At 36.3% G+C, this 233,150-nt stretch overlaps 1 protein-coding gene and 1 long non-coding RNA gene across 3 annotated transcripts; one reads left to right on the forward strand and one right to left on the reverse strand.

Moving 5' to 3' along the window:
* Positions 1-2,387: 2,387 nt before the first annotated feature.
* On the forward strand, positions 2,388-131,259 carry LOC110828201 (uncharacterized). Of its 2 annotated transcripts, XM_022060693.2 has the most exons (7): positions 4,303-4,392; positions 58,326-58,479; positions 84,075-84,274; positions 102,343-102,444; positions 112,088-112,196; positions 119,934-120,218; positions 128,180-131,259. In XM_022060693.2, exons 2-7 carry the CDS (start codon positions 58,461-58,463, stop codon positions 128,350-128,352), a joined length of 888 nt encoding a protein of 295 aa, XP_021916385.1. In that variant the 5' UTR covers positions 4,303-4,392; positions 58,326-58,460; the 3' UTR covers positions 128,353-131,259. The 2 variants fall into 2 exon arrangements, with proteins under 2 accessions (XP_021916384.1, XP_021916385.1); XM_022060692.2 differs by lacking the exon at positions 58,326-58,479 and having other exon boundaries at positions 2,388-4,392.
* On the reverse strand, positions 65,543-202,626 carry LOC147874597 (uncharacterized). The gene is made up of 3 exons (XR_015533922.1): positions 202,130-202,626; positions 113,379-113,484; positions 65,543-65,571 (listed from the first exon to the last, which is right to left on the reverse strand). It is a non-coding gene; the product is annotated as an uncharacterized LOC147874597 (long non-coding RNA).
* Between the last annotated feature and the right edge of the window lie 30,524 nt (positions 202,627-233,150).

The raw sequence follows: 233,150 nt of genomic DNA on the forward strand, positions 1-233,150 counted from the left end.
GGGGAAAAAGAGATAAAATTTTTGCCCTCTTCCACTCTCTACCTGATGACGAAAGCAGGACATAGCTTTCGAAACGTCGTAATGTTTTTACAATGTTGTAATTCAGACGATAGACGAAATAAAAAAAGGAATCGACACCAGAAACCCCCAGACTTCGGCGATGCTGAATTTTACTTTTCAGAAAATAAACTTCCGTCAGTCTTTTGCCATCTTATATACGAACGCAGAAAATTCAAAGCGAGACTCAACTCCAGTAAAACTTTACAACGTCTGCAATTTGCAGAACTTGAATCAAGATTATTTCTAAATCACCGTATGAACAGCAGTCTCCAGTCTCAACTACAAACTTTCATGAGTAGGAGACTTCTTAATATTGTATAAAATCGTCTAGCTATTATTATCAGTGGTTTTCTCAGAGGCCTCAGGATTCCTCGCAAATTTATTTTTCTCAACGTTGCCAGTTTATTTAAATTGATTGTACCACCGCTGCAAACATTTATCATCAGACAGATTACATTGATACATAAGATAAATCTGGGGAAACAACTTCTGAATTACAAGCTGGACGTATGTCGAGCCAGAAACTGAGCTCGTATCAAAACAATACTCCTAAAATAAAGACAGAGATTATCAGATTCAGTCTGGACCTAAACTGGTTACATCCTAATTATGAAAATCGTACGGAATATGTTTTGTGGATTTATTCTCATACAGGAGAACATTATTAATTCAACATCTAACCGCCTTCGTGTTTTTAAGATCCGTAAATAAAATGTAAATGCAGTTTCCATGTTTAACTGAAATGGTCAATAGGAGTACAGTTTCCTATAGAATATTAAAACTACTGAGAAGTTGATAATCTCGGTTTACATTTCTACAGAGGTACAATCCGGACGGATTCTTCTGACTCTTCAGTTCTGGTATAAACTTTTAAGAGTTGCTGTTGGATTTCCAAACGGGCACGACCGGGTCATTAATAGAGGAAAATGTGGTTAAACAGTACTGTGTAATCGCCGAATAATACACCGTTCAATAGTACCGACGGACACCTGCAGTTGTATCGCAGAAATTTCTTTGGACGTCTACCTTACCAATGGGATTACAGATTTAATGCGCCCCACTAAAGAGGTAAATTTTCTTATACCTAAACTCGAATTATAATCAGCCTTCGAAACGTCGAACTTAATTTTTGTGCAGACTATGGACACCACGAAAATAAAATTCTCGCATAACAATACTAAATAAACACTATTTTCAAAGTTATTATATTCGTGTTTTCTGTAAGTGAATTATATGTAATTAATGGGATTATTTTTTTTAAAATAACGATTAACAATCATCTCGTCCTTTAAATTATTTTTCAGCGCATACACATTGAACCTCGAGATCTGTGTCCACTCAGAATTACTTCTAAAAAAATTAATTTCCGCCCTGGACGGGAATCGGAGCTTTTTAAGGCATCCACCTACACGGTAAATAGAATCGCGGACCAACAACCATCCCCAGGGTGATACTGTAGCCCACGAGCCCAGATTTCGAATAGCGCAATATGAAATAAAGCAAACACAAAGAGAACAGGATATTTTAATCATATTAACATGAATGATGGCAAAGGAAATAAAATATTATATCCATACTTTTTAAATTTTTCGTGGCAGAATATTTTATTACGACGAAGAAGTGAGGACCAAAGGGGTACTCAATGTTACCATCACAGATGATCGAAATTGCCTCGTGTCTAACGGAAACTTCGGTTTCTGCTACCACAGCGTTAGTCGCTTATCACTGTTTGTTCACCGTGTAAATCTGTTCAAAACAGACAGCCGCATGGGTAAATTTCTAGAATTGTGTTTGGGACGTATCCTATTCAAATCTCGACCAGGTTATCGAATATATTGATCGAGATTCTTCGTGACTTCCTTCAGTATCTCCTGACTAATGCTAACTCTCTCCAATATTTTCAGACTGAATTAAATTGCTGCGTATTTTGTGCTGTCCAAATCGAATAGTTAATCACAGAATAAATCAATCAGGCTGAAGAACGTTTCATTATGTGGTAAATAACGAATAAACAAAGATATTAGGCCAAATTAATTAGCGTATAAACCGACAGGAACGCTGTCACTGATACTGAATTGTATATGAATGTGCACGTCTGTTTTTTTCCCCGATACCGTGCAGTGCTGCGTGGTAAACCTACGATCACCGTGATGATCCAATTCTGTTGTTAACGCCGAAACCTGGGGTGACCCTAAACGGCATGCATAGGCCCAGAAGGGCACCGGGCTGCATAAGAAAGGCTACAGCTCTTCCGCGCAGCTCAGGGACGCGTCATCACCGCTGTAGAGGATGGCGGGCGGTTTGGCTTGTCGGCGGCAGGCGTCGTGGCAGTCTGCTTCCACACTTGGTTCGCGTCACGTCGCGTCTGCATTATAACCAGCTGCCATCGCCCCTGCACCAACACCACGCATGTCACGGTCCGTGTCAGCGGTAAAGTTTCGCGTGATTTTCAATGTCGCTCAGTGTCGTGACATTACTTAATCGAGTCTTATTTGCAGAGAAGTCTGACTAAGTTTGTTATTATACTTCGGTATGGAATACAGTGTCGTAAAGTACTACAGGACTCTAAACAAGTGATGAGCGACAGGATCAAAGCTTGGAAATAAAAAAAAATAAAGTGTTAAAATGTTCATTTTGGGAGTGTTTGAAAACTATTTGATAACTGAAAATCAATAAACGTGAAAGAACCAAAAAATCAATACGTGATAAATTCTAAGCGTGCCAAACCTTCGTATCGAACTACAATACAATAATATTAACATAACTTCCGATTATTTACATATGATATATTAATTCTGTAGCAAATGTCTTTGTCGGATGTTCGTGCTGTCAACAAGAAACTTTATTTTGTATAGAATTTGTGTAATTGCTAAATCGTGAGTGCGTACTGTAAGTTGTGTTTCGTACGCGTGTGATTTGGTGTGAAGTTTAGTTTCCACCAACCATCTGCTGGATTTGAGTAGTGTTCTCTACCTCATTTTGATTTTACGGTCTCCTCAAAGTGCTAGTGTTTATTATACCACCACGGCACACCTGCTTTTCAGTGTGACACTTATATATATCCTTACGCTGCACTAAAAAATAATTGTAGCTGCCAAGTAATTCGTTTTTATTTTGTTTTAGCGACAACGAAACATTTAGTCTTCCTGCTTACTTTAAGAAGAAGTTCAGTCGTTACACACAGAAGATGCTTCCGCCAGTCACAAATTCATAAAATAAATAAAAAAGAAAAAAGGAAGAAAGAGAAAAATGAATTTAGAAAAAGAAATACGGGATGTAGTATTCTAAAGGGCGTCTTGGCGTTTGCTCAAATTTTTAATACACGTGACAGAAATGACTACCAATGCCGATGCTGGCAGAACTCATAAGTTTTAGATTTAATGAGCGTCTCTACATTTCCGTTTTGGCGTCGCGATTTGAAATCGCATTCTGTTTGTAAAGAGGTCGTCTTTCTTCTGGCTTGTTCCTTCCAAGACTGTTAATCTCTGTACGCCTGACGAATTTCCTCAAGTTTAGGTTTATTGGACCTATAAGCCATTAAGAAACGTACAATGTATCTTTTGTGTGTACAGTTGTTAATCGTGCTTATTTTCCAGTAGTACACAGCAGTCAGCACAAAACTTATCATCTTACGAAGTTTATTTTATGCCCAGTAAATTTAAAGGAAATTTCAAAGAATATCAAAGTTAAGGTCCTATAAAAGTTCTAAGATTTTCAGTTCAGTGAATTAATCTCTGAGTCCGCCACTCTCGGTTTATGATGATTCAAGAAAGCCACTATTCTTCCTAGCAGAAAAACTGATTGCTTCACTGCAGAGCGTAAACTTCTACGAAAAGCGAAGGAAGAAAAACGATTTATGCGTCAGCAGCGGACAAACACGAAATTTCTCAGAATAACTCATCGAAATTTCATGAATTATCACGCCTGAAACATTCCGAACGTATTTTATCTCTTTGTGTGAAAAATTCGTGTGTCTTTCCGAGATTCAAAAACAAATATAAATCACCTCTTGTTTCTAATAAAAGAATCCTTTTACAAAGATAAACAGATAAGAATTCTATGCATTTTTCTAAATGAATCAGTAGGAATCCGTTTGTATAAGACAGAAAACTGCAAAGTGAAACATTGGTGAAGACATTCTGCCCCCCCCAGAAAGCTGTTTCTTCGTTCACATGTACCTGGGAACTCGGACCATTGTGTCTGGCGTCGACACGAAAAACTCGAGGACTACAGCTACCGCCATGGTCCAATGGGCGATCTCCAGAGCCCTCTCCCTACTTGGATTCGCCATTTTGGTTCACCTCATTGTCATGACTTCCGTAGCTGAGAAAGGTAAGGCTATTCAACACGAGCTAAATAATTTTAACAAAACTTAAATCTATTGAAGCTTCTAATCTGTCCCAGAAGAATGGAATACCGCTGTGATAATCGCATTTCAAGAACATGTAGATAGATCATCGTCATTATCATCATTAGCCTCCTGCATCCAAGGTTCATATCGTTATCCGGGTCGATACATCGATACCGTAGACAGAAAAATTAAGACGTTGTTTAGTACATCTTAGATTTCTAAACAATGCAAGATATAAGAAAAAAACTTGTATATATGATTATATGGCACAGATATAACTAAATTTATAATTTGATTAGAAATATAATAGCACTGGAAATTAACGAGCAGAACGCTTGGTAATTGGACGAAATTCAAATAACTGGAACCACCAATTTTAAAATGGAGTCGGAACAGACTAACCAGGCCTGAATTATGAAGTCGTATATGACGACCGTTTAACACGAAATCCTGCATTTAGCACAGGCCTGTTCGTATTAAAACTTCGCAAAGAACACGCGAACCTCACTATTACGCCTTAAGTTTGGTTCTCGCATGGGTGTACTGAGAAACGGTCCGCAAAGTCTCGACTTCTGATGTTGCAGTAAATTTTAATAATTTGTACTGTGTGAAAGCCTTGCACCTATTGCTTTATCGACGTGTTTTTCAACGGGGAGTCCTTGGACCCCTGGTGTCTCAAAGTTGTGCCTAAGTAGTCCGCGAGTTGTGTAGACTTTAATCTATTTTTGATGCTGCATTACTGGAGGTTGTAAGCATTTCAGATCACATTTTGTCGTCTCGAATTGGGGTAAAACATTAAGAAAAACTATACTCTCTATCTATATGTTAGATAGACTGTTTAATAAAAATGTATGATGAAATTTTGCGGATTGGGTACTTGGTACTGAAAGGGTTCAGAAACACTGTTTTTATCACTTCGTAAATTTTACTTTGGCTTTGAAGAGATTTATAAATAAAAGTGATTAAAAACTAGTAAATACTACCAGCACTAGAAAGTACTTTACGTAAAAGGCGACTATTGCATGGATTTGTTTGCTGTTCAAGGAACTTTGTGCAAACAAACGTGTACCTCAACCCTCGAAATTTTAACGTGTTCTTCGAAAAATAGAAAATAATGACTTCCATTAACATATACACAGAGAAGAATTGGAACTCGGCATGGACAGGAGATGCCAAATCCGCTGAGCATGTATTGAAATCCTCAAAACTAAAGTAATGCAATTAGATTTATTAATGTTATGTAAAATGAGGTTTTTCGTTAAATGAAAAGTTTAGAGTAATTTACTGTGCTTTCTGAAAAAAAGGTATTAGCCGCAGAATAAATGTTTTCATGTAAATGAACTAAAAATATAACCTAAAAACTCCTTCTATACAATTATTGACGTATACCACTTTAGCTTTGATCAGTTCAATTATGAATATGACATTTTCCAAACCTGCTAACTCAGTCAAATTAATAAACTGATCAAACATCACGATCGAGCCATTTCCATTTCTATAAAAAAAATGTTGTTGACTGCAATTCCAGAACATAAAATGAGGCCACACTGACTTCAAATATTTCATAAAAACATGCCTATGAGTGTGTTATGAACAGCCCTTTTTAGCAGCCGCATATGAATATAAATCTGCCCTAACAAATGAGCAGAATAGCTGTGTGAGGCAGACAACATTTTCTAGGTGGATTAATTACATTTTGCTTCTACATATTTTTTTCTGAAATTGTTTAAAATTATTTCATTAGTTTAACGTTGACTGTTTTTAGGTTTGTTTAAAAATGACACAATGATTTGCTTTCCGTCAGTAATATTTCTGTTAATAATTTAGTTACAAGAAATATGTATTTGATGCCACATTTAAGAAAGGCAAGTTTAAATACAAGAGAGAAATTTTCCAACTGCATGCGACTCAGCCAGTCTTCATAAAGTACTTTCATGTTAAATAAAGTCATCCATATAGACCGCATTATTAAAAAGCGAACCCATCATAAATCTAAAGTGTGGCTTGGATGTTGAATTTATATAAACAACGTATGTGCCAGCAAACGTTCTTGCATTTAAAAAGCAATTTCAATGTTTAATGCTGAACAAATATCAAACTTAGTCAAGAAAATTGAAAATGTTGCATAAACAGGTTGATTTTCTTATTGTTAATGTATGAATCTGAATTTTCGTGTTACATATGTCTCCACCAAACAGATATGATTTATATTCTGAAGGTACCATGTTCGAGTCTCGTACTAGATACCCTCTATTTCCAATGATATCATCCTCACTTTTGCTGACAGTCTGCATCCGAACTCCATTATATCATGGCAAATGTCACAGTGGTTTCAAACCGTTCACATTCACCGAACGTAATTATTTTATAATCCCTTTCGTTGCCATATAACCAATGCAATAAATTCAGTGTGTTCACTGATAAAGTTGAACGCAACTGTAACTTCCTGGCTCCCAAATGAGTCTGCCGCTCCAAGGTTCATCCGACACGATTATCGCTTCAGAAAAAAATAAAATAAACCTAACCTATTTTGTACCAGTTCCTGTCGAGAGCACAGAAGTGACAGTCGCGTTAAACCTTAACAGTGAACGCAATTAATAACATCATGAAATAAACCACAGTTCTTCGGAAACGTAATTTCCCGTTTTGCTTATATTAATACTATATCGTTTGGAGGTATCGTTCTCGCAAGCTAGTCGTAACGTCATATATAAGCATTTAGGTAAATTAACACGCTTTATAAAGCAATCGCGCGCCCAGGGAACTAGCATTGTGGGCAACAGGTCCATACGTTCTTGTTTCTGTGTAATGGACGCAACAAAAGCTCTTTCAGGATATTCATGATTCCAAATTAACGAAACCGTATTAGCGATTGTCGTTTGTTTATATGTCATCGGTCTCTCCTTCCGATGTATCATTTTCGGATATCAATATTATAGACAGTTATCGATTCTAGATAAACACAGTACGAGCACACGACACAAACATACGCCATTACAGCCAAGGAATCTTAGTACTGAATATCATTGTCTTCTTGGATATTGCACCGAGTAGTCTGATAGAAGTTTACCTCCGTCATACTAGTCGCCTTCACAACTTCAAATCTCACCATCGCACTAATATTGTTTAACGAAGCATAAATACGAGGCGATGACAACTGAATATTTGGTATTTCTGTAATGATATAATAATTATACGGAAGTCAAATGTATTAATGACCTACTTGCACTCCGTTATTTTAACTGCAGTTTCGCTTTAATAAATTGCTGGATGACGTCTTCGTTCGTGTCCGCTGATTACAATTCCTTCCCATTTTCAGTTAATTTCATAGAGATTTCTAGTGAGCCATGGATATGAAGCAGAATTAATCTCACGTAAATTCCTCTTGCTTTGCTGAACCAATGAAACAAGTCTAATATAGTTTCCCTACTGCACGATCTTGTCTGTAAAGTATATATGCTTTTGTGTCATACAGTTTCTGCTGGTACCGTACTTAATCCGAACCACAGTCATTGGAGCCACGATCTCTCGAATGCCATATTGAATACGAAATCTCTGATGTTCAGCACAACGGATTTCATGCAGACTCCTAACGTCTGTACACAACCATTCAGTATATGAACCCCATATTTTGCCATATACACAGTCAAATGATGTACTTGGTAATAGAAGTTGTGAATTTATATGAAAAGTAGACGAGCAAATTATTTTATTTTTAAGGGCGAGAATTTCTGAAGTATCACATTCCGTTTAAATCACACAATCTTCTTTCGACTTTTGTACTAGCGAATTAACAAGCGAAAGTGTAAAGGTAAAAACCAATGGTTATAAAACATCTCCTTGAAGATGTCTGTCTTCTAGGTTGTAGCGCCGTGAAATGTGAGTAGAAGATTACCGACGTTCATAAATACTTGCTACCTCCATTAACAGGACAATGAGACAGTAAGTACCTCTGAAACGTCGGTAAACTTCTACCGCTGCACACGACGCAAGAACCAAGTTGGCCGTCTTCATACTCGCCACACTGAAAATTTAAAATCTCATTCGGCATCTGTTTGTTTCAGACCAGTCCTAATGTAAGAAATAATTGTTTGCCTATAAGAATTTTATCATAGACTTCATTTCAAACGCGTTTTAATTAACATGACAATAAAACAACATGACTAAAAACCGACCTCATTTTAACCTGAACCGAGGGCTTCTGAATGTTAAACAGCGTCAGATGCAAAACTTGTCTCCGAAAAGCGGACCGAACGTAAGAAGAGACCGCAGGACTACGTTCTTGCAAAATTGAAGCTGTAGTCACGTTTAATACACTTCGCCTTGCTCGTGGAATTTAATCTGCCGATCCATGTTCTAATTTTCATCGTCATAATACACAGAGTAAAACCATCAAAACAAGTTTTGAATGCAGCTTGAAATTTAGTTTCCTTGACGTGTCTACCTCTGCATTCCGTCAGTGAGAAAAGTGACGTCACAAAGTTTCGGGAACAGCTGTTCAATGCAAAAAAGGATGTAGATTAAAAGCGAAAAGCGATAAGCTACCACGTTCCCCTGAAATGTCAACATAATACTACACAAAACACATCAAACAATTCAAATGCAATGCAGTTGTAGATGATGAACGTATAATCTGCGCTCAGCAAAACTGACTATACAGACTGAAGGTTGCTTCAATGGTTCATTGACCTCATATTGAAGGATAAAAACATCATGCGTTGAAGTTAAAACACAACACTTAGAATATATAACTCCATGGAGCAGAGACCACGTTGGGAAAATGACAGTCGCTTAGCTGGCGAAGTAACCCATGGAACCCAAAACTTAATTAACTTACTCGTAAGAGCCAGCCATATTTTTTAACCTGAGCCAGATGATTCTAGCCCGCAAACCTCATAGCCTGTTTCCTAAAGATTAATTTTAATATTATTCTCCCATATATGCCCAGCTCGTCCAAGTGGGAAAACAGACGACAAACTAAACAATACTGGGGTTACATAAAGAGCAATAAAACTAGAAAATGAACATGACAAGCATATACGGATTAGGAAGGCGGTGGTCCGTCCAAATATCCCACAAGGTCTCTAAATTCGATTCCTTGAACCGAAATTCGGAATCGAAAATTGGCTTGAAATTTGGGATTTAGAATTTCAAAAGTCTCTATATTTCGCGTCATCTGGGTATGGAGTTATTTATATGGAGCAGTCGTGGCCTATCTAAAGGTATTATCCCCTACTACTACTACTAAACAGACTGAGGAAAAATCATAATTTCTGTGGGAACAGAGATTCGAACAATTTACCTCAGAAACAAAAGTCTACAACTGCTACTTTAACTGAACCGATTTATATCTGTACATAACCTAAGAATTTAATCTGATTCACTATTAAGAGTTTTCACTTTCAGGATTAATCATAGATTCTGATTATGGATCCGATTAGTTCAATTAGTCTAATTATTCATGGATAAACCAATCAGCCATATATCAAGCTGTAATGATCGACATGTCATCGCGAGATACACGACAATTAATTAATGTCTGATTATGTAACAAGATTAGTTGTGACGTCCAACAGATATATTCATAATTCAAGGCAGTGATGAAAGCAATGGAAAATAATTTTATTGTCGAAAGATCCAGTGAAAATCTTCGCGAACAGATATAATTTTAAATGTATTTTGTGGTGGTCTGTTATACTTTTATGTTGACACGAACATTGCTAAGTTTCATCATAACTAACAGACTGATTCATTGCGAAATTAAAAAATACTTTCATCCTTTCTTATACAGAGACTATCAACAGAGTTGAAAGCAACAAGAAAATACAACAACGCCAAAAGAGTATAAATTTTAAAACTGTAATATGAAGTACATTTGTAATTTTTCAAACTTTTCCTCAGTTCGTGTAATGCAGATTAAACGTGTTCGCAATTCTGCGTAAACTTGTGAACGAAATGTGTCTTCCGTAAGCCTATAATATACGATTACACCGTAATACATAATGTATTTTATGTAAGCAGAAACCCGTTTCGTCTCCAGGGCACTGCAGAATTAAAATGTGGCATCCGCCCCTAAAATATCGTAGGCATGGCAGTAGTAGCAAGCAAACTGCTGTTGAACATATATGCCTTGGCACTTAGTTGTGTGGGTAATGTAGTGTACCACGACGATAGTGATGGCTTGGCAATACAACAGCAAGTTTCATCGCATGTGCAGTATTTAGCGTGACAGCGGTACGGGCCCTACACCCAGTATCGACCTGCCACAGCTAACAACGTCTGAGGCAAATAATTATCGCTAGATATACTGCACAGGACGCTGACTGTGTTACTATGAATATGATGTGACGGGTTAATTGGTGTGTTGGATGCAGTGTGCTTTACACAAAACTTGAATTCAACACCTTGCAGTTTAAGGTTGTAGAGGAAATAATAATTGGCTGATATGCGGCGCTGCGTGGACGACTCTGTCAGCGACGTGATTAAGTGATCAGTGAATAACTGGCTGATTAAGTCACTAACAATTCTCTGTGTCTAACAGACAGACAGACAGACAGACAGACAGACAGATGACTGTTTGTCTCACAAGACTGAAAACCTTGTAAAAGAACTTAGGAGACACCTCTATCCATTTTACACTTAAAAATATTCATATAAGATTAATTTAATTATAATATTCTATATTTCCAGTCTTCCAAGGGATCACGTTTTAAGTTTCTCTACGATATGAAACTCAAAATCGGCACAAATTAGACGATAATATTAAAACTTATGGCAAAGAATTTGTTATGACGTATTTCTAGGTTTTTTAGCAGGGTGGAAACGTACGTATACGCCAACGTTTCGGAGAAACTATCTTCATCTTCACGGCTTAATTTAGTTTGTGACGATGAAGCCTGGATTAATCTGTTTAGTACAGGGCTCCGTGGAGAATACTTGTGAACAGGGTAATTAACCTTAGGTTTCCACAGGATAAGGGAAATTTCTTGACCAGACGAGAGACTCTTATCTCATTAAGATGGACTTTGCTCCATGAAATTCTCTACGAACTTACGCTTTCTAGTCATTCACATCTAAAGCAGAAACTCGCATCCTCAGAACCTCCATAATTCTACTATACTGACATTTTTCGGTGCTTTTATTTATTTTTAATAATATTACCCACGTTTCTTCCTTATTTTGTGAGAAAAAATCCTGCAGAAAAACTATATTATAGGAGTATATCACTAATGTTTCGAAAGCAGATAACAATTTTGCCAAGACATTATTCACATACATACCAGAACAGATTTAAAACATTATTTACTCCCACAGCAAAAAAGGAGAGTCAGCTTTAATTGACTGGTAGTGCTGAATCAGTCTACATGGATAAGCAATGCGTATGATCGACAGATTATCAATAATTTTAACCACTTCCCTGTAAAGTTGTCTGTCAACATGCTCCGATAAATTTCGCTAATTCCTTACACATGAAAGGAAGTCTTGTATTCAGACCGTTGGACTGTAAAGTTAATATGCACCGGGTTACTTCATATCTACATGATAAATTGAGTTTTTATTATTAGTAACAAATTAAAATTATCACTACCGACATTTTTCGCTGGAAAATAATGGCAGTGAAGCCGATAATTTTTTCGTAATTTTTACCTGAAGCTTAAAGAGACTCTTAAATAAATTCGCTTTCCTTTATGCCATAACAAATTTGTAGCTGTAGTTGAATATATGGTTTCAGATGGTCCCTTTCGAGTTCAATGGCTGTATACATCACGGCTGATCAGATTAAGGAACTTCAAATATATGAGAACGACAGTTTAGAATCAACATTACATTCACGAGAAGACTGAGCTCAGATTAAATTAAGGAATACTTGGTAGCACAATATTCATAATAATTTTAATTTCCTTCTCGTATATAGAAATTTAACACATACAAAACCACAATTTTATCTTAATTAGTATGGATGTAATTTTTTTTTCTTATTAGGGGTGGAATAGATCGAGAAATTTTAAAAATAATACTCAAAATAAAAATATTTCTACTTAAATGAGAGGAAGTAGCAGGGACGTCCATACTTGTGTTCCTCAGTGAAGAATATTAGCATAGGCGTGGGAAATAGCACACAAGGGAAAAATGATAAATACATATGACTTTTTGCAGAAAACCTGAATGGATGAAAATATTCAAAATACCTGAGTATACATAAGGAATTATATATAAACAAATCCCAAGTAAAAATGGTTGATTCTTTTAGTTTAAAATAGGACCTTTTCTTAGAGAAGCTGAAAGACCCTAATCGACGAAATTCCTGCTTCTTTTGTGTTAGCATTACAAAGTCACTAAACAGAAATAGTTTAGAAATCTATCATTCTATTGTCGATTCTAATACAGATCGTGGCATTCATAGTCTGTAAGGTATTTTGGTGAGAAAAACAATTATTTTCAATTAACAATCCATGCTGCTATTTATGCTTCAGGGCATTAATGTAAACAAATGCAACGGTCAAGTAGGTAATTTAAGATCTTAAAATTTAAAACGTCAAATAATATTTATTTCACTGCAAACAAAGGCTGTACTTATTTGGGACGTTACATCATTATACAGAGTTTAATCAAATTAAAACCGATGTATGGGGGCGATTGTTAGGCGATGTTGCGCATTGTTTGCATATATCCCTGCATACAAATTCAGTATATTCGAACATTCCGTTCTGTGAGCATAACAACCACGACTAATTGTCCACAATTACCCGCAATTACAATAATAATGCAAAGCAGATAATTACATATTTTTAAATTGCAATTAGCCATTTATATGTTGTGTGTCGCGAAGCACACTTTACTTTAGCTCGAATAATATTTTCAGCAGAGCGCAGCAATCTTAATTTTAACCCTATCACGACCAGTGGTAATTATACGTTTCACCTGCTTTAACAATCAATGAGTCTACATTTTCAAACCCTCCTATTTATAACTTTTTTAAACTTGAATATGCGAACTGAGAAAATCTGTATTTGTTTATCAGGTCAACATACTGTGTCCAATTTAACTCACCATTTTAGTCATCAACAATTCTTGGACTTTTAAAAACGCTAATTAATTCATTTTACACCTCTGTTACAGTAACAGCCAGTAGCATATAAAACGGGTGTCCAGACTAGTCGTGATCATGCTCTGTCTTATGTGAGTCATCAGAGCAAATACTTTCACTTGAAACATTCGACTGAAATTAAACCAACACAAATTAATAAAATTTTACGTAACTTGTAAGAGTTTATGTTGTGCTATGTGACAACTATAAAGTAGTATTCTATTAACAAATCGGATTACAGACGCTGGCGCTGATAATTTTTGTAATTACAGAAACGATTTCTAATTATTATAAAACAAACTTTTTTTTATAAATTTCTTCAGAGTCTTGAAACAGCATTTTTATTTCTATTTTTTATCACAATTTTTTGCCTTCCTTCCAATCTTCACACAATCAATGATAGACTACAGTTAATTTCTCCACTATCCTCTTTATCACTGTTTCACTGTCACTTATAATTAAGCAAACAACCTACAAATAGGTGTGTGGGGTCCAAAACAACATTTCCTCATATAAAATGCATTGGAACGTGGAATCAAGTAATGCATAATGCGTGTTAATGTTAAAGGATATCAGTGTCAGTTATAAACACGTATCACATACGAATGCATGTAATTTGAATATAATGATGTGGGGTAACACAGTTCCATGCAGATACCGCGCCCTGAAATTAATGTTTCCTGAATGTGAACCAATGCCTCATAAACAACACTGAAGATGGTAAAAGGTCACATTAATCTGGTTAAATGTAAGGTTGACGTACTTGCGTGGAAAAGCAGCCATTGTGGCTGATTTTCGGGCTGAGTACCATATGCAGGAGGTTTCCGGTTCACGTCTGGAATAAGGCATGGAAAATCATCTGAATTTTGGCTTCTCGTATTGCTCGGAATAATGTTATATCGGAAGGAAAGAGTGTTTAACGGCCTTACAGTAGTGGAACAGAAATGCGCATGGACGGATCTACGATAAAATGCAAATGAGGATTGCTTCTATTTTTCAAGGCGCATAATATATTAGAATAATCATAGGAAATTTTCATACATTTTCAGATTGGCAAGTAATTTTCTGATGACAACGATGTCCTTGTGAGTTTTGTCGCCTTGTAGACTCGTAAGTAAATACATACGTTTCGTAGAAACATAATGTCTCCATCTTCAGGGTTAAAATGTATGTTTCTCCGAAATGTTGGCATCTTCTTACGAGTTTACAGCGCGCCAAAAACACAGAAGAACGTCATCAATAAATATTCCTATTTATAGAAGAAGTTCATTATCTTATTAACAGAAATCCACCTTGTGGCCCTATCACGAACCAGTTTAATATTAGCTTTATTCTGACATCTTCAACTATGAGGATTCGAAAGGAATCTCCCATTATGCCTATGGTTTTTCGACGAAAGTGACATGTAAATATTATTTCTATCATCATAAGTGCTAGAGTGTCGTCCGTCTCTTACATCATGATTTAATTACAGTGGTGAGAAAGCTTCGAATGTAAAGTTCCCCTCAATTAAAAGTTTATTCTCATTCCCGTAACTGACTAACGCGAGCATTGGGTTCGTAGGACAAAGACGTGTTATGTGGTGGAAATTGGGAATAATCCTCGATACGGACGATAATGCTCAGATCTCTACATCAATGTCAAGAGAGTTGTTACTGTTAAATTTTCCCGTTGTTTTGCATAAAATAAAACAACCTATTTTATATATTTTACTTCTTTCACATGTAATTAATAGACCGATGCATTTAACATACTATAGACTACGGTTAAGTCCGTGGCTAAGCTTTACATTAACATGACTTACAAATCTATATTCGTTATTCATGCTTTTGTAATCGTTCCATTAGGATAAAAGAAGACTGTTTTAAACAGTCATACCAGTACTTAAGTAGTCTTAAATTATTCTCTTTGTTCAGTAACATAACAGAGTCGGTACGTTTGCGCATAGAGCAGATGACGTATGTTTCACAAAAAACAGGCTACATTATCTACTGTCTGTATGGAGACAATAAATTTTACGAGCCTCAGGCTAAATGTATGTCGCAAAATAGGTTACCATATGAACTATTTTCAGGTTATCGTTAAGTTTCTTTCTAAATTTGGGTTTTCGACACAAAAGTAGAAGCATGAAGGCCACATAAAAGTCAACAAATTTTTTGTAAGGGATATTGAATTATATTTACGATCCACTGGTCCAAGTATTCAAACTCCGTCACAAGAACAGCATATCCATCTATCTACGGATATTTATCTTTGTCAATTTTATCTATATTTTCCTACCTTACTACCTTACCTATACACCTGCAGGTCTGTACGTTCGACTGTCTGCCTGCCTACTGATCTAACTGCCGAATTCGCTAGCTGTCCATAAACCCACACACGAATAAAACCCACCCAATGGAAGCAAAGATGTACAAAAACCTCCATGCCGGATTCACTCAAAGCACCAAGCTCTGTTTCAGCAACTCAACAGTAATTCATAATTATTGCTGCTCAGAAATACAAATAGTTATTTCACAGTTCCAAGAAATGAATGCACGCATATTTCCATGATCTCCAACGCAAAATAAATCGAGGCCATTAGGACCAGTAATTCTGAACGAGATATCTCGTGCGTAAAACAGAAAAGTTAATGTTTCTGAAGGTAAATAAGTACTTTAATTACTGTCGTTGGGGCTACCACCGCAGTAACCTAGTTACGCAGACCCAAGCATTTACCACGATCCGGTGGAGATAAAGATCAATTCAAGGCCTCAAATCTCATACAGACACGACAGTAGCCGTTATATTACATGCCACTTAAGCTTTCTAAAGCTTAGAAAAAGGTAAATGTTTTGACATTAAAACAGAGGGAATTAAATTATTGACACCGAAACGTATTCAAATATTGATCCGAAATGTGAAAAGTGTTGAGGAAAATAATAATGTCTCTCGTTTTCGTGGTGAATTTCAACGGGAATTTGCCTACTTCTGACACAAAACCAAAAATATATTGAACCATACTTTGAACCTGCTACAGAAACTAAAAGTGTTTGTACTGATCCTTATTTAGAATTATCTGTTTGTAAATCTTATATGAATCATACGTCCGTTTTATTTTTAAGCAAGGCGTTCCCTATCTAAAAACGCCGCTATTTAACTAAACTATTGAACCTACAGAAATATGATTAAAGTAATCAAATCGAGATCGACAAATTCGACGGACGAAGCATGAATGATACGGGTGAGAAATTAATAAAGAATTTTAGTGGTATAGGAACCTGAGATATCTAGCCAAAAATGTTAGGATAATATGTAGGGTCACAAAGAAGCAGAATTCTAAGATATAAATTGGATTAATCTGGCATAGGAAAGGGCTTATTGGCAGGCTGCTTTCGAAGACGGTGTTTAACCTTGTCTTGTCCTGTGATAAAAGTCCCAAGACTCGAAGCGGGAACCTTCATAAAACAAGTTTAAGAGCATTACTGCGTTAAGGCACTTTAATCGGCTACTTTTCAAGAAGAAATATCCAAGTATGTCTACTGCACATTGAAACGAGAACACCTAAATCGCAGTCATTATTACGCTCAATTATGTTTGCTTTATTAAGGAAATAATGACCGCTAACGACTAGAAATTACGGTAATTTACTGACGTGTGCATTAAGTATCGTACTTTTAATCGGCGAATGCTAAGTGACAGCAACTTATATTTTAGGTCAAGATGATTTTACGTGGTCGCGGATGTGAGGGCTGGCAAACGCGTAGAAAAAAACCCCAGTCACGACCACAGCAGGCACACATGCAGATGAATGTCCGCTTGGGCGATGTCAAACCACCTTGGCTGCCAAACAAAATAATTAGAGATAATTACAAGAAGGAGAGCCGGGAAACGTTTTAAGCTGACACGCGAGTTGGAATGACGGTCTTGAAATAGCCCGTGAATTCTAACGACTACGACACTCGAACGTGCGTGAATACTGAGAGTAAACTTTGACGTTACAAGATGGAAAGGAATTTCAGTCGTCTAATTTACGTACAGAACAAACGAACGAGGAAATGTTCTCATTTGTTGTGTTTTATTCTGCGTATTCTCTAATAACTTACAAATTCACGACATTCCAAGATTTTAGGCGAGATATATATTTTGTGTTTATGACTATAGATACCCTACGGTTTAAATCAGTGCTTCCAAAACCTGGGTAAATCACCCAAAAGGGGGTAAAAGTGGTTTTTCTTTGGGTAACGACTCACCTCGGAATACACATTAAAATTTACCATAAAAGTGTAGAAGTACTCTGAAGAAAGCGATCAGTCATTGTGCGCCGATACTCTAAAACAGTCCAACAAGTATTTATTTGCTATTTAATAAATATGTCATATGCTTGTTATTAGATTCATTCATTTTTGCCGCGCTCGAATGCACGTGGAGAATTGAAAAAAAATCCGTCTACAATTACCTCCCCTCTAAACTAAAGTTAGTCTAGTTGTTTAGTCTAAACTTTAGGTGCAGTGTGTTGCTAGCTATGACGGTGTGAGGTATGTATCGCGCTGACTGTGTTTATAAATCGTATAAAGATGGAAAAAGTTTGGGAAGCAGTGGTTTAAATGAATTAATGGATTTATTTTTTGATTATCCTTTCCCGTGAAAGAATAATAGCAGCGAAAATTATGATCTCCTGCGTTTTATTACCCTGAAACTGGAAAGAAAATATGTTTCTCCGAAAAGGTAACGTATCGACGATTCTGTACGGCGACAAAAATCAGTTCATAGCAGCGCTAAAAATAATTACGAGGCTGGAGGAGGAGACATTCAGTTTAATGTAGGATATGTATCGCCTTAAATCAGGCAACGACTTCGTTCTTCTGAATCCTTCACGGTAATACTAAGGTTCTGCAATGTGCATTCGTCGAAAATCGCCAGCTGTAGGATTCACCTCGAGAGATTAGCGAAAATCACCGAAGACCATATTCTCTGTGCAACATAGCGTCGTTAGATGAACCAAAAAAAATACTGATCAAGTATTTGTTAAGACCGTCTAGCTTCTCACCTCGGAGGCCAGAGGTCGCGCATGGGTTAATTCCACGTGGGATTTGTGTTCGGAAAAATTGGCATGGGAGAGAGGTTCTTTTTTTTCGAGTCCTTTGAATATCCACTGTCAGTATCGTTCCACCGATATTCAATATTCGTTCTTGTATCATCTGGGGGATGGACATGGACCCGTTAGCTGCTCAGTTCCAGAGACGTAGTCTCAGCCCACAGAAACAAAAACATTTGTTAAATGACAGTAGTCAACGTTGATTGACTGTCTCTTCTAATATTTAGTTACACTATTTCATATGGAGAATCTGTGTAGCGCCGAATGATTTGGGAGGATGATCATGAATGATTAGTGTTATGTATTGGGCAATAGTCATTTCAGGATATTTTATCATAAATTTTGACAGAAATGGTACGCATAAAATCAGCGTTTTAAAGAATAATTTAACAAAACTAATCGAATTATTTATGACTGGCTTCGACCAAAGTGTAGACAAGGAGAGAAATTAATGTCGTGAAACTGTATCTATATATAAAACAATATTAAAACGAATAGGTATTATTACGTGTGTTTTTGCTATTGTAATTACGCAATGAGTGACGAATAGGAAGGAAAAGAGAGAAAGCAAATATTTGTCCCACTTAAGAGAACATTTTGTTAGCCATGATGGAAGTTTTCTGAAACGCATTACTTAGCTCTGTAGATTTGTGTGCCAAGCTACGGAACATTAGTTTAAAACCGGTTTATAATGCTAGGAAAGTTGTTCATTAATATTAGTTTGAATAGTATAATAAAAAATCGACTGTCGCCAATAAAAGTTCACTCTATATGCAAATATTCCAAATACCTTATTTATTAAGCATCAACGGGTTACAAGTGAATGTACTTTTTTTTATAAGACTCATAAAAATTCAAATTCGACTCATTGAACTCTTAAGCATTTGTAACTTCATAAACTCGGAAGCCATTTCCATTATCGCATTTGGGTTGTCATAGTTACACAAATTCTCTCCGCAGATGTAAGCCAGACTAAAACATGAAAAATTACACATAAAAGTAGCTATTCTAGAGGCCACGAATTCAAATATCGGCCCGAAGATTCGTTATTCTGAATGTTTTCGTGGTTTTCGTCAGTAACTCCAGGATAATTCCGTATTGGTACCTTAAAATAGGCCATGACCGCTTCTTTCCACATCGTTTACAATTCATTATTCACTACCATGCTCTCATTAGACGCTATTTGGCCTGAGGTACAAGCTGAGTTGTTAAATAAATAAATAAATAAATAAAAGTAGTGCGACTGTTAACGTCTAGACACAATTTTAAGAGAACTAAATGTTTCATCAAAGCAACTGTACTATTCTTATACGTATTGGCATTGTTCGAGAAAGGAGGTCAATGCTGACCACAGTTTCCCCAGCAACGAACTTAAAAAGATCGCTAACAGGACCTGCAGACCTTTGTAGGTACACGCCCGGTCACAAAGTCAAACCCTGATAGAGCGCCCTTAAAAGCCTCCCTATGTAATTTCAAAGATAATACCCCCCTCCTCCCGGTAAAACGCCGCCATCACCAAACACCTCTGAATACAAACGTTTCGTAAAATTACATAATCATGTCCGATACAGAGCAGGAAGTACCGAGAACCTGCTAGAATTGCTGGTAAATATATCTACCAAGGAGATAATCTCCTGTGATTACAGCTCTCACTTGATCTGCGAATCGTGTTTACTGAACAAGCTGTAAGAATACGCTATTAAAATGTTATTCTCCGTAGACTTTTACAGACCCATTTCCAGACCGGCATTCATTTGACTTTCTGGCTCAAAATGATGTCCTTGAACACCCCTATCGGCTGTGGCTTATAGTCTAGAAACATCCTTTATGAAATGTGTATCTAGAAGAACTGGTACACTGTGCGTCCGCATTTTACCGAACATAATAAGTTAAAACCTATGTATAATTATATCTGTGGTAAAATTAAACGTCAGCTAAGTAAAATTCGATTTAAATCGTACTTGTTCTTTTGAAAGTTTCATAACAAATTATGTTCTACTGTCCCTTTATAATTAAGTAGCATCGCTATGCACCAGACTGTAACAACTGTCTAATAATCGTTAATAACAGCAAGCTCACAATGGACTGACAAGCTTTCTCCATTAAGGGTTCATTTATATACAAAATACGCAAGGGATTGTCACTATTGACCTAATGGAGGGCTTTTCATAAAATAGAAGCTACTTTCTGCTCCGAAGAAAGAGATTGGTGTTATTAACATTTCACTCTTCAAATTACTTTAAAAGCCTTCAAATAAAATCCATAACAACACACGTCATTCGAATGGGTTAGACGTAATATAGGGCGTCAAACATTTTAAATGTCACGTCATTTCTTTTCATTCTTTCGTCGTACAAATGGACGCAGAGCGAAGAAAAAAAGAAAACACGGTTATGAAAATTCACATCTCGAAAGAACTATTAACTGAAACCGACAAACTTTTGAAAGACCAACTGAGTTTATGTCCCCTTATGTCCCCTTGATCCACGTACCGTTAGGCTGATACCAAAGTTCTTATACTTTACTGAAAATTTAAACTCCCCGTGGGACATGACAGCCCTTAGTACTAAAGCAAATGGCTTCTTTGGAGCCCTCTTACACTGAGTTTCACTTGAAACATGAGAACAGAATGCTGTGATATTTCCACATTCGTAATTAACTAAAGAATAAATTACTTTCATAGTTTTAATCACTTTACACATTACACGTTCACTCCTAACATTTAAATCTGGACTATTTATGCAAACAAACGAACGGGTCTAAACGTCACTTCCAATTAATTTAAGTATCCATATGCTTAATGACATTACTGCGTCTCTGGAAACAACTCCCATGTGCCCTCCACAAATGGACGTTTAAAACAGAGACAAATGTTTTCGATTCCAGAGTACATCCTTGTTCGTAATATTGGTCTGTGAGGCAGAGTATGACAAGAAACCTTAATTGTGAGCAGGCCAGGATAACTAGAGACAAAGAGGAAACAGGTACAGAATGGTCCAAAATGTACCTAACACGTACAATACCTTCATTCACTCAAATGACGAGACAGAAATTGCATTCAAATACCATTGATGGTTCGATATCATTAAGAGTAAATCTACCATACCAAAATACGATGAAATCGGTTACATATTGTGCGTACTAGTGAAAGTAGTATTTTTTTTTCCATTTGTCATAACGCCCCTACAAACTGACGACCTAACACACAATACTCTGAGCTGAAATTTCTCTCAGAATTATCTAAGCCTTTATTTAAATGTGCAACAACAAACCTAATACCGAGACCATTAATAACGCCGTAGGTCCCATTAAAAATAACGACCAAAATATAAGAAACGGCGTTAAATAGCGTCTCAGTTCCAAGGCAAATGCACGTAACTCACGAATTGTAATATTCATAGTTTTCGTGGTACAGCAGGAAATATAAAATACCGAAAAATTCCATTAGCAGAGGAAGTATTTTTTTTGACAGTCCCTCATTTCATGGTGCAATACCTCCTTACCATTTATTTACGTAACAATAATATGTACGTATTTACTCTATTTATTTATTTATTCCATAAAATTATGTGGCGAGGTGAATTATCATCTATATCAGAGGAACGTTTCGTAATAATTACGCACGCAAAATAAATTTTAAAAAAAATCGTGGGAAATATTCAACCCCTCCGGAATTACCTTAAATATTTAAAAGAAAAATTACTTATTTTTTATAATTTGAAAGGCGTTTTTACGTACAAAAATATTTTGAAGCGTTATATAGAAGTACAAAAAACTATAAGAGCAAACAAAAAATAATGCATAAAAATACAACACCAGTATTTATCTCAATTTAATAATGGAATACGAAAAACACAGTATCATACGACTCGTATATCGGAGTCCCAGTAACTGTGCTCCGTTACAGGACACTGATAATTTTCGTGATTTAGCAAACATTAATTGACTACTGTTATAATATCACATTTAGCAGGAAACTCCTTAAGCGCAAATAATTACCATAGCACGGCAACTGATATGAGTCACAGAAAATATTAAATCCGAAAAGCAGGATGTCCCTGACGATATTTTCGTCAAATTAAATCACATTATCTGTAGGTAAACGTAACGATTTGGTTTCGAAACAAAAGTATAAATTTTGCAGTCACATAGTGGAGAATAATGGGCATCATAAAAAATTAATTTCTTTTACACCGTTAATGGAGGCACTGCAAAGACTTGCTTGAGTCCTAAGTGGCTATAACATGACGTTAATCCTACTAGGATAATGTTTCACAATTATCAGTCAATTCGTAGTAGTACTGATATATAATTCAGGTCACTGCGTAGAATATTTAGCAAACAAAAAGGCTTAGAGTAGCGAATAAATATACTGGATCACTGAAAAAGTACGTAGCTATCATGAATCACCCATTCCACAGAAACAAGAAAAATTTCTGTGCAATTAACATTCCGCAAATGAAGTCTCTTCAATGACTACTGATTTTCCCGGTTCACACTGGATGAATAATATTAAACAAAATCTGTGAATACTGTTAACATGAACCACTTGGAGCCAGCTGACTACTTAATACTTTACACACAAATAAATGTAAAATTTCAAAATTTCAATATATATATATATATGAGGAATGCCACAAGGCAGAGTTTATTACGAGTTCCAAGATATTTTATAACAAAAACAAATAGAAGGTCCATGTGGAGAAATTAAAACACGAACAGTGTATTATATATAAACGCCGTATATAAATATCTATATTAAATATAAATATTAAATCGAGAAAGGTCGAAATTATGGCTAACCAGTTTCGAGACTGAGTTACTGGGCTAATAAAACATCACCACAAAATGTACCACGATACAAAATATTACACAGGGCCTTGAACTCCGCTAGTGGTGGGCTTTTGTGAGCAAGGTTATGGACTTTGTATTCTATTTAAGTGGGAGAATTCCTGGACTGATTGGGTAATCAACAGTTTCAATACAATAAATGTGCTTCCTGGTGTTGGAAATAAGATACCAAACCTTTAAACATAATTTTAATGTGCACGTTTATAAGTTGTATCATGTTTATTGGAACATAACCAGTGAATTCGGCCACTTAAGTATTTAGTTACAGATTTTTATAATTTTTTTTACGAAATTCGGTTGTGTAGACAAATTCTAAACTTTATATTTGTCTCAGAGAATTTTGCCTGTAATAACCTACAGTATATTTGACGTGCTCATCATTTGTACATTTTCTCTCATCGTGCACATGACTCATCGTTTTGAAGATACTTTTAAACAAGAGAAACAGAAGAAGAGGGCGAAATCTACGAAAGAATATTGAAGATTGAACTGGTGATAACAGATATCTGAAACAGGCCACAATAAAACAGTGCAATGTATTTCTTCCAAAATGTAATCTGAAGCCATGTACGACCGAAGCGAACATTTGATCAAACCCATATGCCGAATTGGGTACAACATATTTTGGATTGATTATACAAAATACTACTCTCAGTACCGGACTTGAAATTCGAAAATTAGGACACTGTGGGGTGAGGAATTAAAGCATGGGCGCTGTGCTATTTGCAGGCTTTGGAGTGTCAGGTCCAAGATGATAAATTGCTACAGCAGAGCTAGGTCTACACAACAAGCAGCTTTGCGCAGAACACCATCCGGATATACGTCACACTTCGCGCGATTATAGTTCAGTAGATCTGACATCTGGTGGTGTCAGGAAGTATGAGACATAACACGTCTAAGATGGGTATAAAATCATTAACATGAAATCCTCAAACAGATGGTCGCCGATGATTACCAACGTCCCTGATAAACCTCTGGCTTCCACCTTCTCTAGGGTCAAAGAATTATCAGTTAGGCTCATATACTTTACATATTATAACGTACGCTTGCTGTAACAAGATATATGTTACTTTTACTGATTACGTCAGGGAATTTGACAAAATATAACAGAATACACGTCACGGCAGATTTAAACGAAAAGAGTATTTAATCACATAGAGGAAATTAAAACAAAATGTGTTTTTTTTACAATCTAAAATGTTTATTTAAATGAAAGTAAAGATACTGGTAAGTGTAGCCGACCAATTACCGTCACACACTGCCGAGGTTTTATGTATAATAAATATAGTATCTAATGTTACATACAAACATCATATATCCTTATTACATTATATGTATCCAAAAGTTGGTTAAATGACAACAAGTTGTGAAATAAGTCAAAACAACACAATACACATTACGCTAGTACGATTCATACCAATGAGTAAGAACTCAGATTGAGGGAGTTTTAAATCAGGGTGCTTAGGGGAACAGTTGGGACTAAGAATGATGAAGTGACAGGGGGTTGGACAAAGCTGCATAACGAGGAGCTTCATAAAGTGTAGTCCTACTCTTCACCGAATATTGATGACATTATCCAATCAAGGAGGATGAGATTGGTGGGGTATGCAACACGCATGCTGGTGATATTTTTGTTGGAAATCCTGGAGGAAAAAGAGTACACGATAGACCTAAGCGTAGATGTGAATATATTATTAAACTACATCTTGGGAAATATAGTTGGGGTCTCTAAGTTAGATTTATCTGGGTCAAGATAGGGACCGGTGGTGGGTTTTGTAAAAAGGTAATGAATCTCAAGTTTCCGTACATCGTGAGCAATTTCTTGTTCAGTTCAAGAAGAACTCTGTCCCATGGGGTTTATCGGTTGGTTACTGCGACAGTATTTTAAAGCTCTGATACGTCACAACACATAAGGTGATACACGCTTATGTCACAAACCTTCGTAGACGCTTACATCAAATGTGTCCAATCCTGTTTTCGCGAACAGTGTTCCATTCTCAGACTGCGGTCTCTGATAAGTTTCTAGCTGATACAAAATGACGGCTTACAAGTATATCTGGTAACACAGAGTGTTCTGAACTGAAAATGTAACAAACTGAGCAATGTAAATGTTATTTCAAACCGAAAGGTACTCTGTTGTACTTATTTTTATTTGCCTTTCAAACAAGCCACAGTTGCAGGATAAACAGGATTTTTTTTGAAGTCTTTTATGTGCTCCGACTTCTTATTCAGTGTTACAAACTAAACAGCCAGTAATGCGTTCAAATGGTGGTGAGTGAATTATGATTACATTAGCAAAAATAATTTAAATGCTGTTTAGTTGAATGTCGTTCTGAATTCGACAATTATTTAAAAATATATCAAAATAGATCAGATAAACTGAAAAGATACACGTTAAAATTAATTATTATTAAGCACTTCAAACAGTTTGGAAACAATATTACATAAGCAGAAAGAAATATATACATTCAGTAGTTTATACACTGTGTGTATGTTCGTTACAGATAATTCCAAAATTTCTAAATCAAACTGAGTGACACGCATAAACTAGCTTCTAACATATTTTGCCGCTATATTATTTTAAGCTACATCTAACCCTGGCGACAATTTATGCGAAATTCTGCAGGCACAAATCCGTGTTTTTCTCAAATAACTTTCGTCTTAATGAACTAAATAAAACTGGACCTGCAGAGCTGCATTAAAGGAGAATTTGTCATCTGGTAGGAAGCGCGATAAACCATCTGCCTCCTCATGGATTAAAATATAAATCACCGTCATAAATTATTTGAGCGGAAAGCCGTAGAATAACACGTAAGTTCTCCTTCTACTTTCACACAATTACAAGGCGAACGTACGCAACAATAATTACACCAGCTCCGTATTCTTCTCCGTTGATTATCTGACCACAGCCGCGTCTCAAATCTTTTGTGTGCGTGATGCAGTTAATTAGGCAAGGACTACGTAGCTATAAATTCCGGAACGTAACACCACGTCACTGCAACACACATAACTGTGATGGCAGTTACAGATAATGCTGATAGTGACGGGAAATGCTTTTATTCCTAATAAACTTATACATTATTTATATACAACGCAAGCTTCTATCGCTCTAGAAAGACTGGATCTGCAGAAAAACATTAGAATCTAAATTTTCTCCATTATTAGTTTCGTTCAGTGTCTTCTGAGTGTTGGAGCACAGTTCGTGGCTAATTCATATACAACACGTGCAAATTTAATGTATATTATTTTACAGTAATATTTCGCATGAAATAAAAGACACGGGAATGAAAACTAAACACATCTGATAAGTTATTTGATGAAAGTATTTTTTGGCCCACATTTTAAAGATGTTCAGCGGCTTCCTTCCACATCCTTTCCAATACATTACATTCTCATTCGACGTTATAAGGTCTGAACTACCGAAAGCGTAGTTAAATAAGCTCTACATAAACAGGGAAAATGTTGGAATAATGGCAACATGCAAACGATTCACATTTCCAACGTGCACCAAAAAACAAAGCGAATAATAAACAAAGAACGGGTTGTCCAAATAATTTTATAAACTGGTACGTTCCAATTTTTTTCGTCGCCGTATGAGAATTCCTATTCTGCGGACACCGGTGTCACGAGGAACACGGAAGGCTGCAGAGACGCTGTGCGCACACAGCAATCAAACATTCAACTCGTAACACAGAACTCGGAACCATGTGGCCGGGTATAACTTATTACTGTACTATGGACGACCCACGGAATGTAAATCTCCTTCATACATTCAATACATCCAACTTTACAATACTCCATGAGGAAATGGAATAGAAATGCATATGCAGGATATAAATTCAACTTTTTCGAACTAAAAATAAATAAATAAATTCATGCATAAAGTAAAATATATTGGTGAAGGAATAAATATACGCCCACGTTCCCACGTAGAGAATCAACATAATAATAGGATATCTAGGCTAAAACATGTTTTTTTCCTCACAAAATTTCTGACAACGTCAATGAGCTGACCACTCATTACTACCGTGCGTTGCGACGTGTTGATGCGTATTTCAGATAATTTTTAAGGTTTTTCTCAGTCCCTCTAGAACAAATGCAGAATAATACCTAAAAATAGAGCATGCCACCTTCCCGAAACCCTTTACAATTCAACATTCAGAATCGTCCAGTCGCTGTTTATAAGTCAAAAGTCTTCAAATAATAACACACGAAAGCCCTTGCTTGAATGAAACACTCTCTAAAGTGTTCATGTTTTTCTCCTGGGTTGTAATTCCACGTTTACTAGTAGATAGATACCAACCACTGTCGACGATGAATCGAGAAAAATATAAATGAAATATTCTGTCCCAAATATGTCTAGAGGGGTGATTAAACTGTGGAACTCTATGCACGGATGAATGACGATTAGATCAGTAATTGAACCCGTGACCTCTCAAGTACCATTACTCTTATCACAGCTAAGGACAGCCTAATTAAGTTTCTAATGCCTTAACTTGAATTTCATGAAGCCATTGTGCGTTAGTGACCCGTTCAGACGCAGCAATTCCGGTTCAAGCCTCAAGACCAATTTGCAGACACAACTATGGCGTAGCCAACACTACAACTCCACTTACCATAATGACATATGCTGACGAAGTGACAGGCGGGGGAAATTTCCAGGGAATTTGCTGTTTCTCAAATAGAAATCCACCTACATCGAGAGAATTCTACCTAAAATGTAGGAAACTGAGTTCAAGAGTTGAGTCATTAGTTGCTGAATTGCAAGCTATTTAAATGGTACTTATGCGGTGCAGCATTTTTCGTGATCGAAAGCCAACCCGATAAGTGGGGAGAAACAAATCGGAGATTCAGGTACATTCTGTATTCTTACTTACACTGCAATATATTTCATAATATTTTTGTACCTGTGTTTGGCGTTGTTATAAAATACGCTGCAATTTCATATGCTACTTAAAATTCTACGTACGGACTTTAATCTAGAATACAATACATTTCTCTCATGTTTGTATCCGAGTGTCTTAATGAAAATTTTCAATATTTTTTAATTCTCAGTAGATTTCAGGATAATTTTAAGCCCTATACACACATCAAATAACTACTTGTGTACCGCTCTTTTATACAGAGTGATTATTTTACTTAAGAACACGTTCTTTAAACAATTTAGTGTACCATTTGTTAGCGTTCACGAACTGAAAACCTAGAGGCAATAACAGAGCGAACGCGCCAGAAATGTTACGCTGTGCGTACGTTTCTTAACTTGTTAAATACGGATACATTTATTATATTCTCTCACATTCACACTCAGAGGCTGTAACTGAATAATCAGAGTTTACAGCACAGTGACTCATTGCACAGTTAAGATGACTTACGTATTTATTTAACAACGTTGAACTGGAACACATGTTGATATTTAGTGAATAGTATTAATTATGGACCTCCTAATTAGGCAATTTTCTCCACCTATCTGCCACTTTATCAATCCTGGATATAATTATTTCACTAAGCATTCTATTCTCTACCACTCCAGTCTGTGTTCTTAAGTTAACGCCAGGTACAAAAGCATTATAACCACACAAAACAACACTCAAAATTATACACTTTACACCTTCAAAGTTAAACTTTCCTCTAATTTCATGTTTAATTTTGCCTCTGTTATTTCAAGCGGGAAGAAACCGAATCCGTAAACCACATTTCACAAACAGCAGACTCGAGATAATCCGTTGGCGGATTAACCGGGATCTATCCGGCGGAAGCTAAAATTAAAATAAAATTTAAAAACAGTTTTAAAAGTTATAACACTTAAAAGGAAAAGACATAAACACAGCAATTATATATTATTTAAAGTATTAAGATAAATCACGTTGCTACAACCTGAAGTTTACAAAAATACAACTTTGTTATTGTCCCGCGTCGTAGCCGCGCGGTCTGAGGCGTCATGCTTCGGACCGGCGATACGGAATGCGCGCTGGTCCGAGTCTCGGGGGAGAAGAAATTTCTCATGAGCTTTCGACCAGTGTATGGGACCGGTGCCAACCCAGCATCGTGAGGAAATTGGGGAGCTACAATGAGTAGCGTAATCCGGTCATGAAATGGGGGTTCGTCGTGCTGACCACACGTCACCCTATATCTGGTTGGATGATCGTTCACCTCTGTTTAGGCATGTGAACGTGAGGCCAGCAGTCAAGTTAGTCGGCTTTGGCTCTCAGAGGGCTGTTACTCCACGGATTAATATTATTATTAAAACAACTTTGTTATTTTCTAATAATAATATGTACGTACTTTATTAAATTTAAAAAATACTTTGTTATCTGCAATTCTCTAAAAAATTAAAGGGGTGTGTGTCTGTAAATAAACAAACGTATTTTTTTACATTTGCATGTTTCTTTTTCACCTCTGCGGATTATCAGGAGTTTCCATTATCTGAGGAAAAATATCTCCTAACAAAACTCGACCGTCGGTAGTCTACAGCCTTACTCTACTTCAAAAAAAGAAGCTTTTTACGCGAATTGTGGGTTTCAGATACAGAGAAGATGTGCGTAGCAGTGCAAGTGACGCCGATGTTCACAACTGAGTCCAACTCCTTTCTGTGAGCAAAATGTCGTGGTCTGAAACAGCCAGATCCCAAGAGACCTACGGTTCTAGAGCCAATGACAAATTTATGAAAGAGCCAGCAATTTATTCCACTAAAAAATAAAGCGCGTTCTGTGGAATTTCCAGAGCCGATCTACTCGATGGGTAATTTATGAGCACCACATCGGAGTGTGTGAAAAAATAAAGACGACCTCGAACGGAGGAGATGTGAATCAGCGGCTAGCCTGTACTCTGTACAGATCTCTCTTCTGGAGTCTCTGCAAATTTGATCGCCTGGCTCTTCTGCCAAGGATGTTAGGGGATTACTTTTACCAAAAAGGGACAAAGTGACAGGATGCTGGATTAAATTGAATAATGACGAGTTGCATACCTTCTACTCTCCACGAAATATTAGTAGGATAGCCGAAGGAGTTGAACGAGGCATGTAGCACGCATGATGTGCGAAATGGTTACAGAATTTGGTCGGGAAGCACGATGGGAAGACAGCACTCAGAAAACCTGGAGTAAATTGGAGGATAATATTAAGACAAATCTTAGTAAAATAAAAAATATAATAATAACCGAACACAGTCAGTCAAGGCAACCTCAAGAAAATACGTAACAGATAAAAGATAAAAATTGAACGAACCAATCATTTTCTGTCAAACAGACCCAACAGAGTTGGAGACCTCCTGCCGTACACCTCAGGATGTAAATGGTTTAAAATTTTGAAAATGTTTTTCGTTATTTAGAATGGCAGACGAAGGAATAATTGCAAAAATCTCAGAAATCCAGATTGAAATACATCACTGCCAGAAACCTTTGAAATCCATTACCTCACAAAGATGTTAATATATATTTATAACTTCTGCCAGGAACTGTATATATCATTTAAAGATAAATTCTTGTGATAAGTTCTTGTAATTCTGAGAGAGATGTTACGAAAGTGGAATCGTTGTAACGAATAACATTAACATGTCTGTGGGCTTTTGCTTCTGGGAGACGTTTGATGTTCGCCCTGACAAGTTAGGCAGACAGATACCGGCATGAAACAAAGTACATAATTACAGCAAATGTAGATGCAACCGACAGCAGTCTCAACCATTGTACTATTGTATTCGGCATGCCATTTAAACTAGGAAAACACTACTCATCGCCTGAAGCATGCTTTTCAGATGAAAACTCCATATTATCATACGCATAAGCGCGTTTGATAAAAGTACCTTCTCGCGAAGGCCTGTAAGTTTGGCTTGACAGTTGTAATTTTAATAATAACAACCAGGAAACGTGATTTGCATTTATCTGCTGCATGGACATATACGTGTGAGATACGTAGTAAGTTTAATTGAGTTTAAATAAAGTAGATGATAGCGTGAACGCAGGGACCTGGACAAAGTCTCTGATGGTGCATATTCTGTAGTTATTACACTAATTTTGTTCCCTTCAAATTCGGTGATATATATATTTCAAAACATAATATAAAGTGTATATTAAGATTACCCACAAATATTACTATCAACATTATATTTCCAGGTGAGCGAAATATGCCAAAAAATGTATTGTCCTTTCAGTAATATAAGACTATAAAAAAATTATGACGAAAGAAACACATCTAGATCATTACTACGTAGTATAAGTGACGATGTTCAGTCTGCTGCTTCTGAAACGACATCTGCTATTCCAACATAATCTGTCACAGAACTATAAACAAATGCACATGACTTCGTTTAAACTGTTTAAAGAGAGTAGTCATAAATTCTGACATAACCGTGTTCTGGTAAGTTACACCGTTTAGTATCATAGAAGTTTACCGACGTCTAAGAAGTGCTTGCTGCCTCTATCATCATAGCGATAATTAAGCCAAGCAATATGAATTAACTTAAGATGTCTCAAACAAAGTCCTCGCGCGCAGTGCGAAAAACGTAAACAAAACGCGCGTACTGCGCAAACCAAAAACATTACCGGCACAGAAACTGAGACAAGGAACTACTGAGTATCGCCACTGGGAAATAATGTTTGTACTATGGATAGTATATGAAGCATGCTACCCCTTTCAGTCTCCTCATCTTCTTGAGTATTATTTATAACGAATGTGAGACGCTCAGATTCGTCCCGACTACTGCATGAAGACAGACCGCGTATGAAAAAAAAAAATAGCGAACCACACTCGCACAACGCGGCTGATACTTGTACCAGTACCACCCCGTCGAAACTAACGTGGCTGGCCGTTTATTAGATCTGATATACAATTCCCGTGGAATCTTTTCTTCTGCCGTTCATCTAACCGACCTCCCCATACCATTCTTCCCTAAGAACATTACGTCTCTGAGACAGAAAAAGGGATTGGGTTGAAAGATGATGACGTCACAGCTCTCATTTTATACATGTACCGCACAAAACGCTCGTTCAGTACAGAGGCGTCAACATGTTTTTATAAAGAACTCCCAAGACAGAACATGGTTTAGAGATAATTCTCTAACACGTGAGACTAATTATGCTTTCTTTGCAAGAAGCGAAACGTACATCAGGATATCAAATTTTCAAATCAACAAGCAAGCTGGCATTAAACGTACTGGAGTGAGATTAATTTAATTTGTGACGGTCTAATAAATTCATTACTGTGCATCAAGCACAAATTAAACTGTATCGAATTTGTGAGATTTCAGAATCTAGCGGTGGCGAATATGAAAATGTTTGTCCATTCGGTTGCACCATATAGTCCGGTGGAAGATTACCGACGTCTGCTATCTCCATATCCGCCCTGTTCATGGAGGCAGCAAACACCCAGAAGACAGTAGTCTTCAAAAACAAGAGTTTTCATTCCTGTATAATGTAGTTCGAAATCGTCTTGTTAGCGGAGTACCAGAACCGTTTTGAATCGGGACTCTATTGTACAGGAGCACTGGATAAGGTAAGGTGGTTGCTTTTTTTTATCGATGACTGTAAATAGTTGATGTCAGTCTCGAAGCACAATGAAAGAGAGGTTTCACTACAACGGAAGTTTTGTGCACAACGACAAATTGACAGCGCGACATTTTTGCTTGCACCGAAGTCAAGGGGTACAGAATGGAGAGACTCCACATCCTGAGAGCTGGCTGGATTTTGGATCTCAGTTTGAGTGGCAGTGAGAGCAGTATCTGATGTTGGGGTAAAAGGAGAAAGTGGGAAGTCGCCATCAGCCTGCAGGGTTGAGGGACAGAACGGATACTGGATCCGTGATGCTTCGATTTGTCACTCGCGAAAAGAAATGTTATCTCCGAGACTCCATTTAAATGTAAATGACATTTCTTTCAAGCTCAAAATATACCACTGCGCTTCCAACAAAAGAATTTATTTCAACTTTCATCCACTTGTAAAGTACTATGAAACCTGGAATTCAGATAAAATAATTTTTTGTTTTTACGATTTCTTTGCATGATGTGCACGAAATAAACGCATACAGGGCTAATAGTATCTTTCCCACCGCCTCAGAATGATCCAACGCGAGAAACGCTGAGCGGGTGTTGATTAAATTTGGTTTGTAACTCGTGATTCATGTCAGCCAGAAGTATTCAAAACGTAAAGATGCAAAGAACTCATATGAAGTTCTGCATATTTCAATACAAAAAACACATTTTCAGTCTCGTTTTTCAACTGGCATTCTTTCAGTATTTATATTTACTATTAATAGAAGCTGTACGATAATTTTAAATTACAAATTGTATAATTTAATATTCATAGGATAAAGTGTGTTACAGACTAAAAACAGTAGGCAAGATAACATAAATGTAACTCCACGGATATATTATTCTTGAAAAGCTAATGGTTGTTTAGCCTACCAGGTAATTTCCGACCTTTTATAAAACCCGTAATTTATTACTCTAAGAACAAGAGCCAGACAGAGGACGCATCCTGAGTCACAAGAATCCAGACCACACCCTGACACACAGTTTAGTTAACATCAAACTTAATGCGTATGAAAGTAGCTAATAAATCATTGGAAAGTGTGTCAAAAAAGAAATTGAGAATGACAGTAACAAATCTGGGAATTCGTCTTTCGTGTTCCCTTCATCTACCTGGAAACTTAAACCTAAAATTACGTACACAAAACTATCATTTTAATTGTTCTGGTTAGCGTAAAACCTGATCTCTCTCATTAAGAGAAGAATGTAGATCGAGGATTAAGTAGGATTTTAAATCTTATGGCGGTGACTACACAGATGGCTGTGTTCTGGGTTGTAGCGTCGTGTAGTCTGGTAGACGTTCACCGACACTTCGAAGGTACTTTCTGCCTTCATCATACGTAACTACCCAGAAGACAGCCATCTTCATGATGGTGTACAGTTTCATATCTGAACAGTCACAAACACGGCAAAAATGTTTCGACTTTACAGCAACTAACCTATAAAAACGTTTCGTTAAATGAAAGTAAATAAGAACATACGCTAAGCTCACTTGCTGTAAAATTAACAGAAGGCACAAATTCGACGTTGTCCACTCGCATGATAAATTTGAACGCGCAGCAGTAAAGAATTACGGCAGTGAACATTGGAGTTATCTCCTCTGACCTCGCCGCCTTATAATTTCAACTGCGGGTTTTGGCAGTTTGCTGCCAGAAGAAAGAGCATGAAATTAAATATAACTTGGTGCTTAAAAGCACTGTCCTACGTTAACAGGAAGTCTACTACCTGAATTTACTACTAATTTTAAGGTCTTTGCATTTCAGTACACAAACCACTTTTTCTGTTCTTGACAGTTACGAGAAATTTCAGGATTTCTACCAAAGAACCTCGGGTATTTTTCTACATTAAATTATAAGCAGGCTGGTCTTGAAGTCCTGTCTGTTCGCGTGCACGACCAGGTATGAGGAGATGACAGTTCGCATATAAATTTTCAAAATAGTATTAAGGTTGTTAAATTACACGTATTAAATTGACGGGGGGAGATTGTTTAAAGATATTTGATAATTGTTGATTCATTATAGCAGAAACACTGCGTTGGATAAAATGTCTGTTGCTAGAGTTCTGACAGTCTACATATACACGAGTCGTATTAAAAGCGAAACACCATACAAATACAAACAATATGAGAAATGTTAATTTACTAAGTGTGGCACAAAATGTTGCACACTAGATTTTTATTTCAGGAAAGAGCGCAGATCCTACAAAAAATATTGCATACAATCTGCTAAAAGATATATAAGTTTCCCATTAAATAACTGACGGTAATTAAAAGTAAAGAGATGATATAATTCATACGTGATCATTCACGATATTAAAGCAAGGTTCGTATGAAATGCGCACGCGCATACAACTCTATGAAGTCGATACCTCTTTCAGAAGAAATTAAGCAAGAAACACACATTCATTTATTTAAGTATCTATTTATTTAGAAAAGATATTACCAGGGCTTCGAAGTCATGATACAAGACACCACATTTAAAGATGTCACAATAACTGTTCATGTTCTAAGTAAACTACACCATAAATGTCACAGACGAGGTTAAAGCAAAATAGCTGAGAATTTGTCGTTGTACGACACGTAATTTGTACATTTAAAATGACTTCAAATGCGTTAATTAAAGTGTTTAAACCGATAATCAGTATACTAAGTAACTAATTGAATAACTCCACAATAATGTACTTGCTTTTATGCCTGTGTGATCAAGAAGTTATTTGCCGTTATCGAGTTCGAAGGTTCATAATTTTTACCTCAAAGTCTCTGGTCGTCAGACCCTATTTTAGAGAAGTTACATCTTATGGTAGTGCATTAAAAGAGGACAAATGAGAAATTTAAAATCCATTAATTGTCTAACAACCTTTATAAACCTTTTTGCTAAAATATGTATTACAATCCAATTAACTCCCTCGAAAAACTTCTCATCATTAGGTCACTTTAAAATGGTTTAAAACAGACTAATGTTACGACTCAGACCATCTGAAAGCTTAAAAAAAGGTTGTAGTTATTAACCTCCAGGATCTACGCACGTACACGTGTTTAAAGAAGGGTTTACGCTGACTCATCGCCACAGTTTAAATAATTTCAAATATTTATACAGGAGAAGATTATCGTCATTTCAGACAATCTCATACCCTAGATGATTCATAGTGGCATTATTCTAGTTCACTGCTCCTGATATTTTAGCAATAAAGTTTGTTATCACGACGAACGAAGTGCAATTATTTTCAACAGAACTGTGATTATTATGGGATCATTTTCTTTAGGGACTGTCCATTTTGTAGACAAACATACTCACACGCATAAATTACGTTATTTTGTTATTCACCATGAATTTAAATTACCCTCAGTGGCTGAGTAATGTTATAATTTAATGAGAAATCACAGTATTTCCCTTCTGGTTTAATAAACCGTGTAACCTGAGTCTCTTCACAGAATACACAGGGCGCTGATGAAATGGCTAATTAGATTAATTACAGAATGAAGATAAATGAAATACAAGCTATAGAAAGCAGTCTCTTCCACGTCGTGTCAACAAAGACCATTAAATGTACAGGACCAGACACGATTTTATGTGAAAAAACTACTTACACTTTAAGTACGGTTATACACTTCCTACGACAAATATTTTCACTCTCTCTTTACTGTGTACATTCGTTTAAACCATGATATAAAAGAGACATTATAACTACTTCATTCCGGAAAAAAGATACTAATTATAATTAATTTTGAAATGCTGTGTTAAATGTGACACCTAGTGGTGTCGGGTCGAAACACTGAGCTCCCATTCTGACCCTCTATTATGACTGGTAAAGAGATAAGGTGATATGACATTTGTGTCTCACGAGCTTTATAAAGGCTAAAATTTAGGTTTAATAAAGGGCTATATGAACAGGGATTTGGTATCTAAACTAGACGTTAGATAACTTTGGACACTGCTGGCATAAGTCGGTTCGTCTTCTACCGAGTACCCATACCTTGAAGCTGGAAATAGAATCGATACAAACTCAAGAACCTACTGGGAGCCTGCAGAAGTTCGAAATTGCTATGCATGGTCATCCGGAGAACAAAAAGCACAACTTATTAAGGAAATAATCACTAATTACCAAAGCAAATGGGCATATATATCACTGTAATTTGAACGATTAACAACTTAATTCACCTTAAACTTCACTAAGTTTTATCATGTTTATTTATGGAGGATGAGTTGCAATGCTAAGAATACTTTATAGCCTACTTTTGGGCAGTACTCCAGGATTTTATTGGAGATACTGAGGAAAAGCAGCTAATCATGTTAGACAAAATGCCTTACACTGTTGTGATTTGAAAGGGTACATCATAAATTTGCGTAATTCCTCACGGAATGTTCGATATTTCAGATATATGGACCTAGTAACACAACTGACACGTTTAAAACAGATGTTTTAGCTTCCGGTAAAGTGGAACAATATATGAAAGACAAAATAAAAACTCTAAATACTGAGAAGGGAGTCGGTACAGAAACATGACCGAAGGCAGTTTGTTCAAACAAATTCCACACGAATCAATGTAGTGGCATACCTGACTTCATGACACTAAAAAATCTCCTATCACAAACAGAATGTGGTTCTATTTTTATAAATTCAATGGCAAATCAACGATAAACTCACCAACATCCTATCGTTACTAAATTCACATTTAAAAATGCGTTTAAAAGTATATTTCATGGTTAAGATGAAAACAGGAATTCTGTGGACGCCTATTTTATGTCGAATGTTGTCTTCCGGTTTGTGTCTTAGTGTAGATGGATACCAAAGTTTCGGAGGAACAGAGTGTCTCCATCCTCAGCCCTGAAAATGGCGTCACAGCCCAGAAGACTATCATCGACAACCTTACTGCTGAGAGAAACTGAAATCTTAACGCCTGATTCAGTTCAATTTTTTGTTGGCAGAATTCTGAAATACTGGAATGTACCATATCGTTCTTAATGCTTCATTCCGTGCTGCTATATCGGGTGTCCATAAATTAGTGGACAATTTGAAGGGGGCTGAAATATTTATATATAACACAGAGAAAACTTATGTATAAAATTGCGTGACCACATGAAAAACTTCATTTATGTGTGACTATTTTGAAGAACATAAATTTTTCTCATGTATTATAAATAAATAATTACACGCCCTTCAAATACACGACTAATTTATAGACACTCTGTATAGTACATTGTCTTCAGTGTCAAACCGTTTTCTTTCATTGCTGTTGTTAAGTTTGTTAAAATAAGCGTTTCGATCACAAGAGAACCATCATCAGTATTGCAATATGCTTTATTATATACGCTGTTTTAAATATACATAGATTAACACAAGAATTTGACACTTTACGTGATAATACAACTAAAAACCTTAAAATATATAAATGTTTGTAAATTTACCAAACTTTAATAAGTCTGTGCTATTGCTAATACATCCCAGAATAGAAAGGAACTAATTAAAACTACCTCAGTTCTGATACCCCATATAGAGGACGAGATTTTAACTTAGGTACTTCTGGAAAAGAAGCAAATTCTAAACGTTCCTTCTGTCATTATGGCCTAGGGCAGATTACGTTTCCACCGCCTGTCTTGCTGCGATGTACGTACATAATTGAGTAGGATATGAAGTTTGGAATTTGTAAATTTCATAGAGCAATTACCTTTGAGTGACGATCACAACAAAATTCATGTAACCCCAAGGTCTCTTTCGTAAGATCAAAGGGTTCGCAGAATACATTTCTTTGTAGCGGTACCACGAAACAATTAGTCTACCTAACCACTAACATAATGCAATGCAGGTTATTGACAGCTGTGCGTCTTGATTTCCTTGAAACAATACTAATTTGCATTGTATCGGTTAAAAAAATACTTTACGAAATAAAAAAACCTTATTTTGCTTAAAATGAATTTCCATTTCGAAGAATATCGCTATGAACAATATTTATAAAGTTTATAAAATTATGGAAGCAATTCAGGTACAGAAGCTCTTCAGATCTATGAAATTAATTACTGCCCACAAACGGAGTTCACGTGTAAGTAATTTGCTTTTAAAAAAATAATGGATTTCGCTTTGCTATTCCGGCAGTGTTACGTCAGTACCAATGTGGCGTGGTCGGAATGTTTTCCTATAAAGAACACGCAAGTCAGTCGTGTTCCGATGCACGTTCCCACAGAATCAGAAGAATTTCTGTATCATTCTGAAATATCACTCAACGTGAGCTTTATTTTGTCATACATATTCCACCCACAAGTCAGATTTAATCTGAATTGGAGTTGGAGACTAGTTGACACAATGGGCACAGGCTACAGCCAGGTGATTTCTGATGAAATATAAGAACTGTCCTTACAATACTAATCCTGTGGGAAGGACAAGGATTCACTCTGGAAGGACACTCCCAGGTCAGGTGCAAGGCAGGACAACTTCTGTCTCATTGTCCCACCCCAGTAGTTTGTTATCGCCTTCCCCGATGACAGTTGAAGTCACATCGGCGGCGCAGAAACTGGACATAGATTGACCTGGGAGCTAACGCAGTGTTTTTACGGAAATAGTGCCCGTGTATCACAGGGTCAGTATGAAATCCACCTTCATTATACCGTTTACAAATACTACCATCTAAAATATCTTGTTTGTTTGTCTTCCTATTTTTCTCAAATTGTTTACACAATTTTTACATCCAAACAGTCTGACGACATCTTGGTGTGTTCCTGCCCGTGTCGTGTGCCAAAGTGCGAACCAGACGTAGAATTTTACTCGACATGAATCACAGATTTTGATATACATCTCTCTTTCAAAATAAATAAAGGTTTCTTACAGATGTCTCTTATTACACTCATGAATATTACTGAACATTTTACTTTGCTTGTGACTTTAAAAATAAACGTTTCGGAAGTTAGCCCTGATTCCATGATAAGATGAAATTTTACAACCCTCTCAGCTGGGTCCCTTCAAAATAATTAAACTCAACCTTCTCTCTGAGATCAGATGTATGCAGTGGACCGAAGTGATTAGAAAACAGAGGAACCTTTCAAAGAAAATTTTTTTTTGAACTAACAGACAAAGAGAATTATCCAATACATCATTTTACCTTCCCTTTAAATTTATACTCCTTTGCTGTAACGCAAAGTTGCTTCAAATCTCGTTTACTTGTGTGAAAGAATGAAATTTGTCTGATCATAACAACCACCTAGAATGATTCTACAGATTCGACGAAAATTGTATGTGAAACCGTAAACGTCTGGATGTCATGGCACGGATTGGCATGGCCAACGACATTCCTTTTATTTCAGCCCCGCTGTTCAAAGGTGACAACCACAAACGAGAGAGTTTATTCATTCCAGCATGCTAACCACGCACATAAGAACGCGGAAGCTAAGCGTGTGCTTTTATGGACAGAAAACATGAATTCTGCATCAAAAGCTGACGGTCATTGACACTTTCAACGAACGACGTGTTCATTTAACGTGTTAAATTTAAAGAATCAGTATTCGTAAAATAAAATGGATCTTGCGTGTGCTTAAATTTAATTCTTAAATTTGCATATCATGTGCTATTAATATATTGTTTAATTATTATAAACCCCATTAAGCTGTATGACAGTGTGAATTGGACATATGAACAGCTGATGACCTTGGAATCGAATTCTGGTCTGGTCGAAATTTATTTTTGCAACAGGCAGCATGCATAATGCTGTTTTATATTTCTAAAGTAATTATTGAATTACAGTTTTGTATCTTTTTAAAATCTATTGCCATACATAATTGCACGATCTTATATTAAGTAGCGGTAATGTCGCATTCAACCCACATTTTCGTTCGACCGCCATGTTAGCCTTACTGAGTTTAGGAAAGTAAAAAAGTACGGGTAAAATATAGCCTCCAAGGCATAACGTCTGTACCGAATTTAATCAAAATTCGTCCATCTGTCCTCTAGCTGAATCATGCGAACAGATAACATAGTCACCCATTTTCGTGCAGATCATGAAAAAGGCAAAACGAGAAATAAAAAATTTCTTAAAAATAACTTTCTGCTGTTTAATCCACTTTAACCTTTCCGGACTACCGCCTTAATTTACCTAAGTGGTTTAGTTACCTATAAAACACGAAGTATGTAAACTTACACTCTCAATAATTTCAAAATACATCAACGAAAGTAATTACCTTTCACACACTAAATATATTTCTTTGCGTGGGAGATCAGCCCATCGCAAATGCTCTTTCTACGACAACACAGGAATACGTAGACAAAATCACCGATGATCCGAGCCACTGTCACATTCCGCGAGCGGAAGACGTCATTGGAAAATCAAATAAAACGTTCGAACCCCTTTTTACTGCCTTCACTAATCGAATTACAACTGTGTCCTTGCGATTACACGAACTGTTTCAATGAACCCGCAGAACCAAGCGTAATTTATGATGATGTCTGTCGTATCCTTGCACAACATGGCACGAAAAAGCGGCCAACTGAATTTTTTGGTTAAGTTTAATGGAACTACGAGACACAACGACACGTTCCCTATGAAAGGGAATTTTCCTTCATTGTTCCGACACACATGTCGGTCCTACAGGTGGCTGCCTTACTCACATTTTTCTGTAGCTTCTTATACATTTATAGACGTTCTACTGCTGCCCAGATACAAGGTTTGGAGTATGTAATTCTTTTAAATTTCAGTTTTAAACATTTTTCCAAATAGCCTTTATCCTACTTGCCATTTGAAATAAGTTACTTCCAAAAACAAACATCTTCGCTTGTATCCGAAGATACCAAAAGCGACGATATTATCAGGAGACTAGCATTAATATACATGACCCGTCGAAGTTGACGGGAATGATTCTGTTTCTGTAAAACAATAACACAATTTATTCCATCATTATCTTCGAAACGGCACTGAAAATATACCATTTGTTGTATATCTTTGAAATGTAAATAATTAAATGTGGAAATATCCTTACGACGACTGAGGCCAGATTCTAGCCAGACGCACTTCGACAAAACTGACCACCATCATATGGTTTCCATATCTTGCTACCGAAGTTGCCACCATCAGAAGTTAATTATTTTCCCCAATATCACAAGAAACCGTAATGCAGGGAAGAAACTGGAATCTCCAAATGAAAAGCGAGACAATAAGGAACAACGCGCTAATCCAAGACGAGTCATGAAGGTTGTCGTGAAGAAAATATTGAAAAATTTTAAAGGCACTCAACTACCGATTTCAGTTCGTTGTTCGTCCTTTTCGTGAAAACTCATAAGGTATCCAGCGTATTGGACAGTGCATGGGCAGCTCATATCGAACAGGGACTTACATATCTGTATAACAGGCTAATGTGTATGTTCCGTGACGTCACGCAGGTTGTAAATTGTGTTGTCAGAAATGATTCCATTAAGCTGAGCTAAGGTCAGGTCTTACTAATTCGTCACTACAAGTGCGTGTGTGTGTGTGTAGAAAACACGGTTTCTGTTCAAAATCATATTTAAAATTTCACTTAGAGGGCTAAATATGTCTCATGGACTTTGTATTCATAGATCATTAATATTTTTGATAAGAATAGGCTGTTTCTAACATAATCGAAGTTTTATAAATAAGCCTATACGATACTTTATGCATGATGCCATAATTTTAACTTTTCTTGACTGTGCTAAAATTCAAATCGGACACCTCCAATATAGAAGTTAACATATTAGCAGTCATGTTAGGTGTGGCGTTGAAGGTTCTTAACATACTACACAATGAAGTGGGTTTAGTTCAATAAATCCTTGTCGGGCTACCAGCCGTGTAAGTTGTCTTAATGAAGAAAACACAAACGTTTCGAAAAAACATCTTTGTCCTCGTCCTCAGGGTATTCAAACTGAAAATTTTTTTTAAAAAATATTTGCTCGTAATAGCATCTTCTTCACATCTTGTTTATGAAACGGTATAAAACCAAAATGTATCCTACTCCGTTACTTGCGTATTTATTTACAACTGAGACTGATAAATAACAGATATTAAAGTAAATATTTATATGAGAAATTGTATATACAAACGTGCTAGAAATAAATTATCTACCAAGAATTGTTCTAAGAGCATCTATAGATTATTTCTATGATCCTGGCATCTACTTCTGTAAAGCAACTGCACTGTGTTTCCATGGAGACCATTTCATTCATATGTATTAGAAGTTTCATCCTAAAGCTCTTAAAGTTCGAATAAACATTTGAATTGTTCTCAGCGAAATTGGTTTCCTTCGTGATCTGCTAAAGACGAACAACCAAACTAGAAAATTTAGCTCGGAACGTTTGTTGAACCTTCTGTACGAGTCATATTTATGGTATCATGCAGCACCTAACTGTAAGCATGCTACATGATTGCGAACGAAAAAATACAAAGGAATCCGAAAGTCACGCAATCCATTTCTGACATGTTCTATTTGTAGCAATATATACACATTTATATCAGTTGTTTTTTTTACTTTTATGGAAGGTGCAACAGAGTTCACGGATATTGTTCGAACCACGGTCACTTAAAACCTAGGGTCGACCGGAAATATTTTCTGTCCTGGAAGCTTCCTGTGTCACAGAAACAGAATAATCTGGAAATGCATCTCTAAGCCCATTTTAGAGACTGAAGCAAGATATTTAAATCTGTGTATTTATGTTTACCGTACTTTTTTAAAATAAGTAACAAGTTTCACTAAAAATAAGCTCATCTTGATTCTGTGCTACATTCACTTTCACCACAAATAACAGATACATCACAAACCAATTTTGTTATTCCTTCGAATTTCTTCATGGACCTTAAAGGTTTGCAGATCCTCAAAGATATTAAAGGACACGTCCTACAATCGTTCAAAAACTTATATATATATTTTCCTCCTTCGTAATGAAAGTATCTTCCTTTGTTAGTGCATTGCAACAAGCCAAACTCCTTAAAATGACTGTCTTCTGGGTTGTTGCGCAGTGCAGTGTAGTAGAAGTTTACCAACGTTTCAGAGGTCCTTACTGCTTCCATCATCAGGGCGATGATTGACTCCTCTGAAACGTTGGTAAACTTCTACCACACTACACTGCGCAACAACCCAGAAGACAGAAATCTTCATACTCACCGCCGTGAAAACCTCAAATCCCAAAGTCCTTGTTGAAATTGAAGGAACTTTCAGTGGATTCTACTGAACTAGGTGTTTGGCTTACTGGCTAATAGTGGCAAGGAACCATGACGTCACGTAAGAAACGTACTGACCACGTAATGAAACTTTAATCCTACAAAGTCAAACAGACGTCACGTGGTTCTGAATAAACTTTACTTTGTGTTCAAACGTACCCTAGGGTCGTGTCACGATCTGGAGTAGAAGTGGATGGTGAACAAACTTTGGTATTGGAAACATTCAAACAAGCTGAACTAGTGTACATATTATTTATAACAGGACCTTTATGATAGCCTCCAGATATGTAACTTATTTCAGAATTGCCCACGTAAAAACACCATATACCTGACGGTTCCCATAGCATATATGCCACCCAGCAGTGTTGAAGTTTAGCTTTAAAAAATTACGTTTTGAACGAAGTAATTGGAAAATGTCAATTAATTACTCTTTCCCACTTTTATTTACTCTTAACTATTGAAAGGCAGGTAGCAGATTCTACTCTTAAAAATTGAACACTGTTACGAATTTGACAATGTACAGCAACACTTCTTTCGTTTCCTAGGGTTCCTCTGAAACGTCGGTATTTATCCACGAGTCAGCATGCCTTAAAACCCAGAATAACAAAATCATCTTCACTGTCGTGGGAATTAGGCCTGACCTAACCAAACCTGACCTAACCTAAGCTAAGCTAAGCTAAGCTAAGCTAAGCTAACCTAACCAAACCTAACCTAACCTAATTCAACGTAACCTATCCCTTTTAACCAAACATATATTTCTCACATCCCTTACTTACTTCCTTTCTTCTATTCTCACTTCCCTTTGCCTCTCATATCCTATATTTTTCTGCCTTTTCGTTTTCACTTCTTCTCTTTTCCCGCTCGTAACGGTCACTCAACCACCAAGTAATTTTCCCGTATCTGTACTTGACTTGGATGAATGTCACGCACATTTAGAGAGTAGACACAGTTTGTTCATGTGACGCATAAATGTGTCACAGTTGGTCATAAAACGCGATATTGAAATCAGGTACTGGAACTATTACAAATAGTAAATGTTATTTTAATGGACAGCACAATGACTGTTATTAAACAGACTGAACCACTCTTTGTTTGTTATGGAATCGAGGGTGACCTACGCTTGCGTGACAAGTTGTGATTGGAGTTCACGTCAGTTGCTTACAAGAGACATCCTTTACGGGTAAAATGAATTACACATGTCAGCACAAAATCCCGCTAACGGAATTTGGAAACGAAGAAGTGACGTTTGTAAGAATGTCACAGCTAAACACGACACTAAAATAACACATTTAAAAATAGTTTTACCCATTAACTTTTCAAAATTATTACAGATTCTAAGCGGATAACAATTTGCGCTGAAAAGCCAATGTTCACCCGCTCAAGTCCTTAATGTTCATCGCTGTGAACAAATTTTTATAGAACCCGAAAGTTCATAACCTTGATTCCAAAATCTCGCCACAAGACCTTCTCTTTAACCATATGAATCATATCCACACACCGCATCCTACGTATTTAAGATCCACTTTAATATTATATTGCTAATATAACCTTTAATTTATTTATATCTTCTCCAATACCTTGCACACGTCTCGTCCGTACTAGACCCCTTTATTCGATTCCCTTAATAATTCTCAGTAAAGAGAAAAATTATAAAGTTCTTTCATTGTGAAATTTTCCAGACATTTAATTCCTGTCTCCTAATATAAAACTAAATTTAAAATTATGTAGGCGTGTTGTCCCCTACACACACACTAGTATGTGATGATCTTCAATGGGTCTTCACCTACCACCATCAGAAACTGAAGACGCAAGAAATACAATTTTGGTCAATATAATGACAACCATCACACCAAGATTAATGCAAAGGCAGCTCCAGAAACATCGCGTAAACCGCAGACAAAAGACAAATATAATGGTAGTGTAATGAATCAATCACTGTCATAAACCTTTAGGCGACCTTAGCATCGGCTCGATCGAAGAGCTAGCTGGGGGATAGACGACGCACTTAATATATAGGGGCAAAGTCCGACGAGCATTCATGAGGCTGACAAAATTTAAACAGAGGCCAATTCTGGTTAGCGCTTTAACAGCAGTGACATAATCCCTAGCTATTCATTAATAATAATTTACTTAACAACTTTACGGAGACGATAATCATACCAACATGAGTGTGGAAAATTGAGGTATATAAACATAATGACTGATTCTTGTTCCAGCAGCAGATGAATCAATAAGATATTACGCAATTATTATGTAAACTTTGATTATGTTCTGAACACTCGATGACAGATACTACTAGAAATTTCAATATTATTCGTGGAAAATAAATCAACTCTTACACATTTTGAAATCGTACACGAGAAAAGAATTACATCAGAATATGGCTTCCGAAACAAAATTAAGGTTAAAATACACCGTTAATTCAGTAGACTTAGTTACAAGTACTGATGTAAATATCATGCTTAAATCAGATAAGAGTTTCCTTTGCTAAAACATTGAAAAATAAACTCATTCTAAGTCCTAACTTCAGTAATAAATACTGATAATTCCTAGAATCAGGACAAGACTGAGAGGATACTAGTATTAAATTTGATTATTTGGATTATTATAATAATTCTAATTCTGATATGACAATGTATTTAACCGTTACTTATCAAAGACTGTTTTACTAACTCACAAACATAAAATTCCAGTTTGTATAAAATATTACAGTCGAATGAAACAGTTTTAAAATATTCAGAATTGACCACAATCCACCTATGCAGTAACAAACAAAAGCAAACATGAACATTTTAACACACAAAGCCAGCAGATTTTAAAGTTACTGCAGGCACTGTTAATTTTAGTTACTTTAATTAAACAGGTGTGTCGCGCAAACGAGCACTCCGTGGCTTGGCAGTAACTTATACCGAAGCAAATGTTTCAACCTGCCAGCTGCTTTTAATTCGCGGTTTTAAGCCCGAATCCACAAACGTATTCTGTGTGTAAACAAAACTTTATTATTCTATCAAAATTCACACAGGTACAAACTATGGTATTTAATACAGTATCAGACAATATTGCAATATTGGCTTTAAAACTGACATTTTATCCGTATTTGCCGCTCACACACACACACGGGAATTTTATTTCGTGTAAAAACTAATTAACCATTGAAACGATTAAAAATACAGAAAACAAGATTTCTTAAGCTATACATATTAAAACCCTGCAGTTATACGTGGAAAATGTTGTGTGTCAGCAACTTGTAAATAATTCATCAATGTTTTGAATTATTAAATATAAATTACAGAAGCTTCAGTTTCAAAGAGTTGATTATGAATCCTGTTTTAACGACAGTTAATGTGCTGTGTTGTTTTTAAGGGCCGGGAGTCCGTGTGGTATTGTATCTCTTCATTCCTGAAGACTGAAGCATCATTTTACGCCGAAGCGTTAGTTTATGCTTATATGTCCAAACCTATATTTAATCCAGAAGATCATTATCAACTTTTTTAATTTTATTTTTGTTAAGTAACGAGAAGCGGTTTTCCATTGCTCATTCATCAGTTATTCTATGTGAGTTAATATCAAGGACTGTCTAGGGGTCTAATTAGCATGCAAACGAGGAAGCCGAGAGATATTGAACCAGAAATAATGAATGAGAAGTAAGAAGCCGAAAGGGGAAAGTATTGTCTATAAATCTGCTTGAAACAGAACATAATTAACAGATCGCTCCTTATATAAACCTGAATTAGGAAATGTTTAATGTTAGTGAAATATAGTCCTTCATTTCGAGGAAAGGATGTAAATTACAAGGGTCTGAAAAGAAAGTTCAAGAAAATATCTGCACACGGGGCTCATGAAGTAAGGATAATAAATTACATTAAGAGTAACGTGATTTATAAATTTCATAATATTGTTCATGGCCTTCTTAAGAACAGGCCAAGAATTCTATTTCGTATACTTCTCTTCGACGCCAATATTCTTACCAGTCGATAAATGTTTGCAAAGCAGACGCCGAAGTTAAATACAGGTACAATTTTGGCTTTGGCAATAAACCTCGTGAAGTAACACCAAAGGTTTTTCGTTTCGACAAATAAAATGTTTGACGAAACGTCGGGAAACAAGTCAACATTCCACACTGCTTATTCTCGGAAACCTAAATCACAGACACACTGACATTAACTAAATACCTGTAAGAGTCCAAGCGAGAGGATGGCCTGAAGGAGTTAAAAGTTTTTATGAAACACAAAATTAAATATGTAAATTAGTGTCCCTGTGTTAATGCTTAAATAATAAACATTGCCCGCTTAAATCATACCTAAATTTATATCTACTATTTAAATAATTAAATTTCATTCGGTCGTTTTCAGAGACGAGGGATTAAAAAAAATACTTTGTAAAAGGTTCTTATCCTGCCTAGAAGAAACAATTCCTGTTAAAGTAACAATTATTTTGGGTTTAGAGTCCAATTTTCCAGACGTATGTTGTTCGTATTTTGAACCGAGTCCCTCAAATGCTGCTCAAAGAAGTCCACGACCGTCAGTTTTAAAATCCTTCTATTTTATGGCACATAATCTTAATACACGCAGTTTTAAAAGTGTCTTTTTTACCTTATAGTCAACCAACACTACTTCAAGAATAACTATGAGACTAAAATTGAAACGTGGCCTTTTTATCCAGCGTAACAGCAAAATTTAGTGGATTTCGAGTAACTTCTTTCCGGCTATTTATTGGCGTAATGTTAAAATTAAATGTTCAATACATTAAGCGTAACGGCATACTGCCCTTGCAATATTAATCGAGATTCTACATTACAGTTCATTAATTATGCTTTCTGAAATTAAAAAAAAAAGGTCGACAGATAATTTTATGATGACCGGGTTCCGTTCCAAATGCTTGTCTCCTGTTTAACCGCTTGTTTATTTTACATTGATACGTATCTGTTTGAACATTCGTCTGCATGTATTTATAAGCAAACTATTTCAGCGTTTACAGTTACTTTAAAATCGGGAAAGCAGATACGCCACACTAAAGCAATGTACGGAAATGCATATTATTTACGTGATAAAAACCCATATAAACCCTACTGTTACGTATTGACCATAATCCTGAAGCAAATTAATTGTTTTGTCCTTATTAGAGAAGCATGACGGAACATAAAACAGTTCTGAATTGTAATTAGATTTTTTTGTCGGCAGAATTGATCATGACACAATGACATAATAATTACCAGCGTTAATTATTGAAGCTTAAATTGGAAATCCACTGTCAGTAATATAATCCACTGATCCTGTTGAATTGCATCCTTTCACATAACGCTATTGAAACTGTAATTCAAAAGGCAATGAAAGGTTCCATATAAGAATACACTTTACAGACTACAATACTAGGTTGTAAAAAATTTAAAACCCATAATTGTATTTGTAATTGTTTTCATGCCTATTTCATATGTAGGACTTGGATGTGTAAAATGACGGTTTTAAATATGTGGTTCAGTATTTTTTTCCCCAAATTATCAACAGCCTTTTCGGATAAATAGCGCGCATGAGTCATCAATACACAAAGCACATGTTCGTTGCCTTCAGAAAAGCTGACGCAAAATACATGCGAGCCTGAGCTACATCAAAGTAAGATGATAATGAAAGATGGAAGGTGCAAGGAAGTAACAAGAATCCCTGTGCGCTAACTCTGCACACACCGTACCGCCGGGGGCTCGTCATCCAAAGTGTGTATAAACACAAATATAAACTGCCACATTTGCATCACGAATTAATTTTAGTACAAGTACAAACTTCCGCTTATAGGTTTTAATAAGTTTTTCTTTCTTGCTTCTGAAGTGCAAGATTGAATTCTCCACGTCTTCTTCGTACTTCGCGGAGAGTCGATAGCTTCTTACACTCTCGAAAGTATCAATTTTCCAAATTACTTTCCAACACGCCGGCCATTATGCAAATAAGTGGAGCGATCCTCCGGGCTGAAGATCTTTCTCGCTGTTATAGCCCACGGAATTTCGTGGGTATCTGGGCTTATTTTATTCTGGATGTAGCAAAGACATTTCTTCTATTGCCTTTGAGCGTCACATCGAAACTGGCACAGAGAATTATTTTCCTCAGAATAAGAAAGACATAACGCGAAGGAGATGGTTCGGTTGCAAGACAAATGTTATGAATAACATCGGTATTTCAGTGTATTTGATGCCCACATAACACCAGAGGACGCAAAACGAAGGACCTCTTCTTCACATATGTCGTAAGAAAGTAGTACTATGGGATATCCCATGATACAAAACGCTGATTTGTTTTCATGCAGTGTGATCTAGCCATCGACTTAAAACTCAAAAGTCAATTTCTTTTTTTCCCCCTTTAAGATTCGTCCTACAAGCGGAAGAAGTCTCTGCACCACCTTATGTTTTTTTATCTTTTTGAATAGAATTCATCACTCACAGAGCATACAAAGCCTTAGTATAGCTTTCGTTGTCACATCTCGCCTCTTCAACCTTTCACTCATACAACTGAATATGAATTTTTGAAACATCCGAATTCATTCAGAATTCATATCCCACACGGAGGTCGTTTTTCAGGAAAACTTCCAACTACCGTATTACAATTTTAGAGTGTATACAGAGCCACAGACATAAGATAAATTAAGGGCCTGAGTCCGACTGAATGATATTAATTGTGGCATAAACAATAACAGCTGTGGAACAACAGAGCCATCTACAAACAAATGAATTCCTACGTGTACTATTGTCTCTCTCGAAAGAAACTAAAAATAAATTTCCAAACCTCACGAATACCAAACGTTCATTACGTGTTCACAAGAACCCGACAATAAACCCAGTCTTAAGAAAGATGAATCCAGTCCATTTCCTCACATAATTATTTATGATCCACAACCTATTAGAATTTTCTTCCAATTTACACTTATGCTTCAGAAATTATCAATTCTCTTGAGGTTTTCCGACTTACGTTTCGTTTGATAATATTCTTGAACGCAAACCAAATTTATATAAACCCGCAGAAACGGTGCCCGTAAACGACGTATCTCGTGAGTAACATGAAAAAGGTTTATAATAGATACGTTTGAACCTCACCGAGATCAGGATTAAAGTTTAATCCGGGGCAAGATTTTGCCAACTTTAATCAAATTTATAACCTCGCTGTCTCGATTTTTTGTGTAGGGAATACACAACAAAATAATTGAAAAAGTTCATACTCTACAAAATCACGATGGTTCCATATTAACATACAAGACTAAGTAATGTTGGTTGGAAACTTTTACTACCGTAACAAAACGTCAAAACCAGCAGAGATTTCAGGTGGGAAATTACATTAAGAGTTGCATAATATAAAGTTTGTACCACATTTAAAAATAATGTTTTTAAGAAAGTGTAATGTAAATTAATAGACTGATTCTGTGGTACGTTTAACAATTCTGCCACTAACTCAAGGCTACGTAGTCTGGAACAGCAGGAAGTTCTAAGAATAATAATCAATTAATGGAAAATAAAAAAAATCCGTAGTCAAGTATTTTAACGTAGGCCTGCCGTCTTGGGATTTGTCTGGAGAAACTGAAGAGAACACGACAAATTTCGGCCAGAATAGTCTGTCTTTCGGTAGCTAACTGAATCCGGGAACTCCCGATTACTTAGCAAAAACGCCATCACTCGGCTGCCATGTTCGTTTCTGAAGTGAAAGAACATAAATTTGGGGATAAAGACTGTGAGAACATATTTTAAGTCAGTTCTTGTTATTCATACTTAAAAAATAGCATCGTTGTCTCAGATATTACCCAGTATTTCATAACTACTCTTTAAAAGTATTTAAGAATTTGTTCCAAGTATTGCTGTCATAACATATACCACTTTTTTCTCAAATGATAGAAAAAGAACTGGTTCTATTTTTTGAACAGTCACTAATACGTTTTTATTCTTCTCTCCCACACGCCTAGAAAAAAAAAGAATACAAACAGAAACATCTGCATTCTTTCGTCTTTAGAATTTTGTTTCTAGACCGTCTGTCATTTACGTTGTTCGGTTATTCTTTCGTCTTCCTCCATCTTCCAATTTCTTCTGTGGTTTTACATCGTTTGCTCTGCGCCTACGAGGCGATGAGATCTACAGCGTTCTTCCACTTCTGCTTCTGTCGATTCTCGTTTTCTTTCAGAAACTGTTTACAGAGAGACGAAAAGGAGCCCATATAATCCTCCTCACATGTTCTGGAAGAAGGCGTTGAAATATAAGATCCCCATTCTGTTTCATACTTCCATTCCTTTGAGGCGTGACAAAAAAAAAAAAGCTCGCTTCAACGTCCACTTCATACGTAAGCCATATTGACTCCAGAAGAATCCACATTTTTTAAGGTCATTGGACAACTGTATATGAAAAAAAACTTTTCGAGTACCACACAATGTGTCTTAGCATGAAATACACATAGCACATTTTAAACGTTAATTTAATTTGAAATCATTCTTCAGAACGAAATCGTAAAAAAAAATATTTTCACGCGTCACAAAATCTTCATTCGAAAGAGTTTAATTACACTTCAGTTATATAAAACAAAGACATTGCTCAGATGTTATTTTAAAAATAAATTAATTAAAAATGATTTCGGCTACTGTTTTTAAATTCAAAACATTAGTAAGTCAAATCCCATGGAATTGCGTTGTATTTGTATGTCAACTACGATAATAAAATATAATTTCTTTGAAATGCAGAGATATTTTGTATGTCTCAACATTTCCCTGAAGTATCCTATTTAACAATCCGCGAGGTACAAATAATTTGTGACTCCACAGTATTATACTACGTAGTGTGTTGAGCTCGCTAACCCTGGGTTTGTACCCGAATGAAACGAACTTAAAAGTCCAACAAACTACGCAAGATAGCAAAGAATACATAGAACTTGTCTTTAAACACTTACTATAGTTTCAATTTAAAGAGATGGAACATGTGGCAACCATAGACTGTGGCATTTCTAGGTTCATTACGTCTCCAAAGCGCCCTAGAATCTACTCAAGACGCCATTCGACGGATGTTAACTCGAAAACAAGAGCTGTGTAACCAACCACTCGACACCCCTTCATGACGAGATTAAAACACATGGCGTCTTTATGTATACCACCGCCTATAAGACATGCCAAGTCACGAAATATTTTAACCCTTTCCATGTCATGATATTGGCTGGGATTTTATATCAATTTGTTTTTCTAACACACTCACACAATATTCCTCTTTTCATGCCAACATCGACACGAGGATCGAGTTATATCGTTCTTCCAAAGCGTGCATACATTTATATTTTAAAACCATCCCAAGCCACGGTGGTGATATCTTTTGTTATAAGTTATATCCAGATCGAATCTAGTTTATCGACTATCGTAACTGAGGTCCTCCAAATATGTCACCTGTAATATACTAACTACATGCAACAAGACCGTTCTTGATATGCTAACAGTAGCTCAGCTGGCAAAGACACCCCCTGCCATTTGCGGAACACAAGGGTTCTTTACTGAACCATAAGTTACCATAAACCACATTAATGAAGTCTACACCATAATAAACTATTTCTTACGACTAATTTTAACATCCATAGTAGGTTCTACTGTTCAATCTCTCCGCCAAAAAAATACTTATAATATAATAGCCAATGTCCGTCACTTTACTGTACGAATGTGGCTTTCGAGTGATGCGGAAAACAATTTAAATTAAATTTTGAAGGGTGGCGACTCTGGCAGAAAGAAATTAACAAGAGGCCATGATGGCGTGTACGGTGGGGTCTGGGGGAGTGGAGTCAGGCGATCGGCTTTGTCTTGTTGCTTTTCAACCAACGTTCTTGAAAAATGAATCTTTATCGACGAATACAAATTCTGCAGAACGGCCACAACACGCCGTCATTTTGATGTTCGATCACGATATTGTGAAAGTGACTTTCACCAAAATTTTAAACAATGGCTACAACTCCTGTAATTCTTGCAATAAATCGAGAATGATGTTAACCAGAAAGCAAAAAAGAATGTCCAATACAAATAAGGCATTTAGGTATCTTCAGTTTGAGTCCTAACATGTGAAACGATACTGTTGAACGACGTAGTATTTCAAGGGTGTAATATAAATGGATTAAAGAGGATGACTCAATATTTCAATCCTAAAAATTCAGAACGTAATACGATGCACGTTATTTTTCTTGCAGTGAGTGTAAACCTATCTTAGCTGTGAAGAGCATTGTTCTCCATTTGCCAAAAACACTTATCAAGATGATAACAGAGCTTCAGACAGCATCGTTGAAGATACGTAGCAATTCAAGTTTCAGTTAAGCGAGAAGACGAGATTTGAATATTGTTTCGTTACATGAATTCAGTGTAGTCGTAACAAAATGCATTTTTAATACACTGTAAGCTTATGAGTGCATTCGTTGAGCGTCTTCAGGTCACCACAATCTATACCACATCAGTAGTCAGTAACAAATCACGCACATCGAATACCACGATAAGAATATCCTCTTTAGCTTAAGGCAGTGAGTCTGGAAATCTAAACCGCTAGTTTAACCAAAAAAACAGAATTTTATTCTTCAAGTCACGAAGACTTCGGTGCGTTAAAAGCTCTTCTAAAATGTGAATTGCTTGTGCTTTAAACCTCAGTAAAAATGCTAAATAAAAAATCTCCCTCTCGGATTAAAACGCACACATGATAGACCTTTCAAGCGCAAAACCTCGAAAATACGACTGAGAAAGCGAGTTTTGAATAGAAAATCACTAATCCGAGTAGAAATGCGAGCGCATTTCCTCCTACGAAAGGGTTGTTGCAAAATACAGACATTAGATATATTGCTCTTGTCTTGTGGCTGATGTAACGGATTAATATTTAATCTCTAGTAACCATATTTATGAACAAAACGTAACAAACATACCAAGATTTATAATTTTATTATTAAAATTCTAACTAAATAACACTCTATGCAGAAGTCATTTTCGAGAAGCAAAGCGAACTATCTGGATTGCTGGACTATTGGACCTTGTTCATGAAACATGGACAAAATGAAAGCTCCGAGGTCTGGTTTCCTTATTGGTTTAATTAACTGTGACTTGCTGTCGGCAGAGGTTAAATGGTAGGATGTTAGTGAAAATAAATTAAGGATAATGTCGAAGAAAATTTGCGCCCTAATTCAAGGTGATATCCTAATGTGTCAATTCAAAATTAAACTAGCCAGGTAAGTCTGCAGACAGGACTAAGTGTGCAAATTGATGCAGTAATTATTTAGTTACGTAACGACGCTGTTTCGACTGCATAGGTTATCGTCTGCTTAGATGGGAAAATTATAATCAGATATGAGTGGATAAGGATATGGATGAAGACGGTTGTGGGTTACTTGGCCACACAGAAGAAAACTACGTAACACTTCTGTTTGAATAATAGACAATCTGGCCAAAAGTCGAACCTGGAACCTCCAGAAAATAACTCTTGTCTGGTACTACTATACCACACTAATTAGTATGAGATCTAACCCCAGCAAGAGTACTAACTACTTACACGTTAGTCTATTGTCTTCGTCTTACTTCCAAGCGTGTTATATTCAGGAAAAAAATTAGGGCAATAATAACAGACTTCTTCATGGCTTGGGTCTAAAAAGTGTACATTTAACAACATTCTATAACAGATTCCTCTGGCCACTAGACTGAAATGTTAGACCAAACAGAATTTCTACTATAATTATTTGGACTCGAAATGTTTTTATATATTTTATGTAGTTCACTTTAATTCTGTTCATTTATTAAAATTCTTGTTGATTTAGTCAACAACTTGAAGTAAAATTAAAACCATTAAACTTTTATAGAAACGTTAGTTTCATTTTGAGAAATACTTGAAAATTCTCGACTATCTAGCAGTTGTTTTGATAGTCATTAAAAGATAAATGCTTTTGCCTTCAGAAAGCTCTTTCTGTTCGCACTTGAACTGGTCCCGTTACGTACTCTGTCTGAACTACACGTCTTACAGAAATCCCCAAGAAGTTTTAGAGTTTAACAAGAAGCTAAAAGGGGACTTGAAGCACAGAAGAGGACTACACAGGGACAATTTGGTTCCAAGGGACATAATCCTTCGAATTATCACAGAAGACCAAGAATCACTGTGCACGTGCCTCATGTCTGCAGTAGAAGAAAGGATATTTACATTACAGAAATTAGAGCTTTACGTAAGCAAACAAAGTCAGGGAATTCTGCGTAAAGGGTTTTGATTCGCTTCTGAGAAAGCAAAACGTGTTGAATTTCCCCCACCCAACACACTGTACAATTATTCATACTTCAAATTAAACAAAATGCTGATTAAGCCGGTGCTTATATTTAACTACAAGATATGAATATGGGTAATTGTTTATACACGTTTAACGCGTATAATGACGTGGGTTGTAAAATTACTACATATTAGTAAATACAGACTGACTACAGAAAGACTAAACAGGTCAAAAATATCATTGAAGGTGTGAAGAATAATATTACAACCAAAAAAGTCATTTTAAAGAGTAACTCGACGCACTAATAGTAATTAAGTTGCCAAATTCGTAAACTTTAAGGACAATAATATTACAAAGAATCGTCACTTACGTCTCATTTCATTTCGACTGGCAAATTTAATGCTAAATAATTCTGTGGTAACAGAACGTAATAGTTCCAAATCCCTTATCTGGCTAATGGACAAGAAACAATTTATGTCCACCTTCCACTCTCACAACTGAAAACCCCAAGTTCCACGTTATGACACTCTCAAATCCAATTCGTCTTCCAATGAGCTTTTTTTCCATGAAAATTCTGTACAAATTTCCTAAGTACCTTTATTTAAACTCAATGTTTCTCGGATGGTCAAGACAGCCTACTACATATTCTAAGAGTAGTTGTAAATATAATAAATTACAGTCTTTAACAACCAACAAAGAGTAGTGTTTGAGTTCGGGGGTTGGTCGTTGGTTTCACAACCCTTCGGTGTAAAGTAAAAATAAGGCTAATGTATACATAACATTCGTGAATGAAAAACTTCTCTAACAAAGCGTAGTTTACGATAAGATCCAGGTCAATTTTTTCTTCCACACTTTACCCTCGAGAGATATCACAGTTTATACTATTCATTTAATAGTCTTAAGGCGCAAAAATTAAGGACGACGAGATGAGTGAAACGTGTAGAGTGGCGGAAGAAATGAGGCATACCTGTACATACAATTACGCTCCTAAAACCATAAAAGAGAGAGACTTTTTGGGAGGATTAGTTGTATATGAAAAAAAAATAGTACTTCGGAATAAATATGTCGTGAAGGCGTGGACTATTTTAATCTGCTTCAGCATGTACCATAACAGCGGGTGTTTCTGAATACGCTAATGCACCCTGGAGATACATAAACAAGTAATTTTATCAATGTCTCAGCTTTTTGCTTACGATCCCATATACAAGCTAACATGGATTTGATTAGTACAGTTATTTATATTAATTTTTAACTTGATGTCTTAACATAACTAAATTAAACCCTGAAACTAAGTACTACGAGAAACGTAGAACGATCCTTCAAATGTGGCTTTTGCTAACTGATTAATAAACTGTTATCTTTTTCGTCGCCTACCAAAACATGGTGCATTAGACCATATTTCATGCTAGAAAGAGGCTAGTAAAACTTCGGGGTGGAGAAATAGCTTGAGAAACGACGTCAAAAGCATCGTACGTCATAAAACAGTAAAAAGTGCATCTCGAGCAGAAGTTCTGTAACAGACATGCAGAACGAAGGCCTATACACATATTAGGCGATGAAATTTATAACCCTAGCTATTCCCTTTACAATTTTAGACGTACTGGACAAGAAACCAAGTTAAGTTGTATCCAGTATAGCTACTTAATTTCAAAGATGTTTCATCAAGTCTAGAAAGATTTTAGTTTCTCACGACAGTGAAGATGGTGGTTTTCTTGTGGCATGGTACGTACCTGTAAATTGGTATCAAAGAGTCGGTGGGTCATACTGCCTCCATTTTCAACCCTAAAAATTGATTCACTTTTAGTTGTGGTAATATTGAATTTTCGCTGTTTCTGAGGTAGACCTATCACATCAGGTGAGGTCAGTATTGTACCTTGTTACGGGGTGGAACAGAGGGTTAATTTCTTGACAAAAACAAGTCTTTCTTTAGTCACTTTATCCTAAACGCCACTGGATCTCACCCAGTTTCCATAACCACCTTGTTATATCTGAATACCTCTCGCTGTTACAAATATGTCTGAATTTCAGGGCGAGAAGACTGTTGTCTGGTAACAAATCACGTTCCAGAGAGCAAACCTAATTCGAAACTGTGCTCGGAGCTGGTGGGTTAACATGATTGGATGAGTGCGTGGCAACGACGTCTGGTGTCCAGTTGCCGAACCAATGAGGCAGGCTGACAGCGGTAAACACACTAGCCCAGGAATCCATTACCTTGACCGACCACAGAACTCCATCCGACCGCTTACCCTGCGGCGCTAACAGGGTGACTGGTACGACGTTTACGCAATGGGGCATCGCACTTGAAATGCTAGTGTTGATACCCCGCGTTTTGGACGAGTAAACTCGACAGAACAAATACAGTTCGCAATCAAATTGATGCTTTTCCATTTGATATGATAGTATTCAGTAATAACAGAAAATACGAGTCATTTTTAATTCAGATCTGGAAAAGTAGTGAACCCTTTCATATATTCGTTCATCATTTCAATGGGAAATATCGGCTGTCCCTCGAGGCAAATATCGGAATAATACATTCAAATAGGCCACGACCGCTTCCTTTCATATATTTCCAGATTCATCATTCATTCATCGTCCGATGATTGAATACAACGTGGTCTGAGCTACCGACAGCGTTATTGAACAAACAACAAATAAATAATAAATAATGTAAATAAATAAATGTATAGCTATGGATGTGCAAGTTCGTTGTCATGATACATCCCGTTTGTAACATAACAGACACTAAGTCAAATATTAAAGACTGGTGAACTTCAATAATAAGCACTGTAAGGAGGATTATGCCATTCCAGGGAATAAGAACACTCATTCTGGTTCGAAGATCTCAAGGTACCACTCGGAAGGGTTAAAGATGAAAATATAATATTAAAATGTATATTAAAACAAAAGTGCATGAAGTTGCGGAATTAATTCAACTCTACTAGAATAATTTTTAATAGCGGGCTGTTGTGACCACATAAATAAACATAAGGGTTGCATAAAAGGAGGAATTTATTTACCATTTCATATATTAACATCTTTAGACTAAATAGTGTGATCTCTTTAATCAGTAATTAGCGATGTAGACAATTAATGAACATAAATATCTGGTAGACAGGAACTTAACCCACTGAAAAGAAAGATAATTCAGAACTTACTACAAAGCCACTATTTCTCAAAACGGACGTAAATCACTACAAAACACATGTTGCAGTATTTTCAGCTAACCGAATTAATCTTCCTGGTGTAAGACTAAATCACACTAGCTTTGTTATGGAGCAGAAGCATAATCTGACGTACTGAAATTAAACGCCACATAAGTCACTTCCGATTACATTTGATCTGCAGTGTTCAGCACGGCGTTTAAATGATTTATGACACGGAAACTGAATTTAACACTTGGTACTCTAATGTGATAGCATTTAGTAGGGGATGGGACCCTGTTAGGCCTGTAATACTTCCTGAATATTGTAGTGTATCCTGCAGGCCAGTAATTTACGAAACCTTGATAAATAGTCGCTTAATAATAAGCCATTAGCCAATTCGAACAATCTAGTTAAAATTATTCATTGTCAGGACTTTTTCCATCGCCTGTTCTTTAAAATCAAGACGTTTCGGAGGCTGGTATTGTCTCCCTCTTCAGGTGAAAGGTACCTACTCTGTTGGGTCCCTTAGATAGAGCTAGTCTCTGTTCTCACCTGAAGACGGAGACAGAACCAGCCTCCGAAACGTCGTGATTTTAAAGAACAGACGATGGATAAAGTCCTGACAGTGAATAATTTTAAGTGTAAACTACCGTCGTCAAAACCCTTTAGAATTGAATCAAACAATCTAGGTTCAGTTTTTCGTAGACTTCTATGCTTCGTTCTTCGAGATTATGGTTTGAATATAATGTTCCTTAACATAAATCGGTGTTATTTTTTTTTCTCAATTTTTTGAAGTCCAAGCCCAATAAAACGCAATTCATTTTTATCGCGGTAAACCGACTAATAATCAGCTCTGTACAGTTGCACCTTTTCCACTGAAACAGCTTTGTTATGTAGCCTAAGAAACGAACGAATCCAACTTTATAAAGCCAACAATTATTCCCTGTGTCATTTGAAGTGTTTACTCCCCATGGCGTTTAATCACAAATTAATGTGTTAACACTTTCAGCACGAAAAGAGTTGAATTGCCGCTGAGCGATAAGAATGTCAGTAAATTTATTTCACATCGTGGAGGTAATAGACTTTTTTAATTTCTATTTAACACATCTGAGTTAAATCGTCAGCGAATTATAGGAATACAATGCGCATTTTGATGCGAGAGTTCATCAAATGTGACACGAGAAGAGCATTTGCTCGCGTAATAAACGTTTATAGACGTACGTGTGAGAAGTTAAATTATATTTTCCAGAGTGGCAGAAGCATTTTAATGAGCAGTTGCGGAATATTAATGTCTTTCCGTAAAATTAAGAGTTTTGACGTCCTTTTGATAAATTTATGACAGTAGCCACAATGAAATACCATTGAAGTCGCTGATGTGGGAAATTATTTGTATTTTCAGCTACTTTATACCCATTTTGCACAAATCCTTCTGTTTCAGTGAGTCGAATTTTCGCTGAGACGTGAAACGTCCAATGAAAGAGAGTGCTTAAGCGTTCATAGGGACCCTTCTTCATTCTGGACGTTTGATAAGTCATTTATTTTTATTCAGCGAGTCGGACATTATTAATGTAATTGAGAAGCTCAAATTAAATCAGTCAGAGTTTTCTGCGAATTTGTATTAATGACCATTTCTACCTTGATTTTGACGTTGGCATATAACAAGTATATTCAGTTATTTAGTTTTCTCGTTAACACGTGAAAATTGCTTGCTAACAGAGAAAGTTTGCTTGTCGTAAAAAGCTAAAATTAAAGCAACGTCTCAAAATGACCCGTGTAAGGCCACCAAGACATTCGGATCAGGGGTTCGAACACTGCTCACAGCACAAATATTCGCCTTTCGCTGTGCATATCTTGCACGGTGTATAGTCCGTTCATTTGTATTGCTGCCGTAGTCTTTAAAATATAATCTGCAATTTTATCATCCAATGATACATACTTGTAATAGCCGTCACTAAATCACATATATCAAGGCCACTGAGGACTTTAACTACCCCTCCTCCTTGACGCGTGTCTCAAAGCATATAATACAAAATTGTTATATTTCCTACGCTGCGAGTTCTGAGCTGTATTCACTCGCCTGGGATCAGCTGTTTCTGCTGTAACCTTGAATCATGCAAACTGGTTACAGGTTAGCAAAGTTTATTTGTCACAAATAATTTGCCTTGAGCAATGTTAATAGTAGCATGAAAGTGGATATTTTATGGAATTTCCCGGCCGATCGCCCTGGTCACAGAGGCAGTAATGACATCTGAAACGTCTGTAAACATCTACCAGACTAAACAGCGCAATATCCCGGAAGACACGCCGTGAGAATCTAAAATCTCACCAACCTAATGCGAATTACTGAACTGTTTCATCGTGGATATTCATCGTTGACAGTGTCCGGGGTTAAAGTGAAGGATGCTTAACTTTACACTGCGGTGCAGAATTAGCTCTGGTAATTTTTAACTTTTAGTTCAGCATTTCAAGTTCGGTGTGGATTCAAGCCACTGAAATGTAATTTGTCTTCATCAGTGTAATCCAATGCCTGACATGAAATTACCTACCCTCATTTCAAGGTAACATTTTCGCTGTAATTAAATGTGACGCATAGATTCACTACCTAAATAAAAAAGATAAGCTAAGCATAATTACTTTAGAATCAAACAAGCCGCCAAAACATTAGTTTGTAGAGGGTAAGGGTTCGATTTCACTCCATATCAAACTAGTCTGTACTCACAGTACATTTGTAATAAAATGTTATCAAAACTTCTGAGGTTTTATAAAACATTCCTGTTAATTCATTTTTCCATACCAAGTGACTGACATTTTAAGACCCGACATAAGTGAAGAACGACATTTCAGGGCGAAAATCATCGTTCTAACCAGAAGCCAAGTCCCAGGTGTCTATCCGTGCCATGTTCATATTAAGTGTATGTACCTGGCAAAACCTGTTCACTGCGCCAGCAGTTCATAATGAGATTACAGCCATACCAAAGTGACGCAACAGTGAATTTTTCATACACCTTGTGTCACGTACGTATAACCTGGGCAGAGATTCGTTCGTTAAAAAAAACAAAAGATAAATGAAAATCGGTATAGCTAAATGGAATTATATTGAAATGCAAACCTTATGAACATATTCTGGTATAAAGTCAGATCCTAATTGTTCTAGAGAAAACGAACGGTTTATTTCAGTGCTTTTCCCAGGAACGTTTAGTCCAGGAATCACTTTCTGTTCACGTAAACGTCGACAATGGACAAATGATGACACACAGTCCTACCGGGACTTTACGGTGTAGTGGTTCGTGTATCCAAAGTTCCCTATTCGAATCTCTGTCTCGAAAAGCCTATTATCCGTTTTCCTCAGTTCCTCCAGGATTTGTTGGGGCGTTAATATTTCTAAACCCTCTGACCTCTGACATCGGTCCTTCGTGATGTCAAACAGGGCTTGCAAAATTAAGTACGTAACGGTTGCATAAAAAATTAGAAATGAAATGCTAAATTCAATTTCTGTAACTTTAACGTAAAATATAAATTTAAAGAGAATATTACTGTGAATTCTAATTGAAGTCTATATCTTGAATAATGAAATACCATTGGATGTTAATCTACGTACTTCGACATCCCGTACCTGTTTCTTTAGTTATGAAGTATTGCTGGATCACTCTACATACAATACGCTGTAACCTGTAATATCAACCCCTCCATGCATTTTAAGACGATGCTATCGAATTCAATCAGCCACTAAATCACCGACGAGAGTCATCCATGTTTCGCCCACTCTTTGAAGCTGGAGTACCACACTGTGTGTGTGTGGGGGGGGGGGGGGCAAGCACGTTTATTTGATGAAATGTAACGACAATTAAATTAATTAAATTTGAGTTATAAACAGGGTTAATTGGTGGTATAAAGCTGTTCCCTTTGACGTGTAATTTCGTCAAAGCAATAGACATAACTACGTAATTTGTTTGTCTCATGCACAGTGCATCTAAAAATTGTTAACATAAATCAGAACCATAAATTACGAATGTCACTAAATATTTCTTGGGTGTAGATCTTCGTATGAAATAGATTCTATTAATCACCATTATAATTTGTTGATATATCTAGGTAAAATTCTTCGATATAAATTTTATGAAAATCCAACAATACTTTTCATTACCGGTTGATTTCACAATAAACGTATTACATGCGAACAAACAGACGGAAGAAAAAATGCATCTTTTTCGCAACTTTTCTTTGCAAGTGCGTGAGAAATAGGTCACTTCTATGCGCACAGGTAACATTAATTAAGAGGGTAAGTATTCTTAGCGTCTCAAACTGTATCTGTCGATAAACATACTTCAGTCTATTAAGCCCTACAGACTCACATTAAATTATTTTTAATTATCAGTTTCCTTTCACATAAAATATTCATAAACGTTTCAGAAATTTACGGTGAAGCAGAGACGTCTGTGGAAAACTTATGTTTATGGGAGGAGAAGAAAGTGAATAACGAAGTGAAGAAAGTTTGTTAGAAAGTCGTCTGAAGTGGATGACACTTTTGGTCTTAAACTGCTGCAAAGTTGCTTCTTATATTCGTTCAAGGATGTGAGACATCTTTTTATACGTACACAAACGTTTATACCTATGAAGAGAAATATAATCACTAAGCCGTTTAGCAGTCAAGAAATTCATATTCTTTACTCTCATAACACAGAACAAACGCGTTACGTAAGGAAAACACCAAATAAGCTGACATGTTTGCAAACACAGACGCAAGTATGCACACATACTAACCACATACTGGTACATTAAAATAACACGTAAAATACACTCTGTTGATACACTGTATTACTTTAAATTATATTGGCAGAGAGAATAAAGAAAATATTAAATATATTTATCCGTGGGACCTTTCGCCATCTGAGACGCCTGCTTTTGCTACAAAATAATTTTGAAACATAAACATGGAAATTCAAATAATTTAGTGTACGAGAAACATTTATGACGTATAACACACGTCTTTATTCTACCTTGTTCTTTTCTGTGCCAAAATAACTACGTCTACGCTCCTAAAGGATATAAAGACATGTTGCAGCTGTATAAAATTTGCATAAAAAGCAGGGCCGAAGAAGTAGCATACATTTTAAGTATCTTATATGGAAAAATAAATTTTACACATGGAACCTCTTGAAAAGCTACTTAAAACAGCAAGACAACAGTCATTTTATGAAAAAGTTATGTAAATTTGAAATACATACACTTGTAACGGACTTATTAGCAGTAACGCTTCAGAGACATGGTCTCACCCCATCGCAAATATACGCCCTATTAATACCAGTAAATTCACTTATAATCTTTCAATCATTGTCAAAGTATCAAATCCTTTAGCTGGAATTATGAAAAAAAAATTAAGATGAACATTATGGTAGAAGGTAAGACGATTAAAGACGATTTTTCGATACGAAATCAGTCTATTACGGTTACTCGCCTAAACCATTAAATGCATTGCCAAATTCCTGAAAGTTTAAACCGATTGGCACATAAAGTCATCGATATCCTACATGGAATAACAAGTCATAATGTAGAGAAACAAATAGCGCCAACTACCATTAACTGTCCATTCTCTTTCGCTTTCTCCTTCCAACGTTCAAGTACTTCACAAAATGAGAAACAAGTAAATGTAATTACTTAGAAAAAGTAAAAATTTGGTAATTCAAAGTTACAGCACTTTTCCTGTTTCCTGCTTATGAGGATGTTTTTTTTTTTTTGCGACGATAAAGTTGCATGAATAAGTCATAATATCTCGGAGAAAGTTACTCAGACTTTTCTCATTAAGTTATTCTACAGACAGTCTTCCGATGTAACGTGATATTTTAAGTGACTGACGTAATGAAGGAACTAGTGTCTGACAGTGTTCATTCAATATTGAATCTCATATTAAAACGTTGTGCACTTTAGAAGAGAGAAAGTAAGCAATATGTGGGGACCTAATAGAATTACTAATGCGTGTTCTTTCACCAAAAAATCTATAAAATCAATTCGAAGTTTTACCGATAAACGTAATGGCTGGTAATATATTCTGTAATGACAGTAAGCAACGAACGCATTACTTACGGGTACTGCTGCAGGTAGACAGGTTGAGTCAACTTAGGGCAGAACACCACCTGCAAAAAAATATATATATATATATTAAGATATTTTGTTCCCGGAAAGAACACGTATACGGGACAAATAACAGAATACAGAAACGGAATTTGAATTTCTCTCAGCGGCAAGAATATAGACAACGGTATTCTGGGTTGTTGCGCCGTTCTAGAGGTACATGCTGCCTCCATCGTCAGTAATACAAGGCACTACAATCTAGGATACCACCATTTTCAGGAGATTAAAGTGTTTAAATCGATACGTTAATAATCGAATGCAGTGGCAGGTATCAGTTGAAAAGCAGAGTTGACAGTCACGTAGAAAGAGCTGTGCCAATCAGTGAGCCTTTCAAGTTCAATCGACAGTTTCAGGAGTCTGGTGATCGACTTAAAAGACTGGAATGTGTTATTAGCAAGTGGTAATTTTCGTGATGATAATTAATGTGGCCATAGTTTTACAAATTTCTATTAGGTTGCAATTTAAAGATATACAGAATGTTCCAAAAAGATGTATACACACATTCTATGAATGAAATCAATCATTGTAAGAATCTAAACCGTTACATACGTCAGCACTGGCACTTAGTGAATGAGAGAATCTAGTGTAGTGTTCAAAATGACCACCGTTAGCTTCGTGGCAAAGTTCACAGCGGCGAAAATCTGACTGACAAGGTGTCACCAACGTATTATAATGTGCATATATCTTTTTGAAACAACCTGTAGGCACGAGCGAAAGGGATCCAACTCAATCGGGGCCGTTGATGTGGAGAATAAAGCTAAGAATTTCTATTTTATATTCTGGTCACACACATCAATCACAATTTAATATTCCTTGTCTGAAAGTCCATCTACTGTCAGATATGACTGCGAGATATGGAGAACGATCAAGGCTGTACGTCAGCATTACGTCAATGCAGATATTCTCGTTTGTGGTTAATCCATTGGTATCATAATTAGATTATGGTGTAAAAATACTAATTAGAGGGCGATGAGTAAGCCGCGCAGCAAAGACCTCTGAAACGTCGGTAAACGTCTACCAGACTACATGGCGCAACAACCCAGAAGACAGCTATCTTTATAGTTTAACTTAATACTGTAGGATTCATCTAAAATATCTGAGAGACGTAAACATTTGACTTTATTACTGATGTCCAACGAACTATAAGCACAAAAAACTTAAAAACACACTGATTTTGCAACAAATGTAGTAAGCAGGTGTGTGTAATTTGATATAATTAAACCACAGTGTATGTAAATACACACGAGAAAACTTACACAACACAATTCTGACATTCGTTTGAACTACAATAGCAAACGCACTACACTTAAATTTATCTGATACTTTTATTGATCCAAAAAGCAATATTGGGAGTGTCGGCTGTATTAAAAATGCATAACAAAGTACCAAACTAAAATGGATCTCGAAAACAACTGGCTTAACAGAAACAAAAGTTATTCCGATACATCTTCCACGTACGTAAAACGGAGTGCGAAAAGTATTAAATATTTACTAGTGATGACTATACGATATTTCATCTCACACGTGAATACGTGCGAGATCAATGCGAGGATGTTAGCCACGGGTGACAGCCTGCCCGCCTGCCTACAAAGAACGACATCCAGTCAAGTGTTATCAACGGCATTCATTCACCGTCACTGATTCTGCTGCTAGTTACTCATTCACTCATTCATTAATACTTATAATCCTTTACCAAATATTCATTGCGAAGGTACGTGATCTTCGATGAGTAAAATCTGACAGATAATCCCCTTCTATCACAATTCAAGCTGAGATAAATAAACCTAGAGGCGAACACCACGCGAATGAATAAATTATTGGAAGTGGATAGTGGATAAATGTAAGAGTCAATAATATAAATAGCCCTCATTTATATACCAGCACATCCACTTTCTCTGAAGATTCCTTTTCTTAGACTACGTACAGTACTTATTCATCAACATACGATTAATTTACTGAAACTTCTTAGGGCTACAAGAGTGGGGCTGTAAGAATTAATATAAATTACGATCCTATAATTATTCACAACCAAGTTTATAGTCAAGAAAAACAGTGTTATTTATATTAAGCATGAAGATTTCTGTCTTCTTGGTTGTTGCGCTGTGTAGTCTGGTAGATGTTTACCAACGTTTCAGAGGTCATACTGCCTCCGTCATCAGAGCGTAACAACCCAGAAGACAGAAATCTTCATACTCACCGCTGTGTAAACCTAAAATCATATACATTAAGCATGTTTCAAACAACTCCAATGTAATATAATCCTCCATTTACGTCAGCCTAAGTATTACAAATGGTTTCTTTCAGGATTTAAATCGAAAATATCGTTTATATTTGTTCTGACATTTCCCCCACTCAATTCGCTTTTTATAATTTTATCACTGTCGCAATTTAAGGTAAAAATATTTACCCTGAAGCTGTTAATTACCCAATTTACACCATTTTTATGTAACCGTGTACTTCATTTGAACTACTCTGAATATTCTGCTTAGCACTCTGTCCTATAATCTTCCTGGCTCGCAGCTGTAAATGCCACCCTTCAGCTGTATAAGCTGAAGTCACTCTACTGGTGGATCAACACAAACCAAATCCAACTGTTAACTGCAGCAATTACCCGTCAACACTACACACTGCTTACAGAACAAACAGATTGTTTGTGTCTCCTCTACTGTGGGACTTTTTGGTTCAATACAACTAGACGAAGAAAAGTTGGTAAGCCTGTAGGCATGACACTGGTGATGGGGAATCACAGGATTACAAACCTCAAAGTCGTAACTCGGCTTAAAGTAGGATAGGACCGACTTGTAAGCAGAGTTACTGTCTCATCCACAAACTGCTTTTACTCCGCTATTATAAAAAAAAACCCTGGACACAAACTACAACACCAGAGATATGGCCTATGCAGGCAAAGACACAGACACGCAAGGACACGAGCACGTGACGTGTTTGAGATGGTTACGACTTACCAACATAAACAAGTAGAATATTCTAATTAAATATTCGGATAGTTTATTTTTAATTTAAGATAAATAAAAAGCAGATTTTAATCTGGGTTGTGACGCTCTGTGGACTTAGGTATGGGTACTAACGTTTGGGAGAAACATACTGCCTCCATCTTCAGGGCTGAGGCATTAGGACTCTGGGAACCTTTTTCAAGATATCTAACCACTCCTGATTCTATGCGCCTCTTGCCAAGAATACATAAAAAGGAAAGTTAAACCATGAGCCGCTGATCTAAATTTTTTCCGAAACAGATCCTGAACAGACGTCCATTGACACCAATTTGTTCATAGTTGTGAGGTGTAGGTTCGCATGTTAATTAACATGACACTAGTTTGCTCTTGATGGTTTTGCCTAGCGTCGCGTATGAACTTCGCCCATTTAATTAATTCAGCAACCTGCGATCATTATGAAGTACACTGTGACGCTTCGCCGATAATGGTACTGGCTCCTATAACAACCTCTTTCATAGGTCGGTCAGACACTACCAGAAGATCCTGAATGCTAGTGTAAAGCGGATATAAAACTGAACAAAAAGCTTCCTCATCCGTTAGATAACCTACACTGTTATGTTTTTACATTTTCAACATAGTTTAACTGAAACACGAAGTTTTAAGAGACTCAGTGGGGTACAGTCCTTGAAAAGCTAAGAGTAGTTCAGCTGTTCACAAGATTACCAGACTCTTATGGAATCCAAAGTTTTATCATCGTGTTAACAAGAGCTCGCCAATGGTCAGGGTACTGACGATGAAATTTAAACGCTGGTAAAATGCTACCAGACTAGACAGAATGTCACTTTCTCGTGATTTTTTTAATTTTGAGTCAAAACCAATTTCGCCTGTGCCTGAAAGTTGCTGCTCGTAATTTTGTAGAAGAAGAATTTAAATGTCAGCAACACGCATTACAATCTACGCACGTGTTGCAAAGAAGTAAGCTTAGTCGGCCCTGCTAAACAGAGGGAGATCATGGACCTATCCATCACGTGCCTTGATAACAGCGGTACGCCGGCTGCACAATGCTGCCATAGCAACATTCACGCACATCCATCAACGCTATCTGCCTTACTCTGTTCTCCCATGTCCCAGTTAGGTTTAGAGATGACGACCGCAGCGGATTTTTAAGTTATTTAACTACAGAGACGGAAATATAATACAAAGTAAACTCTTAAGGACTTCGAAGAACGCAGTCTGTATTAATCTGGATTAATCGAGATATCACATGCAAAAAACCCAATCGAGTTAGGCGACAGACAGACAGTGACTCAATGGGAAGCCCAAAGCCTTATCTCAACACAAGAGGGATATACAGGGTGATTCAAAGCTCTACTACAACACTTAACGAGGTTACTGTATAGATAAAGTTTAGCACAAAACACAGAAACGTTCTCTCACCTTTCCGAATTATGACATTTTTAATATTATATCGCTTCATATTACTGCGATCGTCTAACAGTGGCTCCGCACTAAGACTTTCCGAAAAAAACCAGATAGATGAAGCGCATTTATCAACTCTGACAGCAGTATCGAAAACAAGCAACCCACTACACGAAAAGAAAATTACTCTAAATTTCTGGCTGAAAAAATGCTAAATAGGAGAGAATATGACCTTTTTATTTCTCTCATTCCTTCGCTGCATGCAAGGAAATAAATTGACATTTTATGTTAAAATAGTGTTTCCATTTTGTAATAATTAATAATCACAATCATAAAAGTGTCATCAACGTTAAAACTTCGTAATTCGGAAACGGTGCATAATCGGGAAAGAAATTTTAATGTTCAGATAATCTGCTCAACCTCCGTAAGTATGGCAATGGAGCCTCCAATTACTCTGAACAATGTGTGTGTGTGCATATGTGTAAAAAGAAATGTAATACTCCACACAAAATTTCAAAATAAATATCGCTCTTTTTGTGGAATTCGAACATTTACATCTACATGATGAGCACTACAGAGATATTCCTTGTTCTGTTGCTTGATAATTTATACATACAATTCTTTATTATTTAATAATTTTAATCCTATCTTCTTAAAAACAAAGAGTCTAATTAAATATAGAATTGTATGAACATCTGTCAAGTTTAATTAAATATCACATATCCTCGTATTGTATTTAGAGTCAGTAATTGTTTATTTACAGGAATATTTGAATATTGATAAAAGATTGCATACAAAATTTTAGACTTGAAGGGAAATTATCACCTAATAAACGTGGATGCACAGAAATAATACAATTAAAACAGATCTTAAATAAGTTAAACAGGTAAATAGGAAATGATGACGTGGAATCGAATCATTCATGGGGCTCAGGACATATACGGGGGATGGGGGAAATTCTTATGAAAACGATTATAAACGCTCGTATCACACAAATTGAATTTCTAGGAATCTGTTCGCCGTCTGGGTGATTATCAGCTTCTGAAATAGGAATATGCTCTGTTGGAGTTGGACACTGAGACTGTACCATAACGTGGAACAAATATCAAGTGTGGAGAGTCTGTATATAGCTACACTGCGCCACCATTTGACAGGTGTCGCTAGTAATGAAAATAAAGGTAAAGCAAAGTACGAAAAAGTTTCAAGAATATACAGAGTATTCTAGGATGCTGATATTTCATAATCTATCACCTACTTTCAAAATATTACATTACAATATCAAAGGGGCCCGAAGAACGACATAAATTAATCGAACAATTTAATATAATGTCCACTACATCAGCTTAAGCTGTTTAATATGAAATCCAACACACGGATAATACTTTAATGACTTTAAATTAATATAATATAAGTCACAGAATTTACCTTGTTAACGTGACAAAGTCAAGATATTTGAGAACGGACGGTACAAAATCGAAAATGCATTCTTCATTTATTCCGTGTTCTCTTAAAATTCAGAATCACGTCGTACCAACTACTTGTGTTAAAATACAGCAAGTTATTTTAAATTACCGCTGTCCTTAGACAGACAAAGAACAGATAAGTTTACTATAACAGGTACGATATGTCAGCAGCAAAACATTTTACTTACATTCGTAAATAAACGACGCAAAATCGAATTTGCATCACAACACAGATTCACGTGCATGTCGTTTGATTTGATTTTTATTCTAACTGTAATCGCTTTACGATGATATGGGACATGTCAGGACCTTGGAATAGTGTAATAATGCTACAGACAAAAAGAACAAATTAAAAAAGAGACTCAACGCACAAAAATAGCATCAGTTGAGACTAATACATGCCACTTTGATATGGCATGAACAAATATATAAATAAGAAGAAATGAACTTCACTATGGCAACATGAAGGGAAAATTCCTGTTTTTATTGATACATTTATAATCTAAAGTAATTGCCTGCGCCAGTTGCAACTTGTAAGCACACTGACACGAACGTTTACGTAATACCCGATGCACCGTCTAATGCGGTCGGCATTTGAGACTCACGGGCTGCCGTGGACTGCGGACAAAGATCCTGCATATCTGACATTTTCATCAGACACACGTGAACGCCATGTACCTGCCTTGTGCAAAACCCTTCCGGTCTCCCAAGACTGTCTGTATCTGACACGTATCGATGGTCCTGATGGCGGCGTCTTGTGATACGTTTCGATTCCACAGACCACCTCACGCAGCGCCATTCCCTGCGGGTTTCAGTGCGACTGACCCGGTTTACAAAGACGCATGCAGTGCAGTGGAAAACAGGCGCCAGTACCTTCCGGGAACCCGGTAAAACTTCTTGTGTTTCTGTCGCGAATGACTCACAGTGTGTCTGTCTTTATGTCTAGGTTTTATTCACGAGTAAAGTTGTAAAGATAATTTATATATACCCTGTTTTATGGGTTCCTGAGACTGAGCCACGTCATATGATCATTATTTATCACGCGTATTAGTAATATGATACCTACTGCGTCGTGTTCTGCATTTGTGTGCTTAGGTCTGTAAGCTAACCCTTTCACCACTTCCTGGGCATAGGAAGAGAGTCCTCGGCCATACTTCTCCTCTCGTCATTTACAGTTTTCGCCATAAGACTTCATTTGAGGGAACTAAAATTTATTACGCGAAGTAAATGAATTTATACACACCGGTTCCTTCATTTGCCACGTGCCTTTCTTGTGAGGGAGTGTCTCATCCTGGCAAGCAAATAAATCTTCCGGAATATACATTTTTTCTGGTTGCGGTTTTATGTTTAAAACTTTAGATTCATTTTAGCAGACTGTTTGCTTCAAAATTCTTTCTTAACTGAAATGTAAATACCCTAATAGACATATATTCACAAATTCACTATTATGAAATGGTAAATTTGTCCCTAGACACCACGCTACTGCCTTAAACCAGAGAAATGGACTCGAACCTCCTTCAGTCCTCTTTATGGCACAAACTCGTGAGGACAGGGAGGATGATATCACGACCGACTCTTCAGAGCCTACGCCAAAAGGGATAAAGCTAAATTATAATTTACGTTCTTAAGACGATCTGCAAAAAGTGATTCTTAAAAGAGGTTCCAAATGCAAATCAGGATGACACGTTTTGTTTGAAAAAAGGTAAATGCATCTTGCAGAAGGTACTCCTGAGCAGTTGATGTAAAATAATATAATAGTTGGTAAAAGAATATCTTACGTGTGTAGAATCCGGAAGATAATTACCTTGTTCACAGAACAGGTCTTTCCTGGATTATTTGAGTCTAATTTCTGCTCTCCCAAGTAATATCTTCCATCTCGAATTTTTGCCCAAAATTATGTTTATTATCTACCCCGTACAAAATGTACTAATTCACAAGACTACATGACGAATTTATCTTGTAATAAAAACTATTTTAATCTAATTATTATTGTAATTATTTATATTTATTGCCTAGTCCTGATTTATTTTTCAAAATTGTAATATAGGTGCTAAAAGTGGCAAAGTAGCAGTCAGCAAACTGCATGATTCACAGTCACGGAAAGACATTAACGCGTACAGCGCTGCCAGCAAAGTTTTGAGCAGTCTTCACTCACCTGCACTCCGCTATTCGTGTTTCAGTATTGTGAGATTTTGCTGTGACCCTGAAACATGCAATTCGGTGACGGCTACTATACTCACGAAAGCTCAGAGTCTGTTCTATTAGTTTCTGAAACGCGTATATTTATGACACTTCGATGTTTATTCCAGCCTGTTTCATCAGTATTAAATAAATGAGATAGAAAAATTTATCGTTTTGTTAAACATAAAATATCTAGAGAGAATCGTTTGCTGTTATATAAATATGAGTGTCCGTGCATTTCATAACGCACAGCCGAAGTCTTGAGACAAACCATTTATGAAATAAATATTTTGTCAACGTCACAGAAAAATACTTTGCAAATAACGTGCCTGCGTCTGGTTTCTATTTCGCAGAACGTAAAACATTTTCTGAATAGCTGAAATCCAGCCATTTTGCCTTTGAGACAGGAAAAACCATTACAGATATTCACTGGGGACTTCTTGCTAGTTTCGCTTCACACACATTCCATTTCATCATACTTCTCTCCACATTTACATTAATATTCAATTCTTATCTGCTTCTGGTAGAAGGAAAGTTTTTAACATACGAACAGAGTCTTTCTGGTAAAGCTAAGTCACTTAGCCGCCCATGAAATTCCCCACTCTTTATGCAACCCGACGTTTCACTACCGTATTCACAAAAGCCGAGAACTAAACCCTCTGTACCAAGCCAGTACACACACTAAAGATATTATATAAAAGCTTCATGTACACTTACGACATCCAGATCTCTTTATAATTGTATTTGTAGGACACTACAATTTAAATTTGTAAATATTAACGGCAATTCAACTGATTTGCATCAGGAAGATATCAGGCTCAAATCCCGGAATTGACTTAACATCGCAATTGAGAGTCTTTTGGACGCTAACTAAAAGTAGGCCAAAAATATTTTCAATGTAACATATGATCGTAACACGTTCGAAGCTGAAAAAAAACACTGACAAGTCAAGAAAAAACTTCTAACAAGCTGTTAGAACGGGAAGCTTCAAAAGTCAAACCGTATGTCAACTTAATCGAATTTCGCGAGAATAAAGTTCAGGTCGAATTCAGATAAACCACATTTTTTTTTCAAATGACACAAAAATTAGAGGTTACCTCCCGGTAGTTAATCCCGTCCCAATTTCGCATTTAATCCAAAGGCAAATTACTTTCTGGTCCAATGTCGGATTCTGTTCACTGTTTTGGAAATTAAACCAAATGAACTGGGCACAGTGAGGAGTTGTACCAAAATTTAATAAACATCCAATCTTTTTGACCCCGGAAATGATAATTCGACTTTAACCACACTTCACCACCTCAATAAAACTGAATACTATAGAACCGATCTCCTATTTGAAAAATTAAATATTACTCAAGTCTATAAAGAAATTATCTTCTTTCATGCAATGTGATTGTTCATCAATAAACCGATTTACGGTCACATCCTGACATTCCATTTATCTAAGATTAAATTTAAAATAACTAGACTACCTTATGACCCGTCAAAGTTGACGGGAACGAACCTCGTTTGCGTTGAACAGTAATTAAATTTATTACAGCATTATATTTATAAACTTCATTAAAAGTACATTTATAAAATGTCTTTATAAACTAATTTAAATATAAAACATATGAAGCTAGATTCCTGTCGAAATCACTGACATGAAACCCACTACCTGACTCCATACTTAAACGAAGACCCTGCCAGACACCACAATAGGCAATACCATAACCCCGTTAATATTTCTTGCTGCCAGAGTCTCCACCGTCAGGACTTTCAATTTATTCCTCATCGCATGAACAACACACTCATACACTCAAGTATGGGACACCGGCTGTTTTATTATGAATGTATATTCTTGTATTTTTGTCTATTTAATGAAAACAGACTACTATTCAAAGCAATTAAACAGGGTATAAAAAACCCGAAATACTTCAACAGGTTTCAATGACGAACGCTTATAACTCTGGAAATTCTCCTTAAACTTACGAGTCCAGTTGAGAGAAATCTGTGCATCTCAGGGACGTCTTAATGCTAGCAGCTCTATCCAGGAACTGGGAAAAAAAGACTAGAGTCCCTGCAGATCAGCCTCAAAGCTTTGGAAGCTCTCAATTACTACTTGAAAGGCCTGGGACTTACAAAGAACGTCTGGGGAGGTTGTCACATGCCCACTTGCTGCCGGCACTGACGAAATTTCAGTAGTGAAGGCAAAGAGACTGCTTGGTTTCACTTGTATGACATAAGATGCAAGACAAATATCAGTGTCAAAACAGAATGGACTTTTGCAGGTAGATACAGTATCTTGCTTCAGGCGTTTACGAAAGTGCAAAGTTAAACGAAGTCCTTATCTTACCCCAATGGTAACAGCAGAAGCAGAGCTGTTCTGATGTTCATCTGAAGCTCAAACTCTATTCATACGATATGGGCATGGCTTTATAGCAAAATTGAAGAGAAACATAGTTTATAGCTCTAAGACACGAAGCGTTTCTTGAACGTAACTTTTAATTTATGAAAAATAATTTTCTGTTTTATGGAGCCCATTTCCGTGGTCACAAAAGCTCGCCACTGGACCATATAGTGAAACAGCTGACACCACATTAACACGCCCTAATTCCCTAAGATAAATATTTGTATTACATTCTCATCTCATTTCAGGTATCTCAAATGGCCTCTTCATTTCAGATTTTCCGGCAAAAATAGGGTAAAAGAACATGTTAATCGTGTTCGCTCGGCTAACATTTTGAGAAATAAAAAGTCTTATGTAACGCTTTCGTGTTTCAGTGGTACACGTTCTTCTCATTACAATCGCTTTTGTTCGAGTATCCTAACAATACAAGATGAATTATGGCATAATGAAGTTTCTTCTTATGCGTATGTAATATTCTCTCTTCTCCATTAATTGTGTTCCGCTTACATTCACATAAAGCCATGTCCCATTTCTCTTCAAACACATGATATTTTTGTGAAAGTACACCACATTTATTAAAGGAACTACTCAATTCATTATCGAATATCCTGTAGTTGACAGATCAGAGGGAAATAACCAAAACAGATAAAAGTTTCTATTATTTCCGATGATAAATCTTGCCGTGTAACATCCGTCCTTTACTGTCAATAATTTATTCTTTTAAAATTTATACATGAGATTTCTTGTGATTTTCCTCAGACCATCCGGAAAAAAAAAGTTACGGAAAAACATTTTGCGTTCAACTTACGCATTCATGCCTTCGCCAGATTTGGATCTAATAAACATTGCTGCTGAGACAAACGTCATTAAATAAACCCACGTCGTCTCCACCTGACTTTATAGAGTTTCTGGTTCCGACAAAAGTACTGTTAAAGAGATATTAAATTTATCATTTAACCTTCTGGAGTAAATGTCTTCTAAACACTATTTAAAGTTAAATTTACTTTCTCGAAGACAGGTAAATTCTTCTTCATTACAAAGATACGTTGTTTTGTGACATTTAAGGAAATTAACACTTTTATATTTTTAGAACCATGCAAAATCATTTTGACGATAAATTTACCACTAATTTAACATGTCATGATTGTTCCTTTTCGAGCATGTAAACTGAACATACTGCAGAGTTTTATTGGCAATGCTAGCCAGTTCCCCTGCTGGGGAGAGGAGTGTATTTCAAATTAAAATGACCTGTAACAGTCTGCGGGCAACCAGGCCGAGTCCTGACCAGTTTGTCAGAACACGTGTTCCGAATTTCGGGCGAGATACGTGAATGTCAGTTCATAAAACACCCGCACAACGTGTAATATGTTTTACCTTGAACTGGCTGCTTTCGAAAGATTCCCACTTCGTTCCGTGAACTACCTCGCCCTGATTGTCGACTTAGTAACTTTGAAATATTAATAAGTCCTCTTCTGTAGTTGGTTTCTTTACGACACTGCCTCTGCTACTCTTCAGGAACGTCCTCGGGGTAGGGGTAGGGGGACAGAAACGCGGGTCTCCACGTTTCAGGAGGCCCATATATCTGCATTACGATGGATGAAATATTTCGTGCACAGCACAACATTAAGCGACCCAAAATTAAAGATGTACAACGTAAACCGTATTAAAAACTACATTAATTTTATAACAATCCCAGAGCAGAGATACGAATTAACTCTTTAATAAATATGACGCCAGTAATATTAAACTTATAGATCACCGGCTTTGATTCTTTTCATATAAATTTTAAGGACAGGCCCTTGGCTCTTTCATATACTACCATATAACTTTCCTAGAATAACTGAGTGAAACAATAAATAACCTTACTTATCCCTTGATTTATTACGCTCGATCAAATGTTTCGTATCCCGTTCCTTTAAATTAAATTAAACTTTAATATTATCCTCCCGTCTGCTTCAAGGTCTTATAAATTTTTCAGGTTTTCCTAACTAAAACTCCATACGACTCTCTTGTATATCCTAGTGCTACATGCACCATCTACAAAATACTCCTTCATTTGATCGCTCTAATAAAATTTGCTAAAGAAAATAAATTATGAAGGTCCTCTTTATGTAATTTTCTGCATTCGCTTGTTTTCCACTCAGGTCCAAAATCACCTTTAGTACAATATTCTCAAACACCCTTAATCTGTGTTCTTCATTCTAGGCAATTTATTTAACGATGCAAACATCGTCTCGGACTATACAACATAGAATTATAGAATTATTAATTAAATTGGAAGAATGTGGAAGGAAGCGGTCAAGGAATAAGAGGGGGAAGGACTAAGTTAAAAAGACGATACTCCTCAGTACAGATACTAAGCGTCCAATCTAAGATTTCACCTCGGGACCTTCCAAATATGAAGCATAAGTGTCTATTAGCGTGAGTTACCGACTTCGAAACCCATTAAATTAACAAGCAAAATTACAGTTTTGCACGTTTTAATAATCACTAATTCAGATATGTTACAGAATAAAGATAGAAACGTATATAGTAGCAAGCGTTATACAAATTTAAACTATTCTTAACATTTTAATGTAACTTTTAAATGTTTTTGTATTTTCCCATAAAATATTTATTGAGCTTTACAATGTTTTAGAATTATTTATTACGTAATTAAACTAACTTATTCAGTAACTAACTCACTAACAGAATGGTGCACTGTTATTTTAGAGAAAATTCTTTTAAATCCACAATAATTCACCGCAAAGAATATACAATGTCATGAGTTTTGTTAGCACGTCTTTTGTCTAAGAAATGGCCGCTATATTTTTACCATTCATTGAAGTTGAAGATACCTACAGCGTGTACATAATTTGATTTCATGAAATGCGCGGACAACAATGGAAGCAATTTATGCGCCAGTGGGCAGTTAGGATGTGGTTACTCGTACGTCCAATTAGCTTTGGCAACAATAAAGCGCAGAGTCCACACGTGGATAAGCATGGACGTCGAAGCATCAATTACCTACACATTGCTCTTAAACACAATTTGTCTGTGTTGAACGAAATGGTTTGTTGCTATTCCGATATAACTCGGTTTGTGTTCATGGTTTCTACTGTGTCGACCACGAACACTGAAAGTTGTTCGTAACTCAGTATTTGAGAGCTTTGTTCGAATTAAAAATTGCACTACATCATGAAACACTGGGTTTACATTGCGAAGTGAAGTGTAATTATTGTACCAGAAAGGAGAGTGCAAATCACTCACTGAATCTACAGTTGATACTACTCTTCAACAGAATAATTCAAAATTAATCACGAGGATTCGTGATTATGTTAGTTTATTGTCACAAAACACGTACGTACTATATTTTTTCTGAATTAATGCTCCCAGAAAAACAATGCTAACCCCAAATGTAAAATATACAATTAAAACTTTAACTTACTGAATACTTTCTAAAACAGAAACCAACTATGCGTTGAGTTAAAGGGGGGTCAAACAAACTATTATGTTGGAAATATTAGCAAACTTTAACATACAGTTAAGAAATATAAAATGTTAAACTTGAAAATATAAAGCTAGGTTCGTACTAAATATCCTGTTCACAGCAGAACACTGCATCGATATCAAAAATCGGTTGTATTCTCACAAATGGAAAAGTCCAAAAAAATTGCTCGTAATCCGACAGGAATTCTTGGGCTCACACCTCAGATAATATATTTTTTTTGTAACTAACACAGTTATTTCCGCTGGAATGTGCTACTGCGAACAAATTTTAATGCAAACTCGCTCATGTCTTCCCTGGTGGCGTGTTTGCGTAACATTTCGTTTGTACGTTTATCAACTTCACACATCTGTAACGTTTCAAAGAATGTAAATCAATACCGCACAAAAATTGACACATGTTCCATTTCCAATAACGCGCGGCTCTATTTCCAGCAACATACATTCGGCTTGTTTATTTATTCCGTTATTTAACTATGCTATATCAAATAATAAAGTTGACTTAGTTACTGCAGAATGACTATCAATGTTGGGTGAATTTGGTGTTGGAGGAAACGATCATGGAATGTTTTAAGTTATTATTCCATCATTCGTAGGGGGGACTGTGGAAAACTGCGGAAATATCGGTCCTGATAGTGTATCCCCGCTGGTAGTCGAAAACATGACCTCTCGAATGCTACATCTTGTCACAGATAATACTTGGCTACATTACATACACTCTGGAAAATGAATCGGAAGTCGAGCCTCCCTGATCAAGATTCGTTGAAGAATAAAAAGGACTTTAATGTTTACTTTAATATCTTGTGCTGTACTTATATTTGTTAGTTTGCTCTTAAGTAATTAACATGTTCTGAAAACCATATTTAATTAACAGCTTGAAACATACGCAAGCTATGCGACTAACGAAACACTGCTCATGATATATTGTCACAAAGTACTAATAACTATTCTGCTCTTTAAGTTTAAAGTTCTTCACTTTAATTACACTTCGTACATAGGTAATGAGAATGGCATAAATACTAACAGCATCGTTAACAAAACTGAGCGCATCATTTTGGTTCAGACGTAAAGTTGACTTGTTCATTATTCATTCGACATGACGCCCTGTTTGTCATGTTATTACGCAAACATGAAAGTCAGAATGCTTGGGAATCTCTCTCGGTCTCTGAATAATTCAACCTTTGTATGTGAGTAGGAAACGAAAGAGACACGGCAATGTTAGAAATAGGAAAACTTCACTATTGCAAATCCTCTGATCACTGAGAAAGAGGCGCTATTAAAAACAATAAGGACTTGAAAATTGCATAGTACAAATAAGCTGCAGAGAGTGACGAACGATATTGCACCTTAAAAACAACCACCGCATTATGTCATAAATGAGTAACCACAACACGCGAAATTTTATAATCACCACATGTTTGGGAATGTCGCCGTTATCTGATGCGTTTGTAGGTTCAGGTGCTACCGTGACCTTGCTGTACAGAAAGGAGCCACAGAATCCCATTAAAATTTTCTTAAGAAATGATCTTTCACATACAAATTAACATTATGTTGAATGTAAATTTTGTTCGCGAATTTTTTATTTGATGCAATCTTGAATTTCTTCCTAATTTAAGAACATAGTAAAGTGAGTTGATATTTACTCTCGTTTTCATCATTACACTTCAGCATTATCCCATATTTTCGATTATCCGACCGTCCTTTGGTCTCATACTAAGATTCTACATATAAGGAACAAGATATTTATTACTTAAATTACGGTATAGACAACTAAAAACATGAGTGGCTGATCCTTTAACAGAATGGGCAACCTAATATTTTCAAAACGCAAGCTTCACTTTAGCAAATAAAGAAATTATGTTCATTTCAGTTCGATAATAAAAAATGGCTAAGATATCAGACGATGCTTAAATAATATTCGTGGAGGCTAGAATAGGTTAAAAATCTTACGCTGCTGACGTTAAAGCGTCTGTTTGGGAAGAAGATTTTAGAAAGAATTTTTAGCTTTTATTTTGATAATGTATCCATTTATTAATGACAGATTTTTGTCAACTCGTTCAGACTGATCCAGGAACACGAACCTGCAGATGGCAACGTCACGCCAACATTTAACCTTTCAGAACTTCGTCTCCCTGCTTTTTTTTTCCTTCTTCACAGGAACACGATTACACTGAATGTTCATGAGCACTGCGTTATCTAAAAATCGAAATAAAAGCAGCCAACCAGCTTCAGTGGAAAGACACAGAATGTAGGTCATACACGCTGACACGTTTTCGACCAAAACGTGAATGGTTATCACGTACATGTACGAATGAAATAAAGTATTTTGTTCACGAGACAACGCCAGTCATAATTTGTGGACCCTTGCAAATTACAGTTTGCGCTATTTCTAGCCATTTAGAAAACCATGAGTATTTGTTACGTTGATTCCAAATATTAAAGATGAGAAACGTACTCATTTTAATTAATTATAAACCGACGACCACACGTGAGCGTTTACTGGAGTCGTAGACAAAAAATCTGTGGCAAATTTGGATTTTTGCTGGAAATACCCTAAAACTTAGGAGACCTACAATTTACTAAGACTTTGAGGAGGTGAGAGGGTAAAAATTGTATTCTGCGAGTTAAATAATAGTCAAGAAGTGTCCTACATCGAAGAAAAATAAAATTATATGTTCCTGTAAATTTATTAATTTGTGAAGAAGATAATAAATTTATTTTTAACACTAATATACAGAGACTATAATTTTTACCTTAAACCTATACTTGTGTTCGTAATTCATATAAAGTCAGACATCTATAATTTAAACACCCTAACACACAGGTAAGTTCATAGGTAACAGACAACCATGGTGTGGTTTGGATTATCAATTGATCGTTTTATTTATAAGAGATCGTCCTGACGTTTTTATGAGCTTGAAATTTTCTACATTTTCAAACGTGATATTGACAGAGACAGAGTCGCTACTCTGCTAGATGGATTAACTTATACGACGTCGAACTGAACGTCAGTCCTTTACGGATACTAAATATAGTAGCGGAGTAATTATCATCGATAATATATGGCTCTAGACAAAAGAGCCTCTGTATATAACTGTACCGTCTCTACAGACTGAATGTAGCTCTTCAGGAAATAGTCCACCTTTATTAACAAGGAAAAATAATTTATATTACAGGACTCTGTTTCCGTCGGGTTTATTACCTCAGCTATAAATTTTAAAGAGTATGTAATTTATTTTAAAGTTGTTGAAATAAAACTGCATTTCATGTGGAAATCTAATTTCTAAATTAAGATAAAAAAATGTGTCAATGGAGTTAAAAAATAAATATAAGGGACACTCTTTTAATTGAACTTGCATTCAAGCTGGCAGGAAGTAACCGAATAACAAAATATGGGTAAAAGTCGATGGTAAACATCTTCATTATACTAGCACGCCATTCGCCGTTTGAAGTATAACTGAAAAACTACGATTCCGTAGTAAGACGTATTTTCATCTTCTGGCTGTCTGTCGTCAAATGCTCAAAACGTAAAATACCTCTGACGTCATACTCTTATGATTTCTGTAGACCTTTATATTTAAATACTATAACATTTCCCGTTGAGAATTACATGAAAATATCAAACATTAATCATTTATATTGTAACATGTTATCTTGTTCCTTACACGAGTTTGGAATTCTTCAACAGGGATGTTTAAGTTTACAATATCTGAAAATAGAGATTTTAAATATGCTCACCTAGCAACGATGAAATGTATATTATACACTATACTTACCACGAACTCATAGTAAGTATGTCGAAATAAAAAGATTATTTATTACTTGTCTGTAAATGCATTATGAGCTCTCTGTATCAAGCCCACTCCGTAACACAAAATCAATGAACTCGGGTAAAATTTATCATTATTTTTCCATAAATATGTGATTAAGGGCTTCATTCATACCAGGCCTAGTTTGTAACTCGAAACATTAGCAGTTCAATGACAGTACGATCGGAAAATAAACATGCATTCTGATAATATAGTTTCATTTTATATGTTTTACTATTTCTTACCAACTGCTTAGTTTATACAGGTAATTAATGAGTCATACCTTAAATTGCGAATTAAAATTTACGTAATATCACGAACATTTAAGTGATTATGAATTAGAACGGTCATAAAGTTAAGATGGTATGGCCATAATACGCTTAAATCACACAACTTATATGGACGGACGGAGGAAATCCACGGAAGGAGACTAGTCGTGACTGATTACATGTCTTGAGTGTCCAAGTGTTCTGAAACTAAGTCCTCTCGAATACAAACTAAGTTCATGAGGAGGGCATAGGGAGAGAAACAACCTATTATTGGTTTCGATATAAAATATATCTACTGAAACCGAGACAGTCAACAAATATATGACACGTAATCTGTTTCGGGTTAATATTAGAAAAAATGGCGTCTGGATTACAATACAGGAACGTTGACTTATGTATTATTACACTCGTTCCCGAGGGGATTTATCCAGATCCACCGCAATATGATACGATACCTTAACTCGATATGCATTTTGATTGGATAGAAGATTATTACTGTAAATCTGACACGGGATTTGTCGTCCATCTTGCGTTGCAGACTCTAGAGCTCTCTTGCGGGAGGAACGCAGTTACGAGAGTCACAGGAGCTCGAGACATCGAGCGGCTGAGGCGAAAAACCTGGTCCAAAACACCGGATCTTCGTCCGTCTTCACCACCGAGAACTCCACTGTGGTCATCGCACAGACTGCCAGCACCACCACTCTGCCTTGCGGGGTCAGGAAGTTTGGCAACGGAGTCGTAAGTATATTCTGACAATCACCAGTGATTACATATGAGCCGGGATAGCTCAGTCAGTATAGTGACTAGCTACGGGCTGGACGAACGGACGACAGGACGACCGGGGTTCGATCCCCGACGGGGGCAGAGGATTTTTCCTCTAGCCTCTGTGTCCAGACCGGCTCGCTCTGGGGCCCACCCAGCCTCCTCTACAATGGGTACCGGGGTCCTTTCCCGGGGGTAAAGCCGGCCGGGGCGTGATGCTGACCACTCACCCCCATCTAGTGCCGAGGTCAAGGAAGAGAGGAGCTATACCTCCACTCCCCCCAAACGCCTACATGGCGTATAGTGGGACAAACTTTACTTTACCAGTGATTACATGACAGGGCTGATGTATTTGGAAAACAGATAACACGTTGAGCTCCCAATACTGGTTGTTATCAAATGGCATACTTGAACACCACGGAAGGACTTCACTCCTTATCACGCGGCTTTATACCACGCGGACAGCGTTGCTAACTTTGCTACGCTGCGAGTTATAGACTGTCTTCACTCGATTGAGCTCAGTTGTTTGCGAGGCAACATTGTAAGACTTTGTTGTGATCCTGAAGCAAGCAATTTTGTCGTGGCTATCATAATTACATTAATTCACCTTATCTAAAACATAATCCAGTATATCACAATAAACAGCCTTTTTCACGGATCACGAAATTTTTCTTCATTAAGAGATACGTTTATTAAAAGAACAGAAAACGTATAAACGATTTGTTTGGTGATAATCCAAGCGCACACACTTTGAAGCAATTTCTGACATTTGTTTATTTATGCGGAGTAGTTTTATACTTTGGAAGATTTATTGCCAGCATTGAAGCTTTTGCTTTGTCAAATCAATTAAATTAATATCCACCTTAATCTTATCTTCCTAAATACGCCTAGGTTAAACAAATCGTCAAATTTCTTTAGACCCCGCAGAGTCAAGCTGGCTATTATATTAGGAGCAGACAGACCATGTTATAATTCGACGCTATTTGGTCTCACCTACTGACAGAATTGATAAAAAAGTAATGAATAAATAATATTAAAACGTTGTATACCGTGAAGTGTTGAATATCCACACACAAAGTGTTTTTTAAAGTGTAAACAGGTTTGTTTGTATTCATAATTTTATATTTTAAGTAAATATCTGAACCAACACTGGTTATTCTTATTTTTGTATGATAAAGTCCACTAGAAATTGCATTGGAGATCCAGAGTTCGTGTTAAGAGACATGCAGTTCAATCAATAAACACAAAATTGGACTTGTAATAAAGTTTCCAGCCGTCTGAGGCTTTCTACGAGTCCTGCCATAACAAATTCAATCAAGGCAGGTTGCATACACCGCCTGTTCAATCGGGTTTTGTGTGATAGAGGTCCCAGAGCATGGAAGTGACACATCTCTTATGCTGTGCTGGCGTTTCTGAAGTGATTAGATTTTAACCTCGACGAATAATAGTCCACAGACCGCGGTCAACGCGATTCTTAGAAAACGGGTCGATGACAGCAAGCTACTAAATTCAGCTCACAAAAACGTTCTTGCCCGTATGCATGTCGATAATATCGAGGATGTACTGTAATAACTTAAGGGTCAGTTCGTGCTAAGCCTCGTTCGCACTGCACCATTATTTATGGTACAGTACAATTTCCGTATCTAACAATAAATATAATCGACCAGACACATCGCCGGAAAATGCAAATCTCCAAGTAATGGCATGATTCAGAGTTCCATAACATTGTGTTGAAGTGCATCAAGTATTGTATCATATAAATTATGAGCATTATAAGATGACGATCAATTAAGTTCAATAATGATTTCAGTTTGCATCCGAAACTCGACATCATTTATCGGATAACATCATGCGTCTCATCCTTAATATTTAATGACGTAATCACCCTACTTATGTTTGGTGAAAAATGTAATTTAAAATTATAAGCTATATATAGCGCATGGCATGAAGTAGTTAATTGTTTTGACATAATGCATATTTACAAATTATTTATACATTAATTGCAAACACTTTTAACTATTTTATTTCGACGTATACATTTAATATTGCGTGTGTATAAAATAACTGTATATGCATATATTTATGTGTGCGTGAATGTAAAATTACATTGTAACCAAATACGCACTGTATACGATGGAAACAGCTATAATTTATGAATAAAGGACACACTTCGTCATGAATATTCTCATGTTAATTTATGGTACCAAAATGAAATCCGGTATTAAAGAAAGCCGTACATCACAAAGTGTTGAAACCATAAATTAGATGTATGGTCTACCAACTACTCAATTTAAACTTACAAAGTTACGAACACGATTAACCACCATACTTCAAGTTATAATTTCAGGTAGTATCACCATATAGATGAAGACGTATGAACAGGTGTGTCACTTGGTTATTTCAGCAACTTCTCGTTTCAAATACCTGAGCATCGTACTTCCGTTTTGAACCCCTCTTGGAAATAGGCATAATGATACATCAACCTGAGCTCTAAGTACATTCTGTATGAATAAACTTTATACATGATTACTGTAGGTATTTAATAGGGCGCAATGTTTAATGGCTGCAGAGTGGAGTGAACATAAGAACTACATCAGGACAAACAATAACGAGTCTGCATCGCCATCTCATCACAGGGGGTGGAAACTGAGTCTTTCCGCTAAGTGCTGAAGCTGGTAAAATAACATTACATCATCCCATGCTTGAGACAGCCGAACAGGGCAATTCCATTAGGACACTACACGGAGGATTATGAAAAACTATTCGAAGTTTATGATAAAAAGGTATTGGAAAAAGGCATTCGCATCGATAAAGAAACTATAATAGTACAAGTAAAAAAAAAAAATGAAAATTCGATAGATTTAAGTGATTTCTGATTCAGGAAATCGCTTTTGTCAGAGATAAGGGAGGTATTGATTCGACGCTGAATGGATATACTCAAAAGCTCAGAAATGTTCAGCTGTGAGACGTGTTAACAGAAACGAATCAACTGCCATGTAGTTACGAGAAGGAAAATGTTTTCTCTGTGTATATAGGATTATGGACGTACGATGAAAATGTTGCATTTAGGATTTGTCGTCGGAAAAGAAACTCTTCTTCCTGTATTCCCTTCAAAGTTCTATGTTGTTCCAGGAACAAAGAAAACAGAAAAGGGAAGCGAGTTGTAAAAAATGACCCATTTTTATGTCAGTTGCCTTCCACTGTCCTTCCTTCCTTTGTGCTGCTTCGCGCGCTTAAACACACAGAATTCTTTCCCTTTTACAAGACTGGACACACCAAAAGATTTATCATTATGAAACGAGTTACAGCTCTGATAGTAATCAATAGTGGACTTTTATGATCCTAGGAATGAACCTTGGAGTTCGATTTATGAAACTTCCTGACCAGTAAGCGACTGTAGCGCTATCAGGAAGGATTCCTCTCAGCGGGATTTATGAACACCAACTTGACTACGTAGTATTGAACCACGAAGTTACATCATGAAGGGACAAGGGCTTGTAAATTGTGGTTCATTGGGCTCACTATAGTTACAATGGTTACAAAACCTCGCGAGAATAATGGCGGAATAATACTGAGTATTCGCATTGTTCTGTGCCTCGATACTATTGCTGCAGAAAACATTCAGTTCGCCGCATAGCAAGTATTTTAAGTGGTGAATGTGTTAGTGGCCTACAGGAAGAATGCTTATTTTTATAGTTCTGACGGTGATGGTGAATTTAACTGCTTGGGGGTCTTCGAATTGCAGAAAAGGAATTAACACCTATAGATAAGCGAGTCATGTTTTTAGCTCAGATTATAAGTATGTAACCTTAGACAGTGGATCTCATACTGTGACGTCAGCTATGATTCTAATTATAGTGAGTCCAGTGTACTGCTCCATATTGAGGTTTAAATATTGTATTATAATTTATGGTCTTCAAAATTAAGTTTAACAGAACTGTACACCAAGTTGCACAGTGTAAATTCACAAGTTACTTAAATAAATAAGTTTTCTGTTTCCTGCAATTGTCAAACTAAAAATCAATAAAAGGTAAATAAATTGTGTGTGTGACTACGTGCCTAACCAATCTTCTAGGCATTTCACAGACAACGACTAAATTACTGATATTACTAATTAGCCACCGCACAACATGCAACATTTTCTCGAAGTTAAATACAGTCTGATTAATGCCCCAAATTAAAATCCCTTTGTTCAGTAACTGTTTATGAGTAACTAACCTACTCGTTATGAGAGCCCTTTAGAATGTGACCGTCGTTTAGGAAATTTATTTTCATGGATCTGGAAAGTTCGATACATTTTAATAAGTGCCTGGAACAGCTCCCTATCACGAGCTAAATAAATCCAGTCGACAATCTCCCACACATTTCTTTAATACATACTTTAATATTATCTTCCTACCGACATAAATCTTTTGAGTAATCTAATCTATTCAGGTTTTCCAACCCGAACCGGCGCATTTTTGATGTTTAAGTCTGGGCTACATGCCCAGTCTTTGATTTCTTAACTTAATTAATGAGGAACATAAATTATGGATCTCCTTATTTTTAAATTTTATTCAGCGTTCTGTAACGTTACCCTCTTAGATACAAATATTATTTTTACCACCCTGCCTCATACGCCCTTAAACATCATAATCAAATTCATCTTTTTAATGGCGAAGAGTGTGCTCTCTTTGAAGTACGGGCTGAATTCTTAAATATCAATGAAATTGATTTCAGCTTTCCCAAATCGTTAAAATAAGACAGCGAATATTTTATGAACAAATATATTTTTAAGATTTTATGTTTTACCACCTTTGTCTGAGGGATACAGTCTCGGACAAAAGTAAATAAAATATTTGTGTAAGGAAGGAAGAACCATCGTGAGTTTATTTTCGACGGAAATAACAAGCAGATGGTAATTTATACGGATTACAACCGCCGTGCACTGCTTCGCACGGATTCTGAAATTCAGAAATACAAGAAACAAATGGACTAAGACTCGCGAATATTTCATAATCTTATAGAACAGCACAGACACAGTGTAGTATTTATGAGAGGAAAATCTGCTCTTTGGGTATATCGATATGAAGTACTATCGAAAAAAGAGACGTTCGACTAATTACCATATGTCTCGACTCGTCTTTTCACAGTAAATTCTATTTGCGTTTTCTTTGAAAACTGTGTTTCTAGTTGGAAATATTTTGTTTGGCTGGTAGAATCTTTTCATTGGTAAACAGGATTATTTTCTTTAAGAATTTCTTGTGTTGCATTATCCTAAACTCCTCCATATTTAAATATCCTTACTTTTCTTTGTGCTGATTTACCAGATTGTTCGCTGAAGAATAACGTTTTCTTTTGTTTAGAAATATTCATTGTTTTATTCATTACGACTGAACAACATATTTGATACTTCGACCATCCTAATGACATGGCAATTTGCAACACAAGAATTCTTTTACATGTCAATTCTTCTTCTTCTTCTTCTTTTACCTTCCAAGTGAATAAAATAAATTATTTCGCCTGTAACTTTCATTCGCCGTATTCTGATGTAGGCACGCACTTTCAAATGACTTCTACTTTCGTAATACGTGCAGCTTATTTTACATCATTACTTCGGTAATAGCGTATATAAATCGAAAAATTAACAAAATCTCGGCCAGGGTAGCTGAACTAGAGATTAAGAATCGAAACTGGTGCCTGTAGAGGAAGGAATTGGAGTTCAAAACATTTTAATTCGTTATCAAGAACCTTTCGTATTGAAATCGCCAAGCATAAAATCAATAAATTGATTATAAAATTCTTAAACGACATTGATGTAATTGTTGATTAATGACAGCCCAACCTTTTGGGGAATATTTATTTTCCGAAGGACATTAAATATATATCATGTTTCGGTAGTTGATTTTAACCCTGTCTTCAGGTGAGAGATTGCCATTCTACTGTCAGAAACTCTTGTTTTGTTGCTAGTGGGATCGAACCCGGAACCTCTTAAATAATCTTATGTTAGACGCTGGCTAGTATATCTGTTTGTATGAAGGTTCATAAGCAGGTGATGGAAGTACAGAAAACATTTTATCACAAACACACTATACCTCAAATAATGGGTAATGTACAAAGATTCAGCCCCTGGCTAAGCAACAGTTAAATGTGGACAAGTAGCAGTTATAATGGTTGATTTGATTTGTGATCAGCCAGTATGAATACACTTCTCTTTCTGAGATAAATATCCTTACAAACCGTCTAATTATATGCTTCAAAGTCGCATTACTGCACAGATAAATAACAGGATGTTTTGACGACGTTAAAAAACTTCTTCCGACTTCTGGCACATGTTCGGGTGACATAAAAAGACGATCCTGTTCCTTAAGAGCCTTTGAGAGTAGGCGCCTTTGTAGCACATCAGAGGATAAACATCAAGAGCTTGGCGCAAGACAACTTCCTCCCTCAAAATAAACTTTGCGTTTGTGGTGCTGAAGCAACACCCCTCCTCACTCGTTACCCAAGTGACGTTTAACTTGACACCGGTTTCCTAAGCTTCGTCATTCAGACAATCTTTTGTGTTGTCTGTGTAATAATTACCTAAATTGAAGAACAGTGAAAAATACCGAACTTCCTTAAGTCGAGGATAGTCAAAATTTCCTCCTCCTTCGGGTTTTCGCTTTGAAATCAAGGGCAAAAATTCTTACCAGATGAAAACCTAGATAATATACTGAGATAGCCCAAAACTACCTCCTTCACTATTTACCTCCGATGATCCTCTACGAATATCATTCTGAATTTTCAACTTCTGAAGTTTAAACGGCATCGCTGAAAAGCTTACGCGCCCTGTTATTACTAGAATTCGCTTTTTTCCATATTTGTATCATGTTATATATAATTTAATATCGGACACCAAATTAATTACGTCTCACCACCTACTTTCAACCTAAAATAGACCGATTAGCAACTGTTTAATATCCTGATTCGATGGGGCATGGAGAAAACTGCATAATGACGAGCTTAAAAATCTGTACTCCTCTCCCAATATTGTCAGGGTGATTAAGTCGAGAAGAATGAGATGGGCTGGGCATGTAGCGCGCAAGGATGGGACAAGAGGTGTGCACCGGGTATTGGTCCGGAAGCCTGAGGGGAAGAGACCGCTGGGGAGACCTAGACGTAGATGGGAGGATAATGTCAGACAGGATCTATGGGAGATAGGAGTTGAAGGAGACTGGATTTTGTTGGCCCAGGACAGGGTCCGGCGGAGGGCTTTGGTTAATTCGGTGATGAACCTTCGGGTTCGATAATCCATCTAGCTAGTTAGTTAGTTAGTTAGTTAATATCCTGATTTACAACATGCAGACATATTTGTGATAGCACTAAAGAATTTGTTGGTGCAATGGGGTAGGAGGGGGTGTGAGGCTTTGTACTGTGGTCATTCGGTTTAGGTAATGTTTTAGTCAAATAAATCTCCCTACCCACCTTAGTGGGTTTGGGGAGGGGGGAGAAGGTGTAGTTCCTATTCGTTCTTGACCTCAGTACTAGATGGGGTGAGTGGTCAGCTTCATGACCCGACCACACTTTACCCCTGGGGGAAAGGACCGTCTGTACTAAAAAAAATAGAATAGTGGGTGGGCCCCAGAGCTGGTAGGGACACAGAGGCTAGAAGAAAAATCATTTACCCCTACTTGGAATCGGTTCTAGTCGTACCTAGTCATTAACTGAACTACCCCGGCTCCAGCGTACCGAGGAATTTCATGAAACGAGTAACTAACTATCAGCTATCCCGAGAGGACATTGTTTCTTGTAGGTAGTAGTTTAATATGCACCAGTTGAATGACTAAGCGAGAAGAAGCTCGGGTTCAGCTCTCGTATAAATACGTTAAATAATTCTCAGTTGCTCTCAATCAATGCGTGGGAAATATAAAAATAAACTGGGTGATCTGCCAGAGACATAAATTACACTGAGTTTGAGGTTCACACAAATCCCGCAACGGTAATGGACGACCGATAATTGCCCTGGTAATATCACGACACGTCCTTTATGACGTAAATCACGTATATTAATTCGTTCCTTTGACAACAATGTCTTTTATTATATGAATATGAAGGCAATTTGGGAGGATTACAAAAACTACAATGTACAACGGAACGGGCATTGTTGTAGCGCAACGTGAGATTTGAGTCAACACTATTTGCTATGGTCAAGTCGTAACACTTCTACGTGGCATATCTCTGACCAGAAGTCTGTAACAAAATCTAAAGTATTAAACACATATACACGTAAATATTATCCCATAAAGCCCAAAATACTGTAAGAGCAAATGACCATCGACCAACAGTCAAGGCTTAAAATCTCTTAACAGTATTACATACCAAAGGCTATAACAACACACAAATTCATAAATATTTATCAATAAGGTCTAGAATCCCTTAACATCAAACGACCAACAACCAACTTTCGCTTATTATACAGACAGATTACTTAAAACCTTGTACATAACTTGTTCTCTGGTGACCTTCAAATACAGTTAAAGAACTGGCAAGAATCAGTAATGTATTATTTGAAGGTATTAACCGGCAACTGTCTATAAATTCTGAAGAAGAAAACATACAAAAATCCTCAATAATGATACCTGATGGCGCAGCCATTACAAATGTACAGTGTTACAGTAACAACAGCTTCCTTTCCAGTTCGTGTCTAATATCGATAGAATCGTTTGTTTTCACTAACAGTGAAAGTACTGAAACTAAAGGTCTATAGCTCTCATTGCTGGTAGAATATAAGTTTAAATTTAAAATACAATTACGCTAGTAAGATAATTTTATAAAACTTCTAATTCACGTACTGGCCCTAATATTGGTCTTGTTGGATTTATTACGAGTGTTTTGAAATATTTACTATATTCGGCTATCCTGTGTTTTAGTTTCGCTTAACTCTGCAACCAGCTATCCTTTCTTATGATTACTGAACTATTCCATTGTAAAATAAACCTCAAATTATCTGTAACACTGAAAATACTACAAATGTAAAGCAGAGTGAGTCTACATTAAAATACTGAACCAGAAGCGACCAAATATTGGCTCGCTCTCCGTAGGTAAACACATAATTTCAGTTCTGCACGTAAGCAGTTATAATGGGTAAATACTCGGTGCAGAATGTCTGCTATTTATGTACGGAGAACAGTTGATATACCCACACAAAACGGTGACTTAGAAAAAATATTCAACATTCACTTCAATCGGCATTAAACAATTCACAATCGTTAGTTTAGATTATAAAATAATTTTGGAAAACCTATTACAAATTTGTCTACCTTACGTCATTACAATAATCCATATTGCTTTGAGCTATATTTATATTTATTGTTCTGAAGCATAGTTAAATATAACTTTAATTACACACAGTTTTAAACAAGTGCATGTCACATTTTGAAAAAGAAATATCTTAATTCTTCGTCGAAACATCTGTAAATGTTAGGAGGTTTATTATGCATACCTACGCATGACTCTGTGAAGCAACGGGCTTGCGAAATATGTGAAAAAGACAAAAAAGAGTAATTCTCGAAAGAAAAACAAACTGAAATCTAGAGACAGGAAGCTTGGAAATCTTAAGCCAATGAAAAGATGGATAATGCAGAGATACATGTCAGTATATATAGGACTTCAAGTAGTACAAAATTTCACTGCGTTGCGTTAAAAGTCACAAGAATTTTACAGTGTTATAAATATCGGTTTATGGAAGTGAAAAAGCTATTTTGACAATCGTAAAATGTATTACATTTTATATATCATCGGTACCTTGTCTTATATCGCAAAAACTGAAAAGAATCATAGATGTTGCTAGAACATTAAGCCACAGTCCAACTCCACCTGCACAATATACTGCATTCCCTCAAGAGCTAGCTTAATGTTCCCATCTTGGGTTTGGTCTACCAAAACGTTCCTTTACCAGAATGTGATTAGAGGGAAACAAGAAGAACAACACTTGAAATAGTCTGACGTAAGTGGAAGGATAATATTAAAATTGGATTTAACTTTATAGGTTGTAAAGTAGTTGACTGGATTAAACGGGCTTAGAACAAGTTTTAATGACTGGGTTCTGAAATGACGATAAAGATATTTCTAATTCCGGAAAAGGTAACTTATAAAAATCTGAATGTCCGACATTTATTCAAGAAAGGCTTCGTTAGTCAGGTAGCTAAACTATCTCACGTAAAAGATTCATCTTGAATCCCATACGTACACGTGCAACGAAAATAATTTTTTTTAGATTTAACCAATATATAAATACATGTTCTGCAAATCTAGACTAAATGAACGACCTGAACCATCCCTAAAGACAGTCTTCTTCATACAAGCCGCTGTAAGAACGTAAAATCTCATACGTTATTTTAAAATTTAATTGACAATTTAATTCTGAGTAGCAGAAATAGCCTGTCAATGAAGATATTACTTGCAGTTAAAGTTGTTAAAATACGTAAACCAACACTTTCCTTTTTAATCATAGCCAATTAATCTAATTTCATGATAAATTATCTGTGGAATTATGGTGCCTGAATCGCAGTCGATCTGCTTGTTTTAAATCGCATCCAATTTAGACAAGTGCTAAAATTAGCATTATTACTCGATGACTTAGTAACACATTGGGGCAGCTAGTGTGAAAACTATCGATTGAAAATCGAATGATGTTTACGTAAATGTTGTAATCACTGCCATTATCTCAATAGAGTAGCGTAGAAGCCGTGTGATAAAGCCTTTATATAGCACCGATTTAACTGGACCTGACGTGCCTGTGGTCTCGTCATCTGAACTGTTGTCGACAGCGAATGCATTACGATCACCGAGTTCCCGCACCATCTCGTTTCAATTACCGCTTACTACCGCACAATCCGAAACTTCAAGAAGGCATCGTAGAGCATATAATGCCGATGCATTCGTTAACATAAAACAATTAGTAAACAACTTGACACTATGAAAGCAATAAGGCAGGAGTTCCGATTACCACACCATCTGCAGTCTTCCGGATTGTGTGTGCCAATGTTTTATAGAGGAACGTACTGCCTCCACCATCAGGGCTAGGGTAAAGAGAGTTGAAATACGATGGTTTATAAGGGACAGGATAAAGATCAGATCAGTGGTCCTTTCTGGCAATAAGACGATGTGTTCAGTCGTAACTCTTAATATTTTATTAAATTAAAAAAAAACATGATTTTTTTAAAATAGGGTGACAGGCTTAATGCGCACATTCTGCTGCTAGAAAGGTACGTAGTTTGGTTAAAACTCTTGAGACATGACGTGAGATGTTTATGGCTGTTCTGTGTTCTTTACCAATGTGCCGAAATTTACTAAACTAAGACAAATATTTAGTGATAATTTAATTCTCTGTCAGAAGGAGTTAACGGTAATAGCGTTCAGACATTCTTCACTAGTTTCATGAAAACTCTTCTGCTGCCATTCCATTTATTTTAAAGTTTAATTTTCATCGTCGAAAGGCGTTGTTTAGTTAACATTAATTTCTTCCAGATGGCGGGAAACTTTTCTTTTTTAACGTCTGTGTTTTTAAGAAACATATCTCAAATGTAGAGTACAAAGGGTTAAGGTTAATTAATATTCGCCCTCGTGACTGAATGTCTCTAAATAGAGATACAAACTCCTGTTTATCTGAATGTAAGAAAACGAACTAACTAACAAACACTCTCCTCATTCCACTTGACATTAAAGTTTATGTACAGAATTCTATAGCGAAATATTACAGACAGGAATGTCACATTCACACCACTTGACAAACGCCACCGAAACGTGGTGCCACTCCATTCAATCACAACACCATCCCACTTTACAGCATCCAACTTTCCTTCCTGGAATGCTAACAAAGGAACCAGCCTTCTCTGCAGTTAAGGATATTTTAGATACAGTTTAACCCGAAAGTGCGTATCTCGGCAAACAGCTGTCATATGCACAAAAGTTGGTGATTCAATTCTAATTTTAGGAGCTACCCAGGCATTTTTGTTGTAAATACGTCTATAAGGAAGGATCATTCGGCAAAAACGTGTAACGGAAAAGGGAAACGAAAAAGTGTAACAAGTGTACCTAGGGAACGTCGTGTTTACTCGGCATTGTTGTTACCTAGGAAACGTTATATTACATTTCATTACTTTACATATTCAGCTACCACAGACCCATCTTAAGCGTAACTAATTCAAGTTAAATAAGCAAAGTCTTAATCAAACTTTACTCAGTTGGAAAGCGGGTATAAAGGAAATATTTAGAATAAAGCCAATATATAAACTTCCTTTCCGTATAGACGTATTTACGGCTAATTCTCCGGAACCGTGGTTCCACTGTAACTTTTTATAAGAGAGGAAAACCACGAAAATCCCAGGATTAGCCGAGATCTGAATCTGGGAGCTCCAAAATAAAAACCACGTCTGCCCATTACTCGAACCCGATGTCCGGTAGGATGACATAAATACAGTTCTTAGGTAGATGGGAGGGGTCATTATATGGAATAGACTCAACTGGCTCAGGATAGGGTAAAAATGTTGAAGTTTTGTGAACAAGGTAATGAACCACCAGATTTCATGAAGACCGGAAATTTCTTGACCAACTAAGCAAGTACCGGATAAACGTCTGCAGAAATATCGTGTTCCATAGAGTGGGTTATAAACGTTCCCTTGATCGCAAACATAGTTTTGCGTTTTTATTGCATTTTGAGTGAACGGGACTGAGAAACACGAAGATAAAACTAGCAGAATAGGTCAAATTAGTCGCCAAAGGAGCCAGAATTAATTCTAAACAAGTAAAAATATGTTTCTTTTGTGGAAATAAAAGTGGCATAGTGGCATAGGCTTAGTAAACGCCGGTTCGAAACAAACGTTTCTTCCCCTGAAGTTGCTGGTCCTTTAACTACGACTAATCCCCTTCTCGCGTCCTCTCGTCGTCTACAATTCTTCTCCTAATCGGCATCTCTCTCCCACAACATTTACGATCTGGCCGCGCGGAGGTGTACGATCCTTTCACAGCGATCTTGGCTAGTTATCGACCTCCGGTGTGAAGTTCGAATGCTCGGCAGGCCACTCGATTTTTGTCCACGTTTTATCTCGGCGCTGAAATGTCTGGGTTGTCTCGATAAAGACCTAATACATCCCATAAACCTTCAATGAAAACGTCAAAGTCCATATAGCCAAAAATGTTTGTGTTAGATACCAGCCGAAGCTACGAAGACGGATAAAATCATTCTTTTGTTTAGAAAGAGTAAAATTTTGGAATTCTAAGGAACAAGGAGTTGAGATGGCTTTCAGAATTAATTTAACTTTTCGTTGCCTCAGGCAGAGGGAGCAGTCTCATGATGCAACAATTCCACCGACGGTACGACGCGAGACAAAATGTTGAATTCTGAATATTTGGTTAATATGGATCACAGTAGAGAAGGAACGAGTTTCAGTATTCACAGAATACACAGAATATTCACAGTAATCACAGAAAATCTCAGGATAACTTGACTATAAAAGTATAACAAATTAAATGATTGTAAAATTGGTCTAGGCGTGCTTATACAAGCATTTTTAAGGGCCACCAAAAAAAGACTTTAGTTAAAATGTAGGCTTGTAATTGTCATGCACCCAATCTGTGTAAGATAAAACTCTTTTGAAAAGAAATCATAAAAATTTGACTTGAATTTCCTGCAGACTAAACATTCGGACAAAAAATCCACGTGGAATAAAATTGACTTATTGTCACAGATATTAGTTGACACACCAAACACCACATTCTACAAAAATCCATTATGTACGTTAGGAATAAAATTCATGATAAAATAGTGTGTCCTCCCGACTATGATTTTGTGCACAGACTGTATAAATTCTTATCACCACACAAAGTTTCTTAATCCTAATTTAACATGCGTCTGAGTTCCTCAAATCCTTTCTGGTAAATTTACCTAATTAAAAATAAAGTAGGCCACACAGAATTTGTACTCCAAAGCGAAACTGCTTTTAATATTGCAGTACCATACGCACAGAGTGATTATCGAATGCTTTTAGCGTCGAGACGCGGTAGACAGCGAAATTTCAACACTATTAACATAACTTAAAGGTATTACGTTACAGATGCCTTGAGGGTACAGATAAAGCCCAAATTATATCACCAAATCACACATTCATACGTAAATTACGGAAGCAAAGATTAAATATTTTTTTAAGATTGCTGTCTTCTGAGTTGTTGCGCCGTAGAGTCTGGTAAATGTTTACCGATAATCGCCCTGATGATGGAGGCAGCAAGGGCCTCTGAAACCAACACAGCGCTCCTTACTGTAAATTTCATCTCTGAATTTAGCTCCAGTACTGGCTTTGGAAAAAATAATTTAGCGGGTTCCTTTCCCCAAAGTTATTTCCTGTAATTTTTCACACTTTTGATTCGAATAAAAGAACCTTTTGCCATTGTCTTTAAGATAAATTAAAATCATGTAAAATAACACCATTAATGAAGTATATTATTGAAAGCCATTATAATACTTTGAAGTGCTAGCCTATAATTCAGTCGTTTAATATCACTGTTATGTCACTGTTCTTTTTAATGCGCCTGGCTTATATACAGAAAAACACAGTAAAGATAATGCTAATAGATTCTTAGTCATACGTCTTGGTGCCAGCAGACATCGCACTGGAAAGACAGAAGTTGCTGAAAGATCCCTTAATCTCCACCCTTTCTTCATTATCTTAGCGTTTCCATTAATCAGTGCTGTAATGGCAGGCACTGTCTCTGACAATTGCCCAATTAAGTTTCGAGCTATGAAAGCAATAATATAATGATTCGCTTTATCTAAATAAAATCTCTCATTTAATTTCATTATCGATATGTCGGTACCATTTACGTATAATTATTCACTATGCAGTGAAGAAAGAAAAGTCTGAATTTTTTTTAAAAATAAAGAGATAAAAACGTGGAGTCTTTGTTTACGCGGGAGATATCCAGCAGAGTGTTCAAAACGAGGTTCCCTTCTCTGTATTTTTGCTATGGAAATTGAAGCATACATTATGGATTCCAATTTTTCTTCAAGCCTTGAATTCAATTTTACGTTTTCTAAGACATGAATTCTGTTTACGGGAACGTAGATAACAAGGCTCACATATAAATGTTGTATTCCTAAAAATTTCCGAATACAAATTAATTTTAATTACTTTTACCGATACCTTTTACACCTGCCATCTTCAGAGTGAGGTATTTTTGAACTAATACTCTTTAGCCCCCCCGACTATAATTTGTAGCCCTCGCCAGATGATATAATGTCGCGGAACAAAATCTGAATAATTACATCGAAATGTAATTTTATAAAACAATTTCCCATCTGCACCTCACTGCAATTTATTTTTGGTTGCAGGACGTTCTCCGGTGTGTTTTAGGTTAACTTTTCTGACGGCTGAAAACATCGCCGGATGGAAGTTGAAACAGTTTTGTTTTTGGAAAGAAGATTTAATAAATACAAGAGTAGATCACAGTGAGAAAATATTTGAAACCTGGAATTTATTGTATATACGAATTTTGAATTAAATTATCGACCTAACAACTTTCAACCCCTTAAAACCCAGATAGGTTTGCCCCACCTACTTCAACAATCAATAATTAATTTTGTATTTACATGGCTTTTAATATTCTTACTTTAAACAGAGAATATTTAACCAACGCTGATCTTTGTAATAGTTAAACGTATTTTCTTTGCGGTATGAGCCGAGATCTGAAATATTACTTAAACTAACTTTATCTTTAAACGGTTAATTTAATTTTATCAAATCGTTTTATGACCTACACTGCCTGAAAAAACAGAAAGTTTGGCGGCAGTTGAAATGAAATGAAATAAATTACAGGGGAAACGTTTAAATTTCTTAGATATTCGACACCTCCCAACCCACCTCGTTTGGAAGAAACAAGGGTTATGTGCAGGATTGTAACTGTATAGACGAATATTCTGTGCCAAACTGAACAAAATTCTGACTGTAACGCAAAGTAGATATATATAGTAGGAAAAAGGCGAGAAGAGTAAAAAACTTTTGAAATTTTGCCAAAATGTAGCTAAGCGTGGGGTCAGAGTATGCAGGTTTCTGGGAGGCTAGCTGGTGATTTGACTCGGAAGGAAATATGGAAAGAGTGATGGCTGGATGGATAGAAAGAGAAAAACAGGCTAGCGGCTGTTTAAGGCAGCGAAAGACCCAAAAAAAAAGAAGCCGGCATTGATTTGTGGAGATTCTAAGGCCAAGACTTGCCAGCTAAAAGCGAAAATTCAACCGAAAGGAGAAGAAAAAATGTAGCCTCTCAGAGGAAAAGTGTATCAGCGAGAACCAGAGAAGAGGAAAGGTGAGAAGTACTAGAAGTTTTATCACTTCAGTCAGACAGACTTCTTGTGTCAGTTCGGACCATGTGTCCTATTGTTAGATTCCAATATTTCGCAAGCCATCTGTTGGCCAGCTTTTCATATTCCAGCGCACTGCCTCACAGCCGGTGCAGTAATTTTTGCAACACAAGTCCGAACAGAACTACGACACAACTGAAATCAAACAAAATCTAGTGTTACAGACGCGTTAAACTCGGCGATGCGCGTATCTGTTTTGTTTTATGGCTGGAAGTGACGAATTTAACGAACTTAAACGTAACTTTTAATTATTCTTAGACCAACAGAGAAAAACTTAAATTAAATTAGAATGGAATTTACGAGATCGTATTAACGACGAACCAGAAATTATTAAGAGCGATAAAGTCAAAGAGGATGAGATGGGTGGAACATGTAGCAAACATGGGGGTAAATGAGGAATGTATACATTTTAGTCGGAAAATATAAATGGAAGAGACAGATAGGATATATAATCGTAAATGTAAAGATGCAAGACTCCTTGACCAGTTACATAGACGCTAAGAACGTCATGAAAGACTTATGCAAAGTGCACATTATTTTTAAATATGTTGTCCTAATGTTGAATTCCATGCACAGAAAATCAACACTGATAACTATGTGTACGTCCTGCTTTAACAATAAAGAAGTCTACATTTTATAAATTTCCTAATACTTTCACTGCATACAGCGAATTATTTTACGTAAACAGATTTAACCAATTGATATTTGTCATGGAGAAATGTTGCTATTTCTTTGCAGTACGGCTTAAATTATTTAATACTATTTAGACGGGCTTCGGCTTCAAAGAATTAATTAGCCCCCAAACTTCTGCTCCGAAGATGGAGACAGTGTTTATCCGAATTGTTAGTATCCACTTACTAGTCTACACCACATCACAACGCAAAAGAGAGAATAACTCACATGAACACTTGATACGTATTACGAAGACAACCCGTAGGCCTACATTTCTTTAACAAACGTCTTCATGAACATCGTAAGAAGAAAAGATATGACTCCTGTTAATTTCAAACGCATTTAAAACGAAACAATAAATCGATTGTGGTGTGCGTACGTAATTCAATTACTCATCTAGATGTTACTATGAATTACAGATGCTCTGTCTATAGACGGTTCTCTGATTTGCGAGTCAAAACTCATAAGTCTTTATGGAATAGAAATTCCAGCGCTTCTGCCTAAATATACATGAATAACGAACCAATAACCTTTGAACTTTTCTGTCTAAGTAATTCAATCCTGAATTGTAATGTATTCGTAACGTAGAATAATGAAAGACATTCTCTGAAATTAATATATTTATCTAATGAGGTTCCTGTATTAATATTTTTAATTACTCGTTTATTTTAAAAGTCTCTTACCATGTATGAATGAAGTCATGAGAACAGCTTACCGAAAATTCAAATCAAGTTATTAAAGCTGATTCTCTAACATTTAAATTTCTTACATTAGCTATATTCATATTTAAAGAAAAAAATTGACCTGCTGTGAAATTATATATGTCATATGAGACCCGTGTTAATAAATTCTATGTAATATAATTCTAATTTAAGCGGTACCTTAATAATATACACACTTGTCGTCGGTTTAAGCGACTAGCAATAGTCTTTCACATGAGTCCGCTTTTCTGCGGTTAACACAAGCAGTTTCTCGATTTCTGAATCTTCTATTCTCTCCGCAGGTGTCGTGGATTCGACGGAAGGATTTCCACTTATTGACGGTCGGCTTGGCAACCTACAGCAGTGACGATCGCTTCCTGGTGGAACACGCTAGACATCTACAGGTACAATTCTAACGCCTTTAACCATGAAAGAAACTTCTTTACTGTAACGTCTCATAGCCCAGTAAGTCTACAGGCCATTTATCAGAGAACTCGTTTATAGAGGTGTATACTTTATCTCAGTGGGCCCCTGACTTAAGGTGTAACCCCCCCCCCCCCCAAGCAGGATACTGAACTCGAATAGTATCTTTGTTATAGACGACACACATATCAGGAAAGCCTATCGTGTTTGTAAAACATAATTACAGAATTCAGACTCCGAAAAAGACAATGGGCTTAATTCGTTTTAATTTTAAGAGAATAACAAATATCTGTAAGGTCAATCAAGCGAATTCGTTTATAACGCAATTAAATGAGTGGACGGCCTTTGGCTTCCTTTCGATACTGTTCATGAGTTAAGATACATCTTAGGACATAGATTTGTTATCTTTTTTGTCTTGCGAGAATAAAGACAGTGTTATGTGTCGTCCCGCTACGTACTTTAAAATTATTTTAAAATGAATTTTTATTTCGAATGTCAAAGCGCCATTTCAAAAAGGAATATCTGTGGCCAAATTAATCAACCCAGTGGCGACGCGGAATACTTAAACCTCTCGAGGTATTAAAATTTCCCATGCAAATTTATGTAATAAGAAATTTACTTTCAAGAATACACGTTCGTTGTATACAGAGTGTTAAATATTTGTAGACACGTCAGTACATTCCTGATGAAAACTTTAAAATTAGTCAAAGAGATTTAAAGCCGTGCGTGATAACACAGACGTGTGTGATTCTCGTTCGAAACCTGTAAATGCTCCTCTACTCTTGTATATATAGTTACTTAAATTCGAAATGTATATACAACTTCCTGAGTTTGTATTTTATTTTGAGTCAAGTTGCAATTTCGTTTTACGTCGACTTAATTTAACAGCGTCTTAATTAGTCTTCCTACCAGACTGGAATACCGCCAAAATCTCAACCAGTATACTTTACTCATCTATGTAAAAGTTGAGATCAGAAGCTCCACAGTTTGGCAAAAGCCCCCAGTACTTCGTTCTAGTCCCATTTATAAAATCAAGATATAGTGGACTCATTATAACATCAATATACCGGAGGCCATATTTCAACTCAAATACTGTCCACAGATCACGAGAAAAACCCTGCTGAGGGAAGTCGTTTCTGGTGCGGTGCGGGGGGAATGTTACTTATCAGCTGGACTAGAGGGCTGCTATTGGTGGGAAGTGTGATACGTCAGAGTTTTACTCTACTACACACAGACTGAAAACATCAAGCCTTTACTAGTAGCGTGTAGTGAGCGCACCTCTAATGTGTTCTGCGGGTGTTGCGATAATATTCTAGATTAAATCACTGTGCCACTGTGAGGTAATCTTAAAGCTGTACCCATTAAAACACATGAAAGCCTGTCGTCTGTTGTTCGTTCAGTGGTTGTGGAACGAATGCTTTTAGGATCGGTCGTCACACACCGCGAAATCTTGCGCATGCGCGTATATCGAATTCCTAGCAGGGATTTTCTCCTGATCTGTGGACTGTAGTTCTATTTGCTACAAAATTTGGAGAATGGAGTAATACATTAAAATCCACTTTTTCCGGAAACGATCAATGGCATTTGCAATTACAACGTATTTTTAATAAAAAAGTAATTACTACTACTCTTTGTTAGGTTCTCTTTTGAAGAATAATTAAGAATTAAAAAAATACTCTTTATTACGTGAACACAATGAGCAAAGACATTCTTTATACTGTAATAAAGTTACTTTAAATTTCTCAAGGTCCACTCTTCTAATTACAAATGTTAAATACTGAGAATATTTATGTTATTAATTTATACAGCCTGTATGATATTCTGTGTCATCTGTTCAAATCGCAGTAAAACCAATTCCTGCCAGACAAGCATCGTTGCGTAACATCATTAAAATATCCCGCATACAGACCAAGTTTTGCCAAAGTTGCCCACACAATTAAAAAGTTTAAACAGGCCCACTCTACACATTATTCCACGATATTTTCAAGGAAAGCTAAATCCTGACTTTTTAGCGATTGTTACAACTTTTGTTAACATGTTGGATGGTGGTATATATTGACCTCACTTCTCTGAGGATCCATCTCCTGGGTCCCTGACCTGTCGCCTGTAGAGTTTACATCAAAATATATTACAAACGTTTACTCACATGACCATTTATAACGTTCAATGATAATGTTTCCCTTGACAGTGTATCCATAATGTAGTGTGATCTGTACAAAATATAATCCAGTTTCGCAGTCCTAATTACTATGTTTGATTAAACATTACTGATTGATTTCGTTTAAAGGGGTCGTGGTAAAATGTATCAAATAAGCACTGAGCATCAAACTGGTATTCTACAGGATATGGAGCCATAAATAATAACCCCATGTTGTTTTCTTGGTATGTTTAGAACGTTTAATGACAAAATTGAAGAAATTCGATTACAGAATGCTCTAACGATTAGAAAGCGATTAACATATTACCAGTTTTAAAGAAGCGGATATTGTAAATTGCTTTTAATGAAGTTTTGTGTTACTGAAGGCAACATTATTCCTCGTAAATGTAAAAAAAATCAGAGAAAGGCCCATTGAACCGAAGCAGACATCTTCCTAAATGGCGGAAGTGCACAGAGATCATTCAACATGAATTTGTGTACGGACATTTAATCGAACCAGCGATCCCAGCACTCGTAACATCATCTTCCACGTGCTATGTATATACTTATCATGATTTTATTCAGTTTTAGTCAGGCAATTAGAATTATTAACAAATCTCTGGATTTCTGAATTTTATTTTCCCAATTCACACCATACTCCTACATCGTTAATGATAAAACTTTGGGGAATTAAATTGTGAACAGGTGCTATTCGCACTTCTTCTTGCCATCAGTTGTGACTCCTATTCTCGTTACTTCGATACTTTGTCAGCCTGCCAGGTGTGTTGACACATTACTTGTTAACGTCATTTGTCAAAACTTCGACGTCTGCCCACGTAAACTAAACAGGCTTCTTGACATAATTCTCAACAAGACAGCCTTAGTTTAACTTACTGAAGGAAACCTGACCAACGAAAGGGAAACTCAAGAAGGGTTCAAGATTGTACTAAACCAAGCCACATCACGAATTATAATATAAGGAAACAACAAGCAGTGCAATATAAAACAGATGATGATAAAGCTGTATAAACCATTTAGATGCAAAGTCAGATGTAAGGACATTCAAACACATTCTACAATACATACAGAAAGAATTCCGAAATCGAGGCATATCTCAAAAAAATATGCAATGAGCTGGAAAGGCTTTGAGCCCCTCTAACATGAAATGATGAAGAAGGATAATACAAACCTCTACTTTTCCACTGTTTTTCTTTATATTTGCAGTCTAGTATGGAGAGCACGTAAACGTATTATCACTTATAACTGATTTATCCCTTGAAAATCTCCCTTATCTTGTTAATTCCTCCATAACATTGCCTCTAATACACAGCGAGACTCTTCTTAGATTTATATAGTTCACCCTTCCTAAAATTCCCCTCACAGCGTCTAGGAGCTTTGAGAATATATGACGGTATACCCTGGAGACCGAAGCGCAAAATCCAGTAGACCACAATATAAAGTCTCACAAGCGTAAATAATTAAAATCCTAGCGACATCTTTCATATTGTACTCTTGGAAAACTTAATTTTATTTGTAGCAAAGCAAACGTTAAGGACCGTGTTCTTTAAAAAACATATAAATATTTCTCTTTTACACCTTGAATGCAAAATTAAGGTCGACTAGTTATGATATCATCATTAATTACCATTATTATCACGTCTTTCTTGTCACATTATATCAACTGTCTAATTTGAATCAGACACCGCACAAAGCTATTGTCGTAAGGGTGATTATCTCGCTGATAATGAAGGCAGCAAGTTCCTCTGAAATATTTGTAAATTTCTATCATACTGCAAGGCGTAATATCCCAGAAAACAGCCATTTCAAGACTCAGGGAGTTTAGTCTTCTGACGCTGGAGTAGGGGAAAGTATAACTGCATAAGGGGTGGGAAGTGATCTCTTGCATAAATAACAACACTTCACAACAGTTTTCCCCTCCTGGGAGTAAGAGACTTGCACTTACTACTGGGATAGCAGTGCAAACGTGACGTATAATAACACTGAATACTCAGCGGAATCACTTAGCACGGGGAACAGAATTTACATACATGACTATCGAACTTCTACATTTCTTCCGCCAAGTTTGAACCAGCAAACATATTTGACGTCTGGATGATATTGCCTCTTCCCTGTGTTCAAATTGATTATTCTACCGGAAGAATATAGTTCTCTTGGTATCTCTTTAGTAAATACATGGTAAAGTAGCTTAAAGATCAAATGCAAACATAACAGGTATTACTTGGAATACTTGTAGAATTTGATTTCATTTTCAGAATAATATATCGAACATTTTAAGAGCGTTCCGTTTAATAATCTACTTATCTTCGGTCTTTCTGTCCTTAGATACATAATAAGAATATTCATGAAATTTGCTACAGTTGAACTACTGTACTCTTATATTCCATATAATAGACCGTAGATTGTTTCGTTACAAAATTAGTTCTGAGCCATGAAGATCTATGAAACACGACAGATCATCTGATGGAAATCAACATATAGGAAACTTCCTATCATGACAGAAAAGTACAAGACGGAACAAAAAACCCTGGAACAGATAACACATAGGAACTCTGGGGCACACAGAAAAAGGCTATCTGCTCCTTAAATAGACTATTCTGAAACAAAATTCTAGCATTATCATTTAGCAACTAAAGAAATTTTGAAGAGTATTATTCGTAAATTAGACCCTGTCCGGATCGATATCAGAAATCGAATCTAAAAGACCTGATTTCGAATAAAATATTTCAACAGCTCACAAAGGGATAATCTCAGGCGGGATCTATGGGAGATAGGAGTTGAAGGAGACTGGATTTTGTTGGCCTAGGACAGGGTCCGGTGGAGGACTTTGGTTAATTCGGTGATGAACCTTCGGGTTCGGTAGGCCATCTGGTTAGTTTAGCTCACAAAATTTTAGTTCTTCTCTGAATGTCCCTGGCGATGGTACTGCAATGGTATTTCTTAACTTGGATTTCATCTATAATCTGTTGCCGGACTTCAAAATGGCTTCAAAATCACCAACCATCGAAGTATGGATACCGGATCCAACAGAGTAGGCAAAGTATCGAAACATCGTGACTTTTAATGCATGTTAGATGGATGAACTCGAAAAGACAAACATTAACGTAATGTAGCAATTACATCAGAGCAATGGCTGATCACGCACTATAAAGATTCTTATCGGAGTGCTTAATGTTAAAAATACGTTGCCCCATGCTTCAGAAACTTTCTCAGAAAGTTCGTAATTTGCTCATCTGGTCAAAAAGTTCTTCGCTTAACAGGACCCGAAGCTTCATTGCCGTGTTGACGTGTCATTACTCCCTGTGTTCTCCATTAAACTTTCAATCAAAACGGGCCTCTTATTAAATGAGAAAACTTAACATTCATTACAATATAGAAGCCAGCCACTTGATACTAACCAGAATCGGTTCAATGCATTCCACTTCCTCATACTCTATTTTTCTTTTATGAAATTTGATACTAAATGTTCCCTCTTGTATTATAAAAGTGAAAAACTTGGTCTATAAAAGCAGGGAACAATATACAGGGTGTTTCAGAGTAAATAGTAATGAAGCCAACGAAATAATCGGAGATTTATAATTTGTAATTTTAACCAAAAGTATTATGGAGATTAAATGGAGGAAAATGAAATGAAAATATAGGGTCACAGATGGATTAGATAGCTCAAAGCCGTGTTTTCGATTTTGTTCTGTACATTCATCTTAAACCACGCAATAGTTTTTACAACTGAGTTTACTGGCAAGAGATGTTGTAGCGAAAAAGTTTGTCCGGAGTGGTACCCATCTGTTTGTTTATTCTGGCAATTTTGTAAAGCTTACGAGAGTCACTGGATTACCCACGGAGCCGTCTCGTCACCAGCGCTGTACCACACGTCCGCCGTATAAATTATGTGTGGGGGGTAAGGCTTGTTCATAAAACATTTCAGACACGGTCCAGCATGTGCTACTTCGCGATCAATACATCTTAAACTCAAGAAAACACGTAACATTTCAATGCGTATGACGAATTTATTCAATTTTAGAAAACCTTACTTCTATAAAGAAGGACAAAGTATCCGCATGATCGTGTGTCTGCCTTTCTAGTTATAATAAGATAATAAACCACGAAAAATGTGACGAATGTTCACGAAACTTGGTATGGAAATCATTAAATAAGACGACACTACGTAACTGAAATTTATATTTCCTGCAATTACTAACACATAACTGAAGTTTTTATTTTCCTACAATTATTAACACCAACATGGTGGCAATGCGAACACTCATTGATAATTACTATAATCGCCCTGATGATGGAGACAGGAAGCAGCTTTGAGACGTTGGTAAATTTCTGCCAGACTACACGGCGCAACATCCCAGACGACGGTAATCTTCAAAACGTATTCCGCTGCACCTGATCGCTAGAGCTATTCATTCATTATTTCTCTGTCCCTGTTACAGTCAAGAATATTCTCGGTATCAAATAATTCAAACCGTCAACGTTCTTCACACAAGTTAACGAACATCGTGACAGGGCTGTTGGCAACCATGTTCCTCGTACCCGGGTTGAAAACGGCCGGAGTAAGGGTATCTTGACTTAGGGTTTTCGTTGTTCTCCGCCGTCCATCCAGTAACATACAAAAATAGTACCTCAAATCGATCCACGACTCCTTACTTGCATGTACTTCTCACAATTATTTATTCATTAGCTGTCTCTTACATTCCACGGATAGTCTGACGTATTAACAGATCGTTAAATGAACCACAAATAAATGAATTAATTTACCTGTTAGATCAAATTATTTCCCTGAACACTCTGTTTTCAATAATGTTGTCATTACTAATAAAAGTGATATTTATTAAGAATCTGACGATGAAATAGCTCCATGGTACACAAATCTTCTTTAAAGGGCGAGCACTTAGAATCTGCTCGTCAGTGACATCCCTCATTTTATGGACCTCGAAGGCGTATTAAGACGTTCGTAAAATTCCGCCATTACACCCCATTATGAGTCATTTGAGGTCAGCCATCACCTTTACATCTTGTCTCTCTAAGACCAGTATTCACATTATCCGTCCACCTATTTCTATTCTCGAAAGAGATTCCTCTCATGTAACATTTAAATTTTTTCCCCATTTACTCATTCATGTTACTTATCAAACTCGTTCTCCCTGACTGAAACTCCTATTAAAATCTTCTTACCCGAATATCTTTGGCTAAGGTCTTGTATTACTACTTTCTTTTGGGATTCATCCATCGTCTGTTCTTTTAAAAGTCTCAGAAATCTTAAAACCTTAAAATCACTGTATCTCGATTTTTCTTCGTCTTTAGCGGGGGTGAGGGGTAGGTGGAGAAACACACCTATAATGTTGGATGGGGTAGCCCAAACTATCCCCGATCCAACAGAATAGGAGTCTCCCCATTGTATTTACCTGAATATAAAAGATGAAAAATGTAGTTACGTTTTAAGATGTTAACACTTTGTTAAAAACATGCACTGGATAAAGCCAAAAGAAAGAAAGAAAGAAAGAAAGAAAGAAAGAAAGTAGTCTATTTGTATCTTAATTATGCAGTTTTCCGCATTATATACTTCCGATCAACCTCTTAAATAGCTCGTTTTGTAACACCCAAAACATGTTTTTCTCCTTCGACTAAAATACAAAGTTTCGGGTAACGTAGTTAAATATATCTGATACACAGGCAGTGTGACGAGTACCGGATACCCTACATTAAACATCAGCTTTACAGTATTTGTTCTGCGAGAAACCCGCCCAGCTCGGTTTAACTAGTGTGAGGTTTGTCAACCACAAAACCAATCCCATGGTAATGGAAAATTTAATCTTCGTTGGAAGGCTTGCTTCATTAACACTCGGGGTTTATGTTTTTCTCTGTAGTTTAATAAATTGTTGACTGTGATTGCTCTGACAAGCCCGAATACTAAATAGCCATACTAATCAGTAAACCTCAACATTGGGCGAAAAGTAAACGCACAGGGCACGGATTACTCTGAACAACAAAATATAGCGGTTCAGCCAAGAAAACTTCTGTTTTGTACCTTAAATTAGGCCAAGACAGCTTCCTTCCATGTTTTACATGTTGGGTGTTTTTCACGTCCCAGCATGAACGAAAAACACCGATTTGGGTGGTAATGTCTGTTTACATGCATCAAATCCATTGTTGGGCAAAAACTGGATACACTAACCTCCGCTGTTATTCAACAATGAAATCTGGGAGCAGATTAGTACAAATATCATCTGAGGCCACTTTTGGAAAACATTTGCACAAAAATGATTTGGTCTCACAGCGCAATAACGGCCGATGTCGCAAAATTAACTCTTTTATGACATTCGCTCAAGAATGGCCTAAGGCGCAACAAAATTACCTAAGGAACACAGTGCGAGAACAACAGACGTGATTTGGCATAAAGAACGCCTCTTCAAAGCTTGTGAATTGTCAAATTAACAATAGACGCTAAATAAACCGAGTTTCTGATACTGTCGGTAGATAAATGATCTAAGTAACACGTATAAACCTCTGATAGTTGTATAGGCCAAGTTGCGTCGTCCCTTTCCATTATACCTAACACATGGCAGGATCTAATTTTCTATGGTCTGCTCCCGAGTTACTTGGCCTTTGTGTTGCCTGTTACGAAGTAGATCAATACAGCCATTACAGTGTTTAGTAAACTACGATGTGTCAGACTATTAATTACCCAATAACTGACAACAGGAACTAGTTACAAGACAGAAACCAATCCCTTTAGAAAGAGACGTTCTCCGCGTGAAACATAAACTGCAGTAAGTAAATAAATCGAGCGTTAAAGAACACGTGGAAGAACACAACGGATGCAAACTAATTACAGAAGGGAAGGCATATGGCGTTCTTAGGTGACCTCAGCACCAAGTGACACCAGAGAGGTCATTAGTCGTGTAGAAGCGATATTAAATCTCTCTCAATTGGTAACACGTGATAAGTCATAAATCGCTGTCACGGTGACAGCTTACAAAACAGAAGAATGGAAAGCAAGCTACGATTTAGCAATTACAAAACCGTACCAGAAAGTCACATATTTTAAAACAGCCTCTCAGAGGCTGTTAAATTCCCATTCCAAAATCCTGGAACACGCACACGAAGTGTGTAAACATACTACTGACTCATCCTGTGTATATATATATATATATATATATATATATATATATATACATACTACTTTTAATGTTCCAGGGGTTTCTACAACCCCTTCTGACAGATTTTACAAAAGACCACTTCATCCAGGGTCAGCTTTCCTGTCACGAACGTATTGTAATAACGCAAATATTTTTAAGTTTGATTTCAAAGTCTCTACGATAAAATTTCGCTGAACAAATATAATAAAGTTTGTTTTTAACAAATACCTCCAAGCAATTCGGACTAAAAGTTCCGACAGAAAGATACGTTGACCCTTTGTAACATTCGTTGCTTGCCAAAAACAATTTCTTATTTGCTTTCAGAACTGGGGACTTCAAATAAAATTTGTGCAGCCCCGCGATGAGGGTTGGTACGAATGTCAGGTGTCCACTCACCCACCAACAAGCATATTCGTGGAGCTCAGGGTCATAGGTGAGTACGCACAGACTTTTTGACTTTGGATATTTACCAGCCCCAATTTCTGACTTGTCACTGAAGTTTGTATTGTATCAACTTTGCAATTCTGTGATGGCAAACCGTTAAGTTGTTATGTGCAAAAGTACTTTTACGGGGAACTTCGACGCTACATAGTCTGTTTCTGGAAAAGCGTCGTAAAATAAACTATAAACAAAATGCACGAGTATTCATTGATCCATCTTACTAACTCATTATTACTTACAGACTACACTGGAGTTATTACTTGAATACAGTGTGTCCGAAAAAGATGTATACACATATTCAATGAATATGAGTTGATCAAAACTTAATAGACACCACAATTTTGCTTATCTGAATCATGTAAAAAGACGGTGTAGACCACACTAGGCCCTCCTCGTAAACACACAACACACAGATAACAAGGTTCATATTCCGTATTATAATGTATATACACCTATTTGGGACACACTGTATATTACAGATGCTAACAGGTTCATTTTATATCTGCTGACTAATTAACCCACTAAGTTTTTCTAATGTAAATATCTTGTAATAAAATATAATAAAATAAGAAAAGAAACACAGTAAAATATTTATATATTTTATCGGTGATCTACTTGTGTGTCTATGTTGTGGTTATACACAATAGTTGCTATTATTTCGTTAAATTTTATTACTACATATTCACGTGGTAAAATGTCACTGGCATTTATGAGGAAAACGAAGTAAAGAGTTGCTACAAAGTCCCCCTGAAGGGTCATTACAGCTTATCTGTGTGTTCCATTCTTTTATACGCACATTTTGATTTGTTTACGTGTTCTTTAAGTAATTTTCTTCCATGTTAAGGCTGGATGTATTAAAAAGAATCTCTAGGTTCTCTTTGGGTCTTGATTTGTTAAACGCAGTTGCAAAGGGATTTTGAGTCTACTTTGAAAAATGAACTTCATGACGTTTCCAGACGTGTTGTTCAAGAACTGATTCCAATGTAGTGCTATAATTATGCAATACCGCAACAGCGCAATAGACACTGGGAGTTGTGGAATAAGAGACGGCATAGTCGAACCGTTAGTCTCTGAGTTACTTAACGACGCATTCCTTTGCTGAGATTATATAACGTCGAATAACAGGATGATCTATGATGTAAAACGCGGTCATAGCCAGTTTCAAGGTACTTACCCGGAATTTGCCTGGAGAGACAGAGAAGAACACGAAAAACCTCGGGCAGAATATCCAGTTTATTTGTCGAGTCTGGGTCGAGGTGTGCCAACCATTAACACATGACCTGGAAATAAATCGATACTTAAGCTTAAAATCCTCCAGAATCAGCATAATCGTAATAATTATCAAATGAGATTGAATTTCCCTGAAAATTGAAGCAAGTATTACAGCGAAATATATGGAATGAACGTCATAATCATATGAGAAATGGTGATTTTGACTTCAAATTATGTCAACAATCCTAATTCAGCACATCTATATGACATTTCCATGATAATTATCAGTAATAATAATCTTAAAAGCTCCACTGTCCCCGGAAACATTATCGTAGGGCCTTGAATGATAGATATCTTTCGAGGTCTTACAACAATGTTATTATAAACAGTTTCAACTGAATCATAGTTGATATTGTTGTGGAGCAGAGTGGTTATTTTATCACCACCACCATCGTAACGGCATACAGAGTGAGATATTTTAATACATGAATAAACAAGAAGTGGCATAGAAGTTACACCTGTGTGAGGATAAGAAGGTAAAACGATATTACTATAGTGCTGACATATATTCTGAGTTCAAAACCTTTGGCTCTAATACTGAAACGTCTATTAATCAGCACCACTCTCTCCCCTAACATGTGCGATGTCACTTCCTGGGATATTCTTGGCTCCATCTCCTCATTTATTTTAAACCCCACATTACATTACCTGTGCTGCATGCGGATTTGATGTATTTTGTTCAAAGCACACGTGTACAGTCAAGGACTTGAGTTGGAAAGTCAACGACGGATCCGTCCAGCTGTAGCGCGACCGAGTGAACAGAGCTCATTTTTGTAACACCGCACATCTGATAGCTCCCAGTTAATAAATCGATTGTAAGGTTCTGAGTTGTAGAGGCTTTCAGTCTTGAAGGCGGCTACCAACGTTTCTGAGAAAGATTTTAATTTAAATCTGAAGAGGTGACACGGTTCTCCAAAACTTTGACATTCCTGGATTAAAATCTGTCCCGAAAACCGGCTCACTGACTGAGGATTTTCGTGGTTTTCTTAAGTCCCTCCAGGCAAATGTCGGAATAGTACCTCGCATTAGGCCAAGACGGCTTCCGGTCCAGACAATTTTATCTGATATATGAGGTCTCCACGGCAGTGAGGATGATGATGTTATTTTTGGGTTTTCGGGAAATGTGGATTCCGAAGTAGGCACCGACGTTTCGAAAAAAATACTATCTCTATCTTCAGGGCTCAATTTTATCATTCGATCCTATATAATATTAGCTATAGACATCATCCTTAAATGAACCATAAATAAATTGAGCACAAACCATCAGTTTGAAGCGAGTGTTTGTAATCTAATTTAAGGACCTGCCTGAGTAAACCATGAGGTTTATCAATCTACGAGAATGTCTGACAGGCCAGATCGAACCGGTTATTGCCAAAATATGTCAGATTCATTTAACGACGTTCCTCATGTCCGTACTACATAGAGAATCGAGGAGGAACATTGTTAATAATGAACTGTGAAGGATGTTAAAGGAAGCGGTCGTGATCTATTTTAATATACTGTCAAGAAGTTTAATAAAAGAATAATAATACAACAAATTGAACTCTGAGTCGAGAATCGAACCTCTGAATGTTTTAAATACGAAGTTTGAGTGGCAACAGACAGATACGAGTATAAGGCGATGCCAGTTTGTGTGCCAAAAAGTATTTTCATACAGCACGTTCAAACTAAAATGTAAAAGTACACACTCTCAGTACTGTAGTAGTAAATAAATTACATCTATTCAAGAGTTTCAAGAGCGTAGCTGAATCTGCCTGAAGAATATACGTTCTTTTATACGTCCTGTTCCTCACAATGACACACTACACAACAAGCTTTATCCATTACACTCTCGTGGCTGGTACCAACAAGTTCCACACTTCATTGTAAAAAGAAACAGAACACAATACGCCTAATTTTTTACGTGGTCGAATGAATGTCGGGAGGTAGACAAGGAAAGTAATTTATTTCAAATTTCAACTGATCCTTCCTGTAACCAGAATTGGTTTCCGTTCTATTTACATAAATGGCGTTTTTCAAGAAATGTTCCATTTAATTTAACATGAATGTCTGTAAAGGTATAGTAGCTTATTCCAAGGACATAAAAAAATGAGAAATGGCGAAAGAATTGTGCAGTTTCAGTACACGAGCTGACAAACTATGGATCTTTAAAGGACAGAACGCACTACAAAGAACATCGCAGAAATTAACATGTGTAAGCTACCTGGACCCAAAAACCTGCAATGCCTTATAGCCAGTAGAATTAATAAAATCCTTCCACCATGATGCAGTGTTCATAATTATAAAATATTAAAGATATTATTAGTACCATTCACATCGGTAAACCAAGTTAATAATTTGCTTGAAGCCGGAACTCGTCTAATATTTATGAATTTAACCCGTACCACGAAGAAAACACGAAACATTGTCATTACGAAAATAAACCAGCTAAGTAAATAATCCCTGTTTAAACTGATAAACATACGAAACCCGTACATACAAATGTGACATTAGTGATCGTTAAAGCAGACAGCTTCGTTGCCGCTTTAAAGGGTTAATAATCATATACAAAAGTAAAGTTTCTGATCTTAAATTTATACTACTTTTAATTATTTGTCCTTTAGAAACATTTTATCTATTGCTTACTCCTTCCTTGCTTTCGTCTTTCTATTTTTATTTTTTAATCTTGTTTTAATTACTTATTCCTCTTTCCCTTCTTCCATGTTTTCGCTGTACCTCACTGAAGCCCTGATGTTCAGACGAAATTAATTTTTTACTTTTTACGTTCTCGTAAATTCTATCAACCACGATTAGGCTCCAACAGAGGCCATAGAATATAACACGAAAATTTTACTGTGTACTATAAATATGGCATGCATTTTACGGAAACAATTTTAAGCCATATCATGGGGCTTACACAGTAAAAGTTAAATGACTAATAAACAAAAGAAAAATGAACCGGTTATAAAACACTGTGTACTTCGTACAGAAGTACATTAAAAGCCGGTAGCATTAAGAAATGTTTACTAACTATAATGTACTCTTATTATAACTTTTAGATGTTCGCGGTAGTACTGAGCGTACAAATTATAACTTCTACACCTAGTACTTTGCCTCACAATTACAACTTTGAAAGCTGTACATTTCCGGGGATTAATGACCTCAGCAGGAAGATGTTCAATTCTGTGCATGAACGGTGAGAGATCAAATTTTTAATTGCTAACCTGATCCACGGACGTTCACTTCAAAACACTCTACCCTGACGAGAAAAATAGCATGCATGAGTACTCGTGTACTCGAATTACGAGGGGAGTAAAAAAGTGAAAGACAATATTAGAATATTTTTGTTGTATAATTGTCAGCACTAACGAGTTCTGATATAATGCAGCCTAAGATGAGACAGTAACATGTTGCAAGTGTGGTTCAGCTGTTGTCAATATACGTCTATCTTAATGTAGTAAAACATACATCACAGACAATCAAACATTTTTTCAGACAAAAGTTTCAGGTGTTATTAAAGCTATATATTGTTATGTATTCATTCTTTGTCCGATGACTCGTCTTCAAGAAGATTGGTAAATGACGTTTGAGGTACGCGGACGATTGAAACAATTTCTTCCAGTACTAGTTTTGAAACGTAGAGCAGGAATTTGGAATAATCCTGTATATCGTTCCCAATAAAATTTCTAATTTGTTTATTCTTAACCAAAATTATTAAAGTCGAATACTTCCCTTTTATATAACCAGCACGCGAACTTACGCTAAATTAGATACATAGCAGGGATGGATCTTTGTAATGTTAAGACTTAGAAAATCCAAGAACATCAACCACGCCTAGCAATTCATATCTGTCAGAGCGACACTTTGCATGACAAATTAAGGAAACATTATTTCCAGTAGCTGTCTGTGAAGATGCTAATATCACGTTAGGCTAGAGTTACAAATTATTGAACCGAGAGATATGATTATTACAAAGTAAGCAGCCTGAGTTCTATCGCAAAATCTTTCCTTTATTTTAACATTATTCTTAAGTGTAGGGGATTGAAACCAATGATTTTTTGTGTGTGTGTGTGTGCGTACGTGTACATTTTCTGTTACTTATGGAATATTTTCGATTAATGAACTAACGGGCTGGGCTTAAAAGGATTTCATGTTTAATTTAATTTTTGCGTAGAAAGTTGCAACATCATATTCTTCCAATAATTCTCAGGTTTATTTTATTTTCTTAGCTGTGAAACATAAATGTTTTCTCGAAGAATAAGCTATCAATGAAATCATATCCTCTGCTTTTCCTCCACTTCCCGTCATAAATAGGTAATTTTATGCATGTACCGGCGTCAAAATCTCCTCTCCAGCCTCTTTTTAGTCTCCCTTCTTCTAATTATCAACAATAATTACAAGTGATATTCTAATTTAAAGTGTGGTTGGAAAATACATTAAAGTTTGGACACATAAAAGACCAACAGAATCGATGATAATATTAAAACGGATCTGAAGAGATACAAGAGCTGACTTCGAGTGGCTGGTGTGCTGTGGTGGAAATCTGGTAATGGCGATGTTAATTCTCTTCAGGTTCTTATAGAAATTAACTAGTTTTGTCACTTTCTTAAAACGAATAAGCACTTGAGTTTACAACACTATTTCTGCTCTTACAAGTTTAAGGGCCATGACACGCTTACATTTCATTACGTGAATAATTTTTATCTCTACGGTTCCACCAGTCTCAAGAAATTGCGTGCGTAACCGAATCTTTAAAGTGTTTCTGAGTTCAGAACTCCTTATCGGAATGACACATAAGAAGGATTTATCTCAGTTTCCTGAAATTAGTAATTTGCCACCTGTTTTTCGGATAAGGGCGGAATAATCTGAAACGTGCTTCACACTAAATTATGAAGATTCTTTTTCAAATATCACAACATTCTGCCTAGATAGGCCGCACGCGAATCTGCTTTTACCGGCCCAAGGACACGACAAAGTGCTTGTAAAAGTAACTAAGATATATTTCTCCCTCACTCAAGATTTCTGAACCTTTGTGTATTTCATTTTCTTTACACCCTAAAGAAAAATTACTCGGCCTCCTTATAAGACGCTTTCCACCTGGCAAAACTACAGACAAACTACTGAATAGATGTATGGCTGAACTCTTAAATGTGAAACTCAGACGTAACAAGAGATGATGGCTGTCTTCTGATATGTTTCGGTATGTAGTCTGGTATGAATTTTCCGACGTTTCAGAGGCACATGCTGCCTCCATTATCAGGCGAAGAGAAAGCTATGCGCGATAAATTTTGACTACTTTTAAGCGTAACACATCCCAAACGTTGGCCAAATTCTACCATACTATACGTAGTAGCATCCCAGAATACAATAATCTTTGTACTCGTGAGAACAAGAAATCTCATCTATAGTAACAACTGTCACTAATACAGGTCCTATTAAATAACTAATTAACTACAGTTCTTCATGAAAAACTAATAGTTTCCCAAGTAGTAAAAAAAATACTCTATTTTGCATGGAATCCGAAAGTTAGTTATTAAACAGCTACCAGCAAGAAGCCTAATACAGTCTTTTGTTGGGCCATTTTCTGCATGACATAATTCTGTACAAACTTCTCCTCTTCATTATCCAAGCTATCAAACTATTTGCCCAACTCATTGCAAGTTGACTACTACAGCTGGTTACTCTAGATATATTTAAGTGCTTGAGAACGTCAGAAAAGCCAGTTAGAGACAAGCACCAGAAAATAAAGCAACATAAAACAATACAGTAAAATGCAATAACAACTTCAGACAACACAAGAAAAGGAACCACATAAATAAAAGTTATCTTCAATATTAGTACCAGCATATATGTGTGTTATGCACAAATTATTATAATCGTTTCTACGATAACTTTATTGAGGAATTCAAATAAATATATTCTTAAATATTTGTAACCGTTGCCATAGTAACGTTAGTTTCGCATTACTGCCTTCTATTTCGGACTAACAGCTGTAAAAGTTCCATATTTGTTTCAGTGTTTTAATATTAACCCCTGAAAGGCCTTGTTGAAAATGGAAGGATAATATTAAAATATATCTTAAAACACATGATGTGTACAGTATTATAAAACTCAGGACAGGGACGAATGACAGGCTTTTGTGAACACGGTAATGAACGATATTTATCTATAAAGGGCAAAACATTTCTTGACCAAATGCAGTTCAGTAAGTATAGCATTCAAATAAAAGGATGGTCGGAACGAATGTATAAGGACGCGGCTTTGGACTGTTTTAAAATCATTATGCAGAAACTGAAGTCATAGCAGTCTATCTTCGGGCCGAGAAAAAAGCAGGGTCGATGGACAGTGAGGTTTTGTAGAAACACACTGCTTCAGGGTGGACGATAATCGCTCTTGAGCTGTTTTACGTTGAAACAGACGTTCGTAGATTGAAATTTCAAGTGACAGGATGTCAGCTTGACGTTATGCGTTGTTGCAGAAGCGGCAGCCGAGATTCTGGGAGCGCCGGACCTGCATATTAAGAGCGGCAGCAAACTACGGCTTGTCTGCACACTTCGCCAGAGCACGGAGGCGCCCGTGTACGTGTTCTGGTATCACGAGGACCATATGATCAACTACGACAAGGACCGCGGCGTGGAGGTACGCAACGACCGCTCCAGCAGTGTTCTCGTCGTGGCTGAGGCGCAGAAGAGTGACTCTGGTAATTACTCATGCGTGCCATCCAACGCGCGACCTGCCAGCATCAATGTTCACGTACTCAACGGTAAGACCATCAACTCTTTACCATCCACGGAATCCGGCTAACACTTAAAGACGATCGGTAACTATATGTACCATCGGCTTTGACAACCGGTAATGCTGCATCTTGTATCTGTGGGCTTTGTTCGGTTATCATCGTAAACATCGATTATTTCCTTAAACACCACCAACAAGCTGATCTTTTTTAATGGTGTAGTGCTGTGTTTTCTTCGCGGTACGGGCTGAATTATTAAATACTGTTTCAAAATAGCTTTCGTTTCTCAAAGGGTTAATAACATTCAATATCAATAAAATAAGCATAATATATACATATTTCTTACTTGCTGGTATTCTACTATGTTTTGTATCCAATCGTAGTTTTTTTGACACTTCTTTGCGAGTCGTACATAGAATGAATACGTTGAGGGTTTGTCTGTCAGCAGGTTTAACCTTTGAAACCGTGGACACTTTTTGATTAATTTTGGTGTTTGCATCGCAAACTGAAATATATTGGACAAATTTAATTGTGCTGCCTTCCGGCATTATTAAACCTCAAATTTACTTATGTACAAATTTAACTACAATTTCCCAAAATGAGACATAGGTATAATAATAAGCTGTAATTAAATCTCATTAAAACCTAGAACCCTTGTCCGAAATATATTTCGAACTGGTAAATATTTAGAGGAAAAGAAGGAAAAATACTTTTACTTTCTTTTGTTTGCGCATGATTCCGACCTTAGTTAGCTTTTTGGTTGGTTAGTTGATTAGTTTTACATCCACACTGAAAGCCGTACAAGAATTGTCTTTATCAAGTTCAACAAAATTCTTCCAACATAACAAGAAGAAAACGAAATATGGGACGACCTTACAAAAGATGTGTGTTTGAAAGATAAAATACACATAGGAGATGAGTAAATTAGATGAGATTAGATTTTACTAAAACAATTACTCCAATTTCTATTTTAAAGACAAATGATCTGAAATTCTGCACGAATATTGTCCTGTATATTCAAGAAATAAATACGTATTTTACTACACTTGAGAAATATCTAAGTACTTATCTAATTTTCTTATAAATTTATCAGGTTCTATTATTGCATGCTGTGTCTCAGGAGAGGAAATTGTCTTAAAGCACAGAATCTAAAATTATCTAATTGTTCTATAACTTCCCCAACTCCATAACCATTTCTCATACCTATTCATATTGGCCTCTCCAAATCTCGTTTCGCTAAACCAACAGCTACGGTTACACGCAAGGTGTAAGCGTAATTTAGTTCCCAGTCTCTGGTTCAGGAAGCCTGTACTGATGGAGATTATAACTTATAAACCAGTGGACAGGTTCATTTAGGACGACAACAAACGTCAAGACAGTCGAGTTGTGGAGGTGAGGAATCTTCCGTCTAGAACTAATAAGTTACGTCCGACCAATTACGCGGAGATAAACTTCGCACGAAGTAAGAGACTTAATTGTAATTTCATTTCCAAGGCTTCGTGGAAATAAAGTTTCTGCTTGGGAAATCTAGCATCGTGTTAGTCTATCAGAGCGTGTGCCCATCTAATGATTCAGTTAACTGGACTATTTTTCGTGAAAATCGGTACGAACAGCAAAAATCTGAGGCAATGTTATCTAGGAAATTTTAAGTTCATTACCATAAACAAATTTAAATATGGTGACCATGTTATCTCCGGGAGGAACCATAGCGAGTCTATTCTTGAGGCATCATGACACTCGTTGAAAAAATTTGTTTGAATTCGGTAACTACTTAATTGTATAATTGGAAGACAGGATAATATTAAAAAATATGGTAGAAATGGCTGCTCTTCTGTATATGTTGATAATCCTTAAGCTTCCAAAGACGATGGATGACTTAATATATGATGCAATTAACATTTCAAATGATCATTTCTGAGTAATTTATAAATATAAATTATTTTAAAAGCAAAACTACGCTACAATATAAACAGGTCGGGGCCTTGACTCTATAGAAAATAATCGCCTAAATATTTATCATTATGTCAATTCATGACCAATTATGTTTTTGGCATTAAGTTATGTAACTTACCGTAAAACATAAGATTACTCTCTTATAAATTATCCAGCTACAGAATGCAAGGACGTTCATTTGAAAGCTGATAAAGTAGTTTTTCAACTGGTTAAGAATTTTCCTTCTGTAGAGAACACCGTGTTAACGGAAGCCCGTCACTGGACCCTACCCAGAGCCAAATAAGTCTTAATCCACTCTTAAAATATCAACGCCTACTTCCCCAAAGTTTTCTTCAATTTTTTCTAAAATTTTGTGTGAATCGGTCTTGTGTGCTACACGTTTTGTCCATCTCCCGCGAACTAACTCAAAAATCTTAATACAATTACGTGATCACTACCAATTTAAAACTCCTAACTGTGTGATATTCTGTATTTCCTTATTAGTCCCTCCCTCTTAGATAAAGTATTACAAGCTTAATTTATAGTCCTAAAATATTTGAAAAATTATGCCTACATAATGGGACTTTCATTACATTTTTACATTTGTGCCATTGTAGTTTACAAGCTAACATTTAAAGAGAAAAACGGATCTCAGTTTAGGCATTTTATTAAAATATCATTAATAACTGCAAACTGTTTCTATGTTAATGGACCTTTGAACAAAATGTAATCAAAATCCTGAATAGGAATATTGTATTTATTTTCAAAATAGTAACCAGAACGAATTTCGTTTGAAAAACGCAGGTATAAACACAGCAAATCAAATCTGTGTTAGAGAGTTCTATTGTTTGACGTCGTCTTTTATTTCAAATATGAGGATTATGGATTCGACCGAATTTCGTTTTCAAATTCCGAGTTATTATCCAGACGTAAATGTGTATTATGAAAATATTTGGCTGTACGTAATACTTTACAGATGCTAACTCTGACCATATCGATTGTTTATTTTTCATTACAATGTCGTTATCAGATCAAAAATTAACAGAAAATTAAAACGGATGTTTGCATCGTAGTTTATTTAACAGTATTGTATCACATACATTGACTATATTTTAAATAACTGAAATTAGGAATGAAAGGATAGTCACAAATGGCGAAGTTGGCCAGACTGTATCAACTGGAGTGACAATTTATTGTTCAGCGAATGTAAAATTCTGGTAACTTATGTTAGATTGTAGTTTTTGGGCAGAACAATGTTGGTGGATCATGAAACAGAGATTAATATTTTGCCAATAAAATGCTAGGAAATCCTTAGTTATTCAGACTAAAGTGTATGACGGCCTTAAATATTTTTCTACAGTTGACTGCAAGATTATGAGAACTAGACTGTAACATATTACTATTACTTTTATTTTATAGTTATTTACATTGTGCTGTGCTTGTATAATACCTTTTAGCCTATGTAGGCGAATAAAATAATTATGCAAGAAACACGCGTTTCGTTTTTATGTGTCGCTTTACTCCGAAACGTCGTTCAGACACGTACGACGACCGAGACGCGCTCAGAAAGTCACACAGCCTGAACTGTCCATTATTTATGTCTGATTTTCACCAAAACTGAATTGTGTCGACGAAATACTTAAATGAAATTCCTAGTATCGATACAAATTTATGATAATAATTTCAGCGGTTGTCGAATTGTTACATGCGGACAGAAATTGCGTAGCTAGATTGGGAATTCTTGCAACTTCGTTATAAACACGCCTAGAATTATGATCAGGAATGTAATTAATTCTCGAGTATTAAGGCGCCAATAAGCCTACAGCGTGACGAGCCAGACCGCTTAAAATAATCCGTTTGAATTATGGAATTTCGGTTAGGAACCCATCAACCGAATTACCACTACCTTCGTTTTTGTGTCCACTTTAAAAATTGTGCATAAATGGTTCCCGTAGGAACAGACACCGATTATTCTATGTGAACGCGCGCATGGTATGAGTTACACTGGCGAAGAGTTAAAAATATCTGACCCAACTGAAATACGTGACGGAAGTCATTATGTTTCAAACGGCCGCTTGTAATTTACGGCGAAATAGGCGGTAAAGCCAAGTATACTTCCATTTTGTACTAATAAAAGTGAGAGATTCGATATCAATATCTCGACGAGAGACACTGCAGAGATAAAATACCATCAAACCAAGTCTCATCTAGTTGTGACATAAAAGTAAACATTTTAGAAGTTCAGTCGCTTTAAATTTATTACATTTTCGACAAAATCAAGTATGAAAATAAATCTTAACAGCTTTTTAACGATGCTGTTAAACCGCATTAGTTACCATGCGAGTATAACATGGAACATTAAACATTAACCCACGAACTGAAAATAATTCAAATGAAATTTGAGGTTTTCATGGCAGATAGCATGATGATTATAATCTATACTAAGGTAATCGTCTAATCAGAAACGTCCCTTATCGGGCCACTCCCCCATCCTTCCCTATATTCATCCCTCTTCTTACCAACATCGCTAATTTAGCCCTGAAGATGAAAAAAATATATTCCTCCGAAATGTTTACATCTACAAACAAGTACACATGGCGTCAAAAAAGACCAACATCATCATGAAAGGAACATTTTAAGGTACTGTTCTAGGAATTACATGAATAAACTGAGGAAAAACACGAAACATAATAGTAAGCGTGGCTGTGTTCCGGTGAATACTCTAATCGGAACAGTATTAATAACCACTATACCATGAAATTCGACGAAATGGACAGGGAACTTTGTACAATGTCGGAATTTTGCAGGTGAGAGGGGGTTCAGAACTTTTATATAACATCAATATGTGACATGTACTGGACCGTGATTTATGTTACATCATAAATTCATCTCGGATCCTCTTCGGTCATATTTTACTCATTTGTTTTTATCAACGGTTAGTGTGTTCTTTTTTTGAGTTCATTATCCAAATGGATATCAATGGACGTCATACTTCCATTTGTATCCGAACGATGGATTATCCTTGATATTAAAATAAGTCTGGAGAGTAAATTGCGTTTCGGATGTAGGACATTACCCTCCAATATTAAAAGAGGTCTCTCAGGACGTCTGTAATCGCTTAATAGCTTTCTGATTCTGACACGTCAAAATGCTTAATGAACTGAAATACCAAGTTCCTTTAAACACTTAAATTATGTTTACATACCTTCGGTTTATTTGTGCAGGACTTTGGCCTATAAACGTTACAACACAAAAGAATAGCTTGCAGGTTTTGTGCACGGCTTTGGAAATGCATAACAGCATATTGCCTATCGAAGACTATGAACCAGTTTTGGGAATAAATTAATTAAACGATTAAAAGATAATTTAAACTATTTTACTGAGTGAATTTAACTTAATACGTTCCGTTATCTACAAGAAGGCCTCCCTCTGTTTGTTCTCACTGCATTTTTATCCATTAAACCCCCTCCCTCAGTACAGGGGAATTTCAAAAATTCTTACGAAGGCACAGTTAAGGAAAGATTTGAGTTTTTAATGGCGGTGATGATGATAATATTACTATTCTCGATTTTGGCGCCATGTATACTCAGTAGATACAAACGTTTCGGAGGAATAAACTTTTGTCATCTTCAGGGCTAAAATGGCGATGCTTTGAAGTAGAGGGATTTATATAGGGTTAATGAATAGAAGGCTGAAGGAGCGGGCCAATCAGGGACGAGGAATGAGAGAAGAGCTCCTAGTCCAGTTCGCCATTTCAACCCTGAAGAATGAGATTATGTTTCTCCGAAAAGTTGGAATTCCACTATGATGGCGCCAAAGCCCTGAAGAAGAATGACAACGTAAATTAAGATCCTCAGAATGGTGAATCAAACAATCAAAAGGCCTTTGCCATCATACTAAAAATATTTAATAAAGAGAGTGTAATTCGAATCCTCAAGCCCAGTGTTATTGGAAAATATAACGGCGCACGGATCGGCAAGGTAGCTAGCTACTACATTTAATTTCAAGATGACATTGGACAAAAAGCAAAGGCTTTGAGAATTACATAAAAGAGGCCAGATTTATTATTTCCGGCACGGAGTCCTGCATGTAAATTAGCTTCCCGATGTTGCAAGCCGCCGCGCTGTTGGTAAAGGAGGAAGGCAGGATACCATAATAGCAAATGAGATTCCATAATAGACTTCCTGAACGAACTAAGTCTTGAGAATGCATCTTAAGACTCACAGACGAGTGAGCGCTTTCTTTTTATCCTACCGACGCGTAAAATCCTCATGAACACAAACACACACAGACACGCACGCACGTTTCTAAAATCTGCTAATGCTGAAGTGGAATGTCGCAGTCGAAAGGTTCGCATGTCCTCGTATTTGAAAAGGCCCGAGTTCGAATTATGCCTATCCTGAAGGTTTTAGTGGTTGTATTAAATTGTCATACTCAAAATATATCAAAATATGCAACAATCCCTTCATTTTACATGCTTTTGATTCATCATTCACAAATGCCTTGACTTTTATAGCAATTAAATGTTCATTGCGATGTTTATAACAGCCTGTGACTGTACACTATCGTTAGATACAGTTGAATCCAGCCCACTACTACGTATCCATTTTAATATTATACTCCCATCTAATACCTGATCTTCTAAGCGGTCTCTTTCCTTCTGGTTTTCCTACTATAATTATTATCGGAGCAAACACACGATAACTTTCGTACTTATACAGGAAGAGTCCTTAATTGCTTGTTATCGGACTGTCAACTTTTGAAAAGGACTCTGATCCAGTATTTGAGTGTTAGAAAGACTTTTCTAATGTTCATTCGTTTTGACGGTTATGTGACAAAATTCTTTTAATTATACGACTAAATGTTTTATATTTTGAAGTATCAAAATTCCTAATATGATTTTCAATTAGGCCTATTCTATAAATTCGAAATCATTTTCCGAACGTCGCTATAACTGAGTGAAGTAACTTTGGGTCCCCAAAAAAGGCTGGACAGGTCTGGATATGCTAATTTATACTCAAATGTTAATGAAAACATCATCTTTGGCTTCTGCTTGTGCTTGTCATTTGGTTGGAGGCTCAATGTCAGTCAACACGTCTTACGAAGCTGAAGCTATGGCAATTAAGGTACGAGGAAAGCTTGTTACTGCTGGTTTTTTGTGCGTGAAATGAAAAGCCCTCACCTAAACACTTTGTTTTTTACGTATATCCACGATATTACGAATTTAAACTTTTGTAAATTTGGGGTTTCTAGACAAAGTAAAGATAGGTGTAGAAAATTAAACTTTGGGAAATCAATAAAAAAAATTTCCAGCATCTAAAAAGAATGACGTTTTATGTTGTATCAATGGATTCACATGTGCTGCAACACAGGGATATGTTTAATTACGTGGGTAGTTTACATTATCACAAATAAAACAAAAAACAAATTAATTTAACAAGTTGTTTTTGTTTGACAAACACAGAAGTACAAGCAAAAGAAAAAAAACGAGTGTATTTTACGACTGTTTTTTTATAGACGGAAGCGATATCTGCCGGAATAATGTTACCACTCTGATGAATGCAGGTTTAAACTATAAGATAGCAATACTGATTAAAAATGACCCATTTTAGACTAATGTGATTTTTCCCAACAGCCCTTCAATTGTCAATTTGTTATACATCAGCGAATGTTGGGTTTGGTTTCTTGGCAGGTTCCAACTAAAACTTCTGAAAGAAGAAGTCCTTTCAAGCTTCCGGCAGCCCACACTGGACATAGTCTAGGCAACTGTGTTGTCCAGGACTTTTTAGACTTAATGCAGACAATAGAGAAAAAATGTGGGCATAAATTTATAGCGCTAACACCTTCTACATTCCCACCGAATCTATCACTTCCTTATCGATAGTACTAGGTTCAAATCGCAAATATACTACTAGGATTATGTTCGTTTATTTTGGTTTATCCTGGGAAATACTACATTTATTTCTATATCAGAATTTAAAATCACCATTATCATTCGGCGCTATATAATTTGTGCAACTGAATGAGAGTTTTCGTATACATTTATCTTCTTGTTTCAGGCGAGAAGCCAGCGGCAATGCAACATGGGAGTAGAAGTTCGGCTCGCCGTTCAGTCCACACCGCACTGCCTCTTTGTACGAGCATGTGCGTCATACTTCTCTGGTCGACGCTAAAAGGCGTGTCGACCGATACTCTAGGACTCCCGACGCCAGTAACGACGACTATCAGATGAGATATATCACGACGTTTCAAAAAGTGCTTCATACGTGACGAACACATCTCTCGGGCTTCAGAGTAAACTTCAGTGCTTATCTGTCCTTCGTGATCAAGGTATCCATCAGATGTGTCATGTCCCACAGACAGTTCTGATACCCATGGGTCTCTTAGATCGTGGGGCATGTGAACGGAGCTCCAGACTGGATTTCATACTTCCAAAAATTCTTTATATATTCCTTATTTTATAAATAATAACTGTAAGTTCACGTTTAAAATTAACTACTTGGGACTGGAAATCAGAATATCCTAAGCAGCCCTACTGAATACTGTTTATGATACCAATATTCGTTGCCAAATGTGGAATAAACGCTGTATTACATTCTCCAACGTTCGAAACAGAACGGATAAGAAAGTACATATTTTGGTATCGTCTGATACTTCGCTATGGTGTTTGAACCCTTGAAGGGGCTGGAAATATGGACGTTTCCTTGAAATTAATATTCAGTAAAAATAATTGAATACTTCAATTACCTGCAGGTTCTTGAGAATATTTTGATTTATTAAATGCTTCACAAAGTTCCTATTGGATAACGGCAGTGTATTAAGAACATACAGCATCACAATATCATTAAACAAACCAGAATATCCATGAACGTTTGCCAAGATGGACTACACGATGCGGGATGGCTCTGTGCAATTAGGCTAAGCTCACGAGCAGAAATATAAGATACGAGCCGGAGTAAATAGAGGCCTAAATTTTTCTGTGAAGACAAAAAGCAAGTTATTGATTTGTATAGAATTTTTTTTCAGTGACGTGTCGTTTAACTGATCCATAAGTCTAATATTGGACTTTTATTCACGTATTAATTTATAAATGTTTAAAAACAGACGGCACTTCGTAAGCTGGCTCTGCTTCCGTTATTTACAGGACCCAACGGACAAGGCTGTATGGATTTTCCTGATGGTGAAAGCCGAGTCAGATTCCGAAACGTCTTACGATTTTAATTTTTTTTTAACTTCATAAACGGAGCAAAATGCCCAAGTACATTCTTGAGTTCAATAAATTACTGGATTTTGTCTCTACACATAATATTTTAAAATCCATTATAATGACCTGATAACCCAAACGTCCTTTTTGACATCTGTTAAATTTGCTCCAAGAAAGATTTTTTTCAATATAAAAAATGAGCAGACAGGAATTAAATACGTTCACGCTTCAAACTATGTCTACATTCATTTTATGATCACAAATTACAAATGTCTGCGTTATTTTTCTTGTGAATGTTACGTACGCTTATAATACGCTAACATTTCTCCTATTAGATTATCTTAATTAATTTTAAACATTTTCTGATGTGGCGCATTAACATGTACGGTTGTTGGTGTCACGATGAGATTTCTAACATACAAATTTGGTAGAATGCATACGAGAATCCCCGGACGTTTACAGACTTGCATACAATTTTGAGCTAAGATTGTTAGCAGTACAATTCACATCGTCTGAAGAACAGTTGACAGAAGACTGAGCCTTTGTTCATGTTCTCTACTGGGAGTCAGGCAACAGAGACATAACAAGAAGTAGAATGTATCGGCTTACAAACGGAAAGAAGGCCAAAGAATCAAATGCAGACGTAAAGCGATGGTCACGTGTTTCGTGAAACGTTTCCTTTCCAGACAAATACAATCAAACAGCAGACAGTTCCATCTACGTGTTTAAGTGACCGGACAAGACGCTAACACTAGAAACAAACTCTTCTATCGTAAATTCAAATTACATTATTAAACAAGAAAATATAGATGTGACAAGAAATTTGTTGTTATACGAAGGAAAAACTAAATACCCAACTCGATGTGTTACTTCGTTATTTCGGATCAGAACCAATAATTAGAATTAGAACAAATTATTGCTTAATTGGGTACAAATATATTTTCTAAAGTATTAAATAATTATTTTCTTACGATATAAATTAAAATGTTTTTACCCAGTTTCATTAAAATTGACGATATTACTATACATATCACAAAACGTTATTTTGTTTCATATTCGCAGTAGCACCTAACATATACGACATAATTTTAATCGAGGAAAAAAAAAAGAGGAAAATTTGCTGTAATATCTGATATTTGATTATTTGTTACATTTTAAACCCATCTACTTATTGCTTTCAAAATAAAATAATAACCTTGGTTTTTAAATATAACCTCGGGTTTTGAGGTCATACCCATTCAAGTCTGATATCTCTTAGTTTCTACTCACTTAACTTGTGATTAAATGGGAATTTAAATTTGGACTCAAACCAGAAAGATCTTTAAAAATGTCCTCGTACGACATTGAACACGCAACTGTAACCAATGACTGAAGCGGAGGAAAATATAGTGTCCTGCTAAATTTGATGAAATCGTGTGCCATCCATAATACGGTGATAAAAGTTTGAGTTTCAAGGATTGTTAAGATACCTACATAAAGCGTTTCTTCTTAATCCTTCTTCCAGAACTTATAATATAAGTAGTCTTAAGTACTTAAGTTACTGAAAAGACAGTGGCTCAGCCTGCAATGCCAGACGTTACAAATGCATGGTAATAAGACTGAACGTAAGTACCACGAAATGGGTCTAATTGCAGACCATGAATCTACTTTTATATATGCTGTTAATTTAATTTTTCTAATTCATTAAAAAAAGTAGATGGATCGTAAGTTGAGTCGGCCAAGGACAGGACAGGAGAAACTTTCGTAAATTTCGTGTTTCTTGTCATTTACAGGGACAAGGGACATTCCTAATTAACCCCAAGAGAAATTACATCAATATCCTTAATATTTCAATTTGTTATTGGCTGCTTATATCAATAAAAATGTCCGATAATAACATTATTATTAATATTATTATATTTGTCAATATCAATAAAATGTGCGGGTATAAATTCATGGTGGCACTTTATTACTTTGAAGTGAATTCCGTGCTTTTGTTAATCCTGCATCTCCCACAGTATCATGAATTATACCTCTCATTTTTGATCTGTTTTTTTCCAGATAGGTTCATTTTTTACAAATTATTTTCTACAGGAGTTTCTTAGGTACACTACACGTAGGTATTGGTCCGTTTAGCGGAGACCTGCAAAAGACGATACGTCGCTCAGGTGGTAATATACTCTCCGTATTTTATGGAGCCCGACTGTTCATTACTGTGTTCACAACAGCCAGCCACTAAGATTCTATCCTAAAACAAGATAATATAGGCCACACCCATCCACCAATGCGTTTCACACCTGATCCCTTCTTTTCTTTTTCAGGCTGAAATTCTTTATGCACCATTTATCTCCCCCGCTTTTCACACATCCCTCTCATCTGTCTCCTTATTTGATAAATTTTGGGAATAATACGAATTTTTAGGACATATTTTGTAGTTTCACCAGCCATCTACAAGTAGATTCTTGTACTCGTCAAATTTATAATTTAAATATTTCATCAAGGCTTACGATAAATTTGCCACAAATCAACTAAAAACTCATCAAACCCTGCACAATGTTAAAACCATCCAATGTTTCGGCTAACATTGCGGATGTCATTTTCAAGGCGAATATATAATTCTTGGGCCGTCTTATGCAGTCTTATATAAAGCAATAAGTAGGTATAAATTTGGATTTTATGGTCCTGATTGTTGGAACGGAACAGTGGATTGCTATTCAATAGGAGATGACCTGGTAGTTGGATAAATATCGACTTTCGACGCTGCCCATCCTCGATAATCGAAGCTGTACATCGACCTTCAGCCGCAGAAACCCAAGGACAATAATTAAGTACATGAACTAGAGAGGGCTCAAATCGCTCTGAGGCCTTATCACTACACAAAAGACAAACTCTTTTCGAAAAGTTGGAAAAAAAAGTTGGGAATTTGATCGTGTCCCGTGACAATCACGACAGAAGTATTTGACCACAACGCCGTGTAGAATTGGGGGAACTAGATACCAATGTTTCGGAGGGATATATTGTTTCCTTCTTCAGAGAGGATAGTCAGCCTCTGGATCGAGATTCGAACCTGAGCCATTCAGAACACTAAGCAGAAGTTGCAGAGCCGTTCGGTCTGCATAATATAACCGATGTTTAAGCCTCACATCAATGACAAGTATGAAATCAGTAAACTGATAAACAATAGACATGCGCCCCATTTACAAACAATAAACCGTACGCGAACTTAAGATAAAGGAAGATCTCGCATTTGCTTTGAAAGAATTTTCCTGAAAGACGGAGTTCCATTTAATTAGCCAGTTGTATGACGGAGAATTACATTATACTGTGATCTGTAATTTGGTAATTAAATTTAAAGTGGCTTTTAAACTCCTCTCTCTGCAACCTGAAAACTTTTTAAATGAGACGATAACTTGACAGGCTGAAATAAAGTACCATCGGAATTAAGAGATTTTACAGTCTGCACAAGAAATCTACACAGATTATAAGAGTACAATAAAATCAATAACAAAAAACGATAATTCAACCAATATTTAAAAAGTAACAAACACTATATAGCATAATCCTTCTTATGAAAATAATGGCTTAGCCAGTCAAAAATTCAACATATTTTTTTGAAATCAACGATTTATTTTCATGTTCAAAAATCTAGCTACCAGTCCATATCCTAAGCCTGATTATTCTACTTCATATTCTCATATCTTACGTATTTAATAACCAGCCCAAAAGTTTGCTATAAAAATGGCTTCCCCAAAATGAAATTATTTCTTTCGAAAGCACTGAACTTTGTAGGTTAGGTTAGGTTCCAATTTATGACGGAAGCAGAGCCAGATATCGAAACGTCGTGCATTTGTACAATATTTGAATTAAATACGAAGTAAGATGTCTAAGAACATACAAAGTTTAATAACATTTTCATGAAAAACTTTTGGAGAAGAGATTGTGCATATTTAAATAAACCTGCAATGGTGGTAGTATTTAAGACCAGAAACAAAAATAAGTTCACTTATGTACAACTTCGGCCTTCGCGGATGAGTGGCATCGAATGTTCAAAGTTTAACGACGTTTCGAGTAACTTTCCAAATGCCACATTCAGGTTGAAGTGGTACATTGAATTCCATTCGCGAAAACCTAAAGTTCATTTGTGTTTCACAATTTTGTATTCCAACGCATACCGCACTTTCAATTATTATAAGCTTGCCTCAAGTTATTGATAACAAGCGCGAAATTATCTGTAAAAACATTCTCTGCAACTGATATTTACGTATAATAACATATTCGTCCTACGCACCGGTCGTTACTACAGAGCCCTTCTCCACCCACACTAGAGGCTCGCCTCTGGGTCTTTTAGAACACGTTACGGAAAAACACTTTTCTCGGAAGCATTCAATTTCCCATGTTTGCCCGAAAAGTCCCTGTTCTTTATGTGCACATAAATTTGCTTCAACCATTCAATCACGCGTTCAATAAAGAGACAAATATCATAATTATTTCAGATGCCACGCGACAAAAAAGTCTGTAATAGCATTTAAAAGAGAGGTTTGGTGCAATAATAGGAGGTCGAAGAAGGCGAACAGAATTTCTAATACCTGCGCTTGTCGAATCGTGAAAATAACTTTTATGCCAGATACAGTATTACGACAGTACGACTGAAAACTGAAATCACAATCATGTTACGACAACTACCGTTCGTAAGTTGATACCTTACAATAAAAAGACACACCTGGAGAATCATTTTAACTCGGCACGTTCCAGAACAAAACACCAATTAGCTTTCATTTTGTTTTATTATTAATTCTCTTACAGCTGAAGATTTTTTCTTGTGATGTTCCAATTTTCTATCTGCAATGTTTGTTGCTACCACGAACAACTCTTAGGAAGATTTTTTCTGATACCCACTTATTTACTTTCTTTATAATCATTCTTTCATGTGTTTATTTAACCTGTTTTCTTTTTTATTTTCTGCACTTAATTACAATTTTTCTTATTCTCACAAGTTTTCAATACTGTAGGCCTGAATAAATAATTTATCATTAAAATATTTTATTATTAATTATTAATAATAAAATATTTTCTCTACTAATCAGTGGCTGTACTGTTAAAAAATTCTTTGAGATACTAAGGAATCCTAGGAATATTGCCATTATGTCATATCCCCTCCCCTCCCCAAAAAATTGGATCCGTAATATCCCGAGTTCGAAGCATGAATGAGCAGAAGTTTTATAATCAGGAAAGATTTATTGCTTCTGAAAGAAGCAAACTGACGTACTTTATATCCGTTTCATTAATGCTAATAATAACGAAAGTCTATTACTAAAACGACATACAAAAGAATCAACTGCTTTCATCAGCAAACCTTCTGTCTGTCTCAGTGACTTAGTGACGCTACTGCGCCAGACAAACACATTCAAATAGATTCCAAAACCCCGTTCATTGCCTTGAATATGCAAGCCAGAAACTGGCTCCATAAATATTCAGTTCATTTAGAGAACACGTGAGAGAGAAATTTAGCTTCGTTTCGCCTCGAAATGACAGTCGCGCTGGAGGTAATTAGGGCCATATGATTTCCCCACTCGGCAGAACAATTAGTTTCATTAAATTAAAACAATATCTGACTTGTGGATTAAAGTCTTAAAAATTCATTCAACACAAATATCGTTCTGAGTTTTATTTCTCCATGGTTTCACGAATGAGACAATTTATTGCATGTGACTGAGAAAAATCTCCTCAAAATTTTGTTTTCGTCCGGTCACTTTTTAATTCCGCGCTACGTGGCCACCTCTAATTATACTTGTCCAAGATGACCTGTCAATATTTACGGCAATGAAACATTTTTGTATTGAAAAATAATTTTTAAAAATTGCACAAAATTCACAAAACTTCTTTTTTAAAGTAAACTAAACGTAAAGACATATTCACAGCGAAAAATCCAGATTCGTGCCAAACGCACCAACACAATACCGACTGCCTTCACAATAGGATCGTTTGCCTTTCTTGCTACCAGAGTCGCCACCGCCAGTACTTAATTTCTAAACGTTTTTCGCATCGCACAAACAGCAGACTCGTATAGTCAAGTGTAACAGACATAGGCTATTCTTTAAAGTAATTTTTTCATCTGTATTATCAAAATTCCCTTACTGTTTAGCGCTAATCCTGAATTTTTAGGATTAATATTCTTCGCCTTCGACTTTTCATGTTATACAGTCCCGCACAAGAGCAATTCTTACTTGGAAACTTAGAATTAATTATGAGGTCATTTAACAAAAATATACCCACTCTAGAGATCAAACTCCGACAACTGGGAAGAATACGTTATTATGCATGGTGACTGAGTAAATACTTGAATTTCTGAATTTTATTTCACACTCAAAGACAGGAGGTACGAAAGTTACTGAGCAGAATAAACTGATTTTGAACAGTGAAAATATACTTATTACTTTATGAGAATTAATCATGCTTGGGTTGAAGAGTCAGTACTGACATGAACTACTGAAACGACATCTTACTCAATAACTCAGTTTCAGGAGAATGAGGACTTCTTTTTGAGACATGCAGAATGTTTATGAGTCTGCAGTCTGCGTGGAATGAGATGAGATGATGGATGACTTGGAGAGATCCCGTAAGAACGAGGTTGAACGTGAGGAACGGTTAAATGAGATAAGGATGATTCAAAGAGCGTGAATCACAGTTACTCGTGTCTACGTGCCATTTCCTCAGATTTATTCTGTCTATAATTCTTATTTTGTTTAAGAAGGATATGCACTGGGAAGCACTTGATTTATTGATATATACGGGGGCTACTGATGTTATAACAAAACATTTATCGGGTAAATACATGTTAGGCTCTCTGTTTCGACCGGGAATTATATTCTAGAGAAGGGGTTCTCAACCTTTTTCGTTGCTGTATCACTAATTCTAATTTAACACATAAAATGTACCACTAACCAAATGCGTTCTGGGAAAGCTATTATATTTTCTTACTTAGTTCGCGTACCACTCAACATTGACTAGCGTACCACCAGTGGTACGCGTACCATAGGCTGAGAAACGCTGTTCTAGAGCTTTATCAATAAACCCTACAGGGATATGAGATAGAATCATTAGATGAAAAGGACATGCAGTATGCATGGAAAGGAGGAGAAATACATACGATATCAGTCGAAAAATCTAAAGTCAGGAGACCACGTAGGTGTAGATCGTAGGATAATACTGAAAGATTTTTATGCAGTCAGGATTTGGCGGCAGGACACGGACGGCGAGATTTTGTAAGAGAATTTTGATGTTGAGACAATCGACGCAGTTTGGGAAATAAAATTGGTGAGTTGAAAGAAATTAATTTGAAAGCCTCTGGGAATGAAGCAAGGAAAAGACTTCGATCACCATCTTCATCATCATCGTTATCAAAATAAATGACTGACTACGAGCTAGGGAAACAGAGAGAGAGACGGCGATCCCTTTCGCCAAGGCAGTCGTCTTATGGGACAGAACGCAAAATTGCAGTCGGAAGAACACATTTCAATATTATATCTGAGCATGCGCTGTGTTAATTTGCCTTTCCTGAACAATTATCGTGAAAGACAATGAAAACTGGTTACTAGTTTTCAGAAATAGTACCAGGAAGGGTTTCTTCGCCCTTGGGTCCAACGGTAAAACTACCTTGACCCCAAGGACGAAACTCTTGGACATGGAACAAATAATCCCTTGATACTCATTACATTTCCGGTACCCTTCAACCCATCCGGTTCTGAAGCACGCAGAACACACACATATAATATGCAAACAAGCTCTATGCACAAATGGCGGTGACAACTGGGTACATTATACAGGCATAAGCGGACGTCGAGCTCCAATTTAAACTCACACTTACACGCCTGGATGTGTTCTACAAGGGACATTAAGCTTGGTCACAGCAAGTGTTCGTGGGAGGTACAGTGATTTTTACTCCGCTACAATTCTTATCCGGCATGTAAAACGAACATAATTACAGACTTGGCGAGGGTCTGTAATTGCGTGGTCTTAACAAAGTTACTAAGCAACAAATGGGGGGACTGTGCTCTTTAAAGTTTTATAAAAGAGTACGTAACCTTTACAAGCACATGTATAAAAGGCCTTTGTCGTGAAATGATGAAGTTCATGATTACGTGTTGAAAGTAAAGCAACGTAATGACAAGCCGCTTTCATGTATAGTGAGATTAAAGCCTGCGAAATGAGTCTATATACAATAATAGCACGTTTTACTGCATATATTTACGATCTCGGATATTATGAAATTAAAGGTTTCAACCATAGAATCGGAACCATAAATTCTTAATACGTAAGACAATAACAACTTCATTCTCATAAAACAAAGGTCAAAATACTTAACTGACAAGAAATGAAAAGTCGAACATTCAGAACTAATTCACACCCTCCCAATTATTCAGTAGAATCTTTCCCTGATTATAAAATGGCTCACTTAAGTGACAAAAACATTATTTTCTCATTTTATAAAACGTTTTACTCAATTTATCGAAAAAAAATTGCCAGTTTCCGTTTCTAAGCTGAAAGTGGGACAAATATGGGATCAGATTATGAACTTAAATGGCGTGACTTAGATCTTAAGTTTTGTAACAGTGACGTATTAAAATAAACTTCTTGGTACATTACCCATCGTCCTAATTTAATAACAAAACGACATTTCGTAGACTAACATATGTCTCCGTCTTCACGTAAAACACGCTATCTTTTCTGAACTTGGTCTTTGCTTTTATTTATGGACTCCGTACGGAATATAAGCATGGGTCATAGGATCAAGGTCATATACACTTTACTGCCATTTTAGGATCTGTTTCTTCGTCTTATCCTCAGCACGTGTATATTTCCTCAATGGTTTACAGCCGTGACGTGGACTCTTACCGCTATCCACCGTTAGAACTCTATCGACTGGGTCCAACAGAGTAAGATAGACATATACCAGTCTCTGAAACGTCGTTTTTAATTAAACTTGGTCGATATCGTCCAAGACCTTTGCTATTTTTAAATAGAATAGTTTCAATTATTTAATTTTGCATTTATAAAAGAACTCTTACTGTAAAAACGAACTTCGGCTTACCCAAATGTAAACAACAATTTAATAGCAAGGCTAAATACAAAATTATTAGTCCAAATTACGTTCTATTTGCAATGAAGTCTTCTCGGGTACAGCACAGTCAATATGGAGTATAACTCCGATCTTCGTCTCTGTCTCAGAAACGGAGTTCAATTCCTTGCTGACTCGATAATCTCCCGAAGAGAATTAATTACTTTGAAGCAACAAAAATTTTAGTTCAATCGTAATAGTGTGTTTGATTATATAAAATACGGAAATTAGATAAATTAAGAAGTTATATATTCTGTTTTAAGTACTTCTACACCACTTAGTAACTGCGACACTGAACAAAGACCACATCTGGATTGTTAAAAGATTTTACTGCATGGTTCTATGACGTCGACAAAATGTAGAGGGGCAGTATCGTTAAATTTACAACCGAGTACAGAGTTTAAACAAGTAACTACGGATGAAGCACATTCTATTTGCAGTTTACAGAACAACATTAAACTATGCCTACACAATTAAATTTCAGCATTAGACAAGAAGTTGCCTACGCTCGCAGAACAAACTGTACACTTTCCAATATCGTGGCGAACAATCCTCTGAAACAACCAGGCTCGTTTGCTGAATATCTTTATTAATACGATTACAAAATGTTTAAAGAAAATGCGCTCCATTAACGCGGATTAGAAGATTAGGGAGACTAAAAAAAAGGGGGGGCTTCAAAAATCAACTACATGAAAGAAATATACTTCAAACACAGACTGAAATTCCACGGAGAAATCCAGCGGTAATAACAGTTAAAGCGAGCAGATCAACTCCTACATGCTAAGCCAGAATCAAACCCTTCATGAAGAAGCCCCTCCAAGAACACACATCATGTTACAATACAGCCATTTCGGACAGGCAATAAAACACGATTTGGTAACATCAACAGTGTTTAACTCTTCAAATCGTAGTAAGAAATGTGTGTAGCGTCTGTTTTAATAGCCAGCGAATCATTTTATCTGCGTATTTCGTATTGATTGTGTGAACAGCAAATATTTCTCAAACAGCATTAACAATTTCGTATTTGTAATAGTGAAGTCTCGTGTTTTCTTTCGCGGTAAGGACTGAATACTTAAACACTGTTCAGACGATGTATTGCTGATAAACCGGCAGTGATTCGAACACATCTAAAACTGTTAGCTGCCAAGGATGGTGAAACTTTTTTCATAACGTCAATACATGACGTGGTTATATAAAATCAATTATTTATCCCTGAATGCCTGTTTTAAAGAGTGTCCTAATTCAAGATTATGAGCAGCTAAAAATCTCATATTGCCATCATAAAATAATAATTAAGTGTTTAAATAAACAATGTAACGATACTGTGTTGTGTGCCAACACACAATATGTTTGTGTTTCCTTTACTGCTACAAACACTGCGAACAGTATGGGAATGTCATTACAGCTCCCTTTGAGAGCAGCTGTGTTTCCAACATCTTTTCCACTTCACGAAGCTGCAAATAAACCACAGTCTACGAGGTTAATATTAGCAGCCAACCACCTGCCTCAAACAGTTACGAACACAAGAGAAGAATTCGAAAACCTACATTTAGTTTGCATGATAAAAATGTGAAACCATATTGATCAGATTTGTTCTCGTTCACTAGACCATCAACAGGAAATGCACATACTGTGTTTAACAGGAAAGAATTTATGAAAATTAATTAAAAATATAGTTACAGTGAAATTAAAGAAGTACTTGTTCTGGCTAACCTCCGGTGGCACAATGCCGAAACCAAATTTAATCAAAATCCGTCCAGCGGTTATCCAGTTGAATCATGCGGACCGACACACATGCTATGAACACGAAAGATCATTTCCAACACTGTGATGTTCGACATCCTTTCTGTCGGTATTCGAAGTTTCTTACGGCGTGGTGTGTTCATATAACATCACAGATGCTTTGCGTAAACTTTATACTCTGTGATGCTAAATTGTTACGAGGATAAGGGATCCTTATGTGAAACCCTAGGGACCATTTCATGAAATTCGATCACAAACGTCACATATTTATCGCACCATATCATGAAATTCCCTATATTTCTCCAATGACATTCACGATTTAAGTTCTACGTCTAAGTTTCTTTTTTCATCAGTGAATATAGTCCATTTGTCTTTACGCTTTGATATAATAAAATCTAAACGACCAGACAACTGCAAACAATTGTTGGCACAACTTAAGTAAGGTGATTACAACGGAGGGAATGTATTTCCCTGTTAAGCAACAGTGAGGTAAGTATCTAGAATGAAGAAACAGCCCAATTTGAAGCCCGTCCATATAAATCTTAGTAATCTTTTATGATTTAAAACGATATTTAATTTTTTTGCATAAACAGATCTTATCACAACACACATATCGATATAAAAATGTCACATTATTATTATTTTAAAATTATTTCGTTACATTTTTATCATATCTAAAATATCTGAAATGGATTATTTGCCCCTCAAACATATCTCCATTTTACAACGACAATTTGTGACAATTTCTTGTCCATATTTCATGGCTGAGTTCGATATACAATTTCGGATTTCGAGGATAACCAGCGTTGAATGTTGAAAATTATTCAGCGTTTCGGCATACAATGCAGTTTCCTTTTTTCATATCGTCACCACACCTTTGTACGTAACCTCCTTTCCTCATCACGTGTCCCTTGGAATTCGTTTCATCACGTATTTCCTCAGTCACATACATTCCCGTTCGGACGTTTTGACGATGTTTCAGACGAATATACTGACTCAATCATTAGCGCTAAATCAGCCCACTGCTAGCCGATACAAGTATCGGAACGCAAATTCAACATCAGCAAGAAAAATAATTGTTTTAAGCGGTTACCCTGAAATTGTTAAGAAAACTGTAGTATTTGACTTAATTTAATTTGATTGATGTTGCTACTTGTTCCGTCTCTTTGCCCAACAGCCAATAATAAAAACTCTTACGTTAACGAGCATCTTCGAATTTTCATGTTGAAGTAAATAAAAGGAAAGACATCATCTCAGTTGCATTATTATTCTCTTTGTGCGTCTCTGGACCCCGGGTCTGAGAGCACATCCTTTGTTTGGTAGTGCCTGGCGGTGATGTACTCCTTCCTTACTTCCTGCCCTTACAACAGTACTCGCTGCAAAGGCTGCAGTGACTTCGTCTTTATCTGATTCTCTTTTGATCTCACACTTCTTCCTTGTTTCCTACTCCACCCAACGTCGTTCTTTGTTAATGAGACAACGTGGGGCTTCTGCCTAGGGCTTCCAACTTATCCTTTCAGCAAAACGTCCCCTTGCCTCACACTTTCGTCAAATGTTCATTGCCAAAGTGGCAGTGTAGTAGACTCCTATCTTCCATGTCTAAAAGAAAGTCTTCCGCGTATAAAAACTCCTAACAATTTTAAGTAAAGTCGCCTCGCTACACGGTGTGGTAACTTTTCTGGGGAGGTGAGGCATAACTCCTACTCAATTTTGACCACGGCATTGGATGGGTGTGAGTAGTCAGCGTCACGCTCTGACCGAAGGTCCCCCTGTACCCATCAAACCCAAGGAAGAAGATGTATTTGGAGTATGAAGAAAGTTGCATAATGAGATTCATAAATTTGTAATCCTAGCGAATTATCATGGCAATAAAGTGATAAAGGATGATGAGATGGCCAGAAAACATAGCGTGATTGAAGAGATGAAAAATATACACAGAATATTAACTGAAAGACTAGTAAAAGGTAAGACACCACCTGGGAATCTAAGACATAGAGAGAGGTCTATGGAAGTAAATTATTGCTACAGACCTTAATAGAACGGGGAACCAATGTGTGGACTGGTTTTACGTGGCTCAAGACAGATATCAGTTATGCGCACAGAAGCGAACTTACGAGGTCCATAAAAAGTTTAGAACTTCCATCTTCTTAGTTCGACACAGCCCTATACTCTGTACAACCCTGTCTCAAACATCCTCAATGTGCGACCTTTCAAAAACAGAAGTAGGTAACGCATAAATTACATTTTTACATCCACGTTTTTGTAGATTAAATATAAATTATGGAAGTAGTAATTTTTTTGGCAATGCAGAGTCTATCGGAAATCCGTATCATAATTTATGTTGTAAATCACGAATGAAACTAAACATACACACATCACACAACTTAAATACTGAACCATTCTCACGCCGATATAAAAGCTTAGGTCAGAGAAAATTTTGGTTCAAATAAAACAATAAATTGTTCAACAGTATTGTAAGAAAACAACTCAAACTATATATATATTAATTTATTCAATTTGATTGTCTATCTTCCTTAACTGATTGCTTACGTATATTTTTAAACTAAGAATAAATTAATATCATTAACTTAACAGGTGACACGAGAAAATAAAATATAGTATTCTGTTAATGCACTGTCTATTCCACAGTTGAATTATTAAACTGTCACAAATGGGATTATTGTGTTCACAGTTTGATGTGATGAAACTGAAACCTATTTTATTACCACACGATAAACCTAACTGCATGTAGGGGTGGAAAAATCAACCTTGTGAAGTATAAATGCTGTATAGTGTTATTATAACAACAGCAAAACACGATGTAATTGAACCTGTAAACAATTTACTAGCGACAGGATTATTCAGATTTACGTATATTTTTAATAATGCGTAATGGAAACCATAACACGTCTCTGCATCAGCTGTGTGTCAAACATAATTAAAGGCATCAGAAGGTGAATCGGAAATCCATTTCGTAACAAAGAACAGGTTCACACATATCCGTGTATTAACACTGCCCATCAGTTGTAACGAGCCAATGCAGTCTGTAGGTACAGACATATTTAATAAAGATTGTACAAGCATTATTCGATTTATAATCGTAATTCTTTAGATCTGAACTCTTTGTAAGGCGAAAATTACCAAATATAAAATAAATTTTCCATTAATTTCAATGTAAAATATTCTTAGTGACACAAAAATCACAATAAAATTTCTAAGTCTTTCCCCCACATAATTTAGAATATTATGCTATCATAAAAATATGAATTGTGTTACTTTCTATAATACTTACTGCTTATTTAACAAAGTAAAGAAATATTAAGTGCTACAGTATAAACATAATAACTTGCGTAAACAAAGAATATACAGTTTTATTTATTTAAACACACACACAAATGCCTTTGTGTGTGTGTATATATATATATTTATTTATTTTACACTCACACAGGGTGTCCCAAAAAGATAAATACCAATAGCCCATACATCAGCATTACATATTACGACCACTGCAACAGAGGATACTATGTATGTCGTCAGATTTACGGTATATAGTACATCACAGTGAAATCTCAACTACAATCAACAAGCTTAACCTTCATGCCCCCCACCCACCCCATTAATATCCATTCGAATCTGATTTACTGATTTGCTGTCACAGCCCTCAGCACGGCTCATTAGGTAAATAAAGCAACCAATCAATCAAAACGTCTCGGCACCAGACTGATTGGCTCACTCGGCTACTAGCGATCGAAAACATAATTAAATTTCCGTGGGCCTGCAGAATGTGACGCAATGTTACAGTGGTTTCGTATGAAATTAATTTTGAAACAGGTGTTAGCTATGTGATACTTCGCATCACAAAGACTAGACAACACATATGAGAGAACTGCCACGATATATTCTCTTTGAGGGTCTGAAATGGGTCTTTTTAACGCAGTAAAACAGGCCAAAGAAGAGAGAGCATCAAACATAGTGATATTAGTCTGTTATGACTTTGTTAAAATTTGCATTGGATAAAGATTAAAGTAAGTGGCACAGAAGGGGTAAATACTAATAACCATGTCATTGATGTGAATGCTTTTATTAAGGTTTGTCTTCAAAGGGGTTTAAGTTTAGTCGGGGTATGTCAGTCGGCAATAAATATTTCTCAAAGGATTCACAGCAGACTCCGAAATTAATCTGCTTCAAACTTTCACAGACAAAACAATGAAAAGACGTACTGGTATCTGGTGACTAATTTTTCCACTTGATGAATAACACACAATCATACTTTATTACGATATTTTTATAAAATTCTAGAAAAGAGAGACTCCAACTGGGTAATTATTAAAGACAAGATTTTAATCTCATTTTTATCGCTCCATATAAATCTAACGACATTCGAATTACCTAGTTTTTCTTTATTTATGTAAAATGTATTAATTTTAATATGTTTAAAACGTTTATTATATCGTGTTTATGCCTAATTATCGTAAAATAGTTCATGCCCTGGCATTGAACTCCTGAATTGAACACATTCTCAGCCCATACATCAGATGAGGCTATGCAAACATAAATCAAGAGACAATAAACTTATGGACAAAATATTAAATATACGTAGTAAATTTAACCCATGTGGTACTATAGAAATGTGACTACATTAGCAATTGGTTGCGATTCACACGAAAAACAAAGCAATACATTTTCAAATAATAGACATTCTTCAGGATTTGATGTTTTCACGGCTGTAAGTCTGAAGACGAATTCTAAATCAAATACACTGACAACAGATGAATACCCCCAAAGTATAGGTTTTAATATTATCAACAAAAAACTTTTATACAGTTAGAGTAAACACCTTCTTACATCTCGCACTGACTGTAAGACCAATTAATATAAACAGAATAGTTTTTCTTTACGCTAATATTAAATTCTTCACACACACATCCAATTGCCTGATATCACATCACTGTGTCTTACCTCACATTCAAACATTATTTCCTTATCATACTTTCTTCGTTTCAGATTCCACTGTAACTTAATTTAATTCTTATCCTGCTGAAATATTAAATGTAGATGTGAGAGCTAGTATAGTTGGAACACTACTAAGCATTTCTATTCACAGTTGAGTACTAGTTAATGTATTCTAGTATTTAAACTCTGGTAAGACTTCTAGAACAGTATTATCCGCACCATAGTTCCTGCTCCTTATCTTCTAATATTTATAGTAAGCAATTATGTTTATGGCACTAACTTATCCGTGTTTACAACGGAAACACAGTAAGAAAATTCCTCAGAATATAAGACACTTCAAGAATATTAAATAATCCAACTGCGCATTGCACTTGGCGTAGTTTTGTGAGTGAAAATTTAATCGCATTCTTCAACGCAGAGAACGATGTATTCAGACTCGATACAATGACGACGTTTCGATTGAAGAATGCCATAAATACAGACGAAAGTATGCATACCTAAATACATACACGCCTACTGTATTCACTGTCTACGGGCAGAATAAGTGGGGTTCGATTCCCAGCAGAATCAATAACTAACTGATCTATACAGTATTGTTAAAGAGAATTACTTGCATTGTTATGGAATGTTTAATGTGAACGTGAAATTCATACCACTTTACCTGCCTCCATTGCTACCACTTAGTCGAAAATTGCTGGGAGGATAACAGATGCAGTGGATAGAGTTACCTTCGACTTGCTCAACAACGCGTGTTTTGAAACTCAATACAGACATATCTGCCGAGCCAATCATGGTACCCATAGGTCGCAAAAACTTTTTGTCGTATTACCTATACCACTGCTATTAGTTTTCATCTGTACATCTGTTCATGATAAATTCTATAGTAAAATGACATATTTTATGTGTTCATTACGTTTATTAGTTCTGATGTAAAACTATTCTTAAAAGTTACACAGATGTTCAGTATCTCACGGAATATTTGTAGTAGTCTATTTATATATCATATTTCATACAAATAAGGTTTTTATATTAGGACACAGAACAACCTCGTCTGTTTTCCGATATAAAGTAAACAATTTGCAAACATATCCACTGATATGGTGGATTTGTGATTCTCTGAAGGGGCTCCATCACAGTATTTCTGCGAGCTTTTACCACAAAGAGAAAGAGACTGTATATAAAAATGGCCGGCAGTCAAAATTGTGGTTTCTATTTTTTTTTTTTTCCAATTTGTTTAGTTACAAATCATAACAGTAAATAAATAAAACGCATGGGTACTAGAAACTTTTCTGTCTTACTCCAATACATCGGAAAAGTTTTGACATCAAGGAATGCCATATGTAGAAAGGATAATGTTAACATTTAAAACGACAAACCATGAAATTGGAACTGTATAAAATAAAGAAATTACAGATTTTTAAATGGCGGTAAAACCTCGGTTAAAAAAAGAAATCTTTATATAATTTACATCAGTGGAAATTAAATTTTTGTTGCAACTACCACAAATGGAAAGTTGTATTCTAAATGCGTGTCGAGTGCAATAGTAAACACATTGCACTTGCCTTATCATCATCCATTTACTTTCCATATTGCAACATATTCTTTGCCATCTTGAATCGGAAGTCAACTCATTTAAGACCGAGACTCGCCCTGACAGAAGAGGAAATACAGACTCCGAAAAACAGTGTCAATGTGAACCTCTGCTAATGCAGGCTGCATGGAACAGGCTACAGCCTAATCTAGACGGCTTCAGAAAAAAAAGACGAATAAGGAGAAAACTGCTCATATTATGTTTCATGAAACTGAATCCTAACAAGGGAAACTATTCTGCAACAAGGTAATTAATTCACCCTCAAGTAAACTTGGTCTTTTACTCAATTTCTGTCAACATTAAAAGCAATACGAAACTGTCTAGTTTATTCTTTCGGATGTCATTTTGTTTCTCTCTCAGTGACCCCCATCCAACAGCTATTTTCAGCCCAGCTCTGTATTTTTAAACATGTACGACATTAGCATATTTATTTATACGTCATCTCTTCAGCAACTTCATTGGAAAAAAAACATGGAAATATTATAGTACGCTATAAGAAGAATAAATATATTAGCACGTCAAAAGAAAGTTGCAGTTCATTTTTTGTAGCACTGGGTACCTACGATCGCGAAAGAAAGTATTAATACATAATCATTATTTCAGACAAAATACTGAGGCCAGAAAAGATAAGCTAATTTCTGGAAGATGATGACAGAACTTTATTTATATCCTACCAGAGGATCATAAATAGGATACGGGTTATTTAGCTTAAAAGTCAAAAAGTGGTAAAATCCTCTTGAGTGATCAGATGGGTCAATTCGGCGGGTCTGTCCAACATTTCAGAGAACCCCCTCGCTCTATAAATATCTGGAAATGAGAAATTCTCTGAAGCGTTGGACATCTGCATCGAATCGACTACTGATCCTCCCAGAAGACTGTATGACTATTTCACGTTACCATCCTCATTTTAAAGGTCCTATGCGTTATGGCATGTGCCATAGCGAATTAAATTTGCGTTACTGTTTTTTTAAAATAAATTCTATATTGTATAGGCATACCGTAATTAAAAAAAACTCTTTTTTGACAATTTTTTATATTTTCCCAACACATTTCAATACCTAGTTTCAAGAGTTCTGACAAAATGCTTATAGTATTAAAATGCAGCATCCTTTCCAGCACCGTCATTGTTTCTTTGATCTCTGAGTGTAACAACTGTTGATGATCGTAAAAGAATTGAACACTGCTAATATCATCACTTTCTTTTACTCTCGAAACTTCTGATCTACCTAAAAACACACTTACATATTGCCAACCTATTACTTTTATCTCTTTAATCTCTTAAGTTGGGAAATTTACTTTCTGCAGTTTTTTAACGATTGTATAATTTATTTCTTAACAGGATTCCGACAAATTTGCTTAAACTACAACATAATGACACAGTATAAACATTTCATTAATAATATTATTAGTAACAATAATTTAATTTCTGATACCTATTATGATAATTGCGTTCACCGTAGCGTTGTGGAAGCATTTTTCTTTTTTGTATTCCGAAAGAGCTTATTTCGAATTTCAGTGAGATTTATGAGTTCTCTCTTCAGGCGAATTGACAGTATCTGACGTAATTTTTATGTCTTAACAAATGTAATGGATTATGTAAAAATTTTATATTATGATACATACTGAGAGCGAGAGAGAGGCAGAAAGTCATCAGTTTCTGAATGCATTACAAACTATGCTTCCCCTCCATAGGCACTATGAAGCTTCGGTCAGAACACTGCCGTGATATTTGATTTCAATGGTTTGCCAGCCATTAAACTCTCGAATTTTTTTGTAGGCGAATCGATAAATGTCATATGGAGACAGTGATGTATAGCTTCTGGCACTATTGCTGCTATTCTTCATGTTTTTGTATCTTTGTCACAGAAATAATAAAATTTGTTTTTTGGAACTGAAGTGAGTGGATGGTTAGAAATAACATTTAAACTTTCTATAAAAAATATTCACGTAAAAATTAAACACTGTTACCTGAAGATATAATAATGCAAACTATTATTAATATTAGAAATAATATTTAATTAATAATAATTAATAAATTAATTGAATTGAATTAATTGAATTAAACTTTCTATGAAAAATATTCACGTAAAAAACAAACATTGTTACCTGAAGATAAAATAATGCAAACTATTATTAATATTTACCGATCTAATTTGTTTTGAGGTTAGCAGGTAGCCTCCTTGAAATCTTAGAAAATAAAAACCTTAAAATGCGATCTAAAATATAAGTTATTTAAACGCTTAAAATGGATATCTGTTCTACATAGACTTCCTTTAATTAGTATATATTTTATTTCACAATGTCAGTAGAAAAACATCTGTGCGTACCGTAAATTTAAGACATAAAGGACTCTTACGTAACGTAAAATTTAAGTTATAAATGTAAATAATGCATTCTGAGCTTTCTTCAAAGTTTACCATGGAATGTTTAAAACTCATATAAATAACAACACAGCAACAGCAAGAAGAATTTTTGTGCGATGGCAATAACTGATGAATGTTGACCACACACAACTACATCTACAGTATGTTAAAAAAGGGTCGTATCCAATATAAGCAATTGACGTTAGAGAAGCTGTTTAAAATGATAATTTTTGCACATGACCGCAAACAAATTTTTTTTCCTAATGAACTGAAAAGGGAAATAAATTCGTCAATGAGCTGAACTGTTTTAAGCAAATTTTTCGTGTATCTTTAGTTGCAATGAAACCTATATCGACGATTTCTTTGCAATATTTCAAGTAATCACCCAAATTACTTTTAAATACTTGTACTTCTCAGAAAGCTTGTAAAAGAAACTCGAATCGCAAACAAAAACAAAAAGTTCTAATCGAGAATATTGGCTACAAACGAAGACATTCAGTATTTAACCTCCGTAATTTTTATTTTTATAAACGTTTGTGCTAAAATGCTGTATTGGCGGATTCCCCTTCTTTCCTAAGCGTTATAATTTCTGGAATTATTTGTGACGTATATGGGCGGGGTGAGGTTTCATGTCGCGTCTTACCACCATGTCATTGCCAACTGCTGCTTTGATAATGTATGAGAGAGTTTGTAGGGGAGGTTACACGCAGCGAAGGAAGGGCGCCAGAATAATGCGGCTCTAAGTATTTCCAACATTTAATTGCATAACCGTTCATCTGAAAACGAACTGAGGCATTACATTCGATCTTGAAGTTGCAGCTAAACAATTTCTTAATCACGTTTAACATCACGAAAGTTTTTACGTACGCGTTAAGACCCTTTGTCGTTTAAAGTTATCACACCATTTAATTAACAAACCTAATATTTTTATAAATATAATACATGACATTAATACCTCTTTATACGATGGTTATATTCCTCTTTAATTAACGGAACAGATATTCCGGTAATAACCCGCAGGGCACATACGACCTGAGCTTCGAAATTCCATCCGCAGTCAACTTCCACGGACAAAAAACTGAAATATTGGTGTTTAATTGGCCAAAATGTCGAAAAGTTTGTAGCAATTAAGTTAAAAGCCTACCAACCTCCTTAATGACTTTCTATACGTAGGAATAATAAGAATTATTTAGGTCATATTATCATTATAACAATAGTTTATTTTACAATTTAAATATCCACTAGGTAAAGTCAATATCGATAATCACTATCGAAAGTGGAAGCATATCGCAATCTTTCCAAAAGTATTTAGAAGACATCCGTGGTAAAAAAAAATTTAGCATGCAAGTATAAAATTTAGCCATTCGGTAAACAGCACACATCTTGGAAAAATATGTTAACATAGTACATCATTAATTTTTATTGCTTCTCCGGAAGCTATTATATTAAAGCCGAAGAGACCCTAGCTCGGGGACAAGGTAGGTGGTAAAATAGTGCGAATATATTAATAACAATAACTGTAATATTAATTATAATAAATAGAAAGAGTACGGAAACTAGTAGCGAACATTTTGGTTATCGACTTGGATTACATTCTGTACAGAAGTTGCAGAAAATTACTATTCATTAAACGGTATACTTACGAAAGAAACACATTACGCGTCTATTATAAACTAATTTAATTTTATGATTTTCACATGAAGATGTGTCTATCGTCATTGAAAAGAGAGCAACAGCTTATATAGTTTATATACATAATAAATGTTGCAAAGAGTGGCAAAGAACTAATAAATTCATTTACTGTTTCATGTTTCTTCAATGACTGTAAATGTAACCTTGTTTTTGCTGCGTCATAACTTTATTATCGTAGCAAAATTTAAAAGCGCCTTCAGGCATGTCACTTTCTGACACAGAATTAATGAGCCTTACTCCCTGGAACTCTCTGGGAGTTCTACTTTATAAACCACTGTGTTCCAATATCAGTGGCAGCGAATTTTATAATTCCTTCTAGCAATTTACTTCATCAAGCGCCAGTACTGGCATTTCTTTGAGATGTGATGTGTTTAAGGATCGAAATAACGCCACAACGACAGATGAAAGTGTGGTAAGCGTAAAAAGAAGGGAAATTAAACTAATTAAGCACATTTAAGACTTGCAAGTTGTAAGGCATGTTTTAAAAAGTAAGAGTATCTACTCAGAAACATACTCTTCGGGTTGTACTGCGTATTTCCATCCAGTACTGCCATATTGTCTACTTTTCCTTAGTTTAGCTGGGCGTTGGCAGGTGTCAGCTACGAGAGACATTCTGAACTTCTCATGTGGTGTCATATGAAAGTCTAGTTAGGACAACATACTGCAGAATACAGCATCCCACGCAGCCTTCTAGCGTGTTTTGATATTTCAAGTTTTGGACGTCTTTTAAGTCATAATGAATACGTAAATGGCTTTGACACAATATTTATCTCAACAGTTTTAATATAATTTGCCTAAACACATATTTTATCGATCGGAAGTCAGAAAACATTACAATGGGCATTAAAAAACAGACTTTGGGTTTGTGGATTGGATGCATCTGGCTATAGCAAGAACTGGTGGCTGTTATTATGAATAAGTCCCCTCCAAGAGATTATAAAATAGTAATAGCACTAACATTCACATTATAGGTACATTTAAAGTACTATAAGATATATATTTTATGACATGGAACAGGTTAGAGATAAATTTTAAAGTTTTGAAAAACTTCGCTGGACCAAAGCAAGATTAAGGCATAATTCCATTAGCATTCAGGCATAATTCATACGATTTTAAAATATATTAAAGGAAAACATTTAAAAAAGGAGTATTTGGCTAGTTTTAAAGGAAACAAAATATTAGCTTTACGTTTACGTTCAAAATATGTAATCATACATATAAAATATTTTAAAAGAGGAATAAATATATATGATTTGAGGTTTTCACAGCGGTGAGTATGAAGATTTCTGTCATCTGGGTCTGAAACGTTGGTAAACATCTACCATACTACACAGCGCAACAACCCAGAAGACAGAAATCTTCAGGAATAAATATAATTGAAAAAAAAAAAAAAAAAAAATCACTTCGGCCGTTGGGCTGCTAATGCCTAAGCCTGATGGATAATTGCCTTCGCCTCAGCTACGTAAGCAGTCAGACTCCTCCTTTGCGTCTCCTTTGTTCCTTGCAGAGTGGCTGTTCTGTGGAGTCTATCGCTTATGCAAACCAAACCTGCTCAGATCTCCTCTGTCTACACGCCAAGTGGCGGGGGAAAGGGCGAGATTATTCAAACAGAAGAAAAGCGCGTGGGAATGTAAGACGCAAAATTGCGGTTCTGTCAGTGTGGCTTGGCACCTTGCAAATATTTGTAAACCTTTGGAGCACAGGAGATGAAGTCAGGAAACGTGTTCCTACAGAAGTGAACGTCGTTTGAAAAACATTTATGCTCCGTAGAGAATGATACACAACCTAAAGTGTCCCATGAGTCTTCAATCCGACGTCATGAATCAACCACTTTGCATCATTCTAAGGTGAAACCAGATTACAGAAAATACAGCTCGCCTGAGAGATGAATGGCCACCCTGTAGTGTGTTTCGTCTTTTACAGTTTACAGATTCTTTCCGAGAGACATTTCAAATCGAACGTCAGGTATGGGGGTTAGCTTTGTAAACTGGAGGTCCAAGTATCCATCTTCAGTCCATAGACAAATGTTTCTCGCGGTTTACCAGTCCAGCCAGGAACATTCCGGGAAAATATAAAAAGAGGTCACGACCACAGCATTTATAAACGACATATCTCGTGCGCAGGATGGAAAGGGTTAACATATAATCCATTATAACATGTATTCATTTATTGCACTGTAAGCATTAACTTCATTGCAATTCTTACGTATCCGTTGTTTATTTAGAAATTAATTCAAACTCTCATCCTCTCCGAGATTTAATTTTTCTCAAGCCAACGCCAACACAGAGAGAAATATGACATACAGGAAGTCAAAATAACCAATTTCTCGGGCAACTAGTTAACAAGTGGAACCAGTGATTCTACTAGACAGGAAGTTAAGGTGGGCCCCAGAACCATCCTGGAACTTATGGCAAATTCATTACTATTTACCCCTGCTGGGAATCGATTCTGGGTTGTCCTGCCCGCAGAAAATCACTTCACTGACGGAGGTATCTCGGTTTATCCAGGGTCTCAGTCATTTGGTCACAAGACACTTTTTCCCCCCTGTGTTTTAGCACCATGAACAATAAGTTACCATGAAGAAGTAACAGAAAAGCCTTCAGTCTGTCGAAGAAGGAAATTATAAACATTTAAATGTCTTTTTCTTTTCAGAAGTTAAATCCAACTTAACGAAGGGAACGTTCCCTTATTAAATTATCGAAAATTACACTCAGCAGAGCGTAAGCTGATGAACGAATCTAATAGCTTTAGTGGAGTTATTGGGATGCGGAATTTAAGTCTCCTTACAACAAGAAGGATAACATTTTAGTGCAGTACTACCCATTTATATAGGGAAAAGACAGTGCGAGCAAAAGAACGATTGGGGTGGCGTGGAGATGCAGCAAGAGGAGGCTGGGGGGAGCTGAATTACCGATTATTATTCTCGACAGTACAAAATATAAGGGGGGATCATGGCTTATAAAGTATTCAGAAAGTGTACATCGGACTTACGTAATAACGAGGAGATACGAGGATGGCAGGAGAGGTAAGGCGAGTAATAAATAGTAATCTTCAAACAAATTCAGGGATCAAATATTACATGATACCAAATAAAATCTTCATTTTTTAGAGCAGGTACTGCAATGTTATAACCTTCCTAAAAGGCATGCTGGTAGACCGAGTTCCAATGCCTTACTATTCGCATTGAATTTCTCTAAGATCTGTCCACCCCTTCCCGATGTCTCAATCAGCATAACCATAATCATAATTCCCCTAATGATGAAAGAAGCGAGCAGCTCTAAGACGTCGGTAAATTTCCTTCAGACGAAACGGCGCAACATCACAAAAGACACACATCGCTGTAAGTTCGTAATATCTCACATGAATTCAGCTGCATTCAGTCTCCATAGGTCTAATCGTTTGATCAAATGAGTATAATTTTTTCAAGTAAGACGTCTGTTTACATAAATACTTATGCATCACAGAAAATTATAAACAAGCATCCTATGGGTGTATTGCTTTTTCACCTTTTCCGGCGTTCAGTAATATTCATCTGGTCTGTACTGGATGAACCACGCTGCAGCAATCGGCAATTACCCTTCCAGTAAGCGGTAAGCCCTCCTCGGTCCGGTTGGGTCCAGTTGCCGCAGATTCCCAACCACGACCCGCCTTGATGACCAACAATACAGAGGGGGATTTGTACCCCACTCTTTACTAATGGCCCAAGAGGATCTAGCTCAATACCACGACAGCACGATTTGCACTGAGGTAATTTGCTTCTTCTGGTTCATTACGTGATGTGGAATACCAAACCTCCGTCCATAGTTAGATATTACAGACGATCATACTACAGGTACGCTACCTACACGCCAGCCCTCAATAATTATTGTCATCAGCTCCATCTGTCATTATCGCCCCCTGACATTAAACACAGATTATTGACATTGTCATCAGCTCCAACATTAGTTACGGTAGCTAAGGCTACAAGATTGAAACTTCTACGCTGTAGGCGTGGTTTGGAAAATTGAATTTCGACTGTTGCTGACCATCACTGATTGAGATTTCCCGTGGTTTTACTCGCCGTGTGCATGTCACAATTACGAAACTCAAATGTCGGCTTTAAATACTTGAATTTCTCTATTTATCTGATTTGAATTCTTCTCCTCTCCTCTCTTCTTTTCTCGTGTCTTTTCATCGTTCTTCTACTTTATTCTCACTTCTTATTCTTCTGGGGAATGTTTAGGTGAGGTTAGCGACCAGCATGCCCAGTCGAACATTTGCACATGAGCAGACCATCGTGCGAATAATTCAGCTGTTAAGAGTCATGTTTAGTTAAATTTGGTTGCGTTCCTTTCCTGTCCAAATATTCTTCTCTACATACTGTTCTGAAACACTCATGCTCTATGGACCTCTCTTGAATGACAGACAAATTTTTACGCTAGTAAAAAAACAAGAAAGCAACATTAATCTTCATTAAACATTTTTTTCGGATGGTGATGTACTTTAACCACACTTCGCACGTCACTGCGTAATTGTAGTTAATGTCCTACATTTCTGCTTTTCATTAACTGTGGACCTGGATAATTCACGTTACTAAATTTATCCCGGACTAAGATAAACATTACAGTACTAGTTTCGTGTGAGAGCTCAGAGTAACAAGTCTTTCTGGCTGAAAAAAGGACACATAGCTCGAGTGCACACAAGAAAATATACAACAAATTGTCAGTGTCCGCTGAGAAGTAGCAGGCTTGGACTAGCCGTGAAATTGCGGGATTAAGAACGAAAAAGTAGGATGGATTTGTATCTTAAAGCAGATTACTGTCGTCTTCCAAGTATTGAGAAACTCATCTATCATTTATGTTTAACGTTTCACCATTATGGTTTCCAAATCCATGTAAACTCTTAATCTGAAATAATATCATTAAATATACTTATAATAAATCAGTGTTGTTCTACAAAGGTCTCGATATGGCCCGATCCTCCATCAAAGAAGACAAAAAATCTGTATGAACACAATTTTGAGAGTGAAACCTCACATAAAGCTGTGGCTGAGAGAGAGAGGGAGAGAGGGAGAGAGGGAGAGGGAGAGAGGAAGGGAGGGAGAGGGAGGGAGAGAAACTTAAGTATTTGCTTTAATAAATTTCGAAAATATTCGGCTAATCTGTTTGGTTCTGTAAACTGTGTTTTTCCGTCTAACAGTATTTCTTGCTATAATCGTAAGTGGAACTCTACAAAAAGCTAGAAAATATCACATTAAAATAAAATAAATACAGGTGAAATTGAAATTTAAGTTTAAACGGAACAAAACTCTAAAAACCAAACTCATCTCCGAACCGCAGAATATTGTACTAAGTAAGATGGCTTTCCTGAAAATTCCAAGATGCAGGGTTAGACGTACACACTGCTTTATAGAATGTTCAATTTATGACTAGAATTCGTATCTCATTAGGAAAGTCTCGGGTTCGAATCTGGATCCAGACACCTACTATTTTGGACGATGCAGTCGTGATTTTAGACGAAAATACATAAAATAAGCTCCGTCTCAGTAATTCATGTACATTTACTTTCTAATTTGAAATTGGATTCTTAACCCGCAGACTGATATCTGTACTTGGCATTCCTCAGTGCCTAGTTAAATTCTGGGATAGAACTTTAGCACTTTAAAATTAGACCGCGAAAGGTTCCTTACTGATGTTTCCCTATTCATGATTCACATGCTCAATAAGACGCTTCAATACGAACAGACTGATATAATATTTATAATTACGTGATCTATGATCTCTCATTTTGGAGGAAGTGATTTCTTCCGGTTTGCTTTCACTTTCTATCCGAGACAATTTTTCTATGTTTTCTGTTCCTGGATTTTTTTTCTTATTATCTGTGTCATTTGTACACTTCACGCGACGAAATTAGTTGAACAAAGAAATGAAATTTTTACAGGACAAGAAGAAGGAAAAAATACATGAAGATAATGTTTCCATTTCATTTAATCCAAAAATTTAAAGAGATATCCGTTTGGAACAGACGTTACAAAAGGTCTCTATAAAAATATATCTTCCATACAAGAGCCTAGTAACGGCGGTGTGAAAAAAATCTAAACAATTTCTTGTACACCAACGGTGAAAACTGTCTGATGAAAAAAAACTCGAATTGATAACACTGTCTGTCCTTCGTCACGATCTTAGGCTATATCCATCCACCTCAAATAACTGAAACCATTTTTTAGGATTAATCTTAATGTTATCTTCCCACATGCTTTTTCGTTTTTAATCACGACCCATATTGTCTATAGCACACAGAAATCTCTTCCTGTATTCACTTCTGAACAGAATTAGGTGAGCGGTTCGAACAAGCCGTTATTTTGCCCATTTACTCTGTTCAAATACTCACTTGTGTGTTCACAGCAACATTTAAAATCCGTGCTCTCGTAAACGTCTTTAATGACATCTATGCATCTGGATCTGGAATACACCAGGCTCGAAACAAGAGCAGACTGCCGGGCGCATTAAAACTGATCTTAAATACGAGGGGAGGTAGTTGAATGGATTGAGCTGGCTGAAGACGTGTACCGGCGAGGTTTTTGTACGATTTAGTGGATCACAGATTTTTCTAACAAGCAGGAAAGTTATTTAACCTACTGAATGACTGTTATCTCATTAAGAAATCCCTGTACCATGATGTCAGTTTATCAGTTATTCCACTAAAGCACATAAATTTAAATTCCTGAGTGAGGGATTAACAAATAAAGTTACACTAGATGCAATAATAGTCTATATTTCCGGTACATTTTTCGACAGGACACGTTTCGAGATAATGGAAAGATTTGCAGTACATAGGAAAGAGAGCGAGTTTCTTCTCAGGACTGGAAGATAAATCCGGTCGTGTCCCCACGGAGCTGGTAAAACGTCTGTGTTGGGGCAGCCGCTATCAAGCCCAGTTCTTTTCCCATCCCCCGACAAACCCACACACTAACACAAGAATTCAATATAAAGCCCATCCAGCGACACAGTGACGTAATGAACAGTCACATATATTCTTCTCGTGAAAAGACTACCTTTTATATGCACGATAAGTGGTGAAGTGAATTTTTCATTTCGGTTCATACTGTACATACATGTAAAACGTGATAACAAATTATAAGCGTCTGAGAACAAGGTTCTTAGGAAAACCATTAGATCTAACGATGCAATAGGCAGTGTGATGATGAATGTTGTGATATAAACACGTCGCCTATTAGTGAAGGGCCTATACACGTGGCTGTATACGTAAGTTTCAATACGCATCAGTTTCAGCCACACATGCATTCATATCAAACACTGATGCAGACATATCAAATCTAAAAGTTCTTGACGATGGTGATGAGTCATTTGAGTAAACATTTTCTTGGATATTATCCATCGTCTAGTAAATTAAATATAAAACGTAAAATGACGTTTCGGAGATGGGGATTAGCTCTATCTAGTGGGCCCAACTGAGTAGGAACCTGAAGACGGAGACAGAGTCCCATCTCCGAAACGTCGTTTTACGTTTTATATTTTATTTACTAGACGATGGATAATATCCAAGAAAGTTTTTACTCAAATGACTGATGCAGACATATTTGAGTCGGAAAATTGTATAGTAGCCCATGTGAACATGCTTTCGGTTTTATATTTAAATCCTTTATCGATTTAACTTGAATCTTCAAATTTCCTTGTTTACAAATTCTTACCAGTGCCTGGAAATCGCAAAATTTTAAGAACAGGAAAAATTCTTGACCAGTTTAATATAAATAATTTTCACCTGTTGTTTTCCAGAAACAAGAACTTAAAGGGTAAGTATTAGAACATTCTTTTTAAAAAAATCGCGGTCAGTGACTGTTGTCCGTCGTGCAGACTGACCACTGATTGATAACACGAGAGTGACATTGGGCGACAGTCGATAACGCGTCTCGGTCCCAACTCCCTTGCATCAACGTATACCGCCAGACTCGATATTATGCAACATGTAACGTCACCACGTGATACTGATGCATTTATGCTGATACATGCCTCTGTATGTCGTAACTTGAATCATGAAACCCATGTTTTGATAGGCTCACACGTATCGCCACATGTGTAAACATGTGTAGACCCCTGCTGTTGAAATAAAGAAGATAGACACGTAATGTTTACGTTATTTCAATAAGCGACTTGTTAAATGTATTTCTTTATCACAGGCCTACGACAAAAAATACCAGTTAATGACTGAGTAATTAACAGTCTATCTCACTGACTCTTAATGGGAACAGAATATTTATACATTTTGCAGATTTAAATATGAACCAAATATTGATAATTCTTCCCTTACGCATTAAATTTTCATTAATTTATGTGGAAACATAGGAAGTTAAATAATTTGCGTTATTAATTATATAATGAACATAAGAAATAGCAGACAAAGTAACAGTTACTGGGGATTCCAGGAGAAGTAATGTTGGAACTGTTACAAATTCCACTGAATTGATCAATATTTTCATATTCTACATGCCCATAGCTTATATACAAGCAGGACCGTGCTAGGTGACTATGTTTACATAACTCTGTAATGCTTTATAATTAACACTACATTAAATAAAATGTACAAAAAAAATATATGATTAAGTTGTTATTCCTCATATTTTACGAACCAAATAAAAACTGTGTGACGAAAAATTCAGTGATGCAGTTGAAAGCGAAATTTATAGGAGTATATTAAAAGCATAACCTTTACAAAAAGAGTGTATACTTGGAATATATCCAATTAAATAAGTATGTGTAAATATTTTGACAGCTTGAACGACTTCCCAGGATACGAGGCTCCTTCCAAAAATAAATTCCGTTTTACAGAAACACAAAATAAACCACAATCACTGTTCGCTTTACCGCCAAAAGTATTCTTTCCGACAATTTAAGGAAAGCTGCGAAGGTGTAGAGCTATCTGTTTGGCTGGGACGTTTAAAACCTAAGATTCCTGAGCTCATAGACAAGTATTAAACACAGGGGTGTGACTGTAGGGGGCCAATTATCCGAGCCCTGTGTTATCGGCACAGAAAATATCAGATTATACAGGCGATAGTGCCCACATATCAATGCACATATCTAGTCCGCCCCTACTTTCAAATGTCAAAATGAAAACTAAAATAAATCTATCTGATGTGAATTGCTTAACAATAAAATGACAATACACCCTTAATTACATTTGCTACGATGTTTTATGACGCTGTTAAATAATTCGCGTTCTGTGCCCCTTACAGTCTGTTATACTCCAAATGTGTAGGTCATTAAATATGAGCGTGGCTGTCCATAGTATTAGTTCAGTCACGATGGACCACATCTCTGTGGGGAGGGGGGGGGGAATAGTAGCTGCTAATGTGATGACGTGGTATTCGACAATCATCTAGTAGGATAAGTAGACTACGGTTGTAAATAATACATCACTGCGATGAATATTACCCTGTGAACTTCAATGCATACAGTATTACATGAAACAACAATGAAGACTCATATTTTCTGCATTTCTTCATATTTTAACTCAATGCCATTGTCGTACGATGTGTGTCTCGTCGAAACTTTTACAACGGGCATTGTCGACTGTGGGAGGGGAGGTGTAAAGTGGACTAATCTAGCTCAGAATTAGACACAAGCTGCCAAGCCATGATAGATTTCACACCGTCCTCAACTGCGTGAACTCAGTGACAATGTAAGTTTTTCGTCATATCTCATCCAAATCTCATGGAAAATCCACGTAGTCGCTGAAATCTTTCGTCACCTCCATTCCCTGTTCCAAGTTCCACCAGAATTACTTTTCTCCGCCACGTGCCCCCTTAAAATAAATTTATCGTCACGTCTCCCCATCAACATGTTCGTCGCCAACTGGACATCAGCCCGCTCTTCTGCTCCGCCAAACAGATCCGTCATATCGCACGTGGCCTATAACTCTTCCCAACAACCAAAATAATCACTCTGAAGATGGCAACTGTAATGCATGCCGAAACGTTGGCTAACTTTCAATATTCGACCCTGCTCATCTGCGAAAGCCGAAGTTACACAGTGAATTCCAACCGCGAAGACCAAGGGACAGGAATGTTCTCATGGCCTCTAATGAAATTTCAACAGATACATAAAAATAATTTTTCAAAACAAAAAACATGGAGCAGAGTTTTTTTTTGGATAAGCTTGCAGTCGCTGATATTCCGATCCCTTTACAAAATTCAATCTTTCATTATCGTGTTCGGAAAATCTTGGATAATATACGACCACTTTTATTTCTTCGTAATTTCCAATTCCGTGGGTGAACTGTTGCATTTTCCTTACAGGATCTGGCCTATAACAAACGTCCGCACTTCACACACCTTTATTTTCCATTAACTTCGATTTTCTTGTGAAAGAATAAAAAGAGGAAGTGTGGGTACAGCAAAGCGCATTGTTACTACTTCGATTGGAAATGAACTCCCTGCATAAAACAAAAAGCTGTTTCAAAAGGACAATACACATTTGTTTCTACGAGTTCTCTGTTTTGTCTCTCTACCCATTTTTAACCCTTGTTACTTTGTGCCATGTTTTTGTATCTCAGTATTTGACACTAATATTTAAAGGAAGTATGTAGGACTTGACGCGAAGCAAAGTCATATAATAATAAACTTATAACTAATTCTGAGTAGCTCAGTGGGCATCACGAAGCAACATGTACACATTACATCCATGCATACTCGGCCAGCGATTCAGAATTTATTTTCCCGGATCCGATACATCAAGCAGACGGATGCTTCGCTGCCACGATCATGCTGACTAATGTATAAGCTAGTGGGCATTGTACGCCAGAAGCTGTGGTCCTGCAGTCATAGTAGTGACTGCAGAATTAGCTCCTATGTACACACAGAACACCGGCAGAGATGTTTCAGCAGTCAACACCCGGGAAATACCCTATTATTTCTCGGAAAGCAGAGTATATTCGAGGGCAGGATGTATGTACTATGCTAAGGAGAGTTCATGTTTGCTAACTCATGTTTTACTTTAAACCTTGTCTGGAGACGGGTGAGTTATACGGGAACTCCAGGAAATTATGGGCGTCTAAGACTTAAAACTCTAAAACCAACACTGCAACAGAATGAAACTTTTGTATAATCTTAAAGAACCTCCTAATACGTATCAAGGGTACACAGAAAGACTTGGGTTCAATATTTAATAACATAAGGTCACTCAAAAAGTTTTTCATCGGCAAAAATTTATAGACTACACCTGAAATTCATTATTTACAGACACTAACAAAATAAAGCTTAGAACTAGCAGGCACCAAGCGTTATCAGTGTTATATGATATTTTTAATGATAAAAATAAGACAAAACGTGTTGAGTAGCTCTTGTATTATTAATAATAAATGTCCGAACATAACATACTGATATACAGAAATACATAAAATCAGGCTTCTTAATAACATATTAATTTGGTCATGATTTCCTCCAACTACTTTGATTAGTGTCCTGAACATTTTAAGGCACTAATTCAATCCAATTTGTAATGAGTCCCAATCCATTCTTCCCGACTGAATTTTACGTATGATAAATAAAAACATTAAATTGTTGCATGTGGAAGAACAAACCACAATATTAAGAGCTTCTGAATAATTAACTGAAAGGAGACAATTTTTACAAGAGCTCACAACTCGTCACAGTCGCCATCAACATTAATCCGATCCACATACTCCAACCCTGCTTCTCTAAAATTCATTTTAATATTATAACCGCATCTATGCCCGGGTCTTCTGACTGGTCTCTTACATTCAGCCGTCCTAACGTATAATTTTAAAGATTTATCATCTCGTCCATTTGTGCTACATGCTCCGCCCATATCATTTTCTGCTAAACTATGTAGTGAAGTAATTTTTAAAGCATAAACTTAGCCAAAAATTTATTCTGGGTAGGTTTTTGGAGAGGGATAAAACACGATCTCCTAAACCATACCAAATATAGTTTTCAGACTCAGCGAGAGGGTGGATATGCATTCGAATTATGAATTGTCTTGTAGATGAGCACATTCCACAAGGAATGTTTACAAGGATCCATCTATTGGGAAACAAAATGTCTACTTGGATACAGCGTAGAAACTTCAACGTCTACCCACAGATGGAATCAGTGTTTTCTACAAGAGTCATTGATTTTACCAAGCCCTATCAGGGACAGACCAGGTGAACTTGTATTATCTCTTGTACCCTGGGTCAACAATTTTTCTCAGTTGTTCGATTTATTTTTAACGACGTTTTTTAAACAGCGCAGTCTATACAGAATCGAATGCAGTGATGAGAATGCATGAATTTTAAGGGCGCGGTTTCTAGAATTCACCAACGTTTCATACGCCCTTGCTCCATCCATCATAAGGGCGATCTCCCTGATGAAGTTGGCACTACAACCCAAAAGACAGCCATCTTCGTACTTAGCGCCGCGAAAACATATACATAAAATCCATCCAACTACCTACGTCTGAAGACGGACTTTTCTTCATGGAGATTTTACTTAAATAATTTCCAAACTTACGTCCTACGCGTTAAAAGACGTCTTGTTCTAAATAACCACTGTTCCTGTGTGTCAGGAAGCTAGATTCGCAGACAGGCTTCGAGAAAAGTAAGCAGGTTAGCACATAAAACCTACGTAATGATTAAAATATATATTAAAAATTACAGTCATTCACAATTATAATAATAAAATAATATTAAAAGGTTTAAAACATCATTTTAATACACTACTAGTTTCGGCTGCATTCAGCCATCGACGGGTGCAGCCGAAACTAGTAGTGTATTAAAATGATGTTTTAAACCTTTCAATATTATTTTATTATTATAATTGTGAATGACTGTAATTTTTAATATATATTTTAATATACGGATCACAATATGACGCAATTACAATATTTTATATTTTATCTACGTAATGATATTACACGTATACAGAATGCACCAAAAATATGTAAACACACGACCATCACATACGTCAGCACTGTTTATACATCGTTCTGGGACAACCTGTATATAAACTTATATATGTGCTAAAGTGTTACTGTCACTGTCAGTAGACAGAATTAGTTCAAAACCGAATTACATTGACTCTTCTCATACAAAAACAACACAGATTTTTTACATAAAATCAGTGGGGAAACAGGTGATACTGTAAGCGCTTTAACTTTTAATACTCACGTAGAATACGTTGTTCCAATGCTTTTATTAAATCCAGTGAACGATTTCGAACTTGTCTGAACTTGTATGGGTTTAATGACTAAGAATGTGGTATTTACATTAGAACAGAAACGCGTATCTACGGGGTATTAATAATTATTGTTAATCACTGATGGAACAGTGCATTTTAGAATTCCAAAGAATAAAAAAATTAAAAGAAGACATATACCTACTCAGTCTTGTTACATTAAATAATATAGACAAGTTTTATTAATAAAAGAGGTCAGACTGTCGAAGATACTCGGGGAATAATGTGTTAAACCAATGAATAAATAATACTATGAACGTATACATAATACAATGGGAGTAAGGAACGTAGATGGGTCTTGAGTAGCGAGTACTCAACCTACATAGCGCAGAAACCACAAACCTGTCTCTTAGCATAGTTCCATCTCTCGTCGCCTCACTAATCCCACCTGCTAACTTCTCCCAGCAATCAGTAATTGGTTGACACATCAATTCTGCTGTTAGCAGCAGACAAGTTTGCTTACTGTGACATATCATTATCACGTGCCCTCTCCTCTTCTCTGCTTGCACCGAGCAGATAGAAGTGATGGATAAGGAAGATGAGAGTGACGATTGTCATTTGTCATCAGCATGAACACGCCTACCCAACCATCTTACCACCATCGTCACCATTGCCTGTGTGATTCACACCCTGCCCATCCGGCAGAGACATTAATCAGCGTCGCAGGTATTACACCAGTTAAGCTTGATTGATTTTAACAGCCCGAACAAAAAAAAGACGTCTACATTTAATGCAAAAAAAGTGCCCACTGAAATTTGCACCATTGCGTTAATCTTTGTTTGGGGGGAGGGGGAGCTTCTTAACTTCACCTACTTTGAATTTAAGATTCCTTCCTTCATCACAAACTACTTGCAAAATAGTACCAGAACATTCAAACTGAAATACGACTTAAAGCTCAATATATTTCAGAGGGACGTCTAAAATGTGTCTGAAGTAACATTACTAGATACAGAGCAAAGTTTTCCATTACTCTTACACAATTTTCATCATAGTTTGTCCGATATTTCTTCGTTAAAATTGTAGTAAGGAATAAATACTTTGAAATATTTTGTTAGTGTCTTAAATTTCCGGCACACTCACTTTACGAGTCTATCGCTTTGAGTTTTATTTCTTTTTTGGTTCAAATTTTATTTGAGGTAGAATTACAGCTGACCATTTCAACTGTCTCTTCGACTCTGGTCAGCTGCAGTGCATGTTAGCTAAGCCACAGACCAGTAACAGGTCATGATATTAGTGTAACAGAATTGAATAAAAGAACAATTTTATTTCTGCATTGACTCTGTTTTCAAACGATTCGGTCTGAAACGGTTTCCAGTTAAGTAATTTCGTCAACATGTTAGAATACACCACAGACAGTATGCTCTCTTGCAAACATTTAACGTTACTGGAGAGAGTTTGTAAAGCGAAGTAATATTTCCCCAAAGTTTAATTTTATAATTTGGGGCTAGATCCCGATCGACCAAAAAATAACCCCAAAAATTAGAGATCAATAATATTATTGCCTGAAACTAAACACACAAGGAACGGAAATATATTACTGTAAATGACATGAAAACAATAAAAATTTAACAGAAATAATCCTGCAAAAAATGAAGAAATATAAATGTGTCCTCTTATCAATCATAATAAATAGGGTACAAATCACAACACTGTTGAAAACCATGAAAATCCTTCGCAAGAAGCACACCAAAGCAGACCTTGAGGCGAAATGACTCATTAACTTCTCTTTGGTACCACTGACAGGGTAGGCGACGTGTTCTTTGTTTGCATTTTTGTTAGTTTTCGATTTTGATCCGATAATTTTCATTGAGTTAGTTCCGATAACGAACCAAGCCCACTTCATTACACATACAAGTCAGTACGGGCGAAATTTCGAGATGGCAATGTTGCAAGAGCGTATACTAACTAATGATAACTCTCGCCATTGTAAAGAAAAGATATCTGTGACGGAAGAATGGCGGAAGAATCCAATGTGCACAAGGGCGGACCTGATCATTCCCTTCTCTTCTGCGCTTTCAATACGTGACAAGTCCAGGACACAGAAGATTAGGCAGCCAAGTCCTCCAGAACCCATTAGTAAGGGGAACGATAATCCAGAATGGACGTGTCTTAAGACTCTGATGTATCTTAAATCCGATACGCACACACAGTCGTGCCATGAGCTTCGCCTGAAAGGACACACGATCCAGAGTTGATTTACTGCCCTCGGCAGACCAACCATGCACATTTATCCATGGTAAATATATGCACTGCCTTAATTTACTGTGGAAATTTCTTTCTAAGCTTCTAATTGTCTCTATTACTTAAAAGTCTCTAGGTTTATGAACTTGAGGTTGTGTATCTAGTTCGTAATCACGAACAAATTTCAAAGTTATAAATTTCTACTGAGATTGTGTTTCTGACGTTTCGAAAACTGTCACATTCTCCATCATCAGAAAATTACGAGCGGCACAAATTTTATAATTCTTCTGACGCTTTTCAATTCCCTATGGCTTGATCAAATCGGAGTATTTATATTCCCTGGCGAAGGAAATTTGACTGCAGTAAAACATCTTGATATAATGAATACCGAGTCTGAATCGATCATGTAACCCAGTTATTGTGATGGTTCAATAGTTCAAACACCAAAACACGTGCCATATCCTGTTTAACAATTCAGCACTAAACCCTCTGTAAGATGGGTTATTGTTTAACTTTACTCACCGCCACAGTCAAGCAATGCTACGTTCAGCTTTGTCGCATGGAGGTAGGCAACCACTCAACTTTGCCAAATGGAATCTCTTCGGCTAGTCCAGGGCTTTTGGAAACCAGACTGTGAATAACCGTATAATATATAAAACTACTTTCGGAACTTATTCTAGGGGCTTCAAACATACGGCCCTATTTTCAAAGCTAGTTAAGGGAGCTGATAATTTAAATTACTGGTAATTAAACTTTTTCTCTCCTGTGTCTTTAAGTAATTCTAGGATAAAATCACGCCACTTTACAGATATACGTTGTGTATAGAACGTAATTTTCTATGATACGAAATTTAAATATTTTCATAGACTGTCAAGAAAATCATAATAAAGTTAGTGCCTTACAGTCTCATAAGAATTTTAACATACATGGACATTTGTTAATATTTTTTCATGTCTCGCAAAACACTTGCAAATCCAACCCACTATATTACGCCAGTACAAACGGTGTATGTTTAACTTTTTACCTCATACACTCCAACGTGACCGAGAAGTGTAAAACTTTTTGCCTACTCCTGTGATTCTGTTCTGGGAATGGAAACGCAGGCATATGGCGTTATTTGATTTCAGTTGTGTGTGTTTTTTTTCTTTTGTCGTCTCGCTGTTCGTTACATTAGTGGCCATCCCCCTAAAAAAAAGTCATGTGAATTATTATATGTCCCTAAATTGCCACAATTATGCAAAAAAGGTACTTTTTCCATATTTGAAAGAGCGTCCCTTCTGTACATGAACGTTTCACCAAAAATTCGCTTTAAATTCTGAACAAAAATAAAATATTCATTAGACAGAAGTACGTTTCGCCTAAAGTGTACATCGATTCATTGTAACATACGTAGTTTTTTTTTTTTTTTTTTTTTAGAAAATTTCGTGCGAGCTACGTAATTCGGTTACAGGCTTCGCCAATGGAAGTAAATAAAAACGAAATGGTGATTTAATTTGTATTTAACATCTTGAACGAGGAAATCATCCCTAGACGATGTCTTTCTCCCGGTATGTTGCGCCTTGCAGATACCGATCGAAGTTTAAAAACATCCTTACTGCCCCAATCACTCACAAATAGTTCCTCCTTTATAAACAATTCCTTAATCACTTCATTCAGAACACAAAACTCTGAATATGTGTTAAGGCGGCACAAGCCTTTTAAAGGTTTTCCTAGATACACAAAGCGAGAGCAGACAATTAAGTAGAAAAAATAATCTTTAAAATCCTTGCCAGCTCTCTAACTATGTAATTCTGTAAAATGAAATGCGTTAGTAAATAATAAAATAATCTATATTTCCAGAGGCCCCTTGTTACCATAGCATGATTAGTTCTCTAGCTGAGCACACGTTTGACTAAGAAACCCGAAGGGAAGAAGCAATCGCGTCGATGAAGGATAACATTAAGATGGATCGTAATGGTATAATAGTCGACGCTGTGGATTTGGTTTACATGACTCAGGATAGGGACCGAATGCTGGGTTATGTGAGGAGGGTAATACATCTTCAGATTCCTTAAAAGGTGGTAAATATCTTCACTAGTTGAGATCAGGAAGTACCTCTGAAACGTCGGTAAACTTCTAGCAGACTTAACGGCGTTACAACCCAGAAGACAGGCATCTTCATAAACACCGCAGTGAGAACCTCAGTTAAAACCACAACCCACCACAGAGAAAGGAAATTTTAACCCATTTAAAGCCTAGACGTAACTATATATAAGTACCATCTACTTTAACACTCAAAAAATTGTATTTTTTGTATCTCACTGTAAATAGCTATTATGTGCTTAAACAGCGTTTGCCAGTCGACGTTTTTAATTGTGAAGTGTGGTGTTTTCTTTTCGGTACGGACCGTATTATTAAACAGACGAGCTTCGGACTTTAAAAGTCTAGCAGGATGTTAAGACACTGCGAAGATGGACGTGGCAATAAAAGGACAAGAAAAGAACGAATGGTGAAGAGTTTGAAGAAGCAATAGGGATTATCTTTAGTTGATACAGGGAATGTTTTAGTATCTTGGAAGGAAGAATAAAAGTGGAAGAAGAAATCAATTCAGGAAAGAAAATCGGCAGCCTAACAGAATTTAGGAAACCTTAGATAAATCGACTTATTACACTTTAAATTGAAGAGACGAACATGAGCTATAAGGCCACAAGTGTGTTTATCTGCCGAGGCAGGAACAATCTCTCACAACGAGCGGACAATTCCAAGAGAAAAGAAAAAAAAGATGTATTTGTTCGTTCGTCAGTACACCAGATTTGTTATAGGCTATACTAATTTAAGTACTCGGAAGTTACAATCCTTGATTGAAATTACACAAAATGAAATATACTCGCACTACGAAGGTTTGGTACATCACGAATTCATTAAAGCCTCCAGAAACACGATGAATATATTTTCCTTATCTTTCCTAATGAACGGTTCTTATTCCAGGTATGAAACATACAGTCTTTGCCCTACAATTCTGTTCTTTTCTACATCACAAAATAAACACTATGGAATGCAGTTACATTTTTGTGCTGAGATATGGAAACATCCAAGAGACAAAAACAGCGTTTTAAAAACCACAGTTAAGATAAAGTTGTAACATTCTACTCCAACTCCATCTCCTGACTCCAAGTAAATGCTTGTTCTCTGCATTTACATACAAGACGCCTGTGAATACAGAGACTGGAACAAAAGGCCCCTCCGTGCACCCGTTTCAAAACTCTTGCCAGGTTACAAACACTGCGATGGAATAAGAAATAATATTTTCATCTTTAAAGGGGGATAAATACATAAGCCTACGCTAATGGAACACGTATTTTCCAAATGCTTTTTTCGGGCGTCCTGCATATAAAATTTTTAATAGAGTTTATGTATTTCAGATTCAAATGTACTGTTCGTATAGGTCTGTGGCAATGTTTGGTTAAATACAGGAATATGTTGTTGTAATTGTTCATTGTCTGAAGCATGTTTGATAAAATCGACGTTTCAGGAGTTGTCTCTTCTCTTAATTTAAGGTAATGATTGTCATTATAAGATATTGTACTTTTTATAGGATTTACAACTGTTTGGATTAAATCAGGGAAGTTTAATTATCTCATTACTAAGCTAGTGTACTAATCACCACATAATATACTTTTTAAAAATCCATAAAATTCAATCTAAATCGTCGGCACTGATCATAAAATGAAGAGAGGGTTAGTGTAATTACAATCGAATATTTAAAGACGGGAGTATACCAAAATCCCGAAACGTCGTATGTATCAATAAACTTCGAGCATTGTACAACGGCGAACATAAAGCTGGGATACGTGGAAAATTTCTGGCAAATACATGGTTTGACAAATATTTTAACACTGGATGTCCGTTGTAAACATCCTTAAGTTCATCCTTTTTCCAAGAAGCATTTCAAACTAAATACTACAGGGATAAATTTAAAGCCTAAGAAGAACAGTGGTTCTTTCTGTAAGAGACGAGGTGTTTAGCTCGGTCCCTTGGTGCACACTAAAGTTGATGAGACTGTTTTATTTCCAACCCCCCACCCCACCCCGCCGGTCAGATACGGTGCACAGCAAATTTGCCTCTTTGGCCAGTAAAATGGTGCGTCGTAATTGTATTACCCTACTCAAGGTTTATTCGTTGTACTGAGTGAAGGTAATTTCTTAACGCCTTATACTACTGTACACACAGAACATTTACCAGCAACCACCACAAGCAACCTTGCGCTGTAGGCAGGTTTTAACAGCTTCAAGTTTGGACATGACTCTACTGATGTTAAGCCCCGTTCTAATGGAGTACACTGAGGCTACTTCGCTAGGGGATGGGTTTCATTTTGCTTGATCAGCTGCAACCCCTCCCCTTCCGTTTTAGGTACACAGACACCCAACCAGAACTCCTAAAACAATAAAGGTGACTCCTGATTATGTGGGAGCGGATTCCACGGAGGCTGTCCGGTTTAAACGAAAATTAAAAATTAATTTAGAAAATATGGGAACGAATAAACACAACAATGACGTATTATTTAACATATTAACATAGTTAAATTGTTGCTAAACCAGAATTTTATTACAATAAATTTTTATTATTATCCGTTGGAATTTATTCAAAAATAACAGTTGACATGGGCTGTTTTAAATATTATATAAAAATTATTTGTTATTAATGAATCTTCAAAAATTTAAATAGCGTATATGTCTGCAAGTAAATTTGCGTATTTTTTATATTTGCTTGTTTTTTCTATCAATTTTGAAGATTATCCGAGGTATCGATTACCCTGGAAAACATATTTCACAACCAACACATATAATCGGGAGTTTACTCTGTGCGCTTAATATAGACACATTTTCTGACTTCCACAATATAAATTCATGAGTTTTTAAAGTTCTGTTAACAAATTTATCAGATGGACATTTCAAGTAATGGAAGTTTATATAATGTCAGTTCTTTAGAGATTCGAAAAGCGTATTAATCTATGTATCATACCCTTAAAATTTCAGAATTCTTTAACCTTAGCGACATTTAACACTGAATGGCTCTGATTTACAGAATTTGTTATGTGTTTTTGCAGAACAGGTTATAAAATAACATGGCGGCCTTTCCAATTCTGCGTCTAACTTTCAATTTAACACCAATAACTACAAGATGCATGTGAATGATATTTAGTTCGTAAATAAGTCACAAACATATAAACGAATTTTATATGAAGCATACTTTTCACATTAAAACATATAAGATGAACAAGCGAGATATCAGGTCCTTACGTCGTCGAGAATGAAGATCTCCATAAAATGTGAAAACTTAATTATAAATAATAGCGTGTAACTTTATGTGTGAAATATCCTTGACACGCGATACGCACAGAGACTCGAGAAGCTCACTCGATATTCTGGATCCCAACATTTGCTCGCCTATGAGGAAATGACGCCCTGTTCGACGCCTGTCGTCATCATAGAGCCGCGCGGAGTAATCTGACTAGCGCGGCTAAATCTAGTTAACTCCTTCCGTATCGCACTTCTGCTGCACAGAGCCCCCTGAAGCATCTGGCAATTTCATCACCCTGCCTTTGTTAACTAGCTGCCCGCAGCCACAACTTCGGTGGTCAGCTTTGCCATAATACTAATCGTCAATGTAAATGAGCTCTGGGGGTATTTTAGCAAAGGATGTTCTTAGATCTCGATGCATTTGAAATGAAATAAGAATTTTTTATGAAGTTATGAAACTGTGTACGGGATATATCAGATCGGGTGGCAGACTCTTGTGAACACAGTAGTGAAAATTCATACTATCTCTTCCCCCTGAATTACAGGGTTTTTTACTGTATACTCATGGCCCGATATTACACGCAACCCGGAATTAAACATCTTAATTCCCAATGTAAAGTTTATTTTCACTTGCAGAAAGAGCTAAGGCCTGTTGCCCTTCAACTTCAGTCCATCCAGAGTCCACCTCCTTCCTAATCCCTTCCATTATCATCTCAATCCGATAATCTGTCACTTCAGAACACAAATTCCCGCTGAGAGTTTTTCACAACAGATTTTCCAAATGAAAAATAAATTAAATGTACCAAGCTAACATTACGAATATTCATTACCACGCAATTAACAAAAAACGCAAATCGCTGGGAAGCTTCTATGCGCATGGAATACGATGTTCAAAACACTGCATACAGGAGGAAATTATATCTTCTTGTATTTCGTCAGATATGCACCATATAAAAAAGCAGTTTAAATGTCTCTCGGTAATTCCTGTACGGCCTATTTTATGTAATGAATCAGTTTTACATAAGATGAGCTGTTAATGATAAATTTGATAAAATATAAAATAGGATTTATAAATGGCTGCTAAACACAAAAATTATCTCAAATTTTGTCCCCAATACAAACGTCAAACCAGATTCTTCCTGATAATCTGATAGTCGTTAAGTTCGTCAAGAAATTTCGCGCCAAGCAAGAAAGCCCAAGGTTCATCATCGTGTTACTCTTCCTGCGCCAGAAGACTCCATTTCACACCTATCTCCCTGCGACCCATTTAATAATATCATCTTATCTATGCCTAGGTCTTCGAACAAAACTTTCTCATATCCCAAATGAGCACTACATGTCTCTCAAATCACATCCTTCATCATTTTAAGATCAAAATAAAGGTTTTTCAGACTAAAAATTATGAAGCTCCTCAATCCTCCTGTCACTACACCCTGGTTCGTAAGTCCATTGTCATAAACACCCTGCTCTCAAATACCCTCAACTAGTTTGGCCCCCATTCACATTTCATAACAAACGTTTAAAAAATATAACATGCAGACAGGTACAGACACAGTTCCTCTCCATAATGTCAACCCTGTACAAAGGACGCATAATTACTTGGAGAAGAATCGACTTTTGTTTCAGAGTTTCAAAGCTGAAATCTCAAATTACGAGCCAACATAAAACACCACGATCCACAGGAATTGTGTAGTAGATGTCAAATAATGCGTCGTGTTCTTTCTGAAGATAGTGGGTAGTCGTCCTCCTCCTTCGAAGACGACTTTTTTATTCGAGTTAATCTTTCGAAAGTCTGTTTGTTACACTCTACAGCTGCTAAGACCCAAGAACGTATCTCGGATGTTTCTTTATCGTAAGAGTTTGGATTACCGCAGGAAGACAGGCCACAGTTTGATTGCAGAAGAGGAGATGTCTTCCTGGTAGAATAGATGAGGGTTCTTTGTCTCTTTACAATCCCTTGTTGGTCCTTTGTTTCACTCGCAGGGACAATTTTATTTTGCAGTTCGGTGACATCGAAGCAGACAAAGTAAAATTCTTTTACTTCTAATATCACTGCGGTACACCTTTTATACTTCAAAACATTTTTCTCTCTCATTTTATTCCTAGTTTCTTTCTTTGAATGGGCATTGCCTTTCAAATCCCAATGACATTTGCCAGTGGACAAATGTTTCGTAGAGAGAAAAGTCACTTTTAATTGGCATTTTTGTACTTTAAACCTGATTCTGAACAAAGTTCAGCAAATTGCCTAAAGACTTTCTACATTTTAAAAGAAGGCGCCTTTTTAATCTATGACCTATATTATTTACAGAAAACTTTCGTCGCGGTATCTCTCAGTTTCAGAAGCATATCATAAGGAACTCATGCCACGTGAAATATTTCTACTGGCTTCAAAAACTCTGTTTCTTCTTTACTTTTAATTCCCTCCTTTCTACATCTATTTCTCGCATATCCTCTCACATTTCTTTGAACGTTTTACTAAGACGTTCCGCATTCATTTGTTTCGAACATTCAAATTATTGCACAAACTATTAAATTCTTATCAAGAAAAATGTAATTCTTGCAAGTATTAAGACTAATTTTTTATGCCAGTTTTTAATCGATGTTCAATGTTAGGTTCGTAGGAATTGAGGCTTTTATGGTGGGGAATATGAAGATGGTTGTCTTCTGAGTTTTAGCGTCGTGTAGTCCGGTAGACGTTTACCGACGTTTGAACATACCTCTACACCTCTGAAGCACGTCTGAAACGGGAAACTGTAACAGACTATTACGACCCTACACTCCAGAAGGCAGCCATCTTCAATATTAGTTTAGGTCATTAGGTTATTTTACGACATTGTATTAATTAATTATGAATTAATTAATTATGAAACCGAAGTAATGCGACAATTTGTGATTATAAAATGTAGTGATTTGTTTGGAGGCGCTGAAAACATCGTGAAAAATTCTATCCATAAACAGTTCCGAGGTGGGATTCGAACCTAGTGTCTCTCACATACGAATCAGAAGCACTAACGCTGAGCTCGGTATTTGTTCAAGGTCTTAGTAACAAAAAAAAGTCAAATATTTATATCTGTAAGTTTTATTGTTTCTCCGGTCTTTATGTGTGTCGTGTATTGTTACTTGTTACATCTCGCAATCCAGCCATTTAAAGTCAGACTACATTTTAACACGTCACTGGCAAGAGTGTGTGGGTAGAAAGGGTGTGTCAGGAAAGAAACACGAACAGGAATCTTCAGCGTAAAGTTACATCCTCTTGTTTTGTCTCTTGTATTATGCCCATACAAACTCCGCTGCAGTCTCCTACTATATATGAAATTCCTTAACCAAATATTTAACATTCCTACTGCTGGTAGGTGTGGAAGCGAGCGGAGAGTTTCTAGTGATGTCAGTAAGTGGGTGGGTGAGTCGCCCAAGACAGATGTACTTGTCTAAATTACAAGATGTAATGCAGAATATGGGATTCGGCTACGTCTCCTTTCCAGTCCCTCAAATACATTAGTATGCTGTTTTAAAACTTTTATGTCACAGACTGTTTATCAAAGAGCCGTGTGACACTGGCAAGTTATACAATTCTTCATTGCTATTGTAGGTAACAGGGACGTAGAAGGAAGCTGAGCAAGTTATTTCTGTACAGTAAAGGAAGGTAGTATTACGATAGCGCTCATTTATTATAAAGAACGAAGATTGTACCGTGAGCAGAGAATGAAGAGGTTGGAGATCTAAGAAGCAGGGGCAGTGAAATAACACAGATCAACAACAGAGAACATTTTCACCGCTGTCTTCTGCACTACTTAGTATAAAACGAGTTAATTATTTTCAATATTAATAACATTGAAAATTAATATATAAAGTTTGGTAAGAAGATTACATAAAGGACGGAAGAGTTGCTTCAGTGGACATTAACCCAAAGTGATATTTTAAGTTATAAAACAATGACATACCCACTCATTAACTTTTCTAAGTGGTAAAATTAGACCTTAAAAACATGAAAGTTGAACATTTAACGTGTATTTCGCACACTAAGGATAAAATCGAAATATCAGGTGAGACAAATTAACTAAAAATTTAATTAATATTCTTTTCTCTCTTAACTTTCATAACCGCAAGGAATATTAAATTCTAAGATTAAAACTGGGGTACGGACTGGAAAACGAGGTTCAATTCCTGGCAGGGGCAAAGGATTTTTTCTTATACACTCTGCGTCCATTCTAGCTTTGGGACCCAACCAGCCTCCTGTCCAATTGGTACCGGTGGTGGGGTAAAGTGCCGAGACGTGACGCTGACCACTCACCCCATCTGGTGCTGAGACGAAAGAGTAGAAGCTTTATGACCTCTGAACCCAAGTGTCTTAATGGCGTGCAACGGGACAACTATTCTTTAAGTCCTCAAAAATCTTGGGTTTTGACTGGAATTCCAATGAACTGGTAGATATGGTCAAGCCTTGTCTCATCTTGACGTTTCTAACGTCAAGATGAGCCTTACCATCTTATCTTTTCTCGACTGGTGTACGTCCAGTCTTACCTAAGCGACTTTTTTATGAAGTAGCCCTATTTATTCTCGGGGAAGTGAAACGGACTCATAAGTTCCACACAAAACTTTAGGGTTGATAAAACAAAGAATGTATGTGTTATGTGTAATAAAGTCTTTAACGCCAGTTTTATGGCACAGTCCATAAAGAACCGACACCCATTCCATTTTCCTTGCTGCAATAAAAAGGCGGGTGTTATTCACGGAAGTGGGCAAGCATGAGGTTTCTCGCTGTGTGCATTCAGAAGACGCTGTATGACATTTCCTGTAAAGTCGTTAGGTCTAGTTTGCCAATACCCTTGCAACGACGCCAAGGGGCAACGACCTTGCGGTAATACGAAAAACACTGCACGGCCTGCATGCTAACTAACTAGCTAGATGGCTTACTGAACCCGAAGGTTCATCACCGAATTAACAGAAGTCAGCCACCGGACCCTGTCCTGGGCCCAAAAAATCCAGTTTCCTTCAACTCCTATCTCCCATAGATCCCGCCTGAGATTATCCTCCCATCTACGTCTAGGTCTCCCCAGCGGTCTCTTCCCCTTAGGCTTCCGGACCAATACCCGGTGCACACCTCTTGTCCCATCCATGCGCGCTACATGCCCAGCCCATCTCATTCTTCTCGACTTAATCACCCTGACAATACTGGGGGAGGAGAACAGATTTTTAAGCTCATCATTATGCAGTTTTCTCCACGCCCCATCGTCTTCCCTCTTAGGCCCAAATATCCTCCTCAACACCCTGTTTTCAAACACCTGCAATCTGTGTTCCTCCCTCTGAGTGAGAGACCATGTTTCGCACCAATACAAAACAACAGGCAAGATTCTTTTGTATACTTTAATTTTCGGCCTGCATGCACTGGAGCACAATATATTTTATTCTGAATGGGAATGTAGAAAATTTTTATATTTATTGCCTGCCAAGTTTTCTGTTAAGGCGAACATACTCAGGACACAAACACTGTCCTTTTAATGGCGGTATTTTATTTTCGCCACAACACCGATTATCCTTAGTGACTAGGGGATGCAGGGGCCCAGATAACCGAAAAATTCGCTTAATGCAAATTATATTTCGTTAGAATTAGCATCATTCATGGAAGAAAATATTAACTTAAATATTAGTCCCCCTGATGATGGAGGCAGCAAGGACGTCTATAAAGTTGGCACACGGCGCTACAACCCAGAAGATAGACATCTAAATTCCCTATGACATAGATGGTGCTTACAGAAGAAGTAATAAAGTTAAGTTCCATACCATTCGAAAAAGCTTAGAGACTTTAAAATTCCTGTCTGTTTAAAAGAGAAACGTTTCTTCGGACCTGTACAACGTGATGTAACCGGAATATTGAACAGATACAAAGGTTCCTCAGATCCTATGGGAGTTGTCAAAACGCAATTACACAAGTGTTCTACGAACCAAAGACAGCACAGAATAAAATAAAAATAAAAATGAGACTTGCTTCGTGAATGTTTCGTGTTTGTAACCAGAAACGCTTAGAATACGTTTCTTTTTCAGCCTGTGGGATATCCTCTTGATAATAGGCTTTCAGATCGCCAATAGCACTTCAGGATAAAACGTGACAACAGATGAAAGCACTACGAACAACAAGGGACGAAGGAGAAAATTTTCGCCAGCACACTCCACAAATTCCCTTCATTCCATTTAAACAAAGCAGGAATCACATTCACCCTACAGGAAATTGGTATACTCAAATAACAATCAAGTGTGGTAAATGCCGGTTTGGCTAGTTCAAGAGCTTGCAGAGGAAGATAGCAGAAGACCTAATTGTTTTTCTCCCGTGGTAGCAATGGGAGTCGTCTAGGAAACAGATAACAATTTACATTACTCTACAAATGCGTCTTGGAGGATGCTAAGAGACGGAACTAAGTCAAGTCTGAGTAAAGCCAACGCATCAACGCTGTCCATTCGGTGCACTAGGGAAATCTCGTTTTATGACGTTCTTTATCAATCGTCATTTACACGTATGTGACTGTATGAGACATTCTAAATTTTATTTTATTTATTCACTTCCGTTCTGAGATTCACTGAGAAACTGTCTTCTGTTTTATGTCTTGTTGGTAATATACAGTTAACGACACTAGAATGAGAGTATAATTAAAACAAACGCATATATTACGTAAACCAAAGACATTACAGACACGAGAACTGAGACAAAAGATACAATTGGTAAATAATAACATGGACAGTATCTGCTTCCTTATCTGGGGCCCTCTCCCCATCTGATCACCCTGATGTTTACTTATAACTACCTTCAGACGCACAGATTCCCCCGACTGCAGTTCATCAAAAAATTTATATGTAAAAATCCACGTCCTAAGGACACGCGACAAGCAGTTTCGCTTCTGTGACGCACAGAACAAAGAGAGAAGTAAAAAAAAGTTGCTTCATTTTGTGTGACGATGCAATTTTGTCCTAAAGAATCCTCCTGGACCGAAGCTGCTGTTTGTCAGAAAGGAATAGCACCCAAATGACTCGGAACCACTGATGGAGTGCTTGTTCAATGTTCCGCACACACCGTGGAAGAAAGAAGAAAAATGTTGAAACTTCGCCTCACAAGCGAACACAGATCTTCCAAGCAGAACAACTGCACTCAGTCACGTCACGACGCACACATTTCACGACCGGCTGAGTAACTATCAACTTCTCGCGGAATCAATTTGCGATCTTATGCAGTGTGTACGTATGTCTGCATAAATGTGTGTGATATAATTTCATTTTTTTTATTCTGTCCATAAAACTAATTATTAAAACTTGTCTGCCTCCATCCATACCGATTTCAGTTATGAGACAAAACTGCATTCCATTACCACACATTTTATACATTGGTCCAGGTTTCTTTGTTTCAACATCCAGCCTTATTATGGATTCTAATGAAATCACGACGGGATCCATGTGCGGATGAGAGAATGTGCAACTACGATTAAACTGGGAAAGCAGCGAGGGATGGATATTGCCAAATGCGGACGTTGGGGGAATCGAAGAGAAAAAATTCTATAAGCTTTTAAACCGTTCAGATATAAAATTTATTTATGTAAATAGAAACAAAACATTAACAAATCTGAGACGACTTTAAAATTAAGATCAAATTATAACAACGGCTGGATTTTGCTGGGTTTTGGCTAAGATGCTCTCTCGGCCGATTAATGACCGACCACAAGTTGAATTACTGGCTGGGGATCCTTTTTAACTTTTATGTAACCGGATCTGCAGCTTAGGGGTCGTAAAGCATCCGGAACATGAAGCTAGCTACTTACATCGTTCCAGTGGCAAAGTTAACAATGTATGCACCTTTGCTTTCACCATCCTTACAAGCCTATGTAAAATGGTGCTTAGACATAGGGAAACATTTTATGTGCTGCGTAGATCATGGCAAACATATGGCAGGAAGGTTACTGGTTCTTGAATTACTTTCTGGTGTGTTTTTTTAATTCCAGAGGTTAAAGGCTTTTAAGGTCAATTAAGAGGAAAACTGTACTTGTAAGTGTTAAATTGTATGTGGAAGAACATGGCGGTGGGCTTTAAATAAAAGCAGATGAACTGCCTGGAATTGCTGAAGCAAATTATGACAAATCCCAACGCAGAATAACCCATTTCTGTGCAAAGATTCAAAAACAAGCTCTAACGAGTACTAGGTAGGAATGCTAACCACGACATAGCGGCCTCTGGCTGCAGTTACATGTAGATCGCAGAGTAGACTTAGCCAACAGCCTCGATATCATTGTGTTAAAAATTTATTCTCTACTTCATCCGTCGTCTAGGTGTTATTAAAACCACAACGTTTCGGACGTGGATCGAACTTCCGAAACGTTGCGGTTTTAATAACTTCTAGTCGACAGATAAAGTCCAAAAACAATTTAACAGGATGTGTCACGCCCTCAGACTTCGAACCTCGACGTCAATGTCAATTCATCTGTAAATTAACTTATGGTAGGCATAGTCTTCTTATTTGGTTACAAAGAAGCTTTTGAAAAAAGAATTAGACGTAGAATTTCTTCTCGATGTATATAAATTAGAAAAAAATATAGGCATTCCTTATTTTAATACACTATTTAACACTTTAAAGTTCTATAAACGAGATACATTGCATAAATGACGCCTTTTAACTTGTGTATCTGCTCAGATATCACCGAAGCACTGCCCCATCTCTGTTTTTTGTCTAAGCCACTGAAAAACTGTAACTACAGACAATTTTAATCGATAAATCTAAATGGAAGCAACCACTACATTGTAAGATTTGAGGTTTTCACAGCGGTGAGTAAGAAGATTTCCGTCTTCTGGGTTGTTGCGCTGTGTAGTCTGGTCGATGTTAACCAAAGTTTCAGAGGTCTGATGACGGAGGCAGTATGACCTCTGAAACGTTGGTTAACATCGACCAGACTACACAGCGCGACAACCCAGAAGACGGAAATCTTCAACCACTACATTACCTAGTTGTACATGGTAGGATAATATTAAAATGAATCTGAAAATAAATTTCGTACGAGGATATACACTTGATTAATCAGGCTCAGAATGGTATACAGTCGCTAATTCTCTTCAATATGGTAATAAAGTTTAAAGTTCAAGAAAAGACTATGATAGTTGGGATATTCACAGCGGTAAAAAATATATATATATTGTAGTATCTTTGGTCGTGATGACACAAAATATTTTTGGCAGTCGCAGACGTTTCGAAGGAACGCACCCCTTCAATCTCCGGCTTTGAAAACGATAACTACCTACAATATTACACGGTGTCACAACCAGATTACCATAATCCAATTACACTTTACGTTCCAACCCTAACGCAAAGACCAAATTTCACAATCATACACAAATACAACCACTGGTAATTATTTGTTTATTCCTTAAGACATAGTATTTCGTAAAGTGGGTTGAAACATAACAGTTATCTCAACTGAACATTGCGTAACAGCCAACATCTACACCAAACAATAATTCTAGAGAGATTAAGCATCGCGTGGTGGCTATGCATCTCCTATTTCGAGTACTACGGCATTCCACACATATTTCGACTATGAAGTGAAAGGTGGGGAAATTTATAAAGCTTTCCTTCTAGGTTCGCTAATGAAACCACGTTTTATGGATGTGACACATTTTCAGCATATTCTTATGAAGAATTTGAAGCAGCCAACCACAGGTGTAGGTTGTATAAACGTACAAAGTAAAATTATTTACAGTTCTACATAATGCCTCTGTGCCTTTGGGACAATTTTACTTAAGTGTGCTAAGATAGTTTCAATCTTTCATAACCAAGATGGTTTTCTGCTACAGTCGTAATCAAATAGCTGATAAATGGTAGATCTAGGATTATATTAAAGAAGGTACAGTAAAATTCAAGGGTCCTGAGCATTTCCAGGGTAGTCTTTTGGGTTATGACACTATGGAATTGTAGATGGATATAAATTTTGAGAGAAGCCTCCGTCCAGATTCACGATACGGCAGCCTTATCACCGATAACATATCTTTCCTAATATCCACCGAAAATAAGACTGGATTGGATCCGAAGGCGGAACGGATGTGAAAAGAAAAATTCTACCATTGTCAAGAATCGAAATTCGGCCGCAGCCATTCACTTGTCCCGGATTATACTAATTACTAAAGTATATTTTAATTAATATAAACGAATACTGCTTAAGATACTAATTGTGCTGAAGAATGATTCGTATTTCTCGTTAAATTTTAACGGGTGCGTTACTACGTTAAATTAAACAACGGATATAAAAAAGTCTGTCTTCATCTTGTCGAAACTAATTAGAAAGATAATGAGTTCTGCCAAGTTACATTGTAGGAACAGGACATTTCTTGTACAGTGCATTCCACTGTTACTAAATTACAGGACAAAAGTTTAAGCAACTATTTGCAGTGCTGCAGTAGAAACCATCTTGTGTATGATACTGTCCCTTAGATAAACCCCTAGGGCTTGTAGCGGTGATGTGTTTCCCCAAAGTACCAGTAGTAGGAGCTGGAGACAGTGTTGGAACACTTTTCACATTAACGTTTTCATTTCCAGACTGAGGAGAAAGTTTCTTGAACTCCTGAAATTAGACGCTTTTATTGTAAATTATTCGTTGAATTAATGACAGCCTAGACTCACAGCTATCAGAATGAAACCATATTTTAATTAAATTCTCTAATACGAGTGATATTTCAAGAATTATCCCGGATTTACAATCGCGTCTTTTACATAACGTCAAAATACATAACCAGTTGTGGGTTCTCGTGTATGAAGCCACATAGTCTTGAAGGCATAATTACAAATCTATAAGCTCAGTAGCATTATGACGATCTTCAGGATCTAACAATGAAGTCTTGAGATACTTTGCCACAAAAAGCTGATAAAAACTTGGAAGTTTACAGAATCCAGGAATCGACAGCTAAATACAAAATGTACAGTTACTGACTGTTAAAAGGAGGTGGTATAAATAGGGCCCACTGGACTTTAAGGGATTAATATGGTATTCCGCGCTCAGTTTCAGTACAATAGAAACGATTAAATTTTACGAACGTAAAATAACACAGATTACTTGAGTCTGCCTTATAAATTTCTCCATTACGTCTCTTGAAAACATTTCACAATCAAAAAATATTATCTGGTGATATTTGTCATAAATTTTTATGACATAATTTTGTGTAATTTTCTGGTTACGAGACGGGAGCAGAAACTTAATTCTAGACCAATATATCTGCTTTCAAGGGAGTTACTGCCTTTTTTTATTTCCGCCATAATATCCTCTAACAAGTTAACATCACCAGCTTAACCGTACAGTATAAGCAATTCTGTCCCTCGTGGATAATATGAGGGACATTCCCCCCGTCCTCACATGACTAATGTATTTGATTCCCTTTTACTGCGGTTTTTTTAAAGGAGGAGGGGAAAACCTCTGGAGACAATTTGAGAGGGCAGTTCCTGGTGGCTTATTTCAACTTTCAACATTTTGTGTTCTACTCAGATAATGCCGAGTTCTTGGAGAGTCAATAAAATGGAGATTGAAGTCACTACCCATGGGAAAGTAAAACTGTTTTGTAGTCTACAAACTATATAAACTTAAAATCGAATAATATAATACGCTTATTGAACTTGGCGAGTTTGGGTTCAATATCTGACCACCATACCGAAAGACTGTCAATAGTAAGAATTCCGAGTTCTTTTCGTAAGTCTGAAGGAAAATACCGATATTAGTTGCTAACATTTTGGTTTATGAGTTTAAAAGTTTCAATGATTGCTCATAAAAATAAAATAAATTAAACAAAACTAAACCAAAGGTACGCGACAAATATAAAGAAGATTTTAACTAAAAAGCCTGAATAGATTAATTTAAAATTATTGGTAAGGAAATAGGATTTCAGAATGTGCACTTTATTCATCTGCCTCAGGGTAAGAGCCGATGGCTTGCTTTTGTAATGAACCTTCTGGTTGTATGAAAGGCTGGGAATTAACGTAACAGCTGAACGACTGTCGTCTTATCAAGATCGATTCTGGACGATGGAGCTGGAAGTTTGAAGGACGTCATCAGAGAAAAGGGAAGATCCTGTTCCAATCTGCTGGTTCTGTGTTGAGATTTCAGGTTCTCAGAACGGTGGGTATAAAGATTGGGTTGTAGTGCAACTTAGTCTGATAAAACTTTACAAACATCTTCAGGGTTATCGCCGTAATGACGGAGGGTTCAAGAACCTCCGAAATGTCAGTAATCTTCTACCAGACTACAGGGCGCAACAACCCAGAAGACAACCATCTGGTTTTGTGATGTTTGTTTCGTAATCGGCTGCCACTGCCTTCTAAAATGCGTATTACTCACACACGAACAGGAACTGGTATTTACTACATATTAATATAAAACGTATTACTTGAAAAGTGTTTCGTGGTTAAGCAATCACTGTATTCCAGTATAATCGACAGGGGATGTTCGCGTACGATCCCACCGGGGCATGAACTCCTCCCATCTTGAATATAAGCGCCCTAAAGACACCCGTTATTTATTTATAACCCTCCTACAGAATAGAGTATCCTAAATTTCGGTTTGTGTTGCAGCTGCATAAACATACTTAAAGGTTCAGGTTTGGGGCCCAAAGTTGGAGACATTTCTGCAGATATAAGCAGATTGCTATTTTATTTAGTAAGTAAGCCTACTTTGAAGTTTGAAAGCAGAGGAGACAAACCCGTAGATGCAGTAAAGAGATTTCGCAGACTCACAGCCTTCAGCTACACTTAACTATAACAAAAATGGGGTTTTTATGTAGGCGAAGTTTTACGAAAACACTCCTCTCTCATTCATTTAAACGCAAAAGAAGAGAAAAACAGACGACACGAAACTTTTAGTATTCTGATTATGTTACTTTGTGTGCGTATTTTAAACATGTTCTGGCACGATTTTCGAGGTCCCAGGTCTGTATTTACCTTACAACAACAACAACAACAACAACCGAGAGTCATGGTCATAACTTACATTTGGAAGTATGATTTCCGTCCACAAGCTACATCCCCTTTAAGCTTTCATTTTACAAACTGATTTTCTGCAAATAATGCAGGTCAAACCAATAAGCCAGCTCCCTACATTCCAGTGCCAACAGGCATACAGCCCTACTACAAAACCGCACATGGACATATTCCTTCTTGTACATCAAAAATATATATTTCTTCTTAGTAACGCCATCTGGACTTGTGGGTAGATAGAAACGCTTCGGAAGAGCGTACTGTCTCCATTTTCAGGGCTGAAGTATCCACCTACAAATGCACACGACGTTACAGCCGTAGGGACCTGAAATCTCAACACAATCAAATGTCTAGACGCAAACATAGCTCTACATGATACGGAACATGTTTTCCATCTATATTATACTCTGACTCTTAGCTACATCCATCAGGCCAGAAAACCATTTCGATTTGCTCCGACAGACTCCAGCATCGACAAACATCTTTCATCTCCACTCTGAAAACTGGTGATAATGGAGAAATTGCCTCGACGAGCCATAGATAGACTCTTAGAGCTACCACAAACATAGGATGAGAGAACGACAAGTATAAGGGCCTTCATAGCAACCACCAGAATCATTTTATATGGAAAGAGACTGGTAGGGTGGATGGGAACTACAATCACGAATTTCCTCATTGCAATCCGGTGTAGTGTAAAAATATATTAAACAGCGGAGTCACTTAATTTATAGGGAAATACCGCGAAGTTCTCGCTTGAGCTTCAAAAACTTAAAGGCATATATTACTCAAAACCTTCGATTCAACTTCTTATGATCTTAAGGTGATGTTGACCTATTCATGACCTCAAACTGAAAAGATTATAGTCATTCAGGTTCCTACAGATCGGCAGAAAAATTGTTCTTGAGATTTTATATCGAGTTCGGTGTCGGAGTCGGTACAATTTTACTGACTCCACCTAAAATTGCTTCCGACTACACAGCCCTACGTTAAACCCAAAATTTTACTACAGGATAGTTCTGACTACATTGTCTCACTTACAGTGAAATTAAAGGTTTTTATGTTATCGAAAACACTATCCATCCTGAAGGCAGAATGAAAGACACAATGAGTAAAGAACGGAAGGCTTGAATCCTGGCCATTTAATGAAATATCGAACAATGTGGTTCGGCTGTTATCTGCTACAAACGATCGCTAACCGCCCCACGACACAGCTCGTTAATAACGGGAGCTTAAAAAAATTCGAACATCATTTTACCACAAAACCTAAAACTGTGCCCAAGAGAATATGATGTACAGTCAACTCTAAACACGTTGTGAGCCTTGTTATCAAAACCAGCAATCGACCTGTGTCAGATTTCGGGTCAAAGCGCGAGTTATTATCTGCACAAATTCCAACGGTCAAAAAACTACCGCGAAACAATTTTTCAGGATGGTAGTTCCTATTGGATCTAGATCTCGCGTCTCTGTAGGTGCCCACGGTTTAATTTACCAGCATGTCTTTAGGGTTTGTGACATATTTTAACCATATCCAGCAACGTCACAAGTTGTCCGGAAGATGGCTGTATTCTGGAATGTTGTGTCATATAAAATGTCAGAAACTGGCCGACGTTTCAGAGGTACTTACAGCCTTCATTGTCATCTCCCCTATAATGAAGTCAGTAATCGTCTGTCAATTTCTCGCCGTGAGAAAATTAAGCACTGTTCCTGAATGTTACCATAAATAAATAAAATATTTGCGATAAATAAATCATGTTCGTTGTTAAAGGTGTTGTATAAAACCGTGTAATTAATTAATGTTATTTATAATGTTCTTTAGTTACAAATCTGTTCGTTTCGGGATACTGCCGGGTATGAAACTATTCTCCATACGTACGGGAGACGTGAGATGGTTACCTGCTTCCCCTCCACTTCACAGCGATGCGTTCAAGAAGGCATCTTCCCACTTGAAAATATCTGAGGGAGATCATGCAAATCGGAATCTGAGCGTCTAACACGGTACACTGCTTTCTAAACAGCAATGAAGAAAGGCTTACAGCCACTGGGTTATGCACTTCTGTTACAGTCAGTACCAACGAGTTCCTTCCTCCGTATCTGCAATTCCTCCAGAAGTTTGTACTAAAACCTGTCTCTTGCGACAGCTTCCTCCCTGTTGCCAGTCAACCGAATTACTTTCGTCGTCAGCAGTGCGGTTGAAGGCGAGAAAGCGGTTACGGAAGAGGTTGAACACTCAGAAATCCTCTCACCCTTTTGTCGATCTCAATTACCCTCTGTCACATCGGGAAATAAAAAGAGTGAAATTCTATAAGTGTGTACTACGCAAATAGTCTAAAGAGAGCGTCATATGGTTTGAGGATATTATGGCATGTAAAGATCAACTGGGATTCTAGAAACATAGCCCGAGAAATTTAGAACGACCCTTCAAATCAGCGACAGAATTTTCACAGTTTGGAAATAGTTAGTAACACATATATACAGTCGTGGTTTGTCCTATGATTCTGTGTCAGTACCTGAATAAACCCACTTATTCCAACGCCAAACGTTGCTTAGCTTATACAGAAATTTTATTTTTCGTGGAACTCCGAAGCATGTTTCTCTATTCATGAAAACATGGCACTGGCTTCTATCGTGAGCCACTTGAATCCAGTCCACTTCAACATATCACACTTCTTGAAGGTACATTTTACTGTCACTAAGCTTAGGCAGTACGAGAGATCTCGGACCTTCAAAAATTTCTGTAAAAATTGTGTATGCCTTTAAATTTGCCCATGTACGTTGAACTCTATGGCCCACCTATTCCATACCCTTGACGTGATTACCCCACTTGTAGCATTAAGTAAAGTAAGAAACCATGTTTTGCACCAATAACTACTGTCAACTGAAGTCACAAGTTTAGTATTTTCCTTAAAAAATACCATAACTTCGTTTTGAAAAACATACACAGCTATATAATACGCAGATAAAAAGAAGTTTGTGTTCCAAAGAATGTTAACATATTCTCCATAGTTTCGTTACTGCCTGTCAAATGTTTGTTTTCCTCCTTCAATTTATTCGACTCTGAATGAGGTGTGTAAATATGCAAATTCTAGTCACACACGCTCTGTTTAGAAAACTGTAGTTGTTAACAAATAAAAGACAACCAATATGAGACATTCCAATCTTCATTACATTATTCAAATACATAGATAATATTCAAGAGCTTGCGACAATAATTATTAAAGAATATCACATATATTTTAAAGGTTCCAATATTTTGAAAGTGGATAATGCACCAAATATTAATAACCACAAATGAAATTAAAATATAAGATAGTTATAACCTGTTATTCGGGTCACATTAGAAGATAATTCGCTTCGTATCAGTAGCCTAACATTCAACTTCTCATACTTTGGTATTCACAGGTAAAGAAGTCCTATCGTCCTATCTCAGCGGAGCCCTGCCCCATACTCGAAGTGACATACCCTAATCGCCACTGATTACCACATCACAGATTCTGTCTGGCAGTTCCCTTAAGGATTGTGGCAGAGGAGAAACATACCATTTATCCCTGACACAGCTCTAGAAATAAAAACTTAAATCAATAAAATATTTCCGCCAACATCGATTCACAAACAACTTAAATATTTCGATTAAATTTACTTTATAAATGGAATATTTTTAGTAAAATACGTAATGAGAGCCACATTTCGAATCCTGTGACCCCAGGAAAATCGGATATAGTTGTAAAGTGGCTAAAAAAATTATTTATTTTTTAAAGTAAGCATACATTTATATCAGAAAATTATTTTTTTAGACTGTCATAGGATTCAGAATTAAACCTTCGGTTCAGCCACATTTTCTGCACCTAGAAACATCAAATTTATTCGGGTCGTTCACGAATCCAGTCCTCCATAGACAAACAATCGAAATGAAACAGGGTAGCCTCTTGAAGCAGCAACATGGCTGACTTAGGTTTATTCGAAAAGCAAATTACCTAAACAATTCCTCTCGCTTCAATATTGATTTTCAAACACCTAGGGCGCCCTGTAGCTCTCAGGAGGAGCTACAAGAACGAATATCTAGGACAAGTTACTGCTAGAATCTCATTCCCCATACCTCGATCTTAATGCAACTCTGTAGAAAGCAATTTGAAGTACAAGGAATTTGGCGAAACTTTGTATAATGTTGTGAGTATGTATTGTTGGTTTACAGAAAATTCTCACACTTGTAGATGCGCAAAGTCAATTTACGGTCATTGCAATTTCTCGGTGGTTGTTTCAAACGGTCCTTGGTTCCATACATAAAAGCATTTCGTTGTTCTGACAATTCTAACACGCAATATTCGGGAAAGTACTTTCCGAATCGTTTTCCGCCTACAGCAGCAGAATTCTCATTTCATCTGATGGAAAATCCTGCTCCAGAAATGGCCTATGTCACAGGCGCAAAACCAATTCGGATCCTTTATTTACAGAAGCAGTTTATGATAATGTGAGAAAGTTTGTCACATTTAAATATGATGATCGAGGTTGTTGTTGGTCCACATTATTTTTATAATGACCTAAGATAATATTGTTGCCTTCAATATCTTTGTGACTTTTGCTATTACCTTGCTTGTTCTCCTGACATTAAGTCTTGTATGTAATGCGGCGTCAAACTACTGAAATATCAGTATACTAAAAATAGTACATATCTACAATACTGTTATTTGCTTATCGGTATTACTCTAAGAATAATACGAAAGACATGATTGTATGTACGTATGTAAAAATCGGTCTCTGAATTTAAGATAAAATTAATCATTTTCGTGTTCATCGAGAAGAATATTTGGCCCCTACATAAAAGGAAGTAAATCAAGTCAGATGAAAATTGTATAATGAGAAATGTCATAATATGTACACATGAAGTCAAGAAATAGCTATCCTATTAAACGGATTTGTAATATACCACCCGTGGAAGAGCTTGATTTATCTGCCTTGGTTTCTGGACTACCATATTGTATTGACGTGTTTTATGAACAATGTAATGAAAATTTCATCTCCAAAAATGCAGTGAAATATCTTGTCAACTGGCAACTATATATCCCACCTACTTCAACAGTTAGTAAGTCTTAATTTTGAATATATTGGTTTCTTAAGATTTTCACAATAAATAGCGATTATTTTCTTAAAACAATATTAACCAGTTGACCTTCGTAATGGTGAAGTACTGTGTTTTCTTTCCAGTACACAACAAAAAATTAAATATTACCTAAACAATGTTTGCTTGCATAGGTTAAAGGCACCGCTGTAAGAGATGAATTCAACCATTTATCTCTATTATAAATTTAAATAATACTTTGAAATGGAAGTACCCATACCTGCGAACTGTACGTGTGTGGAAATATATAATGCAGTCTGAAAAATTTAACATGCAAATTAAGTGAGAAAGCACAACAGAAATGGGGAATTGAAGATGGGAGCATTAGATAACACATTCACGTTCTGAAAGCAAAAATATTCGGAACGAAATCTAAAATCGAATCTATATTAAGAAAAGGAAAAGAACGTTGAAGCATTGTCCTCCAGATCAGCATAGAATCACTACCGTACAAGAAAAGTGTGCAGATGGATGGTTTACTTAATATATGGCTAACAAAAAGAGATGAAACAAATAAAGGATCCAGAATAAAAATCACTTCTTTAATATCACAGACCAATGGAATTTTACATAGGATATAACGCTTCTTAGAAAGTCCCTTCTACGCTGCATTGCGCAGAAGCATAGATCCTTTATACATGTAAACGTATCACATAATATTTAAATAAAAATAACGCGCCAGAGGAATGCTACTAAAAATCATTTCCGAAATGCCATCGAATTTGTAAGTTATTGAAAGTGATTAAATGTTAGGATGCTGTTATCATTATCATACGCCGTCAAGAAAAGTGACCCGTTTATGACCCACTTCGATGTCAGTGTCCACATTGTTCTTGAGTCCTTCAAGTTTTCGTCTTTCTGTCACACAGCTGTAATTCAGAATTTATTTTGCAAGCCTTTAAATCTTTCAATAACTTTTGTTTACTCAGATTTCCCACCTACTATTCAATGTTTACTTCTAACTTATCTTTAATCTTCTGCGTGACGTTCATAGAAAATTAGTATTTTTGAAAGTATTAATCTACTATATTACTTTGTCTCAGTGTCATAAATGTGGGTTGGAATAACTGACGCTTAGCAAAGTGTTAGTTTGAAATGATTATCGCACAGTGTCCGAATAATTCATTATGACCTAGTAGTTACTTTGATATATAAAACATGCTGTCAGTAACAATTAATAGCTACATAATAATCTTTAAACTATTTAATTACTGTATGGAGTTTGTCTGTTCGGCGGTCGATTGTAACAGATTCTACACCGCAAAAGACCAAAAGTAATTGTCAGTCAATTTGCTACATTGGCATATGCTTAGCCCATTACTTTTAGAATCTTGACCAATACGAATATTTTAATTAGGGCCTAAGTCACGTACTGGTACATTATTATTCACACGGAACCCTACACAGTTAATGTGATCTGACTCTGTGTCAATGAAGGTCATTGTCATAGTTCTTTTGTCACACGTCTCAAGGAAATCCCTACAGACTATTAACACAGTTCTTTCACAGAAAGTTTTATAGGGCTACTTATTCTCCTGCGTTTGCTTGGACTTGGCGCAAAACCGAGTTGGATAAAAATTGTCTCTTCAGCAAGACTGAAAGAACGAGAATAGGAACGTGAGAGACAGAGAAACGAAATGGGAAAGAAAAGGAACACGAGGTCCGACAAGCAAAAAGTGACCACTGACACGACCCAACAGTGAATCCAATCTGCTTCCAACTGTCATTCCTTGTCATCCGCGGGGCTGAAAGTTCGTTCTATTTTGTTAAACCGCGGGGTTCAAACGTATTACCCTATTTGCAATAACAGTAGCCAACGAAATGGGTTCTCATGCTGTTAGGGCCGAGGCTCAGAAAGACAGATAAAAACTTTATATTCCACATTCTTAAGAGATGGAAGAACCTTACGACCTTCCACAAAACCGCAGCGCAAATGACAAAAGAACTGTAAATTAATAAACGAGATATTTTACATCTGTTCTCAATTACCCACTTCATCACTTATCTCCACACACTGATGCAATTACATTTCTGAACCGAGAAGATCTATGTCTTTGTAACATTTTAGACTTGTATTCTGAGCGTAAATGTTTCGAATCTCGACATGGATTGAATTCCATTCTGATTCTTACTTTTATCATCTTTTCATTGCATTCTACCTTCTATAAATATGATGTTGAAAACGTCGTCCCAATTGTAATCGTGTATGTCCAACCTGTTTCAACAACGTACGATTATCGATATACACATCGATTATTTCCTAAAACAGCGTTAACCAGTTGATCCCTGTAATGGTGAAGTGCGGTGTTTACTTTGCGGTACGGACTGAATTCCTAAATATTATTTACATGGACTTCGACTTCAAAGAAGTAATGTAAGTTACAAAGAATTCAGCGCATGGGGAAATCTGGACTTTGTTTCACCGTTCATAGATCAGTATCAGCTTTTAGCAACATTTTCGTGTATGAGAACAGTATCAATAGGAGAATGGTGATAAACTGTAAATTGTTAGCAGAAACCATGATTCAATTTCAGTTTTTATATGGAAATATGTAAAAATGGTAGTTTCTTATCAGTGGATATGAACAAGAAACTCTATTCCTAGTCGGCCAGAAAATGTTCTTGACCTAAGTACAATGCTATGACGGCGTATAAACGGAGTGAAACTTAAGTAATATTTAGGGACGTGCTAAAACTGATGCAAAATTAAATGACTTGTAATGTAGTGAGAAAGAACACTTGCATGGCGAGTCCTACGTCAAGGGACGATCAAGAAGGCCTCCAAATATGCAAGATAACAGCGAATAACAATAACAAATAAATGTCAATGTGTAGTCCAGTAGTTTAGTTACCCGAAGATTAACTGCAAACCTATGACCGAAACATCTAGAATATTACCAAAGGTTAAAAAACAGACTTGGACGGATTTATTCAAACGATGTAGATACAAACTTGTTATAAATACATACAAAAATACAGTCGGAAAAACTGAGGAGAAGAGACCACTTGGTAAGTGTTATGGATCATTACGTTCCTCTCGCACTTTCTCTTTCATTGATTATAGAGTGACGTACGAGACTCTATAGATTACGTAACGATATGTTATACTCCAGCATAAAATATCCATAAAAGACAAAGGAACAATTTGTTAGCAAAGCGAATATTAAAAATTTTATTATATCAGTAGCAAAAATAAGGTATCGAGAATTTACATTGCATAATTACTCAATTCATGACTAAACCTCTTCTAACCTTCTCGCTAAATGGTCGGCTACGTAGATTTAAGGGGTAATTTGAAGGGTGAATGGAGCAAGAGTGTGAAATTCAATCCATTACAAAGGGACAAAGACAGGCGAGAACGAGTGAGGTCGATATAACATAACGCAGGCAAATAAATGTAATCATGTAAATGCTTTAGTAGTCAAATAGGGCGGAGGGAGAACGCACGCTTTAACCGGTACAAAGTGCCCCTTCGTTTATAAATCATTTGGGGGGGGGGGGGGGGCTGAAATTAACGACAGGCGAAAGAGAGAATATACAGGAGGATTTTCGGCACGCCGAAGCCAATCCAAACTGTGCCCTTCCTTCACATACAAGCATCTGATTTACTCTGCGATTCTTAGTCATCAAAATGGGTACCAACTTCTGAAGCACTAAATCGAGTTCCTACATGATTAAATTAAATTGTTTATTCAGCCTGAAACGATATTGTATAAACTTCTATTCTAGCTTCAGGATATTTATTCGCTAGCTGAGGGAAATTTTAGCTCTTTAAAGACTCTTTTCCACGGGGTTATTGTTATTAATTTTATTAGAAATGTCCTGTCACAAGAAACCGACAGAGACTGTACAAAACTTAATATGACACGGCTAATTTTATGCTATCTTGACTGGGACTGTCTGCTACTGGGAACAGTAACGAATGTGGGAATGACAGTTGAAATTAGTATGGAAATTTGAGGAGGAAGAGGACGAGGAGAATATTTTAACGCGATTTCACTTCAATTTAAACAGACATGTCGAGTCTTGAAATACACCAGAACTTGTAGCACTGAACATGACAGAAACTAAATTAAATTTTATGCTCGTTAATATTACAGACTGTAACGCGAAACCTAAAAAAGTTTATATATGTGTATGTATATATATATATTTATAATTAATTCGATTAATTATGACGAACGTGATTCTGTGAGATAGACGAACAAATTCAGTTGTTTTGTTTTTAACATAATAAAACTCTTATCCAGACAGCAAAATATGTATTTGTTTTGATGTGATATCGATTGAATTGCAATGTGTTCGGTAAGGCCGGCACTCATCGATATTTTCCCCATGTACCTCTCTCTTCCGGCACATCCCATCACTAACCAGACAGTGAGTCTCTTGCAATTGTCATTTGCACATGTCGAGCCCTTACAAAAATGTCATCTCTTTTGTGTGGCAATAGAATCAGTCCCGCATGACATGCAGTGTGGTGATTACCAAGTACTGGTTCCCCAGTCTCTAGCCCTGAAGTCATCACCAACCCCACAGCACCGCGGGAACCAATCTGCCACCCTCGGAGAGACCCAGAACAGCAAGCAACTGTGAACATCGTATGCAGCCCTACGTCAGTGTGTCACGTTAGGAGGTCCCTCCCTCATTTCATAAATGGGAAGGCAAAGCGCCAGGGGCCCTATTCCACCCAACACCTTATTTCAGAAAAGGAAACAATTCAAGAAAATTGAGTGTTTGTGTAAACATGACAGCTTACCTTCCAACATTGAAATTCTAAAAATGATCTTATTTCTTTCTTTTCGGATAAGTGGGAATTTATTCGTGCGTCTAGGGCTTCGTTTTCTGTCGGGAGATGATTGGATTTCGACGTCTAGCAAGACTGCCAACGTACAGGGGCCACTGAGGTGTGAAATGCAACGATTGTGCTCACCGTAAAACATTCTAAGCTCAGGCACGAACTCGGAGTTCTACAACTTTACAGCGGTCAAAAATTCTAGTGCAGCATTAGGACTCGACATCAGTTCCAATATCGGCCAGATAACTATCCTCACTAATGTTCCTTCAATTCGTACTAGTTTATTTGACTACTCTTTACCATCTGCATGGATTATATATTTATGTATTTAAAAAACCGACGCATATTCCGCCAGACCCCGCCGTAGACACCACCATTGTCGTCACAAAGAGAGCTTAATTTCGATATTTTCGGCATCGCGTACAGTCGAGCTTGACGGGCAATGGCTATTACATTAGTATAGATGGAAGACAAATTGAGAATGATGTATTGGACATATAATTACCCTGGACAGCCTGTGAAACCACAGAGAAACTAAAATAATATAAACTTACAATGACATATGAGAGAATATAATTACATTTCTCAACGCATTAAATAAATTGCAAACATTTTACTTAGAAGCTAAATGCATTCAACAAGACGTTCTATATAGTTCATTATCAGATGAGGTCGTGGTTATGTCTGAATCAATTCACTGTTGCAAGTGCTGCAGAAGTTAAGGATCTCAGTTGCAATACGCTGATTGGCTGAGGCAGTAGAGCTTATCATGTCCTGCCACCAGTGTCTTATCTGACAGCTCCCATTCCAAATTCTTAGCAACTTCTTTGTAACATGTTCGTGCCAATTTCTCCATCACTAATGTAGCTTCTACAGATTACAACCTTCTGGAACTCGCTGGAAACACAAACTGCTTCCCTCACCATTTCTTTCCCTCATTTTCTTCCGTCTTCTAGTTCTAACGCCTTCTTTCATGTCTAATCCATTAGGTTTCAAGAACACTTCTTCAGTCATGACTCTTTCATATTACTTTCTACTTTGTCCGATAGAGCACATTCAGAGATGAGTTTCGTGTTATCTGAAAGTCACTAATGTATCTGAAAGCTGTAGGAAATCTGAGATGCTGACAGCGATGAGGATATAGTTTTTGGTGCTATAGGTTGTAAAGCGATGTGGACTGTTTCTGAGGGAAATTCTGCTTCCATCTTCAGGGCTGGTATTTAAATTCTAAAGATGTAAATAGTCTAATGATTCTTTTGATCATATTTACACAATTCTTAGCAGTTACCAAACACTTTCCTGTAGTTTTAAAACTGAAAGACGGCACAAAATTGATCCCTGCACCCTACCACCAAAATGAATATCAGATAGTCTGTACTTTTCAGTACTAAGAATAAATCCTCTGGGAACTCCTTTCTTTCGTGTTGAGGATCTCCTCGGTCAGTATGTGTCTAGCGTCCTGAGGTTGGGAATCTCTAAGAATCGCACGAGAACCTAGAGGAATGTAAAAGGATGCTTTTGGGGAATTTAATAGCAGTAAATATAAAAAATTTCCTACACATACAACGAGGTCAGGTGGACCGTTCTGGCTTACAACACCGAGCAGTACGACGTCCTTCTAAACACACACAGTACGGCGATCGAAACATAATAAACACTTCAGAAATCATGAGACATCGCAAACAATCACATGCCCAGCGTGATGTATGGACCAGGGGAAGTACATGTTATAACCATAAGCTGCGGGTGTTTCAAGATGCCTGCCAGGATCTGATTGCACGAGATTGGCATTCTACCAATACCACAAAACCGTAGTCAGACGTACGTGACTGGAATAAGTGAAGGCATACACCATCTGCACCAATCACAGCAGAGCAAGGTGCAACTTGATGGAGCACGGCTACTTCAAAAATGTTTTCTCCAAAAAATTATTCTGAAGAAGATTTCTGTCTTCTGGGTTATTGCGCTGTGTATTATGGTCGATGTTAACCAACGTTTCAGAGGTCATACTGCCTCCGTCATCATCGCCCTGATGATGGAGGCAGTATGACCTCTGAAACGTTGGTAAACATCGACCAGACTACACAGCGCAACAACCCAGAAGATAGAACTATTCATCGCCCTGATGACGGAGGCAGTATGACCTCTGAAACGTTGGTAAACATCGACAGAAATCTTCATACTCACCGCTGTGAAAACCTCAAATTTATATTCTGAAGAAATTTCAGAATTTCTCAGAAACTTTAAAATAAGCAACAGTATATCTGAACGCGCTTAAAAATGAATTACTTAAACAATTTGCACACTGCAAGTACACCGTATGCTTCAAACTCATTACTGCCACTAGAAGCTGAATCCCATCTAAGTAAAATTTAAGAATTCATTCCGTACCGCAAAGTAAACACAATTCTTCGCCATTAAAGCTCAACTGGTTCATGCTATTTAAAAAAATAATACCTGTTCACAGTGAGAATCATTCAGTACCAATAAAAACAAAATGTACGGTTACTGATTGTTAAAAAAGTGGTACATATAGTTACCATTGGGATTTAAATTGTAGAATAAAACATTTCATAATAAGTTAGTCATATTTTTTTTAAATAAATAAAATTTTAACATGCTTGGAATTTTGCATGATAATACGCGCATTTTGCTTTAAAAGGTACAATATTTTTATTTCCTACTCATTTATTCAGATTGATATGTATGTCCGTTACTCGTATTATTTTCAAGTGCGCTACAGAAATTATTAAGCAGAGCGGCGTACGATTTCGTCATTGGTAAAACCAATATCACTCTGGATAATTGCAGAATGAAGCCAACGAATACAAAACAATCTGTTTTTATGCAGAAAGTTCCGTGGTGCATAAAACAAAGCCAGCCATGCGAATAAACTATTCCCATGTTGGACGATCATGAAAGCATTTGCATTACTTATATCGCTCAGAGATCTTGTGAACCGTGAGCTATTCTAAACAATCTTTAACTTTCCGGTACAGGATTTGATTTTCATATCAAGTGCAAAGAAGTGTGAGCATATTAATGATACTAGTGGTTTAGAAGGTTATTAAATTCCTTTGAAAATGTCTGTGTATTAACTTTTCTTACAGTCGCGTAAGTTCTTGATAAATTTATTTTATTTAACTTTTTTGTATTTAGGAGTTTCTTCTTGTGCTGTATCATTAACTGGCTACCCTGCAGCTGAAGCAGCAAACTAAAAATAAATTAATGAATTTAATTATTCACTAGTGCTTTGTAATTGGCCTTTGGACTGTTAAGTTAGCAAGTAAGTCTATAAAGATTTAAAAGGAAAATCCCATGTAGCCTTTAAGGGCATTATCGCAACACGGGAGAGTTTTCAGTTATATTTTCGTCTGTTTTAATTTAATGTATTCATTTATTATTGTTTGTCTTTCTTGGGCAAACTCTTCAATAGATAAATTAAAATTAATTACTATGATTGTTATTACGTCTTATACTTAAAACTCAAATATGAGAATAACCAGAACTACAATTTGACTTCTTCTGTATGGGTGCAAAACTTGGTCTCTCATTCTACGAGAATGACCAAAATTGAGGGTGTTTAGGAACAAAATCCTGAGGAAAAGTTTGGATTTGAGAACGGAAATTAAGAAAACAATATGACGAAAAGCTTCATAACATGTAGTATTAATAAAATATGATATTTTTTACTTGCCTATCATGCAGATTACAGAAGACAATAAAACTCTCTTTTATGTTTCTTTAAAATTTACAATCATTCAGCTTTGGATTATAATGTTTCTTCCCGGTGCATTTATTTTGATTTCAAAGTTCATTTATTAAGCCAGATATAAAAAGTAACACAGGAATTGATATGTATATTTCCGGTTGATAAATTTCTCGCAAAATTTCAGGTCGTAGAATTATTTCCATACGGCGGAGAATATAAAGATATGTGAGTGCTGGGAAGCTGAGTATGTCGTCTGGTATAGGTTTACCGACGTTTCAGAGGCAGTAAGATTGTCTGAAACGTCGGCAAACTTCTATTAGATATAGTACGCGATGCAACATCTCAGAATAGTTTCGGTACGCCGGAAGGGAAATTATTACCTTACGACTATGTCTAAAGTTTCAAGATAGTCCACTGTGAACAAATAAAACCTCGCACAAAGCTATATACGTCGATGTCATTATGGAGTACCCCATCCAGTCGCTCAAATGCAAACGGATCGTAGTCAAACAAACCCAATCAGAGTCAATCGATGTGGGTTTCGATCACGATCATGATGGTAAGGTATGAACGGAACTGTGAGTTTGTACTCCATCTGTTTCGTTAATTTAAAAGTTGCCTGAGGCCATGAGAGGCGACGTTCGTACTGTTTGCCCCTGCTGGATATACTACACATCGATCGCCTTTTCGGTTATACAGGTTGCATCAAGAATTCAAATATGCACATCATTGAATGTGTAATGTCTGTTCCATCAACATAACATGACGGGCGAGATCACTTGCTAACATAATAAAAACCAACCACTCTTTGTTCTCTGTGAGACAAAATGCCTCTGCTATAGATTATACTGTATTTTATACATACTGATGTCAAATTACTTTTGTCTTTCGGCAATTTTGAATTATTCATTAATAAAATATGTCCACTTGGTGCGTTAGAAGTATAGCAACCTGTTAAAAAATTTAAATTTTTAGCTTGTAAAGAGCGTATTTGGAACAATACTTCATGATTTCCATATAAACTGTAGCTTGCGATTATTCCGAGATGCGATTACAAAAGAAACATTCACTTTACAGAAGTGCATGTAAACGAATTTATTTACATTCGAAATGAAGTTTAGGTATTCCTGTCTCCTACATAAATGACAATATAATTTTGGTTTTATCTTTATATCTAAATGAGCAAATATTCGACATCTCAAGATTATTCTAATTGCAAAATACGAATGGATCTATAACATATTAAAATCGTAAGTACATTTTTCGCATTGTAAAGTTCAAGCACAAATTTTTCTATATGAATTTTTTTTTGGTTTCATTCGTCAGAAATAGTTTAATCTACGTAAACATTTATAAAATTTATAAAAACTAAATTCATATTCAGGTGAAGTGTAGCTTACCATGACTGCCAACAAGAGATTATTTTCGTATTTCCTTAATAGCCAGAAACCTCAATAGCCAATAAGATGGGTCAAAGTATTTATTGAGAAATACCAGCGAAAAGAAAATCTCGTCTTGTATTGAAACGGAAGGTTCGATATGCTTCCCAAAAATGTCCATTAGTGACCCCTGCCTTGACACAAATAAAACTAGAAAATATAATATTTCTGTCCCGTATGGGGATCTGCAAGCGAATTGTAGTTCAAATTGTAAAATTTCGTTACAGATGTGATTACAAGTACGTATTGTGTTCCCTTTCTTGCATTTAATCAAGAAGTTGAATACGAGACAATGAACAGTGCGGAGGAGAGTAAAATTAAACCTTCGTCCATTGTTACCGAAATGAGTGGAAAGATTCTTATCACAGGCTATCTTGTTCTTAACGATTGACTGTCTTCTTCCATATTAACCTCCCCTCCCCTCACAATTGGACGTCCACAGTTGCACTGATTATCCCAGTCAAACCAAGACTTGATTATTGGATTCTTTAGAGCTAGGCGTAACAAACGACGGACGCATTTTCAAACTTCACTCCCAATCACCTACTAAACGAACCGAAGTAATTCACTACGGACTGGAAATTGGGTCCAGATGTCGGATAGAAGGAGATAATTGGCTTGGTACAGATCTAGATGAAGGAGAAATACACTGTTAAGCGTATGTATGTGAACTAATTAAAATGGCGCAGATAAATTCATAAACTCTCAAAAGGACTGAATATGAAGTAACTACTGTGGACATTATTTCAAACTGACCAAAAGTTTATTTCTTCATATGTTATTTAACTACGTAGTTTCATATTTAGGCATTACTTAACCTCGAAAGTAATGACAGTGTCAATTTTTGAAACTATAATTAAATATACGATGTGAAATCATGCCGTTTTCAAACTCTACGGAATTTTCTGGGAATAACTGAGTAAAACCACAAAGTCGTTGAATAGATTTTTCATCAACCATAATCGAACAGGGTACCTTTACAAGAATGAACTAACAGACATATACCGACGTAACCTGATCGTCAGATCTACGTTTGTAATAACGTGCTATGTATCACGCGACGATGAGAAAGTAATTTGAATTTCAAATCTTACGTAGGAGTCAAATGAGAAACACATTATCTGTGTTATTATTTATCAAAATCATGTCTTCTTAAACTTGATGTAAATCAATTTTTCTATGTTTAATTTATTAGGGATTTAAGAGGTCGTATCGACGCTGAGCGATTCTATATAAATACTAGTTTCAAGGTTATGTAATTCTCTGTATGTCATGTCGCCATCTGTCGCTATTACGGCACAAGTCAAGGACGAGACGGGAAGGGTTTTCTTAGGCATTCTCCGAGTTATTACAATACAAAGATGCTTCGTCATTCCGCTGTCAGAAGAACACTTGGCTTCAGACAGGAACTGCAGAAAGTGGAGCTGTCATGGCGTATCCTAACCCCTACATTCTACCCAGTTACGTTGTCTTAAGCTGCTTTATCCCTACTGTGCTAATACAGCACGATTGCCTACACCATTCTGCTCATTATTGAGCGGTAAAAGTACGCCATCTCGACCCCAAGCTCATCCAACAGATGTCCTCATTAGGGATATAATTTGAGAATTAGTAGATCTGAAATTGCATCTTACAGCACTTTACTGGTGAATTCAGACTATGAGTAATAACAAAACGTTTCCACATATCTACATATTACATTCAATTATGTTTTAGTTTAAATAAAACAAAGCACTATTGACGTAAGTATACACTGCATAAAAGTACCAGTAATTTGTGACTAACTTATGGATCCATGGAATGTAATAATGAAGTATGTATATTATATGCAGACAATAAAACGTAAATATATATTTAAACTTATTTGTGAACATTAGAATTTCGTTAACAGAGAAAAAGAAGTATGTAATTAAACATTTTTAATGCTACTTTAAATTGTTTAAAAAGTTTGATGGCTGTATATTATACACTCTTCTGAAAAAATGAGAGGTTGGCAACTCTGATTCTTATTCCAAGTATTGACACTATGTACATCAGACTTCTTTTATGTCTGAAGTATTTCTATTCCTTGTGTAATCCAGTCATTCTTTATTTTACTTATATTATTTTTATTATATTCCAGATATTTAGAAAAGTATACAAAATGAGTTAAACTTATTGTTGGAATCATTGTCTTTCAATGTTACACTCTTTATAAAAAGCTGAAAATACGTAATTGTTTCAGAGTTTACTTTACTTTTCCTCTGCTTCAAAAATATTAAGTTAGTAGCTGCAGCAATATTTTTAATCATAAGGTACTGGGCATTATGGCCTGATTATTGATTTATTATGGGAGAAGTATAAGATAAGTTGCATGAAGCCCAATGACATATTACATAAATATACCACGAATAATTTCCATTAACAAAAATAGGTTATTTTTCACTTTCAGTGGTAAATTTGTTTGTCCCTGAACCTTACACCCTTAACCAAACCAATAACAATACAATTCTGCAAAAGACATTCAATCTTATAGGCTATTACAGCGTAAGTACATGGCTCCGAAGCTGGAATAAAAATAGTTTTAAGCAGTGGCTAACCATTTCAGACACTGTGTTATAGTAAACTAAAATAGAGTTATGAAGTATATCGACTTACCTATCATGCTGTCTTGGACGAATGCACTATAGCAGGTTATGTCAATCACTAAAAAATATAATTTTTACTATCACTCACTACTTTCCTGAAAAACGCTAGAATCTTTTAAACAAAAGTTTTAAAAACAGAAACGTTATCCATTATTGCACAACACGTACTACTGGCCACCTGCCACGAAAAAATCCCTGCGGGGTAAAGGCAGTTCTGCTGCCGTGCTGGACTAGAGAGCTGCTATTGGTGGGAAGCGTAACACGCCAGTTTTTTTTACACTACTACACACAGACAAAAAACATCAAGCAGTTAAGAGTAGCTTTTAGCCCACGTGCACTGTGTTCTGTGGTTGTTGTGATAATATTCTAGATTCAATCACTGTGCCGCTGTGAGGTAATCTTAGAGCTATGCCCATTAGAACACATTAAATCCTGTAGTCTGTTTCTCGTTTAGTGGTTGTGGAATTAATTCTTTAAGGATGGCTAGTAGCAACTCGACTTCGGGCTTTCGCGCCATAGAAGAAGAAGAAGTAGCAACTCGTCACTCACCGCGAAATCTTGCACGTGTGTGCATATCTAACGCTACCTATCGGTAACATAACGCACCACAATACCTAAACGAGTAACGCGCGTCACAATGGAGTGTCATAAAAACAGGAAAATACCGATATACTAACGCAACATTTACCGCACTGAATACAGAAATATTCAGATCTACGCTGTTGTTATGCCCCTGGAAAACGCCGCGTTACTCCTTTTTCAGACACAGAAAAAGTATATGGAGAATGGGGAAAATTAGATAATTAGAATAATGTTGCGTACTAATCATATATTATTAATGTGATCAAATAAAGAAGAATTGTGGGGCACAAAAAAAAACATATTAGGAGACCACATGCATAGAATGTGAAATTTTATTAGAAAATTATGAAGAGAAAAAAATACTCATCTATGTATAATATTAAAACTAATCTTACAAAAATGTAACTGTCGGGACCAAATTCAGGGTGTGGCGAGATAAATCCGAACTGTAGGATATGAACAATTTTATGAGGTTATGCACAAATATTTTGATCAGTCATAAAAACAGCAGTTGATAACTTTTGAGAATTTTTATGGCTACATTTGAAAACCACTTTTCTTAACACATACAACTGGAGAGTAGCCTTATGTTATTTCCCTGTGTATTATTTAAAGATCACACTACGTCAGATTATTTACAGTCGAATAAATAATATATTGAAAGTATCTGGAAGGAGGTGGTAGTAGTCTTTTTCGGGGAGCTAACCCGGAATTTTCTTGAAAGGACTCAGAAAAATTTCCATGTTAACTACATACAAATCTATGAAGGATTTAAGGGTCTCAAGGCGTTTAATACGAAGATGGCTGTATTATGGCTTGTAATGTCATGTATTCTGGTAGAAATTTATCAACGTTTAAGAAGTTCTTTCTTCTTCCATTATCAGGGCGATACATTACAAGATTACATGGTTACACAGTTCAGAAGACAACCCAGAATAAAGAATTTCTTTCTCTATACTTGTAAACAGTTTCTGATGTATTTTTTCTGCTCCTTTCATTAATACTATGAACGAGTCTTTTTCAACTAAAGAATTGTAAGTTATTTTATCGAATGGTAGAATAGTCGTAAAAAAATAAAATGTTAGGAACGTGGAAAAAAAAGTAGATTCAGAATATCAGCTCGATATTTGTTTGGAAAACTTAGAAAAATAAATATTCAGTGATAATAGAATATTTTCGTGTAGAGAATCAAACCCAGGACCTGTGAAACACGAACTGAGAGCAGTAATAACTCAACAGCGACATTTCGATGGTGTATACAATTCAGTCACGTATAACATGAGACAGGGCATAAAGCCAAAGAAACAAATGGATTGCTTTTGTATATGGAAAGATCTTGCGTCTGAAGACATTGACGGAGTGTTCTTGGTTTTAGTAACCCGCAGCAGAATGACCTGTATCCGCCAGAGTGACCACTTGCCCCTATATCACCAATTTATTTACTTACTGCTGCCTTACGTATTGACAGTGTTAAGGTATGTGACCCCCAAAATGGTGCAGGCTCTCGAGACCGTACTGCGGTACTAATGGGATCATCATACACCCTGACGTGAGAGATGCCAGTGAAATATTTAATGAAATGGGACTCTGTTGTAGGTATGGGATTACAGTGTCGGCCGTCCACTGGGAACGGCTCGTGTAAAGGTCAAAGTTGGAGGAACGGGTCACAGTTTGTGATAATGCATCCCTGAGGGTCACAGCAGATCTATGTAGGGTCAATAGGTGCTTTTGAATCATTTACTTTAAGAATCATTGAAGCTGCTTTTGGTATTTTTTGGCTTTCGTGTGATCCTGAATGTAAATGGGTATTGTTTTCTTAAACAACATTAAATTATTGTATTACTTTCAAAGAGCCACGGTGGTCTAGCGGTTAGAACGCTGGCCTTGTAATCCTGGGGGGGGGGGGGGTCTCGGGTTCGATTCCCGACGGTGCCCGAATTTATAACTTGTGTTGGGCAAGGCCGTGGTCTAGGCAACACGGAGATTTCTTCCGGGGACTTCCCCGGTTTCTCCGTGGCATCCCAACAATTACTCCATTCACACACAGAAGAAGGCAATGGCAAACCACTTCTGGATCATCTGCCAAGAACGTATATGAACAGGTCCCAGTCCGAGAAAAGTACGGAAGGATCCTGTTCATATAAACCTGTCGTCAGACAGAACACTAAATAAATAAATAAAAATAAAAAAAACTTTCAATTCAATAATGTGATATCAACAATATAACACGCAATAAGGAAAACAGAATTAATCACGCAAAGAGGCGTCTTATATATTTTCTTCTCCTTTTATGACGTAGAGTTCAAAATAATTAAAACGATAATATTAATCACGAACCTGATAACGTCTATATAAATTAACTTTTAGATATTCAAGTCTGGAGAGGTCAAGTACATGCTATCTATAAATAACAGACGGGTGTTTAACTATTCGCAGTGCACATTAATTATTTTATTGTTTAACTCCCGTTTCTTTCAATACCACCTCCTACCCAATCTGCAGCCTTACAAGGCTGGAGATGTGGGTTGTACTTTCTCATTGTCTCACTACACTGCAGCCTCATGACGACACCATAATAAAGAGCCCTCCAGCTTGATAAATTCAATGCTTTGTTCTACGTTCGGTTACCCTATTATGGCTCGCGTTGATATAGTCTACATTTCCATAAATAGCTCCATTAATCCTTTCTTGTACGCTGGTTTACGACTGTATTTTTTTAAAATTACATGAACTTCAAGTGACTACATATTTACTGCCTTAGAAAATCAGCAAAAATTCGTCAGGTGATTGTCAGTCTAACATTGCTTCATTTTTATCTGGGCCATAAATTATGAGGTTTATCTTTGATAAGGCACTTCTGTGGTCTGAAAGTAATGATAAATTTTAATAATAGTTGAAAACAATACGATATATACACTAAAATATTTTTGTAACACAAATAGTTTATTTAATATAGCTCACAAAACTTTCAAATTCTTTCGGCACTGTACCGCGTTCATCCTCTCTTGCAAATAGTCCCAATACGTTAAGTTCAAACATCAGGAATCTGATCGCGAGATTGTTGAAGTTTGTTTCGTTTATCAGCACTGCTGACATGTTGTTTCCTGTTTTTTTCATTGCTTACGCATTGCGCGCTCTCGGTATGTATTGATTGCCACCAATCGAACCATTTCTGAAATTAATTCCGCGATCACCACCTTCTCTCCGTGGTCTCCTTCTACGCCAAGTTTCTTTATTCTGGGTGCAAACTTCTGCTGGCGATGTTCACAAGTTCAGTATTACAAACACTTATACTGTAAGTAAGTCGAGATAAGAGATTTTAAGACTGTTTCCGCATCTGAATTATGTTTTTACTTGGCGAAAATCTAAATCTTATACAGTTATAGGATAAAACTGCTTGAATGTGATTTTGCGTAAGAATTAGACAGCTTTAGTTTACGAATATTAAGTTACATGTGACTCTACAGAAGATAAAACATTGTTCATGCAGATGCCATGAGAACAATTTTAGTAATAAATGGCACATTATACTCGTGTTTTTTTGTGAGTTATAACCGTAAAGGCTCTATTTAATTAGAATAGCGCGTATTTCTTTCGACGTACACGTTTAATAAATGCTTAAAATGATATTAATACCAGGAACACATTTCAACAGACCCGAATGTGTGTATAAGCTATGCGATAAAATGTGCTTCAATGTTTCTATAATATTAAATTTCAAATACGATGTAAATAAAACTCATATGATATTACATCCGCGGACGTACTTTTCATAAACGTATTTAATTAAAACCGTATAACTATACTTGGTAATTATATTGGCCAATCTACCATGATTCCAGTTAGCGTTTCATTTGTCCAATCCCAAATCAAGGATACTACTAGATTCACTTTTATTATATCGGAACTTGAAAGACCTACCCTAATAAAATTTTCCGAACATTATCTTTTACCTTACATTACGTATCACGCTGTTTTTGATATTAATTTACTATATCTACAAATATTTGTTTAAATGCTTACGGACAACACAGATGAACCACTGCAACGAGACTAATTATTTTTTCTATAAATGTACAGTTCATCAGCATAAGACATGAATGGGTTTGGATGTCGTGACGAATACAAAAGTCCTTTGGGGAGTCGAATTTGGAGCATCCAACACACAGCCAATTCTCTCTTTGAGCTAACTCAGATTAGTGTCAGTACCTTGAAGATGGAGCAGGCAAACTTAACCACACAGTGTTACCACCTAGAACACCAACAACGAAAATATTCATTACCCATAAACAAGCCAGGACGAAAAATAAGGTTTCTCTTCCAACATTAAAAATTACTTTTTAGTTATTACAGAATTTAAAATTCTTTCCTCTTTCGGTGGAAGATAGTTGTAAAATATATTTCATACTTCGTGTTAGAAACAAGAGTTTCTGCTGGAAACGTCTCATAGGCTTTGTCCAGTGGACTAAACACACCGACAATTCTCGCGAATATAAGAATAGACTATTATAGACAATTTTTTTTATTTCAATGTCTTTTATAAAACTCTCAGCAATAGCACTTAGAGCACTAGCATTTTCTGTCAAAATGTACTTCACCACTATAGTAGAAAGAAACAAACGCCGATTAGTTTTCTGAAGAGTACCACCTGTTGAACGAGATAAATCAGGCAAAGTCTTAAATCTTTATGAGATCTGAGAATCTCACAGCGGTAAAGATGCTGATGGTGGTGTTTTGGGTTGACATAATATGGACGTGCATAATAGTTGGGTATCAACTTATCGCAGGAACATGCTGTTCCCATCTTCAGGATAACAGAAATTACCACTATCGTCAACAGTCAAAGCTGTTAGATTTTGTAAGCAGAGGTCTCATTAAAATATTGTATTAAGGAAATTTTGACGTTTCGCTATAAGAAGTGAAATATTTGTTGCATAGAAGACAGAATTACAAAGAAAATTAGTCGTAATTACATTACACAACTCTGAGAGAGGAGAAGAACGTAAAATTTGACTTAGAACGGGTAGAGCCGCTGGAAATATTAGTTCCTACTGTAGAAACGTCTGTCTTTGAACTAGTGACAAACGTGGGACTTCGAAATTTGGTAATTAGAACAACGAGTGTGGGAAATAAGGGGGAGAGGGAAGCTGGATGGAAGAGCTGAAGATTCAAAAATAAAAAATAAATTATTGGCTTCTTCTTTTTGTCTTCATTTTCTCTTCCTACTTACTTTTACGACTTCCATTCGTTTCTGAATTTCAATTAAGCAACTAATCCCAACATAGGGAAGTGGTTTCTCCAGTTTCATCAAATTCTGTTATTTCTCAGTCATTTATTCTGGAGTCGACTTAAAGGCGGTCTCTGGATCTACTCCACCGAACTACGTTCCAGGTCTGGAGACAGGGACCACCAGCGGAAATGTGGCCTCCTCGCCCATCCGTCTTACGCTCCCTTTATCTTCCTCTGGACAAAGAAAAAGAAAGGGGAAGGGACGAAAAAATAAGAAGAAGGGTAGAAACTTATCTCGAGTCTTGGGGCGTAGTGGAACGAATGCGAAGCTACGTGTTTTGTGTTCGTTAAGCTACAGAAGAAGGGAATACCGCGGCTCACTTACATTTACGAGATCATTTCGTAATGAAACTTGTACGTTGTTACATCTAGTACTTTCTACCTGGAACCAAATGATCCCTGACTGAAATCATTATCTATGGCTACATTAGACCTGAGAAATCAGAAAAGGAAATAAGTACTTGTAGTTCATTAACGTGAGCAATAGATGGTATTTTTGGCTTTATGCTATTACTTTGAAAATTATAAAGCGGGTTAATATGAATTATGGGAGTATAGATTATATCAACATAATTTTAATCTATTTTTTTGTTATATTTAAACCAAGCAAATCAACGAAGAAGGATTTATTTTTGGACGGCAGTAATTACTTAGTCCAGAATTTCCTACCTTTATGGACCAAAAAAGTTATTTACCGTGTTCACAAATCTCTTAATCCAGTCTGTATCTTCAAGGCTTAAATCTGTGAGACCAATTTTAATATTATCCCCTCATCTAAGACTTTTTTATAACGGTTTTTTAAAATACAAATATATTTACAACAGAAACCATAAACTAGATAACCATGATCGATTGAGGTATTCTGGGTTGTGACACCGTATTGTCTTGTAAGTGGTTACAACGTTTTTCCACCCTGAAGTGATATGTCCCTCCGAAACGTTGATAATCACCCACAAGATTCCACCGTGTCGTAACCCAGAAGGCCACTATCAACATCTTAACCTCAGTGAGAACCACAAATATCACAATGATTACTTTAATATCTGTTGGATGTGCCTGTCGTTTATTTTGTAATCATTACTGCAAAAAAAGAAAAATGCGAATGAAATTACAATTTCCAAGAAAAATCTGAAATCAATTTATTACAATTTTCTTGCACGATTTGTCACTGTCCAACAATGTTTTTTTTTCATTCAACCCACTGTTAATTTTGCATATAGCAGTGGAGATGCTTGCATTTATTTGATATCTAGAGCGAAAAGTGAGACCCAATGGTGTGTACGACGACACTGAGCAGATGTGACGTCACATTGCACCGCAGTGGTTTATGGGAGCGAGTTGGTGCTTTATGTGGTACAGATTAGTCTGACTGAACCCATCCATTAAGCCCGTCCTCTGGACCAAGCGACTAATTTCTGTTCCTCTAATTCCCCGCAGAACAGAAACATTCTGACGGCTTACGGATAATTTATATTGAACTTGTGCGTGTGACGTACGACTGTGTCCATCTGACGTTCTCCAGCGGAATGCGGAGACTAAAACGATGTGGACAATGCACCAGGGTGATCTCTGAAAGCTATACGAGGCAAACAGTCGAGAAAGGGTGGCTTATAAGATGGCTGAACATGGATGACGGACGATTTAGAAATGAGCTAACATGCATTAGGAATTATTTAGAGAGTAAATACATCTTCATTTTGAGCGATTTAGAAAATACAGGATGTGTCGTTTAAAACACAACCCAGAAAACTGTCACGTGATGCGGTACAGGAATAAAATTAGGATCAATTCAAGCCTTTCGCATGACATTAATGTCAATGTCACATTAGTTGCTAGGCCGTTCCTCACGCTAGCTGAGCGAAAGCTGTTCAGATATATTAACGAACCGAACGAGAAAATATTTTCGCAAATTACTTCATATAAAAATCATTTGCTGCTGTTTGTGAAGAATTTAGAATTTCGTATCCCGACAAGAAATTATCGATACTGAAAAAAGTACACCGGCTGGTAACAAAAATTTCTGGACCCGGGAAGTTTCTGTCTCTGACATGTACTCATCGAGAGACAAAAACCTAAAACAACGGCTTTATCGATTTCAAGCAGAGAATCAGTTGCAGCAACGAGATATGGATGAAAAATTTCAATATTGTCAATGTTTTCATCTTTTTGTGCGTGAAATCGTTCCTGTGTAGCAGATGCGTTTTAAATGGATCATTCTTTAGATAAATGTGCGTGAGGGGTCGACTCAGTAATGACCTAAACATAAATGAGGAGCTATTAGGCGAAGCGCGTAACTTGTAGCCTATAAAATGTGATTCACATAGCTGCTGAACACGCAAGACAAACGATGCTGACATTAACCGAACACGCATCAGACGTTACTTGTAAAGTACACAGACCTAAAACGTTATTCAGAAAATATCTAAATATGCTTGATGTGTGACGTAGAAATTTACTGAACATGTGTTGTGTGTTATTTATAAATTAGACTAACTTATATTGTGAGCGATTTATAAATTAGACAGACCTAATAGGAATGTATGAAATATCAAGTTGATCTAGAAATATTTTAAGATATCTGAGAGGCGGTTAAGAAAATTCCTACATTGCACGAAGGACGAGTTAGTATTTAAATATTCATTAGGGACTGTTTAGAAGGTAACTGAACATTCAAGAGTGACATGAGGAACAATGATGTAGTTTTCACAATGTATCACTGCAACAGATATTTTCTTGGTATTAAAATACATGGAACATGTGGGTTAGTATCTATTGTGGCTTGCGATCCTGTCCATATAACTTTAAGTCATGCACGATGTTGTTAGTAACTGGACAAACTCAGTAACAAAGGATGTGAATATTCAGCTGTTTCAAAGATTTTTCAGTTCCATTTTCTACAGTATGAAAATACGAGAGATGAGGTTTCGAAAGGAAAACAGAACCAGACGTACAAAAACTTGGACTGTGTAAATGGGTTTATCTCTCCTGGTTTCATATTTTATGAGTTAACCGTTCTCATTTCAATCACACCTTTGTCATATTTTACAGACGGATCCTTACGGGTAAATGCGGCGACATGGAGTGAAGTCTAGGAGCAGGGTAATCTGTAACGCCATTTCTAGCAATCAAATTTTATATTTAAAATTATGTTTTTGTAAGTGTTCTGGGGATCGACAAATTTTTATTTTGCCGGAATTTTAAGGGGTGCCTCTTGTTGTGTGTTGGGCTGACAGTCCGTTTACACAACAATTTCTATTACAATTTTAATGTCTACATATTTCGACCTTAATTGGCCATCTTCAGGTGGTTGTATTTAAGTGTTCCAAACTAAATGATATGACTGATAATTTGTGCAGATATTTTATGTGTTGATGTTACCGGAGGATAGCTGTAGTTGAGTTAAGCTAAAGAATTCCACAAGTAACTCCAACTAAATAGTTTAATCTATTAAAATAAGTAAGCTGCTTAAGACACGGTCCATTTCGTGGTGATGTCAGCAAAAAATAATTTTATAAATATTGTAATCTGTTTATAAATATAGTACTACAGTAAATAAATCAGTAGATTCAGAAAACCCGTAACTGTAAGTGTATCAAATATAATGACAGTACAGTTTTTTAATTGTTAAAAATATTCTTTAACATGACAAAATTAACTTTACGGAGATATGAGTTACTACCTCCTCTAAAGTAAAGCCAGGCTTTAACGTAATCTATGGACGGAAGAAATTAAATGCTATGAGTCTTAGATTCCCTCTTACGTTGTACGTGCTGATAATGGTTCTTATCTTTAAGTGTGTCCATAAGCAGAGTTCGATTAAGAAATCAGTGTTACAGAAGAAAAAAGAATACTTTACCTACATACTATTTTTATTGAAACAATTTTCAGTTCATTTATTTTTTATAGATTTCCAAATAATTACTCTACACAAGTATTTTTCGTATTTCTGATGAAGTAACGTAATAAAGTACCTTGATTTCTGGAAATTCAGCGTGAACTCCAGCTTAACGAGTCGTATTCATGACAAATTTGAATCCTGCAGGTTCATTAACATTCGTTTGTATTCAACAACTCCGTTGCTTCTGATATGGAATGAAGTATTTACTCTTCACTTGTTAGGCTACTGTGTGTGACATTTTAGGTGCGTGGAATAGCAAGTTCAAGTTGCCTTGTCGTCGGAGTAAACGTGCTGAAACAAACATTCACCTGGCACGGAACTAAGTTTTTATTGGCAAGAAGTATAAGAACATTCTTTCAGATCACAAAACAGATGAACTAAGCATTTGGTGACGTGAAGTTTGGGGAAAAGTGATTCTTACATATCGACCAAATATCTGTAAGCAGTATGAAAGAAGGTAAGATTTTAGTTTCTCACGGCGATGTGTTTAAATTTGGTTGTGTTCTAGAATGTTGCACAGTGTAGTCTGGTAAATGTATACTGGCGTTTGAGAGGTAATTACTGCCTTCATCATCGGAGTTGTGATAAATGCGGTATCTTTATGTTACGAAGAGAGTTTATATTTCTGAAAGGAAGTTTATCACATATGTTACAGTATTGTTATTGTCAGATAAGCAACAAAACACTCGCATAAAAATAAACTGTGTAATATTTTAGACAAATATATCAATAAAGTACATAACACATAAGAGAGAGAGAGAAGATGTTCTGAGAAAACCGCTCATACTTTAATTCGAATACTTCAATCCATATATCGAGGTCAACATGAATTAAAACTTATTTTTACATAATTCATTAACTTCTTATGACCATATTACCCAATAGTAAGAATAGTTTATCACACATCTTAATCCATGAGATGTAACTTTTGAAGTTTCGCTCTGATTCCATGTTTTATTACTAACAGGAATTTATAAAACACGTAACAACCACTTTTAATACTTGTTAACAGACTACTTTAGAACGATTAATTAAATGAATTTGAAGAAAACAGCCAACAGGCTAACACGGTATCGGCTACACATGATTTGCCTGTGTACCTCGGCTTAAAATAGCGGGGGGGGGGGGGACATTACATAGATGAAGTTTCAGGTCGAGATTGGATTTAACTGGACCATTATAGGGTCTTTTTCAAGTACAGAACGTTCGGATATCGTGAAAGGAAAGATGTGGGAATTTTTCCACCAGCTGAGGGGAAGTTACTTCAGATTTGTTGATGTTTGGACACTGCTTCTCCCCCTCCCCTCCCCCTCCCTCCTCACCTCCCTTCCCATCCCACTGTTCCTTGTGGTCACGCCACACTGGACTGTAATGGTGCTTGGTAACATCACGGCATTGAAGGGATGTTCGCTGGTTGGGCGACTGTATAATGTTCAGTCATCGGAGCCCTGTCGGGGATACCGCGTATCAATACCGTTCTCTCCCTCTCTCTCTCTCTGAGAACAGGACACGGCATTGTGGACACAATGACGCATACCCTAAGCACGTGAATCGCGTCTGTGTGCAATATGACAGAATCGATGAGAATTTGATAGAACTTTCCTTGCGCGCGGTCTCGACTACGTCTCCACATCATTATCGACCGTGCATTGCGTGTTACAGTCCAGCTAGGCGTCAATCGCACTGACATACTGCACGTGAATGAGACGAGAAACGTTTACAAAATTTTGGCTTGAAAGCAGGAAGATAACTGACCACTTCGAAGGCCGAGATGCTAGTGGAAGTATAATATTAAAATAAATCTTATGTCTCAACTTTAAATCTGCTTCATAGAGTCAAAGTCAGAAATGTTTAAGCTACAAGAGTGCCGTGATAAACTTGTTGGAAATCTATTATTAATATATATTTATATACAATATTTTTAACTGACCAAAATATTAAATTACAGTATTTACCGAAATACGAGTAAATTTTGTATAAATTGGGTGCAGGAGATATTTTTATTTTAGCTTTATTTTTTTTAGCAGACATTATATGCAGGAAAAAACATTGGTTAATAGAGGGACACACATGTGACTGAAGCACGTTCTTTATTGCATTCTAAAACTAAATTAAAATCGAAGGTTATAAATGAACCCTTTCAAACAGCTTTGATCGTTGGAAACTACTCTTGTTATTAGGTCTTTGAAAGGCACCAAACAAAATAACCCACAGTCTAAAAATTCTTCTGATATAGTAAATATGTTTTGCTGTTATAATTAAAAAAACGTGGTTTATTGAACTTTTGCTGTTACCAATTTTATTTCACTGGAAAATAAATTATATTTGGCTCACGTATTTACAAAGCATGATAGCCCATTTTGCTGGAGGGGAATATGTCAGTATTTAGTGTAATAACTGACAAATATTTTAAAGTACTTTCTTCAGTGAGAAATGTCAAGAACTAATTTAGATAGTACTCTGTCAGGAAACCAACTTTGTATTCAGGCGCCCAACCAATGTTTTGTATATTGTGAAAACATTCATTAAGACAAATTTGAGTTTCTCGTGAATGCTGCTATGTTAGTAGGAAGCTTCTTCAAATGGAAATGTTGATCATGGTTTAATACCGTCTGGCTAGTATATTAACTCTACATTGTTCCAGACTTCTTATGACAAACCGACTCAGCAGAAAAGTGGTTGGAGTGTACCACTTTAGAGTTTCCAGTTTCGATTATTTGGCCCGGAGTTCAAATACCCTGACGTAAGCCTTTTATTATTACCCACAATCCTTGAAAGCAAATACTTGAATTATGCCTAGAAGTAACTGGAAGTTATGTTCCACACGCTTGCGATAGACTGAAGTGTCGAATGGGAAGATAATTACAAATGCTGTACTTGCGAAGTTACGTAATTACGCTGTCGTGGCCTGTTTTATAACAGGTTGTTAACCTCGCGTGGGTATGGGAATACTGAAAATAGCTTGAAAGCCGTAGACCTCGCAAGCGAGAATCTAAACAATCTAATATAAACAAATAAATAGCAGTGGCAACCGATTTTTACTATACGTAATACACTAAGGACTCTTACGTTTAGTTAAAGAAAATTTATGTGAAGATTTAGAATGGATTTAATTTATTAGGATAATATTCTATGGAGGACTCGTGTAAATCGAATTCTACATATTAATATAGCAGAACAAACTTTATTTTGTAGTGAACCATCAGGACTTAAGCCAATGAGATTCGAACAAGGATTCTTGACGAAGGAACCATACGTTGTGGTTTAGTGTTCAGCACCCTCGATTCGTATTCGTGATGCCTCGGTCCAGAGACTGAGGTTTTAGTTGTTTTACTCAGTCCCTCCAAGCACTCGACGCCATGTAGTCTGGGCTGCTCAAAGCGTCGTCAAATAGACTACAGATACAAAAAATCCAACCCTAGACAACCGAAGGACCAAATCACATAAGCCATGTTTATAAAAGACAGGAGAAAAACGTGACAGCAGACTTCATGGATTTACTCCGTCTCTTACAACATCATACATACAGAACAGAAATGAAGGAGATATTTTTATTGCGAAACATTAAGTTTAGGAAAGTTTCAATTTATCTACTCTACAAGTAAGGGACTTAAAGATAAAAGGGGCAGCTAAAATGTGATCAACTATCTGCAAGCAGTAACTAAATTGTGGCGAACCTGATTATTATAACTTTATTCCTCCTTTAATAAATGTGTTGCTAAATGCATAATATTTTACGGATATTTGAAAGTGTCTAGACTGGAATATGACACGTAGAAATAATTTCACAAAAAAATCCCTCTGAACTAGTGGTGAATTATAGCTCAGAATATTTAACCTCACTCAGGTCGATACAAAATAAACCCTCAAACTTGCTCAAAGTTCAACAGTAATTAACATTTGTTAATGGAAGTCGATAACGATGAAACTTTGCTAACTTTACTAACAGGGTTAGAGAATCGCTTTACTAGCATTTTCATTGTTTTAGGTGGGAGTACGAGTTATTCTTCGGAGTAAACCCAGCACCACGCGCAAAACAGTTTAAAAAGGTTGTCTTTGAAGAAACTTCGACAAAATATAATTGGGAAGAAACTGCTAATAGCAGTAATTGTAACGCTAGGTACTAAAATAATCAGGGAGACATTCAAGAGAAATGCATCAGCGGTAAGAATACAAGATGGAGTGCCGATGGTATTTTATGACCAACGAGTTCAGATTTTATGTGCTACTGAATGAGTCACAATCAGGTCTCGATTTCAAGAAATTGCAACTGAAATGAACAAATCTGCGGATATAACATGAAGCGTACAATATTAGATCAAACTTCAAGCGTGTTTTTTTATAATTTAAATTTGTTTATAAGTTTTCGTTATACTTGCCGAGAGTTTATTTCAGAGATACGATTAACTTAAATCTGTATTATTGATCGTAAAGAGTATTTATTTACGTATCAAAGTGTATATACTAGAAATTACGACACAAATTTCGCGTTCTAATGAATTATTTAAATATTGACAGGATTACTTCCTTCTAAATCCTTACACCGATCACACTTCAAATTTATATATTTTTGCTGTTACAGAACATAGGTCATACATCTGGGGGCATCTTAATGCCCTTGAAAGAGTTTTCATTACGTGATAAAATTTGAAAATATAAAAATACGTTGGCATAAAATGTCTAAAACTTTGTTTGGAGGATCACGAAATACTAAAGCACGTAATATATCCATAGGGCCTAGGAAAACACATATCTACCTTGGTGATATCGAAGATAAAAACGTGTTGTGTTAGTTTGTTCTGTAATGTTGCCCCGTTTTACCGAATTGTCTTCCCTGACGTTGTGTTCCGTAACAAAGCCCGGGTAGATCACCAACCATAACAGAATTTGAGGAAACACACTACTGAAATATACATCAAACTAGTTTTATTACCCTTCGGTTCCATAAAGTTCGAGAAAAGTCCTGGCTACCTACACACACTATCACCTCCTGACTAAGAATTCTGTCCCGGGGAGTTAATGCCAATAGGTCTGAAAGCAAAAACATACTGACCGTCTGCTGTCATCGTGAACGAAGTTCAAAAAGAACAACGCTATCTGTGACTTGTAATCATAAGTAAAGTGTACTGTGCGTTTTTACCCAACAAACAGTCTTATCCCACTCGATAAACCCTGCTTCGTAGGGTAAGTACTTAACTGAATCATCATTTATATGTTTTTGTTAATTGATTTTCTGACGGTATTTTGCTCTCAGACGAATTGTAGGTTTATATTCCATGATATCAGAACAGCACATTGAACACAAAATATTCTAATTTACCTTATAGCTAATTAAAATAAAAGTGAACATGCAAAAATGTCCCTCTAATTTCCATACTGAATTTGATTACCAATCAAAATGTGTCAGTACGCCAATATAAATTTGTAGAACTTTTCACAAACAAGTCCTTAATTACAATGTAACAATCATTTCATTATTACCAAACAATTTTATCAACGAGTCCTAAAATAAATGAAAACAATTAGGTCCGTGAAGTATAAAGTATTTGAGAGAACGCCAATAAGGCCGTCAGCTGAAATTTTGGTTTAACCACACTTGAACAAACGGAGAATGAAGGTTACAGCTTTAATCTTTGTAACGTATCCACTTCCATCATCCTCCTTTAGAGAACTTAAGCTACGTTTAAGAGGGAGTAATCTTTTATTCCTCTACCTTCTGTGAATAAGAGTGTTTTTTCTGAAGCAAGTCTCTGCTTGTAGAGCAGGGATTTTCAGCCTTTTGAAGACCAGAGGCTATATCATTCACTTTTCATCGACTCGCGGGTCACAACGTTATAAATCAGACGAATTCATTTCAAATCTGTGACAATTTATTGTATCGGCTCTTAAATTACGTCTATCATTGAAAATAAAATCACGTATTGCTCAAAAATTAACTTTAACAAAGTCATTCATTACTGACATATTTCACACTTCTTTTAATCGATTAATCTTAAATATTATATTTAATTTATATTCTTGTGATATCCATACATCCCTTTAAATAATTCTAGCTGCTCACACAAATTATTTCTGCCAAATATTAAAGACATTAATAAAGCGTGTGTTCTGATGTTAGGTAAATATTTTTAATCATACAATATTGACAAATTTTTGAAACCTGATTGTGTGCCGAGTACGGCCTGGGGGCCGTTGATTGAGAATCCCTTACGTAGTGTGTCGGGATTGGCCTGTACCTTACGGACGGACTGCATTAGTGGGACCTTCTCACATGCTTGTTAAGGAAATACATAAAGCAATTTCTTTATAACATGAGGACATCCGAAACGCATCTTACACAGACGATAGTATCTTATAACACCTTGTTAACAAAATTATATAGTCTGGTTGTAAACATACTCCCTGAATAAAAAAAGATTGTATTATTTTTGGAATGCTCATAGTTATTTAATCGCGATCAAAATGAGAAAAACGATGTTCCGTTGGTAGAATTTTCCAACCCTTTGAAACTTAAAGCTCATATAAATATTATTGTTAAAGATTCAGTCTCTATCTAGAAGAAAATGCAATGAATATCAATTACAAAAATCAACCTGCAATTGGTGTTTGGTATAAAATAAATGTTTATTCTCGGGCAACAACTCAGATTGCTTATATCTAACGTCATTCATTATTCATTAATTCATTCATTGTTAAAAAAAATAAAGTTTCCATAAAAGGTGAGGTAAATTACATGTTTAATCCCTCAGTTTAATTATAATTATTCATATTAGAGGAAAGATAAATTTATCCAATTTAAAAACGAAAACTTCAGTGGTATTGTGCACAAAGAATACTGCACGATAAATTATGCACACGAATATAAGCATGTAATTCAATTACGTTTGTTGTCGGTCGCAATCCGCGAACTGTAATTTCACCGAGTAATGAAATAATTAGATTTGCCTTAGTAGCGCGTTCATGAGACCGATTCGCGGTGTGTTAAAAATCCCATATGCACATCCGTGTTAATTAATTAATAATAGAATTTGGGCGGAGAAAACCACCAATACCCACAATTACAGGCTATTTTTTAAAAATAAATATGACAAATTACCTTTTTAACCGGTTTTTACATTGATATTTGATTATGCGTCGAAAGTCACACAATATGCGACAGTCTATAAATATTGACTCTGTGCTGGTATTAATATACATGAGATACAGAAATGAATACAATAATTTTCACTGTTAACATATTTAGATAGCCCATATGAAGTCCCAAAGAGTAATTTATTCTTTTAATTGTTTAGTTAAAATCACAAATATAGAGAACCAAATGGTTTCCCACAAAACTTCTTTCTTACCATACAGATTTACAGTTTGCTTTGGTGAATTTCTACCAGGTTACACGACGCACTATCACAAAACGTATTTATCTTCATACTCGTTTACAAAAAAAAGGCACGTAGGTACAGCCATGTTATTAATAATGACCGATGAATTTACGCAATTCTGGAAACTTTCAAATAAGTTGCTGTAAATTTAAGCACTCAGGGCGTGGGATAGTTTGTTTGTAGACTATTGCGAAATACAAGTCTGGACAGGTTAGCATGGTCACATTAGAAAGCAGAAAATATCGGTTATGTCTAATATTTTAGATAAACTATCGGACAGAACTTAACAAACAAGTAAATAGTCGATATTCATAAGTTTCTTCACTTACGAGCAAAAATTCTGCTTAATACATCAATATCTCATGGTAGGAGAACCATCCATTCATGTACCGACAACGGAGATTTCTGTGTTAATTCTTTAGCTATATTATATCTCTGACCCCTATCTTTTTCTTAGGTCAGGGACCATAATAAATTACCGGGACTGTACACAAACGAGGGATAAACTATGTGTGTACTTCATTTGCTCGTGGAAGTGACCGCTGAGGGTTTGCGACTAAGGGCTTGTTTCTGGCTAGACTCTCAGCAGCTACGGCATTGCCTCAGACCAAGAGAAATCCCCTATCATCTTCTCCGTAGGTCCAATGTTTCTCTTCTACCCTGCAACAACTGTTCAAAGTGGATGACTTAGTTCGTGATAGATTCTAGCCACTTTTCTGGTATTTACAAGAATATTCAGAAATGTATCTTTGATTTTTATAATATATAGATTTATTTGATACAGTGACGAAATTAATGAGTAACGAGAAATCTAATAAATAGTATGCAATAGTATAAAGCTTCTTACAGTTAAGTACATATAATATTTTTAATAACATTTTACTTGAAGATTTCCGTCTTCTGGGTTATTGCGCTGTGTAGTCTGGTCGATGTTAACTAACGTTTCAGAGGTCATACTGCCTCCGTCATCAGGACGTTGGTTAACATCGACCAGACTACACAGCGCAACAACCCAGAAGACAGAAATCTTCATACTCACCGCTGTGAAAACCTCAAATCTTACAACATTTTACTTTATGGACATTCGTGGAGCCATTTTTAAAACTCACTGCGATATTATTGTTTGTAATTCATTTCATAAGTTTTATGTAAACAAGTATACATTTCTGGCAGCCAACATAAATGTTTGCATTGTGTTTGCATAAAAGTAAAATGATTCCAATCCTACTTGTCTGCTGGCATATAGAAAATTGAAGATTTCCGTCTTCTGGGTTGTTGCGCTGTGTAGTCTGGTCGATGTTAACCAACGTTTCAGAGGTCATACTGCCTACGGAGAACCTCAAGTCTTATATAGAAAATTACTTGAAACTTAGCCAACTTTCAAGCAAGGTATTCACTAAAAAGTATTTTTAGCAGGGTTCTATGCCTCTGTAATTCTGAGGTTATTGTACAGATAGAAATTGTTACCTGTATAGTTAATTTGATTTTTTTCTTTCAATTAAAAATTGAATGCACGGCGTAATGAGAAATGGAAGAATTTTCACGAATGGTAGACTGAGTAGGACGTAACAGGATACTAACGTTGAGAATTACCAGAGAATTTATTTAGAAGAAGCCACAAACAATAGTTACGCTGACTGGCATTTTGACAGGTTAATTGGCAATTAGGAAAGAAGAAGTTATTATATTGGATTCTACACTCCGGAAAAGTCAAGACAAGAAATAACAGATATTTTTGTGAAAAATCGACTCAGAATTCCTTACTAGACGGTTTCTAGAAAAATAAATCCTCATGACACGTGCACAGATAATCTCGTCCTGAAACTAAATATCTACCACGTAAATTCTGCATCAATTTAATTAGGACAGTTTCACCCCACTAAAGTATCTGTTCATTGGTATCTTAGCATATCCTATTATAACTCTATATTATTTAATTAATAGATAAATTGCCATAAAATAATCAAATTGGATAATAATAATAATAATAATAATAATTTGTAGGCGTATTTTTCACCAAATACATGCATTGTCATAAATCAAGAATGGCAACACTGGAAGGAATTATAGCATAAGACAAGAATTAAGTTTAAGGTTTACATGCGTCATGTTTGTGTTTTTGATTAAAATATATAATAAAATTCAGGTCAATACACAAAACTTTTATTTGGATGTTAAAATTTAAAATTTAAATGTTAAAATTTAAAATTTAAAATTTGCGCCATTCATCACTATAAGGATGTCACAATAGAGCGCTTTCATTCATTTCACAACATGTTTCGATGTAATACATCATCTTCAGGTGTTGTTTTTTAAAACTATTTTATATTGAATATATTGAAAGGCATGCATTATAATATAAAATAGTTTTAAAAAACAACACCTGAAGATGATGTATTACATCGAAACATGTGAAATGAATGAAAGCGCTCTATTGTGACATCCTTATAGTGATGAATGGCGCAAATTTAAAATTTTAAATTTTAACATTTAAATTTTAACATCCAAATAAACGTTTTGTGTATTGACCTGAATTTTATTATATATTTTAATAAGACAAGAAATATGCACAAAATTTTAGTGAAGAAACCTGAATAAAAATTATTTAAAAGAATAATATTAAAGTAGATCTTAATGTCATATTGAGAGACGTAAACTTGAGAATATTTTTTTAGGTTAGGTTCAGTGAAGAATTATATTGAATAAGGTATAATTTAATTTTTGAGCTTAAAATAAATTTGATTATTTATTGATTTTCTAGGCCATATCTGAGTTTTAAGAATGAGCGAAGTAACCGAATAAACCTAACGACAGATATTATAAGAAATTTTAAACTTGATATTGAAAATTGTAACTCATCACATGTAGAGTAATACAAGTTCCTTAAAATACCAATCCAGTCTTTAATTTAGGAAACTGAATTCTGCTCATAAAATAGTAGCAATATATAAATGTCGCCACGCAAGAGCTAAGTTTGAAGAATGACTTGAGTTAGTCATTTCGTAGTAGGTCTTCCTGTACTCTCAGACTGAGACATTAGAACCATCCGTCTATTCGACTATTGGGCCCTGACACGTGTTACCAGGAGCTTTTATGGCTTCCTGTTATGAAGAAACTGAGTCTCAGTTAGCTTAGTATCTGACGTACACTCGCTGCAGGTCTTATAGGCCTTCAAAATTGTTCAGAGCTTCGTTCGGTTTATGAAAAGATTCAAGAAAGATGTCGAGCTTTTTAAATGTAATTTTAAGTACGCCTAATTACGAGTAAATGTAAGTGGCATTAATATTGTAATTATTCGATAAATGAATTGAATTATCATTATTATTATTATTATTATTAATAATATGGTACATTTATATATTTAGTTTCATTTGTTTGTTTTACTTTTATTATTATTGAAATAAATTAATTACTTATTATATTTTATCCTGTACTCTGGTTTAGTGCTTGGCTGTTATTGGCCTCTTTTGGCTGTTGCCAAGCACTCTAATAAATGAATTGAATTGAATTAATATGGTACATTTATATATTTAGTTTTATTTGTTTGTTTGTTCTTGTATTTGTAATGTTTTACTTTCATTATTATTGAATTGAATTGAATTATTTATTATATCTTATCCTGTACTCTGGTTTAGTGCTTGGCTGTTATTGGCCTTATTTGGCTGTTGCCAAACACTTAAATAAATGAATTGAATTGAATTATCATCATAATAACTATCATCATCAGTAGCAGTTGCAATTCACACACTCGATATTCTTGTCAGATGTAACGAGGTCTGAGTGATAGAACAGTTCTTAATAATATTACAATGCAAGGTGAAGCCAGTTCGAAGTCTGAGTAACCGCGCTGAATCGTAGATATAAAAGTTATTAATGCATCGGAAGTGAACCAACGCCATCTGGGAAATTAGATATTCATACTTTTCTCTCCTTTATCTTGGAAATGGTAACTTTGAATGGTTCTCTGTTACTGTCTTGATCGGGGCGAAAGGGAATAGGTCGTGTAGAATCGTGTGGATCGTTAATACAGAAAGTATGAGGGCGTCGAGGAATGTCTTCTTCCACATTTTACTTATTCTTTTTGCACACTTGGAAGAGAAGCTGGTAGAGACCTCGGTCCCTCCCGGACAAATTGCCATGCATTTTTCATTTCCCCAAGGGAGTTCCACAGCAGATAACCTCGGCTTTCGATCTGTCCTACCGGCCGTTCTAAAGATAATTTTAAACCTCTTGAATTATGTAAATTATGACCACCACAAAACTAAGATTCCTGCTTCAGTGACAGGTTCAACATATGCAGACTCCGTGGATAAAATAAGATTACAAATCCACAAATCGCGTTCAGCCTTTTTCTGTTTTAAGGAACTGTATTATTTCAGCAGACTTCAAATGTTAAAGGTTTAGCCGTGTGGCCCACAGTCATTTTGGTGGGACATGTAGCACGCAAAGGGAATATATGAAATGCTCACATTTAAACCGGAATAACCTCAAATAAATAAAAACTTTTTCTTGAGACGATGTAGTAAATGAGATGATAATTACGTCATAGATAAATATCATATGGGTGGCATTAAGCTGCCTCGAGACAGGCTTCAAAAAGTGGGGTTATGTGACATATAAACGAGTACCGGATTATCAAGAAGAAATCTTTCACATGGATTTAATTAAGGTAACTGGTGTTTTAGTAGCATTCTGTGAATACACGTAGAAAATAATCCTTACCCATTCTCAGCACTGGGACTATTTCCTGATGCGTATTGAGTTCTGCGATCCGAATGCAATTTTCGCAGAAAAAATCCTGGACACCAATCGAATACGAAACTACACAGGTCACAGTTATTTTGCACGTGATGTTGAAGAGCTACCACTGCAGGCCTTAAAAAGGATTTTAAATTTTAAAGCAAAAGGAGTACAAATTAGATTCTGTGACCTAATAGAACATTCAACTCTGTTTTATGGAAGTGAAAATTCGATTTTAATAAATCCAAGAAAGAACAATATACAATGTTAAAATTAAATTATTAAGAAGTATTAAATGATTGATAGTAGGAGAATGATAATATTAGGGAGTATTAAAATGAATTAGGCCATTTAAAAGAAATAAAATCTTTTGAAGAATCACGGTCTTCATTACAGTTGTTGGAATTTTTATTCTTGGCAGGGAAGATGGAGAACGTATGAATATGTGAAGCAGAGATGCGGATTCTTGAATGAAAAATTAATGGCAGCGAATCTGAACAGTTTATCTCACTAATCTCTGAGACGAAGGCACAGAGCTCCTCGCTGCAGTAACACCAATTACAACGTGGCTTTCAAACCTCAAAAGAAGTAATTTTATGCACGTATTGAATGGTAAAAACAAGTTTCGCTTTAAGTCGTTCTTCAGTGAAAAATTACACCTTTGAAAGGTCGGTAAACGCTAAACACTGTGCAACATTTCAGAACATAATTACTTTTGTACAGATCATTTGTTAGTTTTTTAGTGATACGTTCCTGATAACAGTATAAAACTAGCGAATGATTGTGATTTATAAACATTATATGAGGATTATGAAATGAAACGATCGTAGATTATTTGAGAGCATTTGCCTGGAGGGAGTGAACAAATTCAGGCATTAAAACCAGCCTGCAGGCATTTACATTTTATTTCGGCAAGCTTTTAAATTCGGGGAATTTTTGCTACAGTTTAATTCTGAATCGTTTGTCTTCTCGTCCGTTGTATAAAAACGTAAATATTAATACATAAAAACCTTTAATTTAACTGTTCTTCGTATGAATGTTAAACGCGGTCTGTCACATTACGGTAAGAACACATTTAGTGTTTTTGAGTACAGTGTGCTCTGAAGAATATTGGACCCAAGATGGATGAAGTAACAGCAGGGTAGACAGAATAAAATATCCAGGGGCTCCATTATGTGTTCTTAGCCAAAATTTTATTACTGCTAGTAAATCAGGTGAGCATGGAATCGACGAAGCATGTAGCGCTCATAATGACGATGAGAAATATTAAAATTAATGTTCGGGGAAACAGGTTTTGATGGTGGTGAGTGTATTTGTCTGGTATTTTTGGCTAACACTTTAATTAACCTTCGTGTTCCATAAAAGGAGGCGAATTTCTTGACTAGCTGATCGTAGTATTGCCTCCTCAAGAAGGATTCTGTTCCATGGAGCTGGTTAGTTAAACTTTTAACGGTGTAGGCATAGAACGCCGGCTCTCGGCCCGGTAGATAAGCTATATTAAACCCGTTACGTGTCGCCTTTATAGACTTAATCCTCAGTCCAACGAGAGTTAAACAGTCTGTGTTGGCTCACAACCGTACTTTGATTATGCAACCATAGATACAGTGTCATTCTCCTATAACGTGGGCGCGCAGCTGAGAATTTCGTGTGTTGTAGTCAGGTGCAGTTAACTGTCTGTGTTGAAACATAAGCTAATGGGATTTGGTGTGGCGATTGTGAATAGAAGCCACTTGGAGACCTCAGGGAGACCATTATGTCCTGGAATACGGCAAAAATATGGTAAGAAAAAGCAAAACTGGCTTCTAATATTTTATAGTTAGGGACTGTTTAATTAATTATGTCTCTCATAGCAAAGTAAAAGAATTAAAATATCATTAAATGTTTTAAGGTTGACACATTAACGCAAGTCATACGAAAGCAATGTATATTTTAGTCTGAAATTGTATAATTACAGACAGACATGTTTCATCTTACACACAGTCATCTGATAGAAGAACAAGAATTGATGACGTCGCTAAATAAATAATAAGATGCGATCCCGAAGGCGTGAATGGAAGAATCCATTTGATAAATCTAAGCATAGATGGGCGGACAATAAGAAAACATTTAAATATGTAGATTTTTAAGGTTTGGATTGGACTTATCTGGATAAATGTAGATTTCAGTAATTCCATCTTGAGGACTTTCCGTGACACTAGTTTTTTCATAAAATACAGTAATTTTTCGACTAGCTATGCAAGGAAAAGGATATTAAAAAGCTATATTATGCGTGGAGTTAGTATTATTTTGTCAAATCTAGTTTTGTGTCTGTAAAATAAGAACATCAAAATCAGCGTAAAAATTAAAAGTCAAATAACGCGGTTGGAAAATTGTGTGGACTTGCTTTGCACTGGAGCACACTGTTCTGCAATTTATGTTTTTTTTATTTCAGAAACAAACTCGACCGTGCATAGAAAAATGTCACTTGAAAATCAATGACGTCCGAACATTCATTAATAACGTTCTGACGTATAAATTAATAAATTAGAGTACATGGTTTCGGCAGAGTTATTCACAAATGCATGTCCCTTTCATAAATCTGGATTGAGTAGGGGCATGTGACCGTCAAACTGCATTATCACCATTTAAAATACGTAACCTCGCTTCAAATAGAAATTTTATTTTAGTGAAAATGTTGGAGAGCTTGTAAAGTCTCCTGAAGTTAGCAGGGTTAGAGTTAAATGAAAACTGTCGGTCATTGAGACTTATTTTCGTTAGCAGAGGACGGATCCTTGGCTGGCTTGTGAATAGCTGGATGACCTGCATTATTTCTGTCCGCTACACCAGTAATTACATTCCAATCTACTACCCCTAATCACGTAGACCTATTTTCTGCTACCAACCACTACTTTCAAGTCATTATAATACAATAGTCAACTAAATGCTTGAGACTGGAAGCAAAATAAGTTTCCTGAGTTTCCAACCGACCTAAATGACTTGTTGAATGCAATTCTCTTACGAACGGAACTCTGAAAGCGGAAAAAAACATGAGGGCTGTAAATTTCAGTGTTCGCCGAAGGAAAAAGAGATAATATTATTTTCTGCGTGACTTTAAAAAAGCACAAATAATAAAACCATTTTAACTTCATTTATAATCGTGTATTTAAAAAAAATGGTACAAAATCTTCAAGGTGAAAGAATGATATCAGTTACCAGAGTAATGTACGTTGAGAATAGACCAAAAATTCTTTCCAATTCGAAACTGTTTTGTTGTTAATTGCAAATTTAATGTTTTTTAATTATAACGCTAAATTTTAAACTCCAACACAAGGACATCAAAATTGAGACAGCAATAATTCAATTCAATTCAATTAATTTATTTACGTGTTTGCCAACAGCAGGAAGCCAATAACAGACAAACACTGATAATACATACAATAATAATGAAATAAAAATGAAAAATATTACACAAACAGATTAACTAAACTTATACATGTACAATATTAAATATAACAGCCAAATACAGGCAAGCCCAAAATAGAAATAATATTGCACACAAAGAAAAGTAAATAAAAACAAATAATCCACCTAGGCAACACTAATATAAATTTAAAACGTTAAAGAAATACAAAAAACAGATAACCAAGCTAGATCATCTATCAAGACAACCTATCTGGATCATTTCCCTTATTGAGAACGTGCCCTTAAGGGAGACAATGTTTATACTAAATACGTCCAAAGATTTACATACGTCATTTGCAGCGATGACGCACATGGCTGAAGGACTATGTCTTAGCGCACTGCTCACACTAAAAGGAGAAAATTCTCTTATTTCCCTCGCCGGCACACGTAAACCAACAGCGTCCATAATGGAATGGCAATTTATTTTGCCCTATGAGACATTAATAAGAAATAACGCATCGAGATGTCGTCGCCTGGAATAAAGTGTTCTAAAATTTAAAGTAGATAGGATCAGTTCATATTTGCGTGGGGTATTAAACTGAAAAAATCGGTAATTGCACAAACTGGCAATTTTTTTTTAATATTTTCTAATTTATTATAATCTGTCTGTGTAAGAGGCATACTCAAGCTTTAACCTAATTAAAGCATTATATAAAACAACAAGGCTGTCTAGTGAGGAAAAATTATAAGTAATAAAACGAATAAGCCCTAAGGTCCTTAGTGCCTGGGAATGAACACAATTTACATGACAGTGAAAATACAGTTTACTGTCTAACAAAACACCGAGATAATTTATACAATTAGTACGCAAGATTAAAAAGTCACTAACAATGTAATTAAAATGGATACCTTTCATCATCTATAGGGAAACTAATATTTTATTGCTTGCTAATGCCCTGTTAGGAAAACATTTCATTTTATTAAATTATATAAGAAACAAATTTTGGTGCACTGCAAAGAACAGACACTGAATTATTGTACACCACTTAATTCAGACTGTAGAAATAAGAGTACGTGACGTCAAATGTCCCATTATTAGCAGACGTAGTGCCACATAGAACTAGCTTTACCCAGGATACGAACTCAGGTCTCCGCTGTGGGAAGCCGGCGATTAACCCCCCCCCCCCCCCCCCCCCCCGCAGAAAGTTTTAAATTTTATTTCTTTGCTGGAATACGTGCCTTGATTCTTTTCAAGTTACAAGGAGCCATTACATCTAACACAGGACAGAGTTTCTGTCTGTACCTAACCTCACTTCGACGTTACTTGATGAATTATTGTCATGAAACATTGTTGAAGACACCGCAGGTCAGACGCAGAGAAGTTTGACTATGCAACTTCATTGTCATGCATGGTTCTTGATGAAGTGCTACCTTCATCCCCGACTGTAAAGTAATTAGACGAACGTAAACAGCGAAACGCATAGGAAAGTAATTTTCTCTCTTCAGTGTGAAACAGCAAGCTGTTTCTAGTTGCTTAATAACATGCTAATAACATACCAGGACCTGTAGTAAGGGTCTTTCGGCGAACCCCATTAGACTATAATGTTTTGTTCGCTTGCAAATTTATACACAATACTTATATTTAAAAGCAAAATCTTTTGTACTTTTAAGCCATTGTATAATGTTCTATTATAAAGTATAAAAATGTAGCCCCAGGCATGGATGTTTGCGTTCTCATCCTCGTCTTATCGATTTATTGAACGCAAAATTTTATTGCCGAATTTGGGGTTTTGCCACATACTAGCTCTACACACAAATGAAGCAGAGTAGAATTCTGCGATTAAGTCAACTTTGCTAATTCAGCGGATAATAATCCGAGCTCTAGGATTATTTGAATAGTGAATAGGATATGGCGATTTGACCCTGAGGGAATAAGGGACCGGCCATTGAGCTATCTTTGCATTACTGAGGTATACAGAGTTATATAGCGCTTTGACTCTCAACTACCAACATAACATCAGATGATATTTCAGGTTCCCACGGCTACCGTCTCCGAAACGTCGTTAATGTTATGTAAGGCTAAGAGAAAAAATCCAGAAGATTATAATATCAGATAATATCGGCTTGTATCGAATTTTCTTAACGATAAATACGAACGGTTAAAATGGCTGGCGTATTCTTTGTTGTTTGGCAAAGCTGTCACAGCTGTGAAAATTATATAACGTTGAATTAAATTCTAATATATATATATATATATATATATATATATATATATATAAACTTGTAATATATTGGTAGGCGACTACGGCATACAAGCATAACACTGGAAGTTTGCCTTAAGAGACTGAATAAAAACACGAAAAGTCTCAGGAGCAAACGATATTCGAAAAAGTTACCTCTTGAGCATTGATGATATTACAATTTTCCGAAATATGCAGTTATAACTGATTGATACTTAAATGGTTTCATGAATTCTTCCTACTACATATTTATCCATATATGTTAACACCAACATGTTAAACGGTTGCAATGGGTATCTTTATCTGAGGATAAAGGGATTAAAGAATAAAATTTGCTTACCTCGATCTAGTTCTGAATTCGAATATGTGTTAAACGTTACCTTCACGCCCATATGCTAAAGTTTCTTAGGTACATAGACAAATGTAACTTTCGAAGTACTAATGAGAGGCACAAACTGATTAAACATTCATTAGAGAAACAAATCGAATTTAGACCTCATACAGTAATGAATGAATTATTTAATAGATTGCATTTAAGATTGAAATAGATTTTACTTATTTAACCACGTTTTATCAATTGCATAAGCTGTTTACAGTAATTCTATGAATGATGGATGACTTTAAACTGATTTTTTAAAGAAACAATCTTGGTCCAATTAGTTAGAACCCCAGCATTTCTTTTGAGGGACTGTGACGTCACCCAGAACTTCCTGCTTCTGAACCAAAATACGATATCTCTTGAAGACGAAGCAGAAGGGATGTACATTACATCGATCGACCAAAGAGTTTGCTTACTTCACTATTTTATACAGGTTTTAAAATACAGGGTAACACATAAAGATGTATACCCATATTTAGTGAATGAAATAATTATATTTTAATATCCTATATTATTACATATGTCAGCGCTGGCAGTTCGTGAATTATGAAATCAAGTCTAAATGTAAAAGTGATCACCGTTAGCTTCGTGGCGTAGACAGGCGGCCACCAAAGTTGCTGCTGTGTGTACACATTTTTGGGAACAATCTATATATCTTTACCTTCAGTGTGGCAGCTATACAAAAGATCACTCTGAACTCTGAACGTTCCCAGCAAGATGCATATCTTTTGCATCACCTTATCCGAAACCCTATCTTATGTCATCTTTATCAGATTAGGTTACCTGATAAGAAAGACGATGACTGATGATGGCTTTATATATTCACTCAGTGCGTCAGAAAGATGCTGCGATGATATCGTTTCCTGGTATCGATCTGGTAGTGCTGTGGCTGGGAGTTTAGTATTCGCTAGGACCGAGCTCATGTCGGATTTCCCCTGAGAGTCTCCCATGTCCGCTCCACTACCTCGATGTTCTGTTTCTACCACTTGGTAAAGGATTACCATAATTCCATTCTTACTACAGCAGCGCAAAATAAGCTACCTGTCGATCGTACCTCCTGGTATCATTATTGAATACTTTCACAGTTATTCCTTCCGACAGGGAGAATTCGATTTGTAGATGAGACAGTAAATGGGCATTATCATACGTATATTTACTATACAGAATATTCACTGATAAACACGAACGCACAGGAAAATCGTTTTCAGCATTTCTTGTTTCGATAAGTTGATTTTTTGTTTTGTTTTGTTTTGTGTAGTGATAATTCACTTGTATTGGGAAAATCTTGTTGCACTTCGTGGTGAGTCATGCAGTTTCTAATTTCAGTAACCGGATCTGAACGTATAATTCTGTAAAATTCACTATTTTATTATATTCTATCATTATTATTATATACACAATATATGTCAACTAGGTTTGGTCAAACTGAAGTAATTTTATTTTACTTTCGAAAAAGATTAATTCATTTTTAGAACGGAAATACTACACGGTTTAATTTAACATTTATGTCTGTTACATTAAGATGGTCACAAGTTGACCTAAACGTGCAGTCCTAAGAAATAAGACAGTAAATAAATGGTTCTGCTGTAACCACAGTGCAGAAGAATCTATTTTCCAGCAAAATGATTATCGTTGGAGTACTAACGGGTAAAGCTTAGTTAACTCTTGATGTAGACTGTTGCCAGTACAGTTAACCGGTGAAATGACTGCATGTTTTGCTGCCGTGCGGTGGTTTTCTCGCCAACATGTTGCGGGCTCTGTCAGCGACACCTCGTTTCGGCTCCTTGAACTTAACATTACTGCACTCATATTTCTCTGAAATATCAACAAGAAATAATTAATGGGTTGAGAACCTAAAACTTGGTTAAACTACTGTTGTTCTAATATTTCCGTCTAGCTTATTTCAGTGAATTCGAAAAGAAATAATTCTGCACGTTTCACTTCTGTTTTGTTTACATTACGTACCAACTGAAAATTTATTATTAAACTGACTACATCCGTGTAAAATCATAACAACAAACAGTGAATTTTCAACTCAGAGTCTCAGAAAGATCATGTTAAACTTGAAAGTCAAACAAAGTAAATAATAATAAAATAGCTACATTTTCCATATTTGCATGTGCTACGTTGTTCTCTAGAATTAATTACATGTTTCACGAGAGTACGAGATCGTTCATGTATGAATGGGTTTTATGAAACCTTTAACTTTACACTCTGTGTTATAATAGTAGAGTGTTTCTCCACCATAGAATTGTTGTATAAATCACGACGTTCATAGAAAAACCAAAGCCAAACACATCGTCTGAGTAAAGAATCTAAACTTCTTATGGCGTGTACATGAATTCAGGAATTTCTTTTCTGACTAAAACGGGGGTTCCCAAAAATTAAACTTGTCTTCGAACGACGTTAGAAAAATCATTTATTCGAAACCCAAAATTAGTGAAGTTATTTATATAAAACGTCTAAGGTATTTTCTATTCAGAATGGTCTAAAAATAGATGCTTTATGACACTTTGTTATTCATTTTGATTTACTGTACGTTAAAAGATAAGATAGGTAGGAGACGCTGGAACGTATCAGAATGTATCACTTTGCTGTGTTACTGATGCTAGTGCTTTAGGCGAAAACAGAAGTAACAGGTGAAGAATCCTGGTCATCTAGAGGCGTAGGTATTGACGCCGAACAGAGAAGAGCAGTTAATTTCAAACTCCGATAATTTTATCCATTCACGGTATAGAAAATATTGTTCTCCGGAGTAGGTCTGAGATTAGTGGTTAATTTTGTATACATTTTTAGTTAAAATTTAAGAACGATGGAATGAGTGGTACATGTAGCAGGAATGAGAGAGATGAGAAATACATACAAAATTTTAACTGGAAAACCTGAATGGGAGTCAGCGCTTGAGGCGTCGATGGAAATATACCATTAAAATGGACCTTAACTAAATATGGACTGGATTAATATGGCTCAAGATAGAATTCAATGGCATGCTTCTGTGATCACAGTAATGAACTTTCTATCCTATAGAAATTAAAGAGTTTAAATACTGATAAATATCATGAACATCATTTTGACTAATGAGTTAAAGCCAGCAGACCGCCTTAGAACGCTTGGTGTCAGATCTGGTAAATTAGTTTATTTTATTT

Source organism: Zootermopsis nevadensis, unplaced genomic scaffold (assembly GCF_977971745.1).
Source record: "Zootermopsis nevadensis isolate Lab colony 2312 unplaced genomic scaffold, Znev_1.0 Znev_ptg000007l, whole genome shotgun sequence".
Classification (NCBI taxonomy): Eukaryota; Metazoa; Arthropoda; class Insecta; order Blattodea; family Termopsidae; genus Zootermopsis; species Zootermopsis nevadensis.

Bases quoted from the DNA above. Each gene is read 5' to 3' on its own strand.
- LOC110828201 (XM_022060692.2), top strand. From the start codon at position 4,233: ATGTACCTGGGAACTCGGACCATTGTGTCTGGCGTCGACACGAAAAAC. The intron at 102,445-112,087 runs GTACAATTCTAA...ATTTGCTTTCAG, and splicing joins AACACGCTAGACATCTACAG to AACTGGGGACTTCAAATAAA. The intron at 120,219-128,179 runs GTAAGACCATCA...TTCTTGTTTCAG, and splicing joins CAATGTTCACGTACTCAACG to GCGAGAAGCCAGCGGCAATG.